Source organism: Megascapheus bottae, chromosome 11 (genome assembly GCF_031878675.1).
Source record: "Megascapheus bottae isolate mThoBot1 chromosome 11, mThoBot2.hap1, whole genome shotgun sequence".
NCBI classification, from domain to species: domain Eukaryota; kingdom Metazoa; phylum Chordata; class Mammalia; order Rodentia; family Geomyidae; genus Megascapheus; species Megascapheus bottae.
In genome coordinates this window covers 44,967,625-45,211,296 of record NC_143519.1, presented here as the reverse complement: position 1 = coordinate 45,211,296, position 243,672 = coordinate 44,967,625, and the positions used below count along the sequence as shown (strand labels likewise).

At 39.7% G+C, this 243,672-nt stretch overlaps 3 protein-coding genes and 1 long non-coding RNA gene across 18 annotated transcripts; 2 read left to right on the top strand and 2 right to left on the bottom strand.

The window, feature by feature from the left end:
* The first annotated feature begins 93,025 nt into the window (after positions 1-93,025).
* LOC150057001 (uncharacterized) lies at positions 93,026-136,841 on the top strand. Of its 7 annotated transcripts, none has more exons than XR_016537112.1 (8): positions 93,026-93,795; positions 99,059-99,153; positions 103,396-103,499; positions 107,018-107,082; positions 107,882-107,939; positions 112,707-112,795; positions 114,730-114,792; positions 136,460-136,841. It is a non-coding gene; the product is annotated as an uncharacterized LOC150057001 (long non-coding RNA). The 7 variants fall into 7 exon arrangements; XR_016537111.1 differs by lacking the exon at positions 136,460-136,841 and adding an exon at positions 120,770-121,828; XR_016537110.1 differs by lacking the exon at positions 136,460-136,841 and adding an exon at positions 118,516-119,708.
* A 2,153-nt stretch (positions 136,842-138,994) lies between these two features.
* On the bottom strand, positions 138,995-148,982 carry Kcnrg (potassium channel regulator). The gene is given in 7 exon segments (XM_090341796.1): positions 138,995-141,479; positions 141,482-141,599; positions 146,368-146,374; positions 147,621-147,681; positions 147,684-148,057; positions 148,059-148,157; positions 148,159-148,982. Coding segments are annotated over 7 exon segments (882 nt in total). The 5' UTR covers positions 148,197-148,982; the 3' UTR covers positions 138,995-141,294.
* Positions 148,983-150,404: 1,422 nt separating this feature from the next.
* On the bottom strand, positions 150,405-190,913 carry Trim13 (tripartite motif containing 13). 8 transcript variants are annotated; one of them, XM_090342183.1, is made up of 5 exons: positions 190,838-190,913; positions 182,460-182,561; positions 178,133-178,216; positions 160,152-160,250; positions 150,405-151,637 (listed from the first exon to the last, which is right to left on the bottom strand). In XM_090342183.1, exon 5 carries the CDS (start codon positions 151,629-151,631, stop codon positions 150,411-150,413), a length of 1,221 nt encoding a protein of 406 aa, XP_090198309.1. In that variant the 5' UTR covers positions 151,632-151,637; positions 160,152-160,250; positions 178,133-178,216; positions 182,460-182,561; positions 190,838-190,913; the 3' UTR covers positions 150,405-150,410. The 8 variants fall into 8 exon arrangements, with proteins under 8 accessions (XP_090198309.1, XP_090198311.1, XP_090198305.1 ...); XM_090342185.1 differs by lacking the exon at positions 178,133-178,216 and adding an exon at positions 163,753-163,880; XM_090342179.1 differs by lacking the exon at positions 178,133-178,216.
* Positions 190,914-191,038: 125 nt separating this feature from the next.
* On the top strand, positions 191,039-207,523 carry Spryd7 (SPRY domain containing 7). 2 transcript variants are annotated; one of them, XM_090342189.1, is made up of 5 exons: positions 191,039-191,283; positions 196,832-196,948; positions 199,279-199,445; positions 204,353-204,455; positions 205,692-205,992. In XM_090342189.1, exons 1-5 carry the CDS (start codon positions 191,178-191,180, stop codon positions 205,724-205,726), a joined length of 528 nt encoding a protein of 175 aa, XP_090198315.1. In that variant the 5' UTR covers positions 191,039-191,177; the 3' UTR covers positions 205,727-205,992. The 2 variants fall into 2 exon arrangements, with proteins under 2 accessions (XP_090198315.1, XP_090198314.1); XM_090342188.1 differs by lacking the exon at positions 205,692-205,992 and adding an exon at positions 207,341-207,523 and having other exon boundaries at positions 191,051-191,283.
* The last annotated feature ends 36,149 nt before the right edge of the window (positions 207,524-243,672 follow it).

The following is a 243,672-nucleotide window of genomic DNA, read 5'->3' as shown; positions in this document are numbered from 1 at the left end:
AAAAAAATATGTGATTTGCAGGGAAATGGTTGGGCCTAAAACAAATCATGTTAAGTGAAGTAAGCCAAGCTCAGAGAGACGATCAGCACATGTTTTTTCTCATATGTGCAACTAGATCTAAAATACACTGGGACATGATAAGTTATGCAGGACTCCAGGCATTAATACAGTGAGACTGAAGGATACTGTTAGGAGAGGAAAACAAAGGCAACAATACCTATGTACATCTGAACATACAAAAATGTTTATCAAAATGAATTCCAGGAAATTGACATTATGTTTTTCTTTGGTTGCTATTTTCATTTTCTTTTTATCTTATTTGTTCATTTAAATGTCTTTGGGAGTATAAGGGTAAGCACAGAAAAGGAGGGGCAAAGGGTAAACAAATGCAGTAGTGACACAAGAATTATACTACTTGGGTGTGGAGATGGGAGAAAAAAAACTAGAAGAAAATAGGGAAGGGGTAATATTGTCCAAAAAGAAAGGTATTCTATACCTGATATATGAAACTGTAACTCAAGTATGTATATCATCTTTATAATAACAATACAACATTTAAAAAAATGAAACTGGGAGCTACATCTCTACCCCTCTCTATAAATTATCTCCAAAAGAATGTTTTGCCTCCAAAAAAAAAATCCTACCCAAAATGTTTTTCCCTGATCCATTGGGCTATATTTTGTTGAGGTCAAATTTGTTGAAAAAAATTTTTTTCTCAGTAAGATTCTCAGACAAAGAAAGATGATAAAGCAAAACCCAAAAGTCATCATGTTAAGATGGGTCAGATATAGTGGATTTTTTTCTGAGATAACTCAAACTGGATGGAGCTAATAGAGGAAAAAACAAACAAGACTTATCTCAGGTGTCATTCAAGCAGAATATCTGGCTGAATTATCCTTTATGGAGTAGACAGACTGGCAGAGATATCATTGAGTAGACGTAAGCTGCTTCTATAGAGATGAAAAAAAGGACATCACTTTTTCATAAAGAAAGAGTTACCCTATCTTTTCCTATGACAACAAAAAAGCATGGTGAAGAATAAATTTTCTCTAAACTCTAAAAACATAAACATATCCATCAAGTAATATCCATACATATACATGAAAATTGAATTGTAACTTACATGTTCTTATAGTCTTTATGGATGTTTCTATGGTTAATTTCATAGGTCCACTTGACTGGACCACGAGCTTCCCATAGATTTGGTCAAACATTATTTTGGGTGTATCTATAAAAGTGTTTCTGGATGAGATTAATATTTAAATTGGAAGACTGAGTAAAAATAATTGCCTTGTCTAACGTGAGTGTGCTTCCTCTAACTAAAAACCTGAGCAGAACAAATGGGCTAAGTAAAGAGAACATTTTTTCTGCCTGATTGCCTTCACACTGGGACATCTGTTGAGTTGGGACACCCTGCCTTTGTAGTCATACTGAAACACCAGAAGCCCTTCTTGGGTTTTGAGCCTGATGGCCTGTGAACGAAAACTTACACTACCAGCAATCCAGAGTCTCCATCTTGCTTCTTCACCCTGCCTATCTTAGGATTTGATGTGATCCAATTCCTTATAACAAATGTATTTATAAGCATAGATATATGAGTATCTCTGGTGGGTTCTGTTTTTCCAGAGAACTCTTACTACTACAGATGCTCCTGAAAGTTTTACCACAATGTTGTACAAAGAATGAAGATGACTCTTCCTGGAGTCATCAAGTCACATCCCGCCCCCACCCCCACCCCCCCAGAACCACAGCTCTTTTCCCTGCTCTCCTCTCATGGCAGTAACTCAAGAATGGTTTAGGGAAGAAGTCAAACCCAAAAAGGAACTACCACATCAGAAAGGACTTAACCACATTACTGCCACCATCTGTTCAGGGATGCCACATACAATTCGAAGGCCACTGACATCCCAATCTGTGTGTGTGTGTGTGTGTGTGTGTGTGTGTGTGTGTGTGTGTGTGTGTGTGTATGTGTGTGTGTGTGTGTGTGTTTGCCAGTCCTGGAACTTGAATACTGAGCCTGGGTGCTGTCCCTGAGCTTTTTTGCTCAAGGCAAGTGCTCTACCACTTGAGCCACAGATCCACTTCTGGCTTATTTTTGGTAGTTAATGTCTTGCCCAGCCTGTGAGCCTCAGATCTCAGCCCCAGAGTACCTAGGGTTACAGGCATGTGCCAATACCACCCAGCTAATCTATTATCTTTATTTAGATTTCTAGACACATAAGGTTTAAAGCTACTTCATTTCTAGGGGAATAGGAGGAGAAGAAAGGACTGTAACTCTAAACCCACTGTCTGGTACAAACTTAAAGACAACCAGAGGCCTCATGGATTTAATGAAAGAGTAAAGGGCAGGCAGAGGAATATGGTTCATAGGGTCTTACATGACTTAATGCCTCAAGCCAAGGTCAAACAGCAGAACATTCAAACTGATATGAAAATATATTCACCAAATTTCTAGCAAAGACAGCTTATCCTCAGAAGAAAACCCCCCAGAGCTTGCCGCAGCACATTTCAGGAGGTCTTATATGCCATGGGTACAAGAGCTATCCACATTCTATGCCTTTCCAGGCAGAGCAAGAGGAACATCAGGGCAGTCAGCAGGCATAGAAAAACTGCTGAGAAGGAAAGAAGTTCAAGCAAATGTTCAGAATGCTCTCATTATGGTTTCTCTATGTAAAATCTCTATGAAAAAGCCCTTAAAAATAAAACTAACCTACTATCTGGCAAATGTAACTGTAACCCCTCTATACATTACAATAAAATAATAAATAAACAATAAAAATAAAAAAAAACCTGAAACTGGGCATGGTGGCTCATGCCTGTAATCCTAGCTACTTAGGAAGCTGAAATCTGAGGAACTCAGTTCAAAGACAGCCCAGGCACTAAAGTCCGAGAGACTCTTATTTCCAGTTACCCACTAGAAAACCAGAAGTGGCACTGTGACTCCACAAATAGGGTGGTAGCCTTGAGCTGAAAAGCTCAGGGACAGCACCCAGGCCCAGAGTCCAAGCCTCACAACCAACAATAAATAAATAAATAAGGAGAGCAAATATTTACATTATCTTTACAGTTTCTCAGGGTAGCTGTTATTTCTTTGACCATCATACAACAAAGACACTGAATCCATACACCTACCCAGGAGACCTAGATATGTGTACATTATACTACATCAGACAAAGCCCCATCTCTAGAATGCTCAGTGCTTCCCAAAGTCCAGTCAAGGCTACATTTCTCATGATTATAGCAATTTACAAACCATAATACACTGTAGGATCAATGCCAAGAACAACAGGAGGATTGAGCTTTGATATATTCTGATATTTTTGTTCAGATGTCTTACCTTCTTTTTATGATTCTTAATATCTTGGAACCTACAGAATCCATCAAAAGCAGGTAATTCAGGCCGGGCCACCACTAGTTCATGCCTGTAATCCTAGTTGTTCAGGAGGCTGAGATCTGAGGACATGGTTGGAAACCAGCCAGGCAGGAAAGTTCATGAGATTCCTATCTCCAGCACACTACCAAAAAGAAAAGCCAGAAGAGGACCTGGGGCCCAAATGGAAGAATGCTAACAGCCTTGAGCAAAGAGAGTTCAGGAGCAGCATCCAGGCCCTGAGTTCAAGTCTCAAAAACAGTACAAGAAAGTAAAAGAAGAAAGAAAGAGAGAAAGAGAGAAGAGTAGATAGTTCACCCAAAGAACATTACAACCAGGTGTGGTATGAACACAGGGAACTTTAACATGTTGTCATACAAAACATCAGAAAATCAACTGAGACAATGATCAACCTCGCTTAGATCTTTCTTTGGCTCCCTATGGTCATTGCCCATGTCTCATTGCATCTGAGGGAAGCTGTTTAGGGATCTGGTTGAGAAGCACCTCCACAGTTCTCCCATTGTCATCAACTCAGCAGCACAGCCTAGCTCTGTGGGTGAGAATAAAGGCAGAAGAGCAATGGCACAAGGACAATGAGATGGAGGAATATGAAGAATAAAGGTATAAGGAGCCTATTGCCAGGTAGCAGGGTACAAATAATAGGGATGCTACTCCATGCTGCATTCATGGATTCATTCAACAAATACTAGCTATGCATCTAATGTTTGCACATCATTCTCTTTAGCATTTCTCATGTTAAGGGGAGATTGTTTCCAGTATCTTTTTTTGTATTAAGGCTCACTTCTTCAATGTGGGAAGTGAGTGTGGCCTGGATTTTTCCCCATTATCAGTCAGTCAGAGGCTCCTTGTCCTAGAGGAGAGAAAGCAAGAGAGAGAGGGTGGGGGGGGCTATTTTCAGGAGAATTGTTTCATGTATAATCAGCTTTCAAAAATAAAAGCACTCGGGGCTGGGAGTTTGGCCTAGTGGTAGAGTGCTTGCCTAGCATGCACGAAGACCCAGGTTCGATTCCTCAGTACCACATACATAGCAAAAAGCTGGAAGTGGTGCTGAGGCTCAAGTGGTAGAGCTCTAGCCTTGAGAAAGTCCAAGGACAGTGCTCAGGCCCTGAGCTCAAGCCCAGGACTGGCAAAAATAAATAAATAAATAAAAATAAAAACACTCTTGGGATTGGGTTCATACTGTGTTAAGCAGTAAAATAATGTTTCATTTTCATTGTGGACCTTAAAGGAACATTTTAGAAATTTGTGGAAATTTGAGAATATGGAACTATTCACTAGAGTTTAAGAAAGAAAGTAAATCAAGGCAATATTTATAATATTACAAAAGATTTCCAAGTTCGTAGAGAGGAGGACAGGGTCTATAAGGCTCCAACGTAAGCCAACATGAAGCAAAAGTTATATATGTTAAGACCAAAAGAGGATTACTTCATTTTTTTTCTTTTTTTTGCAAGTCTGGGGCTTGAACTCAGGGTCTGGGCACTGTTCTTGAGCTTTCTCGAGACTAGTGCTCTTCCACTTGAACCACAGCGCACCACTTTGGGCTTTTTCTGTGTATGTACTACCAAGGAATTGAACCCAGGGCTTCGTACATGCTAGGCAAGCACTCTCCACCAGACCACATTCCTGGACCTCCTTCATTTTCTGATGGAGAGAAAAACCCCATCATGAGCCCAGAATCATCTGAGGCAGATTGTGGACTGGAACCATAAGCCAAAATACATTTTCCACCCTTAAGTTGTCTATGTCATATAATTTCTCACAGAAGCACATAGTCTGACTGAAACAAGCAAGGGTGAGCCAAGAGCACGCCATGAAAAGCTATAGTAACTCTCACTGAAAGTTAGAATGGTGCCCATGTATGAATGATTGTAAGCAAAATATTTATACTCATTAATGAATGGGAGGGAAATATACTGATAATCGGAATGGTTTAAGTGGTTATTTCATCTATGCAATGTCTAACCTAATGTGTTTGTATCATGAGGGAAAAGGAGTAAAATAATCTGTATTGTAGAAAACAGCTGAATGTTGCTTGGATGAGGATAGAGGTTAAGAAAATGTCCATTTTCAATACAGAGAACTAGGAAAATGATGATTGTGTTCAGAAAAACCAGAGTTGGCATATGGTAACATATGGAGGTGATGTCACATAAGTGATTGCACTTGTAATCCCAGCTACTCAGGAGGTAAGGATAAGAAGATCATGATTTCAAAGCCAGCCTAGAAAAGTTCATGAGACCTTCTCTCAAAATTAAATTATCAACTAAAGGCTTAAGGGCATGGATCAAGTAATAGAGCATTTGGCTAGCAAGCGTAAGGCTCTGAATCCAGAGAAGAAGAGAGAAGAAAAAAGAAGAGAGAGAAAAAAAGAAGAGGAAGAACAGGAGCAGGAAGAATATAAAGAAGGAAAAGGAATAAAAGGGAGAAGGGAAAAGGGATGCCTTAATTAGTAGAAAGAGTTGACTATAGCCTGGCGGGCGTGGTGGCTCACACCTGTAATCCTAGCTACTCAAGAGGCTGAGATCTGAGAACCAAGGTTCAAAGCCAGCCCCTGCACAAAAGGACCTGAGACTCTTATTTTCAATTAACCTACAAAACAGGAAATGGGGCTGTGGCTCAAGGGTAGGGTGGTAGCCTTGAGCTGAAGAGCTCAGGGACAGCACCCAGGCCCAGGGGTAGGGTGGTAGCCTTAAGCTGAAGAGCTCAGAGACAGTGCCCAGGCCAGAGTTCAAGCCCCAGGATTCCCCCCCCCAAAAAAAGAAAGAAAGAAAGAGTTGACCATATTCATTGATTATAGTCAGTTTATATCTTAAATATACATACAAGATGTATTTATTATAATTATCATTTGGGATATAGTTTTTTTCATATATTTTATTGTAATTAATAGAAGGGTTACATTATATTCACCAGATAGAGGGTGCATTACTTCACATACATTGATACCCTTTCTCATGTCTTGGTCTATTTGGGGTATAGTTCTGTCAGGTGATAGAAATTAGCAAGAAAGAAAACAAATATTGAGTTATCAGATTATTTTGAAGTTCCTCTCTAGTTGAATATGTAGAAGTTATTTCTTGGTTAACTTATAATCAACAATACTACTGGCCTCACACAACAAATTCTGGAACTTGTGTTTAGTTTTTGTTTTTGCTTCTGTTTTTGTTTTTGTCAGTCATGGGTCTTGAATTTTTGAGCCTGGGCATTGTTCCTGAGCTCTTCACCTCTACCACTGGAGCCACAGCACCACTTCCGGTTTTCTAGTTTTTAACTGGAAATAAGAATCTCATGGACTTTAGTGCCCAGGCTGGCTTTGAATTGGGACCCTCACATCTCAGCCTCCTTAATAGCTAGGATTACAAGTGTGAGCCACCGTGCCCAGCGATTTCTGGAACTTTTTCATTTGCCAGTCCTGGGGCACTGGGCACTGTCCTTGAACACATTTTGCTCGAGGCTAGTGCTCTCCCACCAGAGCCACAGTACTACTTCTGGCTTTTTCTGTGTATGTGGTACCTAGGAATTGAACCCAGAGCCTCATGCATGCTAGGTGAGCACTCTACCACAAGGCTATGCTCCTGGCCCTAGAACTTTTAACACCATGTGAACAAGAAATACTTCAGAACACCATGTGAACAAGAAATATTGATACATTCTATGAACTAGTTATTTCAGAATGATTCTTCTCCCCAGATACTATACCAGCCCCATAAAGATAACAATTGTATCTTACTTTTCTTTTCAGACTCCTCTATCAGCCTAGAGTTAGCCTTTGTAAATATGTGTTTAATCAAATTAAAATAGATATATCCCTTGAAGTCCTGGGCCAGTTATGTTAAGCTGTGTAACATTTCCAAATTAATAATTTACAATGGCCATCTTTGGTTTGTTTCAAATTATTTTACTTTTTGTTATTTTTTAATATGCTACTTCTCTCTCTCACAGCCAGTTCCTACAACTTTGGATTTACAGTATTTTCATATTTCCATAATGACACCTGCTGGTAGGAGAAGAATGAATGAACTGCAGGAATTTTATTCAACTAACTACAGCCAGCCACAATCTAGTCAGAAACAACCAATCTTCCTGAGTGTACAAAGAATAAATTAAAACGGCTCCAAATACCCAAGTACAGAATAAGAAAAGTGCTAGTTCAATACTGTTGTCCAGCCTGAATGAAAATGTATCTCTAAACTCTCTTCCAAAATAAAAGTGCTCAAGTTAAGGGCAGTAGGGCAGTTATAACTGAGGACCTCAAAATTACCAATTGATTCTGTGAGGTATTTTACTCCACTTTCAAGTTGGCATTTAAAATGCAGCTATTTAAGGGATTATCATTCTCTTAAAAGTTCTCTATTCTTTTTATATAACTAATTACTGGATCAAGGTTTAAGTGACCCAGAAGACAATGAATGGAGTATTTGTCTCAGTGGCAACCTACAGGTCATCTTGTCCTTGGGGAGTAAACAAAGAGAAACAGCAAAGCAAGTCATTCTTGAAACACTGCTGGAAGCTTAATAGAAGCTCTCTATGTGTTTGGTAACACCAAACCACAGACATGGCTTCCTGATTCATTCGTCCCACCCTGTAAGCTACAAGACAGACAAGATCATGCTTGCCTTACGACCTCAAGCTCAACACACTGGCTGATGCACAGTAGGCATCCATGAACATTTGTACACGTGTTGGGGCAGGGACGACCAGATAGACTTAACCGTGGGTAAACCTTATCTAGACACTAAGATATGAACCAGATTAGGTGAGTCCTCTTTGGCAAGGCCTGAATGAGTTAAAATGAGTCAATAATTTAGAAAGCAGGAAAATTAACCAAATGCTCCCTCCTAAATAAGATATACAAAAGTTATATGCATACCAAGTTTCTTAAACTGTTAACTTGTAAATATATAACTCATTAAGATGTGTAATGCACATACTTTTTCTTACTTAACCAACACTGCTTTTCATTAAAAGACAGTCCTGTGTGCCCCTGTGGCAAGAGAAAGAGGCAATCTCAAAACAATATTTATTTCTAACTGTAGTTTAAAGTTCACACTAACCCTCATTCAGCTGAAAATTTACTTGTGATTATTTTGTCTTTACAAGCCTGTTAACTTCTTATACTTCCCTGGACTTGCTTCAGCTTGATTGCTTTCACACAGACAAGGAACGGCTTATAGGCAAACTGAGTGAGGTAGACTGTTTCAGATTCTCTCCATTTCAAAACTACTCCCCTTCCTCTGTAGCAGCAGGGCAAGAAACATAATTATAATGCATATTAATCAAAAGCTGCAATTTGCTTTCAACAAGGAAAACCCTCAGGGCCCTTTAAAAGGCTCCTTTTACTCCTACTGAGTGTAGATAATAAATCAATTCAATAAAAATGACAAACAATAACTATGTTTCAATGCCCGGGTAAGCACTGAAAGAAAGCAGCCTTGGGTCTTGCCCTCAGAGAGCAAGTTGCTCACAGTCTGTTATCGTATGTTTTAGCCTTGCCTGTTGTGCCATCTAAGACAGAATCTACCAGCCAGTCAGGGGTGACCTGGTGTTCCCAGTTCCAAACCCCACCTTACAGAAGATATGTCTGTGTGCTGTGGCTCAGGCATATGTATGGAAAAGACCAAGCTATTCCAAGGGACCATCCAATAAATGGTAAACTCTAGTTCCCGGATTTCCACATTTCATGGAAATCTACTACCATCTGACTTGAGGCTTTGCTCATCAGTATTTCTGATGGAAAGATTAACCTGTGTAAAAAAAAACATAGTGACTCAGAATAATCTAATCCTAGGCTACATCAAATGAATATGTGTGTAAGAGACACACTAAGTTGAAATACTGTGCATATATTTTATACCTACACTTCTTTGATCTGTACCCAGAGAATAGACCATGGTGATTCATTTTGTCAAGGGCATATTAAAGACAAGAATCACAGGGGAAGTCCCAATTCTCTTCCTGATACCTTACATCAAACTTCATTTTGAAAAGAAATAATTTCCCCATCTGGGTCCCTGATCTATCATAAACTTCTGAACCATTGGTGAGAGGTCAGGAGAAAAAGGAAGGGATATTGACACATACCAAGCACTAGACTAAGTGCTCCTTTAAATCTTGCAACAATCCTGGGAAAGTTTATAGTCCAAATCTTTCTGCTGAGAAAACCGAAATTCAGAGAGGCCAAGGAGCTTCTGGAAGCCACACAACTTGGAAGTGGCAGAATCAAAGTATTTTCTTCTATTACATTGTGCTGTTTTGTCCCTATACATGTACCATAGTGCTGCTGCTGCTGCTGGACCATACCTGATGTAAGTGTGTGGTAAGGCAGGTCCAGGTTTTATGAAGCCCAAATTGTTATGATGCTCTTACAAGGGTTCGGAACATCTGGCAGATGGGCCAGATAAGATCGGTGAACTCATTTGATCCATGACAGAGCAGATACACTTGCTTTTTGTCAGCTGCTTGAAGCCTGTCTGTATTGATAATTTTGTGGGCCTATAAGGATATCGCAAACATCCAAGTGGCCTTAAAGACAAAAAGGTTCCCAATGCTGCTATGGAAAAAATACAAACTTAGGTATAAAAAATAATATATATTGAGAATGAATTATACAAAGTACACTGGATTCCACCTCTGGGGTTTAGACTCAGGACCTAGGTGCTATCCATGAGCTTTTTTGCTCAAGGCTACCATTCTACCACTTGAGCCATTGAGCCACAGTTCCATTTCTTCTGACTTTTTTTTGGCCAGGCCTGGCTTGAGCACCGGCCCTGAGCATTGTCATTGGGCTTTCTCAAGGCTAGAGCTCTACTACTTGAGTCACAGAATCATTTCCAGCTTTTTTTCTATGTATGTGGAATCAAACCCAGATCTTCATGCATGCTAAGCAAGCACTCTACCCCTACGCCACACTCCTGGCTCTTCTGACTTTTTGTTGTTTAATTACAACTAAAAGTCTCACAGACTTTCCTGCCTGGACTGGCTTCAAATTGTGATCCTTAGATCTCAGCCTCCTGAGTAACTAGGGCACAAGTATGAGCCACCAACACATGACAAAATAACATTTTGAAAGCATGTAAATAGCACAAATATTGTCTTTCAGTTTACACATTTGACTTCCAATGGAAATATTGGAAATATCTGCCAAACCTGAACTCAATATGAGCAATGATTCGGAAAAAAAATCATATAAAATTAACCTGAAATTAAGACACTTGAAAACTGCCGAAATGATCTTACAGTGCATTGAGCTATATAACTGAAGTACTGAGTTCCTCTTGGACTGCAAATAGTGTTTTTGATGAATACATGTGAGGCCCCTCATTTTTAAGGACCCCTCTCTTGCTTTGGTGGCAATTGTGCATGCTTGCTCTTCTAGAACTAGGCTTTAATAGGACAAGATGTAGTTAATACAATGAGATGAGCCCTAGAGTGAGGATGCTAAAAGCAGCTGTCTCACACAAATGCTCTTGCTACACTGCCTTCAGGAATTCTGATCAAATCTATTTCTCGCCACTTTCATGAAAAAGGAAACAAAATTAAGTGATTATAAACTTGACATTATCATTGTTCCAGACATAAGGGAATGCACTTGGCTTGGCATCCGTTCTTTTGCTCATAAGTTTATCTTTGCTGAAGGAAATAATTTTCTACAGTTGAGCTCCTCAAATCAAGTTTCCAACCTCATTTTTCTTCACTACCCTTTTATTTCCAGTGATAAGAGCAATATATATGGCTCATAGCTTTAGAACCTCTGGCTCTCATCCATGCTGCCACCTGGGTAAATGGTTCTGTATATAATCGAATTATTACTGTGACTCATTTCTCACCCAGATGCTCCAAAAAGTGAGTATATATTGCACTAAAATATCCCACTAAACTACATCTAACACAAATTCAGTTATGCTACCCAGATCCAAATTATGCCTCTACTCTGATAAAAGGTGATCTGAGGTGAAATGATGGTGAAGTCACCGTGTAAAGAGAAGGTGATGTGAAACATCCGCATTTAAATCTTGCCTCTACAAAATTTACATGGGTCCAGGCACCACATACTGCAAAAGCCTTCATTAGATGGCCTGAGATTGACTGCTACTATAGCATGCTTCATATCATAGAAAAGCAGAATTGGAAGAAAGGCAGTAAGGATCAAGAGGACATGTGATGTGTCTAATAAGGTCCCTGGGGACTCCTATATATCAGATAAGGCTTGGTCTGATGCTGACTCTGTGTAAGAACAAAGACCCAAGCATCACTCTGTGCCCGTGGTTTTAATGGGCCACAATAACCAAATCAGCTAAGAACCTTCCAGAAATATCTCCTCTAAAATCTACTGTAAAAGAATCAGAGATGAAGGTTGGGGATTTGGCTCAGTAATATAGCACTTACCTAGAAATGTACAAGGCCCTGGGTTCCATACCTAGGATTATTATAAAAAGAAAATAAATATTTTTTTATTTTATCGAAGAAAATAAGATGGAGACTAATATAGCACAGTAAATAAGATCAGTCTTTTGGCCTTTGTTTTCTCCCTTCCTAAGGATAGTAGTTTCCTGTATTGCAACACATCTTTTAAACAGGCCTTTATAGAAAAATAGCCAGGCTATATACTATTCCATACATGTTTGAAGAGCCTAATATAGACTAGATAATCATTATTTCCTCATTCCATGTGAGCTCATCAAAGCTGAAATTATTTTTCTTCAAGGACTGAAGAAATAAAGATGATCTCTCACAAAAAGACAGTGTGAAGTCATTTTATTCTCTTGGATATTGCTTGTAGAGTTGATCCTTCAAAGAGAAATATCCATTAACTTCAGTTCCAAAAGACATTCAAAATTAATCCATAAGATTTTTGGCCTTTATTTCCTTGCCTTATATAAATAACTTCTTCCTCTTTCTAGTGTTACCTGAATTAGGTAGGATGGACTAGGCACTTTGGAAAATGTCTCCTTCCAAATTTGCTAAGAAATCATGCAAACTTGCAGCCCAGAAACAACCTCCATACTAATTCTAGAAATAAATACAGAATACAGACTTTTCTAAGAGCTAATGATTAAAAACAAGCAAAACTATTGTGTCAGACAGTCACATCATATCCTTTTTTCCATAAGGCTGGATCACAGAGGAAAACTAAGAAAAATTCCTGGCTACCGTGTACCAGGAAGTTCCCTATATGCTCCATGTATACCCTTTTGAGGTATACAGTATTATCTGATGAGGAACCTGAGGTCCCAAAAGATTGAGATGCTTTCTCCAAGATACTGTAGTTATTCAGGGTAGGGTAAGGGCAAATGTAGTACTTCTACAATGTAAAATGGGGACACCACAGACTTTGAGTTCAACTCTTGGCTCTTCACCTAACAGCAATGTGACCTGAGAAAGGTGGCCGGGTTCTTTCCTCTTCATTAAATAGGGATATGAATAGTAACCACCTTGGAAGTGTTGCAATGGCTGAATGAGTTGTGGATATAAAAGATCATTGCTTAGCTTGGAGCTGGTATCTCACAAATGTAATCTTAGCTACTTTGAGAGCTGAGACCTGAAGGAGCTCCTTAAAGCCATGTCAGACAGAAAAGTCCACTAGATTCCGTATCTAATTTACCTGGAGGGAAAACATGCTAGACTTGAGTTATGGCTCAAATAGCCATGTGACAGCTATGAACACGCAAGCCTTGAGCTCAAGGCCATGAGTTCAAGTCATGGTAAGGTCAGCACTTAAAAATGCTTAATTGATGCTCTTGGCTTACCCCTAAAATTCTAGCTACTCAGGAAGCTGAGAACTGAGGATCACAGTTCAAAGTCAGCCAGGAAAGTCTGAAAGGCTCTTGTCTCTATTTAACCACCAAAAAGCTGGAAGTGGGGTTGTGGCTTGAGTGGTAGAGCTTCAGACTTGAGCAAAAAAGCAAGCCCCATGTTCAAGTCCCAGGATTGGTACACGTGGGCAGGACTGGCACACACACACACACACACACACACACACACACACACACACACACACATGCACAATAGTTTTTTTTACAACCTTCCTCTCTTCAAGCCCCTTGGAGGCACAGACTGTATTCTTTTCTTTTTTTCAACCTTGCACATACCTGGAAGTCAGCAAACATCTGTGAAAGTGAATTCTTCCCTGTCCAGTGCTTTTTTGGTGACAGCTGACATGTTGTTTTCAACAGTAATCCTTATGTCTAAAATATTTTTAAGTCTCATTTCAACAGATTGCCTATATTTTTTAAATCCCACAGGACACTGCAAATAAAGTAAGGCATGCATGTGGAAAACAATAGACAATATATTAAACATAAGTTCCAGCATCTCTTTTTCATTAAAAAAAAAGTTAAGAGCTAGAGCTGTGGTATAGTGGTAGAGCCCTTATTTAAATGCATAAGACCCCTGATTCAATCTCCAATGCCACAAAAAAGCAAGTGCTTCACACAAATGAAACAATGAACAAGTGGTTTTAAAACAAACAACTTGAGCAGTATTTTTTGTACTCCTGTCAGAGGTATGAATTATGAGAGAGCCAAGATTACTTTGACCCAATGAGGTAAACCAATAAGACCTGCTTTCTAGGGCTCCAGATCAGTTTCTAGGACACCAACAAAGGCACATAAATTCCTTAAGTGAAGGAACACTACTGGTCCACTTCTCTCCATTTCTCTGTCAATCGCCCTCATCTAAGTCATCATATCTAGCTTGGAATTCTGCAATGGCTTCTCTGTTCTGCTCCTTCTCTAGATCCCTTTTATCCATTCTCACACACAGCCAGAGGAAGCGTTTGAAAACCACAGCAGATCAACTGGTCTTACACAGTTCTTAGAATCAAATGAAATTCTTGTATTGTATATAAATGTACATACATGTCATAAAGGTGCACAGTTTAAAAAAATAAATTCTTCATTATGTTTTGGAAACCCTAATGGATTCTGGCCCCGTTTGCTTCTTTCCTCAGTGAGTACATGAATACATGAATTAGGGAAAGGAAGATAACAATGTGCTAGCTATCTCGGATAAAGCCCAGTGGCCTCCCGTGAGAGATGACTACTACCATCTCATCTAACCTTCTTGGAACGTATTGGCTGTGTACAGAACACAAAAGTCAACCTTTGCCCTCCCAGAGCTATATTCTAGGATGTAGTTTTCCAAATATGAAGGGAAGAGGGGGGTCTTACTATGCAGCACACATTTCCTTTTCTTTTTAACAGAGTCGGTAGTGTGCCGAGAGCTATGGAACACCTGTAAGAATGAAAGCAAAACATAAGGAAGAAGTAGATAGATTACTGCTAGAAGGAAGAGAGCGATAAGTCAGTAAAAACATAATGAAGAAGAGATCAGAGACTAAAAGCAATAAAAAGAAAGGAGGAATCCATGTGTGGTTCTTGGCCACTTCCTGCTTGAGACAGCTAGTGGACTTAGATGAAACTCATTTGAAAAACCAGAAATCAAGTGAGCCTTTGGGCCTGAACAAACTGGTGATGTCCCAGGAAGGGGGTAGAATAGCTAAAACAGACCATAGGGACACTCGGTTCTTTGTGAAGATAAGAAAACATAAGGCAAAGGCTATAGAGGATAATATTCTACCATTATTAGCTTCATTCATCTTCACTTCTGAGAACAATCTCCCTAACAGTTCCCAAATTTCTACACACAGATTGTACAAAAGCAACATTGCCTAAGAGAGGATGGGTAAGCTTTCCTCTGTTCTCCCTTTTTTTTTTTTTTTTTCCAGTCCTGGGGCTTGAACTTGGGGCTCTTTCCTAAGCTAGAAAAGTAGAAGTATATGCATCTTAGATTGTCATTTTCATTATTTAATTGGTTCAACAATGTTCTATCTCTTTGACTAAATTATACATACCTTGAATGAGGAAATCATATACAGTCATCCCTTGGGGGGTGAAGTGATTCCAGCAACTTTGCATGTACCAGAGGCCTCAGATACTCAAATAACTCTACACAAAACTACAATTTGCATATAACCTATCCACATTCTCTGATATACTTTAGACTATCTCTAAGTTACTTATACTGTCCAATATAATATAAATGCTCTGTAAATAGTTGCTATACTATATTAATAAGAATCAATGCAAAAGCATTAAGAAAAAAAGTTTAAGGAGATGAATTTAATCAAAGTACATTATATGCATGTATGGAAATATCATTATAAAAGTCCTTTTCAGAATGATTACACAGGAATAAAAATTAAAACTATTTACAGAAAAATCAGTGACAAGGGAAAATGCCTATACATGTTCAGTGCAGATGCAGTTTTCTTTATGAATATTTGCAAACCACACTACATGGATGCAGAAGTCATGGAATCGGGAGCGAAGTGTATTTCTTTGATGTTTAAGCCTCTTCCATTTTTTAACTGTGACAAGTACACAGCACACACTCAAGTAAAACTCACTACTCAAAAATATTGATTGCCTTTTTTTTCTGGTCCTAGGGCTGGAACTCAGCACCTAGGAGCTGTCCCTCAGCCACTTTGTGCTCAGGGCTAGCACTCTATCACTTAGCCACAGTGCCACTTCTGGATTTAGGGTAGTTTATTAGAGATAAAATACTTTTCTGGCTTCAAACAGTGGTCCTCAGATTTCAGTCTCTGAGAGGCTAGGATTACAGGCGTGAGCCACCAGCACCTGGCTTGATTGTCTTTTTAAAAAAATTATCTTTATTAGTCTTGGGTAGAGCTCATTGGTAGAATACACACAGCCCTGGGTTCTGTCTCCAATGAGGGGGGAAGTAGGCAGGAGGGAGAGGAAAAGGAAAGAAGAGGAGAGGAAGAGATGAGAGCGGAGGGGAGGGCAGGGGAGGGGAGGGAAGGGGAGGGGAGGGGAGGGGAGGGGAGGGGAGAGGTTTTTCCCGCCCCTTCCAAAAGTTCTTTCTCAAGGACATGAGAATTTATCATTTGACACAAGAGAAACTGAGAATAAATCACAGCTAAGATGTCAACAGCAATTCCAATGTATCAATACAGTCTACTTCCTCCTCTGGATAGCTGGTCTACATACCACAAAAACATCCTGATACACCATGCTGTGATAATAATAGTTTATTCCGTTACCATGTAAACACTAAGGAGCTAGTACATCAATAGATGTGCTGGAAATACTGATCCTATTCTAAAAATATCACTTCCTTTCCCCTTCAAGAAGCAATTTTCCAGGTTAATACAAATATGCAAGGAAAAGTACTGAAGCTCCTCAAGTTTGCCTAAGACTCATAAATTCATTCACTGGATGGATGTCCCAACTTCTCACACATGCAAAAACTGAACTGAGCTGTCATTGCCGTTGCTCACTGGCTAAATCCTCAAAAAACATAGCAGTCTAAGGTTGTAATGACCACTCCTTCTTAAACCCAAGGCAGGAATCCCTAGATGAGGGAATTGTTTTGGACCTGGCCTCAGAGTTTCTCTTGGCCTCCAAGTTTCCCAGCCAGCCTGCAGCAGGCCCAATGAAGACTTTTATTAGGTAGCTTTTCCCTATATCTGAGCTAAGATCTTCTGATCAGCCATGAAAATAACAGAGATCAAACTCCAAATCAGACTATGAAATAGACTACATCTGTCTTTGTTAAGCCTTAAGCCCTCTTTACAGACATATTCTCGAGTTTCTATGGGTCCCATCTCCCAAGTGTCCCTCCCACCAAAAAAAGAAAAAAAAAAGCCTTCATTCTAGGATATTTATGTTAAGTCAACAGTCAAAGGTTCATGTGTATAGCTGTACCCGGCCTGCCTTCAAGGGAGAACTGTTCTCTTCTTCTCCATTAACCCTGGGATGCCCTTGCCCTTATTTACCCAAGACCCTTTTCTTTTAGTTCCATGAATAACTCCTTAGCCTAACAAACTCATCTCAACCAATGTGCTAATGCTCCACAGGAACACATCTGCATTGTAGCAGCACCGGAGACAATGCTTCCTATCCTTCTACCCAATGGCCAGAAATGACACTAGTGGGGGAAGTGTTCAGATCTTAATGTTAATTTGGAAGCCAGATAAAGTCCTACCTTCTTAATTTTCTCTACCAGCTGCCCACTCAACAGTTTTTCAATCAGTCATGCCCCCAGGCTTGTCTATAACCATTTTAGTGAACCCATTTAGCCATCTTATCAGAATAAAAACAGAAACAACAACAAAAGACACCTAAAAGTTCCCAAGAAAAATTAGTTGTTGAAAAAGAAGTGTATTTCTATGGGCACATGCTAACAGGAAAAGTTTGCTAGGAACCCTGTCATTCCCCAGCCCCCTCCCCCACAAAAAAACCTCTCTGCAATTATTAACCTAGTAACTTCCAGAAGCTGAATAAATTAGTTATCCAATACCACATAGGGTGGGTGGCTTAACTAACATTTTTACCAGATCTAAATAGGTCCAGAAAACAAGGAGTGGATAGAGATGAGCGTGTATTTCATTTCTTTCACAAGCTTTATTCTCTGTGGACTGTTTGTTTCTCAAACCACACACACACACACACACACACACACACTTTAACTATATGACTATGTTTTTCTTTTTGTGGTGTTTTATTATTCACTCTCAATAATGCAACTCAAAAATAACTTAAAAGATTACAAGAATGTAGTATAAAATTTCTAATACAATTCAATAACCCTTGAGTAAAAACATGAACCCCATCAACTGCAGCTACCTTGAATACTGGCAGAAAACTGCTGGGCCCAATTATTTGAAAATGCAAGAGAACTGTTTAGACAAATTCCTCACCAACCTTTCCTTAGCTCACTCAATAGAAGATGCTGAAGATCAAAACCATAGTAATATCAAATCAATTTTCTGATTATGAAATATGCTTTGTAAGTTACATCCAGGCAAATGTCCTTGTTCATATAATCAGATGACATTACAAGAGTTGTTAAGGTATAGATCACAGAAACTACTTCCCAACCATAATATGCCATTCCAGGTGAAGCTACAGAATTTATATTTTATTTTATTTTTGCCAATCCTGGGGCTTACATTCAGGGACTGGGCACTGTCCTTAAGCATTTTTGCTCAAGGCTAGTGCTCTGCCACTTGACCGACAGCACCACTTCCAACTTTTTCTGTGTATATGGTACTGAGGAATTGAACCCAGGGCTTTGTGTATACTAGGCAAGCACGCTATCACTAGGCCATGCTCCCAGCACTACAGAAAATGTTTAATGTAAATTTACTCCTGTAAAATGATTTCAGAATGAAAAACATGCTAGATATATCATTCCAACCTCAGCTGGTAGATCCTGGCTTATTAAATGTGACTCTTTCTTACACACTTCTTTAGTTGCAGTTTTAGAAAAATGTTACATTAACACTGAGTATATAATAGGTACCCAAAGAAATATTTGATAAGTGAATAAACTGAGTAAGAATCTACATCTCACGTTCCCCAAATACACAAATTCTGCTCTACCTATTAATCACAATCATTATAACAGTTTTCCTTTTGAAATGTTTTTCAGACATTTTATTCTCCAAACAAGCAATTAAATATATCTGTGTATCTGTTCCATTTAGGCACAGCATCATTTTTCCCATTCTATAAATTTTATAAAATGCAAAGCCTCTGTCCATGTAAGTCAGTAGAAAATAATAAAACACAAGCTTTGTGTTTTAGTTTATCCCACATTCTGCTTCATAACCCAATCAAGGATCATAATGAGAATTTCCGCTGATGATGCATCAAATACTTTATTTTTTCAAATACTATTGATCTGACCGATATCACTGTGGTTTGGAAATGTTTTCCTTCCTGCCTGTCATGGTGTTGTCTAGATGAAATTCACTTAGATATCTTCTCACTTTTTCACAAGTAGCCTGTTTTTATAAAAGTTTGGAGGAGGGAAAAACTTTGAAAAAGAACTATAAAACATTTTCACTGTCAATAGGGAAAAAAAATGGATTGCTTACGCCAGACACAGCTCCCCGTAGAGCTAACCTTTTGATCCTAGAATCCTTTCATGCACTTAAGTGTTCACCAGAGTCAATGGGAGTGTTGTGAATGTGAGGGCAGCAGGATCAAGTTCAGCCTCTTCTTTAGTACTCCATAGCCATGTGGGGTAGCCAGCTGAATCTAGTTTAGGTTAAAAAAAAAAAGTCTTTCCTGATGCTTTGAAGTTCTGGGGCAGTGTAATAATATCAGGATTTGCAGGAGGTTATTTTGCATAATCCTTAGTAAGATATTCTCTGGCTTCAAAAAGCCAATGGAAAAACAGAACAAGAACCTCCAGCATTCATACATTGTTTGTTTGTTTTTACATGCTGTATTAAAAAAAGACAATCCAACTGTGTGTCCAGAATGAATTATACCTAAAACTATAGCATAACATTCCTAAAAATAAACAACATTAAGTCTAAGAAAATAAAATGGTGACTAGTGGGGCATTGGGTAGAAAGATGGATGGGAAATTGGTGTCTAAAAGATTCAGAACTTTACTTTTGCAAGATGCAAAAAGTTCTGGAGTTAGATGGTGACGATGTTGCACAAAATGTGTCTCTACCTAATGCCACTGAGTCATATACTTCATAGTTAAAACAGTCACTTTAAGTTGACAATGTTTTGCCATCTTGTCAATCGTGGGGCTTGAACTCTGGGCCTGGACGTTGTCTCTGAGCTCTTCAGCTCAAGACTACCGCCTTACCTCTTGAGCCACTATACCACTTCTGGTTTTTTAGTGGTTAACTGGAGATAAAAGAGTCTCACGGTCTTTAGTGCCTGGGCTGGCTTTGAACTGTGATCCTCAGAAACCCTAAGATCTCAGCCTCCTGAGTAGCTAGATTACAGGCCTGAGCAACATTGCCTGGCTTGCCATAATTTTTAAAATATTTGAGTCATTTCTTTTTTGGTTTGTTTTGTTTATTTTATTTTTTTAATTGCCAGGGCAATGTATGAGGGGTTATAGTTACATTCACCAGGTAGTAGGTACATTACTTCTCACACATTGATACCCCTTCTCATGTTTTTGTCCCCATTTCCTGCCCCCTCCCCCTCCCAATTATCCTGTTTTCCCCCTTCCCTTTTCTATTTCAAATAAACAAATAAATGTATATATAATACACAGGTGACAAAGTGAGATACTGTAACAATATGAGATTAACCAAAGGGCAAAAAAAGAGAAGAGAAATAACATAGTACATTAAGAACAACAATCACACAAGACGAAGCTCTTGTTTCCATATCCTAGAGATCCTTTCATTTAGTCTCATCCTATATGAACTATATGTACCTGAAAAGTCATTTCTTTAAAAAGTAAATAAATAAAAGGGCGGGGAGTTTGGCCTAGTGGTAGAGTGCTTGCCTCGAATGCATGAAGACCTGGGTTCAATTACTTGGTACCACATACATAGAAAAAAGCCGGAAGTGATGCTGAGGCTCAAGTGGTAGAGCTATAGCCTGGAGAAAGTCCAAGGACAGTACTCAGGCCCAGAGTTCAAAAAAAAATTTTTTTTAATTAAAAAGTCTCAGAGGGCCAGGAGTTTGGCCTAGAGTGCTTGCCTAGCATGCATGAAGACCCGGGTTCAATTCCTCAGTACCACATAAATAGAAAAAAGCCAGAAGTGGTGCTGAGGCTCAAGTGGTAAATCTCTAGTCTTGAGAAAGTCCAAGAACAGTGCACAGGCCCTGAGCTCAAGCCCAGGACTGGCAAAATAAATAAATAAGCAAACAAACAAACATCATTTGAAATATGATGTAAAAATCAATGTTAATAAATTCTTTAAAAAAAAGTCTCAAAGGTTCACACTGTTTAGAATCAGGAAAATTAGAAGTCTGTCAACTAGACAATTCCTACATGATAAAACAAAGAAACTGGATGGAGAATATGAATTAAGTATCCCTGTGCTGCATTTAACTACTTGAATAGAAACATGGCACTCTTTCCTTCAAAAACCCTTAATACCCTTAACCAAGCAAGCAAAGAAATACTCACCAAGAAGGACTATTTTTTCCAAGGAAAGCCAAAATGCAGCTCACTGTACTTCTGTGCAGTCAAGTAGAAATGGTCCTAAAGAAGGACAAGTCTAGCCGTGTAACACAGAAACCACAAAGCCTTTCTACTGGAAGCCAGATCACTGGCATTTTGGTCTGGGCAATAAGAATTTACCAACATTGTACCATCTGCCTTCAGAGTCACATGTTTTGTGGATGGTAATACAGGCCCCCATTTTAGTATGATCATGTGAATATTGTTATTCATATCAAGAATTTGGCAGCAATTTGAATGACACATTTGAGTCTGAAAAAAAAATGTGGTGGTGTGCTGTGCACCTTTGGCTCATGCCTATAATCCTAGCTATTTAAGAGGTTGAGATCTGAGGATAGAGGTTCAAAGTCAGGTCAGGCAGACAAATGTAGCAAAGCCTTATCTCTAATTAACTGGAGGCACAGAGCATGGTTCAAGTGGTGGAGCAGCAGCTATGAGTGGAAAAGCTGTATAAGGCCTTGAGTTCAAGTCTCAGTAATGGTACAAAAAAGAAATGGGGGGATGGGAGTTTAGCCTAGTGGTAGAGTGATTGCCCAGCATGCACGAAAACCCAGGTTCGATTCCTAGGTACCACATACAGAGAAAAGCTGGAAGTGGTGCTGTGGCCCAAGTGGTAGAGCTCTAGCCTTGAGAAAAGTCCAAGGACAGTGCTCAGGCACTGAGATCAAGCCCAGGACTGGCAAAAGAAAAAAAAGAAAAATAAAAAGAAATGGTGTCTAAGTAAAGGTACCACCATTAAATATGAGTATAGGTTAAATACACAAACACACACACACACAAATAGAAATTCAACTCTATACTTACTAGTTGGAAAGGAAACATCATTTTAATGTACTGTTTATGTACGATGAATTTGTTTTCCCTCCACTTTTTGGATCTAGAGGTTGGACAACATAACAACTACTTCCAAATGCTTTTTTCCTTTTTAAGAAATCTCTCAACTTTAGTAACAGTCCTCAGACAAAAAGATTCTGCATTTTATGAAAAAATGAGAAATATGAATCCATATGCTCCCTGACCCATAATTAAACTCTAAACAGTATGTTGGACTAGGGATGTAGCTTGGTCATAGAGTCTTTCTAGCTTATACAAAGCCTTGGGCTTGAACCCAGCACCAAAACAAGGTGCTGGGTTCTTGTATGGGAACACATACCTTAGGACTATAAAATTAAATAATTTTAAAAAAATCTCTTGTGTTTCCAGAGAAAACCATTAGAAAAGGAGCAAGCAATGCATTTTAAACAAGAAGAATGTAATGGTCAGAGTCAGTAGCTAATCCCTGTAACCCTAGCTATTTGAAAGGCTGAGATTAGAAGGATCATAGTTCAAGGCTACCGGAGTCAGGAGTTTGTGAGATCCCCTTCTCTACTCATAGTTAGGCTTAGTGGCATGCACTGTCATCCTGAACTACATGGGAGGATACGACTGGAATAGGCCAGCCCTATTGTTAATAAGCCAGCCCAGGCAGAAAAGTCCACAAGATACCGTCTTGGATGTAGTAGCACACATCTGTGATCCCAGCTGCAAAGGGAAGTAGGCAGATCAAGTACATTTCAGGTGCGCACACAAGCAGGAAGCAAGACTATTTAAAAAATGAAATAAACTTCCTGGTACTGGTGGCTCATGCCTGTCATTGTAGCTACTCAGGAGGCTGAGATCTGAGAACTGCATTTCAAACCAGCCTGGGCAAGAAAGTTCATTCGACTCTTATCTCCAATCCACCACCAAAACAGCCAGAAGTAAAGCTGTGGCTCAAGTGATAGACCACTAGCCTTGAGCACAAAAACTCAGGGACAGTGCCCAGACCCCAAGTTCAAGCCCCAGGACCAACATACACACACACACACACACACACACACACACACACACACACACACACACACAGAATAATAGCCAAAATCAGGGCTGAAAGTGAGGCTGAAATGATAGATGGTAAGTGTGAGGTTGGGTAATTTGGTGAGTCATCACTATCATTATCAAACTATTAAATGGTTCTTTAAGCCAATCATTGTATATGTGTGTATGAGCAGAAGGATATTCACTGCAGTATCATTTGAGTAGGGAAAAACCATATCCACTAATCAAATATTGATTAATTGATAAATTGATAATTGATAAATTATTGGTAATATGTTAATCATTGCCTCAGGTCTACAGAGTGATAAGTAGTATTCTATTCATGAGATACATAATGTATCCATTAAAATAATGAGGTAGACTTATCACTATTAACCTGTGAAAAGACTGGTAAATGGTTTGCATATTATTTACATTTACATAAAATTGTATATTTACTCATATATTCATATACAATCCACATACATATCTTTATATGTGAACATGTATGCTCACATACATGTTCTGTGAGATACCTCCAAGGATAGTGCCAAACATTACCAGTAGTTATTTGCAAAGGATTTTGTCACTGTTGTTACCCTATGTTTCCATCTTTATGGTTAGTTTTGAATATTTCACAACAAATCTATATAATTTTATAATTTTATATTATTTTTCTAGCTTATAATTATGAAAATATAATTTTTATATTTTTATAGATTTATTTTGAAGGGGGAAAAAAGAATTGTTGATACAATGTAATCTTATTAACATGCAGGAGAAAAAAATACCTGCCAGACACAAAATCCCAGAAATCTAGCTGCAGTTTTAAGAAGCACAAAAGCAGATGTTTGCCCACAAGGCTGAGCAAATAGGGATGAAGCACAAGGGCTGAATAGAACTCCAAAGCACAGTACAATGAATGTGGGCCTCTGAACCAGAAATCCAGACCAACTAAGTCCCCAGAGCCTGCGAAGACTAAAAACTGATAATAATAATAAGCATATCTTAAATTGAGCTTTTATATAACTTGGCTGTCATTTGTGTTGAAACGTTGGTCCTTTGACAGTTTATAATGTTGCTTTTTAACTCTATATTTCATTCCTTTTTCTGTAAGAATAATTTCCCATGTATCTTCCCTATCCTCTTAATCCTACAAGTCAGTTTTCAGTTGGAGCAGGTGCAGAAAGTATATCTTGGTCAAAGACTCAAATACTCTTGGCTCTACCTGATTTATGACTATCTTAGGCAAAGTATCAAGTATGCATCAATAGCGCTATCGTAATCCACAGATACTTTCTTCAGATGCCATTATAAGTAGGATCAACAGGACATAAACTGAGAAACCACAAACCTGAGTGATAGACCAGAGTTCATGGGAAAAACTCCCAACAAATCCAGTGAATCTGGATGCATGACTAGCTCACTGTGAACAATAGGATAGAAAAGCAAGATCACATCATATCTGTTACCTCCTCGGAAGGAACATTTGCAGATTTCTCATGTTAAGTGTGTGGAACAATTACTTAAACACCAGCATTTGGATTATAAGATATATACTAAGTACTTGACTTGGACTGCTTTTAGTTTTTATGTTGTTGTTTATTCTCACTAGGTTAATTTATGTTTTTCCTCTTTGTACTATGTAAGCATTATTAAATAGCACCTTTCTGAAGCCCATATAAAACTTCTGCTCCAGGTCTTTATGACAAAATCAAATCCCAGCAGTAAGCAAACACCTTGCTTTCACAGTTGTTACGATAAAAATTGCAAACGAAACTTGAAGACATTGGGTTCAGTCACACAGACCAAACAAAGCAAGCACTGTAGTCTGGTGTCTTTTATTAGGCCAACTTTGAGTTCTGAACATACACACGCTCTTGACTACATAGCAATCTTACCAGCAAGTGTGCCTGTGCATGTTCATCTAACTTCCACAGACCAGCAAGAAGCATCCAACGTCCTAGCTTTGTTCCTCTGAAATTTGTTTTAATGAATCCAGGTAACCTGCCAGCAGATTTTTTAATAAAGGAAATATTCTATAATTCACAAACTTTCTGAACAGAAAGAGGCCACAAACAAGCCTGGCTTGTTCGCTGCCATTGTTAACAAAGCAAAAGACTGGTGTTTTCTGGTCTGAAGCAAACAGCCCTTTCTGATTTCTAATCCTGTATCCCTATGTGTTGTATTCTCTCCCCGGACGGTGCTGCCCCCCCCCACGCCCCCCCTCCCCGATTCTTTTGGCAGTACTAGAGTTTGAACTCCAATCCTCTCTCTTGCTAGACCAGTGCTTTAATAAGTTGAACCCTGCCTCCAGCCCTAATTTTGGCTCGGGGTCACCTTTCCTGATAACAATTCATTCATGTTTCCTATAAACAATCCATTCATGTTAGGTTTCCTGATAGCCAGGATGACAAATGTGTGCCACCATGTCCACTTCTTCATTGAGAAAGGGTCTAACAAACTTCTTTCTGGAGCTAGGTTGGCCTCAACTCGCAATCCTCTGAATCTCAGCCTCAGAAGTATTTATAATTACAGAAGTGAATTACCAGCTATGCACTTGTTTGTTGTATTTGTTTGATTTAAAAAATTAAACAGGGCTTAGAGTGTGGCCTAGTGGTATAGTGCTTGCCTAGCATGCACAAATCCCTGGGTTCAATTCCTCAGTACCACATACACGGAAAAAGGCAAAGGTGGTGCTGTGGCTCAAGTGGTAGAGCACTAGCCTTGAGAAAGCTCAAGGACAGTGCCCAGACCCTCCCTGAGTTCAAGCCCCCAGACTGACTGGTAAAAAAATAAACTAAAAATAAATAAATAGGTCTAGTTATCTCTATTGGATAAAGAAAGGTAAGAGTCTGATAATCTAAACTTTCCATTAGGAATTCTAAGTTGGAGAGTGTGGTGGCAGACTGAGCACAAGTCTGCCTGTCCTCACCTCAGAGGCTTAAGAATCTTTGTGAATGAATGGAACATTAAAGGAGAAAGGATACCCTATATTCATTATAATATGGAATTTTACTTTCATTTTCTTTAATGATATTTTTGTAGAATGATGTCAAAAGTAAGATTTAAAACAATTTCATTCTCCACCCTTCAAAGAACAGAAAGAAAAAAAAATCCCTAGGTCAAAAACTATGTGAGGGTTAGAGGCATGGCTTAGTGGTAAAGTGCCTGACTAGCAAGGACAAGGGCCTAAGTTCAAATCTTCATACTGAAAAAAAATAGTACTTCAATAATCAATGACTTTTACAGAATCAATTCCCTTTTGTGCTTTTACTGCAAAGACCATGTTTGATATAACCAAGACTACTTTATTCCCCATTATTAAAAATTTTTACTACTTAAACTTAAAAAATCTCTGTTCATCAAAGGAAATGATCAAGCCATGGAATGGATGAAATTATTTAGAAATTAAGTGAGAAGTTAATGTCCAGGACATATGAGGAACAACAACAACAAAAGTAACCCAATTGAAAAATGAATAAAGGACTTATTTGAATAAACATTTCTCAAAAAAAATCTATGCAAAAGGTAACAAGTGCATGAAAAGATGTCCAGCATCACTAATCAAGAGAAATGCAAATAAAACCACAATGAGATACCATCTCACGCCCTTTCAGATGGCAACTACCAAGAGAACAGAAAATAACAAGTGGTTAGCTAGGATGGGGAGAAACTGAAACCATTTTTGCACAGCTGGTGAGGTCGTAAAATAGTGTAGCCACGAAAGAAAACTACATAGAGATTATTTAGAAGTTAAAATCAGGGCTGGAGGATAGCTTATTGTAGCAAACGTAAGGCCCTGAATTCAAACTTCACTATAGAGAAAAAAAAGAGACAAAGAGAGAAAGGAAGGAGGGAGGAAGGGAAGGAAGATAGAAAGGGAGGGAGGGAGAGATGAAAGTTAAAACTAGGTAAGAGTCTGACAGTCTGGACTTTTCATTAGGAGTTCAAAGTTGGAGTGGGTGGTAGGAGACTGAGCACAAGTCTTGCCTGTCCTCACCTCTTGGTGAATGAATGGAACATTAAAGAGATGAAGAAAAATATAATTCAAAGGAAGTAAGTTCAGTATGTCCAATAGCACTCCAAATAACCTTATAATCTTTGCAGTAACTTAAAACAGCAAGAGATGGAAGCAGTCCAAATGTCCACTTAACAGACCAGTAGATACAATGCCTAACAGACCAGTAGATACAATACTGAGAGCATTAAGCAGAATTAAAAATATTAAGCCTTAATTAAAGAAAATCCTGTCATATGCTACAACGTAGATGAATATTGAGGACATTATGTTAAGCATAATAAATCAGCCACAAAAAGACAATACCACATGATTCTATTTAAATAAAGTAGGCAAAAATTACAGTAGCAAAGTAGAAAGGTAGTTGCCAAGCACTAAGAGAAGGGGAGGAATAAAATTAGAATGTAATGATCATAGTTTCAGTTCCACATAATGAAATACTTTCAGAGATCTATTGCACAACAACACAAATACATAAATATACTTAACACCAGCCAATAATACACTTAAAATGGTGAAGGTAGGCCTGGGAATGTAGCTTAGTCGTAGAGTGCTAGCCTAGCTAGCATGAAGTCCTGGATTCAATTCTTCAGTACTACATAACCAGAAATGGCTGGATGTGGTGCTGTGGCTCAAGTAGTAGAATGGTAGCCTTGAGCAAAAGAAACCCAGGGACAGTGCACAGGTCCTGAGTTTAAGCACAAAGACTGGCAAAAAGAAAAACAAAAAGGTGAAAGCAATAAATTTAATATATTATTTATGTAACCACAAGAACAAAAACTCCCCAAATCTCCAAAATGAAATGTCAAAATCTCTTAGATTATGTTTAAATAGATTATTTTTTAAAAAGGGGGGGCTTGGCCTAGTGATAGAGTGCTTACCTAGCATGCATGAAGACCCTGGAAGTGGCGCTGTGGCTCAAGTACTAGAGCCCTAGCCTTGAGAAAGCCCAAGGACAGTGTTCAGGCCCTGAGTTCAAGTCCAGGACTGGCCAATAAATATTACTTTATGAAAATAACACACTGATCCTGGGTGTGGTAAGTCATCTCTGTAACCTCAACTGCACAGGAAACATTGACCTAGTGGTAGAGTGCTTGCCTAGCATGCAGGAAGACCAGGGTTCAATTCCTCAATACCACCTAAATAGAAAAATAAATAAATAAACAATAGAAAATTTGAGTAAGATGCCAGTGGCTCACCTAAACCTAGCTACTCAGGAGGATCACAGTTCAAAGCCAGACTGGGCAGGAAAGACCATGAGACTCTTATCTCCAATAAACTATTCAGAAAAAGCTGGAAGTAGGGCACTGTGGCTCAAGTGGCAGAGCACTAGCCTTGAGCACAGAGAGAATTAGGGACAGAGCCCAGGCCCTGAGTTCAAGCCCCAGGACAAAAAGAAAGAAAGAAAGAAAGAAGGAAGGAAGGAAGGAAGGAAGGAAGGAAGGAAAGAAAGAAAGAAAGAAAGAAAGAAAGAAAGCAAAATTTCCATTCAATAAAAATATTATGGCAGGGCTGGGAGTTTGGCCTAGTGGTAGAGTGCCTGCCTAGCATGCACAAAGACCCAGGTTCAATTCCTCGGTACCACATACATAGAAAAAAAAAAAAAAAAAACCACCAGAAATGGTGCTGCTGAGGCTCAAGTGGTAGAGCTCTAGGCTTGAGAAAGTCCAAGGACAGTGCTCAGGCTCTGAGCTCAAGCCCAGGACTGGCATATATATATAATGGCAATACTACTTTATGAAAATAACGCACTGATCCTGGGTGTGGTAAGTCATCTCTGTAACCTCAACTGCACAGGAAACATATAGAAACACCACAGTCCTGGTCAGCCCAGGCATAAACTCAAGATCCTGTATGAAAACCGATACAGCAAAAATGGCTGTGGGTGTAGCTCAAACAGTAGAGTGTTTGTCTAGCTAGCATGATGTCCTGAGTTCAAACCACAGGATGGAGGAGGGGGTGGAGGTGAATCAATGCACTGAGTTGTTTTCATTAATATAATTCTTAAGTTGTTGTGATTATATGTACAATACATTCATTACTCTCCTAGAAATACCATTTCAGGATTATCAATAGGCTAGAAAAACTCACTGTGTTAAGTTAAATGAAATCCGGATTGAAGATTGCATCCCAACCTAAAATCCTACAGTTCATATTTGTTTATTAATCAAAATGGCACTTTTTTCCTTTTTAGAGATATACACATATTTCTATATTATTTCAAAAGTTTAAAGAATCGGTATTTTCCTAAACCTACAGAAAGTATACAATTGAGAAAAAAATGGCTGAAGTCTTAAAAGAAAAAATTTCACAGGTCCCCACATTTCATAGACCTCACTCTCAGTAAGCAAATTTTCCCTGAAGAAGTATATATGAGTTCATTTTGTGTTGCTGTACTATCAGAAGCTAAGTAAATGATATAGAAAGTATAAGTCTTGGGCGGGGGTGGGGGAGGGAAATGGAGACCAAGACATGAGAAAGGGTATCAATGTTTGTGAAGTAATGCACCTTCTATCTGGTACATTAATTACAATAAATAATATATGAAAAAAAGAAAGTAAAAGTCTTTTCACCATCCTAGAGGCTGAGAAGTCCAAGGCTGACAGGTCAGCGTGTGAGAAGGGACTTCAGTATGTACCATTCCATGACAGAAGAAAGAAAACACATGTGAAAGAGAGCAAGACTGCTCTCACCCACTTTATAAAACCCACTTTTAAAATAACTGACCATTCAAACACTATCGATATTCATCAATCTACCTCTTACTAGGTACTACTTCTGGACACTGTTGCACCAAGAATCACATTCCAGCGAGATGATGATGGCTCGCACGTATAATCCTAGATACTAAAGAGGCTGAGATCTGAAGATCGTGGCTAGAAAGTCCATGAGACTCTGATCACCAAAAAAGACAAGTGGAACTCTAGCTCAAGTGTTAAAGTACCAGTCTTAGGACCAAACAACAATAACAACAACAAAAAAATAAAACTACAGGACAGCACCTAGGCCCTGAGATCAAGCTCCAACACCAGTAAAAAGAAAAAAAATCTCTTTCCCAGCACAAGAACTTCTGGGTCATATTCAAATCACAGAAGAAGGCCTATTTATATTTTAGCTCATGACAAGGTTGTTTTCTTTACTTCCATCCCACCTCTACTACTCAATACCAAATAACAATTATATACCAAGAAAATAGAGCCTGTGGCAAGGTTGGCTCAGCACATGCTGGAGTAGTCAAAGGCAGTGACAAGCTCAGCTGGCACTTCGCCATCCCTTGTCAGGCTGAGTTTCAAATACACTAGAGTAACTTAAAGGTCCAGCAAAGGGCTTCTGTGGGTTATCTGGGTGATGTCTCCAGTGCCTTAGGCAAGGCTCCCTTATCTAAACCCTTCCTCCCCAGCCAGGTCTATCCTCTTTTGCCGAGGCCTACCGGCAGCAAATTGGGGTTCCTGAAATAGGGGGCAGGGACTGGAAAAATTAGAAGAGAGACAAACACATCAGGTCCGGGAGGTCTGCAGCCCAGGCAAAAACTGCAGCGCCTGTACAGTTGCTAGTTTGAGGCTGGTGTTGATATTCTGACAGGAGTGGCTCGGCCATGGCTAGTGAAGTCCTCCTCCTGAAGTTTGAAGTCCTGCTTTTCCACCTGCCAACTTCCAACTGCTGCCAGGTTTTTTGGAATTCCTCCTCTAAAAACCTCGGGCATGCCTCCTCGACAAACTGTAGGAAGCTCTGAAGCACCCCTTTTTCCACCCACGTTCCGTGGGCTTCAAGTAGGCCTGTTAAGATCGGTACAAATGACCTATGGCTATTAACTTGACCCATAATTTTTACTCCTGACTATACACTCTTAAGATCCTCTCTTAATAGTCCTACGATGTGTTACTCACCACAGCGGGGTCCTCCACCGTCGTCCCAGATTTTCAGTGTCCCTGTTCGGGCGCCAGATGCCGGGGCCTACCGGCAGCAAATTGGGGTTCCTGAAATAGGGGGCAGGGACTGGAAAAATTAGAAGAGAGACAAACACATCGGGTCCGGGAGGTCTGCAGCCCAGGCAAAAACTGCAGCGCCCCATTTATTCTCAACTCAAAGTTTATATCCCTTCTTGAGACCAGGGCACTGCCAGGTGTTACATCCAGATGGTTAATCAGGGCACTGTTGGGGGTTACATTCATATGGTAAATCTCAGATCAATTGAACAGGAGAAGGCCAAAAAACAATAAGACAATCAAGCAATTATCTGATGCAAATCAAAGTACAGTTTGATTCCACTCTTGCTCCCGACACTCTTTTCAAAAATGGATCCCACAGTAATCCATCTTAATGTTTTACACACCTCAGCATCAGGCAAATCTTCTCTGTGTTCATCCTAACTCCCATGTTTAAGTTCAGAATCATTTCCTTTTGTTCTTTTCTCAACAGTCAGGGTAACAGCCAGTAACCAGTCCCCATACTATTACCTTCCAAATCCTTGAAAACTTTCCTTAAGATACCACCAGTTTCTCTTTCCCAAACTGAATCCTAGCTTCTTTAACAATTCTGACTTTTCCCAATCTTTTGATCCATTTTCTTCTCTTTGTATGGTCCTCTTGATCCAATTGCATCCTAGTTCTTGACAGCTGAAAGTGAAGTCTGACTTGGTAAGGCATTGAAGTGGTCTGCAAATAGGGCACTAGCCCTATGAAGCAAGATTTGAGGATGAAAAACTGGAATGAGAGAGAAGAAAAAACTAGATAAAGATACACTGGAACTTAATGAGGATATGCAAGTTCCAGTGTATCTTTATCTAGTTTTTTCTTCTCTTGGGAATGGAAGTTGTAGTCGTCACTCTGAATTTTCCACCATTTCCTGCAGAAATTTCCTTCATCTCCTCTTCAAGCCTGTCACTGAATAATATTGCATTCAGTTGCAAGTTCTGGGAGATTCAGTGTTGCCTGGCATTTGCAAAACATGCTGTCTCAGGCATCCTTCATAACAACTTTAGACTGTAGTAAAACAGTTAGGTAATACTGGCTGACTCTGGAGAATTCAAATCTCCAGTAACTTATCAGCTAACAAATGCTGAATGCAAATATTGAAGACACACACCCAGCCACATGGTTTGACTCTATCCCAATCTTTTATTAAGCAATAGAGTATAATTATCCCTGAGACAAACATTCCCTTGCCCTGAAAAGCACCTGGCATACACTTCATTTTTTTATCTAAATCCTGCGTGAAAGTCCTGAAAATGCCAAGGTATTTAAAACACTGAGTTTTTGTGCCTTAAAGAAATGTACCATGCATATCGCATCAAGATTCTTGATTAAAAGTTGTGTTTAGCCATATGCTGATGGTTCACATCTGTAATCCTATCTACTTAGACAGCTGAGATATGAAGATCAAGGTTCCAGGACAGCCCAGGCAGAAAAGTGTATGAGACTCTAATTTCTAATTACCAGCAAAAAGCTACAAGTGGAGGTATAGCTAAACTGGTAGAGCCCAGCCTTGGGCTCTGAACAGCCAAGCAAGAGTATAAGGTCCTGAACTCAAGCTCCAGTAACAGAACCAAGATCGTTTTGTTTTGTATTATGTTAGGCACCGTGCGGCTCACATTTGTAATCCTAGCTATGCCTATAGAAGCATAGCTCCAGAGGTAGAATACTTTAAAATCATAATAATAAAGGTGTGTCTTGCCTATAGTCTCTAGGCCCCATTCAAACCTCATTTTGATAGATACATAGACTGACAGGCAGACAAATAGATGCAACTATTTTCTCTGGGATATTACAAAACCTTTAAGAAACATAGAGAGAGAACCAGATGAGAGAGAGAGAGAGAGAGAGAGAGAGAGAGAGAGAGAGAGAGAGAGAGAGAGAGAGAGAGAGAGAGAGAGAGAACAGACTGCTTTATATAAACTGGAGATGAACGTTCATAGCCTCGATGTAGTTAAATACTGCTTAGATGCACCTTGAAAACAAATACTAGGGCTAAGTCTGTAGCTCAGTGGTAGAGCGCTTTCCTGACACACTTAAAATTCTGGTTCAATCCCCAGAACCACAAGTAACACTACTATGGTCTAATATGCTCATTCTGAGAAAAGCGAAGAAAAATACTTTACAAGACCTACAGTTCTTCCCTAGGCCTGTTCTTCCATAAGACGTAATATTTTTTGCTTTTTCTTTAAAATATGGTCTAGGCCGGGAGTTTGGCCTAGTGGTAGAGTGCTTGCCTAGCATGCACGAAGACCCAGATTTGATTCCTTGGTACAGAAAAAAAAAAAAAAAAAAAGCCGGAAGTGGTGCTGAGGCTCAAGTGGTAGAGCTCTATCCTTGAGAAAGTCCAAGGACAGTGCTCAGGTCCTGAGCTCAAGCCCAGGACTGGCAAATAAATAAATAAATAAAATATGGTCTAACTTGTATTCCTCAACCGTAGGTCAAATTCTATTCCAGAGGACAAGGCAGGGTGCCTTAATAGCACTTTGTGTGCATGTTTCTGCATACATTCATGAATTGTGTGTATCTGGAATGTGTCTTCAATTTACCATCCAATCCTTAGCCACTGATTGAAAGGCATTTTGAATCACTTATCAAAAACAAATTGCTACCATCTGCAAAATAAATGACTGGAGGTATTAGTATCAAAATGAAATTCAAGAATCAAGATCAATGCAGAGAGGGTTACTATTAATATCAAAACCTTGCTTCTGTCCCTGTTCAACTTCCATGCACTAAAAGACAGTTGAGGCTGCATAAAAGCAGATGAGCCCTTTTCTGTGGATCCAACTGGGAAATCTTAACAGAATATCAGCACTGCAATGTAGAATCCAGGGACACAAAACGTAGGGTGGGCTCTGTGTCTGAGTCTCCAAAATGAGTTACTGTGCATGGACGTGGCACAAAGTCATGGTCAATCAATATCTGTTGAATGAATGAATGAAAACAAAAGTTCATAGATCCTGACTCATACCATATTTATAACAACATGTTTTGATAACTGGATAAATCTAGACAGTAAAGTTTGCCTGTACAGAATAAACTGATCAGACACTCCTTTTATCCAGTTGTCCAATGAGGATCTGACTAATGACACTGTGATGGAATATTAAGGGTTTAGGTCAAATTGTTGTATTATTATATTACTATTTATTAGATTCAAGCCAAGCACCAATGGCTCAAATGGGTAGCCCTAGCTCTTCATGATGCTGAAATCTAGAGGACCATGATTCAAAGTAGCCTGTAGGGCTACATTTTCAAAATAGCCAGCAATAATAATAAAGGAAGATAGTGTTCAGCCTAGCAACCCTGAGGCCTTGAGTTCAAACCCCGGCACTGTCAAAAAACAAAATTCTAACCAAGATGTAAATATCGTCAGAACCTACTTCAGGGTAATTCAAGATATTAACACAGGGCCAGGAATGATCGTACCTGCTCTCTATCACACCACAATCTCAGTTCCTTTGTCACTAGTCATTCATTGCTTTGAACCCCCTAGTGAAGTGTTATAGGAAAATGGAGTTATCTGAATTTCAAAACAATGGTTGTTCCCTAAGAAATGGCAATAACAGCAGCTGATCTCCAGAGTCACAAAATGGGAAGATCAGCAAAGAAGAACAGCTTTTAGAAATAATGAAGTTCAGAATAAGGACATGGGAAGAAATTTACAATGTTTACTCAATGAAAAAAATGTACAAAATAGGACAAACAACATGATTCCAACTTGGTAAAAATAAGTCATATATGGCATTGGATAAAAGAGAAATACAAAGAACTAAAAGAAATGAGAATATACCAAAATATTCCTACTTAGAGCTGAGTGATGAAATTAAGGCTACTTTATTTCTTTTTTTTTTCTTTTTCTTTTTCTTTTTTTTTTTTGCCAGTCTTGGGCTTGAGCTAAGGGACTGAGCTCTGTCCTTGGGATTTCTCAAGGCTAGAGCTCTACCACTTGAGCCTCAGCACCACTTCTGGCTTTTTCCTGTGTATGTGGTAGCGAGGAATCTAACCCAGGTCTTCGTGCATGCTGGGCAGGCACTCTACCACTAGGCCAAACTCCCGGCCCCCCACTTTATTTCTTTTTTGCTGAATTTTTATGGATTTCCCAGAATAAACATCAATTACTAGTATAACAAATGAAAAAATTAAATATTATTCTTATAACACATTTTTAAACCGAATGTACAGAAATCAAAGGAATTTACTTTTCCAGTACTGTTAGACTTAGAGTTCCTTTAATAGACATTCATTTCCTTTCTTTTTTCTTTTCTTCTTTCTTTCTTTTATTCATGTTTTTGTTTTGTTTTATTTGCTATTTTGGTGATTGAACGTAGGGCCTCACTTACACTAGACCGGTGTAAGTGGCTCTACTCTGAGCCACATCCTAGTCTTACACTGACTTTTAAACACAAGGCAGAAGATACCCAATTTCTACATGTGAGTTTGCGCTTAGCTCACTATTATGTTGCACATTCTGGTCACCACTTAAAATATTCAGGGATGAAAGGGCCTTACATAACATATGGACACAGCTGATGAGGCTGAGATCCAAGGTTAAAAGTGACTTTCCAAAAGCACAAATCATTTCATTTAATGGAATGCCTCAGACAAAAATTGATTCTTTTAAACTGTACAGTCTAGTGTTTTCCCATGATACAATGAGAATTGCTGAAATCACAACAAAAATAGCACTTTAAGATATGTGCAGCAAAGTGGCAAATAGATAAACTTTGTATGTAGCTCAGAGAGAACAGTCAAATCCAGCAAAATACCAGGTACCACTCTCAAAATGCCATTGACCATTCTGAGAAGTCTATCTACAAAAAAATGATTAAATTGGACTTAAAAGCCTACCTAACAAACTATTTTTTATCTTAATAGTAACATAATTCTAAAAACTATTTTTATTTTACTAGTAACAGAATTCAATTCTTAAACGAGAACATCTGGTTTCATTTTCATTACTGATTAGGATAGCTAGAGATTCTGAGACATAGAGTGTAATTCTGTCATTTATTTGATATGCAAATAGCGTTCTTGGCTTGAGTGTAAATCATACCTTCAACTCTATCTTTGTAGCCAATTATTCTTCATATCCCTTCCTGGGTCCAAAAAAAAAAAACTTCAGGTATAGTTCTTCATTAAGAAATGCATCCTTCCCACATAATGCTTATAGGCACAATTTCCCCCCTTAAGTTAGCCTTAATTAAAGCCCCAATCACTGGGATAACTGCCAATTCCATTTTATTTCCCATCCTTCCCCTAAAGATTGTAACATCAGCCTAAGACGAAAGGCCAAATGGAGAGAAGGAGAGGACCACATGGCATAGGGACAGAGGGCCCATTTCTATTGCAGTTATAAAATCAGCCCTTTTATGATGCTAAATGATAATCAAAGATTAACAGAGACAGATAAGAACCTTACAGTTGCTTTCAACTGCATCACATTCCCAAAACTGTTCTCACACTGCCTGTCTCTCACCAAATATCCCCTACATCTGCAAACACCACAATATCCATAACTTTCCTCCTTCTCATTAATCAAGTTACTTTGGTATAACAGAGTACCGGGCACCTTCATCCTTGCAAATGAAAACCTTGCTTTGGCTGTATGTCACAAAGTTAATGTAATTCTGGATCTCAACAATGAACTACTTCTGGGACTCTTGCAATGAATCCTACTTCCCATGCTTAATGCCTACCTTTTCTTCACAAGACAATATGTCCTGGTTGGATACTACACAAACAATCACTAACAGATACCAGAATGTGCTCAGTATTCATCCATTTTCTGACATGTCAGAAAATGAGGGCCAGAGAAGCTCAGTTTTAATGTCACCACGCCTAAGTTATTAATGTTATCTGAACCAGAAACAGACACCCAGAAAAGAAGCTAAGTAATGGAGTCTGTTTATATACAATATACAACAGCTAAGTGTCATAATCTCATAGTCTCATTTCACAATATTCCTGAATTTGACCTGGAGAAGACAAAGCAAAGACCAAATAAACAGAGGGAAAGATATGACCTGTAAATCATAATAACTATTATTTAATTTTAAATAAACTAGCCAGTTCATATAGGCAAAATTTAAAATGTTATGCAACCTACTTTAATGAGAGCAAACAAATAGGATTCAGACTGACAGATAGCAAGACTGGGTTCAATAGGCAACTGCTAAGTTTTACTAGTAAATTTGCATTAGGCCCACACTGATACTTCCTACATAACCAATGTTGCACAGCAACAATTGTTATTTATAACTCATTCAAGTTCAAAGTAATAAATGACATCCTAAAAGGTCTACTAACTAAATCAGTTACGTTAACTTATATTTTGTATACCATACCAACTAGAATATCTTATTTTTCCTATATTTAATTATTAACTGGCAAATCACATTTGATACTAGAGCCTATTGAGTCAAAAGTAATCAAATCTGGACCATTTCAAACCTGATCTAATTTGCTTACTACAAATGTAACAGTAAAACAGAAAAAGAGAACCACATTGACAATCCAGGAAGCAACAAGTAATACCCTGTCTCATTTTGGATACTACATACCAAAATATTTAAGTATGAGGTCTGGTGAGGTAGCTCATTGGTAAAGCACTTGCCAAACCATTTTGTTAGGCTCTGAGTTAGATCATCAGCGCACATACCTGGCTCTCCCTGTCCTAGAAACATGGTTCCTAAAATTCTTAAATACATTCAAATTTTTTCATAAATTTATCTCTCAAATCCCCCAAATAAACGTGAACTATGTTCTTCTCAGTGCAAAAGTCAAGCTAGTTTCTCTAATATTAACTTCTAGATAAGGTTCTGACCACTGCCCTACCACCATCTTCCTCTACCACGCAAACATTTTCACTACTTGAGACACTGCAGCATGAGGGAAGTCTCATGATTTCTGAAGTTGGAAAGAGGAATTAAGATCTGAAAAGGAGAAAGAAGATGGCAGTTTTGCTTAATTCAAGTATTGAGTAAATACTGTTGCTTCATTGTTTTTAAAAAGAGACAATTCTTCTACACAACAGAAATCACTTTGCCACCCACATCTGACAATACTCTCCTACCTAGCCCTATCCCCAAATAACAGCTTTTGTGATATACAGCCTTAATTTGTGTGGTTAAAAAACACTAAAATAAGGAGTGTAACTTAGCTGAGAAAAACACAAAGTAGAAATTTATCCCCCTTGGAAAAATAAGTAAAGTATATATTAAGGAAATGGGTAATTCAGGGAATCAGTGTATTTAAATGAATTCCCAGATGTTGGGCTGCTGCCTGAGCATTTTAAAAACGAAACAGCTTTTGTTACTTCATGAATCCTCCCTTATTGTCAAGCCGGTTTTCAAGCCTCCAACATCCAAAAGAGAAAGCCCAGTTTCAAGAGGTCAGGTCCCAGCTGTATTGGGTACCAGAAATGTTGTAGGAGCCCACAGAAAAAAAAAGTTCAGGCTTGCCAACATGTCTGCTGTTGACTTCCCATGCCTTAAGTCTGAGTTTGTACGTTCGTGATTAAGATGGATGCAGGAGGCTCTGATAAGACTACAGGCATCTTTCTCCAATCAATATTTCAAAACAAATAAATCGAAGGACAGAATGGGGACAGGGGCCAAAGTTCCCCCACACCTATGCCTATCCAGGAAGCTTTAACTGACTGGCACTGCCAATGCATGTGGTTAAAAATCAAGCAGAAAACAGCTGAACGTGCACGTTCAGCCACATGACTTTCGCTGTCTAAAACTGAAAGAAAAAAAAAAAAACCTCAAAACATTTTCACCCTATTTGGCTTGATTTTCTTACTCATAATTTGCAGTACCGCTAAGTTACATATTAAAGATTCTGCCAAAAAAAATTTTTTTGGTTTTGAGAGCAAAGAAAGAAAAGTCAGGATTATAAATGGGTTGTGTGTGTGAATATATTTACACTTGATAAACTTAACAACATATGATTCTTGTTCAAAATTGCCAACACACACACACACACACACACACACACACACACACACACACAATGTCAGATCATGACAAGAAAATATCAAGCCCAGACTGAACTAAGTGGGATTAGAAGAAATATTGTTTGTACCTATAAAAGCTGCTATCTGCAGCAATTTACAACCACACGTCTTACAATTGTACAATTTAGGAACTACTTACCACCCTCCAGATCTTTATTCTAACCTGGCTCATATCAAAAACATGGTAGTGACTGGTTTCTGCCTCCAAAAAAAATAAGTAAATAAATAAATAACTTCCTTCTAGAAAAGGTTGCCAAAGCAAAATGATAGCAAAACAACAGCCTGGGTTCAGAAGAGGGAGAGATTATCATGGCAAAGATCTAGGGTAAAATCCCATCAGACTAGAAGTTGAGACTGTGCTGATCTCAAGGAGAAAACTTTCAGATCTTCCTGCAAACATTAAGAACAACAACCAGATAATTCAAGCCTCCCTCAGCCTTCACTTCCCTTTAAGAAAACAAACACAGCTGGGCGCAGTGGCTCATGCTTATAACACTTAGCTACTCAGGAGGCTGAGATCTGAGGATCAAGGTTCAAAGCCAGCTCCGTCACAAAAGACATGAAACTTTTATTTCCAATTCACCTCTAGAAAAAGGGAAGTGGGGCTTAGCTCAATGGTCTGGCAAGAGCCAGGGACAATGCCCAGGCCGAGTTCAAGCCCCCTGACCCACAACAAAAAACAAAAAACAAATGGAAAACAAATACAGAGATGAATTTTTCAATTGAGGGTGGATTTTCAATTGTAAATATCCATGCCATTAATACATTACCTTCTTCCCAAAGCTATGAACATGATATGTGCCAGGGGTCAGGAGTGTAGCCTGATGGTAGAGTGCTTGCCAAGCATGCACAAAACCCTGGGTTCAATTCCTTAGTAGCACATACACAGAAAAGGTCAGAAGTGGTGCTCTGACTCAAGTGCTAGAGTGGTAGCCTTGAGAAAGCTCAAGGACAGAGCCGGGGCCCTAAGTTCAAGCCACAGGACCCCAGGACACACACAAAAAAATGGTTGTATGCTAGGCACAGATGGGTCATTCCTGTAATCCTAACTACTCAGGAAGATGAGATCTGAGGATCTTGATTCAAAGCCAGCCCAGGCAGATAAGACTGTGAGACTCTTATCTTCAACTAACTAGCAAAATGCCAAAATTATAGATTTGGCTCATGTGGTACAGCATTAGCCTGGAGCAAAAAAACTAAATGATAGTGTCCAGGCCTAGAGTTCAAACCCTATCACTGGAATAAAAAAGTGTGCTCATTGTCATTTTAGAAGGCAGTTTTGCTGGAAAAACCAAAGACCCTAAGAAAAGGACTCAGGTCATGCTTAAGGATTAAAGGGTGCCCAATGTAGCACTAGTTCATAATAATTTAAAAAAAGGAAAACTAACAAAACACCTAACAACTTAAAATTTTGTCAGAAAAATAATATAGCAATTCTTCCATAGATTATGAATCAGAATTTTAAAAATCAATCTATAAAAAAATATTTAGCAATATGAGATATATTCATCCATGTAATAAAAATTAAAAACATATTGGAATATTGTTTGGGGTAGTAGGGTTTGAACATAGGCCCTCACATCTGAATAGTCCACTCCTTGAGCAATGTTCTCTTTGCTGTTGTTTATTTTTCAGTTAGTATCTCATACATTTTTTTTTGCCAATCCTAGCCTTGAGCTCAGGACCTGAGCACTGTTCTTGGGCTTTCTCAAGGATAGAGCTCTATCACTTTAGCCACAGCACCACGTCTGGCTTTTTTCTATGTATGTGGTACCAAGGAATCGAACCTGAGTCTTCGTGCATGCTAGGCAAGCATTCTACCACTAGGCCAAACTCCCGGCCCCTTTATTTCCTTCTTTTTACTTCCTATATTTTCCAAACTTTCTATAAAGAAAATACATTTTTAAAATTTGTCACATATGATTCTCAGAAAACATTGTCCTTTTTTTGTGTTTTTTCTTAACTACTTTACTGCATTCCTGCAAAAATGAAGACCAAATTTAACCGGGTTTCCTGACTTTAGTTTTTTTCCTGATCAAACAAACGAAAAACAGTACTAAGGGAAAATGGGCAGTAAGAATCCGAGGGATCGTAGGTTTATGTTCAAAGAAGACCAAATAGAATCATGAGTGGCCAAAAGAACTTAGTAAAGAAAATGAGCCCCAGAGTGGTTTATTTATTTTGGTCCTTGTTTTTTGCAGTTCTGGAGATTGATTCTGAGGCCTAGTGCATGTTAGTAAAGTGTTCTACTACTGAGCTACATCTTTACAGATGTAAATGTCAGCAAGCTTTCTGTCCCTCAGCTACATTGTGATTCAGAGAAGATGGCATTTCATTCATTTATTCCTTCAACTGTTAGATACTATACATGTATATGTTAGCTATATGTGATGTCAGACATGCATACAAAGATGTCTAATCTGTCATAGTCTGCTACATGTAAGGCTGTTCTGATCTCTTTTTCTCCCATGTTCTTCTTTACCCTTACTGCCCTTAGTTAAAGTTCAATTTGAATAAGACATTCTTGACTTGTTTATGGGGTGGGGAGGGAAATGGGTACCAAGACATGTGAAAGGGTATCAATGTATGTGAATTAATGCACCTTCTATCTGGCAAATATCATGTAATCCTTTTACTAATTACAATAAAAAAAAAGACATTCTTGACCTGTTTATGAATATTTGGGACCAGAGGCCTTTGCTACCATGTTACTACCACCCCAGTACCAATTTTCAAAGCACTCCTGGAAAACCCTTTGCCAAAATGTTCTGCACAAACACAGAGATAATGCTTTGAAGACCTCCAGTTAGCTGTTCACACTCATGACACACCTAATTCACTAATTCTGTCCAATTCTTTAACCTTTGGTGATAGGCTGTGATTACATTCTTGTCAATACTGCCAGAGAATGTGAAATCATCTTTTGACTACCTAAGTCAAGCAGTACAAATCTTCTTTGCCCTGTCTAACCTAGGCAGGATTTACAAGATTGAGGACCTCTCATCTCCAGAAAAATCTGTCTCAACTGGAGTGAAATGGATTCTAGGGTGTTTTTGTTTTGTTTCATTTAATTTGGCAATACTAAGATTTGAACTTGGAGCCTGAAGGAGGTATACAACATCTTGGACCATACCACCAGCCCAGATTCTGTTTTTATTTTGTTTTGTTTTTAACAAACTTCACAGATGTTTCCCAAATTTGAGAAAGTCTGTCAGGAGACAAAGATAGTCTGAGTAGATGAATGTTCTAGTATCTTAAGAAACTTCTAGTATCTGGTATAGCACATTCTTACCTATTTACATGTCTCTTTCACCCAATAGATTGACTTGAGCTCTGAAACCTGGACTAATCTCTGTACATAAGGTCATATGGTCAGTTCTGTGTCCAAAATTTTTAAATTAAAAAATTAAAAGCACAGAGTTCAAGCCCTATGACCAACAAAACAAAACAAAACAAAAATTAAAAGTAACAATAACCATTTGTCAAAAATTAATCCTATTTGATTATGAGATTTTTTTTCTATCCATTGATTATTATAATAAACCTGCTTATAGAGTTGGTTTGCTTCCATATGAGATTAACTTAAGCTAAATAACCAAAGCAGCTTTGAAAAAAAAACTTTTACAGTGCTTTTGGGTCTTAAACAGTGTTCCATGAGATGAATAGAAGAAAAACAGTTGTGCAGCCGCTTTAGTTGAGGAAACAGGCCAAGAAGGATAAAATGCCTAGCAAGTACTCACAATTTTCCGTATTTTCATACCCAAGGACACAGTGTGGAACAGTGAAAAGAACAGTCTTTGTAGCTGGGTTTAAGTTGGAGTACTGCCATTTGCTAGCTGTGTGATGTTGAACAAGCTACTTAATTTTTCAGAGCCTCACTCTTCTGCTTATGTTTTGTATGGACAGGGGAGACAGCAGGCTTGCCTGATTAAATGAGTCCAGAATAACATTTGGCATTGACAGGAGCTGAGCAAGCCGTGGTTTCCTTCCTTTTTGGTATGTTCTTCCCAGTAGCAAAGCATTCAGTTTGTCTTGATCAATATTATATCTTCTGCACACAGTGCAAACTTGGCAGAGTAAGTAGTACTCAACAAATAGGTAGGTTCTAAATTAACTAATTGATGTATTCCTAGTATGTTACAAAACACCTTTTGCCTATTAAAGTTGATGGATTTGCAAACTTAGAAATTACCAAGCTCCCTCCCCAAAACAAAAACTTTAGTTGGCCTATATATTGACAGCCACATTTAATCATAAGCCAGAAGTGGCCTAGAGACTGTCAGTTAGAAAATCAAACAAATGTTCCATTTATATGTAAGATTAGATACATGTTTCTCTATGGTCAAGTAGTATAAGTCTTTTTTGCCCTTGCTAGTCTAAGCAGGATTTACAAGATTTAGGAACTCCCATCTCCAGAAAAGTCCATCTCAATGGATTCTAGGATAATAGAGCAAACAATGATAAAAATAATTTATTGTATTCTATGAATTCAATTTATGTAGATGGAGATGGAAGGACATATTTCCATTATTCTTATTTTAATTTCTTTATTTATTTTATTTATTTTTTTCTTTTCCTCAAGCTGGCCTTGAACTCTGCGTCCACCTGCCTCCATTTCCCAATGGCTGGGATAAAAGGCAAGCACCATCTGTCTTTTCCTTTTTTTTTTCTTTTGTTTTACATATTTTTCGACAGTAATTTAAGTTTCTCAAATGGGAATATGTTAATATGTTTCTTCTTTTAAAAAAATCTTAACCTTTTGGCTTCTAAAGGAACTCCCTGAGAAGAGTAACACAAGAGTTGAAGTCAGAAAGCATTGCCACTAATTCTCCAGTGGCTACTCTCACTGAGTAATGATTTCAATAATGCTACAAAGGGGGACAATAATTCCAACCAAAGGTATCTGGTCTAACCATTTACCTAATTAGTTATTGTGACATTGAACTTAGCGTTCTTTCTAAACAAGATCATTGCAATACCTATTTTTTGTCTCTCTATCACAGCATTAAAAATATGATAGGGGGCCGGGTGTGGTGGCTCATGCATGTAATCCTAGCTACTCAGAAGGCTGAGATCTGAGGATCAAGCTTCAAAGCCAGTCCGGGCACAAAAGAACCTGAGACTCTTATCTCCAATTAACCCCTAGAAAACGGGAAGTGGGGCTTGGCTCAAGGGGGAGAGAGCCCAGGCCGGGTTAAAGCCCTATGAACCACCCCCCCAAGGAAAAAAAAAATATATATATATAGGATAGAGACTGGGAGTTTGGCCTAGTGATAGAGTGCCTGCCTAGCATGCAGAAAGACCCTGGTTCAATTTCTCGATACCACATACATAGAAAAAGCTGGAAATGGTGCTGTGGCTCAAGTGATGAAGTTCTAGCCTTGAGAAAGCTCCATAATTGGCCAAGAAAAAAATAGTTCTTGGGGCCGGGAGTTTGGCCTAGTGGTTAAAGTGCTTGCCTAGCATGCATGAAGACCTGGGTTCAATCCCTCAGTACCACATATAGAAAAAAGCTGGAAGTGATGCTGAGGCTCAAGTGGTGGAGCTATAGCCTTGAGAAAGTCCAAGGACAGTGCTCAGGCCCTGAGCTCAAGCCCAGGACTGGCAAAAAACAAAACAAAAAAAAAATAGTTCTGAGTCCCAGAAATGTTGTGAAATCTATGTTTTAGAGAATATTTGAAATATTGCATTAATTCATGAAAGCCTTCTCTTTTATGTGCCCTACCCTAATACCTTGTCTGTCTGCTAGTTTAAAGCCTATCCTGCCTTCTATTTTCTAGGAGTGTTAAACTGTTTATTTCTCTCTCTTCCATGAGATAGTAAATTCTGTGAGACAGGACATGTTCTTGGTCACTTTCTGAAATGTAATCTCAAATTCCAATGCTCTAATTGCAGTATTTTCTGCTAATAGGTTATCTCATAATTGGTTTTGAGTGTTTGTGTGTGCAAGTTAAGTTTGAAGTATTAACTATGTAGGAGGAAGAGGGATCAGGTTGAGTCCTGGCAAGGAAACAGAAGCAATAATTCTCTTAATACAATAAAAGGAAGCTTCTAGAAGAAGCTTACTAGAAGAAATCCCAGGAGCACTGGATCCTAAGCAGCACCATGAAGGCCTCGGGCTCTGCTTCTTAACTCTCTGGCCGCTCTATTCAGCTGTCTCTCTAATCTGCCCCCCATGGGTCCTCTGCTCTCTGTGAACTTTGGAAATAGCCATGCTTGCTTCATGGCCTTTCCATGGGCATCTTTTGTTTTCTTTTTCTGGGGGTAGAGAGGGAAGAATTGTAAGCTGGGTGAGGTCAGGAACTGTCTTATTATCTCATTCCTTTGCTGCTTTCATGGTCTCAGTAAATGCTGTAAGAGTTAACTGAATTACTACCTTTTGGCAAGAATTTGGAAAAACAACAATAACACTTGACTGAAGAGTAAACGGAAGACAAATGAGAAAGAAGTCTAAAACACAAGATGTTCAGGCAGGAAAGTACAGACTTCCAATTGCAGTTCTGATCTTGTCTTGTTTCATCTTTAGCTGGGCAGCTAACATGACCACCAGTCTCTTTTTCACTGAGAGAGAGTTGTCCTAATGCATCCTATCCCTCCACACACTCAGAGGCCCTAATCTTATCTCCTGGACATTTTCTGGCTTTTCTGCAGGCTACATGGGGACATTCCCTCCCAAATAAGCCAGAGGCCTCTCACTCCTTTGTTACACTATTTAGAGGAAGACCAGCTCAGCTCAGAACCACCCCCTGGGCTTCCAGGAGTGTGGAAAAAAAAAAAAAAAAAACACATGCCCAAATGTGTTCATCAAGGGAACTAAGCCTGAAACCTACTCTTTGTCCGGGTAACCTGCTCACTTGAAGGAGAAGGGAAAAAAAAAAAAAAGGAAAAAAAAAGTCCTAATTTGCTCCTACAATGAAAACTTCAGAATTCTAAGTAGACACCAATCTGCTGATCACTGACTGCAGATCACCGACTTACAGATTTGGGAAACTTTGGTAATCCATAGTCACAGAAGAACTCTGAGTTAACCTCTAGACCCAGAGGTCACTGGGGCCTTGGAAATACCCTGGTGAATTGTGTATTTAGGCCACTGCCTGAGGCTCCCTGCCATGCCCTGTAGAGACTCTGAGGAGTAGGCCCTGACTGGATGACCTTGAGCCAAACTGCTGAGTCCCACACCAAAAGGCCAAGGCCACTGCATCGCCTTGGCTGGAAGCGATGGGTCATGCAGAGCTTTGCTTTTTTTTTTTTTCCCCAGTGAGCTACACGGGGGACCCACATTCCTAGTGTTTTTTGCAGATCGCCAACACTGGCACGACCCAGGACCAGAGCAGAGTTCCTTCCCAACCCCTGATCCCTTCCCCGCCAGACTTGCCTGCTCCGGAGAAGCCGGTTTCCCCCTGCGCGCCCCTCGCTCCCGGCCAAGCCATCCAAACGCCTCCAGCTTTGCAGCTTCGCGGGAGCCCCCGCGTGGGGTTTCCAGGGCCGCCGCTCCCCCCCTCCCGCCCCTCTACCGGTGGCTCCACCGCAAAGCCATTCCCCAACTGGTTGTCGAACGCCCTGGATGAAAGAACGGGCCAGGTAGGATATAGGCGATCTGGGGAGTCCTGACCCCCAGTGACCCCTACACAGCCAGCTGGGAGGAGCTTACGAGGTTAACTCGGGGGTGCACCCTCCGGGGGTGGGTAGAGACTGGGGACTCCCTTCAAATCTGAGTTGGCAAAAATAATCCCCGCGTCTGGCTCGCGCCGACGCCAGGATCCCACGAAAGGCCCGCGCGCTCGGGAAGGCCCTCCGGCCCTGCGCAAAGCGCGCTGATCTGCAGCTTTCCTGTGCGGAGAGAGTTTTCGAGACCCGGCGCTGGCCCCACACAGCCGCTTCAGGACTCACTGGGAACTTTTTGTCCCCCCCCCCCCCCCATTGCAGACCCCGGTGTGCGGCGCTGAACTTGCGGTGACCTCAGCCGCCGCCGCCGCGCCCCGCCCTGGGCGGAAAGCTCTCCCACTCGGCAGGATTCGCACTCGAGCCCCGGGGTTTGCAGATCACTGGGGGAGAAATCGTGAGGCATTGGGAGGGGTTGGTGTGGGGGTGATCGCAAAAGAGGACAGGGAAGATCCCGGAGCCGCGAGCGCGCCCCAAGGTGGATGCACGGATGTCCTAAGGGTGCTTGCGAGAACATTCTGATCCCCGAAGTTTTCACCTCGCAGGATGCGGTGAAGTGTGTAGCTTGCAAGGCTAATGCGCAGTGTCCACGCACGCGCCGCCGAAGGAGTCTCACACTCCTTAGGCGTGATTCTTTTTCTGGTCCAGAGAGCAGCCTGGCTCCAGAAGACCCCAGACCTGTCACGCACGCCGAGGCCACCCCGTGCGGACCCGCCTGCTCATTTGAAAAAGCAAAGGGGGGGAACCTTGTATTGTTGAGGCAGGGAAGCCTGTAAGCGCGGGCAAACGGTGGGGATTCTTTTGCTATTTCGAGAACTGTGCAGTTTGCCAGGAAACTCATTGCGCGCCTGTTAACTCCCCGCGATTGCGCCCCAATGAAAACAATAAGCTGGGGACCCGGTGAGTTGCGATGGTCTTGGTAAATCCTTCCAGGCACTTCTCCTTTCCGGTGACCCCAAGAGAGAAGGAGCAGGTACCTGGGCTTTCTCCTCCAGAGGATGCTATAAACTTTCTCCATTTTCTTATTTTAATTTTTGAAAATGGGGGAAAACGCGCCCAAATCTCTCAAAAGTAATTACTGCGCAGCTTCAAAATAAAATTTGCGCTATGAAAGATGTGAGGTCGAGATATATCAGCCTGCGGCCGAAGGCTGCTCTAACAGAAACACCAGAAGTGAGCAAGAGCCCACAAATTTCGTTTTTACTGTACAAATCCGTCAACGGAATCAAATGGTAATGGTTGCCTATTACAGCCACTGAAAAATTCAAATTAATTTAATGTATTTTGGATTTATACGTATGTAATCGCCATCCTTTCTATTTTGTCTAGCTAGATCCATTAAGTTTTAATACGCTATTAAAGTTTCCTGGATAAATTTTGTGAGTTTTTAAGTAAGTGGAGATTATGTGAACCAGAAGCAAAGTTTGAGTAGGCAATGAGAAATCTGCCAAAATTTCTAAGAAGAGAAAACAAAAGAGAAAGGGAAGCTACTTTGCTGGGTACCTACTATGTGCAAAAACCCCAATTGGACTAGCCTTATACATGTTACTTTATATTACTTACTCAGAACTCATTTTAATAAGCGGAAACCTGCATTTTCCATATCAACACCTATGTAAGATGGACAGCCTCCCTTATTTACTTCGCAAGCATTTCGTTTTGTTCCTTTTTTGAAATGATAAGACAACTAAGGTTAATAAGGAGATCCATATCTAGGGGCCGTAACGTCCGTTTGGTTTAACTGATTATATCATTCATTGTTAAATCCTTGTCTAGGGGCAGGAAAGAAGGTGAAGGTCTGACCTAGCGGAATTTCCCTACCCCTCCAGGTTCTTGAAAAAAAAACAAATATCCCTACAGAGGGAAGGGAATTTGTAACTGGGACTAAACTCCACCTGCACAATCACATGCAAAGCAAAACTTTTCCGTCGCTGGGCGTCAAAGGAACCAAAAAAAAAAAAAAAAAAAGACCTGTTTTTGTGGGCTAAGAACACTCTGTGGCTTCTATTGATCATTGCTAAAGACTAGCTGGATGTATGTGTATACACATATACACACATACATACACCTACACATATGGATAGATGGAATCAAGAACCTGAAGGAAATAGAGAAGAAGGAGAAGGGGAGGGAAGAGGGTTTGGAAGGTACCCTCAAACTTTCTGTTCCTCCAACTAATGAAAATAAAAAATCCACTTTAATCCAGAGAAAAATGGTTCCCTGACCCAAGCCTAATGTTGACTCTATTTGTCTTGAGGGATGTGTGTGTGTGTGTGTGTGTGTGTGTGTGTGTGTGTGTGTGTGTGTGTCTGTGTGTGTGTTCCGGACTATCAAAAAAGTTATTTCGAGATTTCAGCCAAATTTTTTGACTGGGAGACTGAAAACGGGACGCAAGGTTTCCTGCTGTACAGCCCGAGCTGTGCGGGGCCCAGCGCCGAGGGCCACCAGAACCTTACACTGAGCGACGGCTGGTTCTGGTAGGATGCTGTCCGCCGCCTCCGTGGGACCTGACTTCAGCCTTCCTCCGGAGGAACACTCGTGGAAATCTGTTCTGGAAGGGGGAACGGGGGCAACTCTCTCAAGATTCCCGTTCGCTCCGCAAACTCTGGAAACTCTGGGACTTCCAAAACCGAGCGCCCCCGCCCCCCACGTTCCCCAAGCCCTTTTCTTTCTACTCCCCCAGTAACGGCGAGGTGCTGGCCACGGGAGGTGATCCGGTGAGTTTCCCCCCCCACTCACTGACTGGAGGTGTGCCGCCCCCGGTTCCGAAGGCAACTCGCCGACCTCAGCGCCCAGGGCGCAGCGCGCCGCAGCGGGGCGCACTGCCCGCCCTCCGCGCCCGCCCAGCCCCGCTCGCGGAGTGGAGGGGGGGGGGAGCACCTCCGCCCGAGAGAGCTCGGCGCCAAGGCTCTCTCCTGACTTAACCCTGGCTGGGTGGAGGGGGGGTGGTACGTGAAGCCAGGCGCGCAATAACCACTGCTGGGCTCCCCATTCGCGCGGGCCTTTTCCTTGGAGCCAGTCCCCAATTGCAGACTTTCTGGTCTCACACCTCCCCTAGGTCCTCGCTTTTCTGGCCCTCCCCAGCGACGGTGAACCCCCAGCGCCCCACAGCCTTCCACGCGCCCACTTTTGGGGGAGGAGGGGAGACGGTTTAACCCCTTCCAGATTTCCGCGGCTGCTGGCGGCGGGAAACGGAGAAGGTCCGTCTTCCCTACCTCTCCCCACCCCTAGTCTGCGCTTGGGTCCTCGCCCAAGGATTGAGGGAGGATTGTGAAATCACCCTGGGGGCGGGGGTGGGAGACACGCTACCTCCGGACTCTGGAAACTTTGGCAAAGTCTCGGGAACACTTGTGCTCCCCCAGGACTGTTCCCTTCCCCACGCGCAGAGAGCGCGGGGTGTCCGAGTTTCTTGGCACTAGCTGCCAACAGCGTCTCCCTTTCCCCGCCCCTTTAAGGACATCTGATCTGCAGCCTCCAACTTTCTCCACCGCCCGAAAAGCTTCACGAACCACGCTGAGCGACCCCAGGCGAGGCCCGGAAGGGAGGACGCTAGTGTGGGGTTAACCCAAAGCCTGGCGCCCAGAGGTCGACTGAGGCCCTGCGGGGTCGAGGCCAGGCGCGCTGTTTGCAGGAGGGAGCCCCACGGGACCCGAGCAGGGCATGTAGCCGCGGCCGAAACAGGCGTTCCCTCTTCCAGATCATATTCCTCATAAAATCTAAAGCCAGATGCATCGCTTGGGCATGTTCCCATTTCACCGCGAAAGACACCAATTTGCTTCCAAACTGGACTCCAAATCGAGGTTTCTGGTGCGGGTTCCTGTAGCGTGCGCAAAGCTGGGGCTTTCGATAACTCGGTGGACTGCCAGGGTGGGTAGCATTTTAAGCTCTGAAGTATGAAACTAGACCTGACAAAGTATTATTTTAAAAGTGTAGGGTTTCTTTTTTTAAATGATGAGGGTACAAACCAAGAACAACCTCGAGCTTTCAAAGGCGTGTGCACACGTTGTAAGGGGACTGAGGAGAAGAGATCAGGTTCATAATTACAGACGCCCAGTTTAGCAAGATAATCCAATACAACCTGCTTCACCAAAACATGCTACAAAGGATTTGCAAGAAAGTGAGAAAAGTGGTTACATATGAAACCAAAAGGGAGTTTGGTGAACTCGGACATATTTTTTTACTCGGGTGTGTCACGAACAACTTTGCTAAGGAGAGAGAGGGAGAGGGAGAGGGAGAGGGAGAGGGAGAGGGAGAGGGAGAGGGAGAGGGAGAGGGAGAGGAGAGAGAGAGAGAGAGAGAGAGAGAGAGAGAGAGAGAGAGAGAGAGAGAGAGAGAAACTTTGACCTCAGAACTTAAACATATTCCACAGTTTCTGCAGAGAAAGGAACAAAGAAAGAAAGAAAGAAAAAAAGAAAGAAAGAAAGAAAGGAAGAAAGGATGGATGGAAGGGGGAAGGGAGAGAGGGCAGAAGGGGAAGGGAAGGAAGGGGGATAGGGAAGGAGGAGGGATGGGGGAGGGTACTTCTAAAAGGAATAGCCTCGGGGTCTGTTTCACCTGAGGTTCACCTCTCAGAAAGATATAAAGAAATTTGGGCAATTCGAAGCAATCTTGGTAATTCTGTAATCTTGGTAATTCTGGAGGCTGATATCTAAGGGTTGCGCTGTTCAAAGCCAGCCTAGGGGGAAAAAATGTCTATAGGATTCTCATCTTCAACAAACTACCAACAAGCGGGAAATAGAGCTGTGCTCAAAGCGGTAGTGCGCCAGCCTTGAGCACAAAAGCTTAGGGACAGCACCCAGGCCTGAGTTTAAGCTTCAGGATCAACACAAAAAGAAAGAATTTTAGGCAGAGTGGGCCGTCCTTTTTATAGTTAGGACTTCTTGGTATTTGTCATTGTGGTAAAGAGGGGAGGAATAAAAACCAACAAAGCTAGTCTAGGAATGACTAGTGCATGTTAAGGGCAAAACATTCGCAGGAAACCAAGACTGCCGGAGGTTCGCCCAAGAGAACGCCATTCTGTCTTTGAAAAATGCAGTCTCTTTTCTTTCTTTCTTTCTTTTACGATAAAATGAGTAATAAATGAGTCTAAACAAACAGGTCCACAACTCTTAGCCCCACCTTAAAAAGCAAATGGGAGTGGGGCTAACAGCCACGCGTGGGAGCCTTCCTGTATCAGGTGCTGGGGAACGACAATCCTCACTCCTTGCCCACAAAACCGTTTCCACGCGCAATTTCTTGAGAAACTGCAGGACTTTCTAACACTGGCGCGCTGCAGCGAGCTCACAAATACTGCTGCGAGGAAAGAATCACTAAAACTGAGTAAGAACGAGTGTTTAGTAAAGTAAGAAGGGACATTTGAGTGCACTGGGGGACTGGTGGGGTGAAGGCGAGCGGCTTGCAGGCCGGTCCGTCAGTGCTGATTCACAGTGGAGTGAGGGAGTTTGCAAGGACCTACTGTGGTGATCAGAGTGGCTGTCACTCCTGGGGTGGGGGAGAATAGTTGTGGACGACTAACTTCACCTCTTGAAGATGCTTCCTTTAACTGAAAAAGTGTTCACTCCCTAAGGCCTCCCTCGCGGGCGGTGCCTCTCCAATCTGTGCAGGCGGCCTTTGTCCCCACTGTGACTCCCACGAGGGAAGAGGGAGGGAGCACAGAATGACACAAGTGTGTTTCCTGAAGTCTTTATGCCGCGTAGATCTGGTTGTGTTTTTGTTTTGTTTTGTTTAACCCGGAGAGGTTGGTGCTTATTAAACTTCAGGGAAATAATTTCTCTGGCCACCAGTCCCAAGAGGCCCTGCTCGCCCGCCCCCACCCCTGCTCCCGCTCCCTCTCCCGGGCCACTCCCGGGGACCCGCAGCTGAAGGCTAATGTCCCCCCCTCCCGCCGCGACCACATTCCTTTACCTACGTGTGCCTTCCTTGGGGTCCTAAACAGCTCTGAATTTCAACGCTAGACCCCGTCCAAACTCCCCTGCAGGACTGGCATATTATTGTTCTCGTTCGATTTTCTGGGGCCTGGGGTCCTGACAAGTCTCCTCTGGGGAGAATTCTCCACGCCTCTTCCACGCAGCCCTGGCGCGCAGCGACCCCAGATCCTAGCCTCCCACGGCTGCGTTCTGAGAAGCCGCAGCGACGGATGCGTTCCGACTGCTTTCGTTTTGCTTTCGCTCCTCTCCGTAGCGCGAAACACCGCGGAAGAACAAAGTGAGGACGAAAAGCGCTGGTCCTGACAAAGTAGCCGGGGCGAGAGGATTTGTCCCCAAGCTAGAATCTGGGAAGCCAAGGCCTGGGCAATCAATGCCCCTTTGCAGGGGAAGAAAGCACTGAGAGGCCCTGGAGGACTCCTCCACCCCCACTTCGTGCAAAGCAACGTGGTTTGTAGGTATTGATGCAACAAAATTGGCGCGGAAAGGAACTTGACTTCTTAGGAAAGTGGTGTCTTTCAAACGCACACTACCGAGCAGAGTGGAAAGGCGGAAAGATGGGTTGCTGAGGCCTGCGCTAAATAGGCAGGCAATGTGTAGAGCCCAGCTGGAGCTTGATCAGGTGTAGGGAACCAATTGCGCCCTCAGATTTGGTCTCAGCTCCTCGCTTGGGAAATCCAGCAACCACCGCACAGGACTCGCTTTACTAGGTCTCACTTTCTTCTCTATAGCTAGCCTCTATGCTTAGATCCATCCTCTAAGGACCCTCTCCCTCCCCTTTAAAAGAGGGCCCAAGCCTGGAAAACTTTCCTAGGAGAGAACTCACTGCAAACCCATTTGATTTGTGCGAAGAAAGCGCTCTCAGATTTGGATGAGCTAAGCCAGGGTGCCGCAGACCCTTACAAAGTACCCCCACCCTGGCTGACACCTAGCCTAAAGAGGATGGGTGTTCAGGAACAGTTTCCATAAACCCCTTTAAGAAAAATCATCACACTTGCAGACTTTTTCACAGTTCAACCTCCCGGAAAGGTCCGACGCATTTCCTGCTTTGCTCCTAACTTGGCCTCGCTTTCCTCCACCAGTGATCTGGTGGGCTATTTTATTATGATCCTGGAAAGTTCAATGAAGAACTTAGAGAACGGACCTGAAGCTGTGAAGGTGAATTACACTCAAATTATCCCCTTGTACTTGGTTTCGTTACAAGGCCTTCCTCTGGTGTTTACCGCCCTTCTTGTTTACACTCAGCTCAGCTTTAGGCCGGTGGAGAGCTCAGTTTCACTTCGGTTGTGCGGCGGGGCCTATCATTTCCTCACCGGATTTTAAAGGAAAGTTTGAATGCTTTTGACACAGTAACTCCCGTGACAAAACAATGACTCCTCAAACACTCTTTCACCCTGCCAAGGATCGGATCTGCAAACCCCGCAGTCCGTCACCAGAGGCAAAGTGAGCTCGAGCGGCGCCCGGCTGCACCTGCGAAGGCAGAGCGGCTCCGCACGTCCTCGCCGCGCTTCCCGCGCCCCGCACCTCGGTGGCTGCAAGGCACCCCCGCATCCCTCCTGCCTCGTCACCACTGGTGCGGAGAGAGAGGCCTATCCTCCTAACTCCTGCGGGAGCAACCGCGCGCGGGATTCGGGGAGGTGTCCAGGCCCTTGGCTCCAAGGCGAGGCCCGAACGCGCGCGCACTCTCCAGGCAGGGCGGCGCCGCCCAGGAGCGGGAGGAAGAGGGGGCGGAAGCGCGCGCGGGACACTCGGGAGCACTCCCACCAGCCGCGGATCCGGGGATCCCCGCTAGGTAGCGAGGTTGTGGATGCCCACGCCGTGCGCGACACTTGGGCTGCGCGACTGAGCGCGCAGCTGGGCGAGGTGGCAGCCACGGAGCTAGGCGGGCGGCAAGGAGCCCTGGGGAGCTGGTTTTCCTGGGCGGGCACGTGATGGGGTTGGCAGCGCTCTCGCCCAGCCTGGGGGAGGAGGGGTGAGCGGTGAGCGGGAGGCCGGGGGCGGGCGGCTGGCGCGCTGTGTACTCAGGTCGTGTGCTGGGGCTTTTCTCTCCCCGGAGCCGACGGAGAGGAGGGGGAGGGGCCACCGCTCCGCCTTCTCCTTTTCGCAATGTTGACGCAATCTATAAATAGTGGAACAAAAGGACCAACTTCCCCGGAGCTTTGCTGAAGCTGCACAAATATATCGAGCTGGGGGGTTCCCTGGTCCCCGGCGATGGGGCGGGGAGCGCGGCGACAGGGGAGGGGGCGGGCGCCGCCGAGGGTAGGGGACACCTGGCTGAGCCCAGCCGCCGCCGCGGGCGCTCTCACGAACCCGGAGCACCGGTCGCTGCGTGGGTTTCGGGGCTCGCCGGACCGGGGGTCTGCCTCCGCCGCTGACAGGTCAGTGCGCACCGCCCCTTTCAACGCGGGGTTTTCTCTTCCCTCCCCCAAGCTTCTACTTTTAGAAGAGAACTGCGGGGGGCGGGGGAGTGGAATCGAGCGCTGCACCGCAGCGACGCGCGCCGGAGCGGCAGCCCCACCTGTCCACAGTCGGGAGTAGCCCGAGGGGCTCGGGGACGCGGTCTGCGCTCGGCCCCCCGTCTCCAGGGCTTGTACGTGTGTGAGACCCAGCCCAGCTGGACTGGCGTGCGCGGCGCAGGCGGCGGAGGGAGCGTGGGAGCGGGGCTGCGGGGTGAGGGTCGTACATCCTGCTGCCTTTCCGGCTTTGGGGCCGAGCCTCGGTGGTGACGGGTCAGGGTCTCCGGGCCGGTCTGTGCACCTAGGTTCCCCCCCACCCCGGCAGGTCAGACTTGACGCGTCCGCCTCGTACTCCGGCAGCCGTGGGAAGGAATAAGCGGAAAGGCGCTGTAGCCTCACTTCGTCGCGCCCCCTGGCTCTGGTGCCCACGCACCTAATGCTCCAGGAGTTGGGGGACAGGATGGCAACGAGGGCATTCTGGGCTTCAGGAGCCCAGGACTGGTTGCGAGCGCCCACCCCGCCGCCGCGGCGGGTACTGGGGGGGAGGGGTGGAGCTGGCTGTTGACAGCGCTGCTGGAGTGGGGAGGGCGAAAGTTGGAAGAGGAGAGGCGCGAGAGGTGGGAGTCGAGACTGGAGGGGGAGCGACTGGAGCGCGCGCGCGGGATCTGGTGGGGCGTGGGGTGGGTCACGTGATGGGCAGCCACCCCCGCTACAGGCTGGCGGTAGGGTGACGTCATTGTCCCTGACTGCAGGGGGTGGCACTTCCGTTCTCTCCCCATGCCTACCCCCTCCCAGCCCTTACTACTTGCAACCGTTGTTCCGAGTGGGCAGTGGGTCGAGTGTAGAGAAGCGTCTTCTTTATGGCTCCACTCCCTGGCTGCTTCTCCAACTGCCTGGAGCCGGGGCCTGGGCCGCGGCCGCTCCCTCCTAACGCGCCCCATTGTGTGAGCGCTGGGCGAAGGGCGGAGGCAGTGCCGGCCCCCCGCGGTTCCCCCGCTCGCAAGGGGGCGGGGGCCTGGCCGGCCCAGGAGGAGTCGTCGCGGCCAAGTCCGCCGCCCGCCCTCCGCCCGGGCCCCAAGTCCCCACCGCGCAGTCTGCAGAGCGGAGACAGGACGCTCTCCTTTCTCCATCCGGATGCCAGGGCCTGGCCCGCGCCCCCGGGGCGCTGGGTGGTTAGGCACCCCCACAGTGGCGCGGATCCACGGCCCCGTGCGGTGGGTTTGTGGTCAGAGTGTCACCGCTCCTAGGGACCCGATTCTAACAGTCGTTAGGAGCTATTTGGAGAAACTCTGGGTTTTGGTGACTCAGCGCGGTGAGCGCTATTTATAGGTAGTTGCGCTTAGAGCAGGGGAATACACTTGGGCAAGATGCGCCTGCCTGAGGACAGACAGCAGAACAGCTTCGTTAAGAGGCAATAATAGACAACTTCTGAAGGGGAAAAATGGCTGTTTGAGCCTAGCTGTTCTTCCGAATAGATTTGTTAGAACAGTTTATCTTTAAAAAGTTGTAATATTTTCCAGAGTGGATGGGGAGTATGGGGTCACGTTATGACCCAAGACTTTTCGTGTGTTGTCTTCTGGACCTGGAGCATCAATTCGTGTAAAAGAGCGAGCAGTCCTTCTAGCAAATTGCAGAATATTAAGACCAGCGTTTATTAATTACAGGGCTTATTAAAAACGTAACACTGATGTGATGGCAGGGCATAAAAGAAAGGCAAACTGAATGATGATGAAAGTGTCTGCACAATATTTTGTAATAAGAAGGTTGTAGGCGGCATTTATCTAGCATCAAAAGTTTAGTGAGAGCCAGGGACGGGTAGCTTATGCCTGTGACCCTACTCAGAAGGCTGAGATCTGAGAATCGCAGTTCCAAGCCATCCTGTGCAAGAAAGTCCATGACAATCTTATCTCCAGTTAAGTACAAAAGAAAAACAACAACAAAACAAGTGGAGCTGTGGCTCAAGTGGTAGAAGAATGCTGGCCTTTAGCACAAAAGCTGCTCTAATCCTGAGTTCAAGCCTCAGAACAGGCACTCCCCCAAAATGGTGAGATTATAACTTGCATGTTTGCTAACCCATTTATCTCTCCCAAGAAAACTTTACAAAAATGTGGGTAATACTGCCTGCATTCTTCAATGATATATAAATGCTACACACTCTTTAAATTTTTGCTTATTTTGCCTCTACGGTGTTAATTTCCCCTCATCCTGTTTAAAAATCAGGAGCTAGATGTTAAAGAGAGATTACAAGGATGCCTGCAGGGAGGCAGTTTATACCCAGCATACTGGTCCTGTATCAGATTTATGTAAGTAGTGTGAAGTGTTTCTTGAAAGAAGGTTTCCTGGATGTCAGCGAAAGAAGGGAAAGGGCATCCAAAGGCAAGAGAGCAAAGCAGAACTACAGAAGCCTGTAGTCAAGAACTACAGCTAGGTAAGTGTGGATGGATAATGAGGAACTTGAAAGGGGTTTTAGGAAGAAGGATAAATGTTCAGATCCTACACTATACCATGTTGAGGAATTAGTTGTTCATTAGCCTAAAACCAGTAAGTTTTTAACGTTCATTTATTTTCATTGGGCAGTCAGGTGGTAATGAGGGAGAGAGACATGTCCTTTTGAGATTAAAAAAGAAAGAAAAGCACTAGGCCCTTTCTCCTACAGGCCAATACTAAAATTATGAGTCAATTTCTCTGCATTTCAGCAATAAAACCTATTGGAAAGATGGTAGGCGCTAGTGGCTCAAGCCTATAAACTTGTCTATTCAGGAGGCTGAGATCTGAGGATCAAAGCCAGCCCGGGCAGGGAAGTATTGAGACTCTTTTCCCCAATTAAACACCAAAAAATCAAAAGTGGAACTGTGGCTTAAGTGGTGGAGCACTAGCCTTGGGCAAAAACACTCAGGGACAGTGAGAAAAAGGAAGAAAAAAAAAAACAGAAAAGGAAGAACCATGAGAGGATTTTTTAATGGAAATTACATGGTCAAATGTGCATTTTGAAAAGACCGCTTTGGTTATTATTCTGAAGTTTTGAAGTTGGAATGTAAAACAGCCTGTGATCTGAGAATCAATTAGAACCACTGCTGTGTAGCTAAGAATAGTGTGAGCAGAAAGAATTCAAGATGAGTCTGAATTGGCTATATGAGGCAAGGGCAAAGGATATGTAGCTTTCTGACTCCAGTGGGTGGACCAGGAGGAGAATAGGACTTCAGGGACAGGAGGAAAAACTTGTTTGTCCAGGTAGAATTGTAAGTATCAGAACTATACCAAGGAGGTTTGGAAGTAAAATATGGCTCTGGAGTCATTTAAAATATAGGTGGTAATTAAGCCATGGGAAAAGCTAAGATGGCTCAGAAAGAATATCAGATGAGAAGAGGTCCAAGAAAAGAACACTGGGGAATATTCATATTGAGAAGAGGGAGAGTAGGAAGAACCTTTGAAGGAAAGTGATGAGTGACTAAAAACAAACTAGCGTCCTTAGCATAAATAACTGAATCTTGCCACTCTTTCATGGAAAAGAAAGCATAATTATTTTGCCAATAATTCAAATTCAGAAGAGCTATAAGTTGAAGAGAATAAATCTAGCTTTTTTCTTTCTTATTGGAACTAGAGGAAGGGGAAAAAATGAGTGAAGACATTTGATCTATTTCCCTTGCTCCTGAACCTACACACACACACACACACACACACACACACACACACACACACACAATTTGGATAGATTAGATCCCCATGATGGTGTTTTTTGTTCCTTTGGTACTTAAAATTGCAGTTAAATCTTTAATAGTAGTAGAGCTGCTAAAATGGCAGTTTAGCCAAGAAAACAAGGAAAAGATTTGCTTTTGTTGCCTCCATCTCTTTCCTATCTGTTACAGCTAATGCTAGCTGGAGATTTATTGGGAGCAGGAAACAAAAGACACAACAAACCACCCTAAAATTCAATGGCTTAAAATAATATTACTTTACTCATGAATATGCAATTAAAACCCAGCTCAGCACAATTTGTTTCTAATCTACTTTGTGTCAGCTGGAGCAGCCCAAGGCTGCAGGCTGGCATCTGAAGCCTTGTCCAACTTGCTTGTATAGTGATTAATACTGACTGATGGAGGAACCTTAACTGGGTACTCTGCCAGAACACCTACACATGGCTTCTGTATGTGGTCACACATGTTTTTCACAACATGGTAGCTGTGTTCCAAAGGTCCCAAAATTGAGATCAAGATGGAATCAGAGCTTTTAATGACCTAGTCATAGGAGTCCTGTAGCAACATATTATTACATTCTATTTGTGAGAAATAAATTTTACTAAAGCCATATAGAGAAGGAAATCAGAGTCTACCTTTTATTGGGCATCAAGTATTTGCAACATGTTTAAAACCATACATAAAAACTTCATATAGGGACCAGGAGTTTGGCCTAGTGGTAGAGTGCTTGCATAACATGCACGAAAGCCCAGGCTCAATTCCTCGGTACCACACACAGAAAAAAAGCCAGAAGTGGTGCTGAGGCTCAAGTGATAGAGCTCTAACCTTGAGAAAGTCCAAGGACAGTGCTCAGGCCCTGAGCTCAAACCCAGGATTGGCCAAAAAAAAAAAACCCAAAAACCAAAACAAAACAAAAAACAACTTCATATAGAGATTTACATTTTGTCAAAAATGTTTATAAGAAAAGCATCCTTCAGGGCCAGGAGTTTGGCCTAGTGGTAGAGTGCTTGCCTAGCATGCACAAAGACCTGGGTTCTATTCCCCAGTACCATATACATAGAAAAAGCCGAAAATGGTGCTGTGGCTCAAGTGGTAGAACATTAGCCTCGAGAAAGCCCAAGGACAGTGCTCAGGCCCTGAGTTCAAGCTCCAAGACTGGCAAAAAAAAAAAAAATTGAAACACTTAAATGTTCCAGAGCTAATACTAAGCCAATGTAAATAGGTACTTTATTAATCTTCCTTCCACCTTCCTCTCCCTCATTACCATTCATCATTTGTTCCCTCCTGGTCCAGCCTCCCATATACATGCCCCCTCTTCCAGGTAGGTAGGACCTCCAGAGTGACTAACCCTCTAAACACTTTTTTCCCTTTTCCTCCTTGAATTATATCCTAATTTTGATCCTAAGTGTATCACTTGCAAAACCAAGGGTCAACTGTCCTTATTTCTTAAAATTCAAATTGCTGTAGATGGTACCAATGAATAATTATAATAATAGAAAATGACACTTATTCTAAAACAGAATTTTATGCTTTTAGATGTCTGGATATTGATTTGTTTTGGGTTCATTTTTTTCATCAAACTCAATTTTTAAAAGGATAGCTGAAAATTCGTATTTTAAGAATTTGTTTTGCCAGTCGCAGTGGCTCACGCCTGTAATCCTAGCTACTCAGGAAGCTGAAATCTGAGGATCATGATTCAGAGCCAGCCCAGGCATTAAAGTCAGAAAGACTTTTTTTTTTGCCAGTCATGGGCTTGAGCTCAGGGCCTGAGCACTGTCTCCTTGGACTTTCTCAAGGTTAGACCTCTACCACTTGAGCCTCAGCACCATTTCTGGCTTTTTTTCTATGTATGTGGTACTGAGGAATCGAACCCCGGTCTCCGTGCATGCTAGGCAAGCATTCTACCACTAGGCCAAACTCCCAGACCCAAGAAAGACTCTCTTATAGCCAATTAATCACCAGAAAACAGGAAGTGGTGCTGTGGGTAAAGGGGTAGCCGTAGCCTTGAGCTGTAGAGCTCAGAGACAACGCAGTCCCAGAGTTCAAGTCCCACAGCCCACAAAAAAAAAAAAATACATTTCCCTTGAAGGTGATAGAACACCTGGTTATTACAATGAAATATTAAATGATACATCTCCTACCTTTACAGTACATGAATTATTTTCCTTTAAAGGCAGCACAGTTATTTGGTTAGCAAAAGGACTCTTGTCTCAGAGGGGCAAGAATACTAAAGGTTAAATATTATTATAACCTAGTTATCTTTTAAAATTCCCTTTAAGTTATATGAATTTATACATCTTATATGTTCTACTTTATGACTTAGAGATAGAAATTGTTTAGGCAATTGTAATAATTCATACTCTTCCCCAAGCTTTCAGGTAATTTTGCACATTTAAATTTACAAGTCAAAATTGCACTGTAACTTCATATTACACAGATTTTTTTATTAAAGAATTTATTAACATTGATTTTTACATCATATTTCAAATGACAAGTTTAACAAACAAGTGTTCAAGAAGGGAATCTCTATATACAATCACTGGGTCTTAGTATTTTAGAACTTAATCAAAATTAGACTAAGGGTTTGTCATAGAAACATATTAATTTATGAAATAAAACATTATATCTATAGTCATAGGTTTTTATGTCTATATAGTTATGTTTATATTTCCATTACCATGTCCATAGCATTGGGTATGCAAATATTGAGTCCTCGCTCTCATATTACACAGATTTTTTTTTTTTGCCAGTCCTGAGCTGGGGCTCAGGGCCTGATCACTGTCCCTGGATTTTCTCAAGGCTAGGGCTCTGCCACTTGAGCCACAGCACCAGTTCTGGCTTTTTGCTACGTATGTGGTACCGAGGAATCGAACCCTGGTCTTCGGGCATGCTAGGCAAGCACTCTACTACTAGGCCAAACTCCCGGCCCTATTACACAGATTTTTAAATGAGGACATAAAGATAATGAAAGCAAGTATACATTTATGAACCCTTTATTTTTTGTTTTTTTTTCTGATAATTTCTGAAGTACTTTTAAAACATAAAGTATATAACTTTTTAAAGCTTCTTACATACCAATGATTTGTTTGTACAAATGGACTCAGCATTCCCCTTACGCTAACGTATTTTATTATCAGGCCCAAACTATTCATTTCTCTGTGGCTTCACAGCTACCATGGAGGCAGCCCAAAGGAGCTTAAGTGAACATTGCAAATTACGTAATGCAGTCCTGGAGGAGGAACAAACCCAGCCAAAGTGTGCCATGTAGTTTCTCCATCTGCCAGAATGCTCATTACCCTATCTATAGCTTGACTTCACACTAAGGATAACATGAAAGAAAAATGAAAGTGAGCCAGTTTGTTTTTAACCATCTCACATGAAGGCACAATTGAGGAAATTATTTCCTACTTACCTAGTGAATTTTTTGGGGGGATGAGGGGGGGGTTGAATGCATGGCCTGGGCAACTGTCTCTGAGCTCTTTTTGTTCTACTACTTGAGCCACAGCTCCACTTCCAGCTTTTTTGTGGTTAACTGGAGATAACAGTCTCAGACTTTTTCTGTCCAAGCTGGCTTTGAACCACTCTCCTTGGAGTTCAGCCTCTTTAGCTAGGATTATAGGCATGAGCCACTGGCACCCAGCTCAAAAATTTATTTTTAAAAGAAGTATTTCCAAAGTCCATAAAAAATAAATGTCCTGGAGCCGGGAGTTTGGCCTGGTAGTAGAGTGCTTGCCTAGCATGCACGAAGACCGGGGTTCGATTCCTCGGCACCACATACATAGAAAAAAGCCAGAAGTGGTGCTGAGGCTCAAGTGGTAGAGCTCTATCCTTGAGAAAGTCCAAGGACAGTGCTCAGGCCCTGAGCTCAAGCCCAGACTGGCAAATAAATAAATGAATGAATGAATGAGTGAATGTCCTCAACATCTGGGCAAGGCTTTACGCTAAACATAAAAAAGGCAAAAAGAGATGAATTGTTAAGGTAGTAAAATTACTAATATAGTGACAAAAAGTCAGGATGGAATCTGGTGAGACAAAAACTGAAGGAACTGTTAAATGTTTAAGAAAATTATTTTTAACTACAAGTTACCATAGTTACTAAAATATCAAATTTTAAAAAATTAAGACTTGGGCAGGAAATGTGGCTTAGTGGTAGAGTGCTTGCTTGCCTAGCATTCATGAAGCCCTGGGTTCAGTTCCTCAGTACCATATAAACAGAAAAGGCCAGAAGTGGGGCTGTAGCTCAAGTGGTTGAGGGCTAGCCTTGAGTAAAAAGACACTCAGGGACAGTACTGAGGTCCTGAGTTCAAACACCAGGACCAGAGTGGGTGAGGAGGAAGATTTTGCAAATTATTATTTGTATATTTCAAGTTTAGAAATTCTAACAAATTGGGCTATAAAAATGTATTATCAGTTATGTCATTCTTTTTACTTTATTTCAACATTTTAAAAATAAGCTCTTTGGTACTCGAACTTGACCTCAGCTGTTTTTTACACAACTGACACTCCACCATTTGTGCCATACCTTCTAGTTAAATGGAAATAAGAATTTCTTAAGATTTGTCTGTCTTGGCTGGCCTTGGACCTTGGTCCTCACATCTGTCTCTTGAATAATTAGTTGAGTGACCAACATATTGCTTAAACTTTTTTTTACTTTTTTTTTTTTTTTTTTTTTTTTTTTTTGCCAGTCCTGGGCTTGAGCTCAGGGCCTGAGCACTGTCCTTGGACTTTCTCAAGGCTAGAGCTCTACCACTTGAGCCTCTGCACCACTTCCGGCTTTTTTGCTATGTATGTGGGGCACCAAGGAATCGAACCCGGGTCTTCGTGCATGCTAGGCAAGCACTTTAACCACTAGGCCAAACTCCTGGCCTTTTTTTTACTTTTTTTAAATATTTAGTTTTTTAAATTTTGTTTGTGGGTCAGGAGTTTGGCTTGGTAGAGTGCTTGCCTAGCATGCACGAAGACTCAGGTTCAATTCCTCAGTACCACATATAGAAAAAGCCAGAAGTGGTGTTGTGGCTCAAGTGGTAGAGGTCTAGCCTTGAGATAAGCCCAAGGACAGTGCTCAGGCCCTGAGCACTGAGGGGATTGCCCCTCACCCCCCCCCCCCCGAAAAAATTTTTTTTTGTTTGTGTGTCACTACTGGGGCTTGAACTCAAGGCCTGGACCTGATCTTTTCTGCTCAAGACTAGCACTCTATCACTTGTGCCACAGCTCTACTTCCAGCTTTTGGGAAGTTAATTGGAGATAAATCTTAAGGACTTTCTTGCCTGTGCTGGCTTCAGATCTTGAACCCCAGATCTCAGCTTACTGAATAGCTAGGATTATAGGCATCAGCTACTGGCACATGGCTTAAATTAAGGTTTAATGTTTATTTCTGTAATTTCTATTTCATTAGTTATTTGGTCTTGAGTTCTATTTAAAAATTGAATGTCTACAACATGATTCATCATATCCTACTTTGCAATTAATTGATTACTACACCTCCACACTTCAGTAGGTAAATTTTTTTTTCCCAACAAAGACTCAGGTGCTATATTTGCCTTTTTCATAATGGCAGTTAATAGTTTACCTTTGTCTTAAAACCACGGAGTTTTTTTCTTTGTTTTCTAGTAAACATACTGCTTAGAAGAAAGCTAAGGTCAGCATGATTTCTTCTTTGTGATTTCATTTCTGCCTTGAGGCCTGAAGTTTTCTGTTTGTTTGTTTGTTTTTTTATTCTTTATGAGCATTCACATAACCAGGATAGTAATGAATATTATATGCTCAAATTTCTATGAGTATTTTAGTCCGTAGACTCATTTCTTATATTATTTTGTGAATACTATTACATCTTTAAGTGCTTTTTCTGATTCATTCATTTGCTTTTACGTATTCAGATGAGTCAGCCTGTGTTGTCATCTTTGTCTCCCTTCCATACCATCTTCTTTGCAATTATTTTGGTCTGCTTTTCTTCTGTGTTCATTTATTAAATTCATTTATTAATTGGAATTTATTGAGTACCTATTATATATGGGAAGCACCAATGGAAAATATAATAATCACTTTCTTATAAAATTTACATTTTAGTAGAGGATTGGGAAGGAACAAATAAAATTGTAACACCAAGTAGTAATAAGAACTGGACACAGGATACCTAGCATAGATATATTTCAGTCCCAGCTCCCTGCTTGGGCACAAAGCTAGGCTATTTCAAAACATAATAAGCATAATAAAGGGCTAGGGGCACATGTAAGTGAAATAGTATGCAGTACCTTACTAGCAAGCTCAAAATGGAGTTCAAATCCTACTGCTGAGAAGAAAAGACGAAATTTGAGTAAGGAATTAGAGGGGGATGAGGGAGGCTAAAAGGATGGATTTTATCAGTTATCAGAATAACTTCTCAGGTCACATTTGAGAAGTGACCTGAATGAAGTGAAGATGTGGCAGTGAGATAGGCAAACATGTGCAACCCAAAGACAGAAAAACATACACAAAGGCCTTAGGTGAAAAAGCAGTGTGTTGATGATAAAGTAATTTGAGCCAAATGAGACTCAGGGAAAAGGAAAGGAGATAAGACTAGATAAATGGAAAGACTGAATTATTAAAGTTTTAGTCCCTAGGAGATTTGAAGTTTGTTCTGAGTGTGAGGAGTAGATTTATGCTTTAGTCACTGGCCATTACTAAGTATTTCAGGAGTCATCATTGACAAGAGATTAGTCAATCAGTATTGAAGGAACAAAATAACAGCAACTAAGTTAATAACTTCAGGAAACAAGGAAAGATGATCTAATGTAGGGAGAGAGACACAGCCAGAATTAGAACCCTGATATCAGGAGAAAAGGCTCCCCATTTACTGTGGGTATACTGGAGAGGGTACTGGAGCTGTCTGGAAGACGAAAGGGAGTTGAAATAGGCATAACTACCATTGTCAGGGTGAAGTCCATAACTGAGGCAATGCTCATAAATAGAGCAACATGGAGCAAGTTCTTTTTCTTGACGTTGGCCTCCTTTGTTACTCTTTATTGATTAAATGTAGCAAGAATTCAGCTAACAAGGGAAAAACCAAGTTTTGAGAGAACTGATTACAGTACTACAAAAATGGTGTAGAAAGCTTATAGCTGTGAGATAACAGTTCAGTAACTGGTATGCAGAAAAATTAGAGTACTGGATTTTTAGAAGCAACTGGATGAAAATTATTCAACTTAATATTAACCTGAGTGAAGACTTACAAAGACAATATTATGGAGAAGAGAATTAAAAGACTTGCACTAAGGTAAAGGTCTCTGGCTGAGCACCACGGGTTTGTGCCTGTAAGTCCTAGCTACTTGGAAGGCTGACATGGGACAGAAATGACTGAGAACTCCATCTTAGTGAAGGAGCTGAGCATGGTGTCAAGTACCTGTCATTGCAGAAGAAACCCTTTCTTATTTTTTTTTTCAGCACAGGTTTGAATACAGTCCAGATATATGCCAGGTAGGAAGCAAGACCCATCCCAAAAACAACCAGTACAAAAATAAAGATTGGATCCATGACTCAGCAGTAAAGCACCTGCCTAGCCAGAGTGAGAACCTGAAATCAAGCCTCAGTGTTACCAAAAGGAAAATATGAGACATCTAAGTGCAGCTACCAAATAACCTTTTTTTTTTTTTTGCCAGTCCTGGGCTTGCGCTCAGGGCCTGAACACTGTCCTTGGACAGAGAAATCGAACCTAGGTCTTCGAGCATGCTAGGCAAGCACTCTACCATTAGGCAAAACTCCCGGCCCCCAAATAACCATTTTTATATGAGTCCAGAGATATCAGGGATAGTGAAGATTTTAGGAATACTAGGAACATGCACTTTATTTGAAACCCAGAGACTAGATGAGATGATCTCAAGGAAAATGAATGTGGATGAGAAAGAAAAAGAGATGAGGCATACGCCTCTTTGCTCAAGGCTAGCACTCCACCACTTTGAGCCACAGGACCACTTCTGGTTTTCTGGTGTTTAACTGAAGATAAGAGTCTAATGGACTTTCCTACCTGGGCTGGCTTTGTACCTCGATTCTTAGATCTTAGGCTCCTGAGCAGCAAGGCGCAGCAAGGCTCCTAAACATTTGGGAAAAGAAAAACAATGTGACAGGGAGATGGTTAGTAATCTTAACTTTAGACAGTGATATGGAGACAATTATATTAATTGGAAAGGACTGAAAAGAGACTAAAGAAAGGAAGTGTAAATTCAGGTCTCTGAATCTAAGCCCTAGGACTGGGGGGGGGGGAAGGAGGGAGAGAGAGAGAGAGAGAGAGACAGAGAGAGAGAGAGAGAGAGAGAGAGAAAGAGAGAGAGAGAGAGAGAGAGAGAGAGAGAGAGTGTGTGTTCTGGGCTTGACAGTCTTTCATTTAATGAGAATTTAATTCCTATATTTTGTTTCTTGATGTATCAAATATACTTATTTTGAAATTGGACTCTTGTATATAGGTTGTAGACATTTTTGTTTCTGGTTACTTCTAATAATATCTTTAAAAGTTTTTCTGTTTGTTTTTCCTACTCTGTAAAGTGAAGGATACCTTTCTGTCTTTATCTGAAAGTCTAGGATTATGTCTTAAATAGCCCTATATTCCCAAGTAACTTGCTTCAGAAGAATAAAATGTAAGTCATAATAAAGTTATATATTTCTAAAGTTACCATTTACACCTAGGTACTTTACACACATGTCTAAAATTTCATACAACTCTACAGGTAAGCATTATTAACAGTTATTTCCACAAGGAACTTTTTTGCCAGTGATGTCAGATCACAAGGATTTACCTAAAGCTCACAGCTGGCCGAAATAAACAAGGTAAGAACTATTTTTTCTCATGTGTTTATATAAAAAATTAGCACTTTAGGGATTATATTAGTTGAAATACAAAATAATAGCCTGAAAAAGTATACCACAAAAACTAGGGAAGAACTTATTTTTAAAAATGTATATTCTGGGGTTGGGAGTTTGGCCTAGTGGTAGAATGCTTGCTGAGCATGCACGAAGACCCAGATTCAATTCCTTGCTACCACATACATAGAAAAAAGCCGGAAGTGGTGCTGAGGCTCAAGTGGTAGAGCTCTAGTCTTGAGAAAGTCCAAGGACAGTGCTCAGGCCCTGAGTTAAAGCCCCAGGACTGACAAAAAAAAAAAAATATATATATATGTGTGTGTGTGTATGTATATATATATAATATATATATATTCTATCATTAAACTATTGGTGGGAAAATACTCATGAACTCAAGGAAGTTGGAGAATTAACTGAGGTATCCATTCTCTAACCATCTCTACCATAACACATTGAAAGACTGCTATAATAAAATATTCAGTAAATAATATTAAGCCATTCTAATTTCACAAGCTATAGGAGATATATATATATGACATATATGTATATATGGCATTTCCTCTTGTAATTCCATTATTAAAATAATATTAAATGTGTCATTTAAAAATGTTTATATACATATATACATATATATGGTAATATGTACACATTTATAGCCCATACGATACTGAAACATGAGCACATAACAAGCAATAAACCTTATTTGTTTATTTTTTTGTCCCTCGTGGGGCTTTAACTCTGGGCCTGGGCGCTGTCCCTGAGCTCTTCAGCTCAAGGCTACCACCCTACCCTGAGTCACAGTGCCATTTCCTGTTTTCTGGTGGTTAACTGGAGATAAGAGTCTCATGTACTTTAGTTCCTGGGCAGGCTTTGAACCTCAATCCTCAGATCTCAGCCTCCTATGTAGCTAGGATTATAGGCGTGAGCCACCGTGCGCAGCTATAAGTACTCAACTTTTTTTTCATATATTTTTAATTGTAATTAATAGAAGGGTTACATTAAGTAATAAACTTTTAATGATTATAAAACTAGTATATAATAAGAGGAGAAAATATATTTTAGGAAAAAATATTTTTAAAGGACCAGCAGGGGAAATAACCAATAATTCCACTATTTGAAGGTAACTGTTGATAGTGGCATACTTCCATGGAGTTATTTAAGCTGATTAAATTTAAATTATGTATACTGACTTTTTTACAAAACCTAATTCAAAACCATTTTTAGTAGTTGAATAATATTCTTTATATGAAGTAATATTTCCATAATCAGTTATTTTCCTTATAATTATAATATTGCTATGAATTTTTGTGTATAAATCATTTAGCATTTTAAATTATTTTCTTTTTTTGTTGTTGTTGGTCATGGGGTTTGAATTCTCGAGTTTCACTGTGCCACTTCCCATTTTCTGATGGTGAATTGGAGATAAGGTACTAGCACCCAGCTAAAACTTCTTTTTCTTTTCTTTTTTTCTGCCAGTCCTGGGGTTTGAACTGGGCCTGCGCACTGTCTCTGAGCCTCTAGGTTTTCAAGGCTAGCTCTATACCACTTGAACTACAAGGGCCACTTCTGGCCATTTTTGTGTGGTACTAAGATGTTCACGCATCCTAGGCAAGCACTCTACCATTAAGCCTCTCACGGCCCTAATTTCTTTTCTTTCTTCTTCTTCTTCTTTTTTCTTTCTCTTTTGTTGTTTTTGTTGGTCATGGGGCTTGAACTCTTGGCCTGGGCACTGTCCCTGAGCTCTTCAGCTTAAGGCTACCGCTCTACCCCTGGAGCCACAGCACCACTTCCCTTTTTCTAGTTATTAATTGGAGATAAGAGTCTGATGGTCTTTAGTGCCCAGGCTGGCTTTGAACCGAGATCCTTAGATCTCAGCCTCCTGAGTACCTAGGATTATAGGCATAAGCCACTATGCTTGACTTTATTTTCTTAATTAAGAGTACATTCCTAAAAATTGATCCACATTTATACTTAAATTTTTTTTTTGTCAGTTGTAGGGCTTAAAGTTAGAGTCTGAGCAATATCCTTGAGTTTTTGTTCAAGGCTAGTACTCTACCACTTTGAGCCATAGCAGCACTTCTGGTTTTCTGCTGGTTAATTGGAGATAAAAGTCTCACAGATTTTCTTGCCTGGTCTGACTTCAAACCGAGATCTTCAGATTTCAGCCTTGTGAGTAGCTAGGATTACAGGCATGAGCCATCAGCATCCGGCTCAACTTTTTTTTTTTTTTAAATGCATGGGATTGAGTTCAAAACCTCCAGCTTGTTACACAAGTTCTCTAACATTTGAGCCACATCTTCAGCCCCTTTTTTCTTAGGTAGTTACTTTATGCTGGTATTAAGCTAGGGCCTTTTGTCTCTGGCGATGAAAAGGATAGGCCACTGAACATAGTCATTGTGCTTTTCTCCACTTCTGTAGCTGGGATAACAGGTGTGCACCAGTGTACATATCCAGCCATTGGTTGAAATGGAATATCTACAAATTTATGTTTGGACTGTCTAAAAACTTTGATCTGCTGATATCTACTTCTCAAGTAGCTAGGATTAGTGGCTTGAGCCACCATACCTAGCTCTCTTTTACCACACTTTTATATTGGAAAGCAAATTAAGGGAAATTTTTATGTGGACTACCTTTTAAAATTGAGATTAATAGTTAAATTTGGATCTAGGGTTTTTGCTGGGGGGGGGGGTGGGAATTAGTTTTCTCTGAGCTAACGATAAGACCCAGGTTTTCTTAGATATTAGGCAAGAATACTACAATGAGTATGTCCCCATTGTAGGTTAATATTTAAACCTACAAGGAATAATCTGCTCTTCAAAAGACTACTTTTTAAAAATCATGTTCAAAAGTTATCCATAAGCCTAGAATGGTGATACATATCTATAGTACTTAGGAAAAAGAAGCAAGGAGGGCTGCAAGTTTTGAGGCCACTCTGGGCTACATAGTGAGACATTTAAAGAAAGAAAACAGTAACAACAAAAACAAAAACAATGAACAAATAAAGAGCTATCCTTAGCTTGAGGATATAAGTGTAAATGTATTCTTTTTTCCTCTTTTCTTCTTCTTCTTCTTCTTTTTTTTTTTTTGCCAGTCCTAGAGCTTAAACTCAGAGCCTGTGCCCTGTCCTTGAGCTTTCTCAAGGCTAATGCTCTACCACTTGAACCACAACACCACTTCTGGCTTTTTCTGTGTATGTGGTACCAAGGAATCGAACCCAGGGCTTTGTGCATACTAGGCAAGCAACTACCACTAGGCCACACTCCTGACCCATAAATGTGTTCTTATCTCCACTTAATAGTTATATTTTTCAAGGTATGTTTCAAAAATGTTTGCCCAGCAGTTTTGTTTCCCAGTTCACCATGAGTTTCACCACTAATTCATGTAAGGACTGACCAAAGCAAATGAACCAACAACATATTAAATGTTTCTTAAATGAAAAGGGCGAAAAAGAAAGGAAAAAGTTCAAATTCTTCATTCTAATCTTCAATAACTTAGATGTATCAGAAAATGGCAAGAAATAATGTAGCAGAAAATAAAATGGGCCAAATTTTGGCAGTAATAAAGCCAAAATAATACAAGTGGGTGGCAATGCAGATGTTGAGACCCTAGGTGAAACATTTAACTTCCAAGATGTCAGTCTTCTTTGCAAAATGATTTTTTTTCTTAAATGATCTCAAATTCCTTTGAGCTTTAAAATTCACCACCTATGCAGCTATTTTTAAATACTTTTTCTTGGGAGGTTTCGACAGAAGGATCAAAGTTCAAGGCAAGCATGACCAACCTAAAGAGATCGTGTCTTAAAAACTAGAAAAGGTAAACAATTTTTCTATTCTGTTCCTTTATAATCCTTAATTCCTACCAATTGGGTATACTCCTGAATCAATGTTATTCTTTCCAGCTTTGGTCCTCTTCCTCATGCCATTTCTTCTCTACCCCCAGTAGAACAATTTGAACTTGAACTTACCTGAGCCCTCAAGTCTGTGCTCATAAACTGTGCCACTGGCCATCTTTCTTAAACTTAGTTTTAGCTGTAGAATCCCTACCCCTTATGTCCTAAGTACTGGGATTTGAACTCAGCTCTTGCTTTTGTCAAGTTTTTGCTTGCTCATTTGGTATTCCACCACTTGAGCTATGCTTACAGCAATTTTTTTTCTTTTGATGTCCTGGGGCTTGTACTCTGGGCCTAAACACTGGGCTTGGGCTTTCTCTACCACTTGAGCCACAGCACAGATTTTTTTCTAAGTATGTGGTACCAAGGAATCGAACCCAGATCCGTGTGCATAGTTGGCAAGCAGTCTACCACTCCCGGCCCTAGCATTTTTGTTTTTTTACTGTTTATTTTTGGAGATGGAGTTTTAGGAACTTTTCTGCCCAGTGCTTGCAGATCTCAGCCTCCCAAGTAGCTAGGATGAGGGGTGTGAGCCACTGGCCTTCCAATTTCAACCTCCTAAGTACCTAGAATTGTAAGCATCAGAGACCAGCACCAGCCTGGAACTCAGTATTTTGAATCTGGCTTTAATATACTGAAATAATGAGCTTTTATACTGATTTTATATTAACTTATTTTATATATGGCCATGATTTTCTTTCAAAGCAAGGTTTTAAAATTGCAAACAAGGGACTAGAAGTTTGGCCTAGGGGTAGAGTACTTGCCTAGCATGTACTCTACCACTATTTTGCACTAGCAGTTATTTTGCAGCAAAAGAATGCGTTAAAGACAATTTTGTGCCTGTGGTAAATCTGGATAATGTAGATTTTTTTTTTTTTTTTTGCCAGTCCTGGGCTTGAGCTCAGGGCCTGAGCACTGTCCTTGGACTTTCTCAAGGCTAGAGCTCTACCACTTGAGCCTCAGCACCACTTCCGGCTTTTTTCTATATGTGGTACCGAGGAATCAAACCCGGGTCTTCATGCATGCTAGGCAAGCACTTTAACCACTAGGCCAAACTCCCGGCCCGATAATGTAGATTTTTAGCTCTAAAAGAAAGTTAAAATCCATTGAGATTAAAACTGTAGCAGCAGACATACAGGTGAAAATTTGCTATGGCAAACTACACACACAAAAAAAAGTGATTTTTGGCCAGGAGTTTAGCCTAGTGGTAGAGTGCTTGCCTAGCATGCACGAGGACTGAGGTTCAATTCCTCAGTACCACATACATAGAAAAAAACCAGAAATGGTGCTGTGGCTCATGTGGTAGAACACTAGCCTTGAGAAAGTCCAAAGACAGTGCTCAGGCCCTGAGCTCAAGGCCCATCACTGGCAAAAAAAAAAAAATATGTGATTTTGGCCAATATGGAAGTGGAAGAGGGAGGGGACTAAGACTAAGTGTTAACTATGATTTTGGTAACTTTGCCATGATCCTGAACATTCTATAATATAAATTGCTATAACATTGAAACAGTACAAAGTATATAATTGGGAAGAGTTAAGCTGTAAGAATTTTTAACTGGTACATTCAGAGAAAGCTTACATGATTTGTTTTCTCGTTTCTGAGGTTTTGACTTTTAAGAATATTAATATATCAATAGTTACCATATTCTAAATTAGCTTTGATCCTTCTCTACCCACTAAGTAAAGTATAGATGTCAGAGGTGATATACTGCTTGTGAAATTACTCTATAAAACTCCACAGTGACTCAAAAAATCTGTCTAATTTAATGAGTTTGGGTTTGGAAATGAGTAGGATCTTTTGTGCCTATTTACTAATGTGATATGTTAAAAATTCAGTGATTTTTAATATTTCAAGTTTCTGTTAAGCAGATATATAGTATCAATTTGCAACCTAAAGTAACATTAACTATAAGAATGACAATTTTGCCTAGTGGTAGAGTGCTTGCCTAGCATGCATGAAGACCTGGCTTTTTAAATCCTCAGTACCACATACATAGAAAAAGCTGGAAGTGATGCTGTGGCTCAAGTGGTAGAGCTCTAGCCTTGAGAAAGTCCAAGGGTCCAAGGACAGTGCTCAGGCCCTAAGTCCAAGTCCCAGAACTGGCAAAAAAAAAATTGAAAGAAATGATTTCTACCAAAAACTCTAAACATTGCAGTCATAAATGGTATAATTTCAGTGGAGAAAGGAGAACTTCCAGGTTATATAACCCAACCCTTTATCTTACAAATAAGGGAAGTAATGCTTAATTATGCTTATTAATATTATTATTATTTTTATTTTTGTTGGGCGCAGTGGCTCATGCCTATAATCCTAGCTACTGAGGGGCTGAGATCTGAGGATCAAGGTTCAAAGTCAGCCAGGTCAGTAGTCTGTGAGATTCTTATCTCCAATTAACCACTAGAAAATGGGAAGTGAGGCTGTAGCTCAAGGGGAAGGGTGGTAACCTTGGGCTCAAGAGCTCAGGGACAACAGTTCAAGTCCCGCAACAACAAAAATTTACTTTTATCTTCGCTTCTGTTCTTTTTTTCTTTTCCTTTTGCCTTGTTTCTTCCTTTGTGTCTGGAGGGGAAGGGTAAGCCCACAGGACTGGAGGCACAAAGGATGAACAAATATAACAGTGGTACTCACTAGATACTTTGTTGAAAGGAACTATACAATTTGTAGGTGGAGATGGGAGGGAAAAACTAGAAGAAAGGGAGGGAAAGGGTGGTATTGTCCAAAAAGAAATGTATCCTTCCAGGTACCAGTGTCTCTCACCTGTAACCCTAGCTATTTAGGAGGCTGAGATGTTAGCATCACAGTCTGAAGTCAGCCTGGGCATTTCTTACAACTCACAAAAAGCTGGAAGTGGGTCTGTGGCTCAGGTGGTAGAGTGCTATCCCTGAGCAAAAAGCAGCTCAGGAACAGAGCCCAGGCCCAGAGTTCAAGCTCCAGAACCAGCAAAATTAAATACATACATACATACATATACACACACACACACACACACACACACACATGCTCTTTATCTGACTTATGTTAACTGTAACTCCTCTGTATATCACCTTTATAATAACAATAAAAATATAAAACACTTTATTGTTAGAAGTAAGCTCCACACAAGCTCTTTGAGGACACAGGAGACATGACACTCTAAAACCATGTAAGAAAAGTACATAACCATCACAGTTCAACAAATTCAAGAAAAAGCTTTGACTTAAGTCATAATATTTTCCCCTTAAAACTCTTTGATTTTTGTTTGTTTTATTAGCAGTACGTGGATTGAGTTCATGGGCTAAACAAAAACAAGTTAGAAATGGTTTATGAGTCATATACAAACTTTTAACCAGATGTGTATTCTACAATTGTTAGTAGTTATTCCAGTCAAGTAATATTGGTTGATAGTATTGAGCTTAACTTGCTAAGTTTATACTTGTTCTAGCAATCATTAAAAGGGTAATATCAAAATCTCTGACAATCAGTATGGTTTCCTGAAGTTCTATGAATTTCTTCTTCCATATTTCAAAGCTCTTATTGAGGCAGAAGCATTTTCAACAATTACATCCTCCTGATTAGTTTGCCATTTTATTATTATGAAATGACCTGTATAGGTATAAATATTTATCTTTGCTCTGATGTCTACTATATTTCATGTTAATTAATATAGACACACAATCTTTCTTTTGGCTAATGCCAGTACCAATGTGATACATCATTTTCCCCTTGTTTCTGTTTAAGAAAGTGTTGTTCCTTTAATATGTAAAGCCAGGAGTCTGCTCACAACTGTAATCCTAGCTACTCAGGCTAAGATCTGAGGACTGCAATTCAAAGCCAGCCCAGGCACAAAAGCCTGTGAAACTCAGTAAAATTGTGGCTCAAAGTAGTAGAGAATTAATGGAGCACAAAAGTTCAGGGACAGTGCCCTAAGCTCAAGCCCCAGGACCATCAACACTTCCCCCCTCCAAAAAAAAAAAAAAAAAAAAAAAAAGGTGCTGATGACACATGCCTATAATCTTAGCTACTCAGGAGGCTAAGATCTGAACACTGAAGTTTAAAGCAAACTTGGGCAGAAAAGTCCCCATGAGACTCCTATCTCCAGCTAACCACTCCAAAACTAATAGTGGAGCTGTGGCTAAAGTGGTAGAGCATTGAGCAAATGAGCTCAGGGACAGTGCTCAGCCCCTTAGTTCAAGCCCTATGACTACCACTACCAACAGAAAAGGCATTTAAACAGCAATCCCTTGAGATAAACAATAGTTTCTAAGTTTAACATTTTAATTTAACTTAGTTTCTGCATCTTCTGTAGTACTAAAGTAAAATTACATTTATTTTTTCGTGTAATTTCATTTACTTAAATGTATTTTCTTCTCATTTGTATTCCTACAGTTTGCTTATGCCAGAGGGATAATTATGTTCTTTTCAAAATTATAATTTTTTTTTTTTTTGCCAGTCCTGGGCTTGAGCTCAGGGCCTGAGCACTGTCCTTGGACTTTCTCAAGGCTAGAGCTCTACCACTTGAGCCTTAGCACCACTTCTGGCTTTTTTCTATGTATGTGGTACCAAGGAATCGAACCCGTGCATGCTAGGCAAGCACTCTACCACTAGGCCAAACTCCCAGCCCCTCAAAATTATAATTTTATTCTTAAAAATATGGAATGGTTCACAAATATGTGTCATCCTATTAACAGTACCTTGCAGGTCTTGTTTATATCCAATCTGACAATCTTTGCCTTTTAATTAGATGTTTAAGTCATTTACATTTAATGTAGTTATTGAAATGATTAGATTTATCTATCTTCTTTTTTTTTTTTTTTTTTTTTGCCAGTCCTGGGCTTGAGCTCAGGACCTGAGCACTGTCCTTGGACTTTCTCAAGGCTAGAGCTCTACCACTTGAGCCTCAGCACCACTTCCAGCTTTTTTTTCTATGCATGTGGTACCGAGGAGTCGAACCCGGGTCTTCATGCATGCGAGGCAAGCACTTTAACCACTAGGCCAAACTCCCGGCCCTTATCTATCTTCTTGTTTACTATTTACTTGACTTGTACTATTTACTTGGCTTTTTACCTATAACTTGTTCTTCTTCTGGTTACCTTAGGGTTCTTAGTATTCTATATAAAATAGTACTCAATTGTCCATTTTTTCCCCTCCTGGCCATTAAACTACTGTAACATATTTATGTATGTTATAACCCCACAATACAATATTTGTGTTTGAAACAAAGCCTCACTGCATTGTCCAGGCTGACCTCAAATTCCTATAGTCAAATGATATTCCTGCCTGAGCCACATGAATAGCTAGAGATACAAGTGTGCCTAGACACTTTAAAATTTTATTACTCTAAAGGAGAACTAATAATGAAAATTCTCTGTATTTGCCAATGTAGTTACTATTTCCAGTGCTTTTCTGAAGTGATGCGTTGGGGATGAAATCCAGGGTGCACTAGTACACCGGGCAAGCAGTATAGTTCAATTTAGTTCATTTTCTTCTGCGTAATGGACTATCATTTCTTACAGTATAATCGGATGATGAAGAGTTATTTCAGATTTTATAATATATGCAAGCATCTTTATTTTGTTTTTTAATATTTTGCTGAGCATAGAATCCTATGATAATAGATTTCTTTTCTTTCAGTACTTTAAACATGTCCCATTATCTTTTTATTTGGAATGTTTCTGATGAGAAATCTGCTGTTCTTTTTTGTTGTTGTTTTCCTATACCATGAACTTTCTTTTAGTTGCTTTCAAGGATTTTTTTGAAAACAAAAAAAATCACTGATTTTGATCAACAATTTGTATATGTGATAGTGTAGTTTTCTTATTGTTATTGAATATTTTAGATTAATAATTTGCAACAAATTTTAATTTGGGGACATTGTTTTTGTTCTCAAATCTCTTCTATCACTGTTTCTTCTCTTGGTGATTTCAATCTCATGGATATGAGGTCTTCGGAACTTTGTCCCACCATTCATGATTCTCTTGTCATTTCTTTTCTCGACATTTTTAAATATTACTTTTCTCTCATTTTGAATAATTTCACTTGCCATGCATTTGTTTATTAAGCCTTGTTTCTGCCATGTTTAACCAGCCAAGAATTCCATTTTCACCTCAGATATTTATGTTTTAGACCCCACAACTTGGGTTTTAACAATAAGCTTACATGTGTCTTTTCAAACACATATTGTTATAATGTCCTTGTTGGCTAATTATAATGTGTCAGGCTAATATCACTTTTGCTTGATTGAATACTCTTTGTTATGGGTCATTTTTCCAAGCTCTTTGTACTCATAATCTTAAATTGGACATATGGCATTGTGGGTTTTACCTTGTGGATTGCTGGATATTCCTCTAACCTTGAGTTTTGATCTGAAATGCAGTTAAAGGATCAAAGTCTTACTTTGTTAAGAGGGCCAATTCTGTAGGACGAATAATACAATTGACTGACTAATATTTTGCAAGGTAATCTTTTAAGGTTGGGATCTAGATCTATAAAAGACTTACTAAATTACTTAGGCAACATAATAATCCCCTTTCTGATGAAATAGAAGATAATTTAAGAATACATGTTGTTTTCATTAAAAACTACATAGTACTCTGAAAGAAAGTGGGAGAGAGAAATTGTGGACAATGATATTCCAAAAATTCTTTTTGATTTCTGGTTAAGAATTTCTCTATAACATATCAATGTATTTAGTTCTGAAAACAGTTGTTAAGAACATGGACAGTAAGGACAAACTCAGATACGTATCAGACTCTATACATTACAACTCAACTTTTCTGAGCCTCAGTAAAATTTCATGTTATTTTACAACAGAATCAAGAAAAGAGAAAAAGCATTCGTTTTGCTAAATTAAAACGTACAGAAGAAAAGGAATTTAAGATTCCCTAGTAACCAAGCAAATTGCACACCTAAATTGGATATTCCTCCCTTTCCTGTTTTCCACATAATTTCCAAATGGTTTTAAAATGAGTCAGTTAAACATTCCACATTCCCCTAGTGAAACATACATGTTTATTTTTGGTCCTTCCTTAGTTCCTTATAATATGCTATTACTCTGCCTATATAAGCATATTAGTAGTTAATTCTAGTGTTCCATAATTTGTAAATTGAATACTAAAGTTAAAATATATTAAAGAAAATGAGATTCCATTAAAATTAAATGCTATGTAATTCCTTTGTGTATAGGCATTATAATGCTGAATAGCATGAATATAATGCATGAATTAATGCCTGAACCCACTGTTGAATTATACTCTTGAGAAAAATCTCTGTAAGATCTTGTTAAATACTTTTTTTTGCATTTTTTTATTGTAATTAGTAAAAGGGTTACATGGTATTTGCCAGATAGAAGGTGCATTAATTCACGTACATTGATACCCTTTCGCATGTCTTGGTACATGTTAAATACTTTTCTTTTGTGAAGTTAGCTTTTATAATTCTGTCCTTTTAAAAAAGAGTGCATGTGGGCCAGGAGTTTGGCCTAGTTGTAGAGTGCTTGCCTAGCATGCATAAAGACCCGGGTTGGATTCCTCGGTACCACATACATAGCAAAAAGCTGGAAGTGGAGCTGAGACTCAAGTGGTAGAGCTCTAGCCTTGAGAAAGTCCAAGGATAGTGCTCAGACCCTGAGCCCAAGCCCAGGACTGGCAAAAAAAAAAAAAAAAAAAAAAAAGAGTGCAAGTGGCCAGGTATAATGTCTCAGGCTTGTAATCCCAACTACTTAAAAGTCAGAAACTAGAAGGATCTAGGTCTGAGGGGAGCCTAGGCAATAAATTAGCAAGATTCATCCCAATGAAAAAAGCTGGGTGTGGTGGCACACACAGTGGGGGAGGGAGGATGAAAATAAGCAACAATTAAGAGGATTATTTTATGGACCCAGCTTGCCAAGGCAGAAAATGTGGACAGGCTGCTGTCTCTCATAAACAACAGAATTATTATACATACACAGTTTCCAAGCCTCTATCTAAAAAAAAAAGAAAAGAAAAACTAAAAGTAAAAAGTACTAGGTATATGGTAACACCTTACTTAATAAGAACAAGTCTTTGAGTTCAAAGCATCTACACACAGAGAAAGAGAGAGAGAGAGAGAGAGAGAGAGAGAGAGAGAGAGAGAGAGAGAGAGAGAGAGAGAGAGAGAGAGAGAGAGAGAAGAGAGAGAGAGAGAGAGAGAGAGAGAAACAGAGAGAGAGAGAGAGAGAGAGAGAGAGAGAGAGAGAGAGAAAGAGAGAGAGAGAGAGAGAGAGAGAGAAGAGAGAGATACACAAGTAATACAGTTCTTTTGTCTTATTCTTTCAAACTTTTTTTTGAGGGGGTGGATAATGGGGCTTGAACTTGGCCTGGGCACTGTCCCTGAGCTCTTCAGCTCAAGGCTACTGCCCTACCCTTGAGCCAGGCCCCACTTCCATTTTCTAGAGGTAATTGAAGATAAGAGTCTCAGTCCTATTGTGCCAGGCTGGCTTTGAACCTTGATCCTCAGATCTCAGCCTCCTGAGTAGCTAGGATTACAGGCTTGAGCCACCACGCCCAGCTCAAAATGTGTTTTGATATTGTTACAGACTATACTACAGAGCAGCATATGTTATTGGGCAACACAAAGTACTGCAATTTGAAATTTCTTTTCTTTTCTTTTTTTTTTTTTTTTTTTGCCAGTGCTGGGGCTTGTCCCTGAGCTTTCCCAAGGCTAGCGCTCTACCACTTGAGCCACAGCACCATTTCTGGCTTTTTGTGTATGTGGTACCCAGGAATTAAACCCAGAGCTTCATGCATGCTAGGCAAGTACCTACCAGTAGGCCATACTCCTGGCCCTAGATTATTCTGTTTTGTTTTGTTTTGTTGGTGGGTCATGGGGCTTGAACAATGGGCCTGGGCATTGTCCCTGAGCTCTACAACTCAAGGATACTACCCTACCCCTTGAGCCACAGTCTCACTTCCCATTTTCTAGTGGTTAATTAGAGATAAGAGTCTCAGTTCTTTTCAGTGCCCAGGCTGGCTTTGAACCATGATCCTCAGATCTCAGCCTCCTGAGAAGCCACTGTACCGGGCTTCCCTCTATCATTCTTTTAAACAAAATTTATTTTTTGGTAGTGATCAGGTTTGAACCCATAGCCTCATGGTTTCTATCACCTGAGTCATGCCCCCAGTTTTGGATTATTCCTTTTCGACAGCAGAGGTTAGGATAAGTAAAAATGTTCCAAAGTGACTGAAGTAAACGCATCTGTATCATAACCTGAGAGTAAGAACAATGTGCTCTTGGTGAGACAGAGGACTTTTGTCTCTCCAAGTCTTTCTTACTTTGCCTTCCAATATATAAAAAATGTCCTTTTATTCCAAAATATATCAGACTTTAATGTTTCCAAAAGAAACAAATGACAGCATGCAATTGTTAGAAATGAAGTTCAATAATATCTCATCAAAGATTAATATTATATTATTAATGATATTATAAGAGATTAAGACCAACCTGGAACTTTAATAACTATACATGCATTTTTGCTTTTATTTTATTTTAATTTTTTTTTTGCCAGTCATGGGGCTTGACCTCAGGGCCTGAGCACTGTCCTCGGGCTTTCCTCAAGGCTAGCACTCTACCACTTGAACCAAGCACCTACCTATGGCTTTTCTATGTATGTGGTACCAAGGAATCAAACCCAGGTCTTCGTGCATGCTAGGCAAGCACTCTTACCACTAGGCCAAATTCCCAGCCCCACATTTTTGCTTTTAAATTATTGAACTTTAGGAATTTTATAAAAGGAAAGGAAATTTGGCCATATTTAAAAGTAGAGAGGAAACCGTTAGATTTAGTTAAATGCTATAAGACCTTCTTTTCAGGAAAAGGATTCATATCTATTATACTATATTACTACATTTGCGGTTTTATAAAAAGTATAAATTGGGCCAGGAGTTTTGCCCAGTGGTAGAGTGCTTGCCTAGTATGCATGAAGACCTGGGTTCGATTCCTTGGTACACAGAAAAATTGGCCCTGAGTTCAGTCCCCAGGACTGGCCAAAAAAAAAAAGTATAAGTCAGGTTGGCTTTCAGTTGTTGTGGTGTGGCACAGACATCTTATTTTTTTTTTAATTCTTCGATGCAGGGCACTGGTAGCTAATGCCCACAGTAATCCTAGCTACTTAGGAGGCTTAGATCTGAGGATCTCAATTCAAAGCTAGTCCCAGCAGGGAAGTCCATAAGACTCATCTCCAATAAACTACTCAGAAAAAGCTGGAAGTGGCACTGTGGACACTAGCTATAAGCAGAACTCAGGGCTTTTTTCTATGTATGTGGTACCCAGAAATCAAACCCAGGTCTTCGTGCATTCTAGGCAAGGACCCTACCACTAGGCCAAACTCCCAGCCCAAGTCATAAGATGTAATTAAAAAAATGTTTAGGGCCAGAAATGGTGCGGTGGGCTCAAGTGGTAGAGCTCTAGCCTTGAGAAAGCCCAAGGACTGAGCTCAGGCCCTGAGTTTAAGCCCAGGACTGGCAAAAAAATAATAATAAATAAATAAAAATGTTTAGCCAGGTGCCGGTGGCTCCAGCCTGTAATCCTAACTACTAAGGAGGCTGACATCTGAGACCTGAAGTTCAAAGCCAGCCCAAGCAGAAAAGTTCCCCATGAGACTATAATTTCCAATTAACCACTCAAAGACCAGAAGTGGCACTATGGCTCAAAGTGATAGAGCTCTAGCCTTCAGCAAAAGAGCTCAGAGACAGGGCTCAGGCCCTGAGTTCAATCCCCATGACTGACCCCCCTAATTTTTTTTATATCAACATAAAGTTTTCTTAATTTCAATTTTTATTTGATATATTGTCCAAAATAGTCATTTCTGCCATATACCAATCCTTTTCTTTAGCTAAAACTGTGTTGTAAATATAATAGGTCAGACAAAAGTAAATATATATCATATATAAATATGTATATAAATATATATTCTATGTATATACTCAATGTAAATATTATATGTTTTATACATGTGTGTATATATATATATATATTGCCTCTCCAAGTCTTTCCTACTTTGTCTTCTAATGCATAAAAGATGTCTTCCTATTCCAAGTTTGATATATTGTGGAATATATATGTATATTCAATATAAATATATTATATACATTCAATTCTGTAGCTTACACTGTCCCTGTACCTACCAATTCTAGATATTCTATCTGACACTCTAGTTCTAATCTGTGATAGAATACAAATAAATATTAAAGATATAGTTAGAAATAATCCTAAAAAGCCAGTAGCTGATGGGCTGATCTCTGGTAATATCATTAATAATAATATTAATCTTTGATATTATCATTAATCTATAATATTATCATTATTGAACTTCATTTCTAACAATTGAATGCTATCATGTTTCTTTTGGGAAAATTGAAGTTTGATTATTATATACTTATATTTTATATATAATATAAATATTGGAGAGGCAATTCAGTGTATATATATATTTTTTTTTTTAAAGTTTGTGATACTCTTTTTTTTTTTTTTGCCAGTCCTGGGCTTGAGCTCAGGGCCTGAGCACTGTCCTTGGACTTTCTCAAGGCTAAAGCTCTACCACTTGAGCCTCAGCACCACTTCTGGCTTTTTTCTATGTATGTGGTACCAAGGAATTGAACCCGGGTCCTCGTGCATGCTAGGCAAGCACTCTACCATTAGTCTAAACTCCAGGCCTCAGTGTATATATTTATATAAATATAGAGACAGCAAGATAGATAAGCCATTCTTGGTATCACTTTTGTCTTTTTTGACAATCCTGGGGCTTGAACTCAGGGCCTGGGCACTGTCCTTGTGCTTTGTCAAGGCTAGCATTCTACCACTTGAGCCACAGAACTACTTCTGACTTTTTCTCTGTATGTGGTACCAAGGAATCAAACTCAGGGCTTTTTGCATGCTAGGAAAGCACTCTACCACTAGGCCACACTCCCAGCCCCTTGGTGTCACTTTTTGAGAGAGGCTAAATTAACTGGAATATCATAATCAGAAGAAGGAAGTCAAAATGGTGAAGGTTTTAAAATAATAAAAAACCACTAAAGAAACATTGAAGAAACCTCTGAAGGATGTTTAGGGGATAAGGATTAAGTTATCAAAACGACCAAAAATAGCAGTAGGCATATTTAAAGGGTTAACACAACTAAGTGGGAATAAATTTGTCTTCTGTAGCGTCAGGGACTACCTGCCTGGGTCAAGAGTGAAAGGTTTTAGCACTTAAAAGTCTATTATTACAAGCTTGAATAGACTAAAATCCTGTTATTAAGCTCTCGTTTATACTATTTTAAAAGCAGTGTTTCAAAGTACTGCCTTCAATTTTCATCCAAGGTCAGCATTTTCATACAGACTGTAGAAAGCAGATAATAAAATAAAGGGGTTTATCCCTTTGCAGGTATGCTTATTAACAAAGGATTTTAAAAAGTTCATACTTTCAAAAGAAGTTCATACTTTCAAAAAAAAGTTCACCTTAATTAGTATTAATTGTAAATCAAGTTTATTGAATCTCATGAGTTGTGGTCAAGCAAAACAACTCATACAGAAACAAATGAATCAGCCTTAAACAACACTATAATCTTAACAGAATCAGCGTTGAAATACTACATGTGAATCTTCACTTCTAGATACTAGGGTTCTAAAGCATGCAAAGTAAATTTCCGTAAGTTTTCCTGCTGTATAAATTCTTCCTTATGTAATTAATATTGGTATCTTCTGAAAATTACATAAAACAAAAAGGCTTCTTGTTAAAGATTATTTATGGATTGTTCTTTAATTAAACAATCTATGCAATTGCAAAATAAATAGCTAAACATGTCCTCTTAAGCTAATAATGTATACAGTAACCTATTAAACCTCTATACATGGCTACAAAATTGTCATAGGCCAAGTACTATGAATTAAGAGTCCTAAGCAGCAGAAATTTATTTTTAAATTTTCTTCTTTTTTCTTTTATTTTTGCTGGTCCTTCAGCTTGAACTCAGAGCCTAGGCCCTGTCTCTGAGCTTCTTTGTGTTCAAGGCTAGTGCTCTGCCACATGAGACAGAACACCACTTCCTATTTTTTCTGAGTAGTTTATTGGAGATAAAGTCTCATGGACTTTCCTGCCTGGGCTGGGGTCCAACCACAATCTTCGGATCTCAGCCTCCTGAGTAGTTAGGATTACAGGAGTGAGCCTTCAGCACCTCTCTCAAAAATTTATTATCTTATAATTTTGAAGGTCAAAAATCCAAAATGAGTGTCAGTGTAGCTACAGCCAAAATGTAGCAGAGCTGATTCCTTTCTGGAGGCTCCCTTTTTTAACCGTTAGAGTGCATGAGCTAATTCTTGGAACTTGGCCTCATTTTCATGTTCAAAGCCAGCAATGGCTGGTTGAGTCTTTGTCATTGACTCTTCTGCTTTTCTATAACATACTTAAAAGAACCTGTAATTACAGTGGGCCTGTTTCAGATAATCAAGTACTGGAGGTTTGAACTCAGGGCCTTATTTTTTCCTAGGTGGGCCCTCTACCATTGAGTTACATCTCTAGCAGTTTTGCACTGATTATTTTTAGAAAGGATCTCATTTCCAGCTGAGTAGTACACCTGGACCTTATTCTACCCGTTTACACTTCTCAAGAATCTAATGTGACAAGCACACTATTGCATCCATTACTGCATGCAGCTATGGGTTGAGAAGTAATCTCATGCCCTTTTTTCCACACTTCACTCTGAGGCTGGTCTTCAAGCTCAGTCTTAACCTTTTCTTATTTTCTCAAATAGCAAAGAATACACTACTAGTTTCCAAATCAGGGTAATATACTTTACTGAGCATCTGAATAGCTGCCTCAACTTTTGTTTCCGACTTGAACACCCTCTAGCCCTCTAATATAACACATCATAGATTCTAGAGACTAGGACACAGACTGAGACCATTGGATATGTTTGGTAGGTTGTCATTCTGCCTGCCATATATACAATTAACTTTTCCTTTAGTTTTTTTCAGAATCTCCATAGACTATCATTCATCTTCTTTTTTCCTGTTTAGTCTTTGAGGGTACCTTATCAAGCATAATAAAGGATTACTGTGAGGGTCATTTATATTTTAACAAAATTATGAACTAAATAACTTAGTCCTTAACTTATAAATTCAATGTGTAAATCTGGTTATTCCTGGTAAATTTTAACAACAATCACTTTCAAGGACTTCTGAAGATTTTTTTTCCTGTTTATTTTGGTGGTTCTAAGTTTTTTTGCTCAGTCTCATGCTTATGAAACAGGTGTGCTGCTGAGCTTTTTGTGCTGTTTTTTTTTTTTTAAGAATAGAATATATTCATAGTATACATTTTCTCATTAGCAATCCCCACAGTGAAAAACTATTTTTTTACTTATGTTTGAGGATGAAATCTGTTTGGAATCTGAAATATTTTAGTACACCTATAGGAGAAATCTTGTTCCTAAATTTTAGTACATCTATTGGGGAAGCTCTGAGCTTCCCTTCTAGGATTGAGAAAAAAGTATAATCATGTATTGATAGCAGTAAAGTTAAATTTTTAAAAGAGACTGATAAGTTGATAAAAGGAAAAAAACAACAACAAAAACCCAACCATATATACTGTTGACACCATGAGTTTTGTGAGCTGGGAGACAAAGCAGTCATTCATCACAACACAGAGCTCCATCTCAGTTTCTTAGATCTAATTCCTCTCAAATCTTTCCTCCTCATCAAATTCTGAAAATAATTATGTAATCAGGAGAGAGTTTATCCAGTGTACACATCTGTTATTTCTTTTTTTGCATTTTTTATTAAAGAATTTATTAACATTGATTTTTACATCATATTTCAAATGACAAGTTTAATAAGCAAGTGTTCAAGAAGGGAATCTCTATATACAATCACTGGGACTTAGTTTTTAGAACTTAATCCAAATTAGGCTAGGGGTTTGTATGTCATAGAAACATATTAATTTATGAAATAAAACATTATGTCTATAGAGTCATAGGTTTTTATGTCTATATAGTTATGTTTATATTTCCATTACCATGTCCATAGCATTGGATATGCAAATATTGAGTCCTCGCTCTTGTACTCTTTGGATTTAATAGCCACATATTAAGGATACCATGAGCCTTGTTATTTCTTTTTTTGTGTGCTGGTTATTTTTAAGACAGGGTCTTGCTGGGCTCACTCCTGCAGTCCTAGCTACTTAGGCAGCTGAGATCTGAAGATCATGGTTCAAAGTCTGCCCAAGGACTAAAGTCTGTGAGACTCTTATATCCATCCAATTAACCACCAGAAAACTGGAAGTGGCACTGTGGCTCAAGTGGTAGCTCACTAGCCTTGAGCTGAAGAGCTCAAGGACAGCTCCCAGACCCAGAGTTCAAGCCCCAAGACCTACAAAAAAAAAAAAAAAAAAAAAAAAAAAAAAAAGACAGGGCCTCACTTCTTGCCCAAGCACTTGCTGGGTCATGATCCTATTTTAGGCTTCCAGTCACAACTAACAGGCAAATACCACCTCACCTGTCTCTTGATTGAGAAGGTGCCTCTTGACCTTTTCAGCCTGTTACTCTCCTGGAACCACAATTCTCCTAATCCTCACCTTCCAAGTAAGTAGGATTATAGGCATATAGTTTGACTTTTTAAGTTTTTTAATTCAGTTATTTAAAAAAAGTACCTACTATTTGACCACCAAATAAAACCTTTGAGTAATTAAACTCTTTAAATCTAATAAATTATCCTAGTATTATGGAACATGACTATAATCTCAGCACTCAAAAGGCTGAGACAAAAATGATCACAAGTTTTAGGCCAGCCTGGGATACATAGTAAGTCTCTGTCTCCTAAAAAAATAATTAAAAAAAATTAAACATATATACAGAGAATCTTAAATTCTTCAAAATATCTAGGTACTTTTGACTAAATTGTAAAATTCTCTACGGTAGTCAAATATTAAAGAAAGCTTTACTTCAGCTGTGAATGTGGTTTAGTAGTAGAGTGCTTGTCTAGCATGATGAAGCCCTGGGTTCAATTCCTCAGTACCACATAAACTGAAAATGTCAGAAGTGGTGCTGTGGCTCAAGTGGTAAAAGTACTAAACAACAATAATAATGACAAAATAAAACATGGAAACAACCTAAATATTTAGGAACAGAAAAATGGTAGGATCTGCTAAAAGATATGCAGCCAAACAATTCAGAATAAAAACTGTAAAAATAACATAGGAACTCATATATTTATAACATACTAAATGAGACCAATGATTAAGACAACTTTGTGGCCAGAAGCAGAAAAGCAGAATTTGAGTCCAGAATAAGTAAAGTTAGCAAGACTCTGTCTCAAAGAACAAACACATAAGATTGTATAGATCAAGTGGTAGAGGTATTTGTCTAGAAAATGTGAGGCCCTGGATTTAATCACCTGTACTATCCACAAACCAACTATGTCACATCATGATCCTGAATCAACAGAAAATAACTAAAAGGGAACATGAAAACTGTATGAGTTAAACAATCATAAACATAAATTATTTCAGTGCTCATATGCAGAACTTTAAAATGTTACTATATCTTATCTACAATTAAAATACACATTAATAGAGAACACATTTTTATGTGTATATTTGTGTACAAGTGTACATATGTAAATATGTGTACATATGTTTATATGTATAATATGTATGTGTGGATATATGCACATACACAAATACATTTCTCCGTTGTCTCCTGAAAATCCAAGAAAAAAAAACATTTCAATGTCAGTGACCATATATAACCCTGTCTGTAATTTCATTTCCACTAAAAGGAAACAGCTCCTTAGGAAAAAATCCCAGGACTGAAGAAGGATGAGTGTAAGATAAAATGGAACATCTTACCTACAAATGATATGGACATATAAAAACCTATGAAGAAAGGCTTCTATTAGTCAAATCTAAGACAATTTGACCATCAAAATAATTACACAGTTGAATATTTACAGGTTAAAGTTAGCCATATATCTTATCCTCAAGTGTTCTAAAGAAAAAATATGCATATATAAATGTTGATAAGGGGAAGGTATAAATACTGTTATATATTCACATTTATTTGTTTATTTGAAATAGGAAAGTGAATGGGGAAAAGCAAGATGAGTGGGAGAGGGGATGGGGAAGAATGGGGACAAAAATATCACAAGTGAGCCAGGAGTTTGGCCTAGTGGTAGAGTGCTTACATAGCATGCACAAGGACCCTGGTTCAATTCCTCGGCACCACATACATAGAAAAAAGCCAGAAGTGGTGCTGAGGCTCAAGTGGTAGAACTCTAGCCTTGAGAAAGTCCAAGGACAGAGCTCAAGCCCAGGACTGGCAAAAACAAAACAAACAAAAAACAAAAAAAAAGCCCATGAGAAGGGGTATCAATGTATGAGAAGTAATGCGCCTACTACCTGGTGAATATAACTGTAACCCCTCTATAAATTACAATTAAAAAATTCTCTAAGGAAACAAATTGGAAAGGCAGGAATTTATATGTTCATGTAGATAACATATATGTAAATAAAGAAAATAGAAAGATTCCACTTATAGGAGAATGGGGTAGTCTACAACTGTTTAGTCATTTTGCAACGATTATCAGACATAATGGATGCTAAATATAAAGGGCAATTTTGATGACAAGCAGGGTATAACCTACCATCTCCCTCTATTGCCATATCTGAAGAATACAATTTCAGATGTGGCAAGATCATAAAAGATAAATAGTTGTAAAAGGAAGTAAAAGGAAGCTAAAGAGACATAAGATCTATTTGTAGTGTCTGACTCAAGAATAGTTCCTTTAAGGGAAAGGGAATGCTATGAAGAATAAACCTATAAAATTGAAATATGGATGGTATTGTTTTACAGGAAATGTACATTCAGGTTAGGAGTGAATGGCCAGGATCTCTTTATCTTAACAAAATCATTCTGGAAAAATAAATAAATAAAATCACATGCACATAAAAAGAGAACCCACCTATGCAAATGAACGATAGTTCTTCAAACTCTGTTTTTGCAACTTTGGTAAATGTGCAGGTATTTCCAACTTAAAAGTTTTCTAAGTAAGCCTACCTTAGAGAAATATCGACAGCAAGAAAGAGCTTGAAAATCTTGCTAAATGATTTCAACTGCTTTCAAGTTACCATTACAAATGGTAACTTTAAGAGCTTGCATTCTTTCTTGAAAGATGAACAGACGTACACCTTTTCAGAATGTTATCTAAATAAGTTAATATGTTGAAGACAACATTCCAACAGTTGTCACTCATTAGAAACAGCAGGAGAGGAAAAAAGCATTGAAATTACAAGACCTCTGTTCTCAACACTACCCATATTTACTATTTACTGATATCGCATTTTGCAAAAGTAAACACCAGATTTTAAACTACGACTTGGGCTTCACACTTATGACAAGAAGGGCATGCAGGGGCATGCAAGTAGTGGATGGGAAGGATTAGAGTTGGAGTCACTACTTGAAGAGCTGAAAATGTATGCTCTAATTGAGTATATCACTTTTTTCCAATATTAAAGTTTTACATGGGTATTCTTACCCACTTTTTTTCTTGGTGGGTTATGGTGCTTGAACTCTGGGCTGGGCACTGGCCCTGAGCTCTTCAGCTCAAGGGTACTACCCTAACCCTGGATCCACAGCCCCACTTCCCATTTTCTAGTGATTAATTGGAGATAAGAGTCTTTCATTCTTTAGTGCCCAGGCTGGCTTTGAACTGAATTACTCAGATCTCAGCCTCCTGAGTAGCTAGGATCACAGTGGTGAGCCACCACGCCCAGCTTTCTTACCAATTTTTTTTTAACTCATGACTTTGATGGTCTGAGTAAAGTTCTTTTTCTTTCTTTTTCCTCTTAAAAATAATAATTCCGGAACTTGCACCCCCTTGTGGACAAACATAAAATTCTTCATTTTCAAAAGCCAGTTTTTCCTTTTGTTCAAGAATTGTTCCCTGATTCTATTTTCCCAATTTTAGTGACTCAAGAGAGTTTAATAAAGGACTTTTGGACTATTAAGATTTTTTTTTTTACAAAATCAGGTTTTAAATCTTCTAAGAAAGCTCCACCTAAATTTTAAACAGAATAAAATTAATTGCGCATGCAAGTCTTCAATAAGAAAACTTATGTACATACTTAGTACTTACTGGTCCATGCATGAAGCCCTGGATTCAATTTTTCAGTACCACATAAACAGAAAGCCCAGCCATGGCGGCCAGGAGTGTGGCCTAGTGGTAGAGTGTTTGCCTAACATGCAAGAAGCCCAGGGTCCCATTCCTTGGTACCACATACACCCAAAAAGCTGGAAGTGGTACTGTGGCTCAAGTGGTAGAACATTCTCCTTGAGAAAGCTCAAGGATGTTGCCTAGGCCCTGAGTTCAAGCCCCAGGATTGACAGGCAAAGATAGATAGATAGATAGACAGCTAGATAAGACAGATAAATAAATAAAAGGGCCCGAAGTGGTGCTATGACTCAAGTGGTAGAGAGTGCAGCAAAAGAAGCCCTGAGTTCAAGAGCCAAAAAAAAAAAAAAAACCCTCAAAAATTCTACAGTAAGAACACCAAGTTGTGCTATTTACCTATTTGTGATGGTATCATCTTGCAAGAAAATTCCCCAAATATATCTCATATCAGAGTTGCCCCAGTGGATTCTTCCCAAAGGAATGTTATATTTTAAAAGTAGGAAAAAATAAGTGATTATCTCTAGATGTTAAAAATGTGAGTAGTTCTTACTTTCTATATTTTAGTATGTCCTGGAGTGTTTAATAGTTAGAAAAAGCAATAAAACTGTCTATATTACTCTTATGAAACAGTAAGTCCTTACCTGGCAACAACCATTATTCATTTGTCAGTCTGTTTTTATCATTTTAAAGATCTCTTGAACAGAATTGCTAACTTTCAATGGCAATTGAAAACACCCATTAAACAAACTATATATAGATATATACATATATATTTCTTGCTATCATTTTCCAATGTCAAGCACTGTCCCAAAATCTTTGTTAGCTTACTTATATCATTATAATTACCCAATAACTACACTATGAGGTACTAAGACTGCTTTTACAAAGGGCCAATACATAAAGTAAATCACCTGTCTTAAGTGGTGAGACAGGTAGCAGAACTAGGATTCAAACCCAGATGGTATACACAATGCAGGAAATGTTCAGCACATTACTCTGCCATGTTATTTTTCATACTATTTTAGTCCATTTTTTCTTCAGTCACATCTACATGATACGAATGGGTTCTGACATGTGATGAGAATATATGTTTTCAGTGTGTTTTACATATATAGGATTGGATATTTAGCATATTTAATAGCACTAGATTGCTTTCAATTTCTTAAAAATTATAATTCATCACAATGTTTTGTAGTAGGAACTTATTGCAATAGTACTATCCAATGTTTTGAACTGAATTTTTTTTAGAAAACATGCAGAATCTTAAATTGTAATCATGTAGGAGCTGAGTTTTTTTGGGGGGAGTGGCAGGGGGTTTTTTTGGTACCATCCTCAGGCTTGAATTTAGGGCCTGAGCTTTTTTTTTGCTCAAGTCTAGTGCTCTACCATTTGAACTATAGCTCCACTTCCAGCATTTTACGAGTTTATTGGAACAGACTTCCTGCCTGAGCTGGCTTGGAATGGTCAACCTTAAGATCTAGAGTTTGGAGTATCTTTTGTTTTTAATTTTATCTTAACTAACCTACTGGATAAGTCTCCTAAACAAATAAATGATTAAAAGAGTATTTTAAAAGGAAAATGTTAAAATACTGACAATTTTTATCATCGTTTTCTGTCCTCTCATCGCGTCAGATTTTCAAAGGCAGACACATTTGCTTATGTCTAGTGTTTCCACCTACCATGTTAACACTTGGGGGCAAAGTCCTTAACCTAGGCCTCAGGTGTCACTTCATGGAGAGGCGGTGAGCCATAAGCAAGCTGAACCCACAAGCTTAATGCTTCTGCCGTGTCTTGTACAGTCAGTATGTGGTGGTAGCTGTACTTTTTTCTGAGCTTCACACAACCGAAACCCATCTTTACTAGACACTGTAATTTATTACGTGGTTTTTTTTTTTAAGGCACTCTAGTGACACCCAAAGACTGTCGTTCCGAGCTCCAAAACGGGAGCAGAAAGTTTATGAACGGACGGTTAGAGGAACCAGACTCTGGGAGAGCACCTTCGCGCCGGCGGCGGCCCGGGCCGGGGAGGCCTCCCCGCGGCGCGCGCACGACCGGGTCCCGCGGGCGGCGTGTGGGGGCGCGTGCGCTCCTCCGCGGCTCAAAGCTAGCGCTCTACCACTTGAGCCACAGCTCCAGTTTCGGATTTTTTTTGGGGGGGGAAGGATGGGGAAGTTTGTTGGAGATAGAGATTCACGGACTTTTTTTTTTTTTTGGCCAGGGCTGGCCTGGAACCCTGGTCCTCAGGTCTCAGCCTCCTGAGTGGCCAGGATCACAGGCATGAGCCCTCCGCGCCCGGCTCGGAGCCCACCTGAGAAGAGCCCCGCGGGGCCGAGCTGCACGCCGGTGCGGAAGGGGACTCGCTCGCGGGTTGGATACCTGTGCTGCCTCAGGCAAATGACTTAACCTCCCTGGGCCTGGCTTTCTGGTCTCCAAACTGCACTCTAACTTATAGCGAACGATGAAACAAAAGTCCGCCTCCCGACTGATATCCGTGGATCCCGGCCCATAGAGCGCAAGGTCTCCGCACCTCCACAAAGGCGCCGCACGCACGCTACAGCCGGTCTGCGTGGAACTGGCCCACTGAGACGGGCGCACAGCCACACGTCTGCGCATGTGCAAGGCGTGGACGCGGGGAGAGGTTGACGCGTGCGTAAAAATGTCTGGGAAGCAAGAAGGCGGGTTCAGAGGTGCTATTGACAGCTCGGGAGGGGGGAGCTGTAAGGGGGGGCGAAGCCCGCGTTCCCGGCATGCCCCGGGGCGGCGGGGTTGGCTCTAACGAATTTGAATGAGGAGCCCCAGAGCTTTCGGCGCCATTTTCGAGTGATGCCCGATCTCATCAATCTAGCGGGAGGGACTGGATAACCTGTCCGAGAGTGCTGCGCCACCAGGACTCCGCCGAAAAAATCACTAAAAAAAAAAAAAAAAAAAAAAAAAAGACCAAAGTTAACTCAAAGCAAAGAGCAGTCCGCGGAACTTCGGAGTCGGCGCCGTCGGTAAGAGCAGAGCGGAGACTCCGGAGGCGGCGGTGGCGGGACCGGCGGGCACCGAGGGGTGCGGGGGGAGCGGGCGCTGGGTCCGCCCGCGCTTTCTTGCGAAAGTCGGCGGGCGGGGGTGGCGGGGGCCGGGCGCGCGGGCGGCGGCCGGTGGGCGGCGGCGGGAGCGCGGGGGGCGGGGGAGGGGAGCTGCAGTTTGAGCGGGACGCGGCCGCGCAGCCGCCGCCCAGCCGATCTGTCAGCGGGCCCCGCGCACGGGGCGGCGTCGGCCCGGCTGTGCGGGTGTCCGCGTGCCGCCGCCCCTGACAGGAGCAGCGCACCCTCCCCCCGTCGCGGGCCGAAGCCGCCGGTCCCTGCGGTGCTCCTGGTTCTTCTGGGCACCAGAAACTTCAGTGGAGGGGAAGATCCCGGGCCCGGAGTGACGGGTGCCTTCGGGTCAACGGCCCCGCCATGCACCTGGTGGCCTTGGGGACGCTCCAGCGCGAGGTGTCCCCGGGAGGCGTCGGGCCGCCCTGGCCCCGCGCGGTGCATGTAGCCGGGGCCGCGCCTCGGCGCCGGGGCGGAGGCCGGCGTTTGAGGTGGCCGCGGGCTGCCCGGGGTGATGCTGGGCTTTGGCTCCAGGCTGGCTCGGACGCCTGTCACTCGCCCGACTCGCGCCGTCCTTCCTCGAGGGGGAGGGGGCCGTGGGGGAGAGGAAACCCGGGGCAGCGAGCTGGCGATTTCCTCCTCCCGGCCGTTTCCTTCCCCGAGCCGCACACTGAACACTCTTTTCCTTCTTCAGTCCTTGAGACGTATCAAGGAAAACGACTTGGTGAAAGTATATCCGTGTTTTCCTCCAGAAAAGACTTGACCAAGATGATAACGTCTTGGAGTTCCTCACTTTCTCTTGGAACTCTGGACACCAAGGCGCAGAAAAGAGGGGTGGTTAATTTGATTTATTTTTTTTTGCGTTCCCCTTATCAAGTCTTTATAGATCACTCTCAAAGTGAAGCAGCAATGGCCCTAACTTTTATGTAATACTTTACAGATAATAGCCTTTGTAACAATACCTCACTGAAGGAACTACATTTAACCCTTTTCTTGGAAGGACGATGGGCGTTTGGTGTGCGCAGCTCTGGGTTGCAGATATTCTGGAACTGCTTTCTGCAGCAGCTATTATTTGGAACGAGGAATAACTTCCCTCAGTGACAGGCTAGTTCTATAAGACTGCCTTGATAGTCTGCGGTGTTTCTCTCCGGAGTTGATAGAATTCTTGGAGAAAAATAGGAGAGCGCAATGTGATGTCTTTCAAATTTTGTCTAACGGAGCTCCCCCAAACAGCAGATTTCTTACCCCCTGATTGGCTGCAAGGAAGCGGGACTAGGGGTGGGGGATTTGAATGCTAAACGCTAGCAATTCTCGACCTACCGAAAAATTACGCTATTAAACGAGAGCTACGGAAATAGTAACAAAACATTAAGATAGAGAGTTGGTGCTTTTTGTTTTTTTCCTTCTGGTGTCTAGTAAGGTTCCCCCCCCCTCACCCCGCCCTCCTATAAAGGAGTTTGGGGTGGTTCTGGAATGTATAGTAAAACTGAAGAAGCTATTTTCGCAAATTTTTATTTCTGTTCTTTTTGGCGAATAACTCAGTAAAGGACTCAAGATTGTTGCTTTTTTTTTTCCCTTTTCATTAAAAATTTTCTTCTAAACCTTCAAGTAGTTGTTGAATACAAATTATAGAACATTTGTTTATTTTGATGAAAAGAAATTTTCATTTTCCTAGTGTTTAATGATACTTTTCATAAGATCCAAATACATTTTAATCCTTTTCACAACACATCTAATTTTAAAATGTTTTACAAATCCAGCTATTGGAGTGAACTTAAGCTTTTACTTTACATGTCACTCATTTTTCTTAATTTAAATAATACAACAGTAAGTGTGTGCAGGTGCATAAGTGTTATATATAACATTTCTTTAACAAATCCATTATGAAGAAATACATTGTATAGGTGTTTTTTATTTGCTTGCTTTTCAACATATTTTTGCTTAATGGTGCTTGAGACAGCCATCAGTATATTTCTGTTACCAGATTTGTCATTCCATTTAGTTGCATCTTGAGAACAAGCAGGTGTGGTTTTCCAAGTAGTAAACTCACTATTGAGCAACTGTAGATGTTTTTAAAAATATTTTTATTTGAAAATTTAAATCCTTTTATGAATAGTAGGAATTTTCAAAAACTTTTCAGATTGTCAAGTATTGTTAGAAAATATTCAAATGAAAGTATGACTTGAAAATCTGTAAACTCTTTATAAGTGGTATGGCAAAGTTTATAAATCATTTTTTATGTTTCCTTTATAACAATGATTGAGATAACTGAACCCAGGTTGCTTATCTTTTTCAAAGTTGTTTGTTTTGGATCACTTCATAAAAATGTCATAAAAGGAGCTGATTATAAAATTTGATTTTATGAAACTGTAGGATGTTTCATTTCAGTTTGAATATAATTATGCTTAAAGTACCAGTACTAGTAAGTTTTGCTTCTTCCTAATGGTTTTGGTTTTGTATTTTAATTTTTATCTAAATTGTGTGACTGGTGGGATAGTATAAGAGTAGAAAGCTTTACATTCCACTAGGCTGGTGAAGTATAAACTGTTTTATTTTTAGTACATGGTTTATGGAATTTTTTATTAGTTTTGAGAATGAATTTTTTTTAAAATAAGAAATTGGTTCCTTTATTTAAAATACATCATATAAAGCTTAGAACACAGTAGTACCTAAATAAAAATACAGCATGCAAAATTTTTTTTCTGTGATGCTATGTAACAGGAAGATTATGATTTTAGATTCGTGAGCATGTAGGTATAAGTTACAGAAGATGTGTGGTAATTGATATTTATATGCTTATTCATGTTTCTTTGTAGTAATTAATAACTTTTCCATTCTATTGTATTATTACCTCAAGAAAACAATGGTGGAGAATTGTGTTGTTACTGTTGTTTACCTTTATAAATAAAGCTAGGTTTACGTATTTTGGGGGAAAGGGAGAAAGAGAAAAATATCAGCCCTGTAGCATTAATTTTTATTTATTTGCTTTTTATGATATTTTTAAGAACCCAAGGAAGTCTTAATTTGAGACTTTAAAAAAAATGTTACCAACTTAATTTCTGTTGTAGCTTCAGATGTCTATAGCACAGTGTATCCCCGAATGTCAATTTTAATGTTAATCAAAGACATCATAACTCCCTTGCTTCTTGCTTGTGTATTGTATTTTAGGGTTTCGTTTTTTTTTAACCTGTATATATTTTTATTTGTTTCCGATTTATACTATTCACAGTGTCACAAAAACACTTCCAATCCAGAAATATCAGTCATTGATTTGGCTTATAAAGAAAAATTTCCAGAGATTAAATATGACATATAAGCTTTCAACAATTAGGCTATAGCTTTAATTTTGAAAAATTTCATCAAAATTTACCTCTAATTTAAAATTTTTATTGACATAAAGTTAGTTTTTTTTTCTTTTTTGTTTAGTGACACGCAATCCGTATATTTATTCCTTTTTTACCCCTCTTAAAAGGAAAAGATAAGTATACTTACAGCAAGAGCATACATCTTACAAAAGAATTGTGAACATATACATGTTGTTTTGTTCTTTTTTTTCTTTCTTTTTTCTTAGTTGAGCAAATTTAGAAATATTGCTTTGTAAATAACTTTGGCACATAATTAGAACTCCCAGTTATGATTTGCTGAAATTCTGTAACTCCAAACTTCAGAAAGTCAAAGGATATAAATAATAATTTAACAACTACTCTATTTCAAATAAGTGCTGAGAATGAGTTAAACATTTAATTTTCAGAAGTGACAGAATTAAAACTTAAGTGGTGATTGTCATAGAGTAGTAACGGAGTTTAAAAGATCGGATTACTAATATGTGTTAATATATTATCTGATTGTATATACAAATGACTAAATCCTGAAAATACTGCTTTCTGGTACAAAAATATTTTATTTTTCTTGCCTATATTAGAAGCACTTCAAAGGATTTCCATTTTAGACAAGTTTCAAATTGATACTCACTAAGCATGTTTGAATTTAATGCTTGCCATTCAGTATAATTTTATTTAATCCTCTATCATGTTTCAATAAATAATGTTTGTTCTGGAAAGACTTATAGTAGCTTTTCAGTATAAATAATACATTGTAATATATTTGAGTTTTATTACTGGAAAGTTTTTAATACTACCTTTTTAAACCATTTTTTTGTTTCCTTAATGTTTTTAAGTTTTATACTAAAAACTTAGCTTTTAGTTTTCTTGTTATAATTTTTAAATTTAAGGTACCATAATTTCAGAGTGGTTCGTATATGGATGATCTTTTGAGGAATACTATGTAGAAATATTTTTTTTTAATGTTGTGACATTTGGATTGGTGTTGATGAGATTCATGTTGGTATGATTTTTATCATTGAACAGTCGAATATTTGGCAAGAAAGGAAATAAAGGGATTTTTTAAAAAATCTTTCTTCTCATTCTTGTATTTTCCTAAGCCACTCCTACATGAAAGTAGAACACTCAGAGCATTATGGTTCATATTTAATACATTTAGTAATTTTAATATTAAATTACTAAATGCCACTAATTGATATTTAGAAAGGGGAAACAAATATTTCCTACTTGGAAATATTAAAACTTAGTCCAGTAATGATCCATTTACTACTTATAAGTATTTTACTTCAAGAAATACTAAATTTGATCCTATAGAACTTTAAGATTAAAATACCTGAAAATATTAAACTAATGAAAATGTCATTATTACTCAGGCTTGGCAAAAGAATATAAAATGGAAAATAATAGTAATTTGAAGGAATAGGTAGTTTTGTCTCTACACCATAAGTAATTCCTTTAAGGCTATGTGGATTTTAGGAGTACAACTTGTATTTCTGATATTTTCCTTACAAAATCCCCCTCTACCCATCTTCTACATATTTTCACTTATACTGCAGTCATCTACACTGCTTTGAAGATTAATGCCCTATAAGAGAAATGAAAGCAAAAACATATTAATCCAATTTGTTTGAAGAGACTTCGGATGAGAAAGCATATCACAGGTGTTTCTAATCAAGTTATTTATTATTTTAAAGATATTTTCATATTAGGCTTCTTTGAGCATTGTTGAAATTGGGGTCATTTTGAAGACTTCTGTGTTTAGTGGTCAAATAGAACTGCAGGAAAAAAATCTGTTTAATTTCTTCATGCTATAATACATGACATTTTTATTACAGGTTTTGACCTTTAGGAGAGAACCAGTTCTGGAAAACAACCTAGCTTCTTTGAATAATCAACATAATAATGCATTGGAACATGATAGGAGATTAAGGTATACTAATGAACTTAAAAAATCATATCATTGTAATGTAATTGAATTTGACAGTTGATAATGCTGAAACTTTTAGGTGAATTTAAATTGGAATACAGATAATTAACAACTCGTGCTGTGAAGTGGCCAAAGCTGGTGTATGACTTATTAAAACTCTAGATTGCTTTTATATTAGTTGTGGATTCATGGTGATGTATTACAATTTTATTTCTTAATAAGTATAGTGATTTTATAGTATCATTATGTTACCTTTCATCTTATAAAATGGAGGGTTTATATCAAATGGAATTTGGTGATGCGCTGTTTGACAAGTAGAAATGTAGGCAGAGCCTACAAAATTAGGTAAGATTAATGAGATGTTATAGGAGAATTTAAATTATTCCATGTACTGCCCTAAACAAAAGGGGCAATCAGGGTGAAACTACAAAACTTACTACATACTAATCTCTTATTGAGAGATACTCTGATTAAAACGCTGCTCATATCAAAAGTTTCAAATTTAAAAAATTGTAGAATGCTTAAACTTTCAGTGACTTTGATTGTCTTCTAAAAAACACAGAACCATTTTTTTAAGCATGTTTTGATTTTTATAGTTTTGGTTGGACAGTTCACATCATTTTGATAATCTTGCATAGTATAAAGTGGACTTACTGAACACAGTTACTAAGTTTTATTTGGTTAATTATTTCTTACTAAATTATTCTACTGTTTTATTAAATAAACCTATTGGCTATGTAAAATGAGAGTTTAACAATGTATGATGTTTTTTCTTTAAAAAACTTTCTCTTTTAAGAAATAGGAAATCCCAGATGTTTGTTTTCATAAGAAAAGTGTAATTCAGTCTTGAAGTGTAATTAGTTCATAGGATTACTTTTAACTAGATAAACAATGTAGATCTTTTAAAATTCTGAGATATGTATAAGCTGGTTGCTTGAATGTTAATAACAGTATCAAAATATTAAAAAATATTTTATAATTTTGTATTAGATAATCCAGAAATGTGAGTATATTAATAGGTAGGTTAAATTAAATATTAAAATTTAATAGAAATCAGAATTAAGGGTGTTTTTTGGTTCTTTTTATATTGGTGTCATCATACTGTTAGGTGGTTGTTTGAGGTAAAATACACAATGTCTTCATAACTTCAACTTCAGAATATTTTTTGTTTCGGATAAAAACAATTATAGCCCCCTCCCCCTTGCTGAACCACTATTTTTTGGGTTAAAGAGTATTGGAAAGTTGAAAATAGAAAAATACAAGTGTCTGAGAAATACTCAAGTTCAGTGTATGTATCCCTTTCAATCTAAGTATCTTTGACAGGACCTTAATGAAAGTGTCAGAACTTAACATTTGAACACTATTTGGCATTATCACTCTTTTTTGTCAGATGTACTGACAAACTTGTATAAATTTACTAAATATTTTAGTATGTTGAAGCATCAATATAGATCTTCAACAACAATCTTACAGTTTTCTTGTATTTGATTAATTCTCACATGGTGAAAGCTTTAACATGATTCAGTAAATATCCTAATAAAGATTTCTACTGTTATATGTGATTGGGTCTCCTCCATTAGTAGATACTTTGAGAATGTTTTGACTTTTAAATTTGCTCATCTGATTATATATTTAACCCTAGATATGCAATTCATTATGTCACAATTTGAGGACAGATTTATTTATTTATTTAAATTGTTTTCAGTGATTATATCTTTGATTAAATATATTACCAAGGTTAATGCTTTTGTAGGGGAGGAGAGTTCCTAATTGTCTTTAAAATGAACTATACTGTTGTCTTTAGGGTAAAAGGAATATCTGAATAAACTAAAATAGAGGCACTATGTATCTATGGATGAGGGAACTTAAAATTAGTAATCATGATGTATAATACTAGTTTTTAAGGACAGTTTAGATTAGGGACAGTTTATCAGCTGTTAACAGTTTTCTTTGATAGAAGTTTTAAAATTTAATGAGGATTTGTTAAATAATATGATTCACTTAAAATGCTTATTTGAAGTAATTCTGTTACCTATATATATTGTTTTTCTCTATCTAGTAATCTACAATTTCTATTGTTTTTCTTCAGCTAAGACCTAACATACCAAAATTGACAGTTTCTGGTCAGCATTTGTCAAGGACAGTACTGAGAATTTTATTTTTATTAAGTATTATTTTGAAGTAGAATTTTTGTTCTCAGCACTATAAACCACATTTAGATATTTTATTTCATCAACATATTTTACTTGAGCTGGTTTTACTTATTTTAATGACTAGAATCACTTGGAGGAAAACATTCACTATTTATCCAGTGTGATTTCTGAAACAGACTAATCCATTGCCATTAAATATTACTATTTCTAATTGCTTAATTTTTAAAAAATGATTGAGTTTCTGTACATAGCTTTCATAATAAATATATTTAAAATTACCCTGTGATATTTGGAAATAAGTGTTTTTATTATTGACATTCACTGAATTACTAAGCAGAAAAAATACTTTTAAATTTTTGGTAAAAGATTGCAGTGGATTTTTTTCAACATATCTGTACTTAGAATATTTTATTTCATACTTATTTATTTTATAAAATCTCAAGAATTTGGGCCTGGAGTTTGGAATAGTGGTAGAGTGCTTGCCTAGCATGTATGAAGACCCGGGTTCAATTTCTTGTTACCACATACATAGAAAAAAAACAGAAGTGATACTGTGGCTCAAATGGTAGAGCTCTAGCCTTGAGAAAATCCAAGGTCGGTGCCCAGGCCCTGAGCCCAAGCCCAGGACTGGCAAAAAAAGAAAATCAGGAATTTGTTTTTATGATTAGGTATTTAAATTTGTATATAGTTTTAATGTATGAATGGATTGGGTTTTATTTTGTAATGTTCAATTTCTTTCTCATTTTGTATTTTCAGAATCAAATTGCTTAAGGAAAGCTAAAGGTGTAGTTCTTGATAGTTCTTGCCTAGTATTTACAAGGCTCTGGACTCAGTAACTAGCACCTAAAAAAATTGTGTAAGATGATGAAAAGTTACCTCATTTAAGTTTAAGGTTGTTTGTGTTCTTTTTAAAGGTAACTTTAAAATAGATTTTTGTTACTCATCATTTCATCTATGAGCTTTACTAAGCTTTTTGCTCTGTGATACACTTTTAAAGTAGGTAATTCCTTTTTTTTTTTTTTTTATAATTGAGTTTGTTAAATCTTGCTGAGCTAGGTCTGGGAGTGTGTCTTAGTAGTAAAAGTGTTTGGCATGCAGAAGGTCCTGGATTTGATTGTCCAGCTCCACCAAAAAATTGTGGGTTAAACTCCCATTTCTTTGCAAATAGTATCTGAAGTCAGCATGTGGTGGTGATTAGATACGTGGTGCCTGGGAGAGAGCCAAGGCCATTTTGTAAGCAAAATATAATTTCATTTCTTGATTAGAATTTGAACACTATATTTCCTGGAATAACTCTTCATACTTTCACCCTGACCACTGGTTAAAATTCTTTAGGGAATTTTGATCATTGGGTAAATCTAACCTTAAGAGATTATTACTTGTCCTTTTTTTTTCTTAGAAAATACATTATTAAGGGATAAACAGAGAGTGCAAAGGAGGGGATGATGATATTGCTTAAAAGAAAATGTTCTTTACCTGACTTTAACTGTAACCCCTTTGTATATCACCTTTATAACAATTAAAAATTAAAAGAAAAATACATACACACACCTAGAATGTTATGAACCAGAGTATTAAAGATAGAGGATAGAGAGAGGAAGAAAACAATATTATAGGATTGTTTTCTAACTAAAGCATCCATTTGTCTTCTATTTTTGGGGGGGGCATAGGTGTGCCATTCCTGGGGCTTTTAACTCAGGACCTGGGCACTGTCCCTGAGCTTTTGTGCTAAAAGCTAGGGCTTTACCACTTAAGCCATAGACAGCTCCACTTCTGGCTTTTTAGTGTTTTAATTAGATAGGAATCTCAAGGACTTTTCCTGCCTGAGCTGGCTTCAAACCAGGGTCCTCAGCTCTCAACCTCCTGAGCAGTTAGGATTACAGGCATGAGCCACAGGCACCCAGGTCCACTATATTTAAAAAGAAAAAAATTGGTAACTTTATCATAGAGATAGTTTTGGGAGGCAAATAGGATTGAACCGTTTTTCCCTCTTGTATATATTATACTTAGGTTACTGTTTAAGAAGTAGCTTCTGCAACAGTGAAGAAACTAGTTTCCCCACCATATCCCTTACTTTTGTCCTTTACAACAGGGAGTCAAGGGTGGATCATTGCAGCTTGTTAATTGTTGTTCTACAAAATAACATCAGTATGCAGTGATGGTGGCCAAAGAAGTCTCCGAGGTTTTACAGACCAGGTGGGCAACTGTCAGCATACCCCTATTCAATTTGGAGAATACCTTCTTTGACAGAAAGATTTTCTTCTTTCCTGGAAGAGTAGGTACTTACACTTTTAACTATTTACTCTAGTCTTGGTGATTTAATTTTTATTCAGTTAATTTCACATATTAGAAGAAAACTGTCTCAGAATGTTTATCTGAGAGACTGCAAAAAGTATTAGTTACTGATACAACAAATTAGGGTACTCATAACAAATGGTTATGGCCAGACAAGAATATTTCTTTCATTTTTGGATCACATTTTGAGCCCATGTTATCTTTGTCTTACAGTCTAGTCAAAACGATGTTAAATTCTTGTTGATTTCACTACAATAAAAAAATTTCATACTACTGTTGTAAATTAGGCCAACTATAAAAAGTCTTTTCTTTTTTCTATTTTTTCTTTCTTTTTTTTTTTCTTTTTTTTTGTCATGGGGCTTGAACTCTGGGCCTGAGTGTTGTCCCTGAGCTCTTCAGCTCAAGGCTACACTACCATTTCTGGTTTTCAAGTGGTTAATTGGAGATAAGAATCTCACAGACTTGAGTGCCTGGGCTGGCTTTGAACCATGATCCTCAGATCTCAGCCTCCTGAGTAGCTAGGATAGCAAGCGTGAGCCACTGTGCCCAGTTGTAAAGTCTTATTATTTCTTTCAATTAACCTATTTTCTCATTCTATTGACCTTTCTCCTTTAATAAATGTCAATTATTCAAAATGTTTGGAAATAAGACTCATTTCTATCTTTTCCTCTTATTTCCATATAATTTCAGTATGTTACGGTTATAGGAGGAATTTTGGATTTCTGTTAAGTTTCTACTTATAAAACTGTTGGTGGGAATTTGCAAAAAACATTTTTTAACTATTAAGCCTAAGGTCTTAATTTAAATTCCAACATTTGCAAGATCATTTTTATTTTATCTATATATTTATTTATTTTTACCAGTCCTGGTGCTTGAACTTGGGGCCTAGGCACTGTCCTTGGACACATTTTACTCAAGACTACCACTCTGCCACTTGAGTCACAGCACCACTTCCTGCTTTTTCTGTGTATGTGGTACTGAGGAATTGAACCCCATACATGCTAGCCAGTACTCTACCACGAGGCTACATTCCCTACCCCTCATTTAAAAGAACTTTTAATGTAAAATTCCTGGTCATACTCTACTGTTTTTTTTTAACCATATGAATTCAGAATACAATTTCTCTATTATCAAAAACAACTTTTCTTAGTATGTGTTTAGTTATCTGAAATAATAAGTGAGCCTACAACCTGTTTTGGCATTGTGAATTCAAGCATATCAACCATAAATTGAGTTGTTAGGCTTTTTTTTTAATTCTAATGTATTTTTAATATATTGATGTGGCTTAACAAATAACATTAATTTTTATTATATACGCAACCAAAAAGTGAGCTACATGTAATCTTTTCTTTTGAAAATGCCTCCAGCTCCTCCTAATTACTGAGGAGTATCTGGCAGATTAATTGCACCAGAATAATCTAAAATAAAGCATTTTTCCAGAACTGTTAAATCAGAAACTCTGAATCTAGAGATCAGGAATTTGCCAGTTTGTACAAAACACAAGAGAAAATTTTCTTTTTGTCCTTCTACTTTTTCTTTTACTTTTTTAATAATGTGCTGCCCAAAATAGGGGCAGTATTGTTCAAATCAAACCATTTATTTCACTTGCATTTCTTTTCCTTGTCATAATGGATCTAAACTTAGTGCTTTTAATTACAAATCTTACCATTTCTATAACAACTCTAATAAATTATCACATTTCCTCAATCATATAAGAAAAAAGAAATGTCAGAATTTTGTGTCTGTAGAAATGCCTTGAACAGCCAGGCATTGTGGCTCACATCTGTAATCCTAGCTACTCTGGAGGTTGAGATCTGAGGATCAAGGTTCAAAGCCTGCCTGGGCACAAAAGGACCTGAGACTCTTATCGCCAATTAACCTCTAGAAAATGGGAAGTGGATCTTGGCTCAAGGGTAGAATGGTAACATTGAGCTGAAGAGCTCAGGGACAGCACCCAAGCCAAGTTCAAGCCCTATGACCCACAAAAAAAGAAAAGAAATGCCTTGAACAAAATTTTAATATGCCTATGTTGAACATTCACTTGATGAAGAAAAGAAGAAAATTAACCACTTGAAGTTTTTAACATTTTGTCTAGATAGTAGCTATTTTTCTTAAATATATTTAAAATTTGGGAAAATATAAAAAGGGGATTTTTTTTTTTTTTATACAACCTAGGGGAACATTTTGCAATATCCTAGTAAAGTTATTGGACTCCTTATAAGTAGACTAAAACCCAGGAGTTTCATGCGCAGGTGTGTGCATAAACTCACGTGGGTTAAGACTTTTAATATTATATTGAAAGCAGGATACATGTTAAGTAATAGGAGAATGGTAAATTGTAACATCTCATGGTGAACTCTTTTGAAAACTGTCTTTAAACTGTCTATAAAGGGATTTTAATTCAACATGTCAGTTTGACCCTTTCATGGTGAACTCCTTTCCTATTAAAATAAGAGTAACTATCTTAAGCAAAAATCTTTTCAGGAAGGCTATAAACGGGGCCCCGTGCATATGATCACATAGGATGAAGCTAAGGGAAATGATATGGAAATAAGATTTATCATTTAGTTGTTGTTCTTAATGTACTATGTGAAGTTATTTCTTTTCTCTTTTTTTCCCCTTATGGTTAATCTCTTGGTTACTATATCTGCACGAAGACCCAGGTTCGATTCCTCAGTACCACATAAAAGTCGGAAATGGTGCTGTGGCTCAAGTGGTAGAGTGCTAGCCTTGAGGAAAGCCCAAGGATAGTGCTCAGGCCCTGAGTTCAAGCCTCAGGACTGGCCAAAAAAAAAAAAAAAATCAACCATGGAAACAAGTTATTTTTTCTATTCTTTCACTTACTCTTTGATTCCAGCAATTTCATGACTATATATTCTTTCTGTCATTGCCATAAAATCATAGTTTATTATTTTCAGAGTTTTTTTTATGCATTTTAATCTTAAATTTTTCTTTGTATTTTTACTCTATTACAGTAGAATTCTTAGAATTGGAGCAATATGTGGATTTTAGATTTTGTGCAATCTGTGGCTATGTATCTAAAGAGAAATCTTGGGATATGATCTAGATTAACTTTAATACCTGTAATTATGATGTCTCCCAGAAGTTCACCACGCTTCAAGTTAAACATTAAATTATGAATTTAAGTTGTATTTATGTATTTAACTTCTAAGTTTTTAGAAGGTAACAACAACAGAAAAGCAAAATTTGAACACTAGCAAATAGGGTTAATCCCCAGTGCTATAAAACAAAAACCAGCACTCGACTAACATGTGTAAATGTTGGTGCTGGTGTTCTTAATCTGTGATTATATTGTGATATGTACAGATCAAAAAACAGTGATAGTTGTCTTCAGTTGAAAATGTTTTAATTTATATGTGATCCAAATTTTAAGTCTTTATTCTTTTTCTTTTTCCTAGGTTTCAACAGTTGTGAAAATTAAGACCATAATTAAACAGCTCCCTACTTAGCCCAACAATTCTCTGTAAGTACTTAATTCACAACTTCACATTATTAGTACAGAAACTGTTTGCTATCATGTTTCAGTTTATTTCTTATTTTCTTTATTATTCTAGAACAATATTTTCTGATCTCCTTTTTAGCTCCTTAAATGTTGAGGTTTGATGTTAATTTACTCCAGTCTAGAACAAATCTAATGAAATTACTTTGGGTAGAATTCTAAGTAGGAAAATATAGAGTCACATCATCTTAAAATCACAATGGTGAAGCCTTTTCCTTCAAAGGAGTTGACAAATCAGTAATGGTCTTGTGTGTTATCATCATTGGGGTTTTGTATTATTTTTGATGATACTGGGAGGTTGAAATGAGGGCTTTCCTTGAGCTGCCTTATTCCTAGCCTTTGATTTATTTTTTTTTCACTAGCCTTCCGTTTTTCTTTTTCTTTTTTCTTTTTTTTAATGCCTGTCCTGGGCTTGAGCTTAGGGCCTGCACACTGTCCTTGGACTTTCTCAAGGCTAGAGCTCTACTGCTTGAGCTTCAGCACCACTTCTGGCTTTTTTCTATGTATGTGGTACTGAGGATTTGAATCCAGGTCTTTGTGCATGCTAGGCAAGCACTCTACCACTAGGCCAAACTCCCAGCCCTAGCCTTCTGTTTTTCACTCAGGGCTGGCCTTAATCCAGGATACTCTGATTTTCTCCCATCGATTACCCATCTATGCTAAAACATCCAACTTGTTATATTGATCTTAAAGTTTAATATTGAGCGCATCCTCTCTAATTAAGAAATATTTTTTCAATTTATTTGTTTTTACATTTTATTAGGTTACATGTGAGACTTCTTTGTGAGGAACTTTCCAGTTAGAGAATAAACTTTATAAAGGTAGGTAAGGCTGGAGGTGTGCTGCCTAGCAAGCATGAGGCCCTGAGTTCAAACTCCAGTACCACCAAAAAATAAAAATAAGCTTATAAAAGTCAAACTCTCAATATGTGTTTTTTAAAAAGTAAATAAACTTCAAGAACACCAGTAAGACAATTCCTTTTCCTTTACAAGTATACTTGGATACCTCAGAATAAAAGTAACATTTTCTCCTGATTTATTGAAGTTTTGAGAAATTTCAAACTTACAGATTAATTCTAATAGATCAGCTGATATTAGCATTTTATCCTTGATACATTGAAATTATATTAAATGCACATGATAATTTCTTAAAGAATCTTTGAGACACTAAAATGAGTCATCCTCTCACATTGTATTAGTAAATCAATTCATATATATGTATAACTTCATGATTATAGATAAGCCATGGATAATATAGATCACTTTTCATATTTCTTAGTTGAAATGCTTCCTGTCATGTATTCTAAGAGTATGCCTGAGTTCCCTTAAGTATCAGAAATTAAAATGATAATATTTCTATTTAACTATTATCCAGTAAAAAATCACACATTAGTTAATGTTCCTGTATGTTTGTGTGTCTGTGATACTTTTCTTTCTAAATGTTTGTATAATATAGTTTAAGCTATACAGTTGAGGAATAAAAATATTCTGGAAGTGTAATGTTAATATATTCAAAGTTGTCAAAATTGAGTAATGGCAATGTTTTAGGTACATTTTTTCCAACTGAGTAAAAAGATGAAATTTTTTTTAAAAAATATTTTTTATTGTAATTAATAAAAGGGTTACATGATATTTGCCAGATAGAAGGTACATTAATTAACAGACATTGATACCCTTTCACATGTCTTGGTTCCCATTACCCTCCCCCCCACCCCCCAAGATGAAATATTTTTGTTTGCTTTTAAATGTAAAGATTTAAAACTTGTTGCACAAAGAAATTCAGGAATAGTCATTCCTTGCCTTACATTTTTTTTACATTACATTTTTAAAAATATATACATATGTTTTTGTTATGAAAATTTTAGGTGCCTAAACATAATATATGATACTTTTAAAACATCTTTTGGTATATTGCCAGCATTAGAAGCAATATTTCTATTTCTTCTAACCTAAACCAAGTTAGGAAAGGACTTAATTGGGGAACAAGAGCTGAAGCAGAAGGTTTCAGTGAATTTGGTCAGCATTGGTAGTCCTGTAAACAACTAAATAAGGGATAAGTTACTTTCTAAAATATAAGAAGAGTTAATTATGCTTACTCTCATTAGCTCTGGTAGTAAAAAGAAATGACAAATACTATTTTCCATATAGGACTGATGTTATCAATATGTTTTTAGAAACATCAACTAGGCAATGTAATAGCACTAATAACATTCTAGAAATTATTGAATTTAAAGTATAAACAGTAGGTATGAATACAATAGCATGTAATCATAACAATCTAGAAAATATTGTGAGTTGTAGAATTAGTATGAATAAAGGATTGACTAGAAGTACAACAGAAAAAAATTAGAATCTTTTCATTAGTAATGTAGTAAGCAATAAGTAGCAAATAAATTCTTCGCACCTTTAATAAAGATATAATGATATAATTGTTTTTTGTTTTTTTGCCAGTCCTGGGGCTTGAACTCAGGGCCTGAGTACTGTCCTTGGGCTTTTTCGAGGCTAGTGCTCTACCACTTGAGCTACAGCTCCACTTCTGACTTTTTATATGTATGTGATACCAAGAAATTGAACCCGGGTCTTCGTACATGCTAGACAAACACCACTAGGCCAAACTCCTGGCCCAATACGATGCTATGATTGTATCATGCATTAAAGAGGAGTTAAAAATTCTGCTAATCTGTGATGCTGCCACACCAGTGAGGAATTTTAATTATCTTGAATTTTTTTTAACAAAATTTTTTTTTCAGGCTAAAAGTGTATGTATGTCAGATGTGAAAAAACATATTGTATTGGTAAAATAAAAGTTTTATGAAATAAAAAAATGAAAAAATTATTTTGGAGTTGAATTCTTGGTTGAGAATTATTATAGTCCAAAGCTGAAAACCTTATTAAGATATCGGCTAATATCAGCATTAGTAGTAAAAAAAAAGATTTGTTTATATATTTACTGATCAGATAAATTAACATTAGTACCTATATCAAATCTATGCACTGAAAGATAATATTATATAAATTATGAACATAGAATATAGAAGAGGTTCATAATATTCTCTGACTATATATTCTCAAAAATAGTTATTTGAGAATTTGAGAAATAGTGTCAATTGCCAGGTATTCCATATCTTCAGAGCATTATATATTTCATTCATATATATATCTACCCGAATGATTAAGCTAAATCTGAGCTTTGAGTCATGGCTGCTTTTTTTCACAACAATATTGTATCCATGAATTTAAAATTTTAATACTAAAATTTTGGACTCATAGCCATCAATTTAAATTTGTTTTAACTCCCCTCCCACCCATTTACCATTCTGAACAACTTTTTAGCTCCTAGATAGTTTCAAAAAAGTATAGACAATTTTATATTTTAAAGTTCCTTTTGATGTCTCTTTTAAAAACTAAAGAATTTTATGCCAGGATCTTAATATAAATAAAATATGCAAATATAGCAGACTTTTTAGTGTGATAAAATTTTCAAGTTCTTAACCATAAATATACTGAGAAACATCCTCAGACTTTTTAATGTAAACAGGACTTTTGAAGTGTATAATGAGTCTTATTGTGATAAATATTTGATGTACGTTAACCATATCCACCTCAAAACTTGAGTTTTAAACTTTCTCAATGTAAAAACAGAAATAAATTGAGTGAGGTTGAAAAAGGTATTCAGGGCCAGGCATGGTGGAAAACACCTTTAATCCCAGCTACTCGGGAAGAAAGGTCAGTAAGATAGCAGTTTGGGGCCAGTCAGGGCAAAAATTTAGCAAGAGGCCCATTTGAACCAGTATGCCAGGTATGGTAGTCAAAGGTTCCTGTGATCCAGCTGTATAAGAAGTATTGGTAGAAAAATTATAGTCCCTTGAGTCTGACCCCAGGAAAAGAAGATGAAACCCTATAGAAAAGTAAGGTGAACAAGGCCTGGGGAGGTGGTAGAGTATAAATGGGAGACCCTGAGTTCACAATTTTGCCAAAAAATTTAGAGTTTTATGAGTCTAGTTGTCAGTAAACTATACCTGACTTTCAGTTAAACTATCAGTTTCACTTCTTGCTAAACCTGGTAAAGAGATTTATGCTTATCTTTGTTATTAAATTTGTTTGAAATACCTTGTATGGCCTCTTTTTTTGTATTGAAATTAGCATAGCTTGTATAAATGAAATTTGAAATGAATTTTGAAATATTTAATAGTCTAGTACAAAGACTGCAATGCCATCACTTTAGATTGTTCTGCCATTGGTTAAATTTCAGAATGTTAGTTTAAGTTGTTAAGAGTATTATCAGATATTGTTACTATTATTTCAAAGATAATATAAAAGGTATCTAAAATTTATTATAATTATGATGGAGTATTTTATATTATTAGTGTAGCTATTCACATTTCTATCATAGAAAGAAAACTAACTTAAGATACTTAAAGATAAATATTTACATTAACTTCTTAAGCATGACATTTACTTATTTTGATCCCATCTTTCAATATGACTACTTTTTTTTTCTTGGAAGAGCATAAAAATTGAAGGTAGAGCTATATCAAAAGCCAACAATGATAATTAAGGTCCCAAAGCCTAACATGGAATCCATGAGACTTAAGTTTCCCAAATAACCAGCAATGAGCCAGGCTGGAAGTCTCTTAAGTGGTAGAATACCAACCATGAGCAAGACGCCATGAGCAAAATCACCAGGCCCTGAGTATAGAACTGTCCCTTCCCCCCCCAAAAAAATTGTTCTTAGTGCTGGGCTCTGGTGGCTAACTCCTGTAATCCTAGCTACTCAGAAAAGCTGAGATCTGAGGATCTTGGTTCAAAGCCAGCCTGGGCAGGAAAGTCTAAGAGACTCTTATCTCCAATTAACCACCAGAAGTTCTACTGTCACTCAAGTAGTACAGCAGTCGCCTTGAGTTCAGTACCTCAGGGATAGCCCCCAGAGTTCAAGCCCCACGACTGACTGCCCCCCGCAATTTTTTTGTTGTTCTTAGTATTGGAAAGTGAAATCTGCTAGAAAAATTAAGAAGCCACTGAAGGAAACAGATTTAAATTGTCCATAAACATAGGATGAACAGAAAAGAGCATTAGTGACTATTTTGGCTTTCAGCAGTCAGAAGCAAAATACTATACTATCACTTATGAAGTACCTAGAATAGTTAAATTCAGGAGACAAAGTAAAATGATTTTCTGGGGCTGAGAAGCCGGATATAATAGGTAGTGAGTGTTTCATAGATTTAATGTTAGGGAAGTTGAAAATTTTCTGGAGATGAGTAATAGGAGTGCTCTTGATGCCACAGAATTAGACATTAAAATGATTAAGTTGATCAGTTTTATGTAGTTAACTGCAGTTTCAAAAGTGAAGACTGTTTTTGTATGAATTTTTTTCATTGACACAGATGAGAATATTTACAGCAATTTCAAGTTTAGCAGTTGGGTTAGAAATATATGTATATTTTCACACACAAGAAAAAATGGGATTAAAGGGTCCACTTGATTTTTTTATAGAATATTCATGTGATTTTAAAATAATCATTTAATGTATACAAATATAGTATAAGAACAGAGAACAAGATGCAATTTTTAATTTTCTTATAATTTCAGTGACTTTAAATTCTTGCTAAACAGAGCTGTATTTGGTACACTAATACACCATCTGCAATGTAACAAATAGTACACTGCTGACAACTGGAGTAAGTGTTTAACAAAATATTTGCTGTGTCAAAAATATGTAGACTTTAGTATTTCAAACTGAGTTTGAAACTGGGTGCCAGTGGCTCATGCCTGTAATCTGAGCTACTCATTAGGCTGAGATTTGAGAAAGGCAGTTCAAAGCCAGCCAGGGCTGGAAAGTTAGTAAGACATTGCTGCTGCTGCTGTTGTTGTAGTAAAAGGTAATCTACAGAGGGGTTACAGTTACATAATTATTAATGAAACTTATCTCCAGTTAACCATCTAAAAATCAGAAGTGGAGCTGTGTGTATCTAAATGGCTAGCCCACTAGCACACTATCCATGAGAAAAAAAACAGGGACAGTACACAGGCCCTGAGTTCAAGCCCCATGACCAGCCGAAAGGGGTTGGGGGGAGAGGAAAAAGAAGTGCATGGAAGGAGGGAGTGAAGAAGTTTAAATATTTTATCTGGAAAGTGAGTGTGTAGCCAGGCCACTTCACACCTGTAATTCTAGCTATTCAGATGACTGAGATCAAAGGATCATGGTTCAAACCCAGCACAGGCAATAAAGTCTATGATACTCTTATCTCCAATAATAAGCACCAAAAAAGCAAGTTCATCTGTGGCTCAAAGTGGTAAAAGAGTTCATGGATAGCACTCAAGCCAAATTCAAGTCCCAGGACCAGCACCAGCCCCCTCCAAAAAAAGAAAAGTGGGTTTGGAGAATATGTAAAATTCCTCAAATGATAAACATCAATGTGCTATATATGTATATATATATATATATATATATTTTTTTTTTTTTTGCCAATCCTAGTGACTGAACTCAGGGCCTAAGGAGCACAGTCCTTGGGTTTCATCAAGGCTAGAGCTCTACCAGTTGAGCCACAGCACCACTTCACTTCCACCTTTTTTCCATGTATGTGGTACCAAGGAATCGAACCCAGGTCTTGGTGCATGCTAGGCAAGCACTCCACCGCTAGGTCAAACTCCTGGCCCCTCATGTAGTAGGTACATTACTTCTCGAGCATTGATACCCCTTCTCATGTTTTTGTCCCCAATATTTTTTTCAATAATGAGGAAAATACAAAACATAATATTGAACATGTGAGAGTATGCTTTGTGTAAATAATTGGATACTGTATCTGAGAGGCAAATTTCAGTACTTTGATTTTATAAGTCAAACTGTTCTACGTAGAAATATTTCTTTAAAAGCACGGCCATAGCGTGGCGGGTGGCTCACACCTCTAATCCTAGCTATACAGGAGGCTGAGATCTGAGGAATGCGGTTCAAAGTGAGCCTGGGCACTAAAAAGTCTGTGAGACTTTTATTATTTCCAATTAGCCAACCAGAAAAACCAGAAGGGGCACTGTGGCTCAAGGGATAGGGGAGGTAGCCTAGATCTCAGGGCCTGACCACTGTCCTTGACCTTTCTCAAGGCTAGAGCTCTACCACTTGAGTCTCAGCACCACTTCTGTTTTTTTTTTTTTTCTATGTATGTGGTACCAAAGAATCGAACCCGAGTCTTTGTGCATGCTAGGCAAGCACTCCACCACTAGGCCAAATTCCCAGCCCTAGCTTTTGTGTGTGTGTGTGTGTGTGTGTGTGTGTGTGTGTGTGTGTGTGCTTAATTGAAGGCAAGTCTAAAGGACTTTTTGTGCCTAAGCTGGCTTTCAACCATGATCCTCAGATTTCAGCCTCCAGAGTAGCTAGGATTATATGTATGAGTTATCTGTGCCTGGTAATACAATGCATCTTGATCAGTATCACTTCTTTTATCATTCTCCCCTCAAATAGTCTAATACTGTTTGATATTTAAATGTTTCATGTGGCTCCTTCTGTTTATCTTCTAAAGCACATGTATTTTGCTAGCTTAAGTTTATTGGAACTGAGTTCTTACATATCATTCTGTGTTTTCATTGGACATGAAATGTTTTACCTGCCCTGATGAAGATGCTTTTTGCAAGATGTACAGCAAGGAACAAAAACATATTTGTAAATTCTGCTCTTACCAAGGTAAAATCCAATCTTATGAATTCATTTTTTTATTTATAAAAGGAAAAGACATTCAGAAATTTGAATAGCCAGTCAATATATGTTGCCTTACTAAATTAAGAACTGAAATGATTTTCCTCATTTTATTCATCTTTGTGATTCCTAATTTATAAGACTATTGACTATCTAGTAGATTGTATTACCATTTTTAAATTACTTTTTTGATGTAAAAATTTGTTTACTCAAAATCTTTTAAAAATGCTACAATAACTATTACAGTCTTTAAACATGTTTTTTAATAAAATGTATTCCATTTTACTAAAAAATTATTCTTTAGGTATTAGTATGAATTAAAAAAAAAAAAAACCTTGGAGTAAAGTAGCAGCACATAATGGTTTGTGGATTTTGAAAAGGTGCAGGCCATATTGTGCTGCCTCAAAAATACAAGGACCTGATCTTCTGAAGAAATATGTTTCTTTTCATTCATAGCTCTTATGATAATAATGTCAACAGTGCCTTAGCAGCACGTAAATATTGGCGTTAAGATTCTAAAATTATCTCCAGTATTAACTGTGCTGCTGAAGTAAGGTTGGCCATACTCTACAATTATATTTCAGTATATACACTGATGGTTTTGATCTGCTTTCAGTTTTAGTAATGGTGTTTTCCATTGGTGGTATTTTAATATGATTTTGTAAAAATGTTAGTAACTTTCTATATGTACTGTCTGTTAAAATAACATTCAATATAAGGAACTGGCTTCAAGACCCCTACAGATACCAAATCTTCATTTGTAAGAGTCCTTTGCATAAAATATAGTGTTTGTGGATATTCTGTTCTTTTTAACTTCAAAATAAGACTGAGTTGTGACTTAGTTATTAAATTTTATCATTTAATAGGTCTAAATATATTAAAATGTAAAAGAAGTGCTTCCTTTACTTTCCATTCTTTATTTGTGGCATTTGAAATCATTAAAAAATTATATTAAAGGTAAGTTGAGAATCGCTGTAGAGTGTAACATATTGATTTTCTATAAAAAGTAGCCTTTTTTTTTTCTTTTGTGCCAGGCCTGGAGTTTTAAATCTGGGCCTGGGCATGGTCCTTGAGCTTTCTCAAGGCTAGTATTCTACCACTGGAGCCACAGCACTACTTCCAGCTTTTACTGTGTATGTGGTACCAAGAAATTGAACTTAGGACTTCCTGCATTTAAGCAAGCACTATACCACACTCCCGGCTTAGCTTATTTTTTTTAATTGTAATCAAATAGAAAATGTACAAAGTAAAAGCAGTCCTTCATGAATTCTCTCTGATAATAACTGTCTGCTTTGGAAAATGTAAAATTATTTTAGGTTTTATTTAGGGAATTATATTCAAAATGTAAAGGACCTACAGTTTAGGGTCTAATTTAATGGTAATCTTGATCAAAATTTTTTATCCAAATAAAGAAACAATATACTATATATTGATCTCTTGGAATGTTGCTTTGTTTCTTTTTAAAAATTATTCATAAGGGCTAAGAGTTTGGCCTAGTGGTAGAGTGCTTGTCTAGCATGAAGACTAGGGTTCAATTCTTTGACACCAGATACATAGAAAAGCCAGAAGTGGTGCCGTGGCTCCAGTGGTAGAGCACTAGCCTTGAGGAAAGCCAAGGACAGTGCTCAGGCCCTGAGTTCAAGAAGCCAGGATTGGCAAAAACAAAACAAAACAACAACAAAAAAACAAACATGCTTAAGCCAAGAACTGGAGGCTCATGCCGATGAACCTGCTACTCAAGATGCTGAGATGTGAGGACCATGGTTCTGAGCCAGCCTAAGCAGGAAAGTCTGTAGGACTCTTGCCTCTGATTAATGGCTGAAAAAGCTGGGAGTATAAAATCTTAACATATTTTCCAGTATTTGTCAGAACAAACTAGAACTTTGTGAGTATATGTTCCTAAAAGTATCTAAAAACAGATTTTAGAAAATGTTGTATTTCTAAATGGCAAAAAAATAAAACCTCATATTTTATATTTTCCAATTAATTGAAATATTAGGGAGGGAAAAAAATTAAAAACATTAAGCCAGACTCGGTGGCTCACACTTGTAATCCTAGCTGCTCAGGAGGCTGAAATCTGAGGATCACGGTTCAAAGTCAGCCCAGGCACTAAAGACCATGAGGTTCTTAATCTCCAATTAACCACTAGAAAACTGGAAGTGGTGCTGAGGCTCAAGGGGTAGGGTGATAGCCTTGAGCTGAAGAGCTCAGGGACAGCACCCAGGCCCAGAGTCCAAGCTTTTCTTCCCTTTTTATACCTATCACTATAAAAAATATCTTTATTGTAACTATACACAGCTTTTTTCTAGTCACTTCATAGAGAAGAGTCAATACACTTTCAATATCTAATAAAATATATGGTTAGGTAATTCGACACGACTAGTGTTTTTTTGGTTGCTGTCTTGTCTGTCTTTATTTATTTCTTTTTCTTTTTTGTCCATCCTGGGGCTTGAGCTCAGGGCCTGAGCACTGTCTTTCCTCAAGACTAGCATTCTACCACCTGAGCCAGAGCACCACTTTGGCTTTTCTATGTATGTGGTGCGGAGGAATCAAACCCAGGTCTTCATGCATGCTAGGCAGGCACTCGGCCACTAGGCCAAACTCCTGACCAGATGTTTTTGTTGTCTTGGATTTTTTTTGTGTGTGCTAGTTTTGGAATTAGGGCCTGGCTTCTGTTTCTGGATTTCATTCAAGGCTAGCACTATCATTTGAGCCACAGTTCCACTTCCAGCTTTTTGGTGGTTAATTGAAAAATAAAGTCTCAGACTTTTCTGCACAGGCTGGCTTTGAACTGCCATCCTTAGATCTCAGCCTCTTATGTAGCTAGAATTACAGGCATGAGCTACCTGCACCCAGTAGGACTGGAAGTCTTATATGCAAAGTTAACAAATGTCGATCCTTGTGACTAATTTTGAACATCCAAAGAGCTAGTGGTAAATAGCCAGGCGCGATGGCTCACACCTGTAATCCTAGATACTCAGGAGGCTGAGATCTGAGGATCTTAGTTCAAAGCCAGCCTAGGCACTAAAGTCCATGTGACTCTTATCTCCAATTAACCACCAAAAAACTGGAAGTGGTGCTGTGGCTCAAGGGGTAGGGTGGTAGCCTTGAGCTGAAGAGCTCAGGGACAATGCCCAGGCCCAGAATTCAAGTCCCACGACAAGCCCCCACCCAAAATAATATTAAGTTATACCCGTTATTAGTACATCTTAATCTAGCAGTTTATTTTGTAATGAAGGAATAGTTATATAGTGGTATATTAGGCTTTTATTTATTTTTACTTTGGGGAGTTAATGGGCTTTAAAAGTTGTTGCTAAGTAATACCAATATTGAGTATCTTTAGCCTGTTGTTGAACTACAGATTGAGTTTGAAGCTGAGAGGGCTTCTAGTAAGTATCTATGACTTAGAAAATTATTTCAGAACTATTTCAATTCAGTTTGCATCCTGTATTCAAGTACAAATTCATTAAAGTGACATAGAGAGTAGATTTGAAAACCTCAAAAATTAAGCTTTAATGTTAAAGATTTTCTTCAATCATACATCATTTGGTCATAGCATTTAGGTGTTTTTCAGCCTGTAAGTATTACATGCACAGGCTAGCCATTGTTGGATAACAAAACTAATAGGTCTATAAACTGTGATCTCTGTTTTATGTATTTATTTGGAAGCTGACATTCTAAATTAAATTGTATTTTTTTTTCCCTTTGCAGGTGGATATTACTATCTGTACTTCATGGAAAAAGTTTTATTCTTAAGTGTTTTTTCTCTTTGAGCATTATCAAAATGGAAAAAAATTAATGTCCTAACCATTTGAGATAGATTTGACTCTTAAGTTTAGCTATGTCACTTAACATATCTGGGAGAAGCGTAAGAGCATCAATACTTTCACATCTGTTTTCTTACTGTTGTCAAGGAAATTCTTACAAACTCCTTTTTATTACTAGTAGCTTGAGCACCCTTAATAACTAACTCTTCCACCAGAAATATATCCTTAGTGTTGGCGGGTTTTCTCCCCCACTCTCTTTGCCAGTTCCAGGATTTAAATCCATACCCTCACAAATGTGTGGCAAGTACGCTACTGCAAAGCTATACCTAGACTTCAAAAGAAAAATTAGAAGCTACTTTTATTAGTAAATGTCAACTTGTTAATAATAATTTAATATTTGTTCAGTGTCTATATTTTTTTTTTGGTCTGTTTAGTACAGAGGATTCTCTTTGAGAATATCAGTCCTCACAAGCTGAGGTAGAAGGATCAATCCAAAGCTGATCCAAGGAAAAGCATATAACTATCTGAAAACCAAATCAGCAAAAAGATTAGGCTGTAACTCAGTGGTAAAGCACCTGGCTTCGCATATGTAAAGCCTTAGATTTGATTTTGCCGGGCACTGCAAAAAATTAAAATGTCTTTAAAAAGTGCTAGAAAGTTTAAACTTTATCATAGTTTTCTTATTTCCACCTTTATTTTGTAATATTTGATCATGCTTATATTTAACATTTTCGTGTGATTAAAGTACCATTATATTTACTTTAAATATTCATATACAGAAAGGTACAAATTTTTGCTACTAAAGGGCTGATCGTTACCACAAACTATAAATTTAGCCTTTAGGGAGCCTACAATCCTGGTTGAAGTGGGTACATAATAGAAGTGACAAACTGACAGCTATATATTTGTACTTTGTGATATAGCGATAATGTCTAAGGAGAGGGTCAGGGAGTGTGGCCTAGTGATAGAGTGCCTGCCTAGCTTGCACAAAGCCCTAGGTTCGATGGTACCACATACAAAGAAAAAGCTGGAAGTGATGCTGTGACTCAAGTGGTTGCGCACTAGCCTTGAGAAAGCTCCAGGACAGTGCCCATGCCCTGAGTTCAAGCCACAGGGCTGGCCAAAAAAAAAAAACAACCATCAGGGACAGTGGTTCATGCCTGTCATCTTAGCTACTCAGGAGGCTGAGATCTAAGGATCACAGTTCATAGCCAGCCTGGCACTAAAAAGTCTGAGAGACTTATTTCCAATTAACCAACCAGAAAACTGGAAGGGGCACTGTGGTTCAAGGGATAGGGGCGGTAGCCTTGAGCTAAAGATCTCAGGGACAATGCCCAGACCTAGAGTTCAAGTCCCACAACTAACAGGAAAAAAAAGGTGTGGAAAAAATAAAGTTGAAAGGACGGAGGGGGGGCAACTATAATGGCATTTTAAACTGATTACATGAAATGTTAAATATAAACATGCTCAGATATTACAAAACAAAGGTGAAGTAAAGATATTGGGAAAGCAGACTATATTTTAAGATAGTATATTGAAAATGGGAAGAAGCCCTGTGGGTATCCAGAAGAACCTTTCAAACCGATTAAATCACGAAATTAAAGATCCTGAAGCTGGTACATTTTGGTCTTTAAAAGAAATAGTGAGGAGGTGTGTATGACTGGCTATGGGAGGGAAAAGTAATAAAATGAAAGTAGTTACAGCTTTTTAGGCTGTTAAATGAATAGATTTACTTTTCTGTACTTGTGAAGACAATCTTGCTTCAACCCATTTGACTTACGCAGATAAAACAATTTTAAGACTCTGACTTCAAGATTGGAACTTCCATCTGACACCACTTTGAGTTGTCAAGTATTTAGTGGATAATATTGATATGTATTGTGTAATTATGAGGTTTTATTAATTGTGCTTTGATGGCTCTGGAATTGTTTTCCACTTGATCAGTTTAGCTGGAGTCAAAGACTTCAAGAAATACAGAAATTGTTCACATTTGTTAGCTGCCCTAAATAGACCATAATCGTCTTTGATTCCACCAGCCTTGGAATTGCTGCTGTATTAAATACTTCGTAATTTTTCATTTCTTTTCAGCAGCATCTTAAATGAAAAGTCCTTTGCTTCTAATTATTTTCATCTAAAAGTTTAATCTTCTGTAGATGTGCCACTGATTTAATTTTCTAAAACATTGCTCTTTTCTACAGGATAAAACTCAACCTCCTTGGCTTAGTACTTCATCATCTACCATCAACCTTTCTAAGTTTTTCAGTTTTACCTCAGAGGACCTAGTTCTAATATTTTCTTAAAATGTTTGTACTTGCTGGGGCAGGAGTTAGGCCTAGTAGTAGACTGCTTGCTTAGCTGTTTTGATTCCTCGAACATACAAAGGACATAAATAGAAAAAATCTGAAAGTGGTGCTATGGCTCTAGTGGTAGAGCACTAACCTTGCAGGATAGTGTTCAGGCCCTGAGTTCAAGCAGCAGGACTGGCAAAAAAAAAAAAAAACCCACAAAAAATTGATTGTACTTGCCTTTATACCATCCCTGTTTAGTCTCCTCCAGCTAATTCAGATTTCTCATGTATACAGAGTGCTTCTTTAACATCAGCATTAGCCATGCTTTCCAAGATGTGAACCTATTTTATCTGTAGTTATAGGATGTTTCTTTTGGCAGGGGTCGGGGTATGTTTAATATGGGGTTTCCTGGGCAATCCTCCTGCCTCAGCCTTCAGTAGGTGAAATTATAGGAATGTGCAACCATGCCAGCTTCGTATTTGTAGTTTTTAACCTATTCTCTACTTGAATACACATGAGGAGTAATACTTCTGTCCTTAACTGTGCCTCACTTTATTTACTCTGAGCTACATTCTCAAGTCTCTTCACTTCTCCTTCCCTCTCATCTCTTTTTTTCCAGTACCAGGGTTTGACCCAAGGCCTTATGCCTATTCAATTGGTACTCAGCTATTTTTGGCTGTTCATTTTGTAGGTAGGTAGTCTTGTGGACTTTTCTACCTGGGCTGACTTCAAACTTCAATTTTCCAAATCTCAGCCTCCTGATTATAAGCCTAGGATTATAAGCTTGAGATACCATACTTAGCTTTCCCACTCTGTTATTCTTTCTGTGCCAAGAATAAGAAAGCATTTACTACAACAAAAATATATTTTTCTATAAATTTGAATGTAATACAAAAATTGCACTAACTTTAACATCCATTATGTAATACAATGTAAAAATACATAAAGGCAATCATGATATTTCAATAAAAATGATATTGAAAAGATACGTCTTGTTTACCTTCAGACTCCTTTCTCTGTCATATATACATATCCTGCTTAGTGGAATCTTCACATGCTGTTTAAAATGTTTTGAGTAGAACTGGTTATCAGAAAATTTTAGTTAGAAAAAAGATCAATAACTACTAGCCAGACTCAGTGGCACACGTAATCCTAGCTACTCAGGAGGCTGAGATCTGAGGATCGAGGTTCAAAGCCAGCCTACTCGCTAAAAGTCTGTGAGACTCATATCTCCAATTAACCACCAAAAAACCAGAAGTGGCACTGTAGCTCAAGGGCTAGGGTAGTAACTTGAGTTGAAGAGCTCAGGGACAGTGCCCAGGTCCAGAGCTTAAATCCCATAACCAACAAAAAGTAAAAGAAAAATAAGTACTGAGACCAAGTGCTAGTGGTTCATGCCTGTAATCCTAGCTACACAGCAGGCTGAGATCTAGGGATCATAGTTCACAGCCAACTTGGACAGGAAAGGCCATGAGATTCTTTATTTCCAATTAACTACCAGAAAACAGGAAGTGGAACTGTGGCTCAAAGAGGTAGAGCACTGATTTTGCAACTGACAACAACAAAATAGATATATCTATATTCTGGTTTTAGACCTCGCTGAGCAAATATTGAAATTTATGCGCTTGTTTCTTTTATATTTCAGTAGTCACATTAAATTTATCAAATACCTATGCTAAAGCTGTGGAATTCACATTTGGTATTCAAAAATAATTCCTCATTTACTCAATGGTAGTACATTTTCCTAGCATCCCATGTTACTGTTTGAGCCCCAGCATTAAAAAAATTCTCTATTAATAATCATGAATTTTTCAGTTTAAACACATTTGTTGTTATAAAATATAAGCATGATGCCAATAAATGTCACAGTGAAGATGACCTATTTAGGATGTAAGCAAAAGTGATGTTTCAATTCATTTTCTCACATATTTTATAACTTAAAAGCAAGTACTTGAAAATAACAAAGAATTATTCAAAGTTCTAAGAATCTGACTGTGAAGAATGTTTACTACTGAAAAGTAAGCCTATAGTAGAGAATTCAATTGGGCCTTTGGTTAGGATACTTTCTATAAACATTCCAGTGCATCCAGTGCCCTTTAAAACCCCAAAGTAAAGCTTTGGGATCCTGTAATAGTCACTGTCACATCATTTTTTGAATTAGTGATTCTAATATGAGTTGATGTCTCCAGAATTCAAGGAACTAATTAGTTGGCAAGACATCGTGATACATGCTTGTAGACTCAAGAGGGAAGCTGTCGCAAGGGATTGAGACTAGAATAGACCACATACACCTGTCTCAAAAAGAAAGGTTAATTTCTTTCCAGAAAAATCTACATAGAAAAAAGCCTTAGGTAATTCTTAGGTAATTTTAAATATTTGTCTTCTATTAAAAACACTTTTCAACCAAAAGCTAGGTGTTTTTGGCTTCTGTTTAGTCAAATTGAAGAATTTAACTCAAAGTCTCTAAGGATTTGAACATTTTAAAACTAGCATGACATTTTTCATATATTCAAACTTGTTTACTAATAAACATTAAATATTTTCCAAACCATTGATATTTGGACCTTTTGTATATGGCTCTTGTCAGGCACATATATAATATGGATATTAACCACAAAAAATATTGAGAGGGAAAATGTGAGATGTTCAGAAGTCCTAAGAAGTGACTGAAGTCACAAGTCTATGAAAAGGAAAATACAAGTTTTGACTTGTTTATTGTACTAAAGGACAAAACTAAGGCATTTATGTTTCAGGAAAGCATAAATTCTAGGCTTTCAACCAACTGCATTATAGAAATGATTGCCTTACAAGGACTTTTAAGTTGATGAAATTTGGAGGAAGGCAGAATTTTAGAAGACATCTTTTAGCTGAAGGTATGGCTCAAGTAGTAGCAGCACTACCAGCACAGAAATTGTGAAGCCTTGCATTTGCATCCTGGTACCAAAAAACAAACTACATAAGAAAAAAAGGTGGCCATCCATTGGTGGCTCACAATTGTAATCCTAGCTTAGGCTGGTTTAAACTTGTGAGACTCCTAGCTCAAGTAATGAACTACCCAGGTCGTGGAAATGGAGCTAGAACTCTAGAGCTTTGATCAAAAGAAGCTCTGGCAAAGTTTAAGCCTTCGGACTGGCACACAAAACAGTAGAGATGATTCAGTGTGAGCAACACATTAGCTTGAACAAAACATTGCATTTCATATAGAATTTTTTTCAAATGAATCATATATAATATATTAATATAATATATGAATTTATTTTGCCAGTTCTTGAACTCAGGGCCTGAGCACTGTCCTTGGATTTTCTCCAGGCTAGAGCTCTACCACTTGAGCCTCAGCACCACTTCCAGCTTTTTTCTATGTATGTAGTACTGAGGAATTGGACCTGGGTCTTCATGCATGCTAGGTAAGCTCTACCACTAAGCCAAATTCAGTACCCTCCCTCCATTTTTTTGTTTGTTTTTTTTAGTGAGGACTAACTTAACTGGCAATCCCAGAGTTGTGTGCCAGTACTAGGGCTTGAACTAGGTATTGCCACTTAGGTTTTTCTGCACTATCACTTGAGCTACTGCTCTTCTTTTTGTTTTATTTTTTGTTTTTGTAGGTTGTGGGATTTGAACTCCACCTGGGCACTATCTCTGAGCTCTTCAGCTCAAGCTAGTGCTCTATCACTTTGAGCCACAGCACCACTTCTGGTTTTCTGGTGGTTAACTGGAGATAATGTTCTCACAGACTTTTGTGACTGGGCTGACTTTGAACCACAATCCTCAGATCTCAGCCTCCTGAGTAGCTAGAATTATAGGTCTGAGCCACTGGTGCCCAGCTTACTGCTTTTTTTTTTTTTTTTTTTGACAATTAACTGGAGATAATCATCACGCAGATTTTTCTGCCCCAACTGGCTCTGAACCAAAATCTTCAGATCATATCTTTGAGTAGCTAGTATTACAGGCATGAACCACAGGTTCCTGGCATAGACTTTTAACATTTATTAACTCATTTAATCTTTACAGCTACCCAGTGAAAACGGAGGCATGTTATCTCTGTCTTAGGTAAGAAAATTGAGTCATGGGCATAGCAAACTAGTGTTGTGTATCTAGAAGTGGGATTAGGATTGATCTCAAGTTGTTTGATTGCCATCTGTATTCTTAGGAATTATATCTGTGGTTCTGTCTTGTGGGCAATAAGAAGTAAGGGAAACAAAACTAGCAATACTAAACTGTACAATTATATATTTTCTATTGTATCGCAGTGATACAATAAAAGAAAAATGTGTTGTCATATTGCTTGCTTGTCGTTACCATAGTTGCTAAATCTTCACATACTATATTTGTTTTGGTTGCAGTAGGAATTGAAGTGATTGGCTTCCCAAAACTTGTCTAAGAAAGAAAGCACAGAGACTAATAACAGATGGGACATTTTATAACTTATTAGAGAATATCTTTACAGTAGTTTTGCACATGGAACTATTCAGCCAAGCACAAGTTGTCTTAAATATCCTATCATGGTAAATACTACTGTCCCACTGCCCAGGAAGCATTCACTTAGAGCATTTCAATATCACAAGAGGTGGATGTATGCGTTCATATGTTTCCATTATAACTTGTGATTAATGAAAGACAGTCTCCAAGAAAACTACCTTTTCCAACTCTAGAGAGTAAGTATACACAATATATAGGTTATGCTTGATTATTAAATCATAAAATAGCAAATTTATCCCACTGCCTTTCTTGGGAGTTAATCAAAATCTAGGAGAGCTTGTTATCTCCAATTAACCAGTAGAAAACCAAAAGTGATGCTGTGGCTCAAGGGGTAGGATGGTAACCTTGAGCTGAAGAGCTCAAGAACAGCACCCAGGCTCAGAGTCCAAGCCCCACAACCGACCCCCCCCAAAAAAAAATCTAGGAGAGGATATACACCTAACATAGTCCATGTCAATTTAAAGAATTGGGCTTTTTAAAGGGCTTAATCACTAGTTTTACCCAGACATTTGCAAGTAGTATAGCAAATCCTTACTCAGCTTTGTAAATTTTTCTTATATTTTCAGGGAAGCCTTCCTTCACACATTCAAATAGAAAATTAGTAACTTCATTTCCTATATTGCCCTTAAAATAATTTTGTTTTTTATATATACTGTGATTATATGGGGGTACATTTCTCCTACTAGCCTATAAACCTAATTAATAAGCTTGAATTCAGATCATCTTAGTTCATTTGATAGCTAATATAAATTGAGTTGTTAAATTCACATACCACTCAGTATATTCAGTTAATTCCCTTATTTAATAGAATATTATTATTATTATTATTATTATTATTATTGGTGGGTCATGGGGCTTCACCTTGGCCTGGATGCTGTCCCTGAGCTCTTCAGCTCAGCTAATTTTTGGTGGAATTCTTGAGGACTTATGTTGACTATATGTCTCCAAATTGTAATTGCATTGAATAGTTACAGGATGAAACCACAATGTTTTCTGTGTAAAAGGAGGTGGATTTTTTTTGGTGGGGTGTTGTTATTGTTGGTTGGTTGGTTGGGTTTTTTTTGGGGGGTTGCCTATCCTGGGGCTTGAACTCAGGACCTGGACACTGTTCCTGAGCCTGTCTCTGCTCCATGCTAGAGCTGTACCACTTGAGCTTTCCGCTTTTTTTGTTTATGTGGTACTGAGGAATCCATCACAGGGCTTCATGCATGCTAGGCAAGCACTCTATCACTAAGCCACAATCTCAGCCTGAAGTTTTTATAAGGGCTTTCCTTATTGAGATGATGCTGGTAAAACGAATTTCATTTTATTTACTTCCCTGATGCCAAAGACAAGAGAAGCTGTGATAATGTATTTGGAAATATTGACCTAAGTCGCTAGCAAACTAAAATGGCAAAATCTCTTTAGCCACAGGTACCAGTGGCTCACACCTGTAATCCTAGCTATTCAGGAGGCTGAGGTTGAGATCTGAGGACCACGGTTTGAAGCCAGCCTTGGCAGAAAAGTCCATGAGACTCTTATCTAAAATTAACAACTAAACCAAGCTATAAGTGGAATTATGATTCAAGTGGTAGAGAGCTAGTCTTGAACTGAAAAGCCAAAGAAAGCACTCAAGCCCCAGTAACACTGGTACCCAAGAAAAATAGACTCCTATTTTTTTTCCAAAATAGCATAAATATAATTTGGAGTTCAGGAATTCCAGTTAAAAAAAGTATTAAGTATTTCAAGCTGGGGGCAAAGCTTACTCAAGCTTTCAAGCTTACCCTTGAAAACACTGAGTACTTTTTGAAGTAATGAGAATATTTATTCTTCATTGTGTCATTTCCTTGGTGCTATGATTTCTATACCATTAAGACAGCTTATAGAGCCAGGTGCCAATAGCTCATGCCTGTAACACTAGCTATTTAGGAGGCTGAGATATGAGGATCATAGTTTAGTGCTACCCAGGCAGGAAAGTCTGTAATACTCTCATTTCCAATTAGCCACCAAAAAGACAGAAGTGGAGCTGTGGCTCAAATGATTGACCACTAGCCTTGAACAAAATGCTCAGGAATAGCACCCAGGCCCAGAGTTAAAGTCCCAGGACTGACACACATAAGATAGCTTCCAGATGAGTCATATGGAGGTTTTAAAAATCAGAGGATCGGCCAGGAGTTTGGCCTAGTGGTAGAGTGCTTGCCTAGCATGTACGAAGACCCAGGTTCGTTTCCTCCGTACCACATACATAGAAAAAAGCCAGAAATGGTGCTGAGGCTCAAGTGGTAAAGCTCTAGCCTTGAGAAAGTCCAAGGGTAGTGCTCAAGCCCTGAGCACAAGCCCAGGACTAGCAAAAAAAAAAAAAAAAAAAAAAAAAAAAATCAGAGGATTTCAACCATAATCTAACTTCAGTTTCTGCTTCATCATGCTTATATAGGAGTGGAAAGGACCATGATTTGGAGGCAATCTTGGGGAAAGTTAGCCAGATTCTATTTCTAAAACAGAATAGGAAAAAAAAAAACATCTGGAGCATAATCTCAAATGTTAGGGCATTTACATAGCATATTTAAGGCCCTGGATTCATTCCCAGTTGTGGAGGTGAGGGGAGTATCTTTCTCTTCAGGATCAAAGAATGTAGCCCAAAACCAGAGTATCAAGACTAGATTATACTTTTCTACATCCATAGTATATGTTTGGCCCTACACTGGGCAATCATCTATTTCTGTTAAAGAACCCAATTTCTGGCTGGGAGTTTGGCCTAGTGGTACAGTGCTTGCCTAACATGCATGAAGACCCAGGTTCAATTCCTTGATACCACGTACATAGAAAAAAAACCTGGAAATGATGCTGAGACTCAAGTGGTAGAGCTCTAGCCTTGAGAAAGTCCAAGGACAGGGCCCAAGCCCTGAGCTCAAGCCCAGAACTGGGGGGAAAAAAAATTTCACTTCAAAATTAACTGAAACTAACCCTACAAGCAGTCCCTTATATTGATTTGAGAACAGCCTCTGTTCTCTTTGTAGTTAAATCCTCCCAAACTGGGTATGACTTAACTGTTAGTAAAATATTTATGTCTTTGGCTGACATCCAATTACAATGTTTTTGACATATCTGCTACTCAAGTTATTTTTATTTTAATCCGCTTTGCAAAATTAGTGGCTTACTGTCAGACAACAGTGACCTCATTTTTAGACAAAAAGCATAAGATATTGTTGTATTAGAATATGATTTTGACATCCCTATTCTAAATACAATGACCCAGTGCCAACACTTGGGTACCTTTGGGTAGGTAATTAATTGCTATGTAGAATTTGACAGTTCATAAAAAGAAGTATGAGACTGGCTGATAAAATCACAAACCTTATCCTCAACCTGAATCCAAATAGTTATAAGCCATAAAATTCTCAACATACTTAAAATTCCTTTCCTTGCCTAAAATTTTATCTGTTTAATTTCCTATTTTATATTTTTATATGAAATGCTACTTTAACTTTTGTAGTTTTTATTCCTATACTTAGTATGTAATTTTAAATTAGATTTTTATACATAAGAAAAACAATATGGCCAGGCATAGTGGCTCACACCTGTAATCCTAGCTACACAGGAGACTTGAGATCTGAGGGTTGCAGTTCAAAGCCAGCTTAGGCACAAACCATGAGACTTTTATCTCCAGTTAATCACCAGAAAACTGGAAGTGGTGCTATGGCTCAAGGGTTAGGATGGTAGCCTTCAGCTGAAGAGCTCAGGGACAATGCCCAGGCCCAAGTCACATGACACACACACACACACACACACACACACACACACACACACACACACAAACACACACACACAAAACAAAAATTGTGGTTGGGAGCTGGGATGTAACTCAGAGGCAAAGTACTTCCTTAGCAAGTGCAACATTCTGGGTTCAATCCCCAGTACCAAAAAAGAAAAGACAAAAAAAAAAACCTGATGTATTTTCAAATATATGTAATATATAGTAGATAATATCTAAATATTGAATGATTTTAAAAATTAAGTCAGAATTTTAAAAATTTGTTCATCAAAAATCTTAAAACCTCTTCAGTATTTGCTTTTAATTTTCACTTATTGTATTTAATATCTTAATAGCTACTATGCACATATTTAATATCTGAAATAATGATTATTCTTTTTATGCATCACTTGATTTTATTAGTCTGAGAAAAATTGCTCTGATATAACAAAGTAACTCAAATTAGGATTCATTTAATTCTTCAAGAATTAGAACTAACTTGTGTAACTATAACCTCTTTGTATATCACCTTTACAATAAAATAAAATGAATTTTTTGAAAAAGAATACCATATACAGTGAAATATATTCAATGTGAAAATGACTAATAGATTGATAGTTTAAATGTAAGAATCTTAAGTTATAGGAGACAAATTTGATCATAGCTCATTACGTACATATAGACATCACAAACAATTAGTGTATGGTGATAAAAAAAATATTAAGCAATCTTCTATTTGTCCTCCTTTTGGAGGTCTCAGATAATGAAACCTTTCAATACACAGTTCCTAGTCAGTGTATATTCATAATCTTAGCAGTCATTTTTTAAATTTTATTTTTTCATGTCGGGGGTAATGTATAGAGGAGTTACAATTACATTTGCCAGATAATAAGTGCATTACTTCTCACACGTTGATACCCTTCTCATGTTTTAGTCCCCATTTCCTTCCTCCACCCCCTCCCAATCATCTTGTTTTCCCTTTCCCTTTCCTATTTCAGATAAACAAATGAACATATATACAATATACCAAGTAACAAAGTCAGATACAGTAACAATACGAGATTAACCAAAGGGCAAAAAAAAAAAAAGAGAGAAATAACAGTACATTAAGAGCAACAATCACACAAGATAAAGCTCTTGTTTCTCTGTCCTACAGATCCTTTCATTTAGTCTTATCCTCTATGACCTTATGTGCCTAGGCTTTAAGCTATTATAATCCTTTGCTAGGAGAGTCCTAGATGTGTACTAATTATACAAATGAGGGAAATCATTGAGCCTATGTTCCTTTGGGTCTGGCTTACTTCACTTAATAGGATTTTTTCCAAGTCTTTTATTTCCTTACATTCTTTCTGATGGCAGCATAGAATTCCATTGTGTTTAAGTACCATATCTTCTTGATCCAATCATCAACTGAGGGGCATCTGGGTTGGTTACATATTTTGCTATGGTAAATAGTGATGCAATGAAATATGGTTGTGCTAGTGGCTTTAGTTGTTGGGAGCCAAAGTGGAATCAAACTGTACCTTGACTTGCATCAGACGATGGCTTTATTGTCTTATTGTTTTCTGGCCCTATTCTATGTAAATTACCTGAGAATTACCATATGAATGTAACACCTGGAGGTTCCCTGGGTCTGGAGGAGGGAAGAAGCGGGAGTGGAAAATAAACACGGCAGTCTCGGGAGTCTTTACCTGGACTGCGGACATCCCGGACCCGGTGTGTCTGTCTCTCTTCTATTTCTTGCTAGTCCTTGCCCCCGATTTCAGGAACCCCAATCTGCGAACCCTGGTTTGCTGCCGGTTGGCCCCGGCATTTAGTATGTTCTTGTTTCTGGACATTTGCGTAAATGCCAATGAATGGAATTTCTGGGTCATAGGGGAGCTCTATGTTTAGTCTTTTGAGGAATCGCCATACTGCTTTCTATAGTGGTTGAATGAGTTTACACTCCTACCAACAGTGGAGTAGTGATCCCCTCCTGGCCATATCCCTGCCAGCATCTGTTGTTACTAGATTTCTTGATAATGGCCATTCTAACTGGAGTAAGGTGGAATCTCAAAGTTGTTTTGATTTGCATTTCTTTTATAGCCAGAGATGTTGAGCATTTCTTCATGTGTCTATAGGCCATTCTTATTTCCTCTTCAGAGAAGTCTTTCTTTAAGTCTTTAGCCCATCTTTTAATGGGATGGTTGTTTCTTTGAAGACTTATTTTGGAGATTCAATTTTTTTTTAGCTGTAGATATATTTTAAATATGAGGCCTTTGTCTGTTGTATGGCTAGTGAAGATCTTCTCCCACTCTGGGCTTTCTATTTAACTTGCTAGCTATGTCCTTTGCCATACAGAAGCTCTGCAGTTTAATGCAGTCCCATTTGTCCAAACGTGCTTCAATTTGTTGTGTGTCTGGGTCTTAAGAAAGTTTTGACCTGTGCCAAGGAGATCTAGTGTATCTCCTATTCCTTCTTGTAAAGTTTTCAGTGTATCTGCTTTTACATCAAGGTATTTGATCCATTTGGAATTAATCCTGGTTCAGGGTGACATAGAAGGATCCAAGTTTAGTTTTCTGTAGGTGCTTCACCAATTCTGCCAGCACCTCTTGTTGAAGAGACTGTCTTTTTTCCATTCTATTTTTTGGCTCCCTTATCAAAGATTAGGTGGCCATAAGTCTGCGGGTTGACTTCTAGGTCCTCAGTTCTATTCCATTGGTCCTCAGGCCTGTTCTTATGCCAGTACCAAGCTGTTTTGGTTACTATGGCTCTGTAATAGAGTCTAAAGTTTGGAATTGATATTCCTCCAGCGCTGTTTTTTCTGTCTTAGCATTCTGTTCAGAAGCAGTCTTCTCTGTTATTCCTATCCTCTTCACTGTCACCAGTATGCATTTTATTAAAATGGTGATTGACCATATATAAAAAATTAGTTTTCCCACTGGTTTAGAAGGACATGAAAATAAGCAGGTTAAAAGTCATCAGTATCGGGTGAGGTGGCTCACACCTGTAATCCTAGCTACTTAGGAGGCTGAAATCTGAGGATCAAGATTCAAAGCCAGCCAGGGGACTAAAGACCGTAAAATTCTTATCTCCAATTAATCACTAGAAAACTGCAAGTGGCACTGTGGCTCGAGTGGTAGGACAGTAGCTGTGAGCTGAACAGCGCAGGGACAATGCCCAGGCCCAGAGTTTAAGCCCCAGAACTGACCAAAAAAACAGTCATCAGTGCCAGGCACTGCAGTCATGTCCACGAAACTATTATCTGCAACTAAATACCAAAAAAACAGAAGTGGAACTGTGTGTCAAGTGGTAGAACACTAGCCTTGTGCAAAAAAGCTCAGGTATAGTGCCCAGGCCCTGACTTTAAGCCCCAGGACCAGACTAAACAAATAATTTTTTAAAATTATGCCATAAAGAAATATTTGGGTAGCTTGCAAACTTTATATAGAAATGATGTAATCAGAAGTTTAAGTTCTTCTTACTTTAGAAAAGTGAAGTATTATCATGTTCTAAATTGGAAATTGGCTGTGCTATGGATTGCTTATGGGGATCCAGGCAAGGAAATTGCTGACTTCAGTTAATCCTATAAGGTTCAAGTGAGAGATTGAATTTGTCTCTTTCATGTCTCAAATTTTTATGGCCATAGAGGAGAACCAGCATACCTCTCCCGTATGCCATTTTACATATATATAGCACACTGATATATTACTTTTAAACAGAAAGGAGGACTATTAAACAATCTGAAATACCTATGAAAAAATCACCATATTGGGGCCGGGAGTTTGGCCTAGTGGTTAAAGTGCTTGCCTAGCATGCATGAAGACCCAGGTTTGATTCCTCGGTACCACATACATAGAAAAAAGCCAGAAGTGGTGCTGAGGCTCAAGCGGAAGAGCTCTAGCCTTGAGAAAGTCCAAGGGCAGTGCTCAGGCCCTGAGCTCAAGCCCAGGACTGGCAAAAAAAAAAAAAAATCACCATAATTTTGGAAATTTCCTTTAACATTACAGAAGGAAAAAAAATCAGATTTATTTCTCTTCACTTTTGTTATATTAACATCTTGACTGTGTGACTTGGTTTTCTTAACATAAAAAGGGAAAACTTTACGTGAAAAAAAGTAATATTTTTAAAGTTAAAGTTAGATGCAACATTTCCCTCAAAGGTCATAAGGCCTGAGGCAAAATAAATTTGAATAGCCAGGTTATAACTAAGGTATTGAGCCTTTGCCAGGAAAACAAGTCACAGATGGGTCTTGATATAGCAGGGAATGGAGAGACATCATAGCATCTTGAAGCATTTGGAACTTAATTGTCAGAATACTTTTTTTTCTTTTTCTTTTTTGTCAGACCTGGGGCTTGAACTCAGGGTGTGGGCACTGTCCTTGGGCTTTTCTCAAGGCCAGGGCTCTACCACTTGAGCCACAGCACCACCTCTAGCTTTTTCTGTGTATGTGGTACTGAGGAATCAAACCCAGGGCTTTATACATGCTAGAGCAAGCACTCTACCACTAGACCAACCCCCTAATGCTATTTTCTAAGAAAATCTAATGGCCAAGAACCTGAATCAAAGTGCAAGAAATCAAGAAAATCTGAGTATTGGCAGTAAAAATGGAGGCGATTGCCATGCATAGGGATATAGCTGTAACCAGCACTTGAAAGGCTGAGGAAAAACACACTATGATGGTTTAACATGAAAACGCATAAATATGGGGCCAGGAGTTTGGCCCACTGGTAGAGTACTTGCCTAGCATGCAAGAAGACCCAGATTCAATTCTTTGGTACCACCACATACATAGAAAAAACCGGAAGTGGTGATATAGCTCGAGGGGTGGAGCTTTAGCTTGGAAAAGCCCAAAGACAGTGCTCAGGACTTGTTCAAGTCCCAAGGACTGGCAAAAAAAAGAAAAAAGAAAGGCATAAATATGTACTTTCTAGATTGGAAAATCATAGTGATATTTATCACTGAAAGGACAAAAGAGGACACTTAAGCAAGTTTGAGAGGAAGACTTGGGATCCCATTTGTGTAATGTCATATTTAACCTGATATTTAAGTATTGAGTTTGAAAATGTTTTAATTAAAGGTAGCTAGATATTCCAAACTGGAATTCTATTGTAAGTCAGACTGGAGAGGACAAATTTGGAAGAACTTACAGAAGCAAATAAAGGTAAACAACTAATGCTTTTTATTAAGGACTGCAAATCCTTTCCCTGAAAACACACACACACACACACAAAACTTATGTAAATAAATGTTTCCAAAAATGAATTAGAGCTTTCTGTTTTTTCCTTAGAGTATCACATCTCAAGCTTGTGTCTGTAAGAACATGTCTACATTAATATCAGTTATGAGGGTCAATGACTGAAATGTGTTTCTTCTTGAGTCTTTTAATAAACAAAATATATTCCTTCCCAGAATTATACTAAAAACGTGACATTGAGCATGTAAAATCAAGTAATTCAGGCTGTTAACATTTTATAAAATTGAAATGGTTTTAATTTCCAAATGGAAAGACAAGTAATTGAATTGGTAGAGTGTACTGGTCTCCAGTTTCAAGAAATAGCATAGCACAAAGATCTGGCATTCTAGCTGAAGGACTGTGATAGAAAATGAAACATTGAAAACCAGGAAAACAGTTTTCCAAGAATGTGACTGTGGCATTTCAGAAGAGAGTTAACAAGAAATTTCAGAACATAGGAAAAATAGGTTTGGATCATTGAGATCCCTTATCTGGATACTTGTTTTTGATGGAAAAAGAACATTAACAAGAAAATGAAGGTTGAAAACTTTTTTGTGTGTGTGTGTGTGTGGGTCATGGGGCTTGAACTCCAGTTGAGCGTTGTCCCTGAGCTCTTCAGCTCAAGGCTACTGTGCTACCCTTGAGCCAAGCCCCACTTCCTCTTTTCTAGAGGTTAATTAGAGATAAGAGTCTCAGGCCATTTTGTGCCCAGGCTGGCTTTGAACCTTGATCCTCAGATCTCAGCCTCCTGAGTAGCCTGGATTACAGGTGTATGCCACCACACCGAGCTAGGTCTGAAACATTTTAATCGCCGTAAACAAGTCTGAGTCTAAAGAAAACTAATAACCTCCCCCCAAAAATCAGTACTAAATAAACTGTAGGAGTTTAAAAAATCAATCAGGTACTGATTACACCTATAATCCTTGATACTCAGAAAGCTGAGATTTGAGGAACACAGTTCAAAGCCAGCCTAGGCAAGAAAGTTCATGAGACTCTTATCTCTAATTAACCATCAAAAAAGCCAGAAGTGGATCAAGTGATAGAGAGTGCTAGCTTTATGCAGAAAAGCTCTGGGACAGCACTTATATTCTGAGTTCAAGCACCAACACACACACACACAGACACACAGTGAATAAATCAACAAAGCATATATTTGGATTTTATAGTAACAATTTTGTAGACTCCAATCGTACTAATAATTACTTTAAAAAATAGCTTCTTTTTACATGGTCTCCTTGATATGTGGATATTAGATCCAAACATTTCAAGAGTGATGACTCAATATTCAGGTACCCATGGGGCCGGGAGTTTTGCCTAGTGGTTAAAGTGCTTGCCTGGCATGCACGAAGACCCGGGTTCGATTCCTCGGTACCACATACATAGCAAAAAGCCAGAAGTGGTGCTGAGGCTCAAGTGGTAGAGCTCTAGCCTTGAGAAAACGGAAGGACAGTGCTCAAGCCCTCAGTACAAGTCCTAGTACTGGCAAAAAAGAAAATTTGGTGTGTGTGTGGGGGGGGGGGGGAGTTAGGCCCAGAGGTAGAGTGCTTGCCTAGCATGCATGAAGACCCAGGTACGATTCCTTGGTACCACATACACAGAAAAAAGCCGGAACTGGTGCTGTGGCTCAAGTGGTAGAGTTCTAGCCTTGAGAAAGCTGAAGGACAGTGCTCAGGCCCTGAGTTCCATCCCCACGACTGGCAAAAAAAAAAAAAAATGGTCTCTTGCCAGGCACCTGTAATCCTAACTACTTAGGAGGCTGAGACTGGAGGATCAAGGTACAAAGCCAGCCCAAACAGAAAAGTCCATGAGCATTATCTCCAATTAACTACTAAAAAAGTCAAAAGTAGATCACTGACTCAAGTTGGTAGAGTGCTAGCCTTATACATAAAAGATCAGGGACAGTGCCCAAACTTTTTAGTTCAAGCCCCAGGACCAGCACACAGATGCAAAGCCTCCTGTCATTCTGCATGTTTAATTAATTTTAGGGATAGCTAAGGAAATGAAAAATGTAAAGCTACACTTTCAAACTAGCCTTTAAACACTTTGGTAATGTCTCCAGGACATTTTAGAATCTTGGGTCCATTGTACCTTAATCCTTGAATCACTTGACTAAGTCCAGTGGATATACAACTTGATTTTTCCAAAACTGGGAAACTTTTCTCTTTTTTTTTTGTCCTAGTTTCCTCTGACTTACATGCCTCGTCTGCTGACTTCTATCTTTTTATAGCTCCTAATCACAGAGGTAAGTAATAATTTAATATCAATTATGGTCATGTGACATTCATTCTGTTTATTAATGTTTTTTAATTGTGAAGCACCCTCGTCACTTTATTTTTGTTAGCAAATTATGTCTATTTACAGTTTAAGCTGGGCTCATTTACTATGCTGTAAGTGTTGAGTTAGTGTTCCTATATACGTGTGTGTATTTTCATCTTTTAGAAGTGAAATTGCTTAGGTAAACTTATAGTGGAAAATACCTATAGGCTGTTACTTGAACTTCAACCATCTGAATCTGCTTTAATTCTTGCTTTTCTATTTTGTTTACTGAGAGTATAACTTTACTAATGTTTCTGCTTAAGCCTATTCATAGCTGAGCAGTGTGGGAGAATAGAAAGACCACTAAGGAATCACAATTCTGGTTCCCGTCTTAAAAGAACCAAGAAACCTTAGACATTGTGACCAACTTCTTTTGGGGTCTTTTATTCCAAATGAGGTAAAACAAGCCTCTCCATCTAAGTCTCTAGTTGAGTCAAAGAAATTCAAGTTCTTTCTGGAAGTGGTGAAATTATGAGGTACAAGAAATTGTAAACATGGTATTTTAACTCAGCTGATAGAGTAAAAAGTTTTCAGAATCTGAAATATCCATGTGAAATGTGAAAGTGTAGAGAAGCCTGCCTACTTAAAACTCATGCATGGTTAGATAAGATATAGGCATATTATAGTTTTGGAAAACAAGTCCTATTTATTATGCCACCTATGTGTTTATTTCTTGTTTTCTTTTGTGCTGTACCTAACACTTTTTTTTTTCTTTTGCAAGTCCTGGGGCTTGAACTCAGGGCCTAGGAACTGTTCTTGAGCTTTACTCAAAGCTATCACTCTACCCACTTGAGTCACAGCACCACTTCCAGCATTTTCTGTGTCTGTGCTCCCAAGAAATTGAACCCAGGACTACCACTAGGCCACACTCCTGGCCCTCCACTACTTTTTTCTTTTCTCTCTCTCTCTCTCTCTCTCTCTCTCTCTCTCTCTCTCTCTCTCTCTCTCTCTCTCTCTCTCTCTCTCTCTCTCTCTCTCTCTCTCTCTTTTGGGGGGGGCAGTCAGTCCTGGGGCTTGAACTCCGGCCTGAGCACTGTCCTTGGGCTTTCTCAAGACTAGCACTCTACCATTTGAGCCACAGCACTGCTTCCAGCTTTTTCGATGTATGTGGTACTGAGGAGTTGAACTTGGGTCTTCCTGGACCCCCAGTATTGTTTTTCTTAGAACTTAAAACAGACATTCAGTCAAGAAGCTAAGAGTCAATTAGTGTCCATATGAAAATGTTTTCTAAGGGGGCTGGGAGTTGGCCTAGTGGTAGAGTGCTTGCCAAGTATGCAGAAGGCAGGGTTTGATTCCTCAGTACCACATACATAGAAAAAGACAGAAGTGGTGCTGTGGCTCAAGTGGTAGATCCCTAACCTTGAAAAAGCCCAAGGACAGTGCTCAGGTCCTAAGTTCAAGCTCCAGGACTGCCCCCCAAAAAAGGGAATGTTTTCTAAAACAGGCGAAGAATGTTTAATAGTCTATAGTGCATTTAATAATCCATTTTTTTTCTTTTTTGTGGACATGGGACTTGAACTCTGGGTGGGGTTGTCCCTGAGCTCTTCAGATCAAGGCTACCACCCTACCCCTTGAGCCACAATGCCACTTCCACTTTTCTAGTGTTTTAACTGGATATGTTTCACAGACTTTAGTGTCCCATCTGGCTTTGAAGCACGAACCTCAGATCTCAGCCTCCTGAGTAGCTAGGATTATAGGCATGAGCCACTGTACTCAGCGACCTCAAATAGTCTTATCTCTAACATTTGCCTCTTTCTACAACAAGACTTTTTCACTTATTTATTTGTATATCTGGACATCCTAGATATAGTATCCTTTTATAGTGAACACAAGAAACTTACAGAGATGAAATTGACAGGCATATGGACACATTTATAAATGAGTTAATCTCTAAAATAGTTACTAAAAGTAGGAAACTACCCACTCTAAAACTATATTTTCCCTAATGAAATGTATATATATATTTGTGTCCTTATAAATACAGATATATAAGTATATATATTCATGTGGTCAGCAGAGAAAGAAAATTATTTTCTGAAGACAGACACACAGATACAGAATTTTTTTGTATTTTATTGTCAGGATAATGTATAGAGGGGTCACAGTTACATTGGTCAGGTGGTGAGTACATTATTTCTTGAAACATGATACCCTTCTCATGTTTTTGGCCCACTTCCCCACCAGTCATCTGGTTTCCCCATCCCTTCCCTATTTCAAATAAACCAATAAGTGTGTATACAGCATACCAGTATACAAATTCAGATACGGTAACCTCATGAGATTAACCATACGTGGAAAAGAGAGAAAGAGAGGCAGAGAGAGAGAGAGAGAGAGAGAGAGAGAGAGAGAGAGAGAGAGAGAGAGAGAGAGAGAGAGAGAAAGGAATAGCTTAAGACAGATTTTTTTTGTTTTTTAGATTTTATTAGCATTGATTTTTACATCATATTTCAAATGTCATATTTAACAAACAAGTATTCATGACGGGAATCTCTATATACAATCACCTTTTTAAGTTTGTCCTATTTGTCTATTTTTGCTTCTGTTCCTGTATTTTGAAAGTCATATCCAAGAAATCCAAGATACAAAGTAAGAGCTTTCTGCTTTTATTTTCTTCAAGTAGTTTATTTCAACTCTTCACCTACATCTTTAATCTATTTTTAATTCTTATATATGGTATGAATTAAGGGGCCAGTTTAATTCTTTGGTATGCAGATAACTAGTTTTCCTTATACCATATACTGAAGAGATTGTCTGATTGTTATTGTATATTCTTAGCATTTTTATTAAAAGTCAATTAACCATAATATGTTCTCCGTCCTGTTCTACTGGGTAATAAGTCTGTTTCTTTGTTGTTGTTGTTGTTGTTGTTGTTTTCCCCTTGCTGGTCCAAGACTTAGATCTTTGTGTGTGTGCTGGTCCTAAACTCAGGGCTAGTGCTCTACCATTTGAGCCACATCGCCACTTCTAGTTTTTCTGATACTTAACTGGAGATGATTCTTGTGGACTTCCCTGCCTCCTCCAATCTCAGCCTCCTGAGTAGCTAGGATTACAGGTTTGAACCACTAGTGCCCAGTGAATAATATATTGTTGAAAACTGTGGCAATCTCCCCTAGGAACTTTAGCACTGTGAATCCATGAGTTTGGAGAAACTATTTGAAAGGCTTATTTTAACTTAAATTAATTGTTGATATTAAGAATTACGATGATGACAAACTCTAGAGGTACAGGATTCTTTTGTTCAGTATTTGGCACTTTGTAGATATCAATAAATATTCAATGAATATTATATGTATGACATGTTTCCATAGATATTATTTCTGCTGTTACTAAAAAGAAAACATTCTAATCTCAACACTATTTTCTGAAAAAGAAATTTTAAAAATATTTCCTGAAAATGAGAGTGAATGCCTATTCCCTGCCAAATTACAGTTATAGAACTATCTGCTTTCATACTTTTAAACTCACTTAATAGTTTTTAATACTTTTATCAGCTTTATCACTACAGAACTAAGTAAAGGTACATGTATAACCATGCCAACTGTTCTAATTAGTTAAATCACATCATCTCCCAAAACTAAAAATATACATTGAAAAAACAAATTGGCTTTTCTATAGAAAAATAAAAACAGAAAAACAAAACAAAAAGTTTATTAAAAGGGCATTTCTTCTTAATTTTTTTTGCCAGTCCTGGGCTTGAGCTCAGGGCTTGAGCACTATCCTTGGTCTTTCTCAAGGCTAGCATAGCACTCTACCACTTGAGCCTCAGCACCACTTCCAGCTTTTTGCTATGTATGTGGGGTATCGAGGAATCGAACCCGGGTCTTCGTGCATGCTAGGCAAGCACTCTACCACTAGGCCAAACTCCCAGGCCCAAAAGGGCATATCTTATTTGGATGATTATTTTCAGTTAATATTAACATTATTTTTTCATGATGTATAATTTTTCCCCACAACAGAGTATAAAAATCTGTAGAAAACTTCTAGAAATTTCAACTTGTTTACTCTTATGTGGAAGTGTCACACAAAGAGCATGAGAAACAATGAGCCACAATATACTGTAACAATCCCCATACTCTCTGACATATACACTCACAATTTCTCAGTTATGGCTCCTTTTTCTTTTTTTTTTTTTTTTTGCCAGTCCTGGGCTTAAACTCAGGGCCTGAGCACTGTCCTTGGACTTTCTCAAGTCTAGAGCTCTACCACTTGAGCCTCAGCACCACTTCTGGCTTTTCCTATGTATATGGTACCAAGGAATCAAACCTGGGTCTTCATGCATGCTAGGCAAGCATTCTATCACTAGGCCAAACTCCCAGCCCTCCTTTTTTTAATTTTTAATAGATATACATCCATGCCATCTAGTGAAGTATTCCTCATATACTTAAACCCTATCCACTTATTTTGAGCATCTTTATCAGTTTATAAACTGCTGCTTTATTCTTTGTAAGGACCACATAATATTTTAATATCATAATTTATACATTTTAGATTAGTGAACTTATTTGAATCTTCTGCTGTTATGGTTTTCTTTATTTGAATGTAAGCTCCTTGAAAACATGGATTTTTGTGCCTTAAGCACTGTTGAGACCTAGTTGCACACAGATGGCATAGTAGGAGGACAAAAGTAAAGTTTAAGTACAAATTCAACACAAATGTCCCAGGTAGGGAATTTCCAAACAAGAAAGTGGTAATTTCCTTTTACTCTAAAATAGAACAACTTCGTTTCTTTCTCTGAGATTGTTCTGGCATGACAGTCTCTGATTCTGGTGTTTTATTCACTGTGAAGACTTCAGGACTTATCCTTTCAAAGCTATAGCATTCACTTTTGTCTTCGGGGGATAATTTTCTAGTGTTGACCAGATGAAAGCCTTCCTTTAATAAAATAAGCTAAGGACATTTGTTCCATTGGCCAATTTTCGTTTTTTTTTTAGATTTTGTGGAAGCATACCTGAGACGCTTACAAGAAGTTGAATTATAAAATATTCTTTTACTAAGTAGCGAAACTATATACACATATTGCTTATATATCCAAAGTACCAGACTTTTTGGTTTTAGGTTTTTTGCCTTTTTTTTTTTTTGCCAATCACGGAGCTTGAACTCAGGGCCTGAGCACTGTCCTTAGGCTTTCTCGGGGTTAGAGCTCTACCACTTGAACCAAAGCACCACTTCCAGCTTTTCTCTATGTATGTAGTACTGACAAATGGAACCCTGGGGGTCTTTGCGTATGCTAGACAAGCACTCTACCACTAAACCAAACTGCCAGCCCTTAGGGTTTTTTGTTTTTCTCTCCTTTTTGGAACAGGGTCCTGCTGTTTTACCCAGACTGTCTCACACTTTCAGTCCTCCTGCCTCGACTTCCTGTGGCCTGGAATTACAAGCATGAGCACCAACCCTGGCTACACAACATTCTTTGATTTTTTTTTTTTTTTTGTCATGGGGCTTGAACTCTGGGCCTGAGCTTTCTGGCTCAAGGTTACCGCCCTAACCCTTGAGCCACAGTGCCACTTCCAGTTTTCTGGTGGTTAATTGGAGATAAGACTCTCTTGGATTTAGTGCTTCAGCTGGCTTTGAACTTTGATCCTCAGATCTCAGCTTCTTGAGTAGTTAGGATAACAGGTATGAGCCACTGCACCCAGCTCAGATTTTTTTTAACCTTAATCTTCAAATCCAAATTATAACTTTGGTTACCTCATAATAACTTTTTGAGACCTTATGCTTGCTGTGATTTCCAAGTCACATCAATTCTTACAGTAATATAACCAATGTAGTGTATTTTCATTGAAAAATCATTTTGTGTAGCAAACCGTTTGATCACAGATCATCATTGACCTAATTTTTTTTTTTTTTTTGCCAGTCCTGGGCTTGAGCTCAGGGCCTGAGCACTGTCCTTGGACTTTCTCAAGGCTAGAGCTCTACCACTTGAGCCTCAGCACCACTTCCAGCTTTTTTGTATGTATGTGGTACCAAGGAATCAAACCTGGGTCTTCGCTCATGCTAGGAAAGCACTTTAACCACTAGGCCAAACTCCCGGCCCATTGACCTAATTTTTAAAGTACACTTTAAAATATGTTTTCATTTTCAATTTGATTCACTCAATCTGATTGTTTCTATGAACATTTTGTACATGTACAATTTTCCACCACATCTAACTTAAAATTGACATTATGGATTTTTCTCCATTCCATCAAATCCTTTTTCCTTTTTACAGATGAAACCTTACAGACATTTCAAGATTGACTGTCAGTTTTTACTTAGCAACTTTGCAAAACTTGGGGTCAAAGAACCTCTGAAGTGAAAATAGCAACACACTTTATCCCTCGGGCAACCCCATAGAACAAGTACACATAATACAAGAAAAATGCTTGAATCTTTTCTGGCTATACATTGGCTTTAAGACTAAAGTCAATGTAACATTTCTACATAGATGTAGATATATTACTTCTTCCTTACTGCAAAACAAGAATGTTGCTTTGGGTATATAAGCAATATGTGTATATAGTTTTGCTAGTTATTTTTTATGAGATACAGAAAAGAAATATGTTCCAGAGAGAGACCTAAGCTGTGTAGCTTTATGGGGTTAAAAAAGATGCTGGGATACATCAGTAACTTTTAATGATCATAATTGAAACAATAGGTGTTGTAGCTCAAATTAGAAACTCCTACTTGACAACGAAAGTAATGGCAAAACCTAAGAACTACCAAATGTCAAAGCACACCCAAAAAGGTTATTGTTTGATACAACAGAATTTCAACATTAGTAAAGCATTTCATCAGGACTCAACTCTTAATTATATATCTGAGAAACATTTGTCAAAGAGAAAGCTATAAAATATCTTAGAATTAAGATACAAACAATTGAAGTAAGCCAGACTCAAAGGAATATATAGGCTCAATGGTTTCCTTCATTTGTCATAATCAGTAGAAACCTTGGGCTCGCCTAGTAGAGATTTACAATAGAACAAAACCTAGATACATAAGGCCATATAGTATGACACTAAATGAAAAGACCTCCAGGATATAGAAACAAAAGCCAAATAATGAGTGATTGTTGTCTTTAACGTACTATGTTATCTCATCTCTTTTGCAGTCCCTTGGTTATCTCATATTGTCACAGTATCTCACCTGGTTATCTGATATATTGTATAAATGCATATTTGGTTATTTGAAGTTGAATAGGGAAGGGAGGAAAAAAAGATGAGGGGCGGGGGTGGGGGAGGGAAATGGGGACCAAGACATGAGAAAGGGTATCAATGTATGTGAAGTAATGCACCTTCTATCTGGCGAATATAATGTAACCCTTCTATTAATCACAATAAAAATATATGAAAAAAGATACAAACAACAGTAGTTAATAACAAACTGGAATATATTTGCTAGAAACTGCTGAGCTAAATTCTTTGGTATGAGGATGAATGGATTAAAAAACACTTCTAGGTACAACAAAGATGGAATAAAAGAAACCAAGAGGAAATAAAATTCTAATCTGCCAATCTATCTATCTATCTTTGATCTGTCTATCTATAGCAGTGCTGAGGTAAAACTCAGGGTCCAGGGCCTGTGAGGCAAGTACTCTATCCTTATATTTTAAATCTAAAGGCAACTCACTCTTTTCCATTTAAACCTGTCTGAATAGTGAAAGGATCAGAAAGAACAAATCTTTTTTTTTTTTTTGCCAGTCCTGGGCTTGAGCTCAGGGCCTGAGCACTGTCCTTGGACTTTCTCAAGGCTAGAGCTCTACCACTTGAGCCTCAGCACCACTTCCGGCTTTTTTCTATGTATGTGGTACCAGGGAATGGAACCCGGATCTTCATGCATGCTAGGCAAGCACTTTAACCACTAGGCCAAACTCCCGGCCCAGAACAAATCTTTTGACCATAACTTTGGCTTAATAATGTAGAAAATTTAAAGAAAAGAAGCTACGCTTATCTACTACTTAAAAAGATAATAATTGGGGCCGGGAGTTTGGCCTAGTGGTTAAAGTGCTTGCCTAGCATGCACGAAGACCCGGGTTCAATTCCTCAGTACCCCACATACATAGCAAAAAGCCGGAAGTGGTGCTGAGGCTGAAGTGGTAGAGTGCTAGCCTTGAGAAAGTCCAAGGACAGTACTTAAGCCCTGAGCTCAAGCCCAGGACTGGCAAAAAAAAAAAAAAAAAAAAAAGATAATTAACTTGCTAGGTTAATAAGGTCTAGTAATTCAAACATGTGGAACATACAAAATAAGTTAGATGACACATCACTCTAGTAGGCTTATTCTACCATTCTTCACCTTTGAAAAATAACTGGTTAGATTCAAACCAAGAAGTGAACGAGGGCCAGGAGCATGGCCTGGTGATAGAGTGCTTGCCTAGCATGCACAAAGCCCTGGGTTCGATTCCTCCGTACCGCATACCCAGAAAAAGCCAGAAGTGGTGCTGTGGGTCAAGTGGCAGAACACTAGCCTTGAGAAAGCCCAAGGACAGCGCTCAGGCCCCAGGACTGGCACAGTTCTACTTCCAGTTTTCTGGTGGGTTAATTGGAGATAAGTGTCTCATGTACTTTCCTGCTTTGGCTGGCTTCAAACCACCATTAGATCTGTTTTCTGAGTAGGATTACAGATGGGAGACACCAGTACCAGGCAAAAGTCCAACGTTTAAACAAGTGAAAATAACCCGAAAATATTTATGTTAATATTTAAATATATTTAAATTTCTATTGTATAAATAAAATGTTTTTCTCATACTAAGACCTTTTTTTTAAAAAAAAAAAACTGTGCTACTTCTAAAATATAAATACTGGCTGGGATTTTGGCCTAGTGGTAGAGTGTTTGCCTAGCATGCAGGAAAACTTGGGTTTAATTCCTCGGTACCATATATATAGAAAAAGGCAGAACTGGTGCTGTGGTTCAAGTGGTAGAGCACTAACCTTGAGGAAAGCCCAAGGACAGTGCTCAGGTCCTGAGTCCTGTCCCCAGGACTGGAAAAAAGTATATATATAATCTATATATCTAGATATAGATATTTGGTATATATACTTAAAAGAGTGGGAACTATATAGAGATTCCCTTCTTGAATACTTGTTTGTTAAACGTCATTTGAAATATGATGTAAAAATCAGTGTTAATAAATTCTTTAATAAAAGAGTAGGAACTGTTTGGCACAATAGTTTCAGTTTCTGATTGTTTCAAGATTATGATTACTTTCTTCAAGTGAACAGTTTTTTAAAAGCATTTTGAATTTCCTTTTTTACCTAGTCTGTTTCTTTGAAAATTTTAACACCATTTTCCTAATATTTTGAAAAGGGATCCCAAAACAAAAATCATGATCAAATTTTATAAATCAAAAATTGATATTTTTCTTATGTAAAATTTCCACCAGTAAAACACTGTGCCCAATAAAACAGTTTAACAAATTATTAGATTTTATTACCAGCTTATTTGGCTGGTGTTTCCGGAAAAGACATTTTAACCTGTTTTTTCCTTGTTCTTTGTTTTCCAGTCTTGGGCCTTGAACTCAAGGCCTGGGCACTGTCCTCGTGCTTTCTCAAGGCTAGAGCTCTACCACTTGAGCTACAGCACGATTTCTGGGTTTTTTTTCTACGTATGTGGTACGGAGGAATCAGACCCAGGTCTTCGTGCATGCTAGGCAAACACTCTACCAGTAGGCTAAACTCCTGGCCCATTTTAACCTGTTTTGTTTTCTTCAGTGTTGTTTTGTGCATACTGGGGTTTAAACTCACAGCCCGTTACCAGGTAAGCACTGTACCACTTGAACTATGTTTTCCCCCCCCCCACCTTCAACCTGTTTGGAAGGGCAAGAAACTATTAAGTGTAAAATCTTTTTAAGTAATGTTGTCCAGAACCAGTGTCCTGTGCCTATAATACTCATTACTCAAGAGGCTGAGATGTGAGTATAGTGGATTCAAAGCTGGCCTGGGCAGAAAAATCCAAAAGAAAATCCAAGACTCTATCTTCAATTAACTAGCACAAAACTGGAGGTGTGGCTAAAGTGATAAAGCACCAGCCAAGAAAGGAATAAGCCCAGGAAGAGCACAGTCCAGAGTTCAAGCCCAGTTATACTGGCAGGCGGGGTGGGGGGGGGAGAGTATTATACTCAATTGCCCAGTGTTCTCCATTTGGTAAGAAGCCAATGGCTATGTTGTGTGAGAGGTAAATACTGGAATCCCTTCCTGATAGCTACTGCTATAGTTAAGTTTTAAATGCTGCTTAAAAACACATGCATGCCTTTTTTTTCCTTCCTAAAAATGAAAACTAGCTTTCAGTAAAATAATTAAGACCTTTTTTTTTGGCCAGTGCTGGAGCTTGAACTCAGGGCCTGAGCTCTCAAGGCTAGCAGCACTCTACCACTTGAGCCACAGCATCACTTCTGGCTACCAAGGAATCAAACCCAGGGCTTTGTGTATGCTAGGCAAACACTACTACCAGACCACACTCCCTGCCCTAATTAAGACATTTTTAATAGAAGGGAGCATGCCTCCAACTGTAGGGTAGAAATCAGCCTTAGGACCCATCCAAGAACAACCAAGGAAGAAACAACTTGGGAACACTCCTTAACATTCTGAGAGCCCATTCCAGTACATGGTCACCATATTAACAAAGATATTTAATGGCGTTTCACCTTCTCCACTGAAGACAGATTTTACTGAAAGAACACTGTGTAAACAAATCAGGTGAAACTGTTGAACCTTCCCAAACCACTTGAGCCTCGGCACCATTTCTGGCTTTTTCTATGTATGTAGTGCCAAGGAACCAAACTTGGGTCTTCATGCATGCTAGGCGAGCACTCTACCACTAGGCCAAACTCACGGCCCTATATTTCCTCTTTCAACTTGCAAAGACTATGGTCCTAGTTTACCTTGGACAGTCTTGGTTTACTGCTATGGTCCCAAATCTTGAGAGTACTCTCCTTTACTCTCAACAGTGTCCAGGTTTAGAAAAAACTTCTACCCAGCTTTATTGTTACTCCAAGACATTAGTTTGATCAAGCATTTCTTCCAAGGCAAGTTTTAGGCATAAGGAACTAATACCTGACTCTACTTGGCTTATCAGTGTTGTCAGAGCTACACTGGAAAAGCAGGTCATGATAAGAGGTCTTTGTGGAAGTATTAGAAGGAAGGTCATGGAAGGAGAGAAAGAGGTACAATTCCATGCAGGTGCTCTAAGTTGTTTTGTGAACACTGCAATCCTTCCAGTTAGCATCTCAATTGTTTTGCTGCCAGAGCCAAACACTGAAAAAAGCTTGAGTATGTCCGTTTAAGAAAGTACCTCCAGGGAAAAAAAAAATAAATGTACCTCCAGAGAACAGGTCTTTCGTTTAGCTGATGCTGGTGTAAGAGATGCTGGTGTAGAATCAAGTTCATAGAAAAGAGCCTCTCTCTGAAGCCTACTATAGTATGAAAAGTCAGAAGGTAATAAAACATGGTGATTTCTCAAAAAATCTAAGATGAAACTAAATAAAACATCTCTTGTTCACAAAAATTTGGCCACCAACTATGCTGAATTCATGGTCTCTGCCATCTAACATTCTGGCCAATGGAGAGGCAGGAAACTGCTCCATGGTAGAGTTTTGTGAAAATCAAAGTGACCAGTTCCTTACCACTCATTCTTCCCTTGCTTCAATCTAGAGGCTACAAATCATCAGCCAGAATCAACCAATTACCAGCAATGTAGTTAGTTATACATGATTAAGGAAGAGGGGAGAGAGTAACCAAACTCAGAACCAGAGTCCTAGGTAACTATCCTAAGATAGTGTATCCGTAGTTGTGTTTTCCGATTTGTGTTGCTGAGCAACTTTTGCAGTATACAAAATGGAAGGTCCAACAGATAAAACTGAATAGTTCAAGAGGAAAGGTGCAAATATATCTTAGGACTGATGTCAAAAATAACCCATGTCTTTATTCTTTTTTTTTTTTTTTGCCAGTCAGGGCCTGAGCACTGTCCTTGGGCTTTCTCAAGGCTAGAGCTCTACCACTTGAGCCTCAGCACCACTTCCAGCTTTTTTCTATATATGTGGTACCAAGGAATCGAACCTGGGTCTTCGTGCATGCTAGGCAAGCACTCTACCACTAGGCCAAATTCCTGGCCCCAATGTCTTCTGTAATTTAAAATGTAGTTACCACAAACTGAGGTCTGGTAGCTCATGACCTGTTATCCCGTAATCCCCATTTGTAGCTACAAATTGACACATCTCCAGCAAAAAGCCAGAAGTAGCTTAATAGGTAGAACACTAGCCAAGAGCAAAATACCAGCCTTGATCAAAATAGCTAAACAAAAGTACCAGCCCCTGAGGTCTATCCTCAGTACTGTCACACATATACATACTTAGTTGCCATTTTGTGTGTGTTTGTGTGTGTACTCCTCGTTACCTTACCTCTTAATTGAAGAAATAAGGTAGACATTCTCACCAAATTCTATTCTACTTAATAGATTTTCACAGGAATGATTTTTATTTCCCCATGACAGAAATAAAGCAGACTAAAAAGCAGTCCCGGGGTAAGATTACATCTTTATTTCTTCTAAATTATAAGCACGAAAATTATTTTTATTTTATGGGGATCTTTATTCACCGTCAGTGTTCGGCTGATGGTTTGTAATTTATAACAGCACATAGTTTCATCTACTGTCAAAGTCTTCTGGGGCAGAACAATACTGAGGTTAAAACTCAGGATCTTGAAATTACCAGGCAGTGGCTCTACCACTCAAGCCATGACTTCAAGACTGTTTTTCTGCTGGTTATTTTCATGAGATAGGGTCTTAATGTTACATCTGGAAGTGCACTTGCACAATGGTATGCCTACTTTAGGCTTCTCATTGTTGCCAGGATTATGGAAACGTACCACTGAGCCCAGACCTTTGCTGCCCAAACTGGCCTCAAACTGCAAGCTTCCCTTTCTCAGCTTCCCAAGCAAGTAGGATTATAGGCTGACATCAGTCTAACCTCACTTGAAATTCTATAAGCAAGTAGAGTCAGTGGGGTGGACACTCACTCTAAGGGAAAAAAGGATGACTTTGCCATCTTTTGGGGGGAATCTTTTTGTTAACCTTATGTTTTAAGCCTGGCTTACTCCTGTAATCCTAGCTACTCCTCAGGAGGCAGAGATCTGAGGGTTATGGGTCAAAGCCAGCCAGGGCGCTACAGTCCATTGAGGCTCTTATCTCCAATTAACTACCAGAAAACAGGAAGTAGTACTATAACTCAAGGGCTAGAGTGCTAGCCTTGAGCTGAAGAGCTCAGGGACAGTGCCCAGGCCCAGTGTTCACAAATAAACAAAAACCTACATGCTTGCACAATCACCTAATAGCATGTCATCTTTGATGAAAAATTGGCCAAAAAAAAATCCATCCATCCTAGAAATGTTTTCTCTTGTGTCACATTAACCAGTTTTCATTTATATAAAATTTACATTTTGGGGTTGAGAATTTAAGCTCAGTAGAAGAGCCCTTGCCTGGCAAGTACAAGGCCCTGAATTCGGTCCTCAGCTCTGGGGGGGTGGGGAGAATTTACATTTTGATGAGAAAGGAATCTAGAACCCTCTTTAAAAAAAAAAAAAAAAGAACACTTGGAAACCAAACTTATACTTTTTCCTCCCTACCCCTCAGGTGATGACACGAGGGGTTCAGGTCCGGCTTGTCGTTGTTGAACAGGTACTCTACCACATGAGAACTTCACTTTTGGTCTTTATTTTACTAAATGTGAACAGGTATACATGTTATTTTTAAAAGAAAAACTTTTAGAAAATATCTGGAATCGACTAAATCTGAATTACTACCCTTATATCAATTTCTATTTTTACAAAAAACCAGAGTTGAAAGAGATTTTACAATAGTTTATATTTGCACACAAATTCTGCCACATTGTTCAGTACCACCAAAGTAAAATTCTTAACTTTTTCACTGAAAATGAAAAACACATCTGCCATTTGTTCCCAATAAAAAACTGACTGTTCTATAAAACCAGCTGAGGTAGCCAGGTAAGAACTGAAGTTAGAAAAATGGTCCTTCCACCTTGCCAATTCATCAAATAAAGACCATTCAAGGAATAAGGTAGGGCAGAAAAAAATAAGGCCAAGCAGAAGGACTACCATAAACAGCTGATAGAAGCTCCAAGGAATCTTGCTGATGAATGTGCCAGTGTCTTGAGGTAAAGAAAGTTTATCCACATCTACTAGTTTTATGTCCTCCCACTGACTAGTATCAAAATTCTTCATTAAAGGGCTTGAGGGCAAATTAGAGGGAGGCAAAGGAGTTTCCTTGATTACTTTGATTTTCTCCCTGAACTCCTGCATCTGCTGCAGAAATATAATTGGTTCTGATACATCCTTGAAAGCCTCAGCAATGTTAAATGCCATTCGTTGCTCCTGCAAAATGGTATTGAGTTTGTTGATCTCAGGATCGTAGGCTTGCATGACTGCAAGCTTCATGGTCTCAAAATCAGAAAGGATTTCATTCTTCTTTTGATCCAAAGTATGTTGTAACTTCTCAAAAAATTCCTTCACTTTATCTGAATCTTTAGTAAGTAACTGAAGTGATTTCCTCTTGCTAGTTTCCAAGGTGTCTAAGCGAGAAAGAGCATCTCCCCGACGCCAGGTTTCAAAACTCTGAAAGAGGGACTCAAAGGCATCCCTTTCCTGAGCATAGGCATCCTCAATAGAACAGAAGACATGCTTGGTGTGGTCACCCCGAGTAGCACAGATCCCACAAATCAGCTGCATATCAGTTAAGCAGAAAATATTGAGAGGCTGGCCCAAGTGTCCTTTGCACACTGGCATTTTGGGAGAGATCTTGATTTTGTTATACTTCTCCACAATACCCTTCAGGGAGTAATTAACCTGTAGACTATTGACTCCAGTAGCTGAAGTTTCCTTACGGCATGTAGGGCACTTGAATGGAGATGGTCTCCACAAGGAATTGCGCACATTTCCCTCTAAGAGACCTTCTAAGCATTTTTTGCAGAAGTTGTGTGAGCAGGGCAAAACTCTAGGATCATCGAACAGACTGCAACAAATTGGGCAGGTGAGATCTTCTTCAAGCAGCTCCATCACATCCTACCACAAGGAAAGAAATAGTTTATTTTATTCTGGTAATCCCTTCCACTAGGACTATGTAATAATTAGAAAAAGCTTATTCTGTAATTCTCTCCAGAACTATGTAATTAGAAAAGGCTACATCACATGAAAATGATCTGTTACTGAAATAACCAGCCAAAGGAAGAAAGAAATTCAGGAAGGGAATGTACACCACAGCACATTTAATCCACTGGAATGAGAACATGCTCCTTGTTAGTAGGACACCCAGGACACAAGGCCTTTGTGTGTTCTTTCCAACAACAGTCTTTGGCCACTAGGACAGGGTTAGGACCAGGACAACTTGGAAGTTGAGCCAGCAAGACCCAACAATTGATTTAAAACACAGTTGACAACTAGCTGTCAGAAACAAAGCTACCCAGTGTCTGTAATAGAATGAGCTCCTTTACTTTGAGCCCACAAATATTAAATGGTATGCAATTTAAAAGTACAAAAACGCAAATTCAAGAATGTATTGTCATGCAAACTTACTGTTATTAACATTTTTTTTTTATTTCAAAGGCAATACCAGTTACTAAAATCATAGGTTAAAGGCTCAAGAGTTGCAATTCAGTTTTACCTAGAGAACTAATTAAGGGACTTTCTGTTGTTTTCAAACACCAGTAGCAATCAAATCCATCCTGTTCATCACTGACATTCTCAATTCTCAAAATGTGCTAAATACCTCTCTAATTTTACATTTTTGCACCACGCTGACATCGTGCACAGAGAGTGTAAAGTAATAGTAAGTAGATACTACAGGAGATGTAGTAGAACTCATACAAAGCACTAAGAAACCACATTCTATCATTAGCATTACTTTCTTAAAACACCACAAATTCCCAATGGGATGAAGGTAGAGACCAGTTTTACTGAAATATTTTCCTTATGTTGGGCTCGAGTGGCTCATGCCTGTAATCCTCAGATACTGAGATCTGAGGATTTTGGTTCAAAGCCAGCCAGGACAAAAAAAGTCAGTGAAACTCTTATCTTAAAAAAAAAAAAAAAAAGGCCAGGAGTCTGGCCTGGTGGTTAAAGTGCTTGCCTAGCATGCATGAAGACCCGGGTTCGATTCCTTGGTACCACATATAGAAAAAAAAAAAAAAAAGGCAAGAAAGAGCTATGGCTCAAGTGGTAGAGTGCTAGTCTTGTGCAAAAAAGCTCTGGAATAGCACCAGTCTGACTTTAAGCCCCAGGACAGGAGGGGAAAAAAAGTCTTGATGAAACAGCAATAATAGTAGTAAGTATTACTATTTTGGCCTGTTACCAGGCTTGAATGAAGGGCCTCAACCTTGGATTTCTTACTCAGGGTTGGCAATCTACCACTGGAGCTATACAGCCAGTCCAGCAGGTGGTATGCTGGAGATGGAGTCTTGAAGACTATTCTGCCCAGCTGGCTTGGAACCTCCATCCCCCAGGTCTCGGTGAGTAGCTAGGATTACAATGCCAAGCCACTAATACCCACAACAAAAAGTATTTTGTTAACTATCTACTGTTATATACATACCTTTTTAATATTGTGTGTGACAGGATGTACACACAAAAACAATTCTATATTTTAGCAGTTGTCTAGAAGAGAAGCATTTATTTGAATGATTTACAAGCTGAGCCTAATGCTTTTTCTTTTTAATGGATTGCCAATTTTACATGTAAGAACAAAAGACAAACTATATAAATTCAGATATCTGACAGGCATTCTCCTTGAATAAAAGGAGCTTGTTACTTAAAAAAAAATATTCCTGGCCGGGAGTTTGGCCTAGTGGTAGAGTGCTTGCCTAGCATGCACGAAGACCAGGGTTCAATTCCTCGGTACCACATACATAGCAAAAAGCCGGAAGTGGTGCTGAGGCTCAAGTGGTTAGAGCTCTAGCCTTGAGAAAATCCAAGGACAGTAATCAGGCCCTGAGCCCAAGCCCAGGACTGGCAAAAAAATAAAATAAAAATAAATATTCCTTCAAAAATGTTTTGTTGAAAAATACACATATATATTTTTTGTCAATCTAAGGGCATGGGTCTTGAATTTTGGGTCTGAGCACTGTCCTATGGCTTTCACAAGGATAAGAGCTCTACCACTTGATCCACAGCACTACTTCTGGCTTTTTCTATGTATGTGGTACCTAGGAATCAAACCCAGGTTTTCATGCATGTTAGGCAAGCACTCTACCACTAGGCCAAACTCCCAGTCTGAAAAAATATTTCTTGAAAAATTTTCAAGAAAAATATTTCTTCCCAATAGAAAAGTAGAGTCTTTATTTGGGGCCAGGAGTTTGACCTAGTGGTTGAGTACTTGCCTAGCATGCACAAAGAGCTGGGTTTGATTCTTTAGTACCACATACATGGAAAAAAGCTGGAAGTAAGCAGGGCATATGCCTCTAATCCTAGCTACTCCAGAAGCTGAGATCTGAGGATCAAGGTTCAAAGCCAGCCTGGGCACAAAAGGACCTGAGACCCTTACCTCTAGAAAATGGGAAGTGGAGCTTGGCTCAAGGGTAGGGGGTAGCCTTGCGCTAAAGAACTAAGGGACAATGGCCAGACCCAGAGGTAGGACAGTAGCCTTGAGCTGAAGAGCTCAGGGACAGCACCCAGGCCAAATTCAAGCCCTATGACACCCCCCCCCAAAAAAAAAGGAAAAGAAAAGGCTGGAAGTGGTCCTGGCTCAAATGGTAGGGCTCTAGCCTTAAGAAAGCCCAAGGACAGTGCTCAGGCCCTGAGTTCAAGCCCGAGGACTGGCAAAAAAAAAAAAGTTATCTTTTTTGGATGAGATACAGTTTTTGGAATTGGTATTTTTTCAAGTCATTAATACACAATATTATATTTTTAAATATGCAAGAAAGACAAACATAGGCTCATGAATATGATTTCCTATCCTGTACTATCAGTAATAACCACTTCAGTTTAGTTATAATATCAAAGCCTGACAATTATCTGAAAGGGCTTCATTAAGGCATCCTTCCTTTCGCCATCTGTAAAGCCAGAATTTTCTTTGTATAGTTCAATCAAAGTAGGTTACTGGAATATATGAAATGTAAATTCAAATAAAAGACAACAGATGTCTTATATTAATTAAACAAGGCTGGGGTGTAGTTCAGTGACTTGATAAGAGTACATGCTTCTTACCTTGTACAAGGCCCTAGGTTTAATCCTCAGCATGGTCTGGCACCCCCCCTACCCTGCACATACTCTACAAGTATATAATGCAGTGCCAGTTTGGGAAATTTTTCTAATGTACTTAATATGTGATAGTATTACCTTTGCTATTTTAAATGAAATTTTTTTTAAATCTTCAAGTTTTACTTTCTAAAAACTTGCACAATATACATATAAACAAAAGCTCTTAAGATCTTCACTATGTGTGTGTGTGTGTGTTTAGTAATAGTGCTTACACTCTGGATCTTGAGCCCTTATGTGGCTGTCTCTCAAGGCTAGTACTCTACTACTTGAGCCATGGCAGCACTTCCAGCACTTTTTTTTTTCCTTTGGTCAGTTATGGGACTTGAACTCTGAGCCTGGGCCTGGGCCCTGTCCCTGAGCTCTTCAGCTCAAAGCTGCCACCCTACCCCTTGAGCCACAGCACTACTTCTAGTTTTCTGGTGGTTAATTGGAGATAAGAGTCTCACAGATTTTAGTGCCCAGGCTGTATTTGAACCTAGATTCTCAGATCTCAGCTTCCTGAGTAGCTAGGATTTCAGGCAGGAGCTACCTTGCTTGGCTCATTTCCAGCTTTTTGGTAATTAATTGGAGATAAGATAGACTTTCCTGCTCAGGCTGGTTTCAAATTGTAATCCTCAGATCTCAGCTTCCTGAATAGTTAAGTTATAGAAGCATGGGCCACCAATTTCTTGTTGGGTCGTCATTCTTTGAAGAGGTGTTGGTCATTCTTTGAAGAGGTGTTGGTCCTAAGACCAAACAATATGATGATCCTTGATACTATTTCCTGATGTAAGTTTATTATTTTTAAAATGTACATTCATCCATAAAAATAAACCAAAAACACTCAATATTTCTGTTTTCTCAGGGACATACAATATGCTACCACTAAAGTAGTAAAATAGTACCTCATAATCTACAGGACATTTTGTGATAAAGCAAGCAAAAATTCTATCTCAAATATTGTACACGGCCAAAACTTGAGTTTCTAAAAAACTCAAGCCATACCTACACATTTGTAGACTTTTCTAAAAATCTCTTGTGAATGTAAAAGGGTCAGCTTTGAGCAGGCAGGAAAAAAAAGTACTGTAAGCAGCACGCAATAAAGTAATTTCTTTTTGTTTTTATACCAGAGGGATTTGAACTTAGAATCTCATGCTCATCAATTAGGTACTCTATTGCTCTTTCTTTTCTTTTTTCTTTCTTTCTTTTTGCCAGTCCTAGGCCTTAAACTCAGGGCCTGGGCATTGTCCTTGAGCTTTCCTCAAGGCTCTACCCTTGAGCCACAGCACCACTTCTTGGCTTTTTCTGTGTATATGGTACTGAGGAATTGAACCCCGGTCTTCATGCATGTTAGGCAAGCACTCTACCACTAAACCACAATCACAGCCCCATAAGCCCAAACTATCTGCAGTCAAGGACTACTACAACAAGTGTTCCATTAATCCTTTTTATGTGTACAACAGATTATTACAAATAACTTTTAACACAAACTATCAAAACATTAAAAAATAGGATGTCAATAGTTACAGTGAAAATGAACCACAAAACAAAGTATTCTGTATGTACTGCATTTCTCTCTAATAGAATTCCTTTATTTTTAAACGACCACCCAAAATGATACTATTTTAACTTACTACTTTTTTTGGGTGGGGGGTGGCATGCACTTGTTCATTAACCTGATCTACAGAACATGTGAAGTGCAATACCAATTATGGTTGGCCTTATGCAGTTTCTGGGTTAGATAAATTATTAATATATTCTATGTTAGTACTGCTTAACTTATATTTAAACACTGCAAATATTCTGAGGAAGAAAAGAAGAGTATTTCAATGGAAGTCAGGTTATTACTCAAGAAGATGTAACTACAGCACTTAAACTGGAGACAGACATTTAAGCTATCAGAAAAAATTTCTAATTCAGCTTTTCCTTAGAAATGTACCTATAACATAATTTAAGTTGTAATATTCAGGTTCACATTATAGGAATTTCTGAATGGCAGCATTAAATAGGACATAAATACAATATATGTCAAAGTATACCTATATTCGGTCAGAGGCATATGTAACTGCACATATTCTGTGGTCATCGTGAGGCTTGAACTCTGGGCCTGAGCATGTCCCTGGGCTCTTCAGCTCAAGGCTACCACGCTACCCCTTGAGTCACAGCCCCACTTCCAGTTTTCTTAGTGGTTAATTAGAGATAAGAGCCTCATGGACTTTAGTGCCTGGGTTGGCTTTGAACCAGGATCCTCAGATCTTAGCATCCTGAGTAGCTAGGATACAGGTGTGAGCCACCGCACCTAGCACATATTATTTTATCTAAATTAAATATATTCTTATTCCAGTGCCATTCTAGAATCTTGCGTCCCAGTCCAAGATAATAACAATGCCAGTGTCTTTCATGAAAAATCAAATGGACAATCTAAAGATATAAAAATACTTTAAAAGATGAAATACATACACAAAAAGGCAATTTCTACTTAAAATTCAGAAATGTAGAGTATTTATAAAAATACTGTCATTTTAAGAGACATAAGTACCTATATTTTTAAAAACCACATAAAAATAAATTCTACAATGTACAACACTGTCTCAGCTAGAGTTGAGAACACAGACATCCCTGATGTCAGTTTGGCTTACCAAGTTTTGTTGTTGCAATGGAGCAAAAATGAGACACATTCCCTAGAAGCTATACTTGGAACTTAACTTTGACCATTTACTAGAGTGACATGCGCTTAACCCCCACCCCCATGATGCCAGTCCTGGAGCTTGAACTCAGGGCCTAGGTACTGTCCCTGACTTTTTTTTCCTCAAGGTGAGCAGTCTACCACTTGAGTCACATGTCCAAATTAACTGAAAGAGTCTCATGGACTTTCCAGCCCAAGCTGGCTTCAAACCTTGATCCTCAGATCTCAGTCTGATGAGTAGCTAGGATTGTATGTGGGAACCAGGGTGCCAGGTAGATATGCTCTTTGGATGACTAGACAACAGGTAAAAGGGTTGTGGGTGTTAAATGGTTGAATGCAGCCCAGGCTTTCAATCCAGAGTACAGGGAGGAGGGGGCAAAAAAGATCATAGAAGGATGACACCAAGTCCAAGCTGCAGTGGTATAGGCCTACAAAACCAGCATTCAGAGGGGGAGTTCAAGCTCATGGCTAGCCTGTTCCCACCACAGAGAGAAGATTCTGCCAAAAAACAAGGGGTGGGGGTGGGGGAAAGGAGACAACACAATAAAACTGATGGGGTTACCTATGCACCTACCTCTTATTTAAATTATCAAAGTAGCTAGTAATTATAGAAAATACAAGGGGAGAAAATTGCCAAACAAAACAAGTTTAGCCCGGAGTTTGGCCTAGTGCCTGCCTCGCATGCACAAAGACCCAGGTTCAATTCCTCTGTATCACATACATAGAAAAAGCTGGAAGTGGTACTGTGGCTCAAGTGGTAGAGGCTCTAGCCTTGAGAAAGCCCAAAAACAGTGCTCAAGCCCCAGGACTGGCAAAAAAAAAAAAACAAAAAAAAAACACCATTATTATTTTGGTCTGTTTCTTTCAATCTCATGTCTTTATGTAAGCATGGGTGCTTGGTTACATAGGTACGTACGTACGTACATACATACACACACACACACACACACACATTTTAACAGAATAGGTAGCATGATAGAATTATCCTGTTCTTACCACACGTTTTCCTTATCATTGTTTCTCATTGTTTGGGTTCTAGTATCTTATTCTGATTAAAACCTTACATAGTTTTTATTATTTCCTTAGATAATTCCCATAATAGTACAACTGGGTCAAGAAAAAGCTCTTAAAAAGTTTACCATACTTGGGCCCGGGAACGTGGTGTAGAGGTAGAGTGACTGCCTAGCATGCACAAAGCCCTAGGTTCAATTCCTTGGTATCACATACACAGAAAAGGCTGGAAGTGGTGCTGTGGTTCAAGTGGCAGAGCACTAGCTTTGATCCAAAGTGCCCAAGAACAGTGCTTAGGCCCTGAATTCAAGCCCCAGGACTGGCAAAAATAAAATTTCTTTAATTAAAAAAAATTAGTAACTGAAGCATCCAGGCACCAGTAGTTCACAGCTGTAAATTCTAGCTAGCTGAGATCTGAGGATTGTGGTTCAGTGCCAGCCCAGGGAAGGAAAGTCTGAGACTGTGATATCCAATTAAGTATAAAGAAAAAAAAAAAAAAAAAAAATGGTGAAGTGGAGCTGTGACTCAAGTTGTAGAACAGTGATGTACCCAGCCCCAGGACAAGCACATATAATGTGTACACACTCACAAAAACCTAAAGCAAAGACTGATTGTGTGGCTCACAAGGTAGAGCAACACATGTCAGTAAGAGGCACTGAGTTCAAATGCCAATAACACCAAATAAAAAGAAGGGTCAGAAAAAAGAAATGTACTCATTCCAACTTATGAAATGGCAACCAGCCTGTCAAATAACCTATCATAAATGTGTGGAATGGAGAAGGCAGCAAGGACCAGGAAACAGTTTTAGTAAGTCAGCTGCCAGTCAAGAAAAAGTTAAAGAAAAGAGAGCTGGAAGAAATCAGAGGAAATGTTATCTTAAGACCGGGCACCAGTGGCTCATGCCTGTAATGCTAGCTCCTCTGGAATCCAAGATCTGAGAATTGCAGTTAAAAGCCAGCCTGGACATGAAAGTCTGCAAGACTCTTATCTCTAACCACCAGAAAACTGGAATTGGAGCTATGGCTCAAAGTAATAGAGCGCTATCTAGTCTTGAGCAAAAAGAGCTCAGGGGCAACCCCCCAGACCCCAAATTCAGACCCCATGACCGACAATAATAATAGTAATAATAATAATGTATCTTAACTACATAGTAGTGTTTACCTAGCTTGCCCTAAGCTGTAGGCTCTACCTCCAACCCCAGAAAAATAAATTAACTGTGAAATGTTATCTTCCAGTTGTGTGAGAAAGAAACATAACCAGGTAAACCATCAAATTCTACTAGAATGGCTTTGTAAATGAATTTTTGCTCTTAAAAAATGCCTAATCTATAGTCATAGAAATGTTAAGGCCTATTATTCTACAAGCCCCTGTAAACCTGACAGTTCACCAGGTGAGAGAATTTATTTTTAATGTTGCTGAAGCTTCTTTGCAATTTTAGCTGTTTTTAATATAAACCGTCTAAAATAATTGCCATATAAAGACTGACAACTATAGGGGGGGTTGTTTTGACAGAACATGAAAAGACAAAAGACCACCAGTGTAAGAAGTGGATGGAATATATATACACACAATTCAATTTGGAAAGATGCTGGGCGAAATAAATCGGCTTTCTCTTAAAATGAGAGATGAAGAAAGGTGGTATAATTTACCTCTGTCCCAGGCAAGCAGGTGTTTTCAGCAGGATTACTATTTCCCAGGGCAAAGCAATCGGGGCTTCTTTCTCGTTTTGGCTGACAAGCTAGAAGCCACTGCGAGAAGAGAAGAGAAAGAGGTGTCAGGCACCGCATCTGTGTTCTTAACCCTTCATTTCTTTCAGTCGCCCCACCAACAAACCAGCCAGCAGGGACGGACATAAAGGCAGAAGCTGGAGGCCTTTGTGCTCACAACTTGTGGGTTAGGGCGCCATCCCGCGCGTCCCGCAGGGGTGGCGGGTGGAGGGCTGGGGTTTCTTCTCGCCCTCTCTTTTCCAGGCGCTCTGGGATGGCGAGGATGAAGGCGCGGGCCCGGCCGAGCTCCTCTTAGCTGACGCCCGGGCCCGCCAGCGGGCGGCTACCGCGCTGCTTAGACTGAGGCTCCCACCCGCGCCCGTCCCTCGCGGCCCGTCCCCCGCGGCCGTGGCGGGCTTGCAGCTCTCGGCTCTCGCTTACCCCAGCCCAGAGGAGCCTGGCGGCGGGCCCAGATCCGGCCTCAGGGACAACGGGAGCCCCGCCGGAGCTGCAAGCCCGCTAGCTGCAGCCACCTCGCCGGGCCGCGCCGCGCCGCCGGAGACTCGCGGAGCTGCCGGCCCCGCCCCGCCCCGCCCCGCTCGGCCGGCTGCGCCTCGGCATCGCCTCCAGCTCAGCCTCCACTGGAAAAGGGGGGTGGAAGGGAAGGGGCGCGGCCGGCTCGCTTCCGGTGTCCCCAACCGCCGCCCGAGCCCGCGCGCGGGTGGGAGGGCGAGGCGGCCCCACCCTTTCCCATCCTGGGGCTGCACCCGGGTTGGAGCCTCCGCGCAGGGAGCCGCCGCGCAGGAAGTCTCCCAAGGAAGCGACACGCCTGGAGACAGTCCGTTGGGTTTGGATTGTTGTACTTTTTTTTTTGTTCGTTGCATTTTTAGGAACAAAAAAAAAAGCCCAACCCTTCACACCACTTCATCTGCATCCAAGACCGGAAGCCCAGTCTCCGCAGCTAGGGGCCGGCCCCACAGATCCCACTCCTGCGAGTCTGGCCCAGGCCCGCATCATCTGTCATCTCCCCCTTCCCCGTCCTTGTGCCTGTAAGGACCCACGTAGCCAGAGAAACCCTATTTTTTTAAAAAAAATTAAAACGGAGCAGCCATTTTGTGGGTTACCCCTTTAAACTCGATCTGGCCCTGCTCTTAAGTAACTAACCAGTCCATAAAGAAGTTACTTCAGAAAAACAAGCACAAAAAGCCATAAAGTCTGGTATGCAATTCCCTGACAACAGAGCTCAGAGTATAGGGGCAGCCAGACCAAGGGAAGGCATCCAATCAGGAAAAAAGCAAATACACAGCCTCCCTAATTGCAAAGGAATGTGAGCCCTGCCATTTGCCCATCAAACTGTGCGCCTAATCTGACTAGGGTAATAAGCTAGTTTAAACAATAGGACCAGTTATGACTGATACGACTGCCCGCATATGGCCGAACACCACTATACAACTTTTCTGTTACAATTTTACTGGCCACATGCCTAGGGCAGGCTTACCCCTATGACGTGGGCCCTATACAAGTCAGCCTGTGACACTAGAGTCGTGCTCTCTGCCGCTCAGTGTGATCCTCCATGCTAGGCGCAGAATAAAACTGTTTGACCTCCACTTTTCTATCAGTCTCATTCCTTGATCACGGACCTTCACAGCGCTATCTTTCCATCTTCTACCTAGATTTTCTTGAAAGGAAAAGTGCATGACTGTTTCCCTGTGGAGGGAAGAGCTTGAAAACTAGTTCCAAATTATTGGCCCTGAGTTGCAGTCACTAGCCTGACTTGTGCTGCCCAGCACCTCCGTGACACACTGATAAGAGAGGGGTCTGACAGTGTGCGGGTTCCCTCGTGGAAGGAAGCAGCAGGTTACCTGGGAGAAAAAACTTCCTGAACCTGGGAGAAGCCCCTGTCCACTCCCAGGGCTGGCCATATCGCCCTGGCTGCAGCTAGGTAACTTTGTACAACAGTTCCTAGGCCTGTTTCATCCTATCCGACACTTTGGGGTGGAGACTGTGGTCCTTTGTAACAGCGGTCCTTTGAGGCAGGGGGGAGGCTAAAACCAGACTACTTCCAAGTTCTCTGTATGGCACTGCAACTGTCCACTAACAAACACTGCTAAACAATGTAACTCAAAACTGGTTTAAAAACATTTCAAACAGCCTGCTAGATAGATTATACAGGAAAATTAAATTGGTGAAAATTAAGTTATTAACTCATGAACCACAATTATCTTCAATATAATTCTATAATATGGATTTCTGTAAACAGATGCTGGTATGGTGGATACTAATTAATGAACTGCCCAACTAAACATAAAGTACTCATTAAATGTTGCATAGCAATCCCTAGACTAAGTAAACATACAGTATATGAAGCTCACTTAAGTGTTTTTTTAAAAAAAGAAGTGGGAAAGGAAGAACCACCCTTCACTCTTCTCCCAGGGTCTTCTGCACAACAGAAAGGGAACTGCCACACAAATGTACTCAGAGCAAACTTCCCTATTAAAACTTGCATGTGCAGCTGCATCCTCCTGGGAACAACACAATGTAAGTAGATTCTGGTGGAGATAACACTGGGATTGTCAAAGTTCTTGTCACACTGGAATTTCCTTCTATTGACTGTTCTTTAAAGTGAACTAACGTTAAAGCTTAAAATTCATTCACCAGCAAAGCACTGAAGACTAAGTAAGAATGATTAGCTCTTCTCCCTACCTATCAAAGAAACAAGAGCCATACAATGTGTGATTGTTGTTCTTAATGTACCATGATATTTCTCATCTCTTTTGTTGTCCCCTGGTTATCTCATATTGTTACAGTATCTTATCTTGTTATCTGATATACTGTATATATGTTTATTTGAAATAGGATAGGGAAGGGGGGAAAACAAGATGAGGGGTTGGGGTGAGGGAAGAAAAATGGGGACAAAAACATGAGAAGAGGTAGCAATGTTTGTGAAGTACCTTCTATCTGGTGAATATAATGTAACCCTTCTATTAATTACAATAAAATATATTTTAAAAAGAATTTTAATTGAGTTATGTAAGTACACTATGGTTAGCTCTTCTCCCTATCAAAGACCCAGGTAACTCCTAGATGGATGTTCTGTAACAAAAGAACAGTGGAATTTAGTGTACACTAAAATGTAAGTTGTCAGTGAAGAGCAGGCAATCACTAAGATCAAAACAGGTATGCACAGGAAAGCGATACTGGTGAGACTCCCTGGATACATTTGAACACTTAATTCTTTTCCTTTCTATAAACTGCTAAAGTTGAGATTCCAGCCCAACATTTTCCAGAGATGATTTTTGTCAGTAAAAGGCACTGACATTGCAAGGCATAGGATCTAGTTCTTGTTCAAGTTACTTGTTTGTTTTGCCAGTCCTGGGGCTTGAACTCTGGACATGGGCACTCAAGACTAGTGCTCTACTAGCCACAGCTCCACTTCTGGTTTTTTCTGAGTGTACTGGAGATAAGAATCACACACACACACACACACACACACACACACACACACACACACACACACACCCAAAAGAAAGAATCTCACACCTACCTGAGCTGGCTTTGAACCATGATTCTTAGATCTCAGCCTGCTCCTGAGTAGCTAGGATTATAGGCAGGAACCACTGGCACCCAGCTTATTTGGTATTTCTTTTTTCTGAACCTTTTAATGCCATGTATCTGTTAATTACACAAGATACCAACAAAATATACAATCAAGACAAATATTCTAAAATCCCCCGAAGGAAAATGACATGTACCAATATATTTCCATATAGCTAGCTGTGTGGTTTTTTTTTTTTTTTTTTTTTTTGCCAGTCCTGGGCTTGAGCTCAGGGCCTGAGCACTGTCCTTGGACTTTCTCAAGGCTAGAGCTCTACCACTTGAGCCTCAGCACCACTTCCGGCTTTTTTCTATGTATGTGGTACCGGGGAATCGAACCTGGGTATTCATGCATGCTAGGCAAGCACTTTAACCACTAGGCCAAACTCCCGGTCCCTAGCTGTGTGTTTTTAAACAACATTTTCTTTTTTTCCCCCCCCCAGTCCTGGGGCTTGAACTCAAGAGCCTGAGCACTGCCGTTGGGCTTTCTCAAGGCTGGCACTCTACCACTTGAGCCTCAGCACCACTTCTGGCTTTTTGCTATGTATGTGGGGTACTGAGGAATCGAACCCGGGTCTCAGTGCATGCTAGGCAAGCACTCTACCACTAGGCCAAACTCCCGGCCCCAAACAACATTTTCTTAACAACTTTGAGATCCCTTAAGCTAATGAATTCTTAAATTTGTAACTGTCTGGATACTTCATTGGGGGCTGCCTGTTCTGGTCACAAATTGTGTTTTGTTGTTGTTGTTATTTTTTTTTTGAGGGGGGTGGTACTGGGATTCAAACCTAGACCTTCATAAATACTAGGCAAGCACTCTACTCCTGAGCTACATTCCCACTCAAAGATTTACTAAGCTCTCTTTTTTGGCAGTGCTGGGGCTTGGCTTGTTAGTCAGGCCATTTAACAATTGACCCACACCTTGGCCTAGGCTTTTATCCTGAAAATGATTTGATGATGACAATCTTATTTTGGCTTCAAAAACTTCTCTTGTGGATATTTTTAGAATGTTTCTTCTGCAAACAAGGATACAACATGGCTCCATCATTTTCAGTGGCATCAAACATACTTTTAACATCAATAAGCATATTGCAGGACTCTGTTCCTGAGGATCTAGACTTCATTAGAAACCTGAAGAGCACTGCACAATACAGGCTTAAAAAAAAAAACAAAAAAAACCAAGATCCTAGTTGGGTTGCTGATATCAAAGTATTTGGTAATAAATGCCTTGTCAAAATGTGTTTATCTTATAATGGTCTTGTTTATGACACCATGCAGATTGTTGCTCATGCAGCCAGATCTCTAGAAGTCAGGGATGGCTCTAAAGCAGCCCCTCCTCTTCCCTCCCCATCAGGCAAAAACACACATGACCATGAAGATGTATGGGGGGCCTGATTATATAATACAACGGCATGCTATAAAATCTATCCGGAAATTTTTTCAGTTCTGGTTTTCTTTCCCTTTCGGGGGGAAGTGATAGTGGTAGCGAGGGTTTAGGATAGGGTCTCACTATGTCACTTGGGCTGGATTTGAATTCTGAATCCTTCTGCCTCAGCTTACCAAGAGTTGAGTCTCCCAAGCATGTCCCACCACATCTGGCTTAGTCAGTTCTGTTTCATTATCTCTTAGTGGTACTCTACCATTGTCTCTTTCAGAAAAGCTTCCCAACTTTACAGTGTCTCCTAGCTTTTCTTCTCACTTAAGAACACTTACTAGTTTATCCTCTTCCAACCAGTATTTACATTCAGTAGGCCTTCACTCTATTGTTTTTCTGTTGTTTGTGGTAGTGGGAATCAAACCTAGGTTATCAGGCACATAAAAAGCATATGAACTAGGCCAGCAGTTTGGCCCAGTGATAGAGTGCTTGCTGGCCTAGCATGCACGAAGACAGGGGTTCGATTCCTCGATACCACATACATAAAAAAAGGCCAGAAGTGGTGCTGTGGCTCAAGTGGTAGAGTGATAGCTTTGAGGAAAAAAGGCCAAGAACAGTGCTCAGGCCCTGAGTTCAAGCCCCAGGAGTGGCACAAAAAAAAACCCCAAAACAAACAAAAAAAACATATGAACTATACCCCCAGTCCAAACAGTCTTAAGACTCTTAAAACTTCAGTTATCAATTCATGACACTCATGTCCTCTTGTAAAGCACATTACCTACAGTTACACTATTTTTAATATACAAAATCGGAAGTTAAATACTTTAAGACATTCTCTCTTCCTGCTCCGACTCTTCCTGACTGCAAGCATTTATTACCTATGCAGCCTGTCCAGCATCAAGGTTCCTGGGTTCCATTCCTCGGTACCACATACATAGAAAAGGCCAGAAGTGGTGTTGTGGCTCAAGTGGTAGAGCTTTAGCCTTGAAGAAAGCCCAAGAACAGTGCTCAGGCCCTGAGTTCAAGCCCCAGCACTGGAGAAAGGAAAACAAAAACAACAACAACAAAAAAAAAACACTAAGTTGCTCAACTGGTAGAGAGCCTGCCTCAAAAGGAGGAGACCCAGCCAGGTGCTCATGGCTTATGCCTGTAATCCTAGCTACTCAGGAGCCTGAGAGCTGAGGATCATGATTCAAAGCCAGCCTGGGCACAAAAGTCTGTGAGAGTCTTATCTTCAATCAATTATCAGAAAACCAGAAGTGGTGCTGTGGCTCAAGTGATAGAGCACTAGCCTTAAGCTGAATTGCTCAGGGATAGCACCCAGGCCCAGAATTCAAGCTGGGCACAGTGGTACATAATGCACATGTAATTTCAGCCTGGGTCATGCAGTGAGACCATAGATAGGATGGAACAGAACAGAACAGAACAGAACAGAACAGAACAGAATGATGGATGACAGGTAGGTAATGCACCTTCTATCTGGTGAATATAATGTAACCTTTCTATTAATTACAATAAAAATATATTAAAAAATAAAATTAGGAAAAAAATAAACTAAATTCCCAGGAGTTTGAGTCTCATTGTGCTGGAAAGTAACAAAGAGAAATAAACACAGTAGCATAAATTTCTGAAGTCTGGTTTATGGGGGGAAAAAAAAGGCCCTCTTATAACCTCATGCTGGGGCCAACTGACTGCGGGTTCCATAAAATCTTGGTACATGTTAGCTCTGCTTATCTTCTTGGAAAGAATCAGCACTTAATGGAAGGAAGTCCTTTACCAAATTATAAGGCAGAGATAAAGAAAGAAAAGCTTTTCTTTTGGTAAGTACGCAAGCATGGGTGCGCTCTCACACACACACTTGTGTGTATGTGTGTGTGTTTTGGCTTTATTTGTCTCATGATGAAGCCCAGTCTTACCTTAAACTCCTGATCCTCCAGGTTCTTGAATCCTGCCTTTACCTCCACCTCCCAAGTTCTAGGATTACAGAAATGTACCACTCTACTTGGAACTTCTATCAGTGACTAGCTTTTTAGTCCTTAACACACTTAATTGGTTAGGCAGTAAATCATCTATAACACAGAGAAGATCCAACTGCCACCCTCTCTGCTTCCTTGTCCCTCTAGCTGTAGGTGGCACTCTGATCTTCAGGAGGAGACTATGGGTACGGGTTCACCTGGCAGAGTAAGTCCTGGAAGCTCCTCTGAGCCCAGCCACCCCTATAGTTTAGCATCTTTAATTCTTAGCCATTCATTCCTGGTTTAAGTAATATTGAAAGTTTTGCTGCTTGAGAAACAACAGAGCTAGAGCAAAAACCATAACTAAACAAAAATGAAAAGTGGTTTGCCAGAAATTTATATAAGGCCTTCCAATCATTCAACAAATCACTGTGTGACCTCACACATACTACTTCAATTAATCCACACAGCAAACACATCAGGTAGTTTGGAGGAAATGAATTTTTACCAGTTAAGGAAGTGACAGGGTTATCCAACTATGTTGAACACAGCTGGACACATATGTCCCTTTGTGCTAACCCCAATTCCTCCTGCTCTTAATGGGGCCTACCCACCTTCTCAAGACATAAGGACTCCTATCCTCCAGTTTATATGTGTTAAAAATAGAACTTTATGCCTCATGCCTGTAATCCATGCTACTCAAGAGGCTGAAATCTGAGGATCAGGGTCAAAGACAGCCTAAGGAGAAAGGTCCATGAAACTCATCTCCAATTAAGTACCCAAAAAAGCCAGAAATGATCTGTAGAGCATACTAGCCTTGAACAAAAAACACCTACAGTCCTAAATTCAAGCCCAGGGACTGGCAGTAGTGTGTGCATGCATGCATTCACACATACACATACACACATACACATATACATACACACACACACATACACACACCTCACTCACAAATTAGAACTTTACCAAGAAAGTTGGTTAGTTTCAACATGGAAGCAAAACTCTGAATATTCATTTTTTTTTTCATCTTAAAGTTGAAAGTAGAAACCTGTTTTCTGCAGCTGTATGTCTAATTGTTTCTGTAACCTAGTTTGAAGGAAGAAACACTTCCAAAAGAAATTAACCAAGTCTACAGTTTAACTTGAATAGATCCAACTGATTAGTAAATGGAAAATAACAATGAGGAGAAAGTTTTACATCCTAGGGATAGAGATCTAAATCATTCCTGAGGAAGCTAGAAACTTACGTGCAAGCCAGAGAATAGGTAGCTCAAAAACAAAAACATCTAGCTGGACACGGTGGCTCACACCTGTAATCCTAGCTACTCAGGAGGCTGAGGCACTAAAAAGTCCAAGACCTCTTTGTGGTTTTCTTTCTGCTCTAGCCACTGTAGTCTCCTGGTCATTACTCAAATGTGCCAAGTATTAAAGCTGGCTTGGGAAATTTGTATTTGCTGGAATATTCTTCCAGAGTATACTCAGCTCACTCCATACTGCTCCAATGTCATCATTTTGGAAAGACCATGGCCATCCTGCTTACAATGGCCCCTCACACCTCTTGATACTTCTGAGAGTTTTCATTTTTCCCCTTTGGAGGGCATGGCAAGACCACTTACTGCCATTGACATAGTATGAACTGTTGTGATTATAGTCCACTTGCACTCTGTAGAGGAGCAATATGCTGGCATCCAGACAAGAACCTGGCACATAGTAGGCTCTAAACATTGGATGGATGGATGGATGGATGGATGGATGGATGGAGAATTTGTACTAGGCAATCAAGAAAGACTCTGGGTTTGTTTACATGTAGGAAGCCTCTGAAGAGTACATACTCTGGTTTACAGTTCAAAAAACAAAAATCATTCTGGTCATTGTGTGCGGAGCGAGAGAGGTTTGGAAGACTGCAACTTTCAAGCTAGAAAGAGAATGAGGAAAGATGTTTTGGAGCTATGGCTGACAAAGAGGGCTTAAGGATAACTTCCAGGATTTGGGCTCAATATTGAATCTTTCTAAATTGTTTTATCTTCTACAAGTACTGTAAGAAAGAAGGCAGAGAGTGTAAAATGCTCACCTAGCACCAGGCATGTGTAACCCTCAGTGAATGTTAGTTCTTATTACCTCAAAGAGAAATGTGTGTGCCCTGAAGTATAACAAAAATATCCACTCCTCAGAGGCTAAGAGAGATGACTTCTTGTAGAGTGTTCCTTCTCCAGTCTAAGGACTGACTTTTTCTTTATTTAAAAGAATATTTAACAGTAGCTTTGGAACATTGCACTTAGACATAGATAAATAAAAGGATTCCTCACATTTCAAAAAAATTAAAAGGCTCTTTAAGGTCATGTTTATCCGTTCAATGCTTAGCAGGAGTAACTAAAAGCTGAAATTACAAACTTCTGCTGATTAAAAAACAATCAAAGCATAAGATAACGTGCAAATGAAATACTGATTTTTCTCAAAATAGGCAGTGACTGCATTTGAATACACCAGAAGCTAAAATACCACACAGTCCAGTTCAATACAGGACACCTGGCAGCTCTATTTGTAAGTGTAACTCAGCTTTCTGCAAAGCCAACACCCAACCCTTTTTGGCTTCCTTAGTCTGTCCTCATTTCCCCCAGAAAATCTGCCTTAAGCTTAGTACAGCTATCATGCTTCGTCTATTACAAGTAGCAGTTTCTCTTAGTAAGACCTCTGGGCTGCAAATGCTCGATCAGGGTAACCCTGTATCTTCTTGCACAGCCTCCAATGGTTGCCTGCAAGGAATTTTAATAGCTGTTTCTTGAGCCTTTCAGTGGCTCTACTGCTAGCTTTTCCCTCTACCCCCGACCTCCCAGATTATTAGTGAAGTAAGCCTCCTGCTTAAGAAAAAAAAAAACAGCCATTTTTCTTTCCAGAGAGGGTTCTCTGAGTCTGGTTTGCCTTTCCATCCTTGCCCCACAGTTGAGTGCCTTCTTGAATTTTTTTGCTCCCTGGAAGCCTGCAAAAGTAACTTTGAATGTGACCCATAGTTGGGTCTCTAGTAGATGTCTGCTTTCTTCTAAATCAAGTCACTACCCTCGCTGCTGGATGGGGAGTTTCGGAAACTCCCAGAAAGCTCCCTGGAAATGCAGTCTGGGGCAGAATTCTGGCTCCAGTGACTCAGAATCTTCACAGGATTTTAACAAGATCTCCAGGTGGTTCACAGGCAGTATGTTTGTGTGTCCATTTTTTTTTTTTGGTGGGTCATGGGGCTTAAAGTCTTGGCCTGGGCACTGTCCCTGAGCCATCCAGCTCAAGGCTACTGCCCTACCCCTGAAGCCACAGCCACACTTCCCATGCAGCAGTATGTTCGAAAGGCCAGACAAGTGCTCAGATTCTTCTCTTTCTGTTAGCTGGAAGAACTCTGATCACAAGTCCTGTATAAGGATCACTAATCTTCACACCCCCTCAGTTTTTCAAAGAATCCAAGCTGCTTCCTTCTATAGCCTCTCTGTCCTTCCCCCACAAGCCAGGCTCCTTCTTCCCTTCTAGCCCTCACTCCTCAGCTCAGGCAGAAGCTGTCTTGCGAGAAAGCAAAATTTCTTTCACAGCGGCTTTAATACTGTGCTTCTTTCTAAGTGGGACCTCTAATACCAGCCTCTACAGACCCTTTCAGAGCTGCTTCAACCTATTGAGCAAGAGCCCTAGAGCTGAGCTTCATTCTCCACCCCAGGTCCTCGGAAGGGGCCTGCATAGGCATCCTGTGGGTCAGTGTTTCCTCTTTACCATAGCTTACCCTGCCCTCAGGTTCCTTCATGCATGAACTGACGACAGTCCTTTTCCTTCTTTCCTGCCAGCTGCTCCCTACTGACCCAACACACAATCAGACACAATCTCACCACAGCTGCCTTCAGCTGGGGGGACAACAGGGGATTTGATGATTAAGAACCTGCCCTGAGCCAGGTGAGGTGGCTCACACATGTAATCTTAGCTACACAGGAGGCTGAGATCTGAGGATCGAGGATCAAAACTAGCCTGGGCACTAAAGTCTGTGAGACTCTTTAAATTAACCACCAGAAAACCAGAAGTGGTGCTGTGGCTCAAGGGGTAGGGCAGTAGCCTTAACCTGAACAGCTCAGGGACAACGCCCAGGCCCAGAGTTCGAGTCCCATGACAGACAGACAGACAGATAGACAGACAGAAAAAGAGAAAGAAAGAAAGAAAGAAAGAAAGAAAGAAAGAAAGAAAGAAAGAAAGAAAGAAAGAGGCCAGGAGTTTGGCCTAGTGGTTAAAATGCTCGCCTAGCATGCATGAAGACCCGGGTTCGATTCCTCAGTACCACATACATAAAAAAAAAAAAGCCGGAAGTGGTGCTGAGGCTCAAGTAGTAGAGCTCTAGCCTTGAGAAAGTCCAAGGACAGTGCTCAGGCCCTGAGCTCAAGCCCAGGACTGGCAAAAAAAAAAGAAAGAAAGAAAGAAAGAAAGAAAGAAAGAAAGAAAGAAAGAAAGAAAGAAAGAAAGAAAGAAAGAAAGAAAGAAAGAACGAACGAACCTTGTCAGCATGCACCTCTGTAATTCCCTCTATTTAGGAGGCTGAGGTAGAATTGTAGAGAAAGGGCATGGGGCAAAAACACAGGTCCTATCTGATAAAAAAAAAAAAAAAAAAAAAAAACTAAAAGTAAAGAAGGACTGGGGATGTGGTTCTGGTGGGAGAAAGTACAAGTCCTGAATTCAATCCCCAATTCCACCAAAACAAACCCTAAACAACAACACAGCTGCTCTGCAGTAAAGAGGTATCCACAGTCGCAGAGAAACACTTTCGGCCCTCAGTTCCTTGCAAGTTTAGGGACTTAAGTTTAGGACTACCGTGTTTTAAGCTTCACAAAGTGAGATGTCAGCTAATTATGATGGACTGTGGAAATGGCAGCCTTGTCTAGAATCATAATCAAAGGCCTTTTGTTTCTCAAATTGGTGCTCAGATTAATTAACCATTTTTTCTTACTGTTATCATTTATTACACAACTGATTCTCTCCAAGAAAGACATTAAAAGCCTACCTACATCCTTTTAAAAACAACCTCAGAGGGACTGAGTATGATGGTTCATGCCTATAATTCCAGCTATTCAGCTATTTCTGTGCAAGACTACACTGGCCAGAAACCATATCTGAAAAATAATGAACAGGGCCAGGAGTTTGGCCTAGTGGTAGAGTGCTCGCCTAGCATGCACGAAGCCCTGTATTTGATTCCCCAGAACCACAAACACAGAAAAAGCCAGAAATGGTGTTGTGGCTCAAGTGGCAGAGTGCTAGCCTTGAGGGGGAAAAAAAAAAAAAGTGTCCAAGGACAATAACCAGACCCTGAGTTCAAGCCCCAGAACTGTAAAAAATTATAATATCTATCTATCTATCTATCTATCTATCTATCTATCTATATATATATATATATAGAGAGAGAGAGAGAGAGAGAGAGAGAAAGAGAAAGTAAAAGGAGGTGGGGGGGGGCTGAGAGTTTGGCCTAGTGGCAGAGTGCTTACCTGGCATGCATGAAGACCTGGCTTCAATTCCTCAGCAATACCACATACATAGAAAAAAAGCTGGAAGGGGTGCTGTGGCTCAAGAGCTCTAGCCTTAAGAAAGCCCAAGGACAGTGCTCAGGCCATGCACAAGGACTGGCCAAAAAAAAAAAAAAAAAGGCAAAAAGGATAGAGGCATGGCTCAAAGGGTAGACTGCTTGCCTAACAATCACACAACCCTCAGAAAATACCTTCAGTATGCTGGCCATTATTCATTATTAAAATAATGTCTCCCTTAAGTTTTATGTATTCTAATTTTTAGTGGTCCTGGACTGAACTCAAGGATAAAGTACCTGCCTAACAAGTACTTGACCCATTCTCAGAGCCCTTTTTGTGTTCTTTTGAGTTCTTCTTTTGTAGTACTGGGGTTTGAAGTGAAGACCCAGACCTAGGCTAGGCTGGTGATATATCAGTGAATCCACAACTCTAGCCCCACTTTTTGCTAGTTATTTTGGAAATGGAGTGTCTCGTAAACTTTTTTGCCTGGGTAGAGTCAAACTGTGATCCTCCAGCTCTCAGTCTCCTGAGAGCTCATAAGTAAGTAGTGAGCTCAATAGAACCTCATTAATCTCCAGGCAGGATCTTGATTTCTACCCAGATTGCTCTGGGCTGCCACCTTCCTACTTAGGTTTTCCAAGTTGCTGGGGATGTCAAACTCACATGCTGCAGCCAGCAGCATGTGACTGGTTGGAGTCGTGCAAACTTTTTTTGCCAGTCCTGAGGCTTGGACTCAGAACCTGAGCACTGTCCTTGAGCTTTCCTAAAGGCTACTGCTCTAGCACTTGAGCCATAGCTCAAGATTGGTGATGTACTTCCAGCTTTTTCTATATATGTGGTGCCGAGGTATTGAACCCAGGTCTTTATGCATGCTTGGTAAGCACTATACCACTAGGCCAAACTCCCAAGCCCCATGCAAACTTTTTATGTTGAAGGTGACCTTGAACTTGGCCTCACAATTAGCTAGCATTACAGGCTTAAGCCACTAAGCCCAGCTTAAGTTTTTATTTTGCCAACAGTTGTAACACTTTTTAATGTACCAAATGTTGTCACCTAAAGACAACTCAATCTTTAAAATATTCCAAGGAAAGGAAACAATAATCTTATTTATAAATGAGAAAATAAAAAGTCGGTTTAAATAACTTTCTCAAGATCACCTAGCTAATAAATGATGAACCAGAATTCAAATCCAGATAATCTGAGTGTGTCACAAATACTGAACCACTCACTGTGTACTTCTCTAAATGAAGTAAAAAAATATTATATATATATATCTTAATTTTAATAATGCATTCAATTTTTCAGTGATGGGGTTAGAATCCAGGGTTTCCTGACTCTACTACCAGCCCATAAATTATACAAATAACCCACAGGGAGACAAGCAAGAGAACAGCACTGTAGCAGCCATTTTCCTAAGGGCCACCTCTCTGGTTTCAGGAACACCTAGAGCCCCACTTAAGAAAGAATTCTTTATTTTTCTGCCAGCCTAAAGGACTAGTTTCACAAACCTGTGTCTTCACTAGCTAAGTCAATGTAAGGACCATTCAAAATTAAAAGACTGTCATATTTCCTGAAAGACTGAGCAGGAATTTTTTTTCTTTTGACTTTGCAAAATTGTGTTTCAGTGTTACTAAGCTAATTCTGGGCTGTTATTTGGACTAACTGTAATGCAGGTCTGTTGTATGCAACTGACGATATCCTGATGTGGTTATGCAGGTTTAAATTTAAATTTCTGAACAGCTGCAGCACAGAAGGAAACAGCAAGGCAGCAGCTGGTGCAAGCCTGCCCTCTGCCGGCCATTTGGGTACAACTCTGTCCTCAGCAGGGCATCTCTGCTGTTTTCTGCCTCCCACAGCTTTCAGCCAAGAAGTGTTTAGCACATTCTTCAGCTAAGCACACTGTGATCAGGGCTGGGCAAAGATAAATAAAATTCTCAGCCTTAAAAGACCTCACAGCATAATGAGGTACCTCCCCCCAACCAGAAGATTACAATGCCACTTGAGAGGTGTAGCACTAGAGCTGCCCCCTCACGTCCTCATTAGTTTGCCACCAAAGTTTATGCAAGAGTCCAAATCACACAACTTGACACAATGCTCTTTTGTTAGAACTGGTAAATCACTGTAGCATTTTCTCTGTATATAGAAATAGAAGATCTGACTAGGAGTAACAGGACCAATGGGTGCTACAACTTGAAGACAGAACTACCAGAACGCAATGCTGACAGCCTGCCTACCAGGCTCTATTGTGCCTAAGGGTAAGCACAAGGAAGGGCTACACAGGGAAAGGAGAAAGTTAACAACAGACCAGGAGAGCAACTTTCACTTTGATGTTCAATTCACACAATTACTTAAAATACACCACCAAGACGTCTGTGATTTTTTTTTTTTTTTTGCCAGCCAGTCCTGGACTTGAACTTAGAGCCTAAGCACTGTCCTTGAGCTTTCTCAGAGCTAACACTCTACCCTTGAGTTGCACAGTACCACTTCTGGCTTTGTCTATGTATGTGGTATCAAGGAATCAAATCCAGGGCTTTGTATGCTAGGCAAGCACTCTACCACTGGGCCACACTACGACCCCGCTGTAACTTTTTGTAACAGGATTCTAGCTTGTTGTCCCATTAAATCTTATCGCTTTTGTATGTCCTAATGTAATTTTTTTTTTTTTTTTGTCAGTCGTGGGACTTGAATTCTGGGCCTGGGTATTGTCTCTGAGCTCTTCAGCTCAAGGTTATTGACCTACCTCTTGAGCCACAGAACCACTTCTGGTTTTCTGGTGGTTAATTGGACATAAGAATCTCACAGACTTTAGTGCCTGGCTGGCTTTGAACCACGATCCTCAGATCTCAGCCTCCGAAGTACCTAGGGTTACAGGCGTGAGCCACCATGCCCAGCTCCCTACTGTAATTTTATCTGGCTATGTTTTTCAAACTAAACCAAGAAGCCCCCTCAATTCCTAAAATATAAAAATTCTTTCTGCACCTCTTCTCAAATTTTCTCAGGTTCTACACACACACAGAAACTATCTCCTCTAGCAATGATGTATTTTCATTTTAGAAAAAAAATCTGTTAAAATACCTACTATACTAGCTAGTGGGGAAAAAAGGAAAAGCAAGTTTTTCTTAATTTTTTTTCAGAACTGGTGGATACAAGTAAGTGAAGTAAAGAAATATTTCACTGAATGCAACTATCATTCTGGACAATTTGCATAGAAGCAAATTGGCCTAAAGAAGTATCCATTTCACCTTTAAAATATGAAGGCATATTTCAAATGCTTCTAAAATGGCTCCATGAACAGTACAGTTCAGAAAATTTATACAGAAGAAAATGAGGGGGGCGGGGAGTTTGGCCTAGTGGTAGAGTGCTTGCCTAGCATGCATGAAGACATGCTAGGAATCATGCATGCATGATTCCTTAGTACCATATACATAGAAAAGAAGCCAGAGGTGGTGCTGAGACTCAAGTGGTAGAGCTCTAGCCTCGAGAAAGCCCAAGGACAGTGCTCAGGCCCTGAGCTCAAGCCCAGGACTGCCCCCCCCCAAAAAAAAAAAACAGGAGGAGGAAGAGAAGAAGAAAGAGAAGGAGGAGGAGGAGGATAAAGAGGAGGAGGAAAGAAAAAGTGAGGAGAAAGGAAGAAAAAAACTTGAATGTCACTGGGCATTAATGGCTCACAGCTGTAATCCTACTCAGGAGGCTAAGATCTGAGGATCACTGTCCAAAGCTAGCCAGGGCAGGAATGTCCATGTAAAGTTTTGTTGTTTTTTTTGTGGGTCAAAGGACTTGAACTCAGCCTGGGCACTGTCCCTGAGCTCTTCAACTCAAGGCTATTGCCCTATCTTTGAGCCAAGCCCCACTTCCCATTTTCTAGAGGTTAATTGGAGATAAGAGTCTCGGGTCCTATTGTGCCCGGGCTGGCTTTGAACTTTGATCTTCAGATCTCAACCTCCTGAGTAGCTAGGATTACAGGCTTGAGCTACTATGGCCCTGCCCATGTGTTTTTTGTTTTGTTTTGTTTTAGAATTTCCTGCACCAGTTTTATTAAAACACAAATAGGCATCTCTCTTTCTGTAATGGCAAATCCATGTGAGTTTTAACTCCAATTAACCACCAAAAAATTGGAAGTGGAGCTGTGGCTCAAAGTGGTAAAGTAACACCTTGAGCAAATGAGCTGAGGGACAGCTCCCAGATCCTCAGTTCAAGCCCCAAGACCAAAAAAAAAAAGAAAAGAAAAAGAAAAAAAGAACATTGACCCTCTCTCATGAGAGTCTGAGAAAACAGAAGAGCAGAAGGAAGAAAGGAGGATGAGGAAAGTAGGAGTGGGAAATAAAAACTGACAGTCACAGGGCAGGGATTTATACCATTTACATCATCTTAAATTGACAGTTCAAAGTAAATAAATATTCATCTTTGAAAAAGGCAGGTAATGAAGAAGTGTATGTATAAAACATACACAATCCACAAACACTAACAGAACTGGACATGCTGAGGCAAGTGGAGCAAGGAGATAGACAGCACCTAACACATGCAACCCACATACTGACCTGCCCAAGACCAGCCTGGACGTGGGAGTAACACATACCTTAGCCAGGCTTCCTGCTGTAGGATATCCTTACCTCTTTCTCAGCAAATACAAGGGCCATGGCCAAATAAAAATTCCCTGACAGAAATAAGATTCTGCGGGCCAGGAGTTTAGCCTAGTGGTAGAGTGCTTGCCTAGCATGCACAAAGACATGGGTTCGATTCCTTGGTACCACATACATAGAAAAAAGCCAGAAATGGTGCTGTGGCTCAAGTGGTAGAGCTTTAGCCTTGAGAAAGCCCAAGGACAGTGCCTAGACTCTGACTTCAAATTCCAGAACTGGAAAAAAATAAAATAAAATAACACTTCCCACCAAATTTGCAAAAAAAAAAGAAGAAGAAGAAGAAGATTCCTCCATTCCTCCACATTTTACTTATTTGACAAAAAAAAAATAAGCAAATCAAAAACTCCATAACCAACCAGGAGCTGGTAGCTTGTGCCTTTAATTCTAGCTACTTAAGAGGCTGAGATCTAAGGACAGCTGTTCAAAGTCAGCCTGTACAGAAAAATTCAAGGGACTCCCATTAACCAGAAGCAGAAGTGTGGTTCAAATGGTAGAGCACCAGTCTCAAGTTTTGAAAAAGCCAAGCAAGAATGTGAGGCCCTGAGTTCAAGCCCCAATATCAGAAGCAGAAAAAAAAAATCACTTGTAATGAAAAGTCAACACAGATTCACCAGTTCAATAGAGATACAATAGATATATCATAGATACCTAGATCCAGATAGATGGCTAGATAGACAGACAGAGATGTCTGTTTTTTTTAGTGCTGGGACTTTAACTCAAGGCCTCATTCATGCTAGATAAGCAATGTACCACTGATCTAGGATCCTACACCCAGTTGTATAGTATTTATATTTATTTTGTCTCATCAAAGTGAGAAGTTATATTTTATTTACCTTTCTTTTGTCTTAGTTGATGGAGATGAATGGTGGTAATGAAGAGGGAGCTGAGAAGGGAGGGTTGTTAGACATGTCTCCTACCTGGTGATAAATTAAACCATGTTGGATTTTCATAGCTATGTTAGAATCTTACATGTCTTGGAGACATTTAAGCAATATAATCTGAATAACATTAACATAAGACTGTCAATCCTGAAGTAAAATGAACAAATATTATCTGTTCTATAAAAAATAATAGTATTAATATATAATGCAATCCAGTATAAAAGATAGTTAAGTAATTTGAATGAATAATGTAAAGGTATCTGTTCAACACAAAAGTATCAGTATTAGGTATCTGGTACAGTGGCTCACACCTGTAATCCTAGCTACTCAGGAGGCTGATATCCAAGGATCATGGTTCAAAGCCAGCCTAGACACTAAAGACCGTGAGACTCTTATTGCCAATTAACCACTAGAAAACTAGAAGTGGAGCTGTGGCTCCAGGGGCAGGGTGGTAGCTTTGAGCTGAAGAGGGAGCTGAGAAGGGAGGGTTGTTAGACATGTCTCCTACCTGGTGATAAATTAAACCATGTTGGATTTTCATAGCTATGTTAGAATCTTACATGTCTTGGAGACATTTAAGCAATATAATCTGAATAACATTAACATAAGACTGTCAATCCTGAAGTAAAATGAACAAATATTATCTGTTCTATAAAAAATAATAGTATTAATATATAATGCAATCCAGTATAAAAGATAGTTAAGTAATTTGAATGAATAATGTAAAGGTATCTGTTCAACACAAAAGTATCAGTATTAGGTATCTGGTACAGTGGCTCACACCTGTAATCCTAGCTACTCAGGAGGCTGATATCCAAGGATCATGGTTCAAAGCCAGCCTAGACACTAAAGACCGTGAGACTCTTATTGCCAATTAACCACTAGAAAACTAGAAGTGGAGCTGTGGCTCCAGGGGCAGGGTGGTAGCTTTGAGCTGAAGAGCTCAGGGACAGCACCCAAGCCCAGAGTTCAAGTCCCATCACACATATACATACACACACACACACACACACACACACACACACGCAATATATATATATATATATATATATAAATATATAAATATATACTTTCTGCAGACCTACATGAGATTCAGAAGATGGGTAGTGAATGGGTAGTCAGCACACTGACATAACAAGATGTAGTTCAATGGCATTAGGCTATGAGAATATGAGCATCCAAGAGCTCTGATGGAGAATCTTCTCCCCCAGGAGCTACATTTGCATGTACACTACAGCTGCATTTGCCACTAGGGCAATCCTAAGGGAGTCAGATGTGAAAAAAGGGGAAATCAAACAAAGAGTTCTTTAGTAGCCTAGAGAATAAATGAGATTTTGTAATTTTCTTTTGTGAACTTAGAAAGCTCAAGGACAGTGCCCAGGCCCTGAGTTTAAGCCTCAGGACTGGAAAAAAAAAAATTCATAGAACCCTAAAGAACTCCTAGACCAATTAGAAGGTAGATGAATGGTAGAGTGCTTCCCCAGCATGCAGGACGCCCTGGGTTCCATTCTTCAGTACCATATAAACAGAAAAGGCCAGAAGTGGTGGTGTGGCTCAAGTGATACAGAGCTAGTCTTGAGCAAGAGAAGCTCAAGGACAGTGTCCACGCCCTGAATTCAAGCTCCTGGACTAGCAAATGGAGTAAATAGTATTTGGCATCTAAAATGGTTCTATCATATTATCAGCCAAAGATTTGGAATAAACAAGCAAAAACATAAATATTACATTCTATTACCAGCTATAATCCAAGTTACTCAGGAGGTAAAGATCAGGAGGATCTCAGTTCAAGGCCAGCTTGGTAATAAAGTTCATGAGACAGATACCCCCAGCTCAAACAATAAAAAACTAGGAACACAGGCTCTTGCCACCCAGCTATCTGGGAAACATCAGAAGAACTGTGGTTTAGGCCAGCCCAGACAAAAAGATAGGACCTACTTAAAAAATAAAGCAAAAAGTTAATTAAATTTAGAAAAAAAATTTATTGAAACCCCTTTGCTCAACTGTTTAAAGAAAAAAAGGCTAGCACCATTGCTCAAGTGGTACACCACCTGCCTACCAAGTACAAGGCCCGAGTTTAAACCACAGTATTTATAAAAAAACAAAAAGTAATAAAAATATATAAATATATGGTATATATTTACATTTATTTATATATATATATCAATAAAGTAAATTATAGCATAGCATGGTGAGTGACATTTGTAACCAGAGGCCGGGAGTGTAGTCTAGGGTTAAGAGTGCTCACCTAGAATGCATGAAGCCCTGCGTTCAATTCCTCAGTACCACATACACAGAAAAGGCCTGATGTGGTACTGTGGATTAAGTGGCAGAATAGTAGCCTTCATCAAAAAATGTCCAAGGACAGTGCCCAGAACCTGGGTTCAAGCCTCAGGATTAGCAAAAAAAAAAAACAAGAAAGAAAAAGAGAAAACAAGCAAGCAAGCAAGCATGCACACACGCAAGAAAGAAGAAGAAAGAAAGAAAGAAAGAAAGAAAGAAAGAAAGAAAGAAAGAAAGAAAGAAAGAAAGAAGGGAGGGAGGGAGGGAGGGAGGGAGGGAGGGAGGGAAGAAAGAAAGAAAGAAAGAAAGAAAGAAAGAAAGAAAGAAAGAAAGAAAGAAAGAAAGAAAGAAGGGACCAGGGGAATTGAAGTTTAAGGCCAACTAGACCAAAAAAAAAAAAAAAAGTTGGGTTGAGATATGGTGAAACACTTGGCTAGCAAGTACAATGTCCTAGGTTCAATCCTCAGTACCAAAAAGGAAAAGAAAAACAACAACAACAAAAAAAAAAAACCAACAGTTTAGAAGATCTGGGCTCCATAGTATACACCTCTGATCCCAGCAAGATGAGAAGCACAAATAGAAGGATCATAGTCTAGCCCTGCCATACCACCCACCACCATACATATAAACACAAGACCCTAGGAGAAAAATAAGAAAGCAAAAGACCTGTGGATGTGGCTCAAATGGTAGAGAGCCTGCATAGTAAGCACAAAGCCTTAAGTTCCAACGTTAAGCATCATGAAAATAATAAACTATGGACAGCAGACATCTCCCTAGATAATTCAGCATGTATATCATTAATTAGAGCTAAATAATTGTTGAAACATCTCCATAAGTAAAATTTATTTATTTTTTTTCTTTTTGTCAATCATGGGGCTTGAACTCAGGGACTACATGCTGACCCTGAGCTCTTTTGCTCAAGGCACTCTTCACTTCCCATAAGTAAAATTTATATATACACTATAATATAAAAATCTCAAATGTAAATTTCCAAGTTGAAATAAAGCCTACAGCTATGTATCCCAAATCCCTATCAAGATACAGAGAACATAGCAGAAACTTTCCAAACCCGTGTGTGTGTGTGTGTGTGTGTGTGTGTGTGCGTGCCCGCGCTACACTGAGGCTTGAGAGGGCCTGGGCACTGTCCCTGGGTTTTTGCTCAAGGCTAGTGCTTTCCACTTGAGCCACAGCTGACTTTTTTTTATATATATAGATTATTGGAAATAAGGGTCCCATAGATTTTTCTGCCCCAGCTGGCTCTGAACCATGATCCTTGGATCTCAGCCTCCCGAGTAGCTAGGATTATAGGTATGAGCAACCTATGCCCAGCTTCATAATTGTCTAAGTGTGGACTTGTAGGAGAGAGGAGGATAATGTAAGTATTAAACATCAATGTGTATGAACTATGTAGCTGGGGAAAGCTTATGGATGGTAATCTATTGGGAACAAATAGAATTGCATGTGTGTAATCTTAAGAAATAAACCCAAGTATATTTACTATCTCAAAGAAAAGGTAAATATAAACAGTTTTCACAACCCTCTTTCTTCTTTCACATATACCCTCTACCACTGACCAGCACAGAAGGAGAAGTATTTATTTATATCATCTTCTGTCCTGTGCTCAGACTGCATGCTTCTGACTACTAGGACTGGTAACTTTCTACAATGTGTCTATGGACTTGGGAAATTTCTTTCTTTTCTTTTCTTTCTTTCCTCTTTTTTTGCCTTTCCAGGGCTTGAATTCAGGGCCTGGGCAATATCCTTGAGCTTTCTCAAGGCTAGTGCTCTATCACTTAAGCCACAGCACCACTTATGGCTTCTTCTGTGTATGTGGTACTGAGGCTTTGTGCATGCTAGGCAAGCACTCTACTGTAGGCCAAACTCTTGGTCCCTACATTCTTAAAATAAAGAAGCCTTTCCCCCTTCAAGTTGTGCCTAGGAAACATTTTTAAATGCTTTCTAGTTATATATCTTAGGATAATAAAATAAAATTACTTACATCACCAGACTTGGTCTTCATTTAACTAGCTGTTTGATGTACAATATTTCAGATGCAGCTTCTGGCTTGGAACATAGAACTTTAGACACATCTGTGCAGAACCTAGACATTGTGATATCATTAAAATATCCTTTCAATACTTTTATTATGGAGAATTTCAACCATACACAAAATAATAGAATAACAATGCATCCCATGTGCTTTCCACCCAGTCCTAACAATGATCTTTATAAAAATACACTTAAGATTCAGCCATGCTAAGTAAATTAATCTTTCATGTTTTATTGCCAATTAGTGTTTATGCAGACTATCACGGTGGTTTTATCCATTAGTAAATACCAGACTGCTTATTTGGGGGGCAAGTATGAAAATATCTTCATATACATGTTTTATGTGAATTTCAGTTTTCATTTCAAGTGGCTAAATATCTACTACAAACCAGTACAGCTCACTGCAGTCATGCTCAATTCTTTACAGGTCCATTTGCTTGCACGGGAGCTTTCTTAGCCATAATACATCCCTGGCTTATTCTCACTGTTGGTATTCCAAAGGTATTTCATGTTATTGCTGTTTTTTAAGTTTTCAAGTACTATAGCATTGTTTGGTTTTAGAGTGCTGGGGATCAAGCCCAAGGGTCTTGTCCATGTCAACAATGAGCTACACTCCATGCCAGCCCACTATAGAGTTTGTTACAAATTCTCATCAACAATGTTAGGTATCACACATTCCCTATAACTCAGGCTGTAGGGTCTGCAAAGGGTAGTGGTCAAATGCAGTTCCCCATAACAGGCAGAACACAAAGATCCAGTTTCTGGGGAGAGAAAGGGGGACAAAAGCATGAGAAGGGGTATCAGGGTTAGAGAATTAATGTACCCATTACCAGATGAATGTAACTGTTACCCCTCTATACATTATCCTGACAATAAAATACAATGAAAAAGAAAATCAAGTTTCTGACCAATCCTGAATTTAGAATATCCCATCTGCATAAATATCACTGAGAAAACACATGTGAAAGGATAGTACTTATAGGAAAAAAAACTTTTGAAAAACTATATTTTTATAATCACCAAAATAAAATTATACATTCAATGACAGTGTTCATAATATCTTAAATTTGTCATATTAGATGCAATTTATCTAATAATCCATGTGTCCTTCCTATTTGCTAGAAACATTTTAAATTTTTTCTACAATTTTAATGAGGTGTATAAATACCTATTACATATTATATTATATATACACTCCTTGACCCAGTCTAGTCCATTCCTCAAATGTCAAAACATTATTTTTGTTTGTTTGAAGCATCAGGGTCTGAACTCCAGGCCTCAAAGTTTCTCTATCACCGAGCTTTTTGCTTTAAACTCTGATAGGGTTATGTGCTTTTGCCTGGCACTGGCCTCAGACCTCCCAAAATACCTGAGATTATAGGCATGCCACCACAATCAACTCTCAAATGGTTGACTTCTTCCACCTCCTCCTGCCCAGGCCAACCTTAACTGTGATATCCATCTCTACCTCCTGAATAGCTGGGATTCTATAGGCATGTGCCACATGCCAGCATGCCTGGCCTAAAGATTTTCTTTTAAGGAAGGGTCTCTCCATGAATTTGATCTTCCTGCATCAGTCTCTCAAGTTCAGAACTCTGTAGCATGTACAAATGCTTTCTGGCTTTAAAATCCAGACTTGGTGACTTCTTGCTCCCTGATACTACTGTAGTCCAAACATACATATCACTTGAATATTTGAGATGCCTTGGGAAACTTTTATTTGAACTATTTGGCACAGCTAAGTGTTTTGCCAACCTTTCTCCCAAAATACCAGGCTATATAATCTTATCTTTTGCTATGAAAACTATTTGCAAAATACTTCTCATGAAAAGTATAGGCAAGTCACATTCTTTTGTTTTGTTTTGATTTTGCCAGTCTTGGGGCTTGAACTCAACAGCCTGGGTGCTGTCCTTGAGCTTCTTTTGCTCAAGACTAGCACTCTACCACTTGAGCCACAGAGCCACTTCTGGCTTTTTCTGTTTATAGGATACTGAGGAATCAAACCCAAGGCTTCATACACGCTAGGCAAGCACCCTACCAGATTCCCAGGCCCAAGTTAGTTATTTTGTTTGTTTTTGTGTGTCCTGAGGCTAGAACTCAGCCTGGGCACTGTCCCTGAGCTCTTCAGCTCAAGGCTACCACCCTACCCCTGGGCCTGGGCATTGTTTCTGAGCTCTTCAGTCTAAGGTTACAGCTCTACCCTTGAGCCAAGCCCCACTTGAGTTCTGAGGTTAACTGGAGATAAGAGTCTCAAGTCCTTTTGTGCCTGGGCTAGCTTTGAACCTTGATCCTCAGATCTCAGCCTCCTGAGTAGCTAGGATTACAGACGTGAGCCACTGTGCCCAGCTCCAAGTTACAGTTTAAACTGCTCTCCCATCCAAGTACTAACCAGGGCCCACCCTGCTTAGCTTCCAAAATCAGACAAGATTGGGCACGTTCAGGGTGTTATGGCTGAAGACCGCAGTTTTAACTGCTCTCAAAGAACAGAGATCCAAGAACTTTACATATCTTCACTTTCCTTTATTTCTTCTGAGAATCCAAAACTTACTTTTGAATTAAGTTTTGTTCTGCTTTCCTTTTGTGTCCTCAAAACTCCCTTTTCCTATTATTGCTACAATAAAACTTAGAAGCTAAATTAGTGAAAGACTAAAAAGTATTCATAATACTTTAAGATAACTGCATTTTTGAGAGGGGAAACTTAATATTGGGCTAGTATCACAGAACTCCTCAATTATGTCACTGAAAAGAAGAAAGGTTCAAAGTCTGGGGTAATTTACTTTTTAAAAAATTTCCTAACATTTCATTTACATAGTACTTGCCATTGGTTTCTTTTTCTTTTTTCTTTTTCTGCTAGTCCTGGAGCTTGAACTCAGGGTCTGGGTGCTGTCCCTGAGCTCTTTTGATCAAGGTTAGTGTTTTACCACTTTGAGTCATAGCACCACTTCTGGGTTTTTTGGTGTGTAATTGGAGTTAGTTGTCTCATGAACTTTCCTGCCCTGGCTGGTTTTGAACCATGATAAATAGATCTTACCCTAAGTAGCTAGGATTATAGGCATGAGCTACCAGTGCTCGGCTTCCATTTTCTTCAATATTAAAATGTGACTCAAGTGGTAGCCTGCCTGTGTAGCAACCACAAGGCCCTGAGTTCAATCCCCAGTACCAAAGGGGGAAACAAAAGTTTTGCTTTCTTCTCTTTTGTCCTTTTTTCAAATTTCATTACTCCATTCTTTTCTTCCTAATGTCAAATCTCTGGTCTCCAACCTGGCTTACCTGGCTTAGCAATGAAAAGTAACAGCCTGTCTTTCAGATAGTTAGACCCCACTGCAAAGGACTGATACAAAATGTTCAAAGGTGCTGATAATAGAACAAAGACCAAGCTCACTAATGTCAGTCTATTACAGTATTATGTTCTTGTGAGTTTTCTTTTTGGTTTTTTTTTTCTCAGTCCTGGGCTTAGGCTCAGGGCCTGAGCACTGTCCTTGGGCATTCCTTAAGGCTAGCCCTCCACCACTTGAGCCATAGCACCTCTTATGGCTTTTTCTATGTATGTTACCGAGGTATTGAACGTAGGTCTTCGTGCATGCTGGCCAAACAATCTATCACTAGGCCACACTCCTGGCCCTCTTGTGTTTTCTTATGGTGGTTTGTTGAATGTAAAAAAATACACTTTAAAATTCAGTAAACTCAAGGGCAAAAACTTTCTGCACAGAATCCCAGGGTCACAACAGATTGGAGAGAGACTCGACAAATGGGACAACCTAAACATAAAAAGTTTCAGCGCTGATAAAAGCAAAAAGATAGGAAGACAGCCAACCAACTGGGAAAAAATATTTACCAATAATACATCAGACAAATCCTTAATATCCCATATCTACAGGGAACTCAAGAAACTAATCCCCCCAAACCCAACAAACCATTCACGAAATGGGCAAGGAAACTAAAGAGAGACTTATCAAAAGAAGAGGTTAAAATGGCAGAAAAGCATATGAGAAAATGCTCATCATCCATGATCATAAAGGAAATGCAAATAAAAACAACCCTAAGATACCACCTTACCCCAACAAGAATGGCCAAGGTTTTGAACTCAATGACAGATGCTGGCGGGTTGTGGAGAAAAAGGAACCCTACTGCACTGCTGGTGGGATTGTAAGCTAGTTCAGCCACTCTGGAAAGCAGTGTGGAGGTTTCTTAAGAACTGAAAATAGACCTTCCCTATGATCCCACCATACCACTCCTGGGCATCTATCCTGAACATCATAACCCAGGATATGATAAGGACACCTGCTCAGCTATGGTCATCTCTGCACTATTCACAAAAGCCAGGCGATGGAAATAATACAGATGCCCTACTGGATGAATGGATACAAAAAATGTGGTATGTAAATACAATGGAATTCTACATAGCCAACAGACAAGATAAAATAATGGCATTTGCTGGAAAGTGGATGAAGCTAGAGTGAAACATATTGAATGAGACAAGTCAAGACCAAAAGAACAAAAGACGCATTAGATCCAAGCAGTACAAGAGTGAGGACTCAATATTTGGGTACCCAATGCTATGGACATAGTATTGGAAATATAAACGCAACTACATAGACATAAAAATTTATGACTCTTTGGACATGTTTTATTACATAGATTAATATGTATCTATGACATACAAACCCTCAGCCTAATTTTAATTATGTTCTAAAATCTAAGTGCCAGTGATTGTATATAGAGATTCCGTTCTTGAATACTTGTTAAACACGTCATTTGAAATATGATGTAAAAATCAATGCTAAAATTCTTTAATAAAAGAATTCAGTAAATTGACACTAAATAAATATAATTAACTCCAGGTAAATTTAAATAACGAGGTATAAAATAGAAGAAAACAAATCAAATTAGGAACGTATTCATAATTGTAGCAGCCCAAGGAAAGCAGTTTGCACAGTGGTTAAGTGCACAGACTCAAAGGCGAGAATGTCTGGGTTCAAATGCAACTCCATTCCTCATTCAATATATTAGCTATCTTTATTATCTTTCTTCTCTTCAGTATCCTCATCTATAAAGTGAAGGAAAGTTTTTCTCACACAGGGCTGCTAACAAGGATTAAATTAGTTTACAAAAAAAAAAAAAAAGCACATAGAATCAGGAGCAGCTACTTGGGAAGTATAAATAGGAAGATCACAGCCCCAGCTACTCTGACCAAAATAAAATTTAAAAATAATGAAAGCAAAAAGGGTTGGAAGTGTATCACTCAAGTGGCAGAAGCATCTTGAATAAAGGAGAAAATGCTTAGATCAATGCCTGATAACAGTAAACATGTCAGTTGCTATTACTCCATATTATAAAAATGAATAGTAGCCAGGCGCAGTGGCTCATGCCTGTAATCCTAGCTACTCAGGAGGCTAGGATCTGAGAATCAAGGTTCAAAGCCAGTCGAGGTACAAAAGTACCTGAGACTCTTATCTCCAATTAACCTCTAGAAAATGGGAAATGGGGCTTGGCTCAAGGGTAGGGTGACAGCCTTAAGCAGAAGAGCTCAGGGACAGTGCCCAGGCCCAGAGATAGGGTGGTAGCCTTGAGCTGAAGAGCTCAAGGACAGCACCCAAACTAAGTTCAAGCCGATGACCCACAAAAACAAAAAAGTCAAGGTCCCAAAAACATGTTAGCTTTTAGATGCATGAGGATTTCAAACTAATGTTTATTATGATTTTTAAATTATCTAAAATGTGGTTTGGACCACTCCAATCATTCTTTTGGCTTAAAAACTGATTAATGCCTTTTTAGAAAGAAACCATTTTGTGCAACCCAGTACAAAGTGTGAAATTCACTAATAGGAGACATTTGACCACCACACAAACCAGTAAAGAAAAACTGAGCATGATGTCAAAAGCAACTCTGAAACATATGCTTTACATCATGTCTTATTAGTTCTTGAGTTCCTGGCATAGGTCACTGAAACAACAGACCCCTCCCTCCCTTCCTCCAACAGTCATTCCTGGTTATTGCTTTTGACTTAGATAAATGACTTTCTGACTAACTACTGGGAAACATTTTTTTTGGCTTTATTTGTGATTGTTATTCAAAGTGATAGCTATGGAACACTGAAAATATCTGTAAAACTATGCTTTTCAAAAAGAATGGATCACTCCTTTGAAAAAAATTATGTGAGGTTAACAGGATCCCAGATACTAGAAAGGAAGTCTATGAGCTCAGAGGTGACATTCACCCGCCAAACAGAAAAGTCTGTTCCAGGAGAAAACCGGTTTTGCTTGCTTCATTCTGCTTTTTTTTGTTGTTGGTTTTTTTTTTTTTTTTTTTTTTGCCAGTCCTGGGGCTTGAACTCAGGGCCTGGGCACTGTCCTTGGACAGTTTTGCTCAAGGCTAGCACACTGCCACTTGAGCCATGGTGCCACTTCTGGTTTTTTCTGTATATGTGGTTCAGGGGACTCGAACCCAGGGCTTCGTCCATGCTAGCCAAAAATGCTACCACTAGGCCACTGTTCAGGGTAGCTCAGAAACTTAATTTCTAGATCTCAGCTTAAGATATCAGCCTCTTGAGTAGTTAGGCATAACATGATCCATCAGCTCTGGGCTACGAACTACGTTTAATAATAGTTCTGAACAATTTTTTTTTCCTTATAACAACGAACTTTATTTTTGTTGTCTGTACATGAGTTATGGCACCTTTACCCAAGGAGATGAATGAAAACATACAAAAATTAAGTACAGGGGCCAGGAGTTTGGTCTAGTGATAGAGTGCTTGCCTAGCATGCACGAAGACCATAGGTACTACATACATAGAAAAAAGCCAGAAGTGGTGCTGTGGCTCAGGTGGTATATAGTTCTAGCCTTGAGAAAGCTCAAGGCCCAGGACTGGCGAAAAAAAAAAAAAATTTTTAAATTAAGTACAAACCAGCAGTTTCAACTGACAGCATGTTTTAGAGAAGTTAGAAGTGCAGATCTGAGAGGCATCATGACCAGTGGTGCAAAAATAGGCTTAGATTTTGACTAGTGGGTTTGCAGCCCTACCTTGTACATTTCTTTAGTTACCAGTCACTGGATTCCATAAGCCTATTTCTTCATCTATAAAGTGGGGGCCATTATTAACCTTGAAGCCTTGCAAAAATTCACTTAGATAACATTTGGGAAAAAGGGCGCACCTTTTAGTGGGCAGACAAAAAGAAAAAGATGCTCTAACATTCTATGCAATACTCTTTGCCCCTGGGGGAAAAAAACCATTAACACTAAATTTCCAGAGTATGATTAAGGGTTTCAATAAAAGAAAACTTCAGGTATAAAATGAATACCAAGAGAATACTTCATAGGCAGTTGGGGCCTGCAATAACTTACCCTCAATCTGAGTAAGCAATTATCTTGGCTATTAATTCTATGGTAATTAAAATCTCAAAATAGAAAATTTGCAGATTTTCTTTAGTATCAGAATAACAACATTCGTATAGACAGAAAAGAAAGGGTGGGCATTGAAAAATCTTTCCTTGTTCTGTGGACCAAAATCATCCATACAGGGATATTTATACTCCAGTGATAAAAGGTATGTATGGGAAATAACTGCTTCAAGCAATGGGGATTTATGTCCAGTTTCTCGACTTGAATCCCAGGAAAGAAGCCTTTAGGATGGAAACCTGGGAGAGAGGCTGAAACCAATTCTGGATGTCAGGTGGGTATCTGGAGCTGTGAAAGTTACCATAGAAGGATGGCTTAAGGGTGGAGAGAGTAACAAGGGACAGAAATTATGTACGTAGAAGTAGAAAGGAGCTTCCTCGGAGGCCCCGACAACCTTCCCGCAGCTACCTGAATACTCTCACTTGGAAGCGGCCGATCCAGAGTGGGCCTCCCGCCCGGCTACCGCCGGCTCTCCTCTTCTAGTGTGGCCTCCAGTGCGTCGGGGGCGCCGGCACCCAGGACCTGGGAAAGGGCATCTCCGCCTCCAGAGACGCCGTGCCCCGCAGGCCTCGCCCCGGAGGCTCTCGGTGGACGCCGCTGCTCCGCTCCCGGCGTGCGGAAGGTCACGTCGGGGGTGGTCTTGACTTAGCTCCCCGCCCCCCAGGCCCACCTGCTCCGGTCAGTCGACCCACTATAAAGAAACAATGGCGGAACAGGAAAGCAGTTTTTTAACCCGGAGCGTTCCGCTGGGTGTGGTGGCGCGCGCCCATATGGAGGTTGAGGCGGGAGGATTACTTAAATCCAGGAGTGCACCAACCTGGCCAACTAGGTGAGACTTCTAGTATCGAAAAGAAGACAAAAGCAAAAACAAAAGAAAACAATCCAGCACCTGAGAACCCCAACCGTCGGGATCGACAGGACAATCTCGCTCACCTGTCAGCATGGGAGGCGGGCACGAGGCCATCCTAAGGCAAGAACTGCGTAGTGCGCAGGCGCACGCCGTTTCCCGCCCGCTCGCCACGCCTACTCCGTGGCGTCACGCCGCCGGTCCCGCCCACCTCCCTGCGCCGCCGCGCCCGCCGGTCCGCCGCTTCGCCCAGGCCCGCCTAGCCTCGGCCTGCGTTGCGCCTCCCCGCCCTGGGAGTCGCTGTTCCGGCCTCGGAGCGTACCCGTCGGCGCGGGCGCTCGGGAGGGGGCGGGAGGCGGGGCGGAGCGGCGGGGGGCGTAGTCGCTGCGAGCTAGGGTCGGGCGGAAGATCGGTGGTCCTGGAGCCATGGCCGCGTCGGTCTTCTGCTGCCTGAGGTGCTGCAGGGACGGGGGGACCGGCCACATCCCCCTGAAGGAGATGCCGGCCGTGCAGCTGGACACGCAGCACATGGGTAAGGGCCTCCTTTCCCCACCCCCCGGACCCAACGGCCCTTGGGGGCCGGGCTCGGCGGGCCGGCTCGACGGGACCAGGGCGGGGTGGGGGGTGGTCGGAAGGTCGCGCGCCCACCTGGACTCGCTGCGGTCTCGCCAGCGGACCCCGCCCGGGGCCGGTTCCGTACTCGAGGCTGCGCGGCCGGGGTCCGTGGCCGGCGTCGGGAGCGGGGGTATGGATGCCCCTCTCTCCCCGGAGCTGCGTGAGGGGGACGAGGCGCCCCGATCGCACCCCGCGCGTTGTCACGAGGCTTTAGGGTCTTCTCTCCAGACTGTCAGGTTGTTTCTCCGCACCCTGCTCGACGCTTGTTTTATAGGAAATTATTTTCTCTCACCCCCGAAAGTCAAAACCAGGTAGATTTGCAGAAGCCTCAAGTTGTACCTCCCGTCAGACCATTCCATTTCCACCCAAACCTCTCAACCGCTGGACTCCTTAGTCACTGTAATTTCATCGAACTGGCCTCTGCCCAGCAGGTCAGGCTATTGCGAAATAAAACAGAGCTTTGATCCCTTGTATCCATTGTTTTTCCCGGTGACAAATGGCCTGACGATTTCTCATCCAAGATTCTTCCTCTCCCCCTCTGTAGTCTCTTTTACCGCAATTATTGTTATTTCTCTCTTTAGACTTTTCCCTTACAGTTCGGTGCTTTCGGAATGTGCTCCTAGCAGGAGAGATTTCCCAATATCATTATTTCAGAGTACTGGCTTTTGTTGATTATTTTGTAAGTGTGCCTTGGCACTTTTTTTCTCCTGCATCTCGAATTGTTTAAACCACAGTGAGTTGAAATAACACAGGCAGTTCTTAACATTTGATTTGTAACAAAACCCTCTTCTGCCCAGATTTTTTTTTGTAATTCTAGAAACATTCTCCATTATAAATTTCTAAACTAAAGGTGATTATTATCGCCTGTACTTGGGTATTATTACAGTACTTCCGATTTTAAGGTTTCCCAAGTGTAGCACTTACTAGGATACATATAAAAGTATATACATAAATAATATATATCTTTAAATTATTTTGTATTCATCATTACTTGCAGGCAGTGGATACTCAGATTCTGTAATTTCCCTCGGAGAACATTTCTGTATCAGGAACTGGAAGTGTAGCACATCAGCCTTGAGCATAAAAGCTAGAATGCAAGGCTCTGAGTTCAAGCTCCAGTACCAGAAGTAAGCTGATGTTTATTGAATGACTATATGGTGGTAGGCATTTTTCAAAGGGCTGAGGCCACAGTAAAGGACAACTCATAGAGCATTTGAGCAGCCTTAGCTCTTCTTCCTATCTCTGCCATCAGACTCCTGCTTGCCTGAAGCCTGCTCTGTACATTGTTCTTTTTCCATTGACCTCTCTTTTCTAGGAAGAGCTAATTATTATACTCACATTTGCCTTTCTCCAAAGCTTCCCAGTACCTTCCAGGTCCTAACTGGATGAATTAGAATGCTTTCATGTTCCAATTTTCTTTCTGTATGGAAGTTTTTTCCTTTCTTTTTTTTCTTTTATTCCTTTTTTTTTTTTTTTTTTTTTTTGCAAGACTGGGACTTGAACCCAGTACAAAGCACTTTGTTCATTGGCTGGCACTGTACCAACTGAACCATATCGCCAACCCCTGGAAGTTTTTTCTTAACCTGTCTTCTAGCAAATTAAAACTCCTTAATCACAAGCTTGATTTGAAAACCTGAAAGGAGAGGGATATTGAGTTAGAAAAGCATGTTTCAAGTATGAGTTGACCTTAAGTTGAAAATATGGGAGGCACACTGAATAAATATACGTATATTTAAATGAATGAAAGGTTGTATAGATAATCTAAAGAGGGAGCCTCACTATGTTGCCCAGGCAAGGCATGACTCATGGCTTACACTGTCTTCCCACCTCAGCCTCTGGAGTAAACAGGCCTACAGATGTGCATGCCACTGTGTTCCTCTCCCTTCTCTCTCTTTCCAAAATAAATAATCTATGTATTTGTAGCTGAATGATTCCTCTTTCTTAGTAACCATTGATAATGTTACATTGCATAAAATCATTTTAGAGTTCCTCTTGTAGATTTTTCTGTGGTATAGTTATATATAGTCTGATTTTAATTATGAATTTTCTTTTTAGAAACAAAAGCCTCTAATGGTAGCTAGCTACTTTGAGCCAGGTCAGTGGCTTATGCCTATAACCCTAGCATACTCGGGAGGCCGAATTCTGAGGATCCCAGTTCAAAGCCAGCCCTGGTAGGAAAGTCAGTGAAATTCTTATCTCCAGTTAACTGCTAGAAAACCAGAAGTAGACCTGTGGCTTAAAGTGGTAGAACAACTAGCCTTGAGCTAAAAAGCCCTATGACCCACAAATAAAAGAAGCTCAGGGACAGCAACTAGGTCCTGCATTCAATCTCCAGGACCAGAAGACACACACACACCACCACCACCACTTCCATCTCCACCTCCACAACCACCACCATCACCACCAACAACAACCAAGTATCTCCTTTGAAAGAGATGCTGCTCATTTGAAAAGTTCCATGGAACAAGTGCAATGGCTCATACCTGTAACCCTGGGTACTTAGTAGGCTGAGATTAGAAAAACCAAGATTTGAGGCCAGCATAGGCAGAAAAGTTCGAGACCTAGCTAGTGTTGTTTTAGCTAGACTGAGAAGTTTGACATATGTGAATGGTTCCCAGGTATGTGCTGTACAAGAAGCAAGACCCTTTCTCAAAATAACCAGAAAAAAAGTGTGGGGGATGGGGATTAGAAGCATGACTAATTTGGTAGAGTGTTAGCCAATGAGCAAAAGAGTCTTGGTCTCAAGCCTGAAAAAAAATGAAGGTCAGCAGTAAGAGCAATATAGGCTTTGCCTAAGAGTTCAAACCCCAGTTCCATAAACACACACACTATGCGCATGCACACACACAGAGACACTATACAAATCACATAGATCTACATAAAGTATCTTTGAATTAATAAAAAGAAGTAGAATAATTTTAAAGAGACTTACTGATTTTGAAACACCCAGATTATTTGAATATATTCACCTTTCCGTAAGAACATTTTGCTCCCTAACAGAATTCTTTGAAGATACTATTGAAATAAGAGGATAATAGCATATGCTCACAGTTGTTTCTGTAATTACAATTCACAGAGCAGACTGTATTGTATTGAGAATCTTCTGATATTTCTATTATTTTAATAACCTCAGGATAAAATCCAAGATAATAAACTATCTGTTATAGAAGGAGCCTTTGTGTGGTGAACCATAGACTCATTTTAAAAAAAAGAAAATGACATTTACTTGCATAATCCTTGGAAATGTGTTTTGCTAAAGGTGTTTTCTGTGTCAAGTAGTAAAAAATAACTCAGAATGAAGGACATATATTAGTCAATTTACCTGAAAAGTACAAAAGCAGCACTGGATCCAGGAAAGATGTAGTGCTGCCAAGAACACAATTGTTTTCATTTATTTCCTCTGGCTTCTGCTTATTCCTGAAGGCTAGTTTCTGGGATCGCTTGCAGGAGGTTTCTTGGGCTGCAAGCATCCTCATTCAGATCCAATAAAATGAGAGTGCCTTCATCCTATGGCTCTCTGAAAAAGTCCTGAGACTCAGATTGTTGCGTTTTAGGTGATATAAATGTTGTTCACCCAATCATTGTAGCCAGGAAATGTGAACTACTGGCTGATTTAACCCAGGTCAAAGACTATATGCTTTTAAAGCCCAAGATTGAGGCAGCTTCCTTGGAGAGCAGGTCCAGAAACCACAAAGTGCTTCATACAACTGAGTTACTTATTCATTTCAGTCTCTGTTACTTGCTGAGCATCTACAAGATGTCAGTCCCAGAGTTGACATGAGAAACGATTCTCTCCAGTTGGAACTACAGGTATGCAGGGTAGCCAGATGTAAATTCATTCCCAGAATTTGGGCTTAAATATGCTTAATTAGAAAAAATGGATGCTAATAGATTTTTAAATGTAAGTTCTAAAATTTACCTTATGAGAGAGCATCTCAAGATATTTTAGAATCTGATATCTTTTACATTTCTCATGTATTTGTCACAAATAATTTTTGGTTTAAATATCAATTGGATCTTTTTTTTCTCTTCTAGTTTTATTTATGCTCCTGTAGAGGAGTCCGACATATTTCTAATGTGCATAGCTTGTAGCCCCCTTATTTTACCAGGAAGGAGGCATATTGACCACAGGCCCTAGGAGTGGCTTGCCTGATGTTAAAGGTTACTTTTTGTCTAGTGCCAATGGCTCATTTTTCTTAACCAGCAAAAAACAGGAAGTAGAAGTATAGCTCAAGCTGCAGGACTGCTTCCTCCCCCCCCCCCCCGCCAAAAAAAGGGTATTTCTTACAAATTAGAATTTTGTTAAATTTTTTCATACTCTCTAACATATATTTTTTCCTAAGATTCAAAGTGCATTAATAGCAGGATCACATATGAAGAGACATTATTTTTTCTTGCTGTCTAACTCAAATGCCATTGAGTTAAAACTAAAAACATTGTTATAAAATTATAAAGTATATTAAGTGATGTTAAAACCTGATTTACAGCTGGGTATGGTGGCGCCCATCTCTTAATTCCAACTTCATGGGAAGCTGAGGCATGAAGACTAATTCCAGGCCAACCTAGGCTGGCCTAATTGGTAACCCTGTTTCCAAACAAGCAAGCAGATAAGGAAAATAACCATTACATATTTCCATGGGGCTGACAGTAACTCTGTTAAACTTTTATGTGTGTGTGTTGGGGGAGAGGGGAGTCCTAGCTTGAACTCAGGAACTGGGTGCTGTGCCTGAATTTGAGGATATACTGAAGCTAATACAGTTTACTTGAAATGGCTTTATTAAACTCACAACTGTAAATATTAAAACATTTTCCAAAATCAGTAAGTTGAATATTTAAAATATCAATATCTATACTTCAAGGTACTTATAATATCCTTATCACATCCTTTTTTTTTTTTTTTTTTTTTTTTGTATGTCATGGGGCTTGAACTCTGGGCTTGGGCACTTTCCCTGAGCTCTTCACCTCAAGGCTACCATCCTACCCCTGGAGCCTCAGCCCTACTTCCCATTTTCTAGTAATTAATTGGAGATAAGAGTTCTTTAGTGCCAGTTGGCTTTGAACCACCATCCTCAGATCTCAGCCTCCTGAGTAACTAGGATTACAGGCGTGAGCCACCGGACCTGGCTAACCTTACTGTTATGGACTAAAAAATGTAAAACTCTGCCTGGTGCAGTGGCTCACACCTATAATCCTAGCTACTCAGAAGGCTGAGGATCATGGTTCAAAGCCAGCCCACGCACTAAAGTCTGTGAGACCCTTATCTCCAATTAGCCAATTAACCCCTAGAAAACTGGAAGTGGTGCTGTGGCTTCAGGGATAGGGCCGTAGCCTTGAGCTGAAGAGCTCGGGGACAATGCTCAAACCCAGAGTTCAAGCCCCAGGACTGACAAAAAAATAAATAAATAAGTAAAATCCTAAATCTTAAAATGAAAATATAAAACTTAGTGTCTGCTTTTTTTTTTTAGGAACAGATGTTGTCATTGTAAAAAATGGAAGAAGAATATGTGGAACAGGAGGTTGTTTAGCTAGTGCACCTTTACATCAAAACAAAAGCTACTTCGAATTCAAAATCCAGTCCACAGGTTAGTATTGTAATGGTACTTTGCTGTTAACCTTCCTAGCTGTTCCAAATATTAAGAGTAATTTGGGACTGGAGGCATAGCTCAAATGGTAGAGTGACTGCTTAGTTAGTGTGTCTCTGAGTTCAGTCTCATATACCACAGGGAGGGAGGAGAGGGGAGGGAGATAAGGACGGAAGAAAGGGGAGGGGAAGAGAGAAAACAAATAATTTAATATATATGAAAAGACTAAAAGACTCAGTGTAATTTTTTAAAAATCCGAAACTTACTCCTAAGTCCTTGGTCTTCCACTAGTGTGAGTGGATTTACTTTTTCTTCTACAAAATTCAGATTATCCTTTCTGCCTCCCAGGAGCTGTATGCATGAAAGTGTTTTTTTGTGGGGGGGGAACTACTTGCAGGCAGGGTTTTATCTATGATGTTACTGTCCTATAATATTATTATTGTCTGTTCCTAATCACTCATAGTTGTGTCCTTTGGGAGGATAAAGTATAGGAGCAAATCATTTTGGAAGCCAAGTAGAAAAATCTACACACACAACTTTCCAATATCTCAGTCAATACAGAAAAATCAATATATTAGTGAGATGATCTTCAAACCTTCTTGTGTAGTTTCTCCTGATTTTAATAAAAACTGAGAAGGAAGCAGTTTGAGCTTAGAAAGTAGCTGCTCTGAAGCTATATGTAAGTGGTGTCCTGTGCAAGGCCCTGGTCTGTGGCCAGCACTGAGAAGGTAGGGAAGGAAAGAGAGAGAGAGAGAGAAAGAGGGAGGAATATGAATAGTTGCTCATTCAAATCTCAGCTGAGACCAAAAAGCCACCAACTTAAAGGATTGGGTAAGAAAACAGTTTGATATCATTCATTTTCTTTTCTCCATGATACTGTTCATGTCATGTATTATTTCTTACTTACTATGAGTTTTAAAATTAGTGGCAGTAATCTCTGACTTCTCAGAGATAAAGCTGGAAAGAACTGCAGACCACATTAATTTAGTGGTGTTGCTGCAGGGGTGGGGGCAGTGGTAGTGGGAGTCAAACCCAAACCTGGTGTGTGTGTTAGGCAAGTGCTTTATACAGAGGTCTGAGCTGTCCCTGTTGTCCTTGTATGTAGAACTTTAGCATCTTGGTTTTGGTAAAAAGGCAAAAGGAATCTGAATAGTCAGGAAACATTTTGAATAAGAAGACAAATCCATGATATTGAATTTAAATAGAATAGACTAAAAAAAGATGTGGGAATTTAAAGATTTGTTTCCCTTTCTTTTTTTTCTTTTCTTTCATATATTTTTATTGTAATTGATAGAAGGGTTACAGTTATATTCACCTGATAAAAGGTGAATTACTTCACACACATTGATACCCCTTCTCATGTTTTTGGCCCCATAAGAACTTTTTTTAAATCATGCTGTGATCTTTTCTTTCCTGTACCTTTTAAAATATGAGTGTCAGTTTTTTTGTTTTGTTTTGTTTTGCTTTGCTTTGCTTTTCCAGTCCCAGGGCTTGAACTCAGGGCCTGGTCACTGTCCTTGGGCTTTCTCAAGGCTAGCTAGCATCTACCACTTGAGCCACAGAATCACTTCAGCTTTTTCTATGTATGTGGCACAGAGGAATGGAACCCTGGGTAAGGCAAACACTCTATCACTAGGCCAAACTCCTGGCCCCAAGGGGGACAGTTTTTTAATTGTTCAGTTTTTTTTCTCATAAATTAAAGGAGAGACAAAAGGCATAAACCTCTTCAAAAAGCTAAGAGTCTTTAAATCTTCTAAAAAGAAAATAATGGAGGAAAAAAGCTAGCGTGTTCTTTTAATAGTGTGTGTTTTATGCACCCTTTTATTGTTTGTTTATTTTTTTTTGCCAGTCCTGGGCCTTAAGCTCAAGGCTGAGCATTGTCCTTGGGCTTTCTCAAGGCCAGAACTCTACCACTTGAGCCACAGCACCATTTCTGGCTTTTTTCTATGTATGTGGTACCAAGGAATCAAACTTGGGTCTTCGTGCATACTAGGCAAGCACTCTACCACTAGGCCAAACTCCAGGCCCCTATGCACCCTTTTAAAGCAGTTAAGTACTCATCCCAAGATAGTTTAGCTAAGTTATTATTCAAACCTTAATAATACAACTGCAGGACCCACTGTGCTTCTAGGCTGTATTTCATCTGTGGAAAACATCATGTACTTTGCAACATATTTTTTAGAGATTTTATTTTTAAAGATGAGCAGAATAACAGTTTAGTGGTAACATGGTATTTCTTTTAAAAAAAAAGTTTATACTCCCTTTAAAAATAGCACCAATATATGTATAGGCTACAAATTTGGAAGACATTTAAGCTATTGTATTTTTAGGAATCTGGGGAATTGGTGTTGCAACTCAGAAGGTTAATCTGAATCAGATTCCTCTCGGCCGGGATGTGCACAGTCTGGTGATGAGAAACGATGGAGCCCTATACCACAACAATGAAGAGAAAAACAGGCTGCCAGCAAACAGCCTTCCACAGGAGGGAGACGTGGTGGTGAGTCTCCTAGCACTGTTGCTGTCCGCTGTACACATGGTTTTGCCTGAGAGTGCCTAGTTTGTATTCCAAAGCCCCAGGATTAAATCAAATGAGGTAGTGTCATTTCTAGAAAGCACCACTGCCTTACCTCTGCCCTGTCCCTATAGACCTGGGGACATCCCAGGACATCAGGAAGAGCTTTTATTTGCATACAAGAGGATGATAAAAAGTTTGCTGCTGAGGGCCGGGAGTTTGGCCTAGTGGTTAAAGTGCTTGCCTAGCATGCATGAAGACCCGGATTCAATTCCTCAGTACCACATACATAGAAAAAAGCCAGAAGTGGTGTTAAGGCTCAAGTGGTAGAGCTCTAACCTTGAGAAAGTCCAAGGTCAGTGCTCAGGCCCTGAGCTCAAGCCCAGGACTGGCCAAAAAAAAAAAAGTTTGCTGCTGAGTAGTAGTTTCTACTTACATCATATCAATCAGACATAATTGTTTAGTTTCCTGACCTTATATTAGGAAATGTTAGATATTCTTTTAATTGATTGGGTTTTTTTGGTTTTTTATTTATTTTTATTTTTATTTTTTGCCAGTCCTGGAGCTTGAGCTCAGAGTCTGGGCACTGTCCTTGGACACATTTTGCTCAAGGCTAACGCTCTGCCACTTGAGCCACAGCACCACTTCTGGCTTTGCCTGTATGTATGTGATACTAAAGAATCAAACCCAGGCTTCATGCATGCTAGGCAAGCATTCTAACACTAGGCTATGCTTCCAGCCTCTTTTACATTTTCTGTATTCTTTTTTTTTTTTTTGCCAGTCCTGGGCTTGAGCTCAGGGCCTGAGCACTGTCCTTGGACTTTCTCAAGGCTAGAGCTCTACCACTTGAGCCTCAGCACCACTTCCGGCTTTTTTCTATGTATGTGGTACCAAGGAATTGAACCTGGGTCTTCATGCATGCTAGGCAAGCACTTTAACCACTAGGCCAAACTCCCGGCTCCACATTTTTTGTATTCTTACAGAAGAATTTCACATTAATTTATGAACATCTACTAAGAGAATTTTATCAGAAGTGTTCATCTTCATTACATTTAATCTAATTAAATTTCCTCTACATTTCCATCTCCTTAAAGAACTTGGTACAAAACCTTTAGACTTGATTGTAGAAACATAAGCCCTCTCTTTGTGTCTCTTTACCAACCTCTTACTGAAAAATATAATCCAAAGCCCCTTTCCTGTCTTCCAGACATTTTCTACTCCCATATTCCCTCTGGAACCTTGTCCACAAGAGTCCAGGCTATTAGCTAGTGAGTATGAGCATAGCACTGGTGTCTCGTTTAGCCAAGCACCCTTATACACAGAACCTTGCTTACCTGGCACAGTGAACAAATCATAGATTGTGAACTGTGCTCTGGTCTTTATCACTTTTAAAAATATGAAGAATAGTTAGCTTTTGATTATTTGATTTTTTTTTTTCCTGAATGGAGGAGCTACAAGGTGTAAACCACTTTAGAAAAATCTGCTTCTCCCTGTCTTATGTTGTTTTTGTTAGTCATGAGGCTTGAACTCTGGGCCTGGATGCTGTTTTTGAGCTCTTCAGCTGCTAGTGCTCTATCACATTGAGCCACAGTGCTACTTCCAGTTTTCTGGTAATTTGTTGGAGATAAGAGTCTCATGGACTTTTGTGCCCAGGCTGCCTTTGAACCTCAATCCTCAGATTTCAGCCTTCTGAGTAGCCAGGATTACAGACATGAACCACCAGCACCCAGCTTTCTTGTCCTTTTTTAATCAGTGGTTTTATATTTTGTATTTATATATGGTTTTTATACTTAATCAATGGTTTTCTATTATTGCTAGATGTCTGTAACATGAATCAACCTATTAAATGATATATATACACATATATATGTATATATATATATATATATATATATATTTTTTTTTTTTTTTGCCAATCCTGGGGACTGAACTCAGGGCCTGAGCACTGTCCTTGGGCTTTCCTCAAGGCTAGTGCTCTACCACTTGAGCCACAGCATCACTTCCAGCTTTTCTTTTTTTTCTTTTTTTATTTTGCCAGCCCTGGTCTTGAGCTCAGGGCCTCAGCACTATCCTTGGACTTTCTCAAGACCAGAGCTCTACCACTTGAGTCTCAGCACTTCCATCTTTTTTTGATGTATGTGGTACCAAGGAATTGAACCTGGGTTTTCATGCATGCTAGGCAAGCACTCTACCACTAGGCTAAACTCCTGGCTCCACTTCCACCTTTTCTATGTATATGGTACTGAGGAATTGAACCCGAGTCTTCGTGCATGCTAGACAAGCACTCTATCACTAGGCCAGACTCCCAGCCTCTTAAATGGTAATTTTTTTTAAAGAAGATCTTGCAATAAGTTCAGTCTGTTAACTTATTTACACTAGAATATGAAATTCAAGCATAAAAAGGATAATAAGTAACAAATGTCTTTCTTTGTAGATATACTGAGCTTCTGTGTATTACCCTTGCCCTCATATCTCATTCATTGAGATGACTGATAGCACAGAATGACAGATCTAAAATTTTTATTCTGTCAATAGTATTAGACTTTGAGGTTTTGTGCCCATTCTGATAAAAGATTCTAAAATATATGAATTCAGAAAACTAAAATAGGCCAGGTGCTGGTAACTCACGCCTATAATCCTAGCTACTAAGGGAAGCCCAGATCAGAGGATCACAGTTCAAATCCAACCCAGGCAGAAAAGTTTGTGAGATTCTTATCTCCAAGTAATCAACAGAAAACCAGAAGTGGTGCTGTGGCTCAAAGTGGTAGAACACTAGGTAGCCTTGAGCAAAAGTGCCCAGGCCCTGAGTTCAAGCCCCATGACTGACATAAAAGAAGAAGAAGAGGAAGAGGAAAAAGAAGAGGAAGAAGAAGAAGAAATTAAAAAAAAAAACAAAAAACACTAGGGCCAGGAGCTGAAATGCTCAGGTCCAGCACCCAGGCCCAGAGTTCAAGTCCTACAACTAAAAAAAAAAAAAAAACAAAGTAAACTACTTTGTTTCAAAACACAAAACAAAACAAAAAAAACACAGGTAGGCAAAATTAGCTTTATTACATTTAAGTAGATAAATTTGAAATGAAACCAAAGCAATCTCTAAACTGTGTAACACCACCTTTGCTAAAATTTGAGAATATGTGTAAAGCATTCTTAGCACATTGCCTTTTCTGGGCCTTGTTGTCTTACCTGGAGAAGAAAAGATCTTTTTTTTTTTTCTGCTAAAAAGCTTTAAAGTTGATATAATTGATCTACATTCAGAAATCCTTGAAGTAGTTTACTTCTCGTTATACAATTCTAAAATAACTAGTACCTGTTTTTAAATGGTACTAGGGATCAAACTAGGATTTCATACATGCTGAATGCTCTTGATTCAAAACCAGGCCAGGCACGAAAGTCCCAACTCTTATCTCCAATTAACCACCAGAAAACCTGAAGTGGCACTGTGGCTGAAGGGATAGAGCAGTAGCCTTGAGGTGAAGAGCTCAGGAACAGCACCCAGGCCTAGAGTTCAAGCCCCACAACCACCACCACCAACAACAACAAAAAAAAAAAAAAAGAAAGAAAAGAGCATCTGTTTTGGTCACCAATAGTAACCAAAAGAGTATCCCTTACCTGAATGGTTGGAACCTGAAGTATTTCTGATTTCATGGGGTTTGGGGAATAGTGAAGTGTTTGTATTTCAACAATGAAATATTTGAGATATGAGACATCTAAATATGAAATCCCTTTGCATTTCATTCCTACCCTGAAGGTAATTTATATACTACCTGAAGGTAATTTATAGACTATTTTTAATATGCTTATATTTTGACTATGACCCATCATAGTCAGAAGATGAGCTAGGAAATTTTCCACTTGTTATGTCAAAAAGTCTCAGATTTTGGAGCATTTAGATTTCAGATTAGGAATATTCGATGTATATTATAAAAGGTTTTAAAAGAGAGGTGGTATTGCCTGGCACTAGTGGTTCATACCTCTAATCTTGGCTGCTCAGGAGGCTGAGATCTAAAGATTCAGTCTGAAGCCAGCCCAGAAAAATAAAGCCTTGAGACTCTCAGCTTCAGTTAGCAAAAAAACCAGAAGTAGAATTGTAGTTGTGGACCACCAGCCTGAACCAAAAGGCTCAGGAAAGAATTCATGCTCCATTGTTAGTAATCAGCATGAGAGAGGCCAGAGGGCGGGGGAGTGGGGGAGAAAAAGTCAGAAAAGGATTTCTTGGAACAGTTCCATAAAGATATTCTTTGCTAACTTAGAAGCAGGCAGCAAGCACTGCTGGTGAAAATTCTTTGCTTCCCCTAGGAAGATCCAGTTCTATGGAAAGCAGTGCTTTCTTTTATGCATTTACAAGTCTGTCCATGCAATACAGCACAGAACTCTCTTAGTATTCACAGTATAAAAGTCAAGACTACCTAAATATAATACTAGAATTTAAATTCTTTGGGGTTTTGTTTGTTTTTGTTTTGATTTGTTGCGGTCCTGGGGCTTCAATTCATGGCCTGAGCACTGTCGTTGGGCTTTTTCAAAGCTAGAGCTCTACCATTTGAGCCACAGCACCATTTCCAGCTTTTTCTATGTATGTGGTACTGAGGAATTGAACCTAGGTTTTCATGCATGCTAGGCAAGCACTCTACCACTAAGCCAAACTCCCACCCCTACTATTATCTTTGTTATTTTACTTCTGATGTAAATTGTGGAGATGTAACCTGAATTTTTCCCTACAATAATCACTACTGATAGTTTTAGTTTCATTCAAATAGAATTCTTGAAGATTTTGTCCATTATTGAAAAGTGTCAGTTCCCTATACTTAGTTTTTATTTTTCCATGATTTGCAATGAATGCTTTCTGGCTAATGGTACATTTATGTTTTTATCCTTTTAATGTTTTTCCTTCTTAGGGTATTACATATGACCATGTAGAATTAAATGTGTATTTGAATGGAAAAAACATGCATTGTCCAGCATCAGGTATACGAGGGACAGTGTATCCAGTTGTGTATGGTAAGCTGAAATGTTTTTCATCTATTAGTAGGTGTATGATAACTTTTTTTTGCCAGTCCTGGAGCTAGTCCTTGGGGTTTCTCAAGGCTAGTACTCTACCACTTGAGCCACAGCACTACTTCTGGCTTTTTCTGTATATATACCAAGGAATGGTACCCAAGGCTTCATTGTGTACTAGGCAAGCACTCTACCACTAGACCATACTCCCAGCCCTTTGGGTAATTTTTGTTTGGCATATATATATATATATATATATACATATATATATATATATATATATATATTCCTCAGTGGTGCTAGTTTGTAATGTTGAGATCAAACCCAGGACCTTATACATGCTAGGTAGTCACTCTACCACTGAGCTACATCTCCAGTCCTAATATTTTTGAGACAGTATCTTAATATAATATATAGACTACATTAGCCTTGAACTCCCAGTCTGCCTACCTTTGCCTCCCAGATGCTGGGATTCTAGGTAAAAACAATGTGACTGGTTCATCAGCCTAAATCTTAGAACTATCATAAGTTGTTAATAACTTATGTAGAAGGTACTCATTCTACATTTTCTTTGAAGAATTAAGTGGAATGTATTCCCTGCATACTGGAAAATTACTATACTTAAATATGCAAGTACTATAGAATCATATTTCTTATAATCTTATGTTCTGTAAAGTTCTATAGAACATTACTGAATTTTCAAAGCTTCTTCTGCCCATTATCAGGAAGAATTAGAGGACCAGGAAGTATGATTGTAAATATTTTTGAATTAGAAATGGAAATTTTATGTGGCTTGAATTTTTACTAACTTTTAAAACATATCTAATTATTTATTACCTTCTTCTGAGGTTTAGAATGGTTTCACATCGATTTGTATTTGACAGCCATGTGGGCATGAGTACTATCACTTATGCATAGGTTTGTCCCTAAGAGTAAGTTGCCATCAGGAATCAGTGGCTCATGCCTATAATCCTAGCTTCTCAAGAAGTTGAGATCTGAGGACTGAGGTTCAAAGCCAGCCCAGGCAAGAAATTCCCACTTAATTACCCAAAATGCCAGAAATTGAGCTGTAACTCAAGTAGTAGAATGATAGCCTTGAGCAAAAAAGGGACATTGCTCACACCCTGAGTTTAATTCCCAGGACAGACAGACCAGATAGACACACACACAGCATGCACAAGAATTACTTTACTTAGGAGCTGACTTTGTCCCTCTTTATTATTTTCATTTTTATTATAGAAAATTTCAGACGTGTACAGAAGAGCACACTGTAATACAGCCTCGTGTACTTATCACTCAGCTTCAGACAATCAACTTATTCCTCTTCAGCCTCACCTCACCAACGTTTCTGTTCTTTACCTCCTCTCCTTGGGGGAATTGCCAGGCATTGTATCATTTTGTTTGTAAATACTTTATTGCTGAAAAAGAAGTAAGATTTCTGTCTTCTTTTTACTGAGACCAGCAGGGTACATAGGACTCCTTGTAATATTTTTGCAACTTCCCACTAGTAATTTTACTAAATAAAACATCTTAATTGTATGAAACTGAGAAAACACAGATAGGCAAATAACAAAAAAATTCAAATTACCCACTTTCACACCATCCTGCAATAATGATCAATAATGTTGATATATTCTAGTATTTTTGAAAATTCTGCTTTTCATTGTGACTATTTTTACATAATAGATTTGTGACCTGCACAGATGTATTTTTTCTTCTTGCCTATTAATATGATGGTATTAGGAAAATAGAATTATTATTTTTTTATTTGCAAGTCCTTGGGCTTAAACTCAGGGCCTGAGCACTGTCCTTGGGCTTGCTCAAGGCTAGCACTCTACCATGTTAGCCACAGCACCACTTCCAGCTTTTTCTATGTATGTGGTACTGAGGAATTGAACTCGGGACTTTGTTCATGTTAGGCAAGTACTCTACCACTAGGCCAAACTCCTGGCCCCAACAGTATTATTATTTTTTTTAATTATCGGGATAATAGAGGGGTTACAGTTGCATTCGCAGATACTAGGTGCATTACTTCTCACACATTGATACCCCTTCTCATGTTTTGTCCCTCTCTCCACCCCTTCTCACTCATCTTGTTTTTTCCCCCTTCCCTTTCCTATTTCTTTTTTTTGTTTTACTTTTTTTTATTGTAATTAGTAAGAGGGTTACATGATATTTGCCAGATAGAAGGTGCATTAATTCACATTCCCTTTCCTATTTCAAATAAACAAATAAATGTATATACAATATACCAGGTAACAAAATCAGATACAATACAATATGAGGTTAACGAAAGGGCAAAAAAAGAGAAGAGAAATAACATAGTACATTAAGAACAACACTCACACAAGATAAAGCTCTTGTTTCCATATCCTAGAGATCCTTTCATTTAGTCTCATCCTATATGACCTTATGTATCTAGGTTTTGAGCTATTGTAATCCTCTGCTAGGAGAGTCCTAGGTGTGTACTAATTATGACAAATGAGGGAAACCATTGAGCCTATGTTCCTTTGGGTCTGGCTTACCTCTCTTAATATGATTTTTTCCAAGTCTTTCCATTTCCTTACAAACGGGTGATTCATTCTTTCTGGTGGCAGCATAGAATTCTCTCATGTATAAGTACCACATCTTCTTGATCCAGTCATTTACTGAGGGGCATCTAGGTTGGTTTCATATCTTCACTATGGTAAATAATGCTGCAATCCAACAGAATTGTTTTTAAGTCTTTATTATATTTTTTTTTTCTGGTACTGTGATGGAGCCCAGGGCCTTACACATGCTGAGCAAGAGCTCTAATACTGAGCTCAATCCACAGCTTGAAAATAGTTTATCTTATAGTTTTTATTCAAATGTGCTTCTAATTCATTTTCTCTTTTTCTGTCCTCTAGTTGATGACAGTGCAATTTTGGATTGTCAGTTCAGTGAATTTTATCATACTCCTCCACCGGGTTTTGAAAAAATACTGTTTGAACAGCAGATCTTCTGAATGTATTTGTTTTTGAAACTTGCACTTATGCACTGTTAAAAGTGTTTCCCATTTAATAAAGCTTTACCTGACGTATAGATGAAAATATATTCTTTAAAAATGCTTGTTAATATTGTCAAAGGAACTAGTATATTCAATGTAAAACTCAGAAGTTTTAATTTCAGATACTTTGCTTTATGATATGAAAATCAGCATTTGGGGCAATTTATTTAATTCCTATTTAAATAAATGTAACTGCATTTAACAGTATTACATAGTAACATATATATCTATTTAAAGGGAATCTTTTCTTATATATGAGATGTTTGTTTTAATAAAAATGTAGAGTTTGGTTGTTTTTTTATATCACTCTGAAATTTAGACCTGTAGCTCTAAGTCTGTAGTCCAATATTTTTTGTCTCTTTATCCATTTTTATACACAATATAACAAAACAACAAAATTTATTAGCAATTTCAGTTTGCTATTTTTACTGTACTCAGTGTACCCTTTTCTTAACATTTTGATTGCTTATTTCTTTGTGGTATGTGGCTGCTTTTAGCTTGCTTGGTGAAAGGACATAAGTGTGTTAGTCATTGTAAGAGCAAGCAGTGGCTGACTGATGATAGAGAGTTACTCTATATTTACTCTACTTTATATTTAAATGAGATTATTCTTTAAAGGACTTTATTTAAATATGTTTTCTATAAGGAATAATAAAACACTAGTAATTAAGGAATATTCATGACATACTAAATATGCTTCCCATCTTGTTAGTTTATAGAGGAAGTTCACTTTGTCTTTGACTAATTTAGAAGTTCAGGATAAGCAAGTCTGCCCATCAACCTGATACTTGTATTCAGCATTATCCTTTAGTCAAAACCCCCCTGAAGGAAGTGGCACCATGGATCAACAAGTAGGGTGGTAGCCTTGAGCTGAAGAGCTCAGGGTCAGTGCCCAGACCCAGAGTTCAATCCCCGTGACTGACCAAACAACAACAAAGAATGCCAAACTGAACTGATCATATCTTCATATACATTTGTATGAACATGCCACAATACATACCTTTCACTCCTTTTATCAACAAATAGTACCTTATATTGACTAGAAAACACGGTTGATAGAATTAGGAAGCTGATTTGCAGTCCTGTTGTCTACTCCCTATTTCCTCAAGGGAGCTCCTCAGGGCTGGGTGCCAAGGTTTCCCCACTTAGAAAAGGGACACTCATCCTGACCCAACCAGGTTCTGCCTAGCTGGTAAGGGGAGTGTACATGCACCTTACTTGTCATAGGCACTGCACACATGCAGTTTCCTTGTTGCAGTGGAGCAATGTCTAGCAGTGTCCCTCTGGACAGCAGTAATAATGGACAGCCCGGCCCCAGCCCAGATCCCTGAACCAGAAAAGGTGAGGACACCACCAGGCATCTATGTTTGAGCAAGTGTTCAGATAAACTTGATACCCATCCACGTTTGAGAACTACTGTTAAGGAAAATGCTTCAGGAAGAATTACCTGCTATATATTTTGTACAGATTTAATATGCTATTTTTGCCCTGTACACTAGAGAATCCTGTGTAATGCTTGATTACTATTTTGATAGATAAAAATATGACTGCTTTGAAAACAGATATGCTTATGTAACATACATATTGACATAAACCCATTTTACCTCTGAAGATTTATGGAGTTTAACTAGATATGTGTTATTTATGCATGTTTATCAGACTGTCAGTGGGTTTTTATAAAAACTAGCCTTCCATAGGGAAGTGAAGTAAAATGGCTACTGTTCTCTGTCTATATAATGTTATCTACCTCTAAGTTTTGTTTTTACAAAGTCAAACTTTATTGTCATCACATTCTTTTATGCTTTTTAATCATACAGAATCATAATGCTAAAAATAATACATGAATTATGTCTATGGTAACAGTTTGAAGTCTAGATATGTTTTGAATTTGTAGGTAATAAATTCCTCTTGGGATGATTACGTGGAGCTTCTCTTCTTTCCAAAACTCATACATTACCTTAGTCTTACCATGAGCATATTTCAAAAAGATTATTGTACAAAACACTTGGAAGCATCTTTCAGACTGTCAAGGAAGAGACTACACTTGTAATTGTGGCTACTTAGGGGGAAATCAAGAAACTTTTCATTTGAAGCTAGTCTAGATAAGACCCAATCTCAGAAGACAAGCCAAGGGGCTGAGAGCATGGTCTAGTGGTAGAGTGCTCGCCTAGCATGCACGAAGACCCGAATTCTATTCCTCCATACCATGTATACTGAAAAAGCCAGAAGTGGTGATATGGCTCAAGTAGAAGAGCACTAGCCTTGAGGAAAGCCCGAGGACAGTGCTCAGGCCCTGAGTCCAAGCCCCTGGACTGGCCAAAAAAAAAAAAAAGACAAGCCAGTTTTGGTGATACATGCTTGTAAGGTTAGGGAGGTACAGGTAGTGGGATCATGGTCTGAGGCTGGTCTAGCAAAATCTGGATGGAGATCTATCTGAAAAATAACTAGCTTGGAGCTAGGAGCATGGCCTAGTTGTGGCTCAAGTGGTAGAGCTCTGCCTTGAGAAAGCCCAAGGACAGTGCTCAAGCCCTGAGTTCAAGTGCCAGGACTTGCCAAAAAAAAAAAAAAGCTAAAGTGAAATGATTGATGGTGTGGCCCAAGTGGTAGACCATTTGCCTAGCAAGCATGATACCCTGAGTTCATATCCCAGTACCACCAAAAGAGAAATCTCAAGGTCAGATAAACTGCCACACTGCAGTGTAAGTGTAACAGGACATTGTGAGTCAGTGTGACCTGATGTCCTGTATAGGACATGGAACAGGAAATGGACATGAGGTAAAAACAAAAGAAACCTAGGCTGAGAGTTTGGCCTAGTGATAAAGTCCTTGCCTAGTATACACAAAGACTCGTGTTTGATTCCATACACAGAAATGATGCTGTGGCTCAAGTGGTAGAGCTCTAGCCTTGAGAAAGCCCAAGGACAGTGCTCAGGCCCTGAGTTCAAGCCCCAGGACTGGCAAAAAAAAAAAAAGGCAACCTAGATAAATCATAGGATTTCATTAATGATGTGTCAGTATTTATTATAATGTAGTATACTAATATAAATAGTTAATAATAAGATATAAGTAGAAAATATTTTAAAATACACAGCCAGGAAAAAATGTAAATAGGCTAACAATAACATAGTGCAGTGTATAACCATAACTTACCTATTAGTGGCAGCTACATATAAATATGTAAATGCAACATAAAGTGCTCGTATTTTAACATCTATATTAGATAAGATTAGAACATGTTTTCAAATTGGATGGCAAGTTAGTATGAATTAATTTTAAAATGGTATAAAAATAGTCATTTGAATCAAAGCTTTCCTAAACCATTAACAGACAACTACATGGTATTTTTGCTAACGTTGCTTTATTTTTTACTTTTTATTTATTTTTTGGTACTGGAGATTAAATTCAGGGCCTTAGGCTAACTAAGGAAGCACTTGTGAGATGAAGAATCAGTAAACCAACTGGAGTTTTCTTGTACACTGATAAAACCAAGCATAGTACTCAAAAATGAAATATCAAATTCCACCTATATCAATTTGCATTATTTATGCAACCAGACAAGGAAATACTGTTGGGAGCTATTCAACAGTGGAAACATAGTAGAGTCAGTTAACTAATGTTCTTCTATTGACTGCATCAGATAGGACATTTCCTTCCAACCTGATCTCTTAAAATAACTAGGACCAAGTTATTAAGTAGCATGACAGACCTATTGCAAGCCTGTCATACCAGCACACAGGAGACTGAGGCAAGAGATTGAAAGTCAGAGCTAAATTGGGCTACATAATGAGACTTTACTTTGAATGAATGGATGGGCAAAATGCAAAGTAATGTGAGATATGACTAGCAACATAAATGAATCACACTCCAAATAAAGAAATTCAAAAGAAAAATAATCTGTTGGTACAAAGGTGTTATTAGAATGTAAGTAAGCAGCTGGGCATGATGACTCATGCCTATAATCCTCACTACTCAAGAGGCTAAGATCTGAGGATTAAGGTTTAAAGCCAGCCCGGGCACAAAGGGACCTGAGACTCTTATCTCCAGTTAACCTCTAGAAAAATGGGAAATGGGGCTTGGCTCAAGGGTAGGGTGGTAGCCTAGAGCTGAAGACCTCATGGACAACACCCAGGCCCAGGGGTAGGGCGGTAGCCTTGAGCTAAAGAGCTCTGGGACAGCACTCTGGCTGAGTTCAAGCCCCATGACCCACAAAAAAAAAAAAAAAGAATGTAAGCATTCAATGATTGAATCAACAATGTGTTGTGTTTTACAAATAAGAAAATGTACCCTTAAAGAACTTTGCTAACCGTAATTCATTCATAAATATGAATATAACACCCATATGATATCCATAAAATCCTTTATGTTGATAAGGGAAAAATTGGTCGTAAATACAGCCTGGTCAGTTTATTTTTTTTAAACCTAGAGCCTCATGCATAGGAAGAAGTATGAAATAATGTACACTAAATTATTTCTTGGAAATAAGATTACAGGAAACCAGCTCTTTTATTATCTGGTAAATCTAAAAATAAACCTGTCTAGCTTTCGAATTTAAAATGATTTTTAAAAATCAAAGGACTAAGTGAACAAATGCAGCAGTGTATTCACTAGATACTATGTTGAAAATAAAATGTACAACTTGTGGGTGGGGATGGGAAGGGGTGACATTGTCCAAAAAGAAATGTACTCATTATCTGACTTATGTAACTATAGCCCCTTTATAATAGCAATTTTTTTCTCAAAGGACTACTCAGGAGATCTAGAGGATCGAGGTACAAGTTCAGACTTCAAAGAAAAGTGTGAGAGACTCCATCTATTTCTAAAATAACCAGCACAAAGCCAGACTGGAGGTGTGGTAGAGCGCAAGCTGAGCAAACACAAGGCTCTGAGTTGAGACTTCAGTGTTCACACACACACACACACACACACACACACACACACATTCTAATAATAGAAAGGGATTTTGGAAATTAAGCAGATATCTTTTCCTTATCTAAGTAAGGAAAGTTTGCCTCATGCACTTCAGGTGAAAGGATAAGTTGACAATAGTCCTGGAATGAATACAAAAAAGAAGAAGGCAAGGCCACTGGGAAGGCAGGAGGTCAGTGTGAAGGTGAGGAAGGAGAAGGGACCTGATTTCATGTGTGCAAAATCATGGCAAGCACGGATATATACGGTGAACATAGAGTTTCCTTCTCAGTTTGCTGAAACTAATGAAGTTCCAACCATTGGAACTTAGGAATAGGGGAGAAAAAAAGAGTGTCAACGGTAAAACAGTTGATAGTGCCATGCTGTGTTAAAAAATAATAATAATGATAAGGTGTTGGGTTCCAGTGGCTCATGTCTGTGATGTCTATAATCCTAATTACTCAGGAAACAGATCTAGGATCTAGGATCATGGTTCAAAGCCAGCAGAGACATCCATGAGACTCTTACCTCCAATTTACCACCAAAAAGTGGAACTGTAGCTCAATTGGTAGAGCACTAGCCTTGAGCAAAAAAGCTAAAAGACAGCATAGCACCCAGGCCCTGAGCTCAAGCCCTAGTATCTGCTCCAAAAGAGAGAAGAAAAAGAGACTGAAAATGAAGGGAAGAGAATGGAAGGCAAAGGAAAGGGAAAGAAATAGGGATTGCTCTATTGATAGAAGTGCTGGGACTTGAAAACAGGTCTTACGCTAAGCAAGCACTTTACCACTCAGCTACATTACCAACCCAACACATGCCTTTTTATTTTTGTTTTTTGGGAGTTTCTTTGTTGGTGGTGGTGGGGTTTTTTTTGTTTTTGTTTTTGTCAGTTGTAGGGCTTGAATTCAAAGCTTGGTGCTGTCCCAGAGCTCTTTTGCTGAAGGCTAACACTCTACTACTACTATAGCTTTATTTCCAGTTTTCTGGTGGCTAGTTGGAGGAAGGAGTCTCACGAACTATTCTGCGCTAGCTGGCTTTGAACCATGATCATCAGATCTCAGCTTCTTGACTAGCTAGGATTACAGATGTGAGCCACCAGCACCCAGCCCAAGACATCCTTTTGAAAACAAATTGTAAAACAAGAAGACATTGGAGAGCCCTCTTATCCAAATCCACACTTCACAAATGGACAAAATGACCTAAATGAAGTTAGATGTTTTGGCCAAGGTGAAATAGCAAAATCTAAGTGTTTCAACATTCATCTATTAATTATAAGCACTTCATCAGATACTGTATGCTTATCAGATACTATATATTTATTCTACCGTGCTATGTAATTAGATAGCATCACTGACAATTTCTAAAGGTTCTTAAACTTTTTATAGAAACTAGAAACTTCAGTCTATCCTTCTTATATCCTTTTTTAACACTGAAAGGCAGTTGTGTAACTACAGAACATATCCTCACACAAATGCCCAAGCCAGAACAAAGGCCAGGAAAGACATGTAGGTTCACATTGAATGGCTCTTACTTTAATGAAGATTTGTAGAAGTGCCAAAAAAAATGAGAAAAGAAATAATTACCTTTTGGGGTTTTCCGTGTGACTGTTCTCCACTAACCCACAGTAGTTAATTATTCACTTGGGTTATTTGCTGATGGGGGTGTGGTCCAAGGACAGGTTAGGAGAAAATATGTGGGGTTTGCCCTTGTAGCTTCATAATTAGGTTGGACTATAAGCACTGGAAATATCTGACAACCAGCAGCTATTTATATGAGCAGGCTTTTCTGTGTGGCTCTTCTGTGGCTGGCATCCTTAAATGTGTTGGTTATCCCTGTCTGTCCCATTCGAGTGGCATTTACAAAGGTCTTGGTATGTGTTAGAATTTACAGATTGAGAATCTAACTTAGAAGTGTCATTTTATTTATTTTTTTTTATTTTATTGTATTTTTTTTGCCAGTCTTGGGCCTTGAACTCAGGGCCTGAGCCCTGGGGCTTTCTCAAGACTAGAGCTATACCACTTGAGCCACAATACCACTTGTGGCTTTTTCTATGTATGTGGTACTCAGGAGTTGAACCTGGGTTTTCATGCATGCTAGGCAAGCACTCTACCACTAGGCCTTATTCATAATATCCTATGATTCAGATCCATCAGAAAAAAGGTTTCCAACATTTGAATGTCTCTCCCTATAACCATTACCAAACTAATTACAAAACTGCTTTTGCCAATTGGTATCTTTGTATGTGCATGTATGTTTGTGCCAGTAGTACAGAAAGCTTGAACTCCAGACCTTTCAATCGCTCAAAGCTGGTTCTCTATCACTTGAGCCACAACTCTACTTCTGGCTTTTTGCTGGTTAATTGATGATAACAGTCTTGTGGACTCTCCTGCCCAGGCTGGCTACGAACCAAAATTCCCCAGATTGTACAGCCTCCTGAATAGGTGTGAATATGAGCACTCAGTGAGTCAAGTATTTTTTTTGAAACATCACATCTGTTTACTATAGGGCTCCTGCTTGGTTGGAGTGGAAAGTAAGGGAAGAGGAAAATTAGCAAGACTTGCCATCAAGCAATTCTGAGAAAGAGGTGTGACACTAGGTAAATCCTTACCAAACTCATTTAGAAAGGCAAAGAATTCCAAGAGCATCTAGACATGAACATTGCAACTTGCTTCAGTATTTCTGAAGGATCACAAAAGGAAAGAAAGTTGGTTTTGTGTGAACTACATACATTCAGGCATCACTAGAAGAACTCAATAAACACTGCTCATTTAATACTTGAGTCAACCTTTTAAGGTAGATCAGACCACAATAGACTACCCTGGACAAACTATCTGCATAGAGAAAAGTGGAGTGATAAAGATTTAAGCCACCAGAGCAGACATTCACCATATGGCAGTTCTACTATTGGCTATAGATTCCAATCTTCTCTCATCTCATTGCTGTGCTGATGTTGGCTGATTTGCCATTGTTGCTTTTGCTTTCTAGAATGTCCTCACATCTGTTAGGGCTGGTATCCTTTCTTCTAAGAGTCTAGTTTTGTTGTTTTTTTTTTTTTTGCCAGTCCTGGGCTTGAGCTCAGGGCCTGAGCACTGTCCTTGGACTTTCTCAAGGCTAGAGCTCTACCACTTGAGCCTCAGCACCACTTCCGGCTTTTTTCTATGTATGTGGTACCGAGGAATCGAACCCGGGTATTCATGCATGCTAGGCAAGCACTTTAACCACTAGGCCAAACTCCCGGTCCCCTAAGAGTCTAGTTTTATATACTCTTCTCTAGCTAGTTTTACATACTTATTCTCCCAGATACCACATAGAATTACTTAATTACTTGTCAGATTCAACAAGCAAAGTAAACTCCTGCTGCAACTTGGACATTTTGTAAAAACTGGGAAGGAACCAGCATTTAATGACATGTAGTCTTTCCATCCAAAAATGCAATCTCCTCTAGGCCCCATTTAGCCTTGAGGCTTCTTTTTATTTCTCTGGCCTTGCAACAGGTATTTGGGCATTTAAAAGCAACCCAGACTTCCTTCAGAAATGAAGTTTTTTAACCAGGCTGCCCCTGCCTCTGGTATCTCTCCTCATTCCACTGTCTAGCCACACCTCTACCCTTTCCCTCTGTTCTAAAAGATTTCTCAAGTCTTGTTTTCCTATTTAATCCTCAGGTTTGGCACACACCTCCCTGCCCTCCCTTTACTTCTATCAATGCCTGATGGAAACCAGTCACCTCCTTGTCTTTCCATACCTGTCACACCGGTCTATCTCCTGTAGGAATGCTGCTCCTGTCCACACCTTGGGGTGTGCTTTCCACTTCCTACCTGCCTCACAACTACCCCCAAATAACTATGTTCCCCTAGCTCTACCTTACTGTCAGGGTAGAATCTCCACAAACACCTGCATCTCTTCCTTTGAAGTCTCTTCTATGGAGATGGTGTGATTGGCTGTTAATATCACAGATGATGTCATATCATTTTGAGATTTTGAGTATTTATTCATTCAATAAATAATGGCAGCATCTACACATAGTTATTTTTCAGATAGGGCTTTGTGGTTTTGCTAGGGCTGGCCGTGGACCTCCACGCTTCTGCTGAGAGCTGAGATTATGTGCATGTGGACCAGACTAGCAACATCATGTTTAGTTGCTTGTTGAAATGGGAATCACTTTTTGCTGGGGCTAGCTTCAAACATGCTCCCGATCTCCAGCTCCCGAATTGCTGGAATTACAAGTATTAGTCATTGTGCCAGGCCAGGTGAGTGGTTTTGTTTTGTTTTGTTTTGTTTTAGGTCTCATCATCATTGCAGTTCCTACTGGCTTGAGCTTCCTAAAATAGAGTAACGGCTATTACATGCTCTATTCAGACCTCTGTCCATTATTAAGGCAATGAATCTTTGACCTGAAAGGAACAAAAATGAAGCAAAAGGGGACAGAGGGCATAACTCAAGTGCTTGAGTACCTGCCTAGCAAGCACAGGCCATGTGTTCAAAGCTCAGGATTGCCAAGAAGAAGAATAAATACATTAATTCACTAATTCATCAACCTTTCTTTCCTTGTTGTGGTGCATATTTGGTTCTTGATGGGATGAAAACTAGCTAGCACAACACAACCTCCTCTTAGCCAGATCCCAAATTGCTTGTGGCTTCACCCAACACAAGAGGAAGTGGGACAGAGGGGACATTGGAGTGAAAAGGGCACAGCTGTTAATAAAATGTCTTAGTTCTGTAAATCATGCAAGGAACATATGACCCAGTAGCTACATGGCTAGATGTTCTCAGTCTTCTGAAAAAGGGCCCTGCCTTCCAGGGGGAGCTGAAACTTCGAAACCATGCATTCAGTTAAGCCATGAAGTAGTTGGAAAAGGACTCTAACAAACTCAGAGTGAAGGAGCATCCTCAGCATGAGAACTTTCCACATGTGGGACTTCAACGACCTTGAAAGAGCAATGTCACAGACAAGCCTGACCTCTCATGCACTTCCGGGCCCCTTCCCACACAGCCAGCTTCTGCTGTTGGTGGCTTCAGGAACAAACATCTGCTAGTCCACTTTCTCTGGGTGCCTTCCTTCTTTCAAGTACACGTTGAATTTTTCTTTTTCTTTTCTTTTTTTTATTTTATTGAAACAGTGAACTCTGGTTAGTGATATGAAGGATCACGTGGGGCCTACATGAAGCTTACTGATATCCCCAACTTAACTTTGGTAATTTTTATTTGAAAATATTTTTTAAATATTTGTTTTTGAGGGGCTAGTGGTAGAGTGCTTGCCTAGCATGCACGAAGACCCGGGTTTGATTCCACAGTACCATATCCACAGAAAAAACTGGAAGTGGCATTGTGGCTCAAGTGGTAGAGCACTAGCCTTGAGAAAGCCCAAGGACAGTGCTCAGGCCCTGAGTTCAAGCCCCAGGACTGGCAAATTTTTTTTTATGGCTTATGTTTACATCATATTTTAAATGCCAAGTTTAACAAACAATTGTTCAAGGAGGGAATCTCTAATTACATTCTCTGGGACTTAGTCTTTAGAACTTAATCAAAATTAGGCTAACTGCTTGTATGTCATAGAAACATATCAGTTTATGAAATAAAACATTATGATTATAGAGTCATAGGTTTTTTGTCTATATAGTTATGTTTGTATTTCCATTACCATGTCCATTGATTTTTGTTCTTTATTTTTATTTTTTTTGCCAGTACTAGGTCTTGAACTCAGGGCCTGGGCACTGTCCTCAGGCACTTTTTGCTGAAGGCTAGTGCCTTGCCACTTGAATCACAGTACCGCGTCCAGCTTTTTCTGAGTATATGGTACCAAAGAATCGAACCCAGGGCTTTGTGCATGCTAGGCGAGCACTCTACCACTAGGCCATGCTCCTGGCCCTACCATGTCCATTGAAAAAAATGTTTTTGAGTGTTTATTTTTTATTAAGGAGAATTATAGAATGATGCAATGGAAAATAATGACATAAGGAGAGTAATTATTTTAAAGGTAGAGTAAGGCTTTAGAGTTGCTTCATTGATGTCATTTATTTAGTTTTGGTACAATGTTCACTTGTCAGAAGCTTGCTCATAATTTAAGCCTGAGAGCCTCTTTTTTTTTTGGCCAGTCCTGAAGCTTGAACTTAGAGCCTAAGCACTGTTTTGGGGCTTTTTCAAGGTTAGAGCTCTACCACTAAAGCCACAGCACCACTTCTGGTTTTTTTGTTTTTTTGACTTTTTTTTCCTATGTTCATGGTATGGAGGAATCAACCCTGGGTCAATTCCCTTGGTCAGCTGGCATCCATATCTCGGCCGTGTTCACATATAGAAGAAAGACTCTCAACTTGTACAAACACAACTGACCTCATGCTTTTCCGCTGAAAAGAACACTTGCGAAATGACCCAATGGTATGCATAAATCTGAACAGGTCATACTCTTAAGAAAAAATATGATATACCTAAGCTTAGTAAATATTTCATAGTTTAGTTTTCAGGCTAGGAATATATACTGTAAACAATCATAATTATCCTATAGCAAAATTTCTAAGCAGGAGAAGAAAGCAATTTTTTTTTTTTTTTTGCCGGTCCTGGGCTTGAGCTCAGGGCCCGAGCCCTGTCCTTGGACTTTCTCAAGGCTAGCACTCTACCACTTGAGCCTCAGCACCATTTCCGGCTTTTGTCTATGTATGTGGTACCAAGGAATCGAACCCGGGTCTTCGTGCATGCTAGGCAAGCACTTTAACCACTAGGCCAAACTCCCGGCCCCGAAAGCAATTTTTTTGTGAGCAATATTTGCCCAGGAGTATCTCTGCCCCCATATTTACAGGGTAGAAGAGGAGAGAAACATTGCTATAATACTTTCTCTTTCCTCAGATTCATTCCCTTACCATAAATTATTTTGTTTTAGTTTCTGTTTTTTCTTTTGTCTTTTTTTTTTTTTTGCCAATCCTGGGGCCTGGATTCAGGGCCTGAGCATTGTCCTTGGGCTTTCCTCAGGGATAGAGCTCTACCCTTTGAGCCACAGCACCACTTCTGGCTTTTCTATGTATGTGGTACCAAGGAATCGAACCCAGGTCTCTGTGCATGCTAGGCAAGTACTCTAACTACTAGGCCAAACTCCTGGCCCCCATAATTTTGTTTTGAAAATCCCTGTGCACTGGAATTTAAGAGCAATGATGTAGCACATGCCACTCTGGGAGTGGCAAACCTGCCACTTGAGCATCCTTAGGTATGCCTGACTCCCTATCAGTACTACTTCTAGACAACTCCCCAGCCAAGCCTTAAAAGAATTTAAACTTCTTAAATATAGTTGAATGAAATGGATTTGTGCGGTCAATTTTATCTACAGAAAGTACTTGCAAGATTTCTGAAATATGCTGGTTTTAAAACTTCAAATGGAGCCTGCTGCCAGTGGCTCATGCCTGCAATCCTAGCTACTTAGGAGGCTGAGATCTGAGGATCACAGTTTGAAGCCAGCCCAGGCAGGAAAGTCTGTGAGACTCAATCACCAATTAACCACAAATAGCCAAAAATGGAGTTGTAGCTCAAGTGGTAAAGTGCTAGCCTTGAGCACGAAAGCTCAGGGACAGTGCCCATGCCCAGAGTTCAAACTCCAGGACTGGCAAAAAAACAAAAACACAAAGAAAAACGTCAAGTGGACACAGCGGCTCCTGTCTGTAAAGCAGCTACTTGAGAGGCATAGATTACAAAGATCACCATTCAAGCCTATCCCTAACAAAAGTTTCAGAGACTCCATCTCAACCAATAAAAATGTGGTGGCAAGACAGGCTTACCATTCCAGCCATATGGGAACCATAAATAGGAGAATCTCAGTTCAAGCCATACATGATTATGAGACTCTATCTGAAAATAAAATGAAAGCAAAAAGTATTGGGCAGTGGCTCAGGTGTCCAAGAGCCTACTAAGCAAGACAAGGTCCTGAGATCAAGTCCCAGCAGCACCACCAACACAACAATAAAAAACAAACCTTTGAAGACAGAAGAAATGTTGGTAGAACACACACACACACACACACACACACACACACACACACACACACACACACAGTAGCCAAACCATGACATTCTGGCCAATGCCATGATCAGATTTTTCTGTTCTCTGCCACCTGTTTTTGTTCTAGTTGTGTTTTAGTTTTTGTTTCACCTTTTATACTCTTGCTATAATCTCTGATTAATGCTTGTATTCGCTGAATTGTGGTTTCATATTTTTGGCTCCTATTTCTTGCCCAAGCTATTTGCTGTCTGTGCATCTCTAACCTGCTATAGCAATTTAAGCTCTTCTCTTTCTATAGTGAAAATTATTTTGATTTCCTTTTTCCCATCCACTGAGCTAAACATGAGCTTAATGAATTTTCAATCTTGAATGCCTTTAATTTTAATTAATTGAGTTTCCACCTAAGTTGGCACACCCAGACCTTCATGCTTGGTTTAGATGGATCACACGTGCATCTCAGTGAGCTTGGGGAAAATAGGTCTAGTTTTCAGCCTTGGAAATCAAAGTAAGCCAGAAACACCAGTCTGTAGAATCCTGAGAAAACTGGTCAAGCCCAAATATTGTAGTGTGCGGATAGTCTGAAATGTGCAGGATTGGTTTAGAATTTGTCCTGATCCTATATTTATCATACACTTTGCTAAGAGGACCTCAGGGTGCCTCTTCCATGAAATAAAATTATATAGATGGAAAGTATAGAGATAGAAATGATAGAGAGATATATACTCATGAAACTATTATCTAATGCAAAATTTCAACTTCAAGGAGACCCTTTATCAAATTATATGGTTATCCCTCAGCCCCCAGAAAACCAGAAGTGATTGTGGGCTTGAGCTAAAGAGCTTAGGGACCTTGCCCAGGCCCTGAGTTCAAGCCCCATGACTGACAAAAAAGAAAGGAAGAAAAAAAGAAAGAAAGAAAATCATTTTATCTTAGTTATTTTTAAGGTTTTTTGAAAAGGACATTGCATTGTATGTAATGTTTGAAATTTACTTCTTATTTAATAAATTGTTAGGATTTATCATATTTTATGCAATGCAATAGTTTACTACAATTTATACTTTATCTCCTTATGTATTAGAGTGGTGCTAGGAACTCAGAGCCTCCCATTTGCTATGCAAGTCTTGTACCACTTGAGCATGCCCTTGGCCCTCTTTTCTTTTCTTTTTTTCTTTTTTCTTTTTTTTTGTCAGTCATGGGACTTGAACTCTGGGCCTGGGCGCTATCCCTGAGCTCTTCAGCTCAAGGCTACCACCCTACCCCTTGAGCCTCAGTCCCACTTCCTGTTTTCTAGAGGTCAATAGGAGATAAGAGTCTCACAATCTTTAGTGCCCAGACTAGCTTTGAACCGTCATCTTCAGATTTCAACATCCTGACTAGGTAGGATTACAGGTGTGAGCCACCATGCCCAGCTGCTTTACTTTTTAATTGCAGGAAAAGTCACATGATTTTGTCTTATGATTCTCCTTTTTTTATTGCATTTTATTGTTAGGGTAATGTATAGAGGGGTTACATTTGCATTTGTCAGGTAGTGGATACATTATTTCTCAAACTTTTATGATCCTCCTTCTTCCACCTTCTAAGTAGCTGGAGTGACAGCCATGCAATATCACAACCAGCTTCACACCTCAGATTTTCCCAGGTTGGTTTGGAACTTTTGATCTTTCTACTTCAGCTCTGAGATTACAGGTATGTACCATGGCACCGGGTTTTGTTTCTTGTTTCGTTTTATTTTTTCTTTTACTGAGTTATAAGAAACATTATTGACATTTATTATGTCAATCTCTAAATTTTATGTTCTTTCTCTCTCTCTTTCTCTCTCTCTTTCTCTCTCTCTTTCTTTCTTTCTTTCTCTCTCTTTCTTTCTTTCTTTCTTTCTTTCTTTCTTTCTTTCTTTCTTTCTTTCTTTCTTTCTTTCTTTCTTTCTTTCCTTCCTTCTTTCTTTCTTTCTTTCTCTCTTGCCATTCCTGGGGCTTGAACTCGGCCTGGGCACAGTCCCTGAGCTTGTTTTGCTTAAGGTTAACACTCTACTACTTGAACCAAAGTGCCACTTCCAGCTTCTGTTTGTGTGGTACTGAGGAATCAAACCATAGGACTTCATGAATGCAAAACAAGCAAGCTAGGCCGGGAGTTTGGCCTAGTGGTTAAAGTGCTTGCCTAGCATGCATGAAGACCGGGGTTCGATTCCTTGGTACCACATACATAGAAAAAAGCCGGAAGTGGTGCTGAGGCTCAAGTGGTAGAGCTCTAGCCTTGAGAAAGTCCAAGGACAGTGCTCAGACCCTGAGCTTAAGCCCAGGACTGGCAAAAAAAAAAACAAAAAACAAGCAAGCTACCACTAGGGCACTTTCTGCTTCGATCATCATATCAGCAAAAAAAAAATACATAAAATATAAAAATATATAAAACAAAATATAAACTTCCCATTTCTGAGTCGTTTCAGTCAGCAAACATCCAGCACAGACCCTGGAACACAGAAGTGCTCAGTGAATGTTTAGCAGAACAAACAAGCCAGAGTTCTAACTTACCCATGGTGGTCACTTCAGCAGCCTGGAGACACTGAAAGCACAAGACGATCTACCTTCTTTCCTAGCACAGGAAATAAGGAAACGGCTTGACCTGCTCTGGGTAGCCCCCATTCCACTCTGGGCATTAAGCCTAGGGATCCCCAAAGCTTTGAATTCAGCCTTATCCTGGAAGCAGCCTTGTTCCCGAGCTCGGCCTCTAGGGGGCGCGTGGGCTCCAGATCCCGTGGCTGGAAAGAACCTGGAGAGTGGCAATGTGGACAGCAGGCTGTGGGGCTGCCGCCGGCCTCCTGAGGTCTCCTCCAGTCCCCTCTGGCCTCCTCTGGCCTCCCACAGCCTCCTGAATCCACCTCTGGACTCTTGCAGCGTCCCGCAGCCTCTCCTCCGTTTCCAGTGTGGACCAGAGCCCCACATGCGAATCCCTTATCCTGGCAGTAACTGTCCTTCCTTCCAAGGGTCACAGAGCTAATGGAATCCACCCCAGATCTGTGTGACTCCAAAGTCTGCAAAATACTTTCATGGCCAGAAGGAGCCCAAATTGTACAGTCCTGCAGAGAGAGACCAAATGACTTGCAGACTTAGTCATAACGACCAGCAAAAGACCCCAGAGCTAGGAAAGTCAGAGTAGCTCTTGTTACTCAGGGTGTCTCTCCTGAACCCTCTGCTGTCATTGTGGCCATGCTAACCCTGCCCCTCTACACCTACGAGTAAGCTAATTTGTACCATTGGGACTTATTCTGAAGGTGAAGGCACTGTGAGTTAATGCTTTCTCTACCCTTCAGAATGAATGATTTCCCAAACATTTTAAAGGCATACTAGAGAAGGATTAGGAGTTAGTGTTTCATTTGTTGCCCCTTCACTGTAGTTCAGAATGGCTCTCCTTCCACCCTTCTTTCTACCCTCTCTTCATCCCTCCCTTCCTCCCTCTCTCCCTCCCTCTCTCCCTCCTTTCTTTCTTTCTTTCTTTCTTTCTTTCTTTCTTTCTTTCTTTCTTTCTTTCTTTCTTCTTCACTCTTCCCTTCCTTTTTCCCTCTAACCCTCCCTCCTTCTACATTTCTCCTGTCTTTTTTCTGTCCCTCTATCCTTCCTTCTTTCTTCCTAAATCTTTCTTTTACCTTCCCTCTTTCCCTTCCTTCCTCTCTCCCTTCCCTCTTTCCCTCCCCATTTCTTCCCTCCTTTTCTTTCTTCTTCTTAACCTTTATGTTACCCTCTCTCTTTCTTTTCCTTCCTCCCTCCCTCTCTTTTTCCTTCCTTCCCTTTTTCTCCCTTCCCTTTTTCTCCCTCCCTCCCTTCCTTCCTTCCTCCCTCCCTCCCTCCCTCCCTCCCTCCCTCCCTCCCTCCCTCTCTCCCTTCCTTCCTTCCTTCCTTCCTTCCTTCCTTCCTTCCTTCCTTCCTTCCTTCCTTCCTTCCTTCATTCCTTCCTTGTTCTTACAGTAACAGAGATGGAATCCAGGGCCTCTCACATAGTAAGCATAGCTTTACTACTGGGCAACATCCCAGCCCTATATATAAAATGTTTTTAATATTCTCAACGCAAAGAAAGGATAAATGTTGGAGATGATGAAAATGCTAATTACCCTGATCTGATCATTATAAGTTGTTTATGTAATAATAATACATCAAGCACCAGTGGCTCACACCTGATATCCTAGCTACTCAGAAGGCTGAGATCTGGGGAATCAAAATTTGAAACCTACCCAGATTAAAAAAAAAAAAAAAGACTTAAGGGATTCCATCTCCAAAATAACCAGCAAAAGGCTGGCCTGGAAGTGAGACTCAAGTGGCAGAATATCAGCTGAACAAGTAGAAAACCTTGAGGTGAAATCTCCAGTTCTGGCAAAAAAAAAATCTATAAGTAAGCACAGTTATTATATGTTTCTTTAAAAATTAAAATGATAAACCAGCCCTGGTGCCTGTAATTTTAGCTACTCTGAAGGCTGAGGTTGGTAGATCCTGTTTGAGGCCAGAAGAAGGCCAGAAAATTTTTCAAGACCTATCTCAACCAAAAAAACTGGACATAGTGGCCGGTACCTGTTATCTCAGCTATGTGGGAAGTGTCAGTAGGGAGACCATGGCAAAAAAAAACAACAAAAAAAGACTCTTTCAAGACTAACTGGAGCCAGGGCCTGGAGTGTGGCCTAGTAGTAGAGTTCTTGCCTAGCATGCATGAAGCCCTGGGCTTTGATTCCTTGGTATTGCATTCACAGAAAAAAAAAAAAAGGAATAACTGGAACCAAAAGGGTTGAAGACCTGGCTCAGGTGGTAGAATATCTGACTAGCAAGCACAAAGTCCTGAGTTTAAATTCCAATGTCACTAAAGGTAAATAAATAAAAATTGCATTTGTGTGTGTAAAAGATTACTGCTATCCACACTGCTGAGAAATCTCAGAGTGTTTCCTAAATCACAGTGCCTTCTATGGCAGCAAATCTGACCACAGAGGTTCTGGGCCACTGAACTTGCATTTGAAGATTGGCAGGTGGTATTCCCCAACTCCTCCCACAATCATCCCTTGCCCCACTAGAGCACATGAGGAAGCCCTGGATATAGCTGTGGAGAGCTGGGCCTATCCCTGCTGTGACCCTGCAGAGGGCCATCACAGAAGAACAGGCACCAAGAGTTTGTTCAGAAAGGCAGTCTTAAATGAAGGGTGTACTCACCATTGTTTGGTGGGGTGCTTACAATGTTTGCACCCCATACCATGAACTAGGGACTCTGATCCTCATAACCACCCTTTGCCTATGGACAAGATCATTCGTCCCAGTGCTATAAAATAAGGAACATATCTCTTTTCTGGCTTGGCTTGACTCTTGTGTCTCAAGGCAGTATCATCAGTTACCACAGCCTGGAAATTCCTCTGGTGGCAACAAAGTTCACAGACATAAAACTGGGCTGAGCCCTGGAACCAAGCCCTGTACCCTGCAGCCTGGCAATGGTTTCTGCCCTGCATGACTTTTTGTTGTTTAGGTTTCCCAATAGATTGCCTCTGGGGGCCTCCTGGAGCCTCTTCATCTACCGTCATCTTCTATGTTTCCATGAGTCCCATTGGTGCTATGGAGGGCTGAGACATTTGAAACATCATAACAGAAAAGCAGGAAGTCCACACAACATTTGAGAGCCTTGGTAGAGCCAAATAAAGACATCCTCAGCTCAGCTTTGTGCATGCTCTTTGTCCCAATTCCCAGCTGAGCCCCCTCTCCAAGCCTGGTCCTTGGTATTCCAACTCTGTCTACAGCCATCCATAAGAGCAAAGAGCAAGCAACAGAGGGAGAAGAGAGAAAGGTCAGGGGCTGCCTCTGTCTTCCAGGAACTCTGCAAAGTTAGCCCCTAGGCCCAGTGTCCTCATCTGGAACAGGAGAAGAGTATCTTAGTACCCAGAATTCCTCAGGACACCACAAAAACAGATAGGGAATACTGGCCAAAAGTATGTGATAAATAAATGCTAAGTATTTTTGGAAAGTATTTTGAAGGGCACCAGTGGCTCATGTCTGTAATCCTAGTTACTCAATAGCCTGGGATTTGAGGATCACTGTTCAAAGCCAGCCTGGGCAGGAAAGTCTGTGGGACTTTTATTTCCAATTAATGACCAAAAAGCTGGGAGTGGAGCTGTGATCTAAATGGTAGAGCCCTACCCTTGAGGGGGAAAAAAAAAGCTCAGGGACAGCACCCAGGCCCTGAATTCAAGCTCCAAGAACATTCCCATCCCTAAATTTAAAAGAGTTACTTTCCAACAGGAACTTGTGCTTGTATATGCACACATTCTAGTTCAAGGAATGACCTCATGAAGTGAATTATAATCCAGAAGCAGGACAGGAAATGTGTTTGGAGGAATGGATTGTTCTTCTACTATAGTGAACTCATAGCACAGGGGCTCAGGCTACAGGAAAAGCAGTTTCCATGCTAGACTAGTAGAACAATTCTTAGTCAATTTAGAAGAGCACCTGGCTGACATTTGTAAGAGATTGAGAATTAGCAATGTGTTTGAATTTGCCTTGGTTCATTGACTCTAAACATGGTCTCTTTTGCAGATGTCATCTCTGTTCCAGACATGAAGAAAGAGGTTCGGAGACTGGCTAGGAAACAACTTTACCTCAGGGACTGGAATCCAAGCTGGGTGCTTGGAGGTGTGAAATATCAACAGGTTTAAGCAGACTGTGGAGACTTGCTGTGTGGTCCAAGGATTTAGTATGATACAACTGCAACCATCTTGAATGGTAACAGCCATGACTGCCCAAGTTACCCTTGCTAATTTTCCTGGCACAGTATAAGGAAAGGAAACCATTAGAGTCCTTTATGGGATGTTGTGAATCAGACTCAGGGGTTACCAGAACCAAGAATATGCCTGACTCTTTGATATTAGTTTAAGATAAACCAGCACTCAGCTTGTAGTCACTTTCATTTTAACCAGTTTATAAACCTCCTTCTGAGGCAAATCTTGAGGATGGCCCCTACCCAGGACTCAAGTTTCCATTTATATGTTCCCTGATAGATTGCACTCATGCAGATCTGCATCTGTCTCTTTAGTCTCTTGGCACCTTAGGGCTGTTCACATTTACAGGTAATGAATATATTAGACCTTGCCAGCCCCATGGTTTTTGCTGCATCTGTTCAGCTAAGTTCTACCTTCATGGCATAAAAGTTGCCATCAACAGTGGCTGTATGGATGGTGAATGGTTTTCCAATTAATATTTACTTTTACAAAGTCAAGCAGCCAGTAAACTTTGGCCAAGAGTAATAGTATATCAACGTATGGTCTATATGTGTGCAAATATACATGTGTGTTGTACATATGAATATTTGCATAGACATATGTATATACACACATACATGTATACATGTATCTGTGTGCAATATATACATATGTATAGGGTTGTATATAAGGGGTTATATTGTATTGACCTATTGTCTATATGTATATACAGGGTTACATGTATGTACAAGATTATAATGTATCAATGTCTGTTCTACAGGACCTCTCAGCTCCAGACCTCCAGTCCCATCCCAGCAGCCAACTGTGAGTCTGTGTCTGCTCTTGGTTCAACAGTTGGGGCCAAACCTCAGCAGGGGACCCTGGGGTCTATGGGAGGAGCCAGGGCAGATTTTCTAAGATGAAAATATGGCCAGGCAGGAAATGTTGTGGATATTTGGCACATCACATTCAGTCTGGTAATTGAATGAACATAATTGACCATCTATATTGTGCTGAGTACTTTGGTGAGAGCTTGGAATTGAAAGATGACTGTTATAGACATTCTAATAATAGCGCAAATGAGCCAGTCTTGCTCCTAAGTACTTTTTTTTAAAATTTTTAAATTCATTGTATTGTTTCATCAATTTTTTTCCTGTCAAAATCCTAAGTACTTTTATACATATAACTCAAAACATTACACGACAAGGAAGTTAAAGTTCAGAGTGGTGGAGTCAGTCATCTAGGGTTACATAGTAGCAGACAATCTAACTAACTGCCTGCTCCATTTCTGAAGCACATCCACTTATTTTTCTTTATTTATTTTTATCAGTCATGGAGTGTGAACTCAGGGCCTAGGCACCGTCCTAGGATACTTTTTGCTCAAGGCTAGCACTCTGCCACTTGAGCCACAGCACCACTCCTGGCTCTTTCTGTGTTTGTGGTACTGGGGAATCAAACCCAGGGCTTTGTGCATGCTAGGTGAGTGGTCACACTCCCAGCCCCAAATACATCTTTTTGACCTTTGCTATGCAATGTTGCAATGTTGCCTCCTACTTTCCCTAGGAAGTTCTTAGTGTCTCTCCAGACTTTGTGTATATTCTCTCTAATTCCACTTAGTTTCTGGTCTCTTTTTCTAAAGGACACTTTGCTTTTGATAGGCCAGTTACTTTGATCATTAATAAAATATTTTTGTTATTAAAAATTACGTAGATGGGCTGGGAGTGTGGCCTAGTGGTAGAATGCTTGCCTTAGTTTCTACTTTTATTTCTGCCAGTCTTGGGGCTTGAACTCAGGGCCTGAGCACTGTCCTTGGCTTTCTCAAGGCTAGAGCTCTACCATTGGAGCCACAGCACCACTTCTGGCTTTTTCTATGTATGTGATACTGAGGAATCGAACCCCGGTCTTTGTGCATTCTGGGCAAGCACTCTACCACTAGGCCAAACTCCCAGCCCTCAGGGAACTTTAGTATAGCTGCAACTCAGAATGCAAGAGTGCTATGGCTGCACAGATGACTCTGTGTGTGTGTGTGTGTGTGTGTGTGTGTGTGTGTGTGTGTGTGTGTGTGTGTTCTTTGATCTGTTCTTGGTCTCATTCTCTAATTTCCCATAGGAGCCAGCCTGGAACCTCATGAGTGAGACTGAGAGATTATGTCTCCCCAGGGGAGGGGGGGTGGGCATTGCTGAGGGAGGGGTCATTGATGCCTGCTTCTTCTATCATCGCACAGGATTATATGCTCAGGGTTGAAAGAGCTACCCATTTCCCACCCCTCCCCACACGAAGGGAAGCCAGAATTTTGATTGTCTTTGTAAATGTAGGCCATTAATTGAAATAAAGACAAATGAAACAGTGCATGTGCCCTGTCCAGCCTCTGGGTTGCCAGCTGGTACCATTGGCTCAAAGTGTTCATGTCCTTGTGCCAAATTCCAGCCTTTTGCTCTTCAGGCTCCAGAATCAGCATCGTCCTTTTAGGATAGGGGGTGGGGGCCAAGGCTGGATTTGGAAAATTGAAAGAATTAAAACTAGCGCTCTTCAAGTGCTTTGATTCCATTAGGACTCATACCATTGTTGAACTTAAGCCACACGTTAAAATGACACTCAATGAGAAACTGAATGAAAAACAGTGGATGCAACTGCCCTGGGAGTACAAAGCAGAGAGGGAGAATGTTGGGTTTCTAATTACTTAGAAGGGTAAAACTTTCTTACCATAGAGTTTCATTTCAATAATTTTCTTCCCAGGATTGTTGTTAGAGAAAATTGTGTTTGTAAAAAGTTTGTGGTAAAGAATGTTTGTTCGCTTAAAAGCATCACTCCAGAGTTTTTTCTAGAAGGTCGCATTTGCTCACCAGCCTTGTCGTAAACATGGGTTGAATATGACTTCACTGAGCTAGTTACAAATAATGCAAGCAGTGTGTAGACTCTAGTTCCCCTCCCCTGCTGCCATGGAATGGCATCTTCCAAAAGCAACAGCTTTTGGCCTTGGCTTAGGTTCTATTTTATGTATTTCAGGAAACTCGAATTAATTCTTATCTCTCTGGGTTTCAATTTCTTCATCTGTCTAATGAAAGGAATAATACCTACCTCATAGGGACGTAAGGTGTTTAGGTCCATATTTAACATATAGTAAGCACTTGATAAACTCTAGCTATTGTTATTTAGAGCAATCTGTCAAATTGCAGCTATGGCTTATGAGATTCTGGATACCTGAGTGGTTTTCCCAGGATCATTTAAGGGTCGGTGGCCAAACTAGGATGAGAACCCGAAGTGATGTCTTGAACCCACAGTGATGGATGTCATACACTTGAGATGACTCAAGAATCTAATAGGAACACAACACCTTATAAACACAACACATTATGAATGAGCTAATGAACATGCATAACAGTGAACAAAATACATGATAAATATTTAAAGTTCACAAACTAAACAATTGACTATACTAATGAAGAGATCTTGACTGGCCAAGTGTCCTACCAGAGTACACAATAAATATGTCTAGCTTTGGATTCCAGACATGTTCAGTATAATTTCAGGGAATTGGTAAGACTTTTATTTCTTTTTTATGGTGTAGGTACTGGAGTTTGAATGCAGGGCCTCACACTCTCACTTAGTTTTTTTTCACTCAAGGCTACTGCTCTACCACTAGAGCCACACTTTCACTTCTGGCTACTCACTGGTTAATTGGAGACAAATGTCTTTCATTCAGTCTGCCTGGTCTGGCTTTGACTTGGGGTCCTTAGATTTCACCTCCTTAGCAGCTAGGATTATAGGTGTGAGCTACCAGTGCCCAGTGTCTGGGAAGACTACCAGTGCCCCAGAGTCTGTCCTCACCCATTATCTGCTGCCCAAAATTTGACCTTCAATGTCATTGGTTTTTCAAATGGTATTGACTCTTACTTAGACTTGTCCTCAAAGAAGGATAACATGTGGAAGTTTTTATCCAACAGTCATCTAACATAACTGCTTGTTTGTAGAAAGCCCAATAGGATACATACTATTACTTTTCTTTTGTCAGTCATGATGCTTGAACTCAGGGCCTGGGGGTTGTCTTTGAGCTTCTCTCCTTAATACTAGCACTCTACCACTTGACTCACAGCTCTACTTTCAGGTTTTTGATAGTTAATTGAAGAGTTTCACAGACTTAGTTGCTTGGCTGGCTTTGAACAATGATCCTCAGATCTCAATCTCTTGAGTAGCTAGGATAACAGGCATGAACCACCAGCACTCAGCAAATAATACATCTGTAAGAGTGGACACGTATGTAATTATTTCACTTAGTAATGGTTCATGGGTGGCAGAGCAGGGAGGTGGGGGGCTGGCTTAGGAGAGAAGAAGAAGCTTAGAGTCCCAGAGAGAATGGTGCTGGAGGAAGAAGTATCAGGATACCAACAATTTGTAAAAGGATGGAGATAAGCAAGCTGAGGGGAACTGACATAATGACAACAAAATCTTCTTGCGATACAACTGTATAGGTATTGTAGATACTCAAGAAAATAGTTGTTGAGCATGAAAGAAGTTCACACAAAATGGAAGGAAGGAGGAAGTACAGGAGAGACAGAGACAAACCAAAAGCAGAAGCCACATATATCTTAGTACTGCTGACTACTGAAAAGGAAAGTCCCCATGGATTAGGGGACATTACCTGGGACAGATGGCAGAGAAGCACTGAATTTAAAAATGAACAGTCTCAAGGACTGAAGGACATGTTCTCATGCCTATTCACTTGAGAATGAAGCTTAATGGTAGAGTGTAATCTTATTTATTCAGAAGGCTGAGATCTGGAGGATTGTCGTTGAAGCCAGCCTAGGCAGAAGAATCTTTGAGACCTATCTCCCAAGAAATAACTAGTAAAAAGCTGGGCTGGAGGTGTGGCCCAAGTGGTATAACATCAGGCCTGCTGTGAACTCAAGCAGGCAAGCTGTGTAAGAGTTTAAGGGTGGTCCATGTATGCATGTGTGCATATGCACACATAGACACACACACACACACACACACACACACACACCCTAACAAAAAATAAAAGGGGCAATACTACAATACTGGCTATTCAGGAGGTTGAAATCTGAGTATCATAGTTCGAAGTCAGATCAGGCAGGAAAATCTGTGAGTCTCTAATCTCCCATTAACCATGAGAAAACTGGAATTAGAGCTATGGCTCAAAATGGTAGAGTGTTAGCCTTGAGCAAAAGAGCTCAAGAACAGTGCTCAGGCCCTGCGTTCAAGCCCCATGACAAAAAAAAATCAATAGATAGAATTCTTTTTTATTTACTTATTTTTTGGCCAGTCCTGGGGTTTGAACTCAGGGTCTGAGCTCTGTCCCTGAGCTTCTTTGTGCTCAAGGCTAGCACTCAACCACTTGAGTGTCACTCCCAGCTTTTTCTGTTTATATGGTACTAAGGAATTGAATCCAGGGCTTCATTATGCTAAGCAAGCATTCTACCACTAAGTCACATTCCCAGCCCCGAATTCTAAGAGAATATTCTATGCAATACCTACACATACAACTGAAAATACAGAGGAAGTGGATGACCTCTTAGTGAAATATCAAAATTGATCGCTGGTAGCTTATCATTTTCAATAAGTTCTCAAAATCAATATCGATCTTTCGTGATACTGGGGGAAAATAAAAATTACTTTCTAGCAATGTTTTGAACCCAGCACCTCTCATTTGTTAGGCAAGTTGTGGGTCTTGAATTTAGGAGCCAAACTCAACCAGCTTGCTTGCTCATACCTCAGACTCTTCAACTTGAGCCAGGTATCCAGCACAGCTTGTTTTCCTGGTCAATGGAGATGGATTCTTGAGTCCTTTTCTGTTCAAACCACGATCCTCCATATCTGGGCCTCCTGGGTAACTGGGATAATGAGTGGGAAGCCCTGGCACCCAGGATTTGCTGGTCAGTTTTGAAATAGGGTTTTACTTTCTACCTAGCCACATACATTTGGACTTCTCACATTGGCCTTGAATTTCAATCCTCTTGATCTTAACCTTTTACATTAACTTTTTACATTCTATTGCAGACGTGAGCCATTAGCATCTGGATGAAAAAGGTATTTTGCTTGTTTGTTTGTTGAACCTGAATTCAGGACCTGAGTGTTGTCTATGAGCTTTTGCACTCAAGGCTAGCATTCTACAACTTTGAGCCACAGTGTCACTTCCAGTTGTCTGTTGATTAACTGAAATCTCCTAGACTTTCCTGCTTGGACTAGCTTTGAACTCTTTTCCTCATATATCAGTCACCTGACTATCTAGGATTCCAGGCATGAACCACCAGCATCCCTCCAGGAAGGTTATTTTAAATCTAATATTTGAGGGACTGTGGCCTAGTGGTAGAGTGCTTACCGAACATACACAAAGCCCTAGCTTTGATTCCTCAGTACCACATACACAGAAAAAGCCAGAAGCAGTCCTGTGGCTGCTTTGAGAAAGCTCATAGACGGTGCCCAGGCCCTAAGTTCAAGCCCCAGAACTGGCAAAAAATAATATTTGAAAAAGCACCAGGCCAAGATTGTCCTATCCACAGTTTCATGTACTTGTACTCCACGTAGTTGGTTAGAAAACTGCTTGCTACTAGACTACAAGAGCCTTTTTTTCTTTTTGGTGGTAGTGGTGGTAGAAAGGCCTGAGCTCTTTTGCTTAAGGCTAGCACTCTACCACTTGAGCTTTTTGTTGAAGCCAAAGGCAAGTGCAGTTAAAACTATCAAAGCCAGTTAAAAATAATCTTACACTGAACAACAGAAGATTAACAATTAGAGGGAGGTTGTTTCCTATTTCAATAGGTGTTTTGTTTTGCTTCTGGCAGGACAAGGAGTTGAATTCAGGGCCTTGTATTTGCTAGGTAAGTGCTCTACTACTTGTAAAGCCCCATACCCTTCTTGCTTTAGTCTTATTAAAAGCCAAATCCAGAATAATCTTACTAAAACCAAATCCTAAATTCAGAATGTCCTAAGAATATGGGTCCCACCTAGGCACTGGTGGTTCATGCCTGTCATCCTAGCTACTCAGGAGGCTAAGATCTGAGGATCACAGCTCAAAGCCACCCCAGGCAGAAAAGTCCCTGTGAGACTCTTATCTCCAATTAACCACTCAAAAACTGGAAGTGGAGCTATGTCTCAAAGTAGTGTAGAGTGCTAGCTCTGAGTGAAAAAGCCCAAAGACAGCACACAGGCCTGAGTTCAAGCCCCACAACTGCCAAAATTAAGAGACAAATACAGGTCCCCTCTGGACATTTCTCTAAGAATAAGCCAAGCTGTTTCCTCTTTCCCACCTCCCACCAGAGGGCAGATACCAGAGAGAAGGTGTGAGAATTCTCCCCAGTCCAAACCCATGTGGCCTTGACTCTAAATCTTTCTTTCTTTTTTCTTTTCCTTCCTTCCTTCCTTCCTTCCTTCCTTCCTTCCTTCCTTCCTTCCTTCCTTCCTTCATTCCTTTCTTCCTTCCGTTCTTTTCTTTTTTTTCTTTTTGTTGTTGTTGGTGGTAGTGGTGGTGGTCGTGTGACTCAAACACTGAGCCTGGGAACTCCCTGAGCTCTTCAGCTCAAGGCTAGCGCTCTACCACTTCAGCCATAAATCATTGTCTTTTCTCAACACATCGCTGGAGAAAAATGCATGGTCATTGAAAAGATGTGCATAAAGTTGACACAACCCTTCTAGGCACAGAGAGGAAACTCTTGTAGACCAGGTGAGGAGCCTGAGGCCAGATGCCTTGGGCTTTTCCAACAAGCCACCTTGTCACATCCTAGAATGCTATCACAAAAAGGGACAGCTTTTCAGGTGTTAGAATGTCTTTCACAAATTCCTTCCAGCACAGTTGTCTCTGTTGACATTTCTTCCAGTTTCTTGGAAAACAGAAGTATCCTTCTAAAAGCACTCCCTTCTTCCATTCCTTCTGCTTAGAAAGTGAGATAATTAATCAATTTGACACTATTAAGTCTCTGAAACTTTCATTAGAAATGGGAAGGTTCTGGCCATGCTGGTACTAGGGCTTGAATTCAGGGTTTGGGGGGTGCTATCCCCTAGCTTTTTTTCGGCTCAAATCTAGCACTCTACCACTTGAGCCACACTTCTATTTACTTTTTGCTGACTAGTTGGAGATAAGAGTCTCACAGACTTTCCTGCCCAGACTGGCTTCAAACCATAGACCTCAGATCTCAGCCTCCTGGGTAGTTTGGAATTTAGGCACAAACCACCAACCCTCCAGTTTTCATTAGATTTTTCAAAATTAGTTTTGTTAATATATATATATATATATATATATATATGCCAGTTGTGGGGCTTGAACTCAGGGCCTGAGCACACTGTCCTTGGACTTTTCTCAGGGCTAGTGCTCTACCACTTGAGCCACAGCACCATTTCTGGCTTTTTTCTATGTATGTGGTACCAAGGAATAGAACCTGGGTCTTCGTGCATGCTAGGCAAGCATTCTACCACTAGGCCAAACTTCTGGTTCCTCAAAATTAGTTTTTAATCAATACCTTATTACATTATAAAAATGTAAAAATGTGGGGCCGGGAGTTTGGCCTAGTGGTAGAGTGCTTGCCTACCATGCACAAAGACCCGGGTTCAATTCCTCGGTACCCCACATACATAGCAAAAAGCTGGAAGTGGTGCTGAGGCTCAAGTGGTAGAATGCTAGCCTTGAGAAAGTCCAAGGACAGGGTTCATGCCCTGAGCTCAAGCCCAGGACTGGCAAAAAAAAAAAAAAATGTAAAAATGTATGTTCTCGGGCCGGGAGTTTGGCCTAGTGGTAAAAGTGCTTGCCTAGCATGCATGAAGACCCGGGTTCGATTCCTTGGTACCACATACATAGAAAAAAGCTGGAAGTGGTGCTGAGGCTCAAGGGGTAGAGCTCTAGCCTTGAGAAAGTCCAAGGACAGTGCTCAGACCCTGAGCTCAAGCCCAGGACTGGCAAAAAAAAAAAAATGTATGTTCTCAAGTGTCTCCCTTCTATTTCTATACCATCAGTTACATGTTCAGCAAGTCATGTTGTTCTACAAGCCCACTTTTCCCTTTGACACACTGACAACATAATAAATACTGTCTCTCACCTTAGGAAGTCTACCTGATGGGTCCTTTTCTGTTGAAGTAGTTCCTAAAAGTTTGTTTTTGTTTCTGTTTTGGTTTGGGGGCTTGAACTCGGGGCCTGGGCATTGTCCCTGAGCTCTTCTATTGAAGGCTAACTGCCAGTATTCAGCAGGTCTGAAGGTTTTTTAGTATATGTGTGTGTACCAGTCCTGAGGTTTGAACTCAGAACTTGGGTGCTGACCCTGATCATCTCTTGAATTTTTTGCCTGGGCTGGCTTCCAACTGTGATCCTCAGATCTCAGCCTTCTAGGTAGCTAGGATAACAGGTGTGAGTCACCAGCACAGTCTAAAGGTTTTCTTTTTTTTCTTTTTTTTTTTGTGGCTACAGGAACATAGCACTGGAGGGATGGCTTAGGTATCTCTCGAATCCATGACTTCACATCATATGTCACTCTGTCATACACTAGATGTATGGATAAAACCTTCCAGGCAAAAATCCTCAGAGACGTACACTGCAACAGATATTTGACTGCAAGTTGCTCAATGAAATAACTATGATGACAAGTATGTTTTGCTTGTATTTTTGTGAATTGATTGATTGATTGATTGTACTGGTCCTCGTGCTGGAACTCATAACCTGAGTGCTATCCCTGAGCTTTTGTGCCCAAGGCCACAGCTCCATTTCTGGCTCTTTACTGGTTAATTAAAAAGAAGAGTCTCACAGACTTACCTGCCAGGGCTGGTTTTGAACCTCGATTCCCAGATCTCAGCCTCTTGAGTTGCTAGTGTTTGGTCTGCCCAGGAGAACAGCCCCTCCCCGTTTCCTGTTCACCTGCCTGAAACCAGTAATCACCAGACTTTCAATCACCTGTGAGTCATCAAAGGCCGCCCCCCCCCCCCCAGACTCTGAGGTCATTTCCTCCACTTCTCTGGTCACACTTCCCTTGGACAGTGAGAGGTTCTCCAGGCTCTGAGATCACTTCAGGATCTGCTGTGGTCCCACCTCCCCCCTTTCCGTATGTAATTTAGCTCAACACAAGTCCCCCTCCTCTTTTCTCTCCTTTCCCTTTCCCTTTGTCTCTGCAGGCCTCCATCTCATGCAGGCTCACAGTTTGCTCTCCCTGCAGCGCCCCCCCCCCCCCCCCCCCCGTAAACTCTTTTCTGCCTGAACCATATGGTGGGTTTCCTTTCCAGCAAACCTTACAGCTAAGATTACAGGCATGAGAAGCCAGTGTCTGACCCTGCTTATATGTTTGTTTGGCTTTTTATAGATGTGCACTAGGTAGGCCAAGGTCAGGGTCCTCTCACCTCCCACTTCCATATTTGGGGACCTATACGTTTAGAGTCCTTCTGCCGAACAGGCTCAAGGAAAAAGCTGTTGATATGTACTCATATCAAGATGATTATTATTTGCAAGTCTCAATTTCCTTTCAACTATAAAGCTCTGATGAAGACAGATTCCTGAAGTTGGGGGGGGGGACAGGTAGTGCCACACCCTCACTCTAGAGGGGCAAGTTACTCCTCACTCCAGAGAAGGGGGCTTGGGACAAGTGGTTCTCAAGCATGAAACGCATTTACTTCTCGTACTCTGGAGGGTGGGAGCCTCTGGTTTTCCAATGCCTGCCTTGGTTTAAGTGCTACCTGTAGCCCCCAGAGCCTGTAGACTGTATTCTCCAGCTCAAGTCAGAGTAGGACTATGTTGTCATCTGGCCCTCCTTCTCATATCCAGGAAGAGGTACCCCCAGAGAAATATCTTGCTCTTTTTCTTTGTCTTTTTTTTTTTTTTTTTTTTTGGTCAAGAATGGGGCTTGAACTCTTGGCCTGGGTGCTGTCCTTAAGCTCTTTAGCTCAAGGCTATTGCTTTACCACTTTGAGCCACAGCATCACTTCCAGTTTTCTGGTGTTTAATTGGAGATAAGAGTCTCACAGAATTTACAGCCCTGGCTGGTTTTAAACTGTGATTTTCAGATCTCAGCCTCCTAAGTGTTGGGCTGCTGGGGGTTGTTTAGGTAACTAAAGCAGCAGCAGAGACCACTCCCTCTTCTGATAAATGGCTGGGCCCGATGCACTTGCACAATGTTGATTGTGCCTGCTCAGATGTTGATTGAATCACAGTCCCTACAAGCAGAAAATATTTTTCTTCCCCTGCCTATAAAAACATCAGCCTGCTTAAGTTCCAGCACAACCTCTCTGATCGCTCCAGTTCGCCAGGAGCATACTCTAATAAACTTTCCTTTGCCTCTACTTACCCTCATGTCTTCCCTCTTTCTCCAGCCCTTACACTAAGTAGCAGGTATGAGCCACCAGCACCCAGCTTAAATTCTTTCTTTCTTTATTCTTTTTTTTTGTCAGTTGTGGGGCTTGAACTCAGAGCCTAGCCACTGTTCCTGAGCCTTTCTGCACTCAAGGCTCCTACCACTTGAGCCATAACACCACTTCCTAAATCTTTCTTCTATAATCATGTCTCCTACATATATGTATCTAGGCAGGCCTTTTTCTGTATCTTCTAGCATATCGTCCACTTGGCAATACAATATATCATTGGTCTAAGATTCTGATTTACCCTCACAACCTGCTCATCTCATGAAAGATAGAAAGGGAGAAAGAGAGAGAAGGAGAAACGGGGGGGGGGGGAAGAACCCCCGAGTTTTTCTGGACTCTTTGTCTTATATGTACCATCTCCACCTAAAACCCAGAGTATTTATAATAACCTATGAGGCTAATGTGTCTATAACTGAATTTCATCATGTTTCCTGACATAATAAGGAATTTTGTAGGATACAGATATTTGCTAAAGAGATTTAATAACCAAATGCGCTTAGGTCTATCACAACAGCTCCATTCCCTCTCTCTATTCATTCTCTTGCCCATCTTCATTCTAGGTACCCAGCATCTGGCTATGAACAAAATAGAAAACACAGTCTGCCTTCCAAAGATGACATTCCAGTGAGGAAAAGAGATGACAAACAAAATGTTAACAAGTAGCTGGGTGCCTGTGCCTCTCATCTGTAATCCTACCTATTCGGGCAATTGAAATGTGAGGATCATGCTTGAAGCTAGCTGGTCAGGAAAGGCCCTAAGACTCTTATGTCCAATTAACCTTCCAATAAAAGAGAATAAAATCAGAAGTAGAGCTGTGGCTCAAGTAGTAGAGTGCTGGCCTTGAACAAAGATATTTAAGGGTAGTGCCCAAGCCTTGAATTCAAGCCCGACTGGCACACACACACACACACACACACACACACACACACACACACACACACACACACACACACACACACACACACACACACCAGTAAGCTATGGGGGATAAGTGCTTCAAAGAAAACTCAAGGAGGAAGGTGGGAGAGACTATGGGCTCAGAAGTGAGGGGCCCAGCAGTCTCTCTTTGTAGGCAGTATTTGGATAAAGACTGAAGGACAGGAGGAAATGAGCCAGTTGTATTGGGGGGACAGAGGAGAACGAGCAAAGTTATTGCCTATACTCTTACTTTAGGGGCAGAGAAAGCCAGAGGAAAAGATTAGCAGGGTAGAGACCAAAGTAGAGCTGAGACCAGAAGGGACTGTGTCAGTCAGACCAGCAACAAGGCCTAGAGGAGCAACCCAGGAACAGTGGACAATCCAGCACCATCCATGGAATCCCATCTGTTACTAAGGAGAAGCAGGGTCTCCTTGGGAAATCAGTGATTCCGGAGCTGGGACAAGAAGCTAGAACACAAGGGAGCTCTCAAAAATGACTAGGTTGTATCCAAAAGACTTTAACTTAGGAACTGATAGAAACAGCCTTTCACTGTCCAAAGATGGAATTATTTGAGCATCTGCAATGGATTGAAATACATCAAATATGCTTAAAAATCCATGAGTTTATAATTATACCAGGGGAAAAAAATCTCTCATAGGTCACCTTCATAGGTTGCTAGGGAACCAACTCATTGCTCTGAAAACTGGCTTAAAAAGGGAAAAAAAAATCATGCATTTGTCTTTTCTATATGGACAGTATTTCAGGGTAGCTACACTGTTGTTGAGGAGAAGATCTCTTTTTAGAAACATTCCAGCTAATAGTGGAGGAGGAATGGTGGAATCAGAATGCCACAATTTTGCAATGATCAACAATAATAGATCTGAATGATGATCAATGAACGAGGGGATATTGAGGGAGAGGCTGATGGGAATCTAGTAATTCATGAACCAAGCTGGAACTACCTGAACCCAGTAATTAATCTTAACAGCACAAAGGGGAGATAAACAAACACCAGATGTGCCTGATGAGATATTGCCAGAAGGCTGAGCACCACCTATGAATTATAGTTTAAAACAACAACAACAACAAAATCATACTCAAGCTAGGCATTGTAGTACTTGCCTACAATCCCAGCAAAGATTAGGAGGACAGTTGTTTGAAGCTTACCTGGGCAAAAAATACTAGTAAAATTGCATCTCAACAAATAAGGTGTTCAGAGGTAATCTCAGCTATACAATTATAGAGAGAGGACTGTGGTCCAAGGCCAACCAAGGAAAAGTTCAAGATCTGATTTAAAAAACAATGCAGAAAGTGTTAGGAAATGTCTCAAGTGGTAAAGTGCCTACCTAGCAAACACAGGACCCTGAGTTCAAACCCCAATACTACCCCCCCACAAAAAAAATCAGATTCAAACTTATCAAGGTTGCAGACCTAATTGGACATTTCAGGAAACATAAAGCTCAAGGAAACACACCAAATGACACTACAGGGATGCAATCAGCAAAATTCAGGAATGTAGGAAACTCCACAGGACAAATGACCTAGTTCTCCAACAAATAAATTAGAAGGCAAAAGAAAAGAGGGCAGAGAAGGAAGCTGGTAAATTAAAGAGAGTCTGCAGACATTATCAGCCAACTACAGTCTGTAGATCATGTTTAGATATTATTATAAGCAAACTGTAAAAAAGAGAGAGAATTGGGGAAATATGAACAGACTGGATATTTCAATTTTTTATTTTTAAATTAAATTTAATTTTTTTGGTTGGTTGTGGGACTTGAACTCAGGGCTTGGGCACCATCTCTGAGCTTTCTTAGTTGAAACTAGTGCTCTACCACTTCGAACCACAGCACCATTTCTAGTTTTCTGGTAGTTAATTGGAGATAAATCATACTGGGCTGGGAGTGTAGCCTAGTGGTAGAATGCTCATCCAGCATGCACAAAGTCCTGGGTTTGATTCCTCAGTACCACATACTCAGAAAAAGCCAGAAGTGGAGCTGTGGCTCAAGTGGCAGAGTGCTAGCCTTGAACAAAAGGTGTCCAAGGACAGTGCCCTGGCCCTGAGTTCAAGCCCCAGAACTGGCAAAAAAAAAAAAAGTCTCATACTTTCCTTCCTGGACACGCTTTGAACTGCAGTCCTCAGATAGCTTCCTAAGTAGCTAGGATTATAGGCATGAGCAGTGCCTGGCAGATATTTGCATATTTTAGGTGTGCTAATATGCTGATGTGGTTATATGTTTCTTAATAGAAACACTTTTTTTTTTTTTTTGCTAGTCCTGGGCCTTGAGCTCAGGGCCTGAGCACTGTCCTTGGGCTTTCTCAAGGCTAGAGCTCTACCATTTGTACCACAGCACCACTTTTGGCTTTTTTCTATGTATGTGGTACTGAGGAATTGAACCCAGGTCTTTGTGCATGCTAAGCAAACACTACCACTAGGCCAAACTCCTGGCTGCTAGAAACACATGTTTTTAAGCTAAAATATTTTAATACTAAAATGCATAAGGATATCATGTGATGTCAAAATAATCCAGTGAGATCACAGGAAATGGACAGTGGCTAATATGGGAAGAGATAGATGATGTGAGATTACCACATGTAGATAACTGCATAACTGGCTGTTTTATTATGTGTTTTCAATGTAAAATTTTAAAAGAAGAACCAGGTGCTTGGAACCAGTGCCAATAATCCCAGCTACTGGGAAGGCTGAGATCTGAAGATCACAGTTTGAAGCCAGCCGAGACAGGAAAGTCAGTGAGACATCTCCAGTGAATCACCAAAAAGGCAGAAAGGTTTCTGATGACAAATGGTGCCAATAGCTTTCTATTTTCCAACTGCCGAGCTAGCACAAAAGTCACCCTTAAGTGTTGGTGTTCCTTTAATAACCAATAATTTGAGGAAGACCCTAGAAGAACTATTTCAGGGCAGATAATGTTTCTTTTCATGGACACAATGGTTAACTCATGGAGTTTTGTCTTGGAATCTTTTTTTTCATATATTTTTATTCTAATTAATAGAGAGGTTACATTATATTCACCAGATAGAAGGTGTATTACTTCACATACATTGATACCCTTTCTCATGTCTTTTATCTTGGAATCTTATTAGTTGAGGTGTAAGTAGGCTTTCTGCAGCCTCAACCACAAACATGCCTACCCTTATATGGAAGAAAAGGGTGACTTTGGGTCATTCTCCCTCTCACAATCTCTCTAGTTCTTTTGTACTTCTTTACCACTCTCGGGGACAGGTCTACCTTGTGCATAAGGACAGGCTTTGCTCTGCAACTTCAGAGGACAGAATCTGTGTGAACAGCGCCCCCTCGATGTGTGCAGCATAGCAGTGGTGACAAGGGCCTAGTCTCATCGGTCTCTGCATTTGGGCTCCTCACTTCTCATCAGGGCTGTTTCCTTGGGATCTTCCTTTAGTCTCTGTCATGAGTGACAATGGCTTGAATCATCTTAGGTCTTTAAATAGGTATTTACCTAATATTCCTAGTAATATCCTAAGGGCAAAGTCTCTGCATTAGTCATGGTTGGCTGACAAACAACTTGAAGATCTCTGTAATTTAGCAAAGTGAAAAGGTTATTTCTGGTTTAATATAGGGCAAGGGAGGCAGGGAACCTGACCCCTTTTTCTTTCGTGTTCTTTCCTTCTAGGGCTCTGTCATCACTCAGAGAAGATTGTCTTGAGACTTGTTGAAAGGGAAGAAAGAGCCTGAAAAGATATGCGCATCTCAATGACCTCTGACTGGAGCTGATGACACATCACCTGCCTTCACAGCCCAGTGAAGAAATGACAGACCACGAAGATGCTTACTGATAGGCAGCTGGACCCAGTCAAGCCATGCTTTATTCCAGCAAGGGTGACCAGCTGACATGGGAGCCTGACGCTCAGAAGAGGCATTCCTGGCTCTCAGAGAGGGAGGAAGATTTTAGGTTGAGTGACTTCCATGCACTCCTTACTCTACTCACCAGGTATAACTGCTTTTAGGGAGAGATGTTTGGATGCAAGGCATCAGGTATACGAGGAGATTTAGCTGAAGGTTGTCCATGGCAATGTTTCAGAATCATGTGATTGATTCCCGGGGAGTCACATGTAAAATTTTGTGTGTCTGTGCAATTGTGTAAGAAGAATCTGCAGGTTGGCCCGTAGAAGCCATTCAGAAAACATTTCTTCTAAAAAAAAATAGCAATAGGGTCTGTATTACTCAAGTTGTCCAGGAAAACTGAAGCCATAGGATATATACAGAAAGAAAAAGGACTAAAGCTGGGTACTGGTGGCTCACGCCTGTAATCCTAGCCAGTCAAGGGGCTGAGATCTGAGGATCATGGTTTGAAGCAGCCTGGGAAGAAA

Bases quoted from the DNA above. Each gene is read 5' to 3' on its own strand.
- Trim13 (XM_090342179.1), bottom strand. From the start codon at position 182,480: ATGAAGACCAAGTCTGGTGAT. The intron at 160,251-182,459 runs GTAAGTAATTTT...CTCTTCTCGCAG, and splicing joins TGAAGACCAAGTCTGGTGAT to TGGCTTCTAGCTTGTCAGCC. The intron at 151,638-160,151 runs GTAAATTATACC...TCCTTGTGGTAG, and splicing joins CCTGCTTGCCTGGGACAGAG to GATGTGATGGAGCTGCTTGA.
- Spryd7 (XM_090342188.1), top strand. From the start codon at position 191,178: ATGGCCGCGTCGGTCTTCTGCTGCCTGAGGTGCTGCAGGGACGGGGGG. The intron at 196,949-199,278 runs GTTAGTATTGTA...TTGTATTTTTAG, and splicing joins ATTCAAAATCCAGTCCACAG to GAATCTGGGGAATTGGTGTT. The intron at 204,456-207,340 runs GTAAGCTGAAAT...TCTGTCCTCTAG, and splicing joins AGTGTATCCAGTTGTGTATG to TTGATGACAGTGCAATTTTG.